General features: G+C 44.8%; 1 protein-coding gene across 3 annotated transcripts; it reads left to right on the forward strand.

Moving 5' to 3' along the window:
* The first annotated feature begins 86,954 nt into the window (after nucleotides 1-86,954).
* Nucleotides 86,955-208,139, forward strand: PSIP1 (PC4 and SRSF1 interacting protein 1). 3 transcript variants are annotated; one of them, XM_073667795.1, is made up of 17 exons: nucleotides 86,955-87,329; nucleotides 111,432-111,582; nucleotides 118,353-118,429; nucleotides 122,610-122,748; nucleotides 123,533-123,649; nucleotides 130,765-130,866; nucleotides 131,904-131,957; nucleotides 138,498-138,591; nucleotides 139,181-139,268; nucleotides 148,175-148,376; nucleotides 155,713-155,831; nucleotides 180,353-180,402; nucleotides 180,492-180,562; nucleotides 182,711-182,812; nucleotides 196,611-196,827; nucleotides 201,579-201,678; nucleotides 206,767-208,139. In XM_073667795.1, exons 2-17 carry the CDS (start codon nucleotides 111,511-111,513, stop codon nucleotides 206,807-206,809), a joined length of 1,647 nt encoding a protein of 548 aa, XP_073523896.1. In that variant the 5' UTR covers nucleotides 86,955-87,329; nucleotides 111,432-111,510; the 3' UTR covers nucleotides 206,810-208,139. The 3 variants fall into 3 exon arrangements, with proteins under 3 accessions (XP_073523896.1, XP_073523905.1, XP_073523915.1); XM_073667804.1 differs by lacking the exon at nucleotides 131,904-131,957; XM_073667814.1 differs by lacking the exons at nucleotides 130,765-130,866; nucleotides 131,904-131,957 and having other exon boundaries at nucleotides 86,956-87,329.
* The last annotated feature ends 30,211 nt before the right edge of the window (nucleotides 208,140-238,350 follow it).

The raw sequence follows: 238,350 nt of genomic DNA on the forward strand, positions 1-238,350 counted from the left end.
GCCATCCATATTCTTTAGCTTGGTGAAAGGACTTGGGAAACTGTAGCTATAGCCTTATGCCAGGGATAGTAGGGCGAGGCACGTGATCGGCGACAGCTGTGGAGGCTGTATAGGGACGTTAGGGGGAGACAGGGTCACGCTAGTCCAGATTAGGTCACCTCTTTCCCTTTTCCCTAGTGTCTGGGCTCCCTTTCCATTTCCCCTCTGTGCTGCACTCACACCTGGTGTGACTCTCTGTGTTGCATTCACACCTGGCGTGACACACGGGTCCCACAAAATTACCCGTGCTCTCCCCAGTGGACTTACTGGGAAGAACCGCCTAACCACAAACACGTGGTCAAGTGAATGTGGCCAGGGACGGTACGGAGCAAGTCCACAGCTTGTCGGTGAGTTGTATTTCATCACAGCCATTTTCTTTAGCTTGGTGAAAGGACTTGGGAAACTGTATCTACTCCAGCTGTCATTTCTCCCAGGAAGTCCTCTAAAGCTGCTTGGACTTGAAATGTGGCCTTTTAGGCTCGTGGAGGTGGAAGCTTTTCATAACCTCATGCCGGTGGCGGCTGGGTGTCCATACTCGGTCCCCAGCCACCACTATTTCTCCTGGTGTCGTCTCCGCCTTCCACAAGCACGGTGTCATGGGTGTGTCAGAGGTTACAGACAGTCGCCCTGCAATGGTTTGCAGGAGATCACCACATTTGGCAATGCAAACAGTTGCCTAGATAGGAGGCTATGTTTAGGACCCAGCGACTACCTTCCTTTAGTCTGGGTGTATATATACACCTGGTGTTTCTAGGTGGGTGTCGCCGGTTATACTCATTTCTACTTGGAACTTGGCTGAAGCAGCATCAAGTCCTCTTTGGAGTCTTGAGGCCGTGTGCCCTGTTGGAGTTTCTTTTAAAGCTAAGTTGTAATTCCCCTATGTTGTCTTCCCCTTTTGTCTTTAGAGTGATAGCGGAGGTTGACTAGTGCTCATCTCCTTCCATCCCTAGCTATAGCCTTATTCCAGGGATAGTAGGGCGAGGCACGTGATCGGCGACAGCTGTGGAGGCTGTATAGGGATGTTAGGGGGAGAGAGGGTCACGATAGTCCAGATTAGGAGGTCACCTCTTCCCCTTTTCCCTAGTGTATGGGCTCCCTTTCCCTTTCCCCTCTGTGTTGCACTCACGCCTGGCGTTACTCTCTGTGTTGCACTCACACCTGGCGTGACATACGGGTCCCACAAAATTACCCATGCTCTCCCCAGTGGACTTACTGGGAAGAACCGCCTAACCACAAACATGTGGTCAAGTGAATGTGGCCAGGGACGGTACGGAGCCAGTCCACAGCTTGTCGGTGAGTTGTATTTAACCACAGCCATTTTCTTTAGCTTGGTGAAAGGACTTGGGAAACCGTATCTATTCCAGCTGTCATTTCTCCCACGAAGTCCTCTAAAGCTGCTTGCACTTAAAATGTGGCCTTTTAGGCTCGTGGAGGCGGAAGCTGTCCACAACCTCATGCCGGCGGCAGCCAAGTGTTCATACTCAGTCCCCAGCCACCACTATTCCTCCTGGTGTCGTCTCTGCCTTCCACAAGCACGGGTCCCACAACATTACCCATGCCCTCCCCAATGGACTTACTGGGAAGGACCGCCTAACCACAAACACGTGGACAAGTGAATGTGGCCAGGGACGGCATGGAGCCAGTCCACAGCTTTTTTTGCTGAGAGTTGTATTTCACCACAGCCATATTCTTTAGCTTGGTGAAAGGACTTGGGAAACCGTATCTACTCCAGCTGTTATTTCTCCCAGGAAGTCCTCTAAAGCTGCTTGCATTTTAAATGTGGCCTTTTAGACTCGTGGAGGCAGAAGCTGTCCACAACCTCATGCCGGCAGCGGCCGGGTGTCCATACTCGGTCCCCAGCCGCCACTATTTCTCCCGGTATCATCTCCGCCTTCCAAAAACAAGGGTCCCTGAACATTACTGCTGGTACTTTTTTGTGGGAATCTGCTTGTCTCCTACCAGCCTGTAATACTTCCAGTGAACTATGGTACGATGCCATAGTATTAGCACTGCCTCCAGTATCAGTAGTGAAGCCATCCCCAATTTCCTTCTCAGGAATTCTACTTGGTAGAGTGAGTTGCTGCCCAAATACATTAGTTTCCCACAAAGGAGCTGAAGAGAGAGTGGCAGTAGGTGCAAGTTTCTCTAGCCTGTTATATATCAGAGGGAGAACGGCAGCACATTGGCTCAGTGGTTAGCACTGAAGCCTTGCAGCGCTGGGATCCTGGGTTCAAATCCCAGCAACGACAACATCTGCAAGGATTTTGTATGTTCTCCCCGTGTTTGCATGGGTTTCCACCTCAGTAAAAAAGGAGCCATAGAGTGTTCGGGAACCTTCCCACACACTTTTCTTAGCCAGGACTGCTTCTCGGCAGGGTTGGGCAGTCCCACCAGAGAATCCTTGGGTGGGCCCTGTCTTCTCCTTCAGGAGAGTTCATGATAGAGAAAACTTTGCAGCAGCTATGGGGCTCTTGAGCGGGGGAGAAAGGTGAACCCTCAGAATCAAATCCTCTGCAGGGCCAAATATTTTTCAGTTTGAAACTGCTTCTCAGTGGGAGTTGTATTTCACCACAGCCATATTCTTTAGCTCAGTGAAAGGACTGGCATAGAGGGAAACCATATCTACTCCGGCTGTCATTTCTCCGTCACCAGGTTCTGCCCATTGTCACACATGACCATGCCTGGCTGTATGTTCAGCGGTGAGAGACAAGATGTGGGTGTTTGTTGTGGCACAATTTCAGCCTGCCCACGGCCTTGTCCTCTGCATGCACCATGACGTCCACTTCCCCGTCCCTTGCCACATGCCTTGCCCATTTTAAATGGAGGACAATATTCCCCACGTACACTACAAATGGCTGGATTTGAACCACAGTGATATGTGATACGTGTGATGGAAAACCACAGTTTTAAATAGCTGGCCTGTAGATTACTATTTTTCACAGCGACCTGGTGTCAATAACTTCACTGACACACTGCAACAAAATTTAAATGGAGGCTAGAAATGGCTGAAATTGGAGCGAACTTGTATGTGATACGTGTGACGGAAAACCACAGTTTTACATAGCTGGCCTGTTGGTTACTATTTTTCACAGCAACTTGGTGTCAATAACTTCACTAACACAACAAATTTAAATGGAGGCCAATATTTTCCACGTTCACTACAAATTTCTGGATTTTTATTGCTGTAATATGGAAAGGATCTGGCTGTATTCCGTAGTAGCAACAAGCAAATGGAGCAGAAAAACGGTGTTCTCTGGATTGTTTTTTAAGCAAATAATCAGGATTAAGATAAAAAAATATATATCCCTGGCCCCTGACACCTGGGGCTTTTTCTAGAAATATCTGTAACAGCAGCAGACAGAACTGGAATGGAGCCTCTTGTGCTGTATGCACTGCAGTCTGCCACATACACTGCCCACCTGCCTAGCTCTGATATATATATGTTGTGGAACACCTAGACTAACAGGACGTTCAATGGACCCTCTTGCTATATGCACTGCAGTCTGCCACATACACTGCCTGCCACCCTGCCTAACTCCTGCTGTCACCACTGAATAGATGCAGCTAGGTTAGTCCTCAGAAGGACTGTTAGTTCAGATGGATATATATAGATGTTGTTGTATACCTACACTAACTAATAAACAAGCAAATCTCTCCCAAGCTCAGCAGCATCTCTCCCTACACTGCCTGTTTCCGGGGTAGACTGTGACGAGCATGGCGGCGCCAGGTCTTTTATAGACCTGATGACGCTGTGCGGCCAGGGAATCACTGTAATGCCACAACCAACATGACTACGGCATTACAGTGTGTGGCAGGCAATCCTTGCATGTTCATTGGCTCTCTAAAGAGCACCAAACATGCAGGGAGGGGACCCGAGCTCCAGCCCGAGCAACCAGGAAATACTCGCAGAGTGCCAAGCATCTCGGGCAGTGATAGGCTCGGGTAAATACTGAGCAGTGGCGGGCACGTTCGCTCATCACTATATGATTCATATGAAACCCCCAAAGGATCCACTCACTTTAATGAGGCAGCAAAGTTACTCTGGACTCCATCTGGCCTCTGTTCAGAGGTGCACCAACGGTGGCTGACCGCACTTTTATGCACCGCCGATTCATAGGTCAGACAACGTCCAAAGAGACTCCAACTGCCTTATTATAGGGAATCTTCAGTTGGGGGTTCCATCTGAATAACGTATTTCAGAGAATTACACGGAAACCTCGGTGTAAGCACTCGGCTTAGAGCGCACGATAAATGTGAGCTGATACTGCAATCTTTGGGAGGCAGAATGAACAAATCAACAGCAGGTCAAAAACTGGTTTTATTTAATTTTTACGCCATTCCTCGTGCGGTATAAGCGATTACACAATTTTATTCTTTTCGTCGGTGCGATTACAGAGATACCAGATTTATACCGTTTTTTTCTGTTTTGCTACTGTCACACACTAAAAGATGCTTTGTTTTGAAAAACTAGTTTTTGCATCATCATATTTTGAGAGCTATAATTTTTCCATATTTCTGCCGACAAAGTCATGTAAGGGCTTATTTTTTGCGGGACAAGTTGACATTTTTATTGGTACCATTTTCGGGCACATGACATTTTTTGATCGCTTTCTATTCTGATTTTTGGGAGGCTAAATGAACAAAAACAGCAATTCAGGAATTGTTTTTTGGGATTTTTTTATGCCGTCCATTGTGTGGTAAAATTGAACTGGCAATTTTATTCTTCGGGTCAGTACGATTATAGCGATACCATATTTATAGAATTTTTTTATGTTTTGATGCTTTTACACAATAAAAACTATTTTATAGAAAAAACAATTATTTTTGCATTGCTTTATTCTGAGAGCTATAACTTTTTTATTTTTCGGCTGATGGAGCTGTATGGTGACATGTTTTTGCAGGACAAGATGATGTTTTCAGTAGTACCATTTTTGTTTACATTTGTCTTTTTGATCACGCTTTAATCCACTTTTTGTTTGGCGGTATGATAAAAAAGCATAGTTTTTTGCCTAGTATTTAATTTGTTCTTTTTGCGGTGTTCATTGAAGGGGTTAACTAGTGGGACAGTTTTATAGGTCGGGTCATTCTAGACGTGTGTACTTTTTTTTTTTTCATAAAAATATTTATTTATGGGTACAATATACAGTACAGACCAAAAGTTTGGACACACCTTCTCATTTAAAGAATTTTCTGTATTTTCATGACTATGAAAATTGCACATTTACACTGAAGGCATCAAAACTATGAATTAACACATGTGGAATTATATACATAACAAAAAAGTGTGAAACAACTGAAAATATGTCTTATATTCTAGGTTCTTCAAAGTAGCCACCTTTTGCTTTGATGACTGCTTTGCACACTCTTGGCATTCTCTTGATGAGCTTCAAGAGGTAGTCACCGGAAATGGTCTTCCAACAATCTTGAAGGAGTTCCCAGAGATGCTTAGCACTTGTTGGCCCTTTTGCCTTCACTCTGTGGTCCAGCTCACCCCAAACCATCTCGATTGGGTTCAGGTCTGGTGACTGTGGAGGCCAGGTCATCTGGCGTAGCACCCCATCACTCTCCGTCTTGGTCAAATAGCCCTTACACAGCTTGGAGCTGTGTTTGAGGTCATTGTCCTGTTGAAAAATAAATGATGGTCCAACTAAACGCAAACCGGATGGAATAGCATGCCGCTGCAAGATGCTGTGGTAGCCATGCTGGTTCAGTATGCCTTCAATTTTGAATAAATCCCCAACAGTGTCACCAGCAAAGCACCCCCACACCATCACACCTCCTCCTCCATGCTTCACGGTGGGAACCAGGTATGTAGAGTCCATCCGTTCACCTTTTCTGCGTCTCACAAAGACACGGTAGTTGGAACCAAAGATCTCAAATTTGGACTCATCAGACCAAAGCATAGATTTCCACTGGTCTAATGTCCATTCGTTGTGTTCTTTAGCCCAAACAAGTCTCTTCTGTTTGTTGCCTGCCCTTAGCAGTGGTTTCCTAGCAGCTATTTTACCATGAAGGCCTGCTGCACAAAGTCTCCTCTTAACAGTTGTTGTAGAGATGTGTCTGCTGCTACAACTCTGTGTGGCATTGACCTGGTCTCTAATCTGAGTGTTACGGATCCGGGAGGTGGAACTTCTGTGCTGCGGTGCAAGGAGGGACCCAGAGGGGCGTAACTAAGTATCAACTCGCACCAACCCAGGTCGTACGGCAGCTAACGAAGACTTTTGGGTGAGCACCACTCCGGCTCCGGAGGAGGAAGCATCAACCTCCAGGTAGAACTGTTTGTTGCAGTCCGGACGGTGCAGCACTGGGGCAGAGGAGAAGGCTTGCTTTAAGGAAAAGAAGGCCTCCTCAGCTTTGGACGCCCATTCCTTTGGATTTGCTCCCTTACGGGTGAGCGCAGATGTGGGAGCAGTCCGGGAAGAGAAGTGAGGGATGAAGAGACGATAGTAGTTGGCGAAGCCCAGGAATCGCTGAATCGCCTTCAACCCCTCCGGACAGGGCCACTTTAGGACAGCAGAGAGCTTCTCGGGATCCATTCGTAGGCCTGTCCGGGAGATAACATAGCCCAGGAATGGAAGAGAGGTCTGCTCGAAGAGGCACTTCTCGAATTTTGCATAGAGGTGATTCTGCCTGAGCCTAAGCAGGACCAGAGAGAAGACCAAGATATCGTCCAGGTACACCACCACGCAAGAGTAAAGAAGATCACGGAAGATGTCGTTGACCAATTCTTGGAAGACGGCGGGAGCATTGCAGAGACCGAAGGGCATCACACGGTATTCATAGTGACCGTCCCGGGTATTGAATTCCGTCTTCCACTCGTCTCCTTGATGGATTCGGACCAGGTTATACGCCCCACGTAGTCCAGCTTGGAAAAGATCCAGGCGCCCTTAAGGCGGTCAAACAACTTGGAGATGAGCGGCAGGGGGGTATTTGTTTTTGACCGTGATTTGATTGAGTCCTCTATAGTCAATACAGGGACGTAGCGAGCCATCCTTCTTCTTGACGAAGAAGAATCCGGCTCCAGCCGGGGAGGTAGATTTCCAGATGAATCCCCTAGCCAGATTCTCCTCAATGTACTCCGACATGGCCCGGGTTTCGGCCGACGACAACGGGTAAATACGCCCACAGGGTGGAGTGGCTCCGGGTACCAGGTCGATCAGGCAATCATATAGCCTATGAGGTGCCAGTGTCTCTGCTTCCTTTTTGTCGAAGACATATGCATAGGACCAGTAAGGTGCCGGTAAACCGGGTAGATTAGCCGGGGTGAGTGGAGGACGAACCGGGCGAACCGGGACCAGGCAGGTCTTATGGCAATCCTGCCCCCAACGGAGAACTTCACCAGATTGCCAATTAAGCACAGGTTCATGTTTCTGAAGCCAGGGTAGACCTAGCAATAGGGAGTGAGAGAGACCGGAAAGCACATGGAAGGAGATCCTCTCAGAGTGCAGCATTCCCACCTGCAGGGTTATAGGTTCAGTGACAAGCAGGATGGTCACCGGAAGAAGTCTTCCATCCACGGAGGCGACTGCCAATGGTTCAGCCAGAGGTTTGGTGGGAATGTGATATTTCTTTACCAGGGACTGGGAAATGAGGTTCCCAGCAGCTCCGGAATCTAGGTGTGCAATTTCAAAGTAGCGGTTCTCTCCCCAGGAGATGGAGACAGACAAAGTCAGGGAAGGAGAGGGTTTACTTTTGCCTAGGATGACCTCTCCGAGTGGTCGTAGACACTGGCGTTTCCCGGCTTCACCAGGCAGGAACGGATCAAGTGCTCCTTACTGCCACAGTAGAAACAGCTCCCCTCGGCTCGGCGTGACTCTTGGCGAGATTCGACCATCTTGGTCTGGTCAACCTGCATGGGTTCGGGCGAGCGTGCCCGGGGAGTTGCTAATTGAGAGGCAGGTTTCTGGAAAGTAGGAGCAAGACGAGGAAATCTTCGCTCCCGGGTATTCTCTTTAGCACGTTCCAAGAAACGGATGTCAATCCGGGTAGCTAGTGACACTAGGTCATCCAGGGTGGTAGGAATGTCCCGACCGGCTATCTTGTCCTTAATCCGACCAGAAAGACCCTCCCAGAAGATGGACACCAGGACCTCGTTGTCCCAGGCAAGCTCAGAAGCGAGGGTACGGAACCGTATGGCATATTGGCCCACGGTGAGACTCTCTTGGCGGATACGAAGCAGGGAGGAGGCAGTAGAGGATTTACGTCCTGGTTCATCGAAGACTTTCCGGAAAGCAACGAGGAAAGACGATAGATCGGACACCAGGGGATCCCCTCTCTCCCACAGGGGATTTAGCCATGCCAGTGCTTCTCCAGTGAGGTGAGACATGATGAACGCCACTTTGGCCCGGTCGGAGGGAAACTGATATGCCAAAAGTTCAAAGTGCAAGGTGCACTGGTTTATGAAACCCTGAGCTAGTGCGGGGTCGCCTCCAAAACGAGGAGGTGCAGAAAGCCGGGGGCCTGGGTTGGATGCCGTGGTATTGGTTGGGAGCGGCGCTGCCGGAGTGGGTGTTACTCGACTTGGGGCGGACACAGGTGGTACAGACAGCGTGTCCAGGCAAGTGTTGACAGACCGCATGTAGGTCAGGATGGTTTCCTGTTGGGATCTCTGACGAGAAACCTCGTGGTACAGGTCAGCAAGCGAAGGGGCCTGGGGGCCAATGGGTTCCATGGCCCGAGCAAACTGTTACGGATCCGGGAGGTGGAACCTCTGTGCTGCGGTGCAAGGAGGGACCCAGAGGGGCGTAACTAAGTATCAACTCGGACCGACCCAGGTCGTACGGCGGCTAACGACTCCATGACCTGGGAGGGACCGAGCCGAGGGACCAGGTGCTACTCTGGGGACGACCTTGTAAGAGAGCAGGTGACTCCCACGGGTCAGATGGCTGGGACTGACCGGTATAGCGGATGGGCACAGCAGGCAGGCTGACGAGTGGTCCTAGTGGATGAACTGGCAGACACGGCAGGCAACAGGCGGGAGCCTCTAGGTAGGCTTTCAGGTGGTCACGGCAGGTGACAGGCAGGAGCCTTTAGGTAGGCCGTTAGGTGGTCACGGCAAGTGACGGGCAGGAGCCTCCGGGTAGGCTGACAGGTGGTCACAGCAAGTGACGGCAGGAGCCTCTAGGTAGGCTGTCAGGTGGTCACGGCAAGTGACGGGCAGGAGCCTCCAGGTAGGCTGACAGGTGGTCACGGCAAGAGACGGCAGGGGCCTCCAGGTAGGCACGGCAGGTAACAGACAGGTAACAGGCAGGTGCTTCCAGGTAAGCGGGCTGGCAGACACGGCAGGAACCGGGCAGGTACCAGGCAGGTAACAAGCAGGTAACAGGCAGGAACAGGCAGGTAACAGGCTGGCAGGACTAGTAGTCAGGCTAGCAGCGGGACCTGAGGTCTGAAGCAGAGGTAAGTAACACTGTGCGACAACTATTGCTCGGGCACCTCCATTTTGGAGGAGGTGCCTTATATATGGGAGGACCCTCAGCTATTGGCCGGGGACTCCTTAGGACAGCGCGCACGAGCCCTTTAAGAGGGAGGGAGCGCGCACACGCCCTAAGCACAGTGCCCGGAGAGCTGCGCGCGCCGGCAGCAGGAAGAGGAGCGCTGGAGAACGCAGAGCGGGGAGCGAGGAGGTGAGTGGGACGGCGTCTCTGCCTGGCAGGGGGCAGAGACGCCGATGCTACACTGAGCTGCTATTAACCTGTGATTTCTGAGGCTGGTGACTCGGATAAACTTATCCTCAGAAGCAGAGGTGACTCTTGGTCTTCCTTTCCTGGGGCGGTCCTCATGTGAGCCAGTTTCTTTGTAGCGCTTGATGGTTTTTGCAACTGCGCTTGGGGACACTTTAAAAGTTTTCACAATTTTTCGGACCGACTGAACTTCATTTCATAAAGTAATGATGGCCACTCGTTTTTCTTTACTTAGCTGCTTTTTTCTTGCAATAATACAAATTCTAACAGTCTATTCAGTAGGACTATCAGCTGTGTATCCACTTGACATCTACACAACACAACTGATGGTCCCAACCCCATTTATAAGGCAAGAATTCACACTAATTAAACCTGACAGGGCACACTTGTGAAGTGAAAACCATTTCTGGTGACTACCTCTTGAAGTTCATCAAGAGAATGCCAAGAGTGTGCAAAGCAGTCATCAAAGCAAAAGGTTGCTACTTTGAAGAACCTAGAATATAAGACATATTTTCAGTTGTTTCACACTTTTTTGTTAAGTATATAATTCCACATGTGTTAATTCATAGTTTTGATGCCTTCAGTGTGAATGTACAATTTTCAAAGTCATGAAAATACAGAAAAATCTTTAAATGAGGTGTGTCCAAACTTTTGGTCTGTACTGTATATATTTTTATTATTACTATTTTGTGATTTTTAAAAAACTATTTTTACCTTTTTATTTAGTCGCTCTATGGGACTTTCACTTTCAGCACTCTGATCGCTTTATAAAGCATTGCAGTGCCCAAGCATTGTAATGCTTTATAAACTGTCAGTGCAGCACTAATACAAGCTTGTTAGACCATGCGCTGCGCATGATCTAGCAAGCTTGCTTGCCCTGGTGATCCGGAGATCTTAATGACGACGTCAGGTCACCATGGCAACGATCGGCCCCTTGCGATGACATCACGGGGGCGCCAATCGAAGAGGAGAGGGAGCCCTGCCTTCTAAATGCTGCAATCGATATCTATCATAGCATTTAAGGGGTTACACTTACGAGAACGGTACGGGCACCGCTCCTGGCAGTGAGAGCTTTGTGTCAGCTGTCAGATTCGCTGAACACCCAGCGGCAGTGTGCGGACAATGGTCAGGACATATCCATACGTCCAAGGTCGGGAAGTCCTTCCCAACCTGAATGTATGGATACATCTAAGGTAAGGAAGGGGTTAATAACCCTTCCAACCTCAGTAACTTTAAACTAGTAAATGCTATCATATGTACAGAAGAGACAATCTGTTCCATAAAGGGTATGTGCACATAAGAAAATAATTTTGTTGAGTCCCAAAAATAATTAAAATCCTCAATTTATTACAAAATAATTTAAAAGATCATATAGGTTGGGAATACATCTCAATGCGTTTCTGGCAAAAAGCTCTGAGATACAGATTCCTTATGATACATGGTATAAAAACAAATGGTAACCAACCGTTGATCAATAAACACATATGCTAACAATCAATCAGATTTGAGAATAATTAGCATAATCACAAGGCTAAATCACAAGGAAAACCAGAAGGAGAGAAAAAAAAAAAAACCTGCACTCAAATCCCTAAGATTTAATATAGGTAAAGAGTATCATTCCTATGGTTCATGCCGTTGATGTATTTTGTATCAAGTTTGATGATCCAAAATAATTCTCTTAGGAGGAGTTTTTTCCTCCAATCCCCTCCTCTGATAGGAATATCCACTTTTTCTAAGCCATATAATGAAAAATTGTTTAATTCCCCTTTATGTCTCTCTACAAAATGCTTGCATGCTCCTGAATAGGATGCGTTTTTATTTTTGATGTTGGTAACATGTTCTGCCATCCTTTTCTTTAATTTACATGTGCACATGTTTAGTATTTGTAGCAGAAATTTCTGCACCAAAAATGCTGCACCAAAACGCTGCAATTTACAGTGCTAGCAAAATTAATGAGATCTCTGAAATCTCATGCACATTTTAATTATTTTTTACTTACAGATTTGAAGAAGCGTCAAATCTGCAGCATTTCAATTCTTTCATAATTTTTGCAGCGTTTTTCCCCCATTCAAATGAATTGAGAAAAATCACATCAATAATGCATGCAAAAACACACATAAAAATGTGTTAAAATGCGCATTTTTCCTGTCGATAAACGTGTTTTTTCATGCAGAAATTTTGATTGCAAATACTTAATATGTGTACATACCTTATGGTAGTAAAAAGACCTCAAATATTTCTACCCATGAATATTTGAATTACAGAAATTTATGGGGCATACTTCTCTTCCCTCTGCGCCTCTCTTCAAGAGACGCATTGCAAACTACTTTCACTGTGACACTTCCTTTTTAAATTTCTGAACCAAACATAGGTATATCATATAGGTCATTTATTACTTACTGCTAAATGCAAGTCGTGTTCTCTCCCACCTATCTTGGAATTGATAAATAACGTTTTCTTCTTTTCTCTTATGAACAGACTTTTGCTCTCAGGAGAAATTTTCTTTCAAGATTTCAAAATAGATGATCTCCCTGGAGTTTTCTATATCCCCAACCTATGACCAGAACTCTTCTTCAGATTCAACACTTGTAGTATCTCTTGACTTGTTGAATCTGTATTTCTCTGTGTATAATCTGAGTTTGTACAAAAGTGTATTTTTCTTTTGTGAAAACAATGCAATGCAACCACTTATACTGTTATGGTTACTTGTTATTTATCCTTGTTTCAACCCCTATTTTCACTTCCGAAACTCTGATTTGTTACTGTAAAACAATAAAAATACATTTGGAACCAAAAGAGAAGTTCTACCTGTGTTTTTTTACACATATTTGGCTGGAATAGATTGTGGATGACGTATTCTTACTTCAGTATCTCTGGAGTGCCAAAACAGTAGAAACCCCCATAAGAGACCCCATTATGGAAACTGTACCCCTCAAAAAATTCATCTAGTGTTGAACCAACAGATGCTTCACAGAATTTTATAATGTTAATAACCACTACAGCCCTATGGTGTACTATGGTGTACTAACACTGAGAACTTGGACCATATTACGCCCCTATATTTCCACTTCAGTACAGCTGTCTGCTCTTTACCCTCATAAGTGTCATACGTTTGGTACAGATTACCTTAGGCTTATTTGATCGCCAAGAAAGATTGGTACTCAACAGCAAGTAGAGGGTTCCATACCTGGTCTTTGGTTGTGCACAAAAAAAAAAGAGAGAGAGCATGGGTAGTAATGTATCAAGGATACTTTGTTGGCAACAGTCCCTGACCAGGTCTGGAGATGCAGCCACAGATGCCAAAAAGAGGGTTTTACACTCAGGATAAGGGAGGTGTCTTTAGACTATTCTGGTACTACAGAAGAAAAAAACAGGCAGAGATACTGAAAATAAAAGGGCTGAGATATATAAAGGTGTATTGCTGTATCAGCTCTAGAGATTCTGCAAATGACGAGTTAAACATGGGGACCCATTCTAGACAGGATCTAGCTCAAGTTTCTTCAATGTCAGTGTAAGAGAAATTATAACATCAGTCAAATTACATCAGTTTAAGTCTGACATTCACATGATTTCCACTGTACACAGAGCATATCCTCTATGTTCTCTTATTAAAGGTACTCAGAACCAGGGGAGGAAGGGATTGCCTTCATCTTGTGTGGCGGGCAGGGAGCGATTCCTGCAGCTCCGCTGCCTAAAGGAAAAGATGGCGGATAATGGTGGAGTGGAGGTGAGGGAGAACAATGATGGGGATGGTGGGGGCGAACAATGATGGAGGTGGGGGATATGACAATGATGGAGGTGGGGAGAATACAATGATGGAGGTGTGGGAGAATACAATGATGGAGGTGGTGGAGAACAAAGATGGGGATGGTGGGGGATATGACAATGATGGATGTGGGAGATAAGACAATGATGGATGTGGGGAAGAACAATGATGGAGGTGGAGGAGAACAATGATGGATGCAGAGAACAATGATGGAGGTGGGGAGAAGAGAATGATGGAGGTGGGGGAGAAGACAATGATGGAGGTGGGGGAGAAGAAAATGATGAAAGTGGGGAGAAGAAAATGATGTAGGTGGGGAAATGACAATGATGGAGGTGGGGGAGAACAATGATGGGGGTGGGGAAGAATAATAATGGAGGTGGGGGAGAACAATGATGGGGATGGTAGGGCGAACAATGATGGAGGTGGTGGATAACAATGATGGATGTGGGGGAGAACAATGATGGAGGTGGGGGAGACGAAAATGATGGAGGTGGGGGAGATGATGTTATGTTCTGCTACCAAAGCTAAGGAAAGAGAGGAGATCTGTCCCTACTATAAGACTCAGCTGAATCCCTACGATGTAACAGGGAACCTGATCCTGCGATCAGACCTGCTAAAGTCCTAATCTAGTCTGTACGAAGACCTATAGATGTGGGGAGGGAATCCCTACAAGTACTAAGGACTGGGAGGAATATGGGACACCTCCTAACAGAAATAGTAGCAGACAGACGAACAAACAAAATAGATAGAACATAGAGGTCCGTAGACCAAGCAAACTAACAGAGTTAGATACAGAGCACAGGCTAGCTAGAAAGTAGATATACAATGAAGTCCAGCAAAGCCAGAAGGGCGGAGCAGGATTAAATAGGCCAACAAAGTCATGTGACCAGCAAAGGAAAAAAAACCTAACAGCAAGGTTCTAACAGTACCCCCCCTTCTAAGAGGATCCTCCGGATCCCCTAGGACCAGGCTTATCAGGAAATCTCCTGTGAAACGCTCTGATAAGTCTGGACGCGGAAACATCATCTGACCTCACCCAAGAGTTATCCTCGGGTCCGAAACCTTTCCAGGCCACAAGATACTGCAAACTACCTCTATACCGTCTAGAGTCAAGGATGCGAGAAATTTCATATTCCCCGTCCTCCACCACCGGAGGAACAGAGGCAGAGGCGTCACCATCCGACACAACAGCTTTTTTTAACAGAGAGACATGAAAGACCGGATTAATTCTCCAGGAGGTAGGAACCTCCAACCTAACAGCAGATTGGTTGACAACCTGAAGCACCTTAAAGGGCCCTACAAACTTGGGACCCAATTTCTTAGAAGGAATCCTCAACCGCAGATTCCTAGAGGACAACCAAACCATGTCACCAACAGCGAACAAAACCTCCTGTCGTTTCCTATCAAAGTAGTCTTTAGATTTTCTGTTGGCCTCCTGAAGATTACCACGCACATCCGTCCAAACTCTTTCCAAATCACCGGAAAAATTCTCCTCCTCAGGCACGGCAGATCCCAACTTGGAGAACGACCCAAACGACGGATGTCTCCCAGAACAACAAAAAAAAGGCGAACAACCAGCAGAAGAAGATGTATGATTGTTCAGAGCAAATTCGGCAAGTGGCAGAAACTCAGACCACCCCTCTTGATTGTCTGCCACAAAACAACGCAAGAACTGCTCAACATCCTGGTTTTTCCTTTCTGTCTGGCCATTAGATTCAGGATGATATCCGGACGAAAACGACAAATGAATTCCCAACCTGTCACAAAAGGCACGCCAAAAACGAGCCACGAACTGAGGACCCCTATCAGAAACAATGTCAGTAGGAACGCCATGAAGTCTGACAATTTCCTTGACAAAGGCCTTAGCGAGAGTTTTAGCGCAGGGCAGTTTGACGAAGGGAACCAAGTGACACATCTTGCTAAAACGGTCCACGACCACCCAGATGACAGTAAAACCCTCAGAGGGGGGAAGGTCAGTTATAAAGTCCATAGCCAAATGTGTCCAAGGAGCACTGGGGACCTCCAAAGGACAAAGCAACCCCGCAGCAGGAGTATGTGAGGACTTAGATCTAGCACATATAGTACATTGGCGCACCCACTTAATGACTTCCTTCTGCCATCCAGGCCACCAAAAACTGCGACCCACCAGTCTCTTGGTCTCAGAGATTCCGGGATGACCTGCCAACCGAGATTCGTGACACTCAACAAACAAATCTCTCCTAAAGGTCCCAGGCACAAACAACCTCCCATGAGGAGTGTTAGATGGGGCATTCTCCTGAGCTTTAAGAATCTCATCTTCCAAAACGGAGTCTAAAGCAGCTATCACAACACCTTCTTGTAAAATGTTTTCCTCTTTCTCAGCACCGACTATGGGAGAAAAACTGCGAGACAAGGCATCCGCCTTAACATTCTTAGTACCAGGGATGTAAGTAACGGAGAAATTAAACCGCGAGAAAAACAGTGCCCACCTAGCCTGACGGGCATTCAGGCGCTTGGCAGCATCAAGATATATCAGATTTTTATGATCCGTAAGAACCTGAACGGGAAATTCCGCACCTTCCAAGAAGTGGCGCCAGTGTTCAAATGCGAGTTTAATAGCCAATAATTCCCGATTACCAATATCGTAATTCAGTTCAGTCTCCGAAAATTTTTTTTGAAAAAAAGGCACAGGGATGTAATCCATCCCCGTTATCCTGAGACAATACTGCGCCAACCCCCACAGAGGAAGCATCATCCTCAACCAAAAACGGCCTAGTAACATCAGGCTGCATAAGGATGGGAGCAGAGGTGAACCTCTCCTTGAGATACACAAAAGCTTCAATGGCCTCAGAAGACCACTGAACCGCATCAGCACCTTTCCTGGTGAGATCAGTCAGAGGTTTGACAATACTAGAAAAATTTTTTATGAACTTTCTGTAGTAATTGGCGAAACCCAAAAACCTCTGTATCGATTTCAAACCAATAGGCCTAGGCCATTCCTGCACAGCCTGAACCTTAACCGGATCCATCTCAAAACCTTTGCTGGAGATAATGTAGCCCAAAAAACTAATTCTCTGTACAGCGAACTCACATTTCTCCAGCTTAGCAAAAAGCGAATTGTCCATTAATAACTGTAATACCTCACGCACGCTCCGCCAATGAGACTCCAGATCTGGCGAATAAATCAAAATGTCATCCAAATACACAACCACATTTTTACCGATCAAAGGTCTAAGGATGTCATTAATCAGATTCTGAAAAAATGCAGGAGCATTAGTAAGACCAAAAGGCATAACCAGATTCTCAAAATGACCCACAGGAGTGTTAAAAGCAGTCTTCCATTCATCACCCTCCTTCATGCGCAACAGATTGTATGCCCCCTTAAGGTCAATTTTAGAGAACCACTTGGCCCCCAATAACTGGTTAAACAGATCAGGAATCAATGGCAGTGGGTAAGGATTGCGTACCGTAATTTTGTTAATCTCACGAAAATCCAGACAAGGACGTAAACCGCCGTCCTTTTTTTTTACAAAAAAAAATCCAACCGCCACAGGAGACTTAGAGGGCCTAATGTGACCGGCGGCCAAACTTGTCTGTATGTATTCCTCCAAAGCCTTCCTCTCAGGAATAGTAAGGTTAAATAAACGACTTTTAGGAAGAGTCGCTCCAGGGACAAATTCAATAGAACAATCATAGTCTCTATGGGGAGGCAAAACCTGCGATTCCTTCTCAGAAAAAACTCTCCAAAAATCCTGAATAGGAACAGGCAATTCTCCCCTATCCAAAGCTGCAATACGCCCATTACAACACTTGTCATAACATTTATGGCTCCAGGATTTAATTTCACTGGTAGACCAATCCAGTACAGGATTGTGAAATTTTAACCAGGGCAAACCCAATATTACTGGAGAAGGCAAGTTATTCAACACTACCAAATCCAATTTCTCATGGTGAACACCATTAATAGTGAGAGGAAATTCGCTGACCTTGAGAGTAATATTCTTCAAAGGGGAGCCATCCACAGAAACCACAGCAATGGGGGATGATAAAGGTTCAGGTTTTAAATTGAGTTTTTCCACGAATCCCCCATCAATTACATTCAGTGTAGACCCGCAATCAACAAACACCCGAAATTCCATTAATTTTTCCTGAGCAATCGTGGAAGCAGCTAAAAATATACCCTTGGAATTTAAACAGGCAATACGGGCGTGACTGACCATTTTTTTTTCTTTCTTCATCCGAAGCTCACAGCCTTTAATCAAATGACCAGATTTTCCGCAATAGAAGCACAAGCCTTCTGAAAAACGACGGTCTTTTTCTTGAGAGCGAGGTGCCACCGATCCAATCTCCATCGGTTCACCACTGTTAGTACACACATTATCATAACCAGAAACTGACATAGCAGAGGATTTGCTCTCATTAACCCTAGCACGCAGTCTTCTATCCACCCGTATAGCTAATTGCATAGCCTGTTGCAAATCCTCAGGTGTAGGATAAGCAATTAGCAGGTCTTTAACCCTTTCACTGAGCCCAGCAAGAAATAGACTTTTCAGAGCAGAATCGTTCCACCCTGTTTGAGTGGACCAACGACGAAAATGTGTACAATATTTTTCCACATTACCCGATCCTTGTTTTAGACGTCTCAACTCAGTCTCAGCTGATGCGACACGGTCAGGATCATCATATAATAGTCCCAAAGCAGAAAAAAAACTATCCACTGATCTGAAGCATGAATCACTAGGTTGCAAAGAAAAGGCCCACTCCTGAGGCTCTTTGCGCAAAAGAGACATTATGAACCCTACGCGCTGGGATTCATCCCCAGAGGACTTAGGTCTCAAACGAAAATACAATAAGCAAGCATTTTTAAATGAAAAAAATTCTCGGTGTTCACCAAAAAATAAATCCGGCAAACATACCTTAGGCTCCAAGAAATGTGCTCCAGGACAGTTACTCACGTGCTGACGGAGCTCGGCCACCTCCAGAGAGAGTCCCTGCAGGCGATGAGCCAAATCCTGAACCGACACCATGATGGAAGAGAAAAATCTTTCCTTAGAGAATTTGCAGGCTGGACTTACTGTTATGTTCTGCTACCAAAGCTAAGGAAAGAGAGGAGATCTGTCCCTACTATAAGACTCAGCTGAATCCCTACGATGTAACAGGGAACCTGATCCTGCGATCAGACCTGCTAAAGTCCTAATCTAGTCTGTACGAAGACCTATAGATGTGGGGAGGGAATCCCTACAAGTACTAAGGACTGGGAGGAATATGGGACACCTCCTAACAGAAATAGTAGCAGACAGACGAACAAACAAAATAGATAGAACATAGAGGTCCGTAGACCAAGCAAACTAACAGAGTTAGATACAGAGCACAGGCTAGCTAGAAAGTAGATATACAATGAAGTCCAGCAAAGCCAGAAGGGCGGAGCAGGATTAAATAGGCCAACAAAGTCATGTGACCAGCAAAGGAAAAAAAACCTAACAGCAAGGTTCTAACAGATGACAATGATGGAGGTGGGGGAGATCACAATGACGGAGGTGGGGGAGATGACAATGACGGAGGTGGGGGCGAACAATGATGGAGGTGGGGGAGATGACAATGATGGAGGTGGGGGAGATGACAATAATGGAGGTGGGAGAAATAACGATGGAGGTGGGGGAGATGACTAAGATGTAGGTGGGGGGAGATGACTAAAATAGAGGTGTGGGAGATGACTAAAATGGAGGTGGGAGAGATGACAATGATGGAGGTGGGGGAGATGACAATGACGGAGGTGGGGGAAATGACAATGATGAAGGTAAGGGAGATGACAATGATGGAGGTGGGGGAGATGACAATGATGGAGATGGGGAAAACAATGATGGGGGTGGGGGAGAACAATGATGGAGGTGGGGGAGATGACTACAAGGGAGGTGGAGGAGATGACAATGATAGGGATGGGAGAGAACAATGATAGGGATGGGGAGAACAATGATGGGGATGGGGAAAACAATGATGGAGGTGGGGAAGATGACTGTTTGAGGTGGGGGAGGAAATGATGGGGATGGGGGAACAATGATGGATGTGGGAGAGAGGACAATGATGGATAGATTTTGATTGGTGCGTGGCTAATAGTTTATTAATAGTGGGGTTCATATTTGTGTTCAGGGGTGCCGTGCGAAGGAGACATTTGTATGTATAAATTATATGTGACCTTGTTACTTTTAGGGCTGCGGTGATCATCATGACCAGGAGAGTTGTGGCTGGGAGATGTCGACATGAAGATCAATGGAGAAAAAACAGCAGAAAATTACTCCAATCAGATGAGATGTCAGCGGTAAGTTCTTGGATGTAACTTTTATTCTGTATCTGCACTATGTGACTTGGAGTGATAATGTTATCTGTAAAATCCCTTAGGCCACATTCTCACATTAGTGTCATATGTCCGTGTGCTGCCAGCCTTTTTTATTGGACAGCACACTGGCTCGTAGAATTTTCAAGGTCCATTCACACATCCGTGAAAATCACGGATCGGAGAATGAAATCCATGGGGGTCAGAGAATGTCCTGTTCTGATGCGATTTTGAGGATCAGAATAGGACATGCTCAATGCATCTGTAAAAGCGAACAGCACACCGACACAGCACACAGATACAGGAATGTAGCCTTATTATGTATAGCACAGTCCCTTAGTACATAGTGTATTCACTTATTATGTATAGCACAGTCCCTTAGTATACAGTGTACTCACTTTATATATACAACCCCTGGCAAAAATTATGGAATCACCGGACTCGGAGGAAGTTCATTCAGTTGTTTAATGTTGTTGAAAAAAAGCAGATCACAGACATGGCACAAAACTAAAGTCATTTCAAATAGTAACTTTAGGGCTTTAAGAAACACTAAAAGAAAATCAAGATAAAAAATGTGGTACTCGGTAAGGGTAATTTTTTTCAGACCAAGCAGAGGGAAAAAAATATGGAATCACTCAATTCTGAGGAAAAAATTATGGAATCATGAAAAACAAGCACACAAAAGAACACTCCAATACATGACTACATTTTGTTGCACCACCTCTGGCTTTAATAACAGCTTCCAGTCTCTGAGGCATGGACTTAATGAGTGACAAACAGTACTCTTCATCAATCTGGCTCCAACATTCTCTGATTGTTGTTGCCAGATCAGCTTTGCAGGTTGGAGCCTTGTCATGGACCATTTCCTTCAACTTCCACCAAAGATTTTCAATTGGATTGAGATCCGGACTATTTGCAGGCCATGACATTGACCTTATGTGTCTTCTTTCAAGGAATGTTTTCACAGTTTTTGCTCTATGGCAGGATGCATTATCATCTTGAAAAATGATGTTATCATCCCCAAACATCATTTCAATTGATGGGATAACAAAACTGTCCAAAATATCAATGTAAACTTGGGCATTTATTGAATATGTAATGACAGCCATCTCCCCAGTGCCTTTACCTGACATGCAGCCCCATATCATCAATGACTGTGGAAATTTGCATGTTCTCTTCATGCAGTCATCTTTATAAATCTCATTGGAACGGCACCAAACAAAAGTTCCAGCATCATCACATTGTCCAATGCAGATTCGCGATTCATCACTGAATATGACTTTCATCCAGTCATCCACAGTCCACGATTGCTTTTCCTTAGCCCATTGTAGCCTTGTTTTTTTCTGTTTAGGTGTGATGGCTTATGTTTAGCTTTTCTGTATGTAAATCCCATTTCCTTTAGGCGGTTTCTTACAGTTCGGACATTGACTCCAGTTTCCTCCCATTCGTTACTCATTTGTTTTGTTGTGCATTTCCTGTTTTGGAGGCATATTGCTTTAAGTTTCCGGTCTTGACGCTTTGATGTCTTCCTTGGTCTACCAGTATGTTTGCCTTTAACAACCTTCCCATGTTGTTTGTATTTGGTCCAGATTTTAGACACAGCTGACTGTGAACAACCAACATCTCTTGCAATATTGCGTGATGATTTACCTTCTTTTAAGAGTTTGATAATCCTCTCCTTTGTTTCAATTGACATCTCTCGTGTTGCAGCCATGATTCATGTCAGTCCAATTGGTGCAACAGCTCTCCAAGGTGTGATCACTCCTTTTTAGCTACAGACTAACGAGCAGATCTAATTTGATGCAGGTGTTAGTTTTGGAAATGAAAATTTACAGGGTGATTCCATAATTTTTTCCTCAGAATTGAGTGATTCCATATTTTTTTCCCTCTGCTTGGTCTGAAAAAAAATTACCCTTACTTAGTACCACATTTTTAATCTTGATTTCTTTTAGTGTTTCTTAAAGCCCTACAGTTGCCATTTGAAATGACTTTAGTTTTGTGCCATGTCTGTGATCTGCTTTTCTCCAACAACATTAAACAACTGAATGAACATCCTCCGAGCCCAGTGATTCCATAATTTTTGCCAGGGGTTGTATATCCATTGAAAAAAAAAATAAAGGGAAAACTTAAACAACAGAATATAACTCCAAGTACATCAAACTTATGTGAAATCAAACTGTCCACTTAGGAAGCAACACTGATTGACAATCAATTTCACATGCTATTGTGCAAATGGAAGAGACAATAGATGGAAATTATCAAGACACACTCAAAGGAGGCGGTTCTGCAGGTGGGGACCACAGATCACATGTCAGTACCAATGCTTTCTGGCTGATGTTTTGGTCACTTTTGAATGTTGGTTGTGCTTTCACACTCGTGGTATCATGGTAGCATGAGACGGACTCTACCCACAGAAGTTGCTCAGGTAGTGCAGGTCATTGAGGATGTCACATCAATGCGAGCTGTGGCAAGAAGGTTTGCTGTGTCTGTCAGCGTAGTGTCCAGAGGCTGGAGGCGGTACCAGGAGACAGGCCAGAACACCAGGAGACGTGGAGGGGGCCATAGGAGGGCAACAAGCCAGCAGCAGGACCGCTACCTCTGCCTTTGTGCAAGGAGGAACAGGAGGAGCACTGCCAGAGCCCTGCAAAATGACCTCCAGCAGGCCACAAATATACATGTGTCTGCACTAACGGTTAGAAACAGACTCCATGACGGTGGTATGAGGGCCTGACGTCCACAGATGGGGGTTGTGCTCACAGCCCAACACCATGCAGGACGCTTGGCATTTGCCACAGAACACCAGAATTGGCAAAGTCGCCACTGGCGCCCTGTGATCTTCACAGATGAAAGCAGGTTCACACTGAGCACATGTGAGAGACGTGACAGAGTCTGGAGACGCCATGGAGAGCGATCTGCTGCCTGCAACATCCGTAAGCATGACCGGTTTCGCAGTGGGTCAGTAATGGTGTGGGGTGGCATTTCTTTGGAGGGCCGCACAGCCCTCCATGTGCTCGCCAAAGGTAGCCTGACTGCCATTAGGTACCGAGATGAGATCCTTAGACCCCTTGTGAGACCATATGCTGGTGCGGTTGGCCCTGGGTTCCTCCTAATGCAGGACAATGCCAGACCTCATGTGGCTGGAGTGAGTCAGCGATTCCTGCAAGATGAAGGCATTGAAGCTATGGACTGGCCCGCCCGTTCCCCAGACCTGAATCTGATTGAGCACATCTGGGACATCATGTCTTGCTCCATCCACCAACGTCACGTTGCACCAAAGACTGTCCAGGAGTTGGCGGATGCTTTAGTCCAGGTCTGGGAGGAGATCCCTCTGGAGACAATCCACAACCTCATCAGGAGCATGCCCAGGCATTGTAGGGAGGTCATACATGCACGTGGAGGCCACACACAATACTGAGCCTCATTTTGACTTGTTTTAAGGACATTACATCAAAGTTGGATCAGCTTGTAGTGTGTTTTTCCACTTTAATTTTGGGGGTGACTCCAAATCCAGGCCTACATTGGATAATAAATTTGATTTTCATTGATGATTTTTGTGTGATTTTGTTGTCACCACATTCAACTTTGAACAGGACAAAGTATTCAATGAGAATATTTCATTCATTCAGATCTAGGATGCTTTATTTGAGTGTTCGCTTTATTTTTTTGAGCAGCGTATACAGTACAGACCAAAAGTTTGGACACACCTTCTCATTTAAAGATTTTTCTGTATTTTCATGACTATGAAAACTGTACATTCACGCTGAAGGCATCAAAACTATGAATTAACACACGTGGAATTATATACTTAACAAAAAAGTGTGAAACAACTGAAAATATGTCTTATATTCTAGGTTCTTCAAAGTAGCCACCTTTTGCTTTGATGACTGCTTTGTACACTCTTGGCATTCTCTTGATGAGCTTCAAGAGGTAGTCACTGGAAATGGTCTTCCAAATATCTTGAAGGAGTTCCCAGAGATGCTTAGCACATGTTGGCCCTTTTGCCTTCACTCAGCGGTCCAGCTCACCCCAAACCATCTTGATTGGGTTCAGGTCTGGTGACTGTGGAGGCCAGGTCATCTGGCGTAGCACCTCATCACTCTCTTTATTGGTCAAATAGCTCTTACACAGCCTGGAGGTGTGTTTTGGGTCATTGTCCTGTTGAAAAATAAATGATGGTCCAACTAAACGGAAACCGGATGGAATAGCGTGCCGCTACAAGATGCTGTGGTAGCCATGCTGGTTCAGTATGCCTTCAATTTTGAATAAATCCCCAACAGTGTCACCAGCAAAGCACCCCCACACCATCACACCTCCTCCTCCATGCTTCACGGTGGGAACCAGGCATGTAGAGTCCATCTGTTCACCCTTTCTGCGTCGCACAAAGACACTGTGGTTGGAACCAAAGATCTTAAATTTGGACTCATCAGACCAAAGCACAGATTTCCACTGGTCTAATGTCCATTCCTTGTGTTCTTTAGCCCAAACAAGTCTCTTCTGCTTGTTGCCTGTCCTTAGCAGTGGTTTCCTAGCAGCTATTTTACCATGAAGGCCTGCTGCACAAAGTCTCCTCTTAACAGTTGTTGAAGAGATGTGTCTGCTGCTAGAACTCTGTGTCAATGTACAAAGTGTTGTGGTCAATTAGGGCGCCGGATACTGAACAGAGCACTTGGGACAGGTGACTTTAATCAGTAAGAAATGCACGTGGAGACTCTCAAGGAATCAATTCTTTGGGCACCTCTCCTCCATGTCTTGCATAGTCCAATAAGGTGTGCAGCTCACTTTGGAGAACTATGTACTGATCCTGATTCGGATCTACATAGTTAGTAAATTCTGAGTGAAAAAGAAGCTCCAAACTAATGTTGCGCTAGTCACCTTAGGATTTCTTAAATACATCCAATTTCAATGAAAAATCTGTTCCAAAAAATAAATTTAATTTCTCAAATAAAAAATGTTAAAATACAGTACACGTTTCGGCTGCTATTTTTACAGTGCAGCCTTCATCACGTAACAAAAAACAAACAACATACAAAATACAAAAAGCACTATAAAGTGTTAGAACTCTGTGTGGCATTGACCTGGTCTCTAATCTGAGCTGCTGTTAACCTGCGATTTCTGAGACTGGTGACTCGGATAAACATCCTCAGAAGCAGAGGTGACTCTTGGTCTTCCTTTCCTGGGGCGGTCCTCATGTGAGCCAGTTTCTTTGTAGCGCTTGATGGTTTTTGCAACTGCACTTGGGCACATTTTCAAAGTTTTCCCAATTTTTCGGACTGACTGACCTTCATTTCTTAAAGTAATGATGGCCACTCGTTTTTCTTTACTTAGCTGCTTTTTTCTTGCCATAATACAAATTCTAACAGTCTATTCAGTAGGACTATCAGCTGTGTATCCACCAGACTTCAGCACAACACGACTGATGGTCCCAACCCCATTTATAAGGCAAGAAATCCCACTTATTAAACCTGACAGGGCACACCTGTGAAGTGAAAACCATTTCCGGTGACTACCTCTTGAAGCTCATCAAGAGAATGCCAAGAGTGTGCAAATCAGTCATCAAAGCAAAATGTGGCTACTTTGAAGAACCAAGAATATAAGACATATTTTCAGTTGTTTCACACTTTTTTGTTAAGTATATAATTCCACATGTGTTAATTCATAGTTTTGATGCCTTCAGTGTGAATGTACAATTTTCATAGTCATGAAAATAGACATTTCTTTAAATGAGAAGGTGTGTCCAAACCTTTGGTCTGTACTGTATATATATACATATATAAAAATATATATACTGTATATATATATATATATATATATATATATATATGTATATAGTGCCATCCTTAATTACAGTTTCCTCTTTTATTATGTATAACAGGGTCGCTTATTGTGTACCATTCTCCTTAATTATGTAGGGGCGGTCCCTCATTATATAGTTTCCTCTGCTGTTATGTACAGTGCTGTCCCTTACATAGTGTATTCTCGTGATTGTTATTCACAGCGCCCTCTCTTATTACATAGTCCTCTCTTGTTAGACATAAAATGACTGCTGATGGAGCAGCTGGTGACCAGAAGACCAGTCTATCAGCCGCCTCCATCAGAAAAGAAGCTTTTCTATGCTCCATCAGACAACATTGCATTATATATCTAGCAAGAGAGGACGCTATGTAATAAAAAACAGGGCGCTATAAAATCTGATATGTAAGGGACGGTGCTGTACATGAGAGGGCACTGAGTCATAAAGGATTGTAATATACATAATAAAGGAGACTATGTAAGATACACATATGTGGGTGGCTATATATATATACAGTACAGACCAAAAGTTTGGAAACACCTTCTCATTTAAAGATTTTTCTGTATTTTTATCACTATGAAAATTGTACATTCACACTGAAGGCATCAAAACTATCAATTAACACATGTGGAATTATATACTTAACAAAAAAGTGTGAAACAACTGAAAATATGTCTTATATTCTAGGTTCTTCAAAGTAGCCACCTTTTGCTTTGATGACTGCTTTGCACACTCTTGGCATTCTCTTGATGATGAGCTTCAAAAGGTAGTCACCGGAAATGGTGTTCCAACAATCTTGAAGGAGTTCCCAGAGATGCTTAGCACTTGTTGGCCCTTTTGCCTTCACTCTGCGGTCCAGCTCACCCCAAACCATCTCAATTGGGTTCAGGTCTGGTGACTGTGGAGGCCAGGTCATCTGGCGTAGCACCCCATCACTCTCCCTCATGGTCAAATAGCCCTTACACAGCCTGGAGGTGTGTTTGGGGTCATTGTCCTGTTGAAAAATAAATGATGGTCCAACTAAACGCAAACAGGATGGAATAGCATGCCGCTGCAGGATGCTGTGGTAGCCATGCTGGTTCAGTATGCCTTCAATTTTGAATAAATCCCCAACAGTGTCACCAGAAAAGCACCCCCACACCATCACACCTCCTCCTCCATGCTTCCAACCCCATTTATAAGGCAAGAAATCCCACTTATTAAACACCTGTGAAGTGAAAACCATTTCCAGTGACTACCTCTTGAAGCTCATCAAGAGAATGCCAAGAGTGTGCAAAGCAGTCATCAAAGCAAAAGGTGGCTACTTTGAAGAACCTAGAATATAAGACATATTTTCAGTTGTTTCACACTTTTTTGTTAAGTATATAATTCCACATGTGTTAATTCATAGTTTTGATGCCTTCAGTGTAAATGTACAATTTTCATAGTCATGAAAATACAGAAAAATCTTTAAATGAGAAGGCGTGTCCAAACTTTTGGTCTGTACTGTATATATATATATATATATATATATATATATATATATATATATATAATCTGTAGCTTTGTCGCCATAAAAGAAGGGGGGCCCAGACACATTCCTTACACAGGGGCCCCAAGCTGTCAGTGTCCGCCCCTGATAAAATATTTTCGTTCAACACACAGGCGAGATCTCCATTGTTCTGTGCTGCAGTAGTACTAGTTTCCCCATTCTGCTTGATGGGCTCTCACTCTGCTTGATGCGCTCTCGCTCTGCTTCCTCTTCAACGCGGCTAGCCACCAAAAGCGCACTTTCTTCTTGATATGGAAGCCCACGAAGACTAAATTTCTCCAAAACTCAAAATCCTGTCGTGCAGGCTGGAATTGAGATTTATGGTACAACGCATGCCAGGTGCAAGTCTATGGAGCAGGATCAGTAGCTGACAGCAGCAGATACACAGCCAGCATCTGCCTGTAACAGCAGAGTTTGAAGTTTAAGTCCAATCGCTATTAACTTCTTCAATGCCACTGTCAATTTGACCCAGGTGTGCGCTATTCTGGATGACCATGCCCCCCTGTGATGCAAATTTCACTTGCTGCGTCCCCAAGGCAGATTCCCGTTGAGCTGCAGTGCTAGAGCTGCCAGCCCCATTTTTACAGCAGCCAGCCCTTTTAGTTTTCTGAGAAGCATGAGCGCAGTTGTTCACTACTAAATGCCGCGGCAGCACACATTACATTGTATTACACCGACGTTGGACAGTGCCAGTGTCAGTAAGTCCCTTGTGGGCAGAATTAGCAAGCTCTGCACTCCTCATTATATTATGTACATACAGGAGTTACAGTGTCTTCAATATTATGTACTGATCAGTCGCGGTGTATGCTATGTGATCTAGACAGCAGAGTCTCAGTGTATTCTGTGTGATGTATATATAAAGAAGAGTCCCTGTGTATACTACATGATATATACAGTCTCAGTGTATCCTAAGTGATGTATACAGCAATCTCTCAGTGTATTCTATGTAATGTATATAGAACAGATGAAGTGTCTCCTAAGTAATGTATACATCAGTCTCAATGTATCCTCCATGATGTATATACCCAGCAGTTTCAGTGTATCCTATGTGATGTATACAGCAGTCTCGGTGTATACTATTTGATCTATATATAACAAATGCAGTTTCTCCAATGTAATGTATACATCAGTCTCAGTGTATCCAATGTGATGTATATACAGCAGTCTCAGTGTATCCTATATGATGTATACAGCGGTCTCAGTGTATCCAATGTGATGTATACACAGAAGTCTCAGTGTATCCTATATGATGTATATAGAGGTCTCAGTGTATACTATGTGACATATATACTGTAAAGCAATCTTACTGTCTCATGTGCATATGCTGTAGTCTCATTGTAAACTTTGCGATGTATACAGCAGTCTGTGTATCCTATGTGATGTATATGCAGCAGTCGCACCATCTCCTATGTGATACCGTCAGGAAGGAGGCGGTTTTCAGGACCACCATCTGGTGGCAACAGATTTCTGACATGACCTATGGACTAGGTACTGCAAATAGATTCACACCAACAAGGGGGGATAACGTTTGAAATTACATTGCAGCTCCATTTTTTTGGTGCTTGCACTGTTATACACACGTGGACAGCATCTACCCTACAACATTGGTGGATAATGCTGCTGATCACCTGAGCTTGACAGTCAGTCAGCACATAGATGCAATACGCGTGAATATATAAAAATAAATGCTTATTCCAAAATTGTTAAAATATGTTCATCAGTGTATATTCCATAAAAAATTAGATGAGAGGTCGAGAAGACATAGGAGTTGTTACAAGTTTCGAACCATTCAACTCCACGGTTCTTATTCATAACTAGTGAAGCTGTGAAGGTAGCGTATGCAGTGCACAGCTGAAATGGACACAGCATAGGAGATGGGGTCGGAGACCGTCCCTACTCTTCCATTCGCTGTGTTTGCTTTGTGGAAGTATTATGGTCTGATATTTATATATACAGTTGAAACTAGAATTTTACATCTATAATATAACGCTGCAAGCGTCCCTTTGTCTGAAGCCTCTATAGACTGCGCAAGCGCGACACGCAGTCTGGCTCCATACAGAAGAACGCATGGAGCCGTTACAGGTAAGAGGAGTGTATGGTGGTGGAGATCGCGGTATGCGTAGACACTGAACGCATACCACGATCTCCGGCGCCATAAGGACATACTTACCTGACCAGGAGGAGTGTTGCCGCGGTAGACCGGGGCAGGAGTGAAGGCGTCGGAGTCCAGTGCCATTTTACTGAAGACACTTTTGCAGTGTGTCTTCAGCAAAATGGCACCAGAAAGCGCGGTATGGACATGCGCGTACTCCGGCGCCACACTCCTCCCCCGGCCTCCGGCAGAACAGGACACCGCAGCGCTGGACCACAGGGAAGAAAGGTGAGTATAAGTGTTTTTTTTGTATGTGTGCAGCGTGAAAGGGATGAGGGGTACCATACATACTAGGATTGGGAGATGAGGGGGCCACACATATCAGGATTGGGGGATGAGGGGGCCACAGATACCAAGATTGGGGGGTGAGGGGGCCACACATACCATGATGGGGGGATGAGGGGGCCAAACATACCAGGATTGGGGGATGAGGGGGCCACATATACCAGGATTGAGAGGTAAGGGGCCACACATACCAGGATTGGGGGATGAGGGGTACCATACATTCTGGGATTGGGGGATGAGGAGGCCATACATTCCAGGATTGGGGGATGAGGGGTACCATACATACCAGTATTGGGGGATGAAGGGTACCATACATACCAGGATTAGGGAATGAGGGGTACCATACATACCAGGATTGGGGGATGAGGGGTACCATACATACCAGGATTGCGGGATGAGGGGTACCATACATACCAGGATTGGGGGATGAGGGGTACCATACATACCAGGATTGAGGGGTGAGGAGACCATGCATACCAGGATTGAGGGGCCCATGCATACCAGGATTGGGGGGGTGAGGGGACTATGCATACCAGGATTGGGGGATGAGGGGTATCATGCATACCAGGATTGGGGGACGAGGGGTACCATGCATACCAGGATTGGGGGGTGAGGGGTGCCATGCATACCAGGATTGGGGGGTGAGGGGACCATGCATACCAGGATAGGGGGGTGAGGGGACCATGAATACAAGGTTTGGGGATGAGGGGTGCCATGCATACCAGGATTGGGGATGAGGCGTACCATGCCTACCAGGATAGGAATGCGGGGTCCTATGCATACCAGGATGATCGATGGGGTGCCATGCATACAAGATGAGGGGGACCATGCATAACAGAATAGGGATGTGGGGTGCCATACATACCAGAATTGGGATGAGGGGTGCCATGTATACCAGGATGAGGGGTACCATACATACCAGAATTGGGATGTGGGGTACCATGCATACCAGGATGAGGGATGGGGTGCCATACATACCAGGATGAGGGGTACCATGCATACCAGAATAAGGATGAGGGGTGCCATACATACCAGGATTGGGGGATGAGGGGTGCCATGCATACCAGGATTAGGGATGAGGGGTGCCATGCATACCAGGATAGGGATGAGGGGTACCATGCATACCAGGATAGGGATCTGGGGGGCCATGCATACCAGGATTCGGATGAGGGAACATGTATACCAGGATAGGGATGAGGGGAACCATGTATAACAGGATGAGGGATGGGGTGTCATACATACCAGGATGAGGGGTACCATGCATACCAGAATAAGGATGAGGGGTGCCATACATACCAGGATTGGGGGATGAGGGGTGCCATGCATACCAGGATTGGGGATGAGGGGTGCCATGCATACCAGGATTTGGGATGAGGGGTGCCATGCATACCAAGATAGGGATGAGGGGTACCATGCATACCAGGATAGGGATCTGGGGGGGCCATGCATACCAGGATTCAGATGAGGGACCATGTATACCAGGATAGGGATGAGGGGTACCATGTATATCAGGATGAGGGATGGGGTGCCATGCATACCAGGATTGGGTATGAAGGATCCATGCATACCAGGATGAGGGGTGCCATGCATGCCAGGATTGGGGATGAGGGGTGCCATGCATACCAGGATTAGGGATGAGGGGTGCCTTGCATACCAGGATTGGGGGATGAGGGGGCAATGCATACAGGATTGGGGGAGAGGGGTGCCATGCATACCAGGATTGGGGTGAGGGGTGCCATGCATACCAGGATTGGGGATGAGGGGGTGCCATGCATACCAGGATTGGGGATGAGGGCTGCCATGCATACCAGGATTGGGGGTGAGGGGTGCCATGCATACCAGGATTGGGGGTGAGGGGTGCCATGCCTACCAGGATAGGGATGAGGGCAGCAGGATGGAGGAACAGGGATTGGGGATCACAAATACCAGGATGGGGGCAGCACATACCAGGATTGGGGGATGAGGGGTACCATACATTCCGGGATTGGGGGATGAGGAGGCCATACATTCCAGGATTGGGGGATAAGGGGTACCATACATACCAGGATTGGGGGATGAAGGGTACCATACATAACAGGATTGGGGGATGAGGGGTACCATACATACCAGGATTGGGGGATGAGGGGTACCATACATACCAGGATTGGGGGATGAGGGGTACCATACATACCAGGATTGAGGGGTGAGGGGCCCATGCTTACCAGGATTAGGGGGTGAGGGGACCATGCATACCAGGATTGGGGGATGAAGGGTACCATGCATACCAGGATTGGGGGAAGAGGGGTACCATGCATACCAGGATAGGGGGGTGAGGGAACCATGCATACCAGTATTGGGGATGAGGGGTGCCATGCATATCAGGATTGGGGGGTGATAGGTGCCATGCATACCAGGATTGGGGATGAGGCGTACCATGCCTACCAGGATAGGAATGAGGGGTCTTATGCATACCAGGATGATGGATGGGGTGCCATGCATACCAATATGAGGGGTATCATGCATACCAGAATAGGGATGAGGGGTACCATGCATACCAGAATAGGAATATGTGGTGCCATGCATACCAGGATTTGGGGATGATGAGTGCCATGCATAACAGGATAGGGATGAGGGGGCCATACATACTAGGATTGAGGATGAGGGAGCCATGCATACCAGGATTGGAGGATGAGGGGTGCCATACATACCAGAATTGGGATGAGGGGTGCCATGTATACCAGGATGAGGGGTACCATACATACCAGAATTGGGATGTGGAGTACCATGCATACCAGGATGAGGGATGGGGTGCCATGCATACCAGGATGAGGGGTACCATGCATACCAGAATAAGGATGAGGGGTGCCATACATACCAGGATTGGGAATGAGGGGTACCTTACATACCAGGATTGGGGGATGAGGGGGCCATGCATACCAGGATGAGAGATGGTGTGCCATGCATACCAGGATTGGGGATGAGGGGCACCATGCAAACCAGGATTGGGGATGAGGAGTGCCATGCATACCAGGATTGGGGATGAGGGGTGCCATGCATACCAGGAATGGGGATGAGGGGTGCCATGCATACAAGGATTGGGGATGAGGGGTGCCATGCATACCAGGATTTGGGATGAGGGGTGCCTTGCATACCAGGATAGGGATGAGGGGTACCATGCATACCAGGATAGGGATCTGGGGGAGGCATGCATACCAGGATTCGGATGAGGGACCATGCATACCAGGATAGGGATGATGAGTGACATGCATAACAGGATAGGGATGAGGGGGCCATACATACTAGGATTGGGGATGAGGGAGCCATGCATACCAGGATTGGAGGATGAGGGGTGCCATACATACCAGAATTGGGATGAGGGGTGCCATGTATACCAGGATGAGGGGTACCATACATACCAGAATTGGGAAGTGGAGTACCATGCATACCAGGATGAGGGATGGGGTGCCATGCATACCAGGATGAGGGGTACCATGTATACCAGAATAAGGATGAGGGGTGCCATACATACTTGGATTGGGAATGAGGGGTACCATACATACCAGGATTGGGGGATGAGGGGGCCATGCATACCAGGATGAGAGATGGTGTGCCATGCATACCAGGATTGGGGATGAGGGGCGCCATGCAAACCAGGATTGGGGATGAGGAGTGCCATGCATACCAGGATTGGGGATGAGGGGTGCCATGCATACCAGGATTGGGGATGAGGGGTGCCATGCATACAAGGATTGGGGATGAGGGGTGCCATGCATACCAGGATTTGGGATGAGGGGTGCCATGCATACCAGGATAGGGATGAGGGGTGCCATGCATACCAGGATAGGGATCTGGGGGGGGGGCATGCATACCAGGATTCAGATGAGGGACCATGCATACCAGGATAGGGATGAGGGGTACCATGTATATCAGGATGAGGGATGGGGTGCCATGCATACCAGGATAGCGATGAGGGATGGGGTACCATGCATGATTGGGTATGAAGGAGCCATGCATACCAGGATGAGGGGTGCCATGCATACCAGGATTGGGGATGAGGGGTGCCTTGCATACCAGGATTGGAGATGAGGGGTGCCATGCATACCAGGATAGGGATGAGGGATGGGGTACCATGCATGATTGGGTATGAAGGAGCCATGCATACCAGGATGAGGGGTGCCATGCATACCAGGATTGGGGATGAGGGGTGCCATGCATACCAGGATTGGGGATGAGGGGTGCCATGCATACCAGGATTGGGGGTGAGGGGTGCCATGCATACAGGATTGGGGGTGAGGGGTGCCATGCATACCAGGATTGGGAGTGAGGGGTGCAATGTATACCAGGATTGGGGGTGAGGGGTGCCATGCATACCAGGATTGGGGGTGAGGGGTGCCATTCATACCTGGATTGGGGGATGAGGGGTACCATGCATACCAGGATGAGGGATGGGGGGCCATGCATACAAGGATGAGAGATGGGGTGCCATGCATACCATGATTGGGAATGAGGGGCGCCATGCAAACCAGGATTGGGGATGAGGGGTGCCATGCATACCAGGATTGGGGATGAGGGGTGCCATACATACCGGGATTGGGGATGAGGGGTGCCATGCATACCAGGATTGGGGATGAGGGGTGCAATGCATACCAGGATTTGGGATGAGGGGTGCCATGCATACCAGGATAGTGATGAGGGGTACAATGCATACCAGGATAGGGATCTGGCGGGGCCTTGCATACCAGGATTCAGATGAGGGACCATGTATACCAGGATAGGGATGAGGGGTACCATGTATATCAGGATGAGGGATGGGGTGCCATGCATACCAGCATTGGGTATGAAGGATAAAAAATAAAAATGCTCGCAACCCGGGCGTAGAACGGGCTCAATGGCTAGTACACTATATAAAAAGACACATATGCATGTTTTTCTCAATATCTGACATGAAATCAGAATAAACCTTTCCCGTTTTAGGTCAATTAGGATTACCATAATTTTTAATATTTGCAAAATGCCACAATAATGAGAGAGAGAGAATGTTTTAAAGCATTTTTATTATTTACTGCAAAGTCAAAAGTTTACATACACTAAGATTACTATGCCTTTAAACAATTCTGGACTGCCCATATGATGATGTCATGTGTTTGGAGGATGTTTTAGCAACAGCTGAGTTAATTAGAGACACACATGTGGATGTATTTTAATGCACATCTGAAACACACTGAAACACAGATATTGAGAAAAACATCCATATGTGTCTTTTTCCATAGTGTATGTAAACTTCTGGTTTCAACTGTATATATACAGTACAGACCAGAAGTTTGGACACACCCTCTCATTTAAAGATTTTTCTGTATTTTCATGACTTTGAAAATTGTACATTCACACTGAAGGCATCAAAACTATGAATTAACACATGTGGAATTATATACTTAACAAAAAAGTGTGAAACAACTGAAAATATGTCTTATATTCTAGGTTCTTCAATGTAGCCACCTTTTGATTTGATGACTGCTTTGCACACTCTTGGCATTCTCTTGATGAGCTTCAAGAGGTAGTCACCGGAAATGGTTTTCACTTCACAGGTGTGTCCTGTCTGGTTTAATAAGTGGGATTTCTTGCCTTATAAATGGGGTTGGGACCATCAGTTGTGTTGTGCAGAAGTCAGGTGGATACACAGCTGATAGTCCTACTGAATAGACTGTTAGAATTTTCATTATGGCAAGAAAAAAGCAGCTAAGTAAAGAAAAACGAGTGGCCATCATTACTTTAAGAAATGAAGGTCAGTCAGTCCGAAAAATTGGGAAAACTTTGAAAGTGTCCCCAAGTGCAGTTGCAAAAACCATCAAGCGCTACAAAGAAACTGGCTCACATGAGGACCGCCCCAGGAAAGGAAGACCAAGAGTCACCTCTGCTTCTAAGGAGAAGTTTATCCGAGTCCCCCGCCTCAGAAATCGCAGGTTAACAGCAGCTCAGATTAGAGACCAGGTCAATGCCACACAGAGTTATAGCAGCAGACATATCTCTACAACAACTGTTAATAGGAGACTCTGTGCAGCAGGCCTTCATGGTAAAATAGCTACTAGGAAACCACTGCTAAGGACAGGCAACAAGCAGAAGAGACTTGTTTGGGCTAAAGAACACAAGGAATGGACATTAGACCAGTGGAAATCTGTGCTTTGGTCTGATGAGTCCAAATTTGAGATCTTTGGTTCCAACCACCGTGTCTTTGTGCGATGCAGAAAAGGTGAACGGATGGACTCTACATGCCTGGTTCCCACCATGAAGCATGGAGGAGGAGGTGTGATGGTGTGGGGGTGCTTTGCTGGTGACACTGTTGGGAATTTATTCAAAATTGAAGGCATACTGAACCAGCATGGCTACCACAGCATCTTGCAGCGCCATGCTATTCCATCCGGTTTGCGTTTAGTTGGACCATCATTTATTTTTCAACAGGACAATGACCCCAAACACACCTCCAGGCTGTGTAAGGGCTATTTGACCAAGAAGGAGAGTGATGGGGTGCTACGCCAGATGACGTGGCCTCCACAGTCACCAGACCTGAACCCAATTGAGATGGTTTGGGGTGAGCTGGACCGCAGAGTGAAGGCAAAAGGGCCAACAAGTGCTAAGCATCTCTGGGAACTCCTTCAAGATTGTTGGAAGACCATTTCCGGTGACTACCTATGAAGCTCATCAAGAGAATGCCAAGAGTGTGCAAAGCAGTCATCAAAGCAAAAGGTGGCTACTTTGAAGAACCTAGAATATAAGACATATTTTCAGTTGTTTCACACTTTTTTGTTAAGTATATAATTCCACATGTGTTAATTCATAGTTTGGATGCCTTCATTGTGAATGTACAATTTTCATAGTCATGAAAATACATAAAAATCTTTAAACGCGAAGGTGTGTCCAGACTTTTGGTCTGTACCGTATATATACATATACACACAGTGGTGTGAAAAAGTGTTTGTCCCCTTCCTGATTTCTTATTCTTTTGCATGTTTGTCACACTTAAATGTTTCAGATCACAAAACAAATTTAAATATTAGACAAAGATAACACAATAACACAAGTAAACTCAAAATGCAGTTTTTAAATTAAGGTCTTTATTAATAATGGAAAAAGAAATCCATACCCACAGGGCCTTGTGTGAAAAAGTGATTGCCTCCTAAACCTAATAACTTGTTGGGCCACCCTTAGCAGTAACAACTGCAATCAAGCGTATGCGATACCGGGCAATGAGTCTTTAACAATGCTCTGGAGGAATTTTGGCCCACTCATCTTTGCAAAATTGTTGTAATTCAGCCATATTGCAGGGTTTCCGTGCATGAACCACCTTTTTAAGGTAATGTCACAGCATCTCAATCGGATTAAAGTCAGGACTTTGACTAGGCCTCTCCAAAGTCTTAATTTTGTTTTTCTCAAACCATTCAGGTGGACTTGTTGGTGTGTTTTGGATCATTGTCCTGCTGCATAACCCAAGTGCGCTTCAGCTTGAGGTCATGAACAGATGGCCGGACATTCTACTTCAGGATTTTTTGGTAGACAGCAGAATTTATGGTTTAATTTAACACAGCAAGTCTTCCAGGTCCTGAAGCAGCAAAATAGCCCCAGACCATCACACTACCACCACATTTTACTGTTGGTAGGATGTTCCTTTTCTGAAATGCTGTGTTATTTCGACGCCAGATGTAATGGGACATACAACTTCCAAACAGTTAAACTTTTGTCTCGTCAGTCCACAAAGTATTCTCCCAAAAGTTTTGGTAATCATCAAGATGTTTTCTGACAAAACTGAGACGACTCTTTATGTTCTTTTTGCTCAGCAGTGGCTTTGATCTTGGAACTCTGCCATGCATGCCATTTTTGCCCAGTTTCTTTCTTAAGGTGGAGTCATGAACACTGACCATAACTGAGGCCTACAGGTCTTTGGATGTTGTTGTGGGGTCTTTTGTGACCTCTTAGATAAGTCGTCGCTGCGCTCCTGGGGTAGTTTTGGTTGGCCGGCCACTCCTGGGAAGGTTCACCACTGTTCCATGTTTTCGCCACTTGTGGATAATAGCTCTCATTGTGGTTCGCTGGAGTCCCAAAGCTTTAGAAATGGCTTTAGAACGTTTTCCAGGCTGAGAGATATCAATTACTTTGTTTCTAATTTGTTCCTGAATTTCTTTGGATTACAGCATGTTGTCTAGCTTTTGAGGATCTTTTGGCCTACTTCACTTTGTCAGGCAGGTCCTATTTAAGAGATTTATTGATTGAGAACAGGTGTGGCAGTAATCAGGGAATCAGGGAAATTTAACTCAGCTTCCCAAAGATGTGATAAACCAGTTAATTTATGTTATAATGGGGGGGGGGGGATAACTTTTTCACACAGGACCCTGTAGGTTTGGATTTCTTTTTCATTTAATAATAACGACCTTCATTTAAAAACTGCATTTGTGTTTACTTGTTTTTTGTCTAATATTTAAATTTGTTTTGTGATCTGAGACATTTAATTGTAACAAACATGCAAAAGAATAAGAAATCAAGAAAGGGGCAACCACTTTTTCACACCACTGAATATACGGTATATAAATGTGACATGTTATTTCTTTGAGGAGTACGTGCCCACGATCCGTAATGGCAGCGGTTTGGATGTAGCTTACCTGTGCTGCGTGCAAACTGCTGCATTGTACAGTACAAGCACAGTGGATGGAATTTATAGAAATCCCATGCCCACTGTGCTTCTATTTGACACCGCGTAAACTCACTGGCGGCGCGGGTTTACGAGCCACAGCATGTCAATTTATGTTTCGGGGACTCTAGTCACAATAAAATGTATTGGGTGCCGTGAATCCGCATGGTTCAATGAACACATGCGGATTTACCTGCGTGATTAGAATGCAGAGCAAATAAGTTGCGCCCAAAGCACTGCTGGTTCCTGATCCGTGGGAAAGTAGCCTTAAAAAAAAAAAAATGCTTCAGGGTATGCGCATGACCTTTTTAGGGGGCTTATGCTCAGAAACCTTGAAAACTCACAAGAGAATGAAAGGCTTGCTGTGCATATGTTCAGGCTTTTGAATGTCTTTTAACCACTCAGGTTTCTGAAAATGTACAGCGATTAAAAGACGTGTCATGCCAATTCATCTGGCGTTTTCCGCTGGGAAGACATTCTCTACTTTACAATAGGAGTCAATGGAGAAGCTCGAAAGATGCCTGGACATCTCTTGGAGTATTTTGCCATAACTTTTGCATAAAAAAAGTTATCGTTTTCTTTATTATCCATAGGAGTGAAAATAACAATCGGAAAACGCTGTCACAAAACCCTTTGGAACAGCATCAGACTGCTGTGCCTTGGGCCCACCAGAGAAAATCTTTCCTGGGGTCCACTATGTAGCCACATAGAAATAATACAAGCCCACCAATTGTGAGGTAAAAGGTGCTAATATTGTGGTGTAACATAAAACACAACGGTTCACATTTATCAAAAATGGCGTAATTTGAGCCAAATCTTGTGTACTCATTTAAACTTCATTATTCCATATTTATCAAATTTCATCCCTAAGGATAAATTTGGTGCAAATTATTTAAGCACAACATTTTAAGCATGGTAGTACACTTCTCGATGTTAAAAAAAAGAGCTGGCGTCCAGTGTGTCAAATGTTGCATACTTATATAATTTTGTACAAATTGCAACTTTTTATACATGTAGAAAAGGTTGTAATATAAATGCATTTGTTCCGTGCCTTTTTAAGACAGCCAGTGCCGATAAGGTCGCTCCTCTCCCCACGCACATACATGAAATCAATGCAAAATATTAATCTCTTGAGACAAATGAACATACAGTACCAGTACGTCCACAGCAGGATCCGCATGTGTGGAGTTGGCTCAGGAGTGGAGCCCACTTCACACGCAACATATGACAACTGTGTTATACAGCGGCCATGTGCCTGTGTGGTTACCATTTAGCTGTGTGTCCCCATCTGATACTCCTGTGAAATCCAGCATTAGGCTGTGTGCCCACGATGCGTTTTTAATGCGTTTCCGCAGCGTTTTTGCAGCTGCGGAAACGCTGCAGAAACACATTAAAAACGCATGGTAGAAGGGCAGCAATGTTCCCCAATGAAAATCCGCATGCGGATTATCATTGCGGAAAAAAACGCAGCACTACCAAATATTTTGCGGAAGCGCTGCGTCTTCGCCGCCATTGACTTGCATTAGAACGCGCCAATCCTGCAAGACTGCATCTGTATTTGCATAATTGGCGCGTTCTAATGTGCGGATGGTACCCGGGTGTAGAGGAGAGGAGAGTCTCCTCCACACCCAGGTACTATAAAAAAAGAATAAAATAAAAAATAAAGATTATATTCACCTTCCGACGGCCCCCGGACTCCTTCTCTTCGCTTGCTGACAGATCGTGCAGGACTGAAGGACCTGCGTTGACGTGACAGTCATGTGACGGCAGGTCTTTTCAGTACCGCGATCTGACGGCAGCCAGCACTGGAGCGCTGCAAGTCTCGGGGGCCATCGGAAGGTAAGTATTAGTTTATTTTTTTATTTTTAACCACTCTCTCGAGTGACACTATATAAATCCATGCCGTTTCCATGCATTTATATAGTGTGACCTAGTTGTCACAAGCACTTTCCAAGTGATGCTAATCGCTTGGAAAGCGCTTGTAAATCTGCATGCGGAAATGTCAGTAAACAACGCTTCATTTCCGCATGTCCCTGGCAGGAAAACGCATGTACAATTCGCATGTACAATCCGCATGTACAATCCGCATGCGTTTTTTTCTGCCAGGGAGATGCAGAAACGCTCAGGAAAAAATCCTGAGCATTTCCGCATCGTGGGCACATAGCCTTAGGCTGGATTCCTATGAGATAATTATTTCCGCTAGATACTGCAATACTGTTACTGTTATATTAACCCCTTTATCCCCGAGGGTGGTTTGCACGTTAATGACCGGGCCAATTTCTGCAAATCTGACCACTGTCACTTTATGAGGTAATACCTCAGGAACGCTTCAACGGATCCCGCTGATTCTGAGACTGATTTTTGTGACAGTGGTAAAATTTCTTCCCTATCACTTGCGTTTATTTGTTAAAAAAACGGAAATTTTGCAAAAATTTAAAAAATATCGCAATTTTCAAAATTAGAATTTTTATGCCCTTAAATCAGAGAGATACAGTACAGACCAAAAGTTTGGACACACCTACTCACTTAAAGATTTTTCTGTATTTTCATGACTTTGAAAATTGTACATTCACACTGAAGGCATCAAAACTATGAATTAACACATGTGGAATTATATACTTAACAAAAAAGTGTGAAACAACTGAAAATATGTCTTATATTTCAGGTTCTTCAAAATAGCCACCTTTTGCTTTGATGACTGCTTTGCACACTCTTGGCATTCTCTTGATGAGCTTCAAGAGATAGTCACCGGAAATGGTCTTCCAACAATCTTGAAGGAGTTCCCAGAGATGCTTAGCACTTGTTGGCCCTTTTGCCTTCACTCTGCGGTCCAGCTCACCCCAAACCATCTCGATTGGGTTCAGGTCTGGTGACTGTGGAGCCCAGGTCATCTCTGGCGTAGCACCCCATCACTTTCCTACTTGGTCAAATAGCCCTTACACAGCCTGGAGGTGTGTTTGGGGTCATTGTCCTGTTGAAAAATAAATGATGGTCCAACTAAACGCAAACCGGATGGAATATCAAGCCGCTGCAAGATGCTGTGTGTAATGCACACGCCCGGACAGACTGGCGTGTGCGTGTATATGTAGTGATTCCACTGGTCCGTAGCGGAGAGTGAATGCCTGGAGGGGCGTAACTAAGTATCCACCCGATCCGACCAAGGTCGCACGACGGCATACGACGCCAGTGCACCAAGGAGGGACCGAGCAGAGGGACCAGGTGCTACTCCAGGTCAGACTCCGGACACGGCTGTTGACCCACACTGGGGAATACAGGAACAGGCAGGTTAGGCTGGCACACAGACTGGTGGGTACAGGCAGACACGGCAGGTATGCAGACGGGTGGATGCTGGCAAGCACGACTGGTATGCAAACAGGGAGGTACTGGCAGGTACGGCCGGTATGCAGGCAGGTGGATGTTGGTAAGCACGACTGGTATGCAGGCAGGGAGGTACTGGCAGGTACGACAGGTTGGAGCACAGAGTGGATAGGACCCAGTACAGACTGGGACTCAGGAACAGAACCGCAGATGCGGAGGACAAACACAGCAGAGTGAGGCCGCCCGGAGCGGCGAGCAAGAGCAGAGCAAGACGAGACCGCCTGGAGCGGTGAGCGAGAGTAGAGCAGGACGAGGCCGCCTGGAGCAGCGAGCAAAGGGTCAGAGCGGAGCGAGACTGCCGGAGCAGCGAGCAAAGGGTCAGAGCAGAGCGAGACTGCCGGAGCAGTGAGCAAAGGGTCAGAGCAGAGCGAGACTGCCGGAGCAGTGAGCAAAGGGTCAGAGCAGAGCGAGACTGCCGGAGCAGTGAGCAAAGGATCAGAGCAGAGCGAGACTGCCAGAGCAGCGAGCAAAGGGTCAGAGCAGAGCGAGACTGCCGGAGCAGTGAGCAAAGGGTCAGAGCAGAGTGAGACTGCCGGAGCAGTGAGCAAAGGGTCAGAGCAGAGCAAGACTGCCAGAGCAGCGAGCAAAGGGTCAGAGCAGAGCGAGACTGCCGGAGCAGCGAGCAAAGGGTCAGAGAGGAGCGGGACTGCCGGAGCAGTGAGCAAAGGGTCAGAGCGGAGAGAGACTGCCGGAGCAATGAGCAAAGGGTCAGAGCAGAGCGAGACTGCCGGAGCAGTGAGCAAAGGGTCAGAGCAGAGCGAGACTGCCGGAGCAGTGAGCAAAGGGTCAGAGCAGAGCGAGACTGCAGGAGCAGTGAGCAAAGGGTCAGAGCAGAGCGAGACTGCTGGAGCAGTGAGCAAAGAGTCAGGGCAGAGCGAGACTGCCGGAGCAGTGAGCAAAGGGACAGAGCAGAGCGAGACTGCCGGAGCAGTGAGCAAAGGGTCAGGACAGAGCGAGACTGCCGGAGCAGTGAGCAAAGGGTCAGAGCAGAGCGAGACTGCCGGAGCAGTGAGCAAAGGGTCAGAGCAGAGCGAGACTGCCGGAGCAGTGAGCAAAGGGTCAGGGCAGAGCGAGACTGCCGGAGCAGTGAGCAAAGGGTAAGAGCAGAGCGATACTGCCAGAGCAGTGAGCAAAGGGTCAGAGCAGAGCGGGACTGCTGGAGCAGTGAGCAAAGGGTCAGAGCAGACAAGAACCGCCGGAGCGGTGAACAAGGCAGAGCAGGCAGAAACCGCCGGAGCGGCGAGCAAGGCAGAGAAGAGGGGACAGGGCTCTGTTCACACGGAACAGACAGGAAGGGAAAGGTGGAACAGGATAACCACAGGGTACTTGCAGTGAAGTAGCGAGTGGACCACAAACTCACAAACGGAAGTACAGTGACAACGAGCAGGAGTTAGGTACGAATTCAGACTCTGCAGAAAAAGGGAAGATATGGGCGTAGAGAAAAACAGGAGACAGGTTAGGAGACAGTTCAGACAGGAACTGTTACTGCAACAAATACAGGAACGAGCCAAGGTAAAGCCAAGTGCTGGTTCAGACAATTCAGGAGAAAGGGAAGGTACGGACATAGAGAAAAACAGGAAGCAGGTTAGGAGACAGTTCAGACAGGAACTGTTACTGAAGCGAGATACAGGAGCGAGTCTGGGTATGCGGCCCCCAGAGGGTGGGACGAACAGGCTAAGAGCGTGTTCACACGGGCCTGGAAATACAGCCTCCAGGAAAGGCAGAAAGACAGCTGGCTAGAGTGCACAGACAGGACACAGTTCAGACACGGGAACTGATACCGCAAGGCAGGAAACATAGACAGGACCTGGCACATCAGTGACTAGAAGCCAACTGACAGAACAAGATGCTCAGGTATGGATTCCAGGGAGGAGCTGGATTAAATACCAGGTGACAGACAGCAATAGGCTGAGGAAGCATCAGGGGTGTGTCTGCAGTAGTATAAGAAACAGGAAGTTCAGCGGGTGTCACCCTAAGCAGACAGAGCAGAGCAAAGCAGACCATATGGAAAGAAGCCAAAGTGATAGTCTGGACTGGAAATCAAGTGCGCGCTCTTGCACAGTGGGAGATGGACCACTATGCAAGGACGCCGCCAGGTATGTTACACTGTGGTAGCCATGCTGGTTCAGTATGCCTTCAATTTTGAATAAATCACCAACAGTGTCACCAGCAAAGCACCCCCACACCATCACACCTCCTCCTCCATGCTTCACGGTGGGAACCAGGCATGTAGAGTCCATCCATTCACCTTTTCTGCGTCGCACAAAGACACGGTGGTTGGAACTAAAATTTGGACTCATCAGACCAAAGCACAGATTTCCATTGGTCTAATTCCATTCCTTGTGTTCTTTAGCCCAAACAAGTTTCTTCTGCTTGTTGCCTGTCCTTAGCATTGGTTTCCTAGCAGCTATTTTACCATGAAGGCCTGCTGCACAAAGTCTCCTCTTAACAGTTGTTGTAGAGATGTGTCTGCTGCTAGAACTCTGTGTGGCATTGACCTGGTCTCTAATCTGAGCTGCTGTTAACCTGCGATTTCTGAGGCTGGTGAATCGGATAAACTTATCCTCAGAAGCAGAGGTGACTCTTGGTCTTCCTTTCCTGGGGCGGTCCTCATGTGAGCCAATTTCTTTGTAGCGATTGATGGTTTTTGCAACTGCACTTGGGGACACTTTCAAAGTTTGCCCAATTTTTTGGACTGACTGACCTTCATTTCTTAAAGTAATGATGGCCACTCGTTTTTCTTTACTTAGCTGCTTTTTTCTTGCAATAATACAAATTCTAACAGTCTATTCAGTAGGACTATCAGCTGTGTATCCACATGACTTCTGCACAACACAACTGATGGTCCCAACCCCATTTATAAGGCAAGAAATCCCACTTATTAAACCAGACAGGACACACCTGTGAAGTGAAAACCATTTCCGGTGACTACCTCTTGAAGCTCATCAAGAGAATGCCAAGAGTGTGCAAAGCAGTCATCAAAGCAAAAGGTAGCTACTTTGAAGAACCTAGAATATAAGACATATTTTCAGTTGTTTCACACTTTTTTGTTAAGTATATAATTCCACATGTGTTAATTCATAGTTTTGATGCCTTCAGTGTGAATGTACAATTTTCAAAGTCATGAAAATACAGAAAAATCTTTAAGTGAGTAGGTGTGTCCAAACTTTTGGTCTGTACTGTATGTCACACAAAATAGTTAATAAATAACATTTCCCACATGTCTACTTTACATCAGCACAATTTTGGAACCAATTTTTTTTTTTCATTAGGGAGCTATAAGGGTTAAAAGTTGACCAGCGATTTCTCATTTTTACAACAAAATTAGCAAAACCATTTTTTTAGGGACCACATCACATTTGAAGTGACTTTGAGGGGCCTTTATGACAGAAAATACCCAAAAGTGACACCATTCAAAAAACTGCAACCCTCAAGGTGCTCAAAACCACATTCAAAAAGTTTATTAACCCTTCAGGTGCTTCAAAGGAATTTTTGGAATGGGGAAGAAAAAAATGAACATTTAACTTTTTTTCCCAAAAATGTTACTTCAGACCCATTTTTTTTTATTTTTGCAGGGGTAACAGGAAAAAATGGACCCCAAAAATGTTTTTGCAATATCCTCTGAGAACGCAGATACGTGGGGAAAAAACACTGTTTGGGCGCAGGGCTCAGAAGGGAAGGAGTGCCACTTGATTTTTTTAATGTAAAATTTGCTTGAATAATTAGCGGACGTCATATTGTGTTTGGAGAGCCCCTGATGTGTGTAAACAGTGGAAACCCCTCACAAGTGACACCATTTTGGAAACTAGACCCATCAGAGAACTTATCTAGATGTGTGGTGAGCACCCTTACCCCCCAGTTGCTTCCCAGAAGTTTATAACATGGAGCCGTGAAAATAAAAAAATCTAACTTTTTCCACAAAAATGATCTTTTAGCCCCAAATTTTTTATTTTCACAAAGGTAAGAGGAGAAAATGGAACCTAAAAACTGTTGTGCAATTTCTCCTGAGTACGCCAATACCCCATATGTGGGGAAAATACACCGTTTGGGCGCACGTCAGGGTTCAGAAGGGAAGGAGCTCTGTGTGACTTTTTGAATGCAAAATTGTCTGGAATCAAGAGCAGATGCCATGTCACATTTCAGGAGCCCCTGATGTGCCTAAATAGTGGAAACCCCCCCCCCCCAAATTGACTCCATTTTGTAAACTAGACCCCTCAATGATTTTATCAAGGGGTATAGTGTACATTTTGAACCCAGAGTTTTGACAGAATTTGATAACATTAGGTCATCATATTGAATAAGTTGTCATTAATTTTGAGCGCAAGTGCTCCCTACTTGAGTTTGCATTGGGTACTCGGGTATGCACCATGTATCACGGGTGCTAGAGTGACATGTTCGAGTCCCCGCCCCGCATGTTTCACGGTTGTTAGACACCCAAAAAAAACATGGGGATCGCTCGTTCATGGCAGGTGTTTCCAGCAACGTTTTTTTGGCCGCGAAGCATATGGGGCAGAGACTCGAGCATGTCACTCGAACACCCACGATACTCAGTGCATACCCGAGTACCAGATGCAAACTCAAGTAGCGAGCACTTGCGCTCAACACTGGTTCGAAATATCATCTTTTTTTTTTACTTTACTTTTGAAAAAATCCCGAGCCTAACCCTAGCCCAACCCTAACCCCAACCCTAACCCTAGCTCAACCCTAACCCCAACCCTAACCCCAACCCTAACCCTAACCCTAGCCCAACCGTAAACCTAGCCCAACCCCAACCCTAGCCCAACCCTAACCCTAGCCCATCCCCAACCCTAGGAGTTTATTTTTTTACGCCGTTCCTCATGTGGTAAAAGTGATTAGACGACTTTCTTCTTCGAGTCAGTGCGATTACGGCGATACCAGATTCATATCGTATTTTTATGATTGCCAGCTGTCACACACTAAAAGACGCTTTTTTGCAAAGACTAGCTTTTGCATCGCCATATTTTGAGAGCTATAATTTTTCCATATTTTGGCCGACAGAGTCATGTGATGGCTCGATTTTTACGGGACAAGTTGACGTTTTTATTGGAGCCATTTTCGGGCATGTGACATTTTTTGATCACTTTCTATTAAGATTTTTGGAAGGCAGAATAAACAAAAACCAGCAATTCCGGAATTGTTTTTTTTAATGCCGCTCCGCGTGTGGTAAAATTGATAAGCAGGTTTATTCTTCGGGTCACTACTAGTGTTGAGCGATACCTTCCGATATCAGGAAATATCGGATCGGATTGGATCGGGCCGATACCCAAAAAGTATCGGATATCGCCGATTCCGATACCGGAAACCAATGCAAGTCAATGGGACACAAATATCGGAATGAAAATAAACCCTTTCTTTTCTTGTAGGTTAATTCTACATGAAGGAAAACAACTAACAATAATGTAGAATGTATTGGGGGAGGTGGTTGCCCAAATCGATGGGAACAGTGCTCACAGTGAAACATGAAAAGCCGGCAATTCATCAGCGGCATATACCGGTACCCGACAATTTAGAACAGAAAGAATAGAGCTTCACACATAGATTAGATAGATAGAAACATGTCAGTCATATATATAATAAGTAGTGTTGAGTCACCCCCGTAGTGTTCAGGTTCGGTTCGGTTCGTCGAACACCGGGATGTTCGAGGAACTGTTCGTCGAACTGTTCGTCGAACACCTTAGAACACCGTCGAACACCGTTAAAACCAATGGCAGGCAAACAAAAACACATAGAAACACATAGAAAACACCTTCAAAGGTGTCCAAAAGCTGACAAACTGCTCAGAAGACGCTCTCTTTAAAAAAGCCGGCCGGCAATTCAGCAGCGGCATACACCGGTACCCGACAATTTAGACAAGAAGGAAGAGAGCATCACACATAGATTAGATAGATAGAAACATGTCAGTCACATATATAAGAAGTACAGTGACAGTGTTGGTTACTGTACTTGTCATTTAGTGTAAAGGATTTATTAAAAAAAATATTAGTGTTTTCATGCACCGTCTCTTTAAAAAAGCTGGCCGGCAATTCAGCAGCGGTACCCGACAATTTATAACAGAAAGAATAGAGCATCACACATAGATTAGATAGATAGAAACATGTCAGTCACATATATAAGAAGTACAGTGACAGTGTTGGTTACTGTACTTGTCATTTAGTGTTAAAATAAAGGATTTATTAAAAAAAAAATTGGCGTCGGGTTCCCCGTAATTTTAGTTTCTAGCGGAGGTTAAGCAGACGGCTTGGGCAGATGTTTGAAGCCTGGGAAGGGGGTAATACCCATGGAGCTTACCAGGCTACTAATATCAGCCCCCAGCTGAATACCTAGCCTTTACTAGCTATTAAAATGGGGGACCCCATAAAAAAAATGACGTGGGGTCCCCCCTATTTTAATACCTAGCAAAGGCTAGGCAGACAGCTGGGGGCTGATATTAATAGCCCAGGAAGGGTGCCATGAATATTGGCCCCCTCCCAGGCTAGAAACACCAGCCGTCAGCCGCCCCAGAAATGGCGCATCCATAGGATGTGCCAATTCTGGCACTTAGCCTCGCTCTTCCCACTGCCCTGTAGCGGTGGCAGTGGGGTAATAGGGCTGGGGTTGATGTCAGCTTATAATGCCAGCTGACATCAAGCCCAGGTTAGTAATGGAGAGGCGTCTATAAGACACCCCCATTACTAACCCCATAGTCAAAGTAAAAAAAAAAACACAAACACCCAGAATAAAGTCCTTTAATTGAAATAAAGACACAATTCTTTATTGTTCTAAATTAAACCATACTTACCATCACGCCCATTCCAGCTGAAGCCAATGTCTTCTGCAATAAAAGAAAAATAATAAAGCAACATCATCCTTACCTTTCGATGGTTCCCAGGACAGCTTCAGCTCTGCTACATCGAGATGACAGGCTGGATCGCAGCAGAACGCTGCCATCCAGCTTGCCATGGCGCAGAGACTGAGAAGCGCAGGCATGCTTGCGCTCCTCAGTGTCTCGCTGTGACGGCATCAAGATGAGCCGAGGTCATGTCCAATGAACTCAGCTCACCTCATGCACGTCACTGACAGCGTGGGAAAATTCTCCTGCACTCAGCGCTTCAGCGTGAGAATTCTCCCACGCTGTCAGTGACGTGCATGAGGTGAGCTCATGTCCAATGAACTCAGCTCACCTCATGTACGTCATTGACAGCGTGGGAGAATTCTCACGCTGAAGCGCTGAGTGCAGGAGAATTTTCCCATGCTGTCAGTGACGTGCATGAGGTGAGCTCATGTCCAATGAACTCAGCTCACCTCATGTACGTCACTGACAGCGTGGGAGAATTCTCACGCTGAAGCGCTGAGTGCAGGAGAATTTTCCCACGCTGTCAGTGACGTGCATGAGGTGAGCCGAGTTCATTGGACATGAACTCGGCTCTTCTGGATGCCGTCACAGCGAGACACTAAGGAGCGCAAGCATGCCTGCGCTTCTCAGTGTCTGCGGGATGACAGGCTGGATGGCAGCTTTCTGCTGCGGTCCAGCCTGTCATCTCGATGTAGCAGAGCTGAAGCTGTCGTGGGAACCATGGAAAGGTAAGGATGATGTTGCTTTATTATTTTTCTTTTATTGCAGGAGATCGTTGGCTTCAGCTGGAATGGGCGTGATGGTAAGTATGGTTTAATTTAGAACAATAAAGAATTGTGTGTTTATTTCAATTAAAGGACTTTATTCTGGGTGTTGTGTTTTTTTTTTAAATACTTTGCTAGAAATTCATGGCGGTCATGTCTAATATTGGCGTGACCCCATGAATTTCGGGCTTAGGGCCAGCTGATAATACCAAACTGCCCCTAACCCCTTTATTACCCAGTGAGCCACCGCACCAGGGCCCTGGATGAGTTGGGTACAGCGCCAGAAGATGGCGCTTCTATGAACGCGCCATTTTCCAGGGTGGCTGCGGACTGCAATTTGCAGCAGGGGGGGCCCAGAAAGCTTGGGCCTCACTGCGCTGCAGATTCCAGCCCCCAGCTGCCTAGTTGTACCTGGGTGTAACATACCTGGCGGCGTCCTTGCATGGTGGTCCATCTCCCACTGTGCAAGAGAGCGCACTTGATCTCCTGTCCAGAATGTCTCTCTGGCTTCCCTCCATGCTGTCTGTTTGTGTCTGTTTCTGCTGCTTAAGGGCGGCGCCCGATCACTTCCTGCTTTTTGTACCTGCTGTGGGTCACGCCCCTTGTGCGTCCTCAGCCTATTGCTGTCTGTCACTTGGTATATAGCTCAGCAGCTCCCTTCTATCCCTGCCTGAGCATAGTGTTTCCTTCAGTGTGTGCTTGCACTCTGAAGGTGCCAGGTCCCGTCTCTTGTCTCCTGCTTTTTGTATCAGTTCCCGTGTCTGAACTGAGTCCTGTATGTCTCCTGCTTTGCGGTATCAGCTCCCGTGTCTGAACTGAGTCCTTTCTGTGTTCTCTTGTCTGTCCTGTCTGAACACGCTCCTAGCCTGTTCCTCCTGCTTTCTAGGGGCCGATTACCTAGACCCGTTCCTGTATCTTGTCTGACCTGTCTGAACTCGCTCCTAGCCTGTTCCTCCTGCCTTCTAGGGGCCGATTACCTAGACCCGTTCCTGTATCTTGTCTGACCTGTCTGAACTCGCTCCTAGCCTGTTCCTCTCGCCTTCTAGTGGCCGATTTCCTAGACCCGCTCCTGTGTCTGGTCTGTCCTGTCTGAACACGCTCCTTGCCTGTTCGTTCCGCCTTCTAGTGGCCGTTTTCCTAGACCCGCTCCTGTGTCTGGTCTGTCCTGTCTGAACACGCTCCTTGCCTGTTCGTTCCGCCTTCTAGTGGCCGATTTCCTAGACCCGCTCCTGTGTCTGGTCTGTCCTGTCTGAACACGCTCCTTGCCTGTTCGTTCCGCCTCTCTGGGGGCCGTATTCCCAGACCCGCTCCTGTATTCCTCTGCAGTGTCGGTCTCCTCCGTACACTCAGTTCCAGTCTGAACTCTCTCCTGTCCTTTACCTGTTTTGCCTCTATGTCCGTTCCCTTCCTTTTTCTGCAGAGTCTGAACTCGTACCTAACTCCTGCTTGTTGTCTCTGCAAGTACTGTATGAGTATCTGGCTCTGTCTTTCCCTTCCTGTCTGTTCCGTGTGAACAGAGCCCTGTCCTCCCTGCTCAGCCTTGTCTGCACTCTAGCTGTGCTTGCCTGTAACCCTCTGCCTGTATTGTTCCTGAGTCCCGGTGTGTACTGGGTCCTATCCCGCCTGTGTTCCTACCTGCTAGTGCCTCCCTGTCTGCACTCTAGCTGTGCTTGTCTTTACCCGCCTGCCTGCATACCCGCCTGCCTGCATACCAGTCGTGCCTGCCTATACCCACCAGTCTGTGTGCCAGCCTACCAGCCTGTTCCTGTATTCCCCTGTGTGGGTCAACAGCCGTGTCCGGGGTCTGTCCTGGAGTAGCACCTGGTCCCTCTGCTCGGTTCCTCCTTGGTGCACTGGCGTCGTATGCCGTCGTGCGACCCTGGTCGGATCGGGTGAATACCTAGTCACGCCCCTCCAGGCATTCACTCTCCGGCACGGTCCAGTGGAATCACTACCAATCACACGCACACGCCGCTTAGCCCGGGCGTGTGCATAACACTGGGTGGACACAAAAATAGGGCGAAGCCCTACGTTTTTTTTTTTTTAATTATTTCATGAAATTCATGAAATAATTAAGAAAAAAAGGGCTTCCCTATATTGTTGTGTGCAACCAGGTACAAATAGGCAGCTGGTGGTTGGGGGTAGCCCGTTCCTGCCTGCTGTACCTGGCTGGACACAAATATAGTGCGAAGCCCCACGTCAATTTTTTTTAAATTATTTCATGAAATTCATGAAAATATTTTAAAAAAAGGGCTTCCCTATGTTGTTGTGTCCGGCCAGGTACAAATAGGCAGCTGGAGGTGGGGGGCACCCCGTTCCTGCCTGCTGTACCTGGCTGGACACAAATATAGTGCGAAGCTCCACGTCAATTTTTTTTAAATTATTTCATGAAATTCATGAAATAATTAAAAAAAAAGGGCTTCCCTATATTGTTGTGTCCGGCCAGGTACAAATAGGCAGCTGGTGGTTGGGGGCAGCCCGTTCCTGCCTGCTGTACCTGGCTGGACACAAATATAGTGCGAAGCCCCACGTCAATTTTTTTTAAATTATTTCATGAAATTCATGAAATAATTTTAAAAAAAGGGCTTCCCTATGTTGTTGTGTCCGGCCAGGTACAAATAGGCAGCTGGTCGTTGGGGGCAGCCCGTTCCTGCCTGCTGTACCTGGCTGGACACAAATATAGTGCGAAGCCCCACGTCAATTTTTTTTAAATTATTTCATTAAATAATTTAAAAAAAAAGGGCTTCCCTATATTGTTGTGTCCGGCCAGGTACAAATAGGCAGCTGGTGGTTGGGAGCAGTCCGTTCCTGCCTGCTGTACCTGGCTGGACACAAATATAGGGCGAAGCCCCACATCAATTTTTTTTTAATTATTTCATGAATTTCCTGAAATAATTTAAAAAAAATTGACGTGGGGCTTCACACTATATTTGTGTCCAGCCAGGTACAGCAGGCAGGAACGGGCTGCCCCCAACCACCAACTGCCTATTTGTACCTGGTTGGACACAACAATATAGGGAAGCCCTTTTTTTCGTAATTATTTCATGAATTTCATGAAATAATTAAAAAAAAAAATACGTGGGGCTTCGCCTTATTTTTGTGTCCAGCCAGGTACAACTAGGCAGCTGGGGGCTGGAATCTGCAGCGCAGGGAGGCCCAAGCTTTCTGGGCCCCCCCCCGCTGCAAATTGCAGTCCGCAGCCACCCCGGAAAATGGCGCGTTCATAGAAGCGCCATCTTCTGGCGCTGTACCCAACTCATCCAGGGTCCTGGTGCGGTGGCTCACTGGGTAATAAAGGGGTTAGGGCCAGTTTGGTATTATCAGCTGGCCCTAAGCCTGAAATTCATGGGGTCACGCCAATATTAGACATGACCGCCATGAATTTTCTAGTAAAGTATTTAAAAAAAACACAACACCCAGAATAAAGTCCTTTAATTGAAATAAACACACAATTCTTTATTGTTCTAAATTAAACCATACCTACCATCACGCCCAATCCAGCTGAAGCCAACGATCTCCTGCAATAAAAGAAAAATAATAAAGCAACATCATCCTTACCTTTCGATGGCTCCCAGGACAGCTCCAGCTCTGCTACATCGAGATGACAGGCTGGATCGCAGCAGAAAGCTGCCATCCAGCCTGTCATCCCGCAGACACTGAGAAGCGCAGGCTTGCTTGCGCTCCTCAGTGTCTGGCTGTGACGGCATCCAGATGAGCCGACAATGAACTCAGCTCACCTCATGCACGTCACTGACAGCGTGGGAGAATTCTCCTGCGCATGCGGTGAGCGTGAGAGACTCGGCTTATCTGGATGCCGTCACAGCCTGACACTGAGGAGCGCAAGCCTGCGGCATGACAGGCTGGATGGCAGCTTTCTGCTGCGATCCAGCCTGTCATGTGAATGTAGCAGAGCTGAAGCCGTCCTGGGAACCACGGAAAGGTAAGGATGATGTTGCTCTATTATTTTACTTTTATTGCAGGAGATCGTTGGCTTCAGCTGGAATGGGCATGACGGTAGGTATGGTTTAATTTAGAACAATAAAGAATTGTGTGTTTATTTCAATTAAAGGACTATATTCTGGGTGTTTGTGTTTTTTTTAACATTGACTATGGGGTTAGTAATGGGGGTGTCTTATAGACGCCTCTCCATTACTAACCTAGGCTTGATGTCAGCTGGCATTATAAGCTGACATCAACCCCAGCCCTATTACCCCACTGCCACTGCTACAGGGCAGTGGGAAGAGCGAGGCTAAGTGCCAGAATTGGCGCATCCTACGGATGCGCCATTTCTGGGTCGGCTGACGGCTGGTGTTTCTAGCCTGGGAGGGGGCCAATATTCATGGCACCCTTCCTGGGCTATTAATATCAGCCCCCAGCTGTCTGCCTAGCCTTTGCTAGCTATTAAAATAGGGGGACCCCACGTCATTTTTTGAGGGTCTCCCATTTTAATAGCTAGTAAAGACTAGGTATTCAGCTGGGGGCTGATATTAGTAGCCTGGGAAGCTCCGTGGGTATTACCCCCTTCCCAGGCTTCAAACATCTGCCCCAGCCGTCTGCTTAACCTCCGCTAGAGACTAAAATTACGGGGAACCCCACGCCAATTTTTTTTAATAAATCCTTTATTTTAACACTAAATGACAAGTACAGTAACCAACACTGTCACTGTACTTATTATATATGTGACTGACATGTTTCTATCTATCTAATCTATGTGTGATGCTCTATCTTTCTGTTCTAAATTGTCGGGTACCGCTGCTGAATTGCCGGCCGGCTTTTTTAAAGAGACGGTGCATGAAAACACTAATATTTTTTTAAATAAATCCTTTAACACTAAATGACAAGTACAGTAACCAACACTGTCACTGTACTTCTTATATATGTGACTGACATGTTTCTATCTATCTAATCTATGTGTGAAGCTCTATCCTTTCTGTTCTAAATTGTCGGGTACCGGTATATGCCGCTGATGAATTGCCGGCTTTTCATGTTTCACTGTGAGCACTGTTCCCATCGATTTGGGCACCCACTGTAATGCCACAACCACCATGGCTGTGGCATTAACGTCTTAAAAAAATATTAATTCCTGCTATTCTATTTAATTTAATGTAAGGGAGATAATGTAATGTCAGCGCTTGAGCAGGAGAATTCTCCCACGCTGGGATGGCATTCTGATGACAGGCTGGATCGCAGCTGAGAACTGCCATCCAGCTTGTCATCCTTCAGAGACACTGCAGAGCGCAGGCACTATGGGAACTTCCGATTCCGGTATTCGATATTGTAAAAGTATCGGAACTCAGTATCGGAACTCCGATACAGCGAATATCGTTCGATACCCGATATTTCAGTATCGGAATGCTCAACACTAGTCACTACGTTTACAGCAGTACTGCATTTATATCTTTTTTTATGTTTTGACACTTTTATACAATAAAAACTATTTTTTAGAAAAAATAATTTTTTGTATCGCTTTATTCTGAGAGCTATAACTTTTTTATTTTTCGGATGATGGAGCTGTATGGCGGCTTGTTTTTTGTGGGACAAGATGACGTTTTCAGTGGTACCATTTTTATCTACATTCGACTTTTTGATCGAGTGTTATTCCATTATTTTGTTTGGCGGTATGATGATAAAGTATTGTTTTTTGCTGGGTTTTTTATTTTTATTTTTTACCGTGTTCACTAAAGGTGTTAACTACAGTAGTGGGACAGTTTTATAGGTCAGGTCGTTCCGGATGCGGCGATACCAAATATGTGCACTTTCACTGTTTTTTTGTTTTTTTTTCATAATAAATAAATATTATGGGTACAATATATTTTTATTTTTTGGGGATTATTTTTTATTTTTTTTTAGATTTTCACAAAATGTTTTTATTTTTTTCACTTTACTACACTTTTTTTTACTTTTACACATTGACTTTCACTTTTTGCAGCCTAATCGGCTGTATAGCATAAAGAGCAGCAGCTCCCTATGCCATGCAGCCTGTCAGCGCTGCACACAGGGGAGACATTACTTTGGTCAGGCACTGCGCATGACCAAAGTAACGTCCTTCCTCCTGGTGACCCGGATGTTGTCATGATGACTTCGGGTCATGACAACATCCGGGAGCCGCCACAGACATCGCTGGAGGCCGGAGAGGAGGTGAGTACCGGCGCTTACCTCCCTCTTGCCTCCGCAATGCTGCGATCGACTTCAATCGCAGTATTGCAGGGGTTAATTTGCAGGGAGCGGTACGGGACAGCTCCCTGCACATAGCACCGGGTGTCAGCTGTGACAATCAGCAGACACCTGGCGGCGATCGCCCCACACCGCTTGTGTGAGGGCTCGATCGCATTATGCGTAATAGTACATAGCTGTTCCATAAGTCCCAGGGCACAGCTACGTACTATTACTGACGTCATTGGAAAGGGGTTAAAACATACAAAACAAGCAGGGGAGTAATGATTGTGGTCATAGAGGGTGCAACCGGGACCAGACCCATGCTGGAGCATCGCATACTGACACCAATTTCACCTGGATGTGCGTCCTCTGATGCACATTCTGCTGAAATGTATTGTGACGCAGAGACTCGCCGGCTCCCTGCACTGCAATACACGCTGCCGGCCAATCAGAGGCTGGCAGCAGATGTTGGCTTGCCAATGATGGGTTGCACATGGCAGTGACATCGTGCACTGCCCATGGTGGCCCGCAGAAGTCAGCTCCCAGCTGGGAGAACATTATACCAGGATGGCGGACATTATACCAGGATGGCAGACATTATACCAGGATGGCAGACATTATTCCAGGATGGCAGACATTATTCCAGGAAAGCGGACATTATACCAGGATGGGGACGATATTAAACCAGGATGGGGAATACATTATACAAGGATGGGGACTACATTATACCAGGATGGGGGACATTATTCCAGGATGGGGGACATTATTCCAGGATGGGGGACATTATTCCAGGATGGGGACGATATTATGCCAGGATGGGGACGATATTATACCAGGATGGGGACTACATTATACCAGAATGGGGACTACATTATACCAGGATGGGGACTACATTATACCAGGATGAGGACGACATTATACCAGGATGAGGACGACATTATACCAGGATGAGGACGACATTATACCAGGATGGGGACAACATTATACCAGGATGGGGATGACATTATCCCAGGATGGAGGACATTATATGAGGATGGGGGATAATATACCAGGCTGGGGACATTATATTAGGATGGGGACAATATACCAGAATTGGGATAATATACTTGCATGGCAGACATTATACCAGGAGGGGGACCTGGTTATAGCATGGGGCTCAGGATGGGGGACATTATACCAAAATAGGGACATTATACTGTATCAGTCAAAGGTGGTACAGGGGAGGCTGTCAGGGGTGATACAAGGGGGGACTCAGTCAGGGGTGATACAGGGGGAGGCTCAGGGGTGATACAGAGGGAGGCTCAATCAGGGGTGATACAGAGGGAGGCCCAGTCAGGGGTGATACATGGTAAGGCTCAGTCAGTGGTGATACAGGGGGAGGCTCAGTCAGGGGTGATACAGGGGGAGGCTCAGTCAGGGGTGATACAGGGGGAGGCTCAGTCATGTGTGATACAGGGGGGCTCAGTCAGGGGTGATACAGGGTGGGCTCAGTCAGGGGTGATACAGGGGGGGGGGCTCAGTCAGGAGTGATACAGGGGGGGCTCAGTCAGGGGTGATACAAAAAATGAGGGAAATCCTCCCTTAGTGACTGAGCCCTCTCCCCCTCTATCACCAATGAGTAAAGCCCCCCTATGACACTCACTGTTGGTGTTGGCTCACTTAGTTATGGGTGATAATCTTGCTCAGCTACATATATCTAACCTTTGGTGAGTGATGTAGCAGGCAGCCATCCATCTCCCTGTGCTTCTTACTGTCAGCCTGTGACACAGTGGGGGAGGAGCACAGTTACTCAGCACAGCATGGCTTATTACCTGAGTTGTGCGGTCAGCGCGGGGGAGAGGCCATGAACAAAATTAACACCGATTGGCTGAGCTGCTGCCAATCACTGTTAGACTTACCAACAGCAGCACCACTCTCCCTGGTTGTTCCAAGTGCGATATTGCAGTGACAAGGATCCAGCATTATTGATCAGCGTTCTGTCAGCACGAGAAGTGAGCTGCTGTCTGCACTGCAGCAGAAGAGATTCAGTGACCCATGCACTCTGCTGGGATGTCTAATGCTGGGAGGAGCGGTGAATAGTAATCAGTAGCACTAACACGTGTGGGCTGCCGTGCTGCAGCATGTCATGTGCCAGTGCCACTGAGTACTGTTGACTGCTCCTCCTAGCATTAGACATCCCGGGAGACCCGAGCACGGATCACTGAATCTCTTCAGCTGCAGACTGCAGCTCATTCTCATACTGACCAGAGCATTGATCAATCCTGCTGGATCCTGAACACTGCGATACCATACCTGGAACTACCAAGGAGAGCGGTGCTGCAATCGGTGAATCTTCTGCAGCTCATGTGTACTGAACGGAACACTGTTCCAATCAGCCGGCATTTTATCACCGCTGTGCCCTGGTGGGCCAGTCTGACCATTATATATACAGCTTTGACAAAAATTAAGAGACCACTGCAAAATCTATATTTTCTCTGATTTTTCTCTTTATAGGTATATTTTTGAGTAAAATGTACATTGTTGTTTTATTCTAGAAATTACTGACAACATGTCTCCAAAATTCAAAGCTAAAAATATTGTACTTATTTGCAGCAAATGAGAAATCGTCAAAATAATAAAAAAAGAAACAGTGCTTTCAGACCTCATATAATGCAAAGAAAACAAGTTCTTATTCATTTAGAAACAACAATACTCATGTTTTAACTCAGGAAGAGTTCAGAAATCAATATGTGGTGGAATGACCATGATTTTTAATCACAGCTTTCATGCGTCTTGGCTGCTTTCCACCAGTCTTTCACACTGCTTTTGGGTGACCTTATGCCACTCCTGCCACAAAAATGTAAGCAGTTCTTTGTTTGATGGCTTGTGACTATTTATTTTCCTCTTGATTACATTCCAGAGGTTTTCAATGGAGTTCAGGTCTGGAGATTGGGCTGGCCATTACAGGGTCTTGATGTGGTGCTCCTTCATCCACACATTGATTGACCTAGCTGTGTGGCATGAGGCATTGTCCTGCTGGAAAAAAACAGTCCTCAGAGTTGGGGAACATTGCCTGAGCAGAAAGACGCAAGTGTTTTTCAAGGATAATCTTGTATGCGGCTTGATTCATATATCCCCAGATCATCACCAATCCTCCATCAAATTTCACAGTGGGTGAAAGACACTGTGGCTAGTATGCCTCTCCAGGTCTCTGTCTAACCATTAGATAACCAGGTGTTGGGCAAAGCTGAAAATTAGACTCATCAGAGAAGATTACCTTACTGCAGTCCTCTATGGTCCAATCCTTATGGTCTTTGGCAAAATTCAGCCTGGCTCTCCTTTGCTTCTCATTGATGAAAGGCTTTTTTCTAGCTTTAGATAACTTGAGGCCTGTCTCTAGGAGCCTGTTACGAACTGTTCTTGCCGTGCAATTCAACACAGCTGCCATTTGCCATTAATTTTGTAGGTCACTTGATGTCATCCTGCGGTTGCTGAGTGACATTCATATAAGATGACGGTCATCCTAGTCAGTGAAGAGTCGCTTTCGACCTATGCCGGTCTGTAGCTTTCTTGCCCCCAATGTCTGCTGATTGACCTTGTTGTAATGGACTGACGTCTTCAAAATTTTAAGGATGGAGGCAACATGACGCTCCCTGTATCCCTCAGCTAGTAAAGCCATAATTGAGCCCTTCTTTTTCTCACTCAAGACTTTTCTTTTCAACTCCTTTGGCATGGTTAAAAGTTATTTTTTCATTCAAATTGCTTTTGGGCTATTCCTAACACTTGTTTTGCCATCCAGCTTGTCCTATTGCAAGAGGATTGTGAAGACCACAGCAGTGTTTTTTATACTTTCCCTCATTACATAAGATTTGGTTAAGGTGATCACCTAATCAGAAGCACATTCAGTAGAATGAGGTGTACTTTGGTTGGAATTCAACTGACACTGGAATGGAATGGCTGTCAGACATGTAGAGATGGTAATTTTTAGAAAACTGTGCAGTGGTCTCTTAATTTTTGCCAGAGCTGTATATACAGGGTGGGCCATTTATGTGGAAACACCTAAATTAAATAGGAAGTTGATATCACCAACCATTCCCGTTTGTGGCACATTAGTATATGGAAGGGGGAAAACTTTTTCAGATGGGTGGTGACCATGGCGGCCATTTTGAAGTGGCCATTTTGGATCCATGTTCATTTTTTTCATTGGGAAGAGGGTCATGTAACATCAAACTTATTGAGAATTTCATAAGAAAAACAATGGTGTGCTTGGTTTTAACGTAATTTTATTCTTTCATGAGTTTTTTACAAGTTTATGACCACTTATAAAATGTGTTCAAAGTGCTGCCCATTGTGTTGGATTGTCAATGCAACCCTCTTCTCCCACTCTTGACACACTGATAGCAACACTGATTCTCAATAAAGATTGTTGGGTCACATGACCCTCTTCCCATTGAAGAAAATAAAGTTGGATCCAAAATGGCCAACTTCAAAATGGCCGCCATGATCACCACCCATCTGGAAAAGTTTTCCCCCTTCCATATACTAATGTGCCACAAACAGGAAGTTGATATTACCAACCATTCCCATTTAATTTAGGAGTATCCCTATAAATAGCCCACCGTGTGTGTGTGTGTGTGTGTGTGTGTGTGTGTGTGTGTATATACACAGTGCATTGTGAAAGTATTTGGCCCCCTTGAACTTTTCTACCTTTTGCCACATTTCTGGCTTCAAACATAAAGATATAAAATTCTAATTTTTTTGTGAAGAATCAACAAGTGGACACAATCGTGAAGTGGAAAGAAATTTATTGGATATTTTAAACTTTTTTAACGAATGAAAAACTGAAAAGTGGGGCGTGCAATATTATTTGGCCCCTTTACTTTCAGTGCAGCAAACTCACTCCAGAAGTTCAGTGAGAATCTCTGAATGATCCAATGTTGTCCTAAATGACTGGTAATGATTAGTGTTGAGCGAACATGCTCGACACTGCTCGGTACTCGCCCGAGCATCACGCTACTCGGGATGTTCGGCGAGCACCGAGCATTTCCGGGTTACTCGGGTGGGAGCTCGGGTCTCCGCCCTGCATGTTTGGCGCTCTTTACAGAGCCAATGAACATGCAGGGATTGCCAGCCAGTCACTGTAATGCTGCAGCCATGTTGGTTGTGGGCATTACAGTGATTGGCTGGCCGCACAGCGTCACCTCGAGTATTTAAAAAGGGGCGCCGCCATCTTGGACACAGTCGCTCCGGATTAGACAGTGTAGGGACAGCGCTGCTGATTTAGGGAGAGATATAAACTGCGAAATAGTTAGTGTAGGGTCTATAAAGGCTGCCAGAACAAACAAACAGTCCTTTTCAGGACTAATATCCATCCCAGATACCAGGCAGGCAGGCTGTATAGGAGACACAGTGGTTATACCAGCAAACGCTGCATTACAGTCCTGTGTGCTCCTGTTGCTGAAATTGCTGGATTTAGCACCAGGTGTCGGGGGCCAGGAAAAATCCTTTTTTTTTCATCTAAATCCTCCTTTTTTTTTCCTCCTTCACACTGTACAAATACCCGTCTTATTAACCTTTTGGTGTGTGTCCCCCCACCCCTCAAAAAAAAAGCGTGTCTCTGATTTTTCAGACACAAATATAACTGTTGAAAATAGTCTGGTGTAGGCTAGAGAAACAGAAGTGTTGTTTTGCACTTCCACGGTTCAAACCTCTGTATTATCCATTTTGGGCCATTTGTATCTAAAAAAAAAAACAGTGTGTGTCACTCACTGTTCAACAGCAAATATCTCTATTTAAAAAAGTGTGGTATACCCCAGTAAACAATAACTGTGGTTTTGCCATCCCACGGTAAAAAATCTCTATTATTCAGCTTTTGGTAGTTTTTTCCGTAAAGAAAAACAGTAGTGTCTCCTGACTGTTGTGACACAAAAATATATCTGGTATGAAAAAAATCGCTGCACTACTGTATATCGGTGCACAAGTAGGGGCCGAACCCACTGATAAATAGAAAAAGCCTCGGCACTCAAATATTCAAAGCGGTGAAATTTTATTTGCAGTCCATAAGCATAGATTATTTGCAGTCCATAAGCATAAAAAACGTTTCGGTCATAGTGACCTTCATCAGTTAACTGCAAAATGTAGAACAATGTAAATACATTGGCATCACAGTTTTATACAATTATCAATATCAGTGTTACATATTATCCCGGTTCAGGGATTACAACGTGGGAGGGAAGATAAAACAAGGATAAAGCAAATGGAATAATAGGATAGGGGAGGGGAAAGGGCCTAAAAGGAAGAGCGGATGGCTATCCATACCAAACTAGAAATACGGCATGGGGACCTACCGTTTGCAGTGTATAGAAGGGTTTGGATAGTTAAATCCTAAGGGATCAATACGATGCGGACCACCTGGGGATAGAGGCTATGGTGAGCATATACTGTGTTATATCCATTGTGGACAGAAAGGAGGGACAACGTGCTCTTGAAATACCTTAAGAGTGAGGGACTTGACAGGCTCCACAACGCGGTGTCCACCGCTTGTTGTTGCGGCCTGTTGTGGGAAGGGGTCCTTTATATAGGGGGCGACTATCACCTGTCTGACCGCTGTAAGCGGAGACAGGAAACGAGGAACCGGAAGAAGGATGACGTCACCGGAAGTGACGTTCATCTCGGACGCTTGCGTTCCAAGGCTGCAGTATCTGCGTTCCAGCGCACAGGAAGGGGTAATCCGCGCTAAGGGGATTCAGTCAGGGCATGAAGAGGAAGGAGAGGAGGCAGAGGAGAGGACCAAGGAGAGGAACATCTGCAAATGCAAAAAATAAGGATCAGCATTGTCATGTTACATACATGAATTACACAATTACATACAAGGCAGTGCAATATCCGGGACCTGGATGGTTCCAGAACATGATAACATTGTGGCATAGATAGGATGGACATAGTATATGGACTACATCTTCTGTATCTTACCACTAAACGTGGTGCAGTAAGCAGTATATATAGTCCATCTCTATCTAAGTGTACATGCATATACCCTTCATGAGTACATTTAAGATCATTAATACAAGGTTCTGGGGATATTGTGGGAGGTACAGGAAGCCCCTGTGCTCTAGATCCCACAATAATGGCTAAGTGAAGGAGAGAAGGTCGTATTCCCTGTTAAGTCCCTTGGGGGAAAGGGACTCCAGTTTGGGGATCCAATGTGCCTCCCTCTGCTTGAGGAGGCGGATACGATCACCTCCACGTCGTGGCTGTTGGACCTGTTCCAGAACCTGAAACCTCAGTTGGGAGATATTATGTCCGATGTTAATAAAGTGGTGGGGAATGGGTAATAGTAGATTTTTGCAGCGTATCGTAGATTTGTGCTTTGAAATTCTGTCCCTTATGGACTGCAAATAAAATTTCACCGCTTTGAATATTTGAGTGCCGAGGCTTTTTCTATTTATACAAAAATATATCTGTTGAAAATAGTCTTGTGTAGGCCCGACATCCCAGTGTGGTTTCACAGTTCCACGGGTCAAATCGCTGAACTATCCAGTTTTGGGCCTTTGGTATCTAAAAAAAAAGCAGTTTGAGTGTGTCGCTCACTGTTCAGCCGCAAATATCTCTATTTAAAAAAGTGTGGTATACCCCAGTAAACAATAACTGTGGTTTTGCCATCCCACGGTAAAAAATCTCTATTATTCAGCTTTTGGTAGTTTTTTCCGTAAAGAAAAACAGTAGTGTCTCCTGACTGTTGTGACACAAAAATATATCTGTTGAAAATAGTCTTGTGTAGGCCCGACATCCCAGTGTGGTTTCGCAGTTCCACGGGTCAAATCGCTGTACTATCCAGTTTTGCGCCTTTGGTATCTAAAAAAAAAAGCAGTTTGAGCGTGTCGCTCACTGTTCAGCCGCAAATATCTCTATTTAAAAAAGTGTGGTATACCCCAGTAAACAATAACTGTGGTTTTGCCAGCCCACGGTAAAAAATCTCTTTTATTCAGCTTTTGGTAGTTTTTTCCGTAAAAAAAAACAGTAGTGTCTCCTGACTGTGGTGACACAAAAATATATCTGTTGAAAATAGTCTTGTGTAGGCCCGACATCCCAGTGTGGTTTCACAGTTCCACGGGTCAAATCGCTGTACTATACAGTTTTGGGCCTTTGGTATCTAAAAAAAAAAAGCAGTTTGAGTGTGTCGCTCACTGTTCAGCCGCAAATATCTCTATTTAAAAAAGTGTGGTATACCCCAGTAAACAATAACTGTGGTTTTGCCATCCCACGGTAAAAAATCTCTATTATTCAGCTTTTGGTAGTTTTTTCCGTAAAGAAAAACAGTAGTGTCTCCTGACAGTTGTGACACAAAAATATATCTGTTGAAAATAGTCTTGTGTAGGCCCGACATCCCAGTGTGGTTTCGCAGTTCCATGGGTCAAATCGCTGTACTATCCAGTTTTGGGCCTTTGGTATCTAAAAAAAAAGCAGCTTGAGTGTGTCGCTCACTGTTCAGCCGCAAATATCTCTATTTAAAAAAGTGTGGTATACCCCAGTAAACAATAACTGTGGTTTTCCTCTTCCACGGTTCTAATCTACTCTTTATTACCCTTTTTCCATTGATAGTGCAAGTGTAAGCTATTTTACTTCATTTACAATGGGCAAGGCGCGTGGCAAGGGACGTGGAAGTGGACGTTCTGGTGATGGTTCGTGCAGAGGACGGGGCCGTGGCCAAGGTGAAAATGTGCCACAACCAACAGCCACATCTTCTCGCTCCCACTTCTTGACCGAATTACTAGGGAAGCACAGAACAACACCAGTATTGAAAACTGATCAGTGTGAACAGGTTATTAATTGGATAGCAGATAATACTTCCAGTTACCTGGGCACCACCACCTCCGGTCTGTCTTCCACACGGTCAACTCTTAGTAGCCGTGAGTCTCGACCGCATACTCCTCCTCACCCTGATGCTCCTTCCTCCCACCATGCCGAGTGTCGTCAGACAGCAAGTGATCCCACACTTGCACACTCTGAAGAGCTGTTCACTTGTCCATTTCCATATTTGGGCCCCTCGCCTGATAAGCTTGAAGTGGTGGAAAAGGAGATCCCATGTTGCGATGCCCAAATATTTGAACAGCCACGGCCACAGGAAGTCGACGTTGGCAATCTGTCACAAGAGGTGGACGATGACGAGACACAATTGCCAGGAAGTGAGGAGGAGGATCGTGGTGCGCAAGTGGAAGAGGAGGAGGTGGTGGATGATCTAGTAACTGACCCAACGTGGAAGGAGGACATGCAGACTGAGGCCAGCAGCACACAGGGGGAGGGAGGCAGAGTACCCCAACAGGCAGGAAGAAGCAGTGTGGTGGCCGCAGACAGAAGGCAGGCAACCGTTCCCCGTAACACCAACACGAGGGACGTTGCCAGTACAAGCGGTAGATCTTCCAGAGTCTGGAATTTTTTTAAAGACTCTGCTGATAACCCCAAAAAGGCCATATGTTCCACCTGCCATGCCAGCATCAGCAGGGGTGACAAAACTACCAGCCTGACCACCACCAGCATGATCAGGCACATGGCATCAAAGCACCCGACTTTGTGGGGCGAAACCCAGGGTCCACGACCAGTGTCAGCGGGTGTCACCACTGCTTCTTCCACTGTTGTGCGTGCAATAGAACCCCCTGTTGTGTGTGCAAGGCAATCCCCTGTCCATACTGCATATAAAGATGCCCCCTCCTCTCAGTCTTCACTTGTTATGGCAGTTTCTCAAGAAACAGCATCAACGTCCACATCCACGTCCCACCGCAGCGTTCAATTGTCCATATCCCAGACCTTTGAACGAAAGCGGAAATTCGCAGCTAACACACCACAGGCCACAGTCCTAAATTCGCACATTTCACGACTGCGTGCATTGGAAATGCTGCCTTTTAGGCTGGTGGAGACGGAATCCTTCCGCAATCTTATGGTGGTGGCCGTCCCTCGGTACTCGGTCCCCAGCCGACACTATTTTGCCCGGTGTGCCATCCCCGCACTACACAAGCACGTGTCCCAAAGCATCTGCCGTGCCCTCAACAACGCAGTTACTGGGAGAGTCCACCTGACAACGGACACGTGGACAAGTGCTTGTGGCCAGGGACGGTACATCTCTCTGACAGCACACTGGGTAAACATAGTGGAAGCCGGGACCCAGTCGGACCTTGGGACGGAACACATCCTCCCCACACCGAGGATTGCGGGCCCTATGTCAGTCAGAGTTGCCCCCACAGTGTACAGCTCCTGCGCATCCTCCTCCTCCTCCTCCTCATGTTCAGTCTCCATCTCAGATATCACCACATCAGTTACAAGCTGGAAGCATTGCAGTACTGCCTCCGCCAAGCGGCAACAGGCTGTGCTGAAACTCATAAGCTTAGGTGATAAACCTCACACTGCCTGTGAGTTGTGGACAGCTGAGAAAGAGCAGGCAGATCTGTGGCTGAGACCGCTGAACCTACATCCCGGCATGGTCGTGTGTGACAATGGCCGTAACCTGGTGGCGGCTCTGAGGCGAGGTGAGATCACACACGTACCATGCCTGGCTCATGTGCTTAACCTCGTGGTTCAGCGGTTTCTTAAATCGTACCCCGAGTTGCCAGATCTGCTCGTGAAAGTACGCCGCCTGTCAGCTCATTTTCGCAAGTCGGCTACAGCTTCCGCCGCCCTTGCTGTGTTGCAGCAGCGTTTGCAGCTTCCGGCACACCGACTGGTGTGTGATGTCCCCACACGTTGGAACTCTACCCTCCACATGTTGCAAAGGATTTGTGAGCAGAAGAGAGCAGTTGTGGAGTACCAGCTGCAACAAGGCCGTCGATATTCAGGTCAGACTCCACACATAAGACCTCAGGAGTGGACCTGGATGTCTGACATATGTACCATCCTGACAAACTTTGAGGAGGCCACCAAGATGGTGAGTGGCGATGACACCATCATTAGTGTCAGCATCCCACTTGTCTGTCTTTTGCAACGCTCTCTGCAGAGAATTAAAGAGGAGGCATTGCAGCCAGAGTATGATGAGATGGATCAAGAAGCCGTAGCGGGCGATTACACACAGCCCAGCCTCATCTCATCCCAACGTGCATTGGGGGACAATGAGGGAGAGGAGGAGGAGGAGGAGGAAGAACAGGAGCTGTTATCATGCGTTGCAGATGGTAGTACCTGTACAAGTGTCATACCGTCGGCTCAGCGTGGGTGGCCTGAGGACAGGGGGGAGGAGGAGGAGGAGGAGAGCATGGGCAGTCGTTATCTTGGTGAGGACATGGAAATCTTGCCCGTTACCAGTCTGGCACGCATGGCTGACTTTATGTTACGCTGCCTTAACCGTGACCCTCGCGTTGTCAAAATGTTGGGTGACAGTCATTACTGGTTGGTGACACTTGTAGACCCCCACTACAAGGAGAACTTTCACTCTCTTATTCCTGAGGTGGAGAGGTCTACAAAAATGGGGCAATACCAGAAGGCCCTTGCTGCAGAACTCTTAAAAAAATTCCCATCTGAACACGCTAGCGGCAGAGGTCACAGTTCGTTGCCCAACCAAGGCGTACAGGCGAGAGAGATGCAACTCCAATCCAGCAGAGGCAGGGTAACACTGTCAACGTTCTGGGACAGTTTTCTGACACCCGCCCAGCTTACAGGCCCTGAGGCGCGGGTACTCTCACAAGGAGTGGAAAGTTTCAAAAGATGGTGAGGGAGTGCCAGCGTCCTCCGTGATTCCTCTGTGCCTTTTAAATATTGGGTATCCAAGCTGGACACTTGGAATGAACTCGCTCTGTACGCCTTGGAGGTCCTGGCCTGCCCTGCCGCTAGCGTGTTATCGGAGCGTGTTTTTAGTGCCGCTGGGGGAATTATAACTGATAAGCGCACTCGCCTGTCAACTGACAATGCTGACAAGCTGACCCTTATCAAAATGAACAAGGGCTGGATTGGGCCAGACTTCTCATCACCACCAAATGACAGCAGAGTAACATAAAGTCAAATCCACTGTGTTATTTCGGGAGGTGTATTCACATGCACCGCTTCACACCCACACATGGGTATACGCTTCCTCGTTTCGGCTGTTTAATCATCTTCTCCTTATCCTCAGCCTCCACCACCACTATACCACCAGGGTGCCAGCACTGCAAGTTCCTCCGTCCTTATTTTTGGCAGCTTTTGCTTGCAAGGCATAAGCAAATACTATGGGACACCCACTCCCCAATAATGGGACTTATGTTTGTAATATGCTGTACTGCATGGCTCTTGTAAGGGGCATTGCAAGTTGCTCCGTCCTAATTTTTGGCAGCTTTTGCTTGGAAAGCATAAGCAAATACTATGGGACACCCACTCCCCAATAATGGGACTTATGTTTGTAATATGCTGTACTGCATGGCTCTTGTAAGGGGCATTGCAAGTTGCTCCGTCCTAATTTTTGGCAGCTTTTGCTGGGAAAGCATAAGCAAATACTATGGGACACCCACTCCCCAATAATGGGACTTATGTTTGTAATATGCTGTACTGCATGGCTCTTGTAAGGGGCATTGCAAGTTGCTCCGTCCTAATTTTTGGCAGCTTTTGCTGGGAAAGCATAAGCAAATACTATGGGACACCCACTCCCCAATAATGGGACTTATGTTTGTAATATGCTGTACTGCATGGCTCTTGTAAGGGGCATTGCAAGTTGCTCCGTCCTAATTTTTGGCAGCTTTTGCTGGGAAAGCATAAGCAAATACTATGGGACACCCACTCCCCAATAATGGGACTTATGTTTGTAATATGCTGTACTGCATGGCTCTTGTAAGGGGCATTGCAAGTTGCTCCGTCCTAATTTTTGGCAGCTTTTGCTGGGAAAGCATAAGCAAATACTATGGGACACCCACTCCCCAATAATGGGACTTATGTTTGTAATATGCTGTACTGCATGGCTCTTGTAAGGGGCATTGCAAGTTGCTCTGTCCTAATTTTTGGCAGCTTTTGCTTGGAAAGCATAAGCAAATACCATGGGACACCCACTCCCCAATAATGGGACTTATGTTTGTAATATGCTGTACTGCATGTGACGCGCCCCCTGGGCTGTGTGTACACGTGTGTGGGATACCCGGTGCCGGGTCTCTGGGGTCTGTAGTCTCCGTGGCGGTGACCCAGTCCCGTGGCTCAGGCTGGTCAAACCAGTGGCAGTCTTTCTTAGGTTTTGAGGTTAATTGTCCGACTGCGCCACCCGTGGATTGCGGTCAGGGAGTACCACCGCTGCGAGGCAGACCGCTGAGGCTGGTGCTGTGTGCGCAGCATAGAATGGGATAACTCCCCTCGGGAGGAGTATAGCCTCAGGGCAGTGAGTGTGGATGATGGGGGTGATGGTGCACGAGCGCAGCAGGAATGACTCAGAGTCTTTGCAGTGCAGTTCAGGGTCTTTACTGATGATTATAAGGTAGACCCTCCCGGGAGTACTGGCTAGCATAAGAGGCCTGGTCAGTCTGTGAACAAGCAGGAGTTCCCCTGGCCAGGTGGAGTTGTAGGCCTCCCCGTCTGTCTGCACTCTTCCTGGCTACCTTGCTGTAAGCGGGTAGAAGTAGCCCACGTCCCTGAGTGTACCGTGTAGTGCTCACCCGTATGGCTGGTGACTTGGGGCATTCTGTTAGCCTCCGCTCCACGACGGCGGTGCTGGTCCCTTGCTTGTGACTGAGCCTTCGGGCTTCTATGGCCAGAGGACCTGAAATCCCCTGCCGGCTGGTTTCTGCTGCTGGATATATAAGTCCTCACAGCTTCGGACTCCTGTGTCTGGTTCCTATTGTCTTCTGCCAGGGCGAGCTCTGCTCAGCTTCCAGCCCCTGGTCTTTAGCTCCTAGCTCCTACAGAGCTCCTTGCTGTTACTTTCCCTTGCTCTCACTCTGACTCTGACTGTTCTCTGACTCACTCAACCCCGCCCCAGATCCAGTTAATAAGGGCAGAATTCTCCCCTCCCAGGATTGGGGCAGGAGGATGTTGCATGTTTAAGGGATCCTGACCAGGAAACCTCCCACTTGCTCTCCGACGTAATATCTCTATTACTGTGGTGACCAGACCCCTGGGGTGCCACACATGGCTCTTGTAAGGGGTATTGCAGTTCCTCATAATTTTTGGAAAGCCTTCCATTCACTGCTTAGGCCAACAGTGCACGGGAGACCCAGTTGCTATAAATGGAAAAAAAGGTTTAGTTAACGCCCTCTGACCTCCATGTCATTTCCAAGGGGCATTGGAGTGGCTCGAAATTTTTGGTAGGCATTGCACTCACTGTATGCCCTATAACTGTGTAGCCGAACCGCTCCTTTTGTTACAGAAACATATCCTACAAGACATATCTGGTTGACTGGCCTGATATTGATGTGAATGGTCCCTGTTCCTCCTGCTCTTTCTCCTTTGCCACTACCTCATCCATCATTTATCACCTGAAGCTTTGTTTTAACGGGAGTCATAGAACTTGGATAGTAGCAGGAAAACATCCAGCAATCCTCGGAGGAGGTAGGATATGCGCCAAAACGCTGACCACCTCAGGCCTAGCCGCTACTACATACATGCGCTTGTGACGCGCCCCTGGGCCTGTGTCGCGCTGCGTTGCGCATGCGGGAGCTTACCCGGAGCCGGATCTCTTGAGGGTTGTAGTCTCGTGGCGGTGACCCGGTCCGTGCCCAGGGAGTCAGACTAAGTGGCGCTGTATCAGCGGTAGATGATGGACGACTACGCCACCCGTTGAATGCAGCTATGGAGCTGCCGCTGCAGGGCAGACCGCTGAGGCCGGTGGAAGGATGGTGCAGCGTGGATGGTATAACCCCCAACGGGAGGGGTATGGCCTCAGGGCAGCCGACGTGGATGATGGGGGTAGCAGGAACCACTCAGAGACGATGCGGTGTAGTTCAGGGTCTTTACTGGTGACAAAGATAGACCCTCCCAGAGTACTGGCTAGCGGTTGGGGCCTGGTCAGTCCTTGAGCAGATGGGATCTCCCCTAGCCAGGCGGAGTTGTAGGCCTCCCAAACTGACTGTACTCTTCTGGCTACCTTGCTAGAAGCGAGTATAAGTAGCCCACGTCCCTGAGTGTACCGTGTGGTGCTCACCCGTATGGCCGGTGACTCGGGGCCTTCTAGTAGCTTCCGCTCCACGACGGCGGTGCTGGTCCCATGCGTGTGACCGTGCCTTTGGGTTTCTTGGCCAGAGGACCTGAAATCCCCTGCCTGACGGATTCTGCTGCTGGGTAGGAGTTAGTCCCCACAGCCTCGGACTCCGGGTCCGGTAAGAAATCTTCTCAGTCAGGGCGAGCTCTGCAGCTCCCAGCCCCTGACTCTTTGTAACACTGCTCCCACAGAGCTCCTGTTGTTTCTTCCTATGCTGCTTCTCTTCTCTACTTCTGGCATGGCCCAGGAGCTGGGCCCAGCCGGGGCCACAGCTCCCTGTCAGCCCTCCTGGCTGAACTCTCTAACCCTGCCTCAGCCCCAGGTTTATATAGGGGAAGTCCTTCCCCTCCCAGGACTGGGCAGGAGGTGTGGCATGCATAGGATTCCTGACCAAGAGACCTCCCACCTGCTCTCAGACATAACATTGCATTACTGTGGAAACCAGACCCCTGGGGTGCCACATTCCCCCCTAGTGAAATTTAGTACTCCGGGACTAAACATATTTTTAGAAAAACATAACAAGGTATAAACAATAATAATACAATAAGAAAAACACATAAAGATGGTTACGGCGTGTCCGCAACCGGGTGCAGTCTTTGAAGAAAAGTAAGGTGTCCATTTCACCAAAACAGGGAGACGTAACCAGGTAGGGGTCTGTCCTGCCCCGAGTCCTTAACAGTCTTTAGTCCATTCCTGGGTTACGCTCCAACCATGTACAAAGGATTCCCGGTAAATCCACCAAAGACTCCCATAAATTACTAGAAACACATAATTATTTACAGGATATGGCCGCTCTCAGTCCTCGGCCAGTGGGGATAAGGAATGGCTGCTCACAGTCCTCAGCCTGGTTTAAGATAGGGGCACATGGGGAACAATTCACTAATCCCAACGGGGACCATATTTTAATTAGCAGCAGTCCTTGTACCCTTACGGGTAACTATTTACAGCTCTTTATTCACGCTACTTCCCTTCAGTAGCTATGTTCTCTTTGTGCTCCCTCCTAAGGGTAGTCCTCAGACCCGTCCGGGTCCTCTTGGCTTTCCTCGTATTGGTAGTACTGCAGCTCCTCCTCGGTTAGCTGGGTTAGTATCTCCGCGACAGTCCTCCTCCCAGGTGGCCAGGACTTTACCCCCCTTTGGGCTGCCCCGGTTAATTGGGCCACCAGGATGCTCACTTTTTGCTCCTCTGTGAGGGGGTACACCTGGAAGAGGCTATCCAGCTTTTCTCTAAAGTCATGCAGGGTATGTAACTCCCCTGAGTACTGGGGTAGCCAGGCTGCCCCCGGGATATAGGGCATGGTGAAAGGCATGACCGCAACAGCGGTGGCGCTGGCGGGGGTTGAAGCGGTGAAGCTCTCCTCCGTATCCGACATCCTTCTCCCCCCTAGTGGACCGTGGCCTACCTTGCGATGATCCTCTTCCGTAGGCCGCGGCTCCGCAGTGGATCGTCAGGGTTGAGGACCTTCCGTCGCGCTCCTGTGACGTCGGCGTCTGCTGGGCTCCTTCCAGGACCTTACGCAACGTCCGGACGTGAGGCGGGGCTTCAGTTCTCGCGCGCTTTCGGAGTCCACGCCCCTCTTCTTCCCACGCGGCGTCTTCAAGATGGCGTCCAACGGCGGGAAAACTCCACGGACGGCGGGAAGAAGGTAGAAGATGGCGCCGGATGGCGGGAAACCTCCACGGATGGCGGGAATCTTCACCACTGGTAAGTTGGAACAGTCTTTTTCAGGCACGCAGTACCCGGTGGCTGCGGGCACGAAATCCTGCCGACTACGCCAAAAGTTGACGCGCCCCTGGGCCTGTGTCGCGCTGCGTTGCGCATGCGGGAGCTTACCCGGAGCCGGATCTCTTGAGGGTTGTAGTCTCGTGGCGGTGACCCGGTCCGTGCCCAGGGAGTCAGACTAAGTGGCGCTGTATCAGCGGTAGATGATGGACGACTACGCGACCCGTTGAATGCAGCTATGGAGCTGCCGCTGCAGGGCAGACCGCTGAGGCTAAAAGGTGGAAGGATGGTGCAGCGTGGATGGTATAACCCCCAACGGGAGGGGTATGGCCTCAGGGCAGCCGACGTGGATGATGGGGGTAGCAGGAACCACTCAGAGACGATGCGGTGTAGTTCAGGGTCTTTACTGGTGACAAAGATAGACCCTCCCGGAGTACTGGCTAGTGGTTGGGGCCTGGTCAGTCCTTGAGCAGATGGGATCTCCCCTGGCCAGGCGGAGTTGTAGGCCTCCCAAACTGACTGTACTCTTCTGGCTACCTTGCTAGAAGCGAGTATAAGTAGCCCACGTCCCTGAGTGTACCGTGTGGTGCTCACCCGTATGGCCGGTGACTCGGGGCCTTCTAGTAGCTTCCGCTCCACGACGGCGGTGCTGGTCCCATGCGTGTGACCGTGCCTTCGGGTTTCTCGGCCAGAGGACCTGAAATCCCCTGCCTGACGGATTCTGCTGCTGGGTAGGAGTTAGTCCCCACAGCCTCGGACTCCGGGTCCGGTAAGAAATCTTCTCAGTCAGGGCGAGCTCTGCAGCTGCCAGCCCCTGACTCTTTGTAACACTGCTCCCACAGAGCTCCTGTTGTTTCTTCCTATGCTGCTTCTCTTCTCTACTTCTGGCATGGCCCAGGAGCTGGGCCCAGCCGGGGCCACAGCTCCCTGTCAGCCCTCCTGGCTGAACTCTCCCTCTGAACTCTCTAACCCTGCCTCAGCCCCAGGTTTATATAGGGGAAGTCCTTCCCCTCCCAGGACTGGGCAGGAGGTGTGGCATGCATAGGATTCCTGACCAAGAGACCTCCCACCTGCTCTCAGACATAACATTGCATTACTGTGGAAACCAGACCCCTGGGGTGCCACACTTGCATTACAACAAAACAAAGCAGATGCTAACTTCTATCATCCTCATCATGCTCCTCACCTTGGCACTCTCAACTCCCCTGATGGAGAAGCCAGGGCCCACCGGAGGAGTCTGATAGTCCGGTGGGCTCGGCCAATGCTGCCCTAAAGCAGGCCAGGCTAAGAAAAGTGTGGGAAAGGTTACCAGGACAAATAGGGGTGGCTGGGGACCGAGTATGGACACCCGGCCACCCCCTGGAGGCTGGGGAGCAAGCGGGGACACCCGGCCACCAGGCGGCTGGGGACTGAGTATGGATACCAGGCCGCCGACACAGCCATGGCGTGGTGGCCAGATTCAACCTCCACATGCCTAAAAGGCCCAATTTAAAGTACAAGCAAGCAAGCAGTATGGTATTGCAGCCTGGGGGTGGGTGGGTGGCAGGCTGCATACTTGCGCTTGCATTGCAAGGAATGGGAGAGGTACAATTGAACACTGCCCTGGGACAAGGACTTGAATGGGGATAGTCGCAAGTCTGCAACGACAGGTGCAAGGTGGGAGGCATCTTCGCATGTACCATGAACAGGGGTTTGGCATGCACACACTACAGCGGAATAGGCTCTACTTCCCACTAAATGCACTGGGGAGGGCACAGGTAATGTTTTGGTATACGCGCTTAATCTTATGTATAAGGCACACCAGGACAAATATGGGCGCCTGGGGACTGAGTATGGATACCTCGCTGCCGAAGCAGCCATGAGGTAGTGGCCAGCTTCAGCCTCCTCCAAACTAAAAGGCCCCATTGCAAGTGCAAGCTAGCAGTATGGAATTGCAGTCTGGGGGTGGGTGGGTGGCAGGCTGCACACTTACACTTGCATTAAAAGAAAACATAGCAGATGCTAACTTCTGTCATCATCATCATGCTCCTCACCTTGGCACTCTCAACTCCACCGATGGAGAAGTCAGGGCCCACCGGAGGAGTCTGGTTCTCTGGTGGGCTCGTCCAATGCTGCCTAAAGCAGGCCGGGCTAAGAAAAGTGTGTGGGGGGATGTTCCAAGGAGAAATAGGGGCGGCTGGGGACCGTTTATGGACACCCGGCTGCCCCCAGGCGGCTGGGGACCGTGTGTGGACACCCGGCCGCGGGGCGGCTGGGGACCGAGTATGGACACCCGGCCGCCGGGCGGCTGGGGACTGAGTATGGATTCCAGGCCGCCAACACAGCCATGACGTGGTGGCCAGATTCCGCCTCCACATGCCTAAAAGGCCCAATTTCAAGTTCAAGCAAGCAAGCAGTATGGTATTGCTGCCTGGGGGTGGGTGGGTGGCAGGCTGCATACTTGAGCTTGTATTGCAAGGAATGGGGGAGGTACAATTGAACACTGCCCTGGGACTAGAACTTGCATGGGGATAGTTGCAAGTCTGCATCTTCTGATGCGGTAAGGATCACTTATGATGGGCACACTTTTAGACAGTGACCTGGGAGTCAGAGATGCTTCCAGGGGTCCTCCCCATGCTGTTCCCTTGTCTTTTCAGCACTTTATGCATGTGTCACACAGCACATGGCCAGATAAGGTTGTAAAATGTTAAAATGACATTTCACGGTGAATGCATTTGTCATAGTTGAAAGCAATACAAAAGTGCAAAAACGCATAAAAAATGCTACTTGTGAACATAGCCGAAGGTGTGGAGGAGTATTTTTGTTTTTGGTCATTTATTTTAACTTATACACAAGTCTTTACCCTGGAAAGGATGTTCCTTAACATATTTCACAGGAAAAAAGTTTCACTTTTGTTTTTGAACGTTTTATTGTGAGCCTGTAAAAGTGGCTTAATACCTCTGACCACGTTGTTGACAGCAGTGACCTGGGGGTCAGAAATGCTTCCTGGGGCGATCCCCATGCTGTCCCCATGTCATTTGAGCACTGTCACTATCGTTTTGGGCACTTGTTAGGCTTTTAAAAGACTGCCGGGGGTGCCACCGCAAAAATGCTTGAGTCTCCCATAGACTAACATTGGGCTCGTGGCTCGGGTCGAGCACCCGAGTATCACGGCGAGCTCGGCCCGAGCTTCGAGCACCCGAGCATTTTAGTGCTCGCTCAACACTAGTAATGATAAATAGAATCCACCTGTGTGTAATCATGTCTCCGTATAAATGCACCTGCTCTGTGATAGCCTCAGGGTTCTGTTTCAAGTGCAGAGAGCATCATGAAGACCAAGGAACACACAAGGCAGGTCCAAGATACTGTTGTGGAGAAGTTTAAAGCCGGATTTGGATACAAAAAGATTTCCCAAGTTTTCAACATCTCAAAAAGCACAGCCCTCCATGTGCTCGCCAGAGGTAGCCTGACTGCCATTAGGTACCGAGATGAGATCCTCAGACCCCTTGTGAGACCATATGCTGGTGTGGTTTGCCCTGGGTTCCTCCTAGTGCAGGACAATGCGAGACCTCATGTGGCTAGAGTGTGTCAGCAGTTCCTACAAGATGAAGGCATTGAAGCTATGGACTGGCCCGCCCGTTCCCCAGACCTGAATCCGACTGAGCACATCTGGGACATCATGTCTCGCTCCATCCACCAACGTCACTTTGCACCACAGACTGTCCAGGAGTTGGCGGATGCTTTAGTCCGGGTCCCACAGGAGACCATCCACAACCTCATCAGGAGCATGCCCAGGCGTTGTAGGGAGATCATACAGGCACATGGAGGCCACACACAATACTGAGCCTCATTTTGACTTGTTTTAAGGACATTACATCAAAGTTGGATCAGCCTGTAGTGTGTTTTTCCACTTTAATTTTGGGGGTGACTCCAAATCCAGGCCTCCATTGGTTAATAAATTTGATTTCCATTGATGATTTTTGTGTGATTTTGTTGTCAGCACATTCAAGTTTGTACAGAACAAAGTATTCAATGAGAATATTTCATTCATTCAGATCTAGGATGTGTTTGAGTGTTCCCTTTATTTTTTTGAGCAGTGTATATATACACACACAGTGAAGGAAAGAATTATTTGATCCCTTGCCGTTTTTGTAAGTTTGCCCACTGACAAAGATATGAACAGTCTATAATTTTAAGGATAGGTTAATCACATTGTATAAATTAGATAAATGTATTTGCAATTTGCAGTGAGAAACAAGTATTTAATCCCTCTGTCAAACAACACTTAATACTTGGTGGCAAAACCCTTGTTGGCAAGCACAGCAGTCAGACGTTTTTTGTAGTTGATGATGAAGTTTGCACACATGTCAGGAGGAATTTTGGTCCATTCCTCTTTGCAGATCATCTCTAAATCATTCAGATTTTGAGGCTGTCGCTTGGCAACTCGGAGCTTCAACTCCCTCCATAAGTTTTCTATGGGATTAAGGTCTGGAAACTGGCTAGGCCACTCCATGACTTTAATGTGCTTCTTTTTGAGTCACTCCTTTGTTCCCTTGGCTGTATGTTTTGGGTCATTGTCTTGCTGGAAGACCCAGCCACAACCCATTTTTAATGTCCTGGCGGAGGGAAGGAGGTTGTCACTCAGGATTTTATGGTACATGGCTCCATCCATTCTCCCATTGATGCAGTGAAGTAGTCCTGTGCCCTTAGCAGAGAAACACCTCCAAAACACAATGTTTCCGCCACCATGCTTGACAGTGTTCTTTGAGTAATAGGCACCATTTCTCTTCCTCCAAACACGGCGAGTTGCGTTAATGCCAAAGAGCTCAATTTTTGTCTCATCTGACCACAGCACCTTCTCAGAATAACTCACTGAATCATCCATGTTTTCATTGGCAAACTTCAGAAGGGCCTGCACATGTGCCTTCGTGAGCAGAGGGAACCTTGCAGGCACTGCAGGATTTTAAACCTTTCAGACATAATGTGTTACCAATGGTTTTCTTGGTGATTGTGGTCCCAGCTGCCTTGAGATCATTAACAAGTTCCCCCCGTGTAGTTTTAGGCTGATCTCTCACCTTCCTCATGATCAGGGAAACCCCACGAGGTGAGATTTTGCATGGTGTCCCAGATCGATGTCGATTGACAGTCATTTTGTATTTCTTCTATTTTCTTACTATTGCACCAACAGTTGTCTCCTTCTCACCCAGAGTCTTACTTATGGTGTTGTAGCCCATTCCAGCTTCGTGCAGGTCTATGATCTTGTCCCTGACATCCTTAGAAAGCTCTTTGGTCTTGTTGTAGAGGTTAGAGTCTGACTGATTATTTGAGCCTGTGGACAGGAGTGTTTCATACAGGTGACTATGTAAGACAGTTGTCTTTAATGCAGATAACGAGTTGATTAGGAGCGTCTAACTGGTCTGTAGGAGCCGGAACTCATAATGGTTTGTAGGGGGTCAAATATCAAATACTTATTTCTCCCTGCAAATAAATTTATTTAATTTATACAATGTGATTTTCTTGATTTTTTTTTTATTTTTTATCTCTCAATGTTAAAATTACAGACTGTTCATGTCTTTGTCAGTGGGCAAACTTACAAAAACAGCAAGGGATCAAATAATTACTTCCTTCACTGATATACAGTGTATATATATATATATATATATATATATATATATATATATATATATATATATATATATATATATATATATATATACACACAGTACAGAAAAAAAGTTTGGACACACCTTCTCATTTAAATATTTTTCTGTATTTTCATGACTATGAAAATTGTACATTCACACTGAAGGCATCAAAGCTATGATTTAACACATGTGGAATTATATACTTAACAAAAAAGTGTGAAACAACTGAAAATATGTCTTATATTCTAGGTTCTTCAAAGTAGCCACCTTTTGCTTTGATGACTGCTTTGAACACTCTTGGCATTCTCTTGATGAGCTTCAAGAGGTAGTCACCGGAAATGGTCTTCCAACAATCTTGAAGGAGTTCCCAGAGATGCTTAGCACTTGTTGGCCCTTTTGCCTTCACTCTGCGGTCCAGCTCACCCCAAACATCACAAAGCACATAGACATCATATGACTTCACAATTGGTATAGAATGTACAAAGTGTAACACCTGAGCCATCTTGTTTCATTAGAGCCTGACAGCTTGAAGGAAACAAGTCCAGGTAGGGAACTCTTCACTTACGACCTCACTCATACAATGTATAGATGGGGGGTTAGTAGAGGGATTCAGAACTGCATCATTAACCTGAAAATCTCAGCAAAAAGCGCTGGATCATTAGTCCCTTGCTGTGATTGTTACAGTGGTGGCCAAAAGTATTGGCACCCCTGCAATTCTGTCAGATAATACTCAGTTTCTTCTTGAAAATGATTGCAATCACAAATTCTTTGGTATTATTATCTTCATTTAATTTGCTTGCAAGGAAAAAACACAAAAGAGAATGAAGCAAAAATCAAATCATTGATCATTTCACACAAAACTCCAAAAATGGGCCAGACAAAAGTATTGGCACCCTCAGCCTAATACTTGGTTGCACAACCTTTAGCCAAAATAACTGTGAACAACCGCTTCCGGTAACCATCAATGAGTTTCTTACAATGCTCTGCTGGAATTGTAGACCATTTTTCTTTGGCAAACTGCTCCAGGTCCCTGATATTTGAAGGGTGCCTTCTCCAAACTGCCATTTTGAGATCTCTCCACAGGTGTTCTATGGGATTCAGGTCTGGACTCATTGCTGGCCACCTTAGAATCTCCAGTGCTTTCTCTCTAAACATTTTATAGTGCTTTTGGAAGTGTGTTTTGGGTCATTGTCCTGCTGGAAGACCCATGACCTCTGAGGGAGACCCAGCTTTCTCACACTGGGCCCTACATTATGCTGCAAAATTTGTTGGTAGTCTTCAGACTTCATAATGCCATGCACACGGTCAAGCAGTCCAGTGCCAGAGGCAGCAAAGCAACCCCAAAACATCAGGGAACCTCCGCCATTTTTGACTGTAGTGACCGTGTTCTTTTCTTTGAATGCCTCTTTTTTTTCCTGTACACTCTATGTTGATGCTTTTTCCCAAAAAGCTCTACTTTTGTCTCATCTGACCAGAGAACATTCTTCCAAAACGTTTTAGGCTTTCTCAGGTAAGTTTTGGCAAACTCCAGCCAGGCTTTTTTATGTCTCGGGGTAAGAAGTGGGGTCTTCCTGGGTATCCTACCATACAGTCCCTTTTCATTCAGACGCCGACGGATAGTACGGGTTGACACTGTTGTACCCTCGGACTGCAGGGCAGCTTGAACTTGTTTGGATGTTACTCGAGGTTCTTTATCCACCATCCGCACAATCTTGCATTGAAATCTCTCGTCAATTTTTCTTTTCCGTCCACATCTAGGGAGGTTAGCCACAGTGCCATGGGCTTTAAACTTCTTGATGACACTGCGCATGGAAGACACAGGAACATTCAGGTCTTTGGAGATGGACTTGTAGCCTTGAGATTGCTCATGCTTCCACACAATTTGGTTTCTCAAGTCCTCAGACAGTTCTTTGGTCTTCTTTCTTTTCTCCATGCTCAATGTGGTATACACAAGGACACAGGACAGAGGTTGAGTCAATTTTAATCCATGTTAACTGGCTGCAAGTGTGATTTAGTTATTGCCAACACCTGTTAGGTGCCACAGGTAAGTTACAGGTGCTGTTAATTACACGAATTAGAGAAGTATCACATGATTTTTCAAACAGTGCCAATACTTTTGTCCACCCCCTTTTTTAGGTTTGGTGTGGAATTATATCCAATTTGGCTTTAGGACAATTCTTTTTGTGTTTTTTCATTGAAGACAAATTAAATGAAGATAATAATACCAAAGAATTTGTGATTGCAATCATTTTCAGGAAGAAACTGAGTATTATGTGACAGAACTGCAGGGGTGCCAATAGTTTTGGCCACCACTGTATAATGATTCTATGATTAAAAAAAATATTATTGACCAGATTCAAAGGAAAATCTGCACATTTGGGTGCTTTAGTAAGGCAGTGTGAGCCCGGCCTAACAGGTTACCAATCTGGACAACCCCTTCACTAAATGAGGACTTGCAGGTCGATCAACTGATCATCTGTCAGAGGTCTTGAAGACCCTCAGCAATCGGCTGGTTTTGCCCTCTATGACACCCGTGTGCTCTTAAGCATGTAGAAAGGAATGGGCCAGTTGAGACAACTCTATTTGGCTCCATGTTTGGGTAGCTTTGCCATTAATGTTGTCATAACACAACGTTTTCACAACATAAATGTAATTGCAGACTGCTCCAGTTCTCCATTGTCAGCTCTCTTGGTCCTGTTGGATCAGGGGTGACCTGGAACTGGCGGTTTATCATGATCAGGAATTGCAGTATGACATCCTATGATTTCCTTTAGCTCATCGAGCAGTAGGTGATACGGATTAGAATAAAAGGGTGGAAATGTTTAGGTTATAACGTGCGTCATAACTCAATTAAAAATGAGGCTGGTGGTTATTTGCAGCCTGTGATTTTGTTTTATTAATTCAACTTTTCCTTGATGTTGGAAACTTGATACATAACACAGCAGTGGCAGTTATTATGACATCACAGGGGACATGACATCATAGATATCACATGACATCACAATTGGTACAGAATGTGTAAAGTTCTAACCCTGAACCATCTTGTGTCTCAGCAGCTTGAGGAAGACAAGTCCAGGTAGGTAGCTGTTCACTGAACACTAAGGCCCCATTCACACATTGTGTAGCTGTGGGGTTTTTGTGGTGAAGTATAGAACTGCACAATTTACCCCTAAAAAATCTCAGCAAACATCTCGAGTGACGTGTTCTCTATTATGTATCAGGATGATTTCTTATATGGGACCTATCATTTAATCCTCTTTTTTTGTAATGATAGGTGTTATGTTTCATCTAGTTCTGATGAGCAGCTGTAATGAAGCACGGACAGATGACGGTGGTGCAGCAGGATGGCTGAGCAGGAACAATGGATAACGGAGTAGCTTGACCAGAGGACCAGAACTGGAACCACGGGATATCATGAGCAGAATTGAGGCACCGCCAACTGGTGTAATAGAGTTACAGACTCTGATCAGACTTTGATCAGAGAGGCATCAGTTTTTCTCGGACGTGGAGAGGAGAAAAAAGAGGTTTCTCACCTTCTTCCCTTCTGTCAGTTGGTGAAAATCGGACCACACTCCGAAGTCATCCAAGTGCGGTCCAATTTTTTCACGGACCCATAAACAAGCATTTCCATTACCATATTTTGCGGACTACACTGTGTTCCAAATTATTATGCAAATAATATTTTCTCAGATTTTTCCATATTACCTATATGAATTGCAGTCATTGTAATTTTCCAGTCAAATAACTATTAGAGTACAATTGAAAGGTTTTTGTACAAACTGCCTATGATAACAGTATATTTTTAAAAAAATAAAAAACTCAAACTGCACTCAAAATGCATGTTCCAAATTATTATGCACAGCAGAGTTTTCAACCTTTTCATTTTAATGAAGAACAAAAAAATGGTCATTTTTAAAATTATAAGCATTAGCAGGTTATTATTACAAACTGAAATCAAACAGTTTTCAACTCAAAACTTTATTTTAGGTGATGTTACATTTGCACATAGGACCCCTTGTTCGAAAGGAGCTCCTGAACTCTCTCGTCCATTGAATTTGTCAGGTTTTGGATGGTTTCTGCTTTAATTGTTTTGCATGAGGACAGAATACCCTCCCAGAGCTGTTGCTTAGATGTGAACTGCCTCCCGCCATCATAGACACTCCTTTTGATGATGCTCCAGAGGTTCTCAATGGGGTTGAGGTCAGGGGAGCATGGGTGCCACACCATAAGTTTGTCCCCTTTTATGCCCATAGCAGCCAGAGATACAGATGTGTTATGTGCAGCATGAGACGGGGCATTATCATGCATGAAAATGATCTTGCTGCGGAATGCACGGTTCTTCTTCTTGAACCATGGAAGGAAGTGCTGTTTGAGAAACTCAACATACATTATGGAGTTCATCTTTACCCCTTCAGGGATCCTAAAAGGGCCGACAACCTCTCTCCCCATGATTCCAGCCCAAAACATTACTCCACCTCCTCCTTGTTAGCGCCGTAGCCGTGTTTGCATGGGGTGTCCATCAACCAGCCATCCTCCACTCCATCCATCTGGACCATCGAGATCATTTCATGCATGATAATGCCCCGTCTCATGCTGCACATAACACATCTGCATCTCTGGCTGCTATGGGCATAAAAGGGGACAAACTTATGGTGTGGCACCCATGCTCCCCTGACCTCAACCCCATTCAGAACCTCTGGAGCATCATCAAAAGGAGTGTCTATGATGGCGGGAGGCAGTTCACATCTAAGCAACAGCTCTGGGAGGGTATTCTGTCCTCATGCAAAACAATTAAGGCAGAAACCATCCAAAACCTGACAAATTCAATGGACGAGAGTTCAGAAGCTCCTTTCGAACAAGGGGTCCTATGTGCAAATGTAACATCACCTAGAATAAAGTTTTGAGTTGAAAACTGTTTGATTTCAGTTTGTAATAACCTGCTAATGCTTATAATTTCAAAAATGACCATTTTTTTGTTCTTTATTAAAATGAAAAGGTTGAAAACTCTGCTGTCCATAATAATTTGGAACATGCATTTTGAGTGCAGTTTGAGTTTTTTATTTTTTTAAAAATATACTGTTATCAAAGGCAGTTTGTACAACAACCTTTCAGTTGTACTCTAATAGTTATTTGACTGGAAAATTACAATGACTGCAATTCATATAAGTAATTTGGGAAAATCTGAGAAAATATTATTTGCATAATAATTTGGAACACAGTGTATAAGACACATCCCAAATTTTGGGGTGGAAAATATTTTTTTTCAAGAAAATGGTGGTGCCTCTTATAGGCCGTTTAACGACAGAATACCGGGGGCGGCGGCGGTGGAGCGGGGTCACAGGAGAAGGGCAGCTGCTTCAGAGGCCCGGAGGCGGCAGGAGTGGGGCAATGCTGCTCGGTCCTGGGCTCTCACAAGATGTCGGCGCAGGTGAGCACAGTCCTTTTTCCTATTGATTGCCCTGCAGTGGGCTCTGGGAAAATGGCTACTGGAGGCGGCGCATGCGCAGATTGAGATCTCGGGAGACACATGCGCCACCTCCAGAGTCCATTTTCCCGAAGGCCACCGCAGGGCAATCAATAGGAAAGGGGATTCTACTCACCAGTGTCAACATTTTATGAGAGCCCAGGGCCCGCCAACACCAGCCTCCTGAAGCAGCGACACTGCCCTCTGTGATCCCGCTCCACCGCAGCCACCCCCCGATAAGCTATATTCGGATATTGTATATTAGATTGTAAGCTCCTAGGACAAGGTGTACAATATTCTGCATTCCCTCAGGAGCAGCCTGTATATTGTATATTAGATTGTAAGCTTCTAGGACAGGGTGTAGATTATTCTTATGCTCTCAGGAGCAGCCTGTATATTAGATTGTAAGGTCCTAGGACAGGGTGTACATTATTCTGCATGCTCTCTGGAGCAGCCTGTATATTGTATATTAGATTGTAAGATCCTAGGGCAGGGTGTACATTATTCTGCATGCCCTCAGGAGCAGTCTGTATATTGTATATTAGATTGTAAGATCCTAGGGCAGGGTGTACATTATTCTGCATGCCCTCAGGAGCAGTCTGTATATTGTATATTAGATTGTAAACTCCTAGGAGCAGGGTGTAGATTATTCTGCATACCCTCAGGAGCAGCCTGTATATTGTATATTAGTTTGTAAGCTCCTAGGACAGGGTGTAGATTATTCTGCATGCCCTCAGGAACAGTCTGTATATTATATATTAGATTGTAAGCTCCTAGGACAGGGTGTAGATTATTCTGCATACCCTCAGGAGCAGCCTGTATATTGTATATTAGTTTGTAAGCTCCTAGGACAGGGTGTACATTATTCTGCATGCTCTCAGGAGCAGCCTGTATATTGTATATTAGATTGTAAGCTCCTAGGACAGGGTGTACATTATTCTGTATGCCCTCAGGATCAGCCTGTATATTGTATATTCGATTGTAAGCTCCTAGGACAGGGTGTACATTATTCTGCATGCCCTCAGGAGCAGCCTGTATATTAGGTTGTAAGCTCCTAGGACAGGGTGTACATTATTCTGTATGCCCTCAGGAGCAGCATGTATATTGTATATTAGATTGTAAGCTCCTAGGACAGGATGTACATTATTCTGCATGCCCTCAGGAGAAGTCTATATATTAGATTGTAAGCTCCTAGGACAGGGTGTACATTATTCTGCATGCCCTCAGGAGCAGCCTGTATATTAGGTTGTAAGCTCCTAGGACAGGGTGTACATTATTCTGTATGCCCTCAGGAGCAGCATGTATATTGTATATTAGATTGTAAGCTCCTAGGACAGGATGTACATTATTCTGCATGCCCTCAGGAGCAGTCTATATATTAGATTGTAAGCTCCTAGGACAGGGTGTACATTATTCTGCATGCCCTCAGGAGCAGCCTGTATATTAGGTTGTAAGCTCCTAGGACAGGGTGTACATTATTCTGTATGCCCTCAGGAGCAGCATGTATATTGTATATTAGATTGTAAGCTCCTAGGACAGGATGTACATTATTCTGCATGCCCTCAGGAGCAGTCTATATATTAGATTGTAAGCTCCTAGGACAGGGTGTACATTATTCTGCATGCCCTCAGGAGCAGCCTGTATATTAGGTTGTAAGCTCCTAGGACAGGGTGTACATTATTCTGTATGCCCTCAGGAGCAGCATGTATATTGTATATTAGATTGTAAGCTCCTAGGACAGGATGTACATTATTCTGCATGCCCTCAGGAGCAGTCTATATATTAGATTGTAAGCTCCTAGGACAGGGTGTACATTATTCTGCATGCCCTCAGGAGCAGTCTGTATATTGTATATTAGATTGTAAGCTCCTAGGACAGGGTGTGCATTATTCTGCATGCCCTCAGGAGCAGCTTGTATATTATATATTAGATTGTAAGCTCCTAGGACAGAATGTACATTATTCTGCATGCCCTGAGGAGCAGTCTGTATATTGTATATTAGATTGTAAGCTCCTAGGACAGGGTGTACATTATTCTGCATACCCTCAGGAGCAGCCTGTATATTAGATTGTAAGCTCCTCTTGAGCAGGGTGTTTATGTCTTTTCCTTCCCAGGGTCGGCTCTCCTGAGCTTATAATACATATAGATATACAGCAATATGCAGCTGGACAGACGTGATCCAGGGAAATATCCGATCGCCACAATTGGGGTCAGGAAGGAATTTTTTCCCCTCCTGAGGCAGAACATTCTGGGGGGTTTCTTTGCCTTCCTCTGGATCTTTCGGTCCAGTGGCTCTCAGCCGGTCCGCAATGACCACAGCTCGTTCTGTGGTCTCCATGGGGCCTAACCTGAGAGTCATTGTGATCATGGTTTCATTTCTTAAAGGGCCAGTAATATTTTTATTACAATGTTGCTTATTGCTCTTCCAATAAAAATGTAAAAAGAAAGAAAATAAAAGAGTTGAGTTTTTTTTTTCCACATTTACAATGATTGGAGTGATTATTACTAGCTTTAATATTTCTCAAGTAGAGGTAGGAATTATGGGGGTGCCATTTACAGATGGCAGATCACATATATCTCCACCCATTGTGGTATCATAATGTCAGCTCCTGTCCCACGTTACATTATAAGTGTTATGGGGGCCGATCTCTGTGATGGGGGAAGGGCACTAAAATAGTATATGTCTTACACAACAATCTACCTGATAGAAGACTGAAGACCGGGACACATAGCCGCCGAATACAAGAGACACAAGCAGTGTCGGATTGGGATGCCAAGGGCCCATCAGTACCCAACTCCAGGGCCACACTTTTCAGCTATATACAAATGTGACATTATTCTCAATCCCATTTATATAACAATGATCTGGGTAGATTGTTACATGAATAAGATGCTGCCTCTGTCTGTACATAGTGATTCACGTATATAGTGCCAAGTATTGCTCATATGGTGGCCGCTCCTGCACAGGGCCCACCGGAGGATTCTCCTGGAGGCCAGTCCAAGCCTGCTTTGGAAACCCTCCAAAAAATAAAAAACACATAAAAGACTCTTCAGGGAAACAAAAACACCAGAGTTTCTCAAAGCATCTTCTGCTTGAAATCTGGCTAGTCTGACTGGGCATAAAATACGTCACATGCAACTAAGTGCAGGAAAAAAGCTTCCGGCAGACTCTTCAGAAGCCTCTCCCTAAGGCCATGTCCCCACTATCAGTATTCGGTCAGTATTCCGTCAGTATTTTTTCTCAGGAGTGGGAGCCAAAACCAGGTGAGGAACAATCAGAGAAAAGGTATAATAGAGACAAGTCACCAATTCTGCATTTATCACCCATTCCTGGTTTTGCCTCCCACTCCTGATCGAATACTGACCTAATACTGATAGTGGGGCTGTGGCCTTACAGTGAGTGTTGCCTGGAGCAGTTTCTGCTAGAAAAAGTATCAATTTTGTCCTCCTCAAATAATTCTACCTGAGAATTCCCAGAGACAGTAGACCTCCTGTTCTTGTTGCCCATAGCAACCAAAGCCCATGTATTCCACCATGAAGCCACCTAATAGCAGCTGGTAACTGAGGTCACGTGCTTCAGTGGCTATACATACGGGCACAGTAATGCCAGAGGCGGCTGATAACAAAGCTGCTGTTCACATGTAGTAGCTAGCAGTGGGCTGCGCAGGAGCCCCCTATTCCACACACAGCAGTGAGACTGCCTACCAGCCTACTCTTTATTCAGAGAGAGGGAGGGGAGAGCCGGGCCGCACCACTCTGTCACAATAGGGGCTCACCAAGTCTCCAGTCGGGGTGTCCGCTCACAGACTGGCTGACAGTACGCGGTGTCAGGGCCGCGCCGCTCAGTGAGGGAGCCCGCACTCAGCCTCTGCCTGCACACTGCGGCCTGTGCGGGAGCTGCGCCGCCGCTGCCAGTTTTGGCGGGAGCTGAGTGCGTGTGTTCCTCCCCTGTGTAGCTGCTGAGGAGACTGGAGGAGGGGACACTAGCTGGCTGCAGGCGGGAGAGGGAGCAGCAGGCTGAGGTGGTGGCGAACAGAACAACACCAGAGGTAAGATTCCTCTGCCGTGACACCGAGCAGCACGGCGCCGTCTAGCCGTGTGGTGGAAGCCATGATGTCCCCATTACCTCATGCTCGCCTCGGTATTAATAGCTGCTGTGTGGAGCTGAGGGAGGACCGTGCTGGGGGTCGGCTGAGCGCACCGCCTCTCTGCAGCCTCCGCTCCATGTTGTGTGAGCGCAGGGCACAATGCTGGCACCTCGTGCCGGAGTGTGGTGTGTTAGTGTGGCTGCCTGCACATTTGTGCCACTGGGCCCATGCCAGCTTTGTCTTATCGGGGCTGTATCATCTGATTTTACCACCATTCCATGATTCTGGGCACACATGAGAAGGGGGTGTGTCTGCTTTGTGTGTGGGGGGCTCACTGGCATGTGTGGGGCATTGAAGCTGCAGCTGTGAATGGTCGCTGTGGGGCACAAGGCTGTTCAAGACAGGTTAGGTCTATTGAGAAAGTGTTAGTTGCCCCTAGCAGCCAGTTACAGCCCGTCTTTCATTTGTAAACTGCATTTCTACAATGAAAGCTGAGCTGTGACTGGTTGCTATGGGCAACAGACACTTTTGATAAATGTGCCCCAATGTTTCATAACTGCCCTCTGCTACCAGTATCACCCCCTAACTGTTTTCTTACCAACCCCATGTGATGTCATGGTTTTCAGCGTTTTTCACTCCTTGTTCGATCCAGCAAAACATCTGATTCTCGCTCAGACCAATGTTATTCTGTGGGGCCGTGCACAGGTCTGATGTTTTTTCTTTCTTCAGACAGTCTGTCCTAGTAGAAAAAAAAAATGGCTGCATGACCATACTTTGTATCATTTCAGATAATCTATACAGGGATTCTTTACCAGATAAAGCAAAGCAAGGAATCCAGCCATATGGAAATAAAACTTCACCTATTTATTAGTACAGCTTAAAAGTTTCCAGGTACATTCAAAATATTGCAAAAACTGGTGCATTGTGGATGCCGTCCTTAAAGGGAATCTGTCACCCCCCTGGGCGATATCAGACCTGTACTATGGCCATACAGGGTATAGAAGTGTAAATCTATACATACCTGTATGGCCCATAGTAGAGGTTTGATTGCAGAGAAAAGCGCTTTATAATCAATTCTATTTTGTACAGGCTTGGCGTCCGGGGGACGCCAAACAATCCCCGCCTATGTGCTTATTATTCCCCCAAATCTCTGCCTATATGCTTAATTATCATATCCCCCCTGCACATCACAGGGCCCTGTGATGTTCACTGTGCTCCCTGACTTCCTGGGCATGCACAAAGCGCCGGTCATATAGAGCACGCCTTGCTTTATCCCGGCCCGTTGCACTGCGCTGCAGGGTTCTATTGTGCAGGCGTCGGGAAGTGACAGTGACTCCCCAGCGCCTGCGCAATAGAACCCTGCAGAGCAGTGCACGAAGAGACGGACCGGGATGAAGCAAAGCACGCTCTATGTAAGCGGTGCTTTGCGCATGCCTGGGAAGTCAGGACGTGCAGGGGAGGGGGGGGGGGGGTATATGATAACTAAGCATATATGCAGCGATTTGGGGGAATAATAAGCACATAGGCGGGGATTCCTTGGTGTCCCCCGGACGCCAAGCCTGTACAAAATAGTTTATTAAAGCTTTTTTCTCTGCAATCACACCTACTATGGGTCATACAGGTATGTATAGATTCACTTTTCTATACCCTGTATGCCCATAGTAGAGGTCTGATAACTCCAAAGGGGTGACAGATTCCCTTTAATCATAGTATTAGCTCTATATCCGAAATGCATCAGTTTTTGCCTCAATGCAATATTTTTCATGTACCTGGAACCGTTTAAGCTGTACTAATAAATTGGTGAAGTTTTTATATCTTAATGGCTGGATACCTTCATTTGCTTTGTCTGCATCCCAAACCAAGTAGGGGCTATCAGTTTCCATGAAGAGGATCTTCATGGCCAATCTATGGGAGCTAGTGAACTTTGTGCTGGTATTGACCTGATCATTTTTGGACCACTTCATAATAAAGGGCTGTTCACACTTAAGTCTTGCAGTGAGGTCCTCCCTCACCAGGGGTTTCTCTAAATCCCTATAAAACAGGATTCAGATGTAACCCTGACTGAGCCATTGAGCTGTAGAAGACAAAGAGATTGAGTCCATAATCTAAAAATTTTAGGCTTCATTTGTGCATTTTACGGATAGGCACAATAAACGTGGATATTAAAGCACAACTTCAGCATTTTGTTTTTTATTATTACAGTGCTGCAGTGGTGCTAATAATGTAAGTTTCCTGACCCTAGTATTATACTCACCAGACTCCATCTTCAGCTCGTGGTGCCTCTCCGGACCCGATCCGCCATCTTGTGACTGCAACTTCTGACTGACTGGAAGTCAGAGGTAACTGTCACAACTCAATGTAAGTCTGAGAGCCTTGTTCGGTCCTTGACTTATATTAAGTAGTAATTTCCCGCTCGCCTAGCAAACATCGGAGGGATCCATCAGCTCACTACTAGCAGCAGACAACCGGAGTGGCACTAATAACATATGATGACAGTGGCCTGTAAGTATATTACTAGGGGCGGGGAACTTACATTAGTGACACCACTTCAGCACTGAAATGTAAAAAAAGAAATGCTGACGTGGTGCTTTAACCCCTTTCTGGCCCAGGGCGTACTAATACGTATCTGGGCCTTATGGGCCTGATACGTATTAGTACGCCCTGGCGATTTTGCCCACACAAGCGGTGCGGGTGAGATCACCACCGGGTGTCAGCTGATTATTACAGCTGACACCCAGTGCTATGTGCCAGGAGTGGTCCTGCACCGCTCCCGGCACATTAACCCCTGAAATGCTGCAATCGATCGCAGCATTCCGGTGGCAAGAGGAGGTAAGCGCTATACTTACCTTCTCTGCCGGCGTCTTGAGTCGGGTCCTGGATGTTGCCGTGGTGACCCGATGTCATCATGACAACATCCGGGTCACCAGGAGGCAGGAAGTTACTTTGGTCATGCACTGGGCATAACCAAAGCAACTTCTCCCTGTGCCGCTAGTTAAACCCTTTAGTGAACACGGTAAAAAAAATAAAATAAACGAAACATAAAACGATGTTTTATCATCATACCGCCAAACAAAAAATGGTATAAAACGCGATCAAAAAGATGAATGTAAATAAAAATGGTACCGCTGAAAACGTCATCTTGTCCCACAACAAACAAGCCGCCATACAGCTCCAACAACCGAAAAATAAAAAAAGTTATAGCTCTCAGAATAAAGCGATGCAAAAACAATTTTTTTTATCTATAAAATAGTTTTTATTGTGTAAAAGCGCCAAAACATAAAAAAATATATAAATGTGGTACCACTGCAAACGTTCTGACCCGAAGAATAAGGCTATGTGCTCACGATGCAGAAATGAAGCAGAAAATTTCTGCAGCATTTCTGCATCTCCCTGTCAGAAAAAACGCATGCAGATTGTGCATGCGTTTTTCCTGCGGAATACATGCGGATTCACATGCGTTTCCGCATGCAGATTGACAAGCGCTTTCCAGGCGATTAGCATCACTTGGAAAGTGCTTGACAATTAGGTCACACTATATAAATCCATGCAAACAGCATGGATTTATATAGTGTGACCGTAAAACAATGTTTAAAATAAAGCTATACTCACCCCCGATGCAGCGCTCGTTCCTGTCTGGTTCCTGGCTGCCGGCATATCGCGAGACACAGCGGTGAAGGGCCTGCGGTCACATGACTGTGACGTCACCGAAGGTCCTTCAGCGCTGCCGGCATGCAGAGAGAAGCCGCCGGACAGCTGAATATAACTTTATTTATTATTTTATTCTTTTTTTACAGGTACAATGGTACCCAGGTCTGTTTGAGAGTCTTCTCTCCTCCAGAACTGGGTACCATTCGCACATTGAATTGCATATTATCCGCGTGTACAGACACGGATTCTATGCGTCTCAATGCAAGTCAATGGCAGCGCTTCCGCAAAATTAATGAACATGCTGCGGATTTATGAGCGCTGCGGAAAAATCCGCAGCATGTGCATTGACATTGCGGAATGCCATTGGGGACCATGGGGTGCGGATTACCAAGCGTTTTTGATGCTTTTCCGCTGCGGAAATTCCGCAGCGGAAACGCATGAAAAACGCATCGTGGGCACGCAGCCTAAAGCTGCCTTATCAATTTTACCACACGCAGAACGGCATTAAAAAAAAAAAATTCCTGAATTGTTGGTTTTTGGAATAGAAAGCGATCAAAAAATGTCACATGCCCGAAAATGGTACCAATAAAAACGTCAACTTGTCCCGCAAAAAACAAGCCGTGACATGACTGTCAGCCGAAATATGGAAAAATTATAACTCTCAAAATATGGCGATGCAAAAAAAAAAAAAAAAAAAAGAATCTTTTAGTGTGTGACAGCTGTCAATCATAAAAACCTGATATGAATCTGGCATCGCTGGAATTGCACCGACCCGAAGAATAAAGACGTCTAATCACTTATACTGCACGAGGAACGGCGTATAAAAATAAACTTTAGGGTTGGGGTTGGGATTTCTTCAGAAGTAAAGAAAAAAAAAAAATGGCGACTAATGTTGAGCACAAGTGCTCGCTACTTGAGTTTGCATCAGGTGCTCGGGTATGCACTGAGTATCGCGGGTGCTCGAGTGACATGCTCGAGTCTCTGCCCCAAATGTTTTGCAGCTGTTATACAGCCAAAAAAAACCTTGCGGGGATTGCCTGCCATGCACGAGCGATCCCCGCATGTTTTTTTTTGGGTGTCTAATAACCATGAAACGTGCGGGGACTCGAGCATGTCACTCAAGCACCCGCGATTCTTGATGTATTCCCGAGCACCTGATGCAAACTCAAGTAGCGAGCACTTGCACTCAAGACTAATGACAACTTATTCAATATGATGACCTAATGTTATCAAATTCTGTGTCGTACCTCTGGGTTCAAAATGTTTACTATACCCCTTGATAAAATCCTGGAGGGGTCTAGTTTCCAAAATGATGTCACTTGTGAGGGGTTTCCACTGTTTAGGCACATCAGGGGCTCTCCAAACGCAACATGGCGTCCGCTAATTATTCAAACAAATTTTACATTCAAAAAATCAAATGGCGCTCCTTCCCTTCCGAGCCCTGCAGTGGTTTTTCCTCACATATGGGTTACCTGCGTGCTCAGGGAAAATTGCACAACAAATTTTGGGGTCCATTTTTTTTCTTGTTACCCCTGTGAAAATAAAAAAAAAATTGGGTCTAAAGTAACATTTTTGTGAAAAAAGTTAAATGTTCATTTTATTCTTCACGTTCCAAAAATTCCTGTGCTTACCTGAAGGGTTAATAAAGTTCTTGAATGTGGTTTTGAGCACCTTGAGGGGTGCAGTTTTTAGAATGGTGTCACTTTTGGGTATTTTCTGTCATAAAGACCCCTCAAAGTGACTTCAAATGTGATGTGGTCCCTAAAAAAGTGGTTTTGTAAATTTTGTTGGAAAAATGAGAAATCGCTGGTCAACTTTTAACCCTTATAGCTCCCTAACAAAAAAAATTTTGGTTCCAAAATTGTGCTGATGTAACGTAGACATGTGGGAAATGTTATTTATTAAGTATTTTGTGTGACATATCTCTCTGATTTAAGGGCTTGAAAATTGCAAGATTTTCGCCAAATTTCCGTTTTTTTCACAAATAAACGCAAGTGATATCGAAGAAATTTTACCAAAATCATGAAGTACAATATGTCACGAAAAAACAGTCTCAGAATCAGGGGATCCGTTGAAGCGTTCCAGAGTAATTACCTCATAAAGTGACAGTGGTCAGAATTGTAAAAATTGGCCTGGTCATTAACGTGCAAACCACCCTCGGGGGTAAAGGGGTTAATTAAAATATTTCTCCCCTCCCCTGCACATCACAGTGCCCTGTGTAGTTTCCATGGCCGGATCCCGCACCTGCGCATTTCCCTGCCCATCTGTGCACAAGTGTAGAGCAGGGATCTAGTGCGCAGGCGCCAGGAAGTCAGAGTGACTCGCCTGCGCACAAGTTCCCTGCTCAACAAGATAAACAGATGGCAGGGAAATGAAGAAGGTGAAGTGCACAGGCACGGGATCCGGCCACGGGAACTGCACTTCACAGGACACTGTGAAGGGGAGGGGAGAAATATTTTAATTAAACAAGTAGGATGGGAACACATCGCAAGCCACAAGAAATAAAAAGCAATTTCACAGCCACAAGACCTCTAATATGGACATACAGGTAAGTATAGATTCACATTTCTATCACCTGTATGCCCATATTAAAGGTCTGAAAAGTCCCAGGGGGTGACAGATTCCCTTTAAATAGAATCACAGTGGGCATGGGATTTCTATAAATCCCATTCACTGTGCTTCTAATGTAGAATGCAGCGTTTTGGTCACAGCGTAGGTGAGCTGCGTTCAAAACACTGCTCTTTCTTGATCGTGGGCACATACCCTTAAACGGTCCATTTTACTCAGGTGTTAAAACGGAACCTGATGTGTGAATGTAGCATTAGGGCTCCCTCACATGCGTGTATAACACAACGTAGTGCTATCTGATTGGTCCGAGTGCAATGTTATTCTATGGGGCATGAGAAAAACATTCGCAGCCTGCCGAGTGCAGTCAGGCATCTGCGGACTCAGACAATGGAGAAGATAAAGAACTTAAAGGGGTATTCCCATCTCCAAGATCCTATCCCAATATGTAGTAGGTGTAATAATAATAATATTAGCAAATACCTCCAATTAGAAATGTAGTATATTTTTTTTCTGATTCACTATCTCTCTTTCTTCATGTGCAGGCATCGCAGGACCTTAGGTATCCATGGTTACGTCCACTGATAAAGTCACAGTTAGCTAGTTGCTAGTGGTCGCAACTATGGATACCTAAGGCCCTGCGATGCCTGCATATGAGGAAAGAGAGATAGTGAATCAGAAAAAAAATACACTACATTTCTAATTGGAGATATTTGCTATTATTATTATTACACCTACTACATATTGGGATACAATCTTGGAGATCGGAATACCCCTTTAAGTTCTCTTGTGCTCCGATTGTCATCTTAGTGTGATCTGATTCTCTTGCATGAGAGATTCGAAGCACAAGAGAACTTAAAGGGGTATTCCCATCTCCCAAGATTGTATCCCAATATGTAGTAGGTGTAATAATAATAATAGCAAATATCTCCAATTAGAAATGTAGTGTATTTTTTTACATTTCTAATTGGTGGTATTTGCTAATATTATTATTATTACACCTCCTACATATTGGGATACAATCTTGGAGATGGGAATACCCGTTTAAGTTCTCTTGTGCTCCGATTCTCTCATGCAAGAGAATCAGATCACACTAAGATGACAATCTGTTCAAGCCTGACAACTTTTGAGCTGAGTGTCATTAGCATTAGCATATTTTCTCGCATGAGAGAATCTACGGCCGTCTGACCGCAGCCTTAGGGTGTTTTCACATTGTGTTCTGTGTCCCCGTCGGGGCATACGTCTGAAATCCCCCGCAAAACGGGGTCCGGACGCATGTACCGACGGGGCCAATAAACTGTAATGGTGACGGCAGAGCGAGCAATCTTCCAAAATGGGTCCCCTGGCGTTATTCCATCTGCCAGCTTTATCCATCCCAGTGGCCTATCAGCTGGCCGCACATGTGCAGTTCCTGTCATCATAAAATAAAGAGTGCGCATGCTGGAGGTGGAGGAAATGTATGTGAGAAGCTCCCTGTGCTGGGAAGAGTGTGCAGTGATAGCTGACACACTTCCTGCACACACACACAGGTCTGACAGCTGGGTGAGGTCTGTCAGAGTTGTGTGAGCACTATTGCTGACAGATGCTCCCGCTCTCTCCCAGGTCTGACAGTGCTGGCAGGTGGAGCACATTGATCTCACCTAGCTGACAGAGCTGTGTGAGTATAAGGAGCGTCTGTCTGCAATCATTGCCCACTTTTCCCAGCATTCTGCATGCGCTGTCAGACCTGGGTGAGCGCGGGGAGCATCTGTCTGCAATTGCGGTCTGTCCAGCATTCTGTGAGCACAGGGAGCTTTTCACATACATTGCGCATGCTGGAAGTGGAGGAACTCTTTATTTTATGATGACAGGAACTGCGCATGCGCGGCCAGCTAATCAGCTACTGGGATGGACGGATAAAGCACGAAGACAGAATAACGCCAGGGGGCCTATTTCAGAAGATAAAAGGTTGTTTTTTGAATGGAGCATAATTTTTAATAACTGTAAATTTCAAAAACATTTATTCACACATTTTCTACTTAATTAAATGTATCCTTTATGGTGGCACAACCCCTTTTAAGCAGTGAAGTTTCCAATTTAGGGTCACTTGTGGGGGTTTCTGCTTTTATGACACCTTAGGGGCTCAGCTAATGGCACTCAAGATATATTAAAATCGAATCTTGTGTTCTAAAAGCCAAGTAGCGCTGCTTCCCATCCGATCCCTGCCGTGTGCTCAAACAGTAGTGTACAACTACATATGGAGTACTGCCACGTTCAGGAAAAATTGCATATCAGATTATGGGTTCCATTTTGTAAAATATAAATGTAGTGCTAAAACAATATTTTAGTGGAAAAAAATCACCTGTAGGTTAAAAATGCTCAGTACACCACTAGATGAATTTTATTGAGGGGTCTCTTTTCCAAAATGGGGTCACTTATGGGTCGTTCCTGCTGTTATGGCATGTCAGGGGCTTTGCAAATGCAACATGACATTCACAATGTATTCCAGACAAATTTACTTTCCGAAAATCAAATCGCGCTCATTCCTTTCTGAGCCCTGCTATGTGCCCAAATAGCAGATGTTGAGTATATTGTGAGGTTTTTTTACCTCAGTTTCAAGATCTTGCAGCCCGGAAAGGTCACGCAGAACCACCTGCTGTGATCTTTGTGTTGAACAGCTCTCTGTTGCCCCCCCATTGTCCGTACAATTACACGATTGGCCGACGATTAACATAAGAGGTCGCAGGCTGTTTGCATTAATAGGCCAGTTTTTGGAAAACTAACCGTGAGCGTATGGTATATAAACCTCCGGATTCCAACACATGGAATATACAGTTGAAACCAGAAGTTTACGTTCACTATATAAAAAGACACATGCATGTTTTTCTCAATATCTGACATGAAATCAGAATAAACCTTTCCTGTTTTAAGTCAAATAGGATTACCGTAATTTTTAAAATTTGCCAAATGCCAGAATAATGAGAGAGAGAGAATGTTTTAAGGCATTTTTATTACTTACTGCAAAGTCAAAAGTTTACATACACTAATATTAATATATCATGTAAACAAATAACAAAAATCCAGGAATAGTTTACCACTGTCTAGCCCGCATGTTGCTTTTAAAGTGATACAATAAAGGAGTACGTTTTACGGGTGGGTCAGTGCTATCCCCTTTTTTCTTATTTGTTTTTACATGATGTCATTGACTGCTTTTTTCTGGATAAGCACCCGGTACCGAAGGGTGAGGTGTCACACGTCTCTTTGCAATTTTCTGCCCCATACAAAGGTGCCGGTTCTTCTTTTCTCTTTGTGTTTGGACTAAGATTACTATGCCTTTAAACAATTCTGGACTGCCCATATGATGATATCATGTGTTTGGAAGCTTCTGATAGTTGTTTTTTTTTTTTGCAACATCAGAGTTAGAGACTCACCTGTGGATGTATTTTAATGCACACCTGGACAGCCGTCAGCACTGGAAAAAAGTAGAATAAAACACGATTAAAAAGATGAATGTACAGTTGTGCTCAAAAGTTTACATACCCCGGCAGAATTTTTCCTTTCTTGGCCTTGTTTCAGAGAATATGTATAATAACAAAAAACTTTTTCTACAGTCATGGTTACTGGTTGGGTGAAGCCATTTATTGTCAAACTACTGTGTTTTCTCTTTTTAAATCTTAATGACAACCAAAAACATCCAAATGACCCTGATCAAAAGCTCACATACCCTGGCGATTTTGGCCTGATATCATGCACAGAATTTGACACAAATGGGTTTGAATGGCTACTAAAGGTAACATCCTCACCTATGACCTGTTTGCTTGTAATCAGTGTGTGTGCATAAAAGCTGAATGAGTTTCTGGGATCCAGACAGACGTTTGCATCTTTCATCCAGCCATTGACGTTTCTGGATTGTGAGTCATGGGGAAAGCAAAAGAATTGTCAACGGATCTACAGGAAAAGGTAGTTGAACTGTAAAACAGAGGAAAGGGATACAAAAAAATATCCAAGGAATTGAAAATGCCAGTCAGCAGCGTTCAAAATGTGATTAACAAATGGACAATCAGGCGCTCTGTAAAAACCAAACCACGATCAGGTAGACCAACAAAAACTTCGGCCACAACTGCCAGGAAAATTGTTCGGGATGCACAGAAAAACCCACAAATAACATCAGCTGAAATTCAGGACTCTCTGAAAACTAGAGGTGTGGCTGTTTCAAGATGCACAATAAGGTGGCACATGAAGAAAAATGGGCTACATGGTCGAGTCGCCAGAAGAAAGCCATTACTGCGTAAATGCCACAAAGTATCTCGCCTACAATACGCCAAACAGCACAGAGACAAGCCTCAAAACTTATGGAACAAGGTAATTTGGAGTGATGAGACAAAAATTGAACTTTTTGGCCACAACCATAAACGTTATATTTGGAGAGAGGTCAACAAGGCCTATGATGAAAGGAACACCATTCCTACAGTAAAGCACGGAGGTGGATCGCTGATGTTTTGGGGATGTGTGAGCTACAAAGGCACAGGAAACTTGGTAAAAGTTGAAGGAAAGATGAATGCAGCACGTTACCAGCAAATACTAGAGGCAAATTTGCACTTATCAGCCCGGAAGCTGGACACGGGACGTACTTGGACGTTCCAACATGACAACGATCCGAAACACAAGGCCAAGTTGACCTGTCATTGGCTACAGCAGAACAAAGTGAAGGTTCTGGAGTGGCCACCTCAGTCTCCTGACCTCAATATCATTGAACCACTCTGGGTAGATCTCAAGCGCGCAGTTCATTCTAGACAGCCTAGGAATTTACAGGAACTGAAGGCTTTTTGCCAAGAAGAATGGGCAGCTTTTCCATCTGAGAAAATAAAGAACCTCATCCACAACTGCCACAAAAGACTTAAAGCTGTCATTGATGTTAGAGGGGGCAAAACACGGTATTAAGAACTGGGGTATGTGAACTTTTGATCAAGGTCATTTGGATGTTTTTGGTTGTCATTAACATTTAAAAAGAGAAAACACAGTAGTTTGGCAATGAATGGCTTCACCCAGTGTTAGTCATAATTAGAAGTTTAAAGAAGTTGTCCACTACTTTTACATTGATGCCCTATCCGTAGGATGGGGCATCAATGTATGATCGGCCGGGGTCCTTCACGTGTCACCCCCGCCGATCGGCTGTTATCGGTGACGCCGGAAGTCCTTTACTGCGGTGCCTGGCCGTCAAGTTGCAGTGGGTGGCGCTTGTTACTGCACATCCGCCTCCTATTCAATTGAATGGGAGGCAGATGTGCAGTTGCAAGCTTCGGCCACTACAACTTGATGGCCAGGCACTGCCGGTAAGCACTTAATGTAGGCGGCCGCTTCAATGTCAAAGTGGACAACCCCTTTAAGAAATACCATAACTCAGGAATACCTCTTTTAAGAGGGGCTTTACACACTTTAATTTAACATAATCACATCCTCGCCTACTGATTCCCACCCCGCGACGCTCCTTCTTACTGCTGAGTAGATTTCCCATCTTTTATATCGATAACCTATCCCATGGTTAACTCCTCAAGTTCAGCTGCCAAATAAATAGGAGTGGATCTGTAGTAGTGCCCAGAAGTTGACAAGGCTGTTCTGTTTAGATCCGCCATTGCGAACATCCGGCTGCTGTCTGAACCCCCTATGAATCTGGTATTGATGACCTATCCTTGGGATATAAATAAAAAAAAACTAATGGAGAAAACCTATAAGTTGTCCACTGATTGACTGCAATGATCATACACTTACAATGCCTTACAACAGTAAGAAGGGGTTGCTGAAGAACTTTAAATGACCATGCGCTGCTTATTATTTGGCACACCCGAGCCATATATGTTAAGAGTTAAAAGCAGCAGGGTTGCTACAGCAGGAAGCTGGCGGCAGTAGGAGCGTGGCGATGCTGCGGTCCCTGGGCTTCAAGAAAATGGCGGCGGTGAGGCAGGTGTGGATTCCCTGCTCTGTACATTGATTTTCTGGCAGTGGGCTTCAGGAAAATTGCCTCTGGAGGCGGCGCATGCGCAGATTTAGATCTCGGCTCAATGTCTCCTGCTGCCGCCGGCTTCCTGTATCAGCGACCCTGCCTCCTGTGCTCCCGCTCCACTGATCGCAAATTTGGTGCATGATTGTTCGTTTAGAGCCAAAAAACAAGGCGAATCATGTGTTTACAAAGTTGTCCCGGGGACTCGCCACACCCAACGTGCGTTTCACATTGAAATTCTTCGTCCAGGGATCTTTCATTAATACCTGTGGTTGATACATGATTCGCCTTCTTTTTTGGCTGTAATGAACAATCATTCACTATTGGGGAATGGAGCCAGGCCACTTCCATAACATTGGGTGTTACATTGTAGTTTTGTAATTATGGCAATGTTGCCTCACTATATCTTTGAATACTTTGTCTATGAAAAGTGGCTTTGCCTGATATCCCCAAATGTCTTTGATATTTAACAGGACCTCTTTTTTTCATGATTTTATTTTCTATCTTCCAACTTGAACTCATTTAAGAATTATTGTATTTTGCCATATTTGAATTGATTATGTAATATCTAATATTTATAACTGAATTAATTAGGTCTATTTTGCTTATTGGCGTAGTGTATACAGTGGGTACGGAAAGTATTCAGACCCCTTTAAATTTTTCACTTTGTTTCATTGCAGCCATTTGGTAAATTCTAAAAAGTTCATTTTTTTTTCTCATTAAAGTAGACTCTGCACCCCATCTTGACTGAAAAAAAAAAACAAATGTAGAAATTTTGCAAATTTTATTAAAAAAGAAAAACTGAAATATCACATGGTCATAAGTATTCAGACCCTTTGCTCAGACACTCATATTTAAGTCACATGCTGTCCATTTCCTTGTGATCCTCCTTGAGATAGTTCTACTCTTTCATTGGCGTGTTTAATTAAACTGATAGGACTTGATTTGGAAAGGCACACACCTGTCTATATAAGACCTCACAGTGCATGTCAGACCAAATGAGAATCATGAGCTCAAAGGAACTGCCCAAGGAGCTCAGAGACAGGATTGTGGCAAGGCATAGATCTGGCCAAGGTTCTAAAAGAATTTCTTCATTACTCAAGGTTCCTAAGAGCACAGTGGCCTCCATAATCCTTAAATGGAAGAAGTTTGTGACCACCAGAAGTCCTAGACCTGGCTGTCCAGCCAAACTGAGCAATCATGGGAGAAGAGGCTTTGTGAGACAGGTAAAGAAGAACCCCAGATCACTGTGGCTGACCTCCAGAGATGCAGTAGGGAGATGGGGGAAAGTTCCACAAAGTCAACTATCACTGCAGCCCTCCACCAGTCGGGCCTTTATGGCAGAGTGGCCCGAGGGAAGCTTCTCCTCAGTACAAGACACATGAAAGCCCGCAAAAACACATGAAGGACTCCCAGACTATGAGAAATAAGATTCTCTGGTCTGATGAGACAAAGATAGAACTTTTTGGTGATAATTCTAAGTGGTATGTGTGGAGAAATCCAGGCACTGCTCATCACCTGCCAATACAATCCCAACAGTGAAACATGGTGGTGGCAGCATCAGCTGCAGGGACAGGACGACTGGTTGCAATTGAAGGAAACATGAATGCGGCCAAGTACAGAGATATCCTGGATGAAAACCTCTTCCAGAGTGCTCTGGACCTCAGACTTGGCCGAAGGTTCACCTTCCAACAAGACAATGACACTAAGCACACAGCTAAAATAGCAAAGGAGTGGCTTCCGAACAACGCTGTGACCATTCTTGACTGACCCAGCCAGAGCCCTGACCTAAACTCAATTGAGCATCTCTGGAGAGATCTGAGCATGGCTGTCCACCAACGTTCACCATCCAACCTGACGGAACTGGAGAGGATTTGCAAGGAAGAATGGCAGAGGAATCCAGGCGTGAAAAACTTGTTGCATCATTCCCAAGAAGACTCATGGCTGTACTAGCTCAAAAGGGTGCTTCTACTCAATACTGAGCAAAGGGTCTGAATACTTATGACCATGTGATATTTCAGTTTTTCTTTTTAATAAATTTGCAAACATTTCTACATTTGTTTTTTTCAGTCAAGATGGGGTGCAGAGTGTACTTTAACCCCTTTACCCCCGATGGTTGTTTGCACGTTAATGACCGGGCCAATTTTTACAAATCTGTCCACTATCTCTTTATGAGGTAATTACTCTGGAATGCTTCAATGGATCCCGCTGATTCTGAGATTGTTTTTTCGTGACATATTGTACTTCATGATAGTGGTAAAATGTCTTCTATATCACTTGCGTTTATTTGTGAAAAAATCGGAAATTTGGCAAAAAAGTTTTTACAATTTTGCAATTTTCAAAACTTGAATTTTTATGCCCTTAAATCAGACAGATATATCACACAAAATAGTTAATAAATAACATTTCCCACATGTCTACTTTACATCAGCACAATTTTGGAACCAACATTTTTATTTTTTTATTTTATTAAGGAGCTATAAGGGTTAAAAGTTGACCAGCGATTTCTCATTTTTCCAACAAAATTTGCAAAACCATTTTTAGGGACCACATCACATTTGAAGTGACTTTGAGGGGCCTTTATGACAGAAAATACCCAAAAGTGACACACACCATTCTAAAAACTGCACCCCTCAAGGTGCTCAAAACCACATTCAAGAAGTTTATTAACCCTTCAGGTGCTTCACAGGAATTTTTTGAATGGGGAAGAAAACAATGAACATTTAAGTTTTTTCACAACAGTGTTACTTCAGACCCAAATTGTTTTATTTTTGCAGTGGTAACAGGAAAAAATGGACCCCTATATTTGTTGTGCAATTTCCCCTGAACATGCAGATACCCCATACGTGGGGAAAAAACACTGTTTGTGCGCACGGCAGGGCTCAGAAGGGAAGGAGCGCCATTTGACTTTTTGAATGTAAAATTTGCTTGAATAATTAGCGGACGCCATGTTGCGTTTGCAGAGCCCCTGATGTGCCTAAACAGTGGAAACCCCCCATAAGTGATACCATTATGGAAACTAGACCCCTCAGGGAAATGTGTGGTGAGCACCATGACCTCCCAGGTGCTTCACAGAAGTTTATAACATGGAGCTTCACATTTTTCCCACAGAAATGTTTTTCAGCCCCCAGTTTTCCATTTTCATAATGGTAACAGGAGAAATTGCACCATGCAACTTGTGCAATTTCTCCTGAGTAACCTGATACCCCATACGTGGGGGAAAACCACTGCTTGGGAGCACGGCAGGGTTCTGAAGGAAAGGAGTGCCATTTGACTTTTTGAATGTAAAATTTGCGTGAATAATTAGCGGACGCCATGTTGCGTTTGCAGCAGGGCTGTGGAGTCGGTAAGCCAAACCTGCGACTCCGACTCCTCAATTTCCCTTACACCGACTCCACGAATCTGACTCCCACATATATTGCTTATATTTAAGTGAAAAATTTATTGTAGTACATTGTGAACATCAGACATTTAATCATTTTTATGATACAATAATCATGATATTTAGATAGAACATAAATATATTTATTGGAATACAACTTTAGAACACAAACTAATAAATTGTAAATATGTAATACACTATGTAATAAACTATGTAAGTGGCAAAAAACAGTTTTCAACAAAAACATACTAAATAACATTTGTGCAGTCTATGAATTTCTAAGAAATAGAATTGCCTCCATCAGATCTTCCTTCATAGATGACCTCAAATCTGACCTAATAATTTTAAGGCGGTTGGAGGCAAAGTCGTAACCACATAGGCAACATCTCTAACAATTTCTGGGTATAAAGGAATGCCCTCATGCACTGTCAGTTTTGATGAACGGTTGAATTTTTCTATTTCTTTGAGAGCAAGTGAAACATTTTGCTGAAATATGGTCAATCTGCTTGCTATAGGAGACGGAGTGAAATCTTTTTCCTTGCGGCAACGCTTTGCCTGCTCCATGTCATCCAAATACTTGTCAAAGTCAAACTCCTCATCTGATGAGGATGAAGATATGGCAGCAGTAGCACTGTCAGGACCCAAGTCCTCTTGCGCCTGGCTGTCCTCCTGTAGGCCACTCATTCTAACTGCTACCTCAGTCAAAGCTTCATTCTTTTTGGTACAGATAAGATATGGATAAATGGATATGGATAAATGGATGGATAGATAGATAAAGTCATAGAGGGATAGATAGATGCAGGGATGGATAGATAGATGGTGGGATAGTTGGAGGAATAGATTAATAGAGGGATGGATAGGTAAATAGAGGGATGGAGAGATAGATAGATACAGGGATGGATGGATAAATAAATATATGGATAGATAGATGATGGGTAGCCATATGGATGGATAGATAGATAAGATAGATGGATGGAGGGACAGATAGATAGACGGAGGGACGGATGGAGGAATAGATATATTAATAGAAGGATGGATAGATAGATAGATACAGGGATGGATGGATAAATATATGGATAGATAGATGATAGCCATATGGAGGGAGGGATAGAGGGATGGATGGATAGAGGGATGGATGGATAGAGGGATGGATGGATAGAGGGATGGATAGAGGGAGGGATGGATGGATGGATGGATGGATAGAGGGAGGGATGGATGGATAGAGGGAGGGATGGATGGATAAATATATGGATAGATAGATGATAGCCATATGGAGGGAGGGATGGAGGGATGGATAGAGGGATGGATGGATAGAGGGATGGATGGATAGAGGGAGGGATGGATAGAGGGAGGGATGGATAGAGGGAGGGATAGAGTGTGATAGACAGATGACAGCTACAGACAGCAAATAGTACATTGCACATATCGCGCATATAGTTCACACATTGTACAGAAAGCACATAATAATCACCTACAATATTAGCATTCGTTACCTTCGTGTGACAGAGATGAGCAGTAGTACTTTCACTTTCTCACTTTCTCCAGCTCGGGGCCCAGGAATCGGATCCTGTGCAGGGCAGGCACCCCTCCCCCTCCTCTCTCTGGTGAAGACGGAAGAAGACTGGACAGAGGAGGGGAGATTGCCCCCTGCAGTCTGGAGCCGATGCAGGACGGGAGCACTGTAGCATACAAGTGAGTTCTGATATGTGCGTACCCCTGCTTCTGGGGGGGGGCAGCTGCCCCTCGCTGGCTAAGGCCATGATTCACACACAGCGTTTTTGCGGATCCGGTTTTTGCAGCAAAATGCAGTGACTCTGGGCATCCCAGCAAAGTCAATGGGTTTCAAGATATGACATTCAGACACATCGTTTTGTGAGGATCCGTTTTTGGGCTCAAAAACGGATCCTCACAAAGAATGAGCATGTCAGTTTGTTCGGCGTTTTTCTAATCTGCTTTTGCTATTGAAAACATTATCTATGAGCTCAAAAACCTTTCAGGTGATGCGGTTTTTTAACCCCTTTGCAACCCATGCCGTATTAGTACGCACATTTGGCATCCCCCCGTTCAGTGAGGGCTGCTGCACTGAGCCCGCACTGAACCGAGCACATGTCGGCTGATTCTTACAGCTGACATGTGCCCGCAACAGCCCCGGGTGGAATCGCGATCCACCCGCGGCTGTTAACATGTTAAATGCCGCTGTCAGTCTCCGACAGCGGCATTTAACGCGCTCTTCCGGGTAGCGCATCATAAGCCCCGCCCATCGGCGATCCCGTCACGTGATCGCGGGTCACCGATGGGTGGGCATGACAACCCAGGGTCTGCAGCAGACGCCTGTGGTTGCCATGATCTGGTCGCTATGAGTGCCACCTAGTGGTCGGCGCTCATAGCACAGGACCATTTCTGCTGCACGCAGGGGATCTGCTCGTCCCCTGTATGTAGCAGAGCCGATCAAACAAGTGCTGCTTCTAGTCTCCTATGGAGACTATTGAAGCAAGCAAAAAGTGAAAAAAAAAAGTTTTTAAAATTATTAAAAAAATATAAACGTTTAAATCACCCCTCTTTCGCCCCATTCAAAATAAAATATATATATAAAAAAAAAACCTACATAGACATATTTGGTATCGCCGCGTTCAGAATCGCCCGATCTATCAATCTAAAAAAAGAATTAATCCGATCGGTAAACGGCGTAACGAGAAAAAAATTCTAAACGCCAGAATTACGTTTTTTGGTCGCTGCAAAATTGCAATAAAATGCAATAACGGGCGATCAAAACATCGGATCTACCCCAAAATGTTATTAATAAAAACGTCAGCCTGGCTCGCAAAAAATAAGCCCTCACCCAGCCCCAGATCTCGAAAAATGGAGACGCTACGGGTCTCGGAAAATGGCGCTATATTTTTTTTTTTTACCAAATTTTGGAATTTTTTTTCACCACTTAAATATAAAAGAACCTATACATGTTTGGTGTCTATGAACTCGTAATGACCTGTAGAATAAGAAGGGCAGGTCAGTTTTAGCATTCAGTGAACGTGGTAAAAAAATAAATAAAAAACAACTGTGGTATTGCACTTTTTTTGCAATTTCACCGCACTTGGAATTTTTTTCCCGTACACGATATGGTAAAACTAGTAATGGCGTTGAAAAGTACAACTCGTCCCGCAAAAAATAAGCCCTCACATGGCCATATTGACCAAAAAATAAAAACGCTATGGCTCTGGGAACAAGGGGAGCAAAAAACGAAAAAGCAAAAACAGAAAAAGCTCTGGTCCTTAACCACTTCGCGCCAGAGCCTGTTTTTGCCTTCGTGACCGGGCCAATTTTTTCAATTCTGACCACTGTCACTTTATGAGGTAATTACTCTGGAACGCTTCAACGGATCCCCCTGATTCTGAGATTGTTTTTTTGTGACATATTGTACTTCATGATAGTGGTAAAATTTCTTCGATATCACTTGCGTTTATTTGTGAAAAAATCGGAAATTTGGCGAAAATTTTTAAAATTTTGCAATTTTCAAACTTTGAATTTTCATGCCCTTTAATCAGAGAGATATATCACAAAATAGTTAATGAATAACATTTCCCACATGTCTACTTCACATCAGCACAATTTTGGAACCAAAATTTTTTTCTGTTAGGAAGCTATAAGGGTTAAAAGTTGACCAGCGATTTCTCATTTTTACAACAAAATTTACAAAAACATTTTTTTAGGGACCACATCTTATTTGAAGTGACTTTGAGGAGCCTTTATGACAGAAAATAAAAGTGATACCATTCTAAAAACTGCACCCCTCAAGGTGCTCAAAACCACATTCAAGAAGTTTATTAACCCTTCAGGTGCTTCACAGGAATTTTTGGAATGTGGAAGAAAACAATGAACATTTAACTTTTTTTCACAAAACTGCTACTTTAGCCTCAAATTTTTAATTTTCACAAGGGCAGCCAGAAAATTGGACCCCAAAATGTGTTGTGCAATTTCTCCTGAGCACGCTGATACCCCATATGTGGTGCAAAGCCACTGTTTGGGCGCACGGCATGGCTCGGAAGGTAAGGAGCGCCATTTGACTTTTGGAATGGAAATTTGACTGGAATGGATAGCGGACGCCATGTTGCATTTGGAGAGCCCCTGAGGTGCCTAAACAGAGGAAACCCACAACAAGTGACCGAATTTTACAATCTACTCCTCTGTATAAATTAATCTAGTGGTGGGAAAATAAGTAGGTAAATGGTCACTAAACCCATAGATGAATTCCCACAGAGGTGTCATTTCCATAATGGGGTCACTTAGGGGGGATTATGCTGTTCTGGCACTTTTCAGAGTACCAGAGCTAAAGAATCCCCCCTGAAGTGACACCCCTCTGGGAATTCATCTATGGGTTTAGTGACCATTTTAACTCGATGGATGATTTCCAGAAACAAGCACGCAATGGAAGGTTTAGATTCTGGAGAACCCCCCCCTGGAAATTAAGTGAGCTCTACTCGAATATGTCATTCACTAAATGAACCAAATGTTTGAATGACAAATTGGGATACATTTTTACAGTTTAAAAACGTGGTTCTGTGTGGTAGATTTTAAAGCAGTCAGTGACGCATAAGGCTGGCAATGATGGGCATTGTGGGCAATAGTAGCGGGTATCACGCCTCATTCCTCTCTTAGTACATACACGACATCTTTTCTGGGGGTTCCTTCTTGTTTCCGTTGCTGGAATAAGTGCAATAAAATGTCGCTCAGTGAGTCTTTTCACATCCTCAGATTCTAATGGATGAGCGGGGCTAACACTTTGAAAGACAAGATTTTCAATTACCTTTTCTTGATAATCAAGAAAAGGATCTGAATTTCCTGCTTTTTTGTACAACACAAAAGAATTGTATGTGGCCACCTGAAACAAATAGATAACCAACTTTTTATACCAGGTATAGGACTTTCTTGATACCTGGTATGGCTGTAGAACCTGGTCTGCAAGGTCCACACCCCCCATGTGTTTGTTGTAGTCAATGACTGACACAGGTTTTTGCTTCGGAGTGGTGGATCCTAGTTCTACAGTGGCCCTTGTGGCATCTGTGTGGATCGAGCTGAGGACAAAAATATCCCTCTTATCCCTATATTTCAGGGCAAGCAGCTCTCCATTGCGTACAGCCCCTGACTGCCCCTTTTGGAACTTTTGGTTGACCAATGGTTGTGGAAACCCCTGACGGTTTTTACGGATGGTCCCACAAGCCCCAATGTTGTGTTCAACCAGACTTTTAAATAGGGGTATGCTGGTTAATAATTGTCCACATATAGATTGTAGCCTTTTTGAAAAAATGGACTTATCAGCTCCCAAACAATTTTTGCAGATGTCCCCAGATAAGTAGGGCATCCTGGTGGGTTTAGTTGGCTATCTTTCCCCTCATATATGCGGAAAGCGGATGTGTATCCGGTTGAACTTTCGCACATTTTATAGATCTTTATTCCAAACCTTGCCCTTGTAGATGGGATAAATTGCTTGAGGTGCAGTCTTCCTTTTGAAGTTTACAAGGGACTCATCTATAGAAATATTTTGTGTTGGGGTGTAGAGGCTTAAGAATTATTCTGACAAATTTTCAATGATGGGTCTAATTTTATATAACCTGTTATGTTCTGGGGCATTTCTGGGCAGGCATTGACTATTGTCGTTAAAATGCCAAAACCGCATGAGCATTTCATAACGGGTCCTAGGCAGAATGACTGAAAACATAGGGGTGGCTTGAACAGGGTGGTTGGACCAGTAGGATCGAATGCTCGGTTTTTTAACAAGCCCCATGGCAAATGTAAGTCCTAAAAAAATTTTTATTTCCGGGACATTAGTTGGTGTCCATAAATTTGGCCTAGCATAGTAAGATCGGGGATTCTGGCTTATGAATTGGGATGCATATAAATTTGTTTGCACGACAATATGCTCTAGCAAGCTGTCTGTAAAAAACAAATTAAAAAAATGAATTGGTCCAAAATCTTCCACCTCCACATTTATACCAGGAGTGGCGTTGAAATCAGGGCTGAATGGAGCAGCCGAATCCGAAGCCTCCCATCTGGGAAATGCTAGATCATGTGGCAAAGCCCCTTGTACACTGGCGTGCGCCAATTCACTAGTAGCAGGGACAGCGCTTGTATTGGGCAGTGTTCCCTGATTTGGAGACGTTTCTCCAGTAGCGCTATTTGCCCCTATTGCTGTACTGGTCCTTGGGCTTGAGGATGGACCAGAATCAATGCTCATTTCTGAGCTCTCAGTGTCGCCGCTACTAAAGCCCTCAAAATCCACATCTCCATCTGAGATTGCGCTGTCATCAGTGTCAGAACACAGCAGGGCATACACCTCCTCTGCGGTATAAGTCTGACGGGCCATTTTATTTTTAGATTTTTTGACTGGACTGAACGGACCGGACTGAACGGACGGGACTGATCTGACAGGACTGACTGATCTGACAGGACTGACTGATCTGACAGGACTGACTGATCTGACAGGACTGACTGATCTGACAGGACTGACTGATCTGACAGGACTGACTGATCTGACAGGACTGACTGATCTGACAGGACTGACTGATCTGACAGGACTGACTGATCTGACAGGACTGACTGATCTGACAGGACTGACTGATCTGACAGGACTGACTGATCTGACAGGACTGACTGATCTGACAGACTCACTAACCCTAACTCTTACTTTCTTTTTTATTTTATTTTTTTTACTTTCACAGTGGCAAGGCTGACACAGCTCTTGTCACACTTTCTCCTCTGCTCTCTCACTGAGATCGGAGGAGAAACAGTGTATTTATCAGGCAGATCGCCCGGGAAAGTTTGTTGCTAAAACAAACTTCCCTGGTGATCTCTCTGATTGGCTGGTGTGACGCTGACATCATCGAGACCTGAGCCAATCAGGTCTCAATGATGTCAGAGGTCACAGCACCGGGATCCCCGCCGCTCCTGAGGTATGTGGGGGGTCCCGATCGCCGACCACCAGCTGTTACTATCTTTTAAATGCCGCGATCGCTATTGATCGTGGCATCTAGAAGATAGGAACAGGTTAACATCATGGGGACCTGATCCATTCAGGTCCCTATGATGCCACATGTCAGAGCTATCGCTCTGAACCGGTACCGCAGCGCTAGCAGGACCCTGGGGGTCCTGAGCGCTGCGGGACCACCCACCGTTTCTAAACGTCGGCGCTGCACAGAGCCCGGGCAGCGCCGACGTTTATGTACAGTGGGCGGTCCTGAACCGGTTAAGGGGTTAAAAAGCTGATCTGCTTTTACAGCTGAAAAACGTATCCTCAAAAAACGCAGCTAAAACGCTGTGTGTGAATGTAGCCTTAGATCAGGAATAGAACAGCCATTTATAGGACATTTCATAACTTTCCCAAATTCCTATGAAAAAATATTCAGCACATTCTGCATTGAACTACTGTACTGAATTTATTATATATTTTAGGAGTCTGAGTCGGTCCATTTTATACCGACTCCGACTTCACAGCCCTGGTTTGCAGAGCCCCTGATGTGCCTAAACAGTAGAAATCCCCCACAAGTGACACCATTTTGGAAACTAGACCCCTCAGGGAACTTATCTAGATGTGTGGTGAGCACCCTTAACCCCTAGGTGCTTCACAGAAGTTTATAACATGGAGCCGTGAAAATAAAAAAAATCTAACTTTTTCCACAAAAATGATCTTTTAGCCCCAAATTTTTTATTTTCACAGGGTTAAGAGGAGAAAATGGAAGGTGCACAGTGTGACTTTTTGAACGCAAAATTGGCTGGAATCAGTACAAGAGAAAAATTCCTCATTAATATTTAGAACAAGATCCAGATATAGGCTCACAATCAGTGCAGTGCAAATGCAATTTGCACTGCACTAATTGTGAGCCTATATCTGGATCTTGTTCTAAATATTTGAGGAATTTTTCTCTTGTACTGTTGCTAAAATGAGCACAGTTCTTTTATTATCATGTTTGTATGACTAGTGTTTAATAAAATCATGATTATTCCTAAAAACGGTAAATGTTTGGATCTTTTAATGACTCCACATGTGTGCTTTGTAGGTATTAAAGAGTGAAAAATGTAAACTTGTCTGAATACTTTCCGTACCCAATGTATATACCCACTCTAAACTATCCCTAGGTCTACCCACCTTCTGTCTTGTACCATTGTTTTTTTTCTCACTTTTTATTACATATATGTTTGTATTGTTTTTAAATAATTGTTTAATAAAATTTATATTTTTTATTTTACTTTTTGCCTTATGTAAAGCTTTGTTTTTGGAGTTTATTTCTATATCACAAAAATGTGGATTTCTCTGGAATAAGACAAAAGATTGCAGATATCAAGTTATCATTTTATTCAGCTTCCTATGACCTACACACCCATTTAGACGGCTAAGGAGGGTTGAGCCTACTGACAGATTCCCCTTAACCTAACTATTCTTTAATTGACAGGTAGACTATGAGAAAACAGGTTCTTATATATATTTTTTGTCACCTTGTAGGTACATTTTGAACTTAAACGGTTTCATTGTACGTAGACCGTTTCATTTTCTGCTGCTGTCTCTGATTTATCGAAAGACAATGACTCGTGACTTCAAACCTGGAGATTTAATTTTTGCCAAGATGAAGGGGTATCCTCATTGGCCTGCCAGGGTGAGTTAAGTACTTAATTTCAAATCTGAATTTCTGCATTGCTATGAATAATTTGTGCGTTTTTTTTTTTGTAAAAAATTGTTCACTTACATTATTTAATGTCTTTAATTTTAATCCCTATGTGATCACAGGAACTTGCTCCTATCATTGCCATTTACCGTATTTTTCGTACTATAAGATGCACTTTTTTCCTCCCAAATTTTGGTAGAAAGTGGGGGTGCGTCTTATAGTCCGAACTGTGCCCCGTTCTATATACCTATGGCTGTGGGTGGCGGCAGCGCCATGGGCGTGGAGAGCAATGAATATTCATTTTCCTTAATACACCGCGTGCAGAATTATTAGGCAAATGCGTATTTTGATCACTTTGATACTTTTTATACATGTTGTCCTACTCCAAGCTGCATAGGCTTGAGAGCCAACTACCAATTAAGTAAATCTGGTGATGTGCATCTCTGTAATGAGGAGGGGTGTTAACTAATGACATCAACACCCTATATAAGGTGTGCTTAATTATTAGGCAACTTCCTTTCCTTTGGCAAAATGGGTCAGAAGAGAGATTTGACGGGCTCTGAAAAGTCCAAAATTGTGAGATGTCTTGCAGAGGGATGCAGCAGTCTTGAAATTTCCAAACTTTTGAAGCGTGATCACCGAACAATCAAGCGTTTCATGGCAAATAGCCCACAGGGTCGCAAGAAGCGTGTTGGTCAAAAACGGCGCAAAATAACTGTCCATGAAATGAGGAAAATCAAGCGTGAAGCTACCAAGATGCCATTCGCCACCAGTTTTGCCAGATTTCAGAGCTGCAACGTTACTGGAGTATCAAAAAGCACAAGGTGTGTGATACTCAGGGACATGGCCAAGGTAGGGAAGGCTGAAAAATGACCACCTTTGAACAAGAAACATAAGATAAAACGTCAAGAATGGGTCAAGAAATATCTTAAGACTGATTTTTCAAAGGTTTTATGGACTGAAGAAATGAGCGTGACTCTTGATGGGCCAGATGGATGGGCCAGAGGCTGGATCAATAAAGGGCAGAGAGCTCCACTCCGACTCACACGCCAGCAAGGTGGAGGTGGGGTACTGGTATGGGCTGGTATCATCAAAGATGAACTTGTGGAACCTTTTTGGGTTGAGGATGGAGTGAAGCTCAACTCCCAAACCTACTGCCAGTTTCTGGAAGACAACTTCTTCAAGCAGTCGTACAGGAAGAAGTCGGTATCGTTCAAGAAAAACATGATTTTCATGCAGGACAATGCTCCATCACATGAATCCAACTACTCCACAGCGTGGCTGGCCAGTAAAGGTCTAAAAGAAGAAAAAATAATGACATGGCCCCCTTGTTCACCTGATCTGAACCCCATAGAGCAGGGTTCCCCAACTCCAGTCCTCAAGGCCCACCAACAGGTCATGTTTTCAGGATTTCCTTAGTATTGCACAGGTGATGTAACTATTGCCTGTGCTGATGATGGAATTATCACCTGTGCAATACTAAGGAAATCCTGAAAACATGACCTGTTGGTGGGCCTTGAGGACTGGAGTTGGGGAACCCTGCCATAGAGAACCTGTGGTCTATCATAAAATGTGAGATCTACAGGGAGGGAAAACAGTACACCTCTCGGAACAGTGTCTGGGAGGCTGTGTTGACTGCTGCACGCAATGTTGATCGAAAACAGATCAAGCAACTGACAGAATCTATGGATGGAAGGCTGTTGAGTGTCATCATAAAGAAAGGTGGCTATATTGATCACTAATTTTTTTGGTATTTGTTTTTGCATGTCAGAAATGTTTATTTTTAAATTTTGTTCACTGATATTGGTTTACCTGGTGAAAATAAACAAGTGAGATGGGATTATATTTGGTTTTTATTAAGTTGCCTAATAATTCTGCACAGTAATAGTTACCTGCATAAACAGATATCCTCCTAAGATAGCCAAATCTAAAAAAAAAACACTCCAACTTCCAAAAATATTAAGCTTGGATATTTATGAGTCTTTTCGGTTGATTGAGAACATAGTTGTTGATCAATAATAAAAATAATCCTCTAAAATACAACTTGCCTAATAATTCTGCACATAGTGTAGTACAAACACTGTAGCCGCAGCGCGGCTCCTGCTGCCGCTCTGCAGTATGTGTGCCCGCTATTAAAGACCATGACTATTCACTACAATCCACTTCCATGCGTTGTAGTGAATATTCATGGTCTTTAATAGCTGGCACACAGAGCGGCAGCATGAGCTGCGCTGCAGTTACAGTGTGTGCGCTATTAAGGTGAGTGAATGGTTACTGCTCCCCACACACAGTTCTGGTCCGGGAAGCAGTGACTATTCCAGCACAGCATCTCACACTGTGTGAGGGCGCATAGCAGGGACGCCATGCGCAGCTCACACAGTGAGAGTGTCTGCAGCAGAGCAGGATGCAGCGCTGGAGGAGAGAGGAGGTGAGTATAATTGTTTATTTTTGTGTGTGCAGCGTGATGGGGATCAGGGGGTGCCATGCCTACCTAGATGGGGATCAGGGGGTGCCATGCATACCAGGATGGGGATCAGGGGGTGCCATGCATACCAGGAAGAGGTATCAGTTGGTGCCATGCATACCAGGAAGAGGAATGACGGGTGCTATGCATGCCTGGATGGGGGATTGGGGTGCCATGCATATCAGGATGTGGATTGGGGCCACGTATAACAGGAAGGAGGGGGCCATATATACCAGGATGGGGGATATTAACAGAATTGGGGTACATTACCCTTATAACAGTGTCAGCGGCAGACCCCCTTCCCCTTAACAGTGCATCATGACCACATTTTTTGCTTAATTTTTTTTCCTATTTTCCTCCTCTAAAACCTAGGTGCGTCTTATAGTCCGAAAAGTACGGTAACTCCTTAGATGCTGCAGTCAATAGTAACTACGGCCTCTGAGCTATGGCGCTAACTATAGTCCTGGTTAACACCTTAGGGCATTTGGACTTATAAGTACATCCATGTTGGAATTTGCAAGTGTGGCGAGTTTCAGGTGCTGAGTAGTGATGAGCGAGCATGCTCTTTTAACCCTTTAACCAAACATGCTCAGGTGCTTACCGATTATCTTTGGCATGCTCGTATATTATGTTTGAGTCCCCACGTCTGCATGATTTATGGCTGTTAGACAGCCTCAATACATGCAGGGATTGCTTCTTTGATAATAAATACTCACATTTGTTGAGGCTGTCTTACAGCCGTAAATCACGCAGACGCAGGGACTCGAAAATAATATACGAGCGTGCCTAAGATACTCGGTAAGCACTCGAATATGCTCGGTTAACCTAGCATGCTCGCTCATCACTAGTGCTGAGCTTTCTTGATATGCTGTAGATGCCGCATGTGTTACATAGCCGACGTCTCTCTTTAACAGAAGTAGCCAGAGTGAAGCTCTGATCTCTGCTGTTCACCATTTATGTGCTGCTGTCAGTCTCTGACCAGTTCATGTGCACCAGCTCTCCCATAAGCACTTGTGGGAGTTTCTGCTGTGATGGCAATTCAGGGGCTCTTCAAATCTAACATGGCATCCACAATCTATTCCAGCCAGAATTGTGCTCCAGAATTTAATTGGCGCTGCTTCTGAGCCCTGCCATGTGCCCACATAGTATTCCACCACATATGGGGTATCGGCGTACTGAGGAAAAAACAGACAACAGTTTTTTTGTGGGAAAAATTTTTTTTTTTCATTTTCACAGCTCAACATTATAAAATTCTGTGAAGCTCCTGTGTGTTCAAGGTGCTCACCACACCTCTCGATAAGTTCCTTGAGGGGGTGTAGTCTCCAAAATGGGGTCACTTGTGGGTGTTTTCCACTGCTTAGGGACATCAGGGGCTCTGCAAATGTGACCTGGCGTCCGCTATCTGTTCAAGCCATTTTTGCTCCTTCCCTATCGAGCCTTGCTGTGCGCCAAAACAGTAGTTTTCCACCACATATGGGGTATCCGTGTACTCAGGAGGAATTGCACAACAAATTTTGGGGTCCATTTTCTCCTGTTACCCTTGTGAAAATGAAAAATTTGTGGCTAAAGCAACATTTTTGTGGGAAAACGTTAAAATGTTTTTTTCCTTCCACATTGCTTTAATTCCTGAAGGGTTAATAAACTTCTTGAATGTGGTTTTGATGGGTGCAGTTTTCAAAATTGTCACTTTTGGGTATTTTCTGTCACATAGTCCCCTCAAAGTTACTTCAAATGGAATGTTGACCCTAAATTTTTTTTTTTTTTTTTTTTATAAATCTTGTTGGAAAAAGGAAAAATTGCTGATTTAATTTATAATACTTCTAACTTCCTAACCCCCCCCCCCCCAAAAAAAAATGTTTAAAAAATGATGCTGATGTGAAGTAGACATGTGGTAAATGTTTGTTTGTTTATTTTGTATGATTTTATCCCCTTCACGACCTTGGGATTTTCTTTTTTCTTTTTTTTTTTTTAAATTTATGCTCCCCTTCTTCTCAGCCATAATTTTTTATTTTTCTGTCAATATAGCCGTGTGAGAGCTTGTTTTTTGCGGGACGAGTTGTACTTTTAAATGGCACCATTGATTTTACCATATAGTGTACTGGAAAACGGGAAAAAAAAATCCAAGTGCAGTGCAAAAAAAAGAATGCAATTCAACAATTTTTATTTATTTTTTTTACCATGCTCACTAAGGCTATGTGCCCACGATGCAGAAATGAAGCAGAAAATTTCTGCATCTCCCTGGCAGAAAAAAACGCATGCAGATTGTGCATGCGTTTTTCCTGCAGAATACATGCGGATCCACATGCGGGTTCACATGCGTTTCCGCATGCAGATTGACAAGCACTTTCCAGGCGATAGCATCACTTGGAAAGTGCTTGACAACTAGGTCACACTGTATAAATCCATGCAAACAGCATGGATTTATACAGTGTGAAAAGCTATACTCACCCCCGAGGCCCCGGCGTGGCTGCAGCGCTGCTTCCTGGCTGGTTCCCGGCTGCCGGCATATCGCGAGACAGAGCGGTGAAGGGCCTGCGGTCACATGACTGTGACGTCACCGAAGGTCCTTCAGCGCTGCTGGCATTCAGAGAGAAGACGCCGGACAGGTGAGTATAAACTTTATTTGTTATTTTATTCTTTTTTTACAGGTACAATGGTACCCAGGTCTGGATGAGAGTCTTCTCTCCTCCAGAACTGGGTACCATCCGCACATAGAGATGCATAGAAGCCGCTTGTAAAAATGTACAGTCGCGGTTTCTGTGCGTCTCAATGCAAGTCAATGGCGGGAGTTCCGCTGCACTTCCGCAAAATTAAATGACATGCTGCGGATTTTTGTACGCAGCATAAACACTGCGGAAAAATCCGCAGCATGTGCATAGAACATGCGGAATCCCCTTGGGGACCATGGGGTGCGGATTACCTAGCGTTTTACAAGCGTTTCCACTGCGGAAATTACGCAGCATAAACGCTTGAAAAACGCTACGTGGGCACACAGCCAAAATGCTAAAACTGACTTGCAATTATAGTTCTCCAGGTTATTACAAGTTTGCAAATTACAAACATGTAAAGGTTATTTTTTAAGTGGTGGAAAAAAAAATCTAAAATTTGTAAAAAATAAATAAATAAAAATTAAAAAATGCCATTTTCCAAGACCCATTGCGTCTCCATTTTTCAGGATCTTGGGCTAAGTGAGGGATTATTTTTTGCCGCCGAGCTGATGTTTTTATTGATACCGTTTTGGGGCACATACAATGTTTTGATCGCCTGTTATTGCAATGTTGCGGTAACCAAAAAAATATAATTCTGGAATTTCAATATATTTTTTTTTTTCTCGTTACGCTGTTTACCGATCGGATTAATTTAGTTTATATTTTGATAGATCGGTCGTTTCTGAACGATATCAAATGTGTTTTGGATTTTCATTTAATGGGGGAAAAAGGGGGGTGATTTGAACTTTATGTATTTTTTTATTTTCTTAATATTTTTAAAAACACTTTTTTTTTTTTCTACTTTTTACTTGCTTCAGTAGTCCCCTTAGGAGACCTGAAGCTGCGATCGTCTGATCAGCTGTGTTAGACATAGCAGGGCTTTAGCCCTCATCATCTTCTATGAACGCAGCCACGGGTCGACTTTTCTTGCCAATCAGCAATGACAAGCACGGGGGTCTTCTGCAGACCCCTGCTTGTCATGCCAACCGATCGGCGTCCCACAATCATGTGGCAGGGGTTTTTGACTCGTTTTCGGCGCGATCGTGTTAAATGCCACTGTCAGAGATTGATGATCCATCCGTGGCTGTTAGGGGCACATCACAGCTGATCAAATCAGCTGTCATGTGCCGGAAAAGATACGTGCTCAGCGCCGGAGACCGCATCAAATGACGGGACACGACTTATGACATATTTGTACTTCATAAGTTGTGAAGGGGTTAAGGACATAAATATTAAAAGATGGAAAACTGCGAAATTTTTTCTTTTTTTTTTTTTTGTCAAATTTTTGATATTTTCATAAATAAATGCAAATTGTATCGACCAAAATTTACAACTAACATGAACAACATGTCACGAAAAAACATTCTCTGAGTCCGTGGAATATGTTGAAGTGTTCCAGAGCTATTACCTCATAAAGTGATACTGGTTAGAATTGTAAAATTTGGCCTGATCAGGAAGGTGAAAAGAGGCTTGGAGTTGAATGAGTTAAGGGGTTATAATTTCTTCAGTATTGTGTAAAGATTTCCTGATTAATCCAGAAAGAAATAGTAATTTTTCTTTCCTTTTTCATTTGTTAACTGTATCTACAGGTGGATGAACTTCCTGATGGTGCTGTAAAACCTTCCACAAATAAAATGCCCATTTTCTTTTTTGGCACCCATGAAACGTGAGTTCCTAGTTGTTTATTTTTTTGTAAATTACTTTGTATAACCTTTCTAAATTAAATACTCCTGTATTTTTTTTTTTAATCCTAACAAATCCCAGTTGCCGGTATTCTCCCGCAGGCCTCTTTGCTTTCTGTTACAGTGGGGATGGCCATTGACTGCTTGAGCCAATCTGCTTTGGTAGTAACAACCAGATATCCATTTTTGAGATGTGCTGAAGCAATAAGTCACATCTTTGGAGGCTCCAATTCACAAATTACAGGATACAGTTGTTAAGGTTGAAAAAAATATACAGGTCTTTTTGAGTTTTACCTATAATCCTAAAGTGTTGTTCTAGAAATGGGCAAAAAAAACCACCTGAAGTAGATGTCCCATATTCGGGAATAATTACTTTCCCTTCACCCATGACAGCACACCTGAGAGAGGATCCGCCCTTCGAGGACAGGAAACAATCCGAAATAAAAGGGCGGCACCTCTTCACCCGCTTCAGTTGGTTTTCTGTCACTTCATGAGGATTCCCATCAAGATCAGGCGGCTGTCATGCTGAAGATTCTTACCCAGGCCTGTCCCGGCACTGGAAAAATTGTCCTAGTTATAAGAAAAAATATAGTGAATCAACCATTACAATGGGGCAAAAGGGTTCCACAGTCTAATTGCTCTTGCAGTAAATAATTGCTATCTGTGATGATTAAACTTTCTTTCCTCTTGATCAGGGGTGCACAACATTTTTCGGTCCAAGGGCCACAATGCCATACTGAAGCAATTCGAAGGGCAGCAATTTTTGTTTTTAAACAGACAGTTACATGAATACATCACCAAAACAACAATCCGTGCATTAATACATCACCGGAACCAAATTTTGAGTATTTGAGAAGGATTTGGAGACTTTCTGCTCCAAAAATAATAATGCTCTTACTATCCTCCTCATAATCTCATAAACTTTCAGTTTTAATATAGCCTTGAAACACATTATGGATTGCTACATGTGTACAAGATCAGAACCACTGTCCGCCCATGAGTGCAGCTCCAGAACCACCGTTAGTACATGCTCCCCCACACTGCCCCTGTATAAAATGTTGTCCACCCCCCACTACCTCTCTATATGATATCTCCCACACCAAGGAAGTGCACACCATTTAGTTTTGCCAAATTCATTCAGTTGTGTGTGCCTCTAATGAATTAGGCACATCCTACTTCAAAATGCCTCTTAATAAACATTGGTGGGTACAACGCCAGTCTTAATGAATAAGGCCTTATGTTTTTGCCATTAGCATCTTTCCACTAAAAAATTTTTTGTCCTAGGCAGCAGCTGCCTGGTACTGAACCCTAAAGTTCAATTTGCTACAACCAATCCAACAGAGTTTTTTTCAGTGACCATTTTACCCAGGAGTTTACCATCTAGTACATAATTGTATAAGGTTTCTCCGGTGCAAGTGCATGGCTTCAATTACCATTTTGTAGCCCATGTCTCCAGCTTACCTAAAGGTAAGCGTACACTGTGTCTTTTAGGCACTGGAGCAACTACCGTGTTTTCCCTTGTCAAAGTCACTTCAGGAGAATCCTTACAGCCGTTTACCTGAAGCAGCTTCACCAACGGGCTTTGCTGTCATTCTCACGGCTTTGCCAGTTTTTACTCTATACTTTTAGGTATAGAGCGCAGACAGATTCCTAGCGGAAGTCGCCCGAAGACTCTGCATATCACTGCTTTTATGAACCTATAGCGGTTAAGAGACGTGCCATAAACGGAACATGTGCACAGCAATATTGTTTTGACATTCTGTCCTAGCCTCTTATGTGGCACCTTATAGAAATTCTTTGAAAAGCCTAGATAAGCAACATCCACGGCCTAACCTTAGTCCAGATCTGCTGATAAATTTCTTAGAGCCATATACTTCAGGACACCTTTAGAGGTCTTCTGAAAGGTGTGCCTAGCACTAAAGGGAAATATACAGTAGGTGGCTTTAATGTTATGGCTTATTTTTGTGTGTCTACCATATTTTTGGACTATTAAGGTATATGCACATGTTCAGTATTTGGTTCACAAATTTCTACATCTCTTGGCAGGAAAAACACAGCAAAAAATAAATGCTTTTTTTACATGCCTTTTTGTTGCAGATTTTTCCCCACCCATTAGTATGGATGAAATCTGCATCAAAAATTCTGAAAGAATTGACATGCTGCAGATTTAACCCCTTTCCGACGAGGTCAGTAATAGTACGCACTACGTCGGAAAGGCCGGTTCAGCGGGGGCTCCGGCGCTGAGCCTGCACTGAACCATACAGCTGACATGTGCCCGTAACAGCCGCGGGTGGAATCACAATCCACCCGCAACTGTTAACTAGTTAAATGCCGCTGTCAAGCGCTTCACTTACCCCGCCCATCGGTGACCCTGTCACGTGGTCGCGGGTCACTGATGGGTGGGCATGACAACCCTGGGTCTGCAGCAGACCCCAGTGGTTGTCATGTAAAGATTGCTGTGAGCGGCACCTAGTGGTCAGCGCTCATAGCACAGGACCATTTCTGCTACATAGAGGTGATCTGCTCATCGCCTCTATGTAGCAGAGGCAATCGGACAGTTGCTGCTTCTAGTCTCCTAAGGGGACTATTGAAGCAAGAAAAAAGTGTAAAAAAAAAAAAAAAAAAAAAGTTTTAAAAAATATAACAAAAATTAAAAAATATAAAAGTTTAAATCACCCCCCTTTTGCCCCATTCAAGATAAAATACTAAAAAATAAACCCCACATACACATATTTGGTATCGCCGCGTTCAGAATCGTCCGATCTATTTAATATTAAAAAAGAATTAATCCGATCGGTAAACGGCGTGATGAGAAAAAAATTCCAAACGCCAGAATTACATTTTTTTTTGTCGATGCAACATTGCAATAAAATGCAATAACGGGCTATCAAAACATCGGATCTACACCAAAATGGTATCAATAAAAACGTCAGCCGGGCGCGCAAAAAATAACTCCTCACCCGGCCCCAGATCCCGAAAAATGGAGACACTACGGGTCTCGGAAAATGGCTTCATTTTTTTATTTTTTTTTCTTCAGCAAACTTTGGAGATTTTTTTTCACCACTTAAATAAAAAAAGATCCCATACATGTTTGGTATCTGCAAACTCGTAATGACCTGGAGAATAATAATGGCAGGTCAGTTTTAGCATTCAGTAAACGTGGAAAGATAAAAAAAAACAACTGTAGAATTGCATTTTTTGCAATTTCACCGCACTTGGATTTTTTTTCCCGTTTTTCAGTACACGATATGGTAAAACTAGTGATGGCGTTTTAAAGTACAACTCATCCCGCAAAAAATAAGCCACCACATGGCCATATTGACCAAAAAATAAAAAGGCTATGGCTCTGGGAAGAAGGGGAGCAAAAAACGAAAACTCAAAAACGGAAAATGCTCAGGTCATGAAGGGGTTAAAGCTGCATCAAATCTGCAAGTCACAAATAAGCAACATGTGCATGAAACTTCAGTATTCTCATTCACTTTGCTGACATCAGGAAACCCTTCAGGTTTTGTTACAAATCTGCGCAGAAAAAAAACCACAAATCTGCAATATGTGCACAGGCCCCAAGATGTTTTTTTTTTTTTTGAGTGGGGGGGGGGGGGAGCTTCATCTGATCAATGAATACACGGACAGTCCTTCCAGATCGCAGAGAGAACTGCTCTTATTATCCTGCCCCACACAGATCTATCTGATCCGTGCAGGGCAGGAGACTGAGCAGCTAGGACCTGCACAGAATGCTCCACTTTCTGAATAGCTGAAGGACCTTTCAAGTTATATGATCAGTCACATGCTTGCAAGGAACGTCAAATTGTGGTAATGTATAGTGTGTGTTTTGATGTAGCTAAACTGTATTGTGGTTGGAGCGGAGTGTGCTTGTACTGTACATGCAGAGGTGTTATGTATATGTGTGCACTGCAGAGCTTATTTACACCACCAGGGAAGTTTTAATTATTAGAAAATGATTTTCCCATTTTTCACATCCTTTAGTCAAAAAAATAGTTTTTGTTTTTTTTAAAGATTTCAAGTAGTGCGTGCTAAATCCTGCAAAAAACATGAACATAGCTTAAAATTACATAAGATGTTTGTGAAGAATTTGTTTCTACTTATTCATTTCATGATCTAACAATGTGTTGTTGTTGTTTTTTTTTTTTTTTTACATTTAAGAGCTTTTTTGGGACCAAAAGACATATTCCCATATGAAGAAAATAAGGAGAAGTATGCTAAACCAAATAAACGAAAGGGATTCAATGAAGGGTTATGGGAAATTGATAATAATCCCAAAGTCAAGTTCTCAAATCCACAGGTAAACCAAGTGAGAATGAAGAGTCAAAATCTAAATTGGTGATTATTTGGAGAAAAGCCTCAAATTATATGTGAGAAATTTGACCAGTGAGTTCATAGCCCCATGTTACATATTTCTGTAAGAATAACAAATGGCTATTGCCAGACATTTAAGGGAACCTGGCAGCAGGATTTATCCCTAGAAAGTATTAGCAGCACTTTATCAATGTCCTAATGATCCCTGTATTATTCCTGAGCTCGACTGTGGTGTTTTGTATTTTTAAAAAAAGTTTAATCCTTTGAGGGTGTATTGTACTAGTTCTGGCTACTGTCATCCTCTGCAATAGTGCATTATATCATGCTTACAGCTGGTGCAGGGAGAAGAGAAGACCACCTTCTCCCTGCACTCACTGGAATATCAGTCACTGGGTGAAATACCGGCGTACTGTTGCAATGATTGACAGCAGTCTCGAACTATTCCGATGTACATGCAGAAAGAGCAAGAAGAATTAAACATCATTTTTATACACCATGAAGAAACGATTCGGATTAATACAGAGGTCATTTAAAACATTATTAAAAGACCAATAAATCGCTCCAAATACCTTGGCAGGGTTAGTCCTGCGGTCACGCTAAAATTAACTTACAACCTTGTTTTACAGCAGTTTGTAATCCTCTAAACAAATGCCAATGAATGGAAAGTGTATATGTTCAAAAGCTTGAACTTTCAAGATGACTAGAGATCTTGGATGGGGGTACATATATTTCTGGGAATTATTTTAACTTTTTATTTTTTGCTGGCTTAGAACTACTTGCCATTAATCAGTACTGTTGAGGAAAATGCAGAAGAACAAATGCAGGAGGGCCTTGAGGAGATTGAGGATAAAGTGCAACAGAAAAAGAGGAAGATTTCTGCACCAAAGGTATGTAACAAGAGCCAACTGAAGATTAGATTCTAAACTGGACAAGAAGTTGTAATATTGTTTGTACATTTGCATCAATGAGCATATTTGATCAAATCATCAGCCCAACTCCTCTCTCTGCTCGTAACACCACAGAATCTGCACATGTAAAAGGGATTGATTGAACAAAGTGTGTGAACAGAAAGTCAGTCATTCACATCTGATTGGATAAAAACGCAGTGTTTCTCTTGTATGAATTTAATCTTAAAAGGACCGAGTTCTGTAAATTTACGTCGCTAGGTCTTGGGCTTATCCCCTTTAAACACTGGTCAATTATTAAATTTTGTACTTATGACATGATTTGTCAGGTCAGTATGATTACGGTAATTCCCAACTTATGATTTATTTTTTTTTAGTGAAAAAAAATAGGCACTATTTTCTGAGACCTGTAACTTTTTATTTTTCCCTACATGGAGCTGTGTGAGGGCTTGTATTTGCCTGCTCTACTGCAGTTTTCAAACTATTCTGGGGTACATATCATATTTATCACTTTTTATTGCATTTTTTGGATAACTGCAGTGTCACACATCTGGAGTGGGTGTTTTTTTCGGTGGTCCTATTATATTTTTTAAAAAAAAATTTATTCCGCCATTGTGTTTGGGATTTTCTGCAATAAAAAATGATTTTTCAGGTGAGTGTGATTACAACTTATCATGTTTTATTATTTGTTAAAAAAAAAGCAAAAACACACATGTTGGGTATTTAATTACCTGTAAACCTGGAGAATTAATTTAATAGGTTATATACATGAACAGTAAAAAATAGAAACAAAGAAACTGGCCCAAAAATCGCCTTAGTCATTTTTTGCGTCACAAAAGAACAATTATATAATTTATACTTTATATGTACCCCCAGAGCAGTGTTATCAAATACTATTTGTCAGACTTAAAATAAAATCTCATACAGCCACATCACTTAAAAAATAAAAGTTATGGCTTCTGAAAAGTGGAGAGGTAAAAACGAAAAGAAAATAAATTGTCCTGTTTAAAGGGAACCTGTCACGTCCTAGCTACTATCTGCACTGCCCCCATAGCGTTGTTAGTGATGTACATCACTAACAAGCTTTTTTCATTAAAATTGTTGGCATTATAATGATTTTATAACCTTTGATATACTTTATCATACCTGCTCGTTTTCAGTCATAGGGGTGTGATTCTCACATTCAGTCATGGGCAGGCGCAGCATTCAGTCACTGCTGGCGCTGCCCATGTATTTGAATATTGCGCCCGGCAAGCGCTGATATTATTGTGGGGCGTATGCGCATTTGTACATGTCCGGCCGCTGGCCCCGCGTCTGTGCAGTGAGGCTGTGTGATTACCAGCTTCACTGCGCACGTGCGGGGAACATAGTGCGTGCGCAGTGAAGCTGGGAATCACACAGCCTCACTGCACAGACGCGGGGCCAGCGGCCGGACATGTACAAATGCGCATATGCCCCACAATAATATCAGCGCTTGCCGGGCGCAATATTCAAATACATGGGCAGCGCCAGCAGTGACTGAATGCTGCGCCTGCCCATGACTGAATGTGAGAATCACACCCCTATGACTGAAAACGAGCAGGTATGATAAAGTATATCAAAGGTTATAAAATCATTATAATGCCAACAATTTTAATGAAAAAAGCTTGTTAGTGATGTACATCACTAACAACGCTATGGGGGCAGTGTAGATAGTAGCTAGGACGTGGCAGGTTCCCTTTAAAGCACCACTCCAGTGTTTTTTGTTTTTATTTAAAATCCAGGTCCCCTGCTACATTTTCATCTGTTTTCACCGCCACTCGGGTCCGTCTCCTGCAGTTTGTGACTTGCCGGCTGCTCCAGTGTCTCATGGAGCACTAATGAATGTAAGTCTATAAGAGCCTCTTTCTGGCTTATAGACTTGCATTGAGACCTTGTGATGTAGCTTTTGAGTTCCAGCCGCTCAGAAGCTGCACTCACAAGATGGTGCCGCGGGGGCAGAGCGGCGCCGAAAAACGGTGAAGACGCCTGAGGGTGTGTATATGACCGGGGGCAGGGGACTTAAAGCACCACCCCAGCGGTGAAAAAAACCTGCTGGTGTGATGGTTAAAGTCCCTTTCAAGCCTGGTCATTAAGAGGGTTAAGCTTGTTTGACTTCTCAAACCGAACCACAGGCTTTTAGTAGCCTTGGACAGGTTTAAGATATGAGTAGTTCACTTCTAATGCTTTTTATTTAGAATTGGGTTACTAGTGATCACTTTACTTTGGTTTAATGTGTCTGATATTCAGATCTAATCCTACACCTATACTCAGCTATTTTTGTTTATGTAAAAGCTTTGAAGTTATTATCAAGGCCATAGATTCTCTCATATGAGATAATCGGGCCGATTACCGTATTTTTCGGACTATAAGGCTATGTGCCCACGATGCAGAAATGCTCAGGATTTTTTCCTGAGCGTTTCTGCATCTCCCTGGCAGAAAAAAACGCATGCGGATTGTACATGCTTTTTCCTGCCAGGGACATGTGGAAGTGAAGCGTTCCTCACATGCATTTCCGCATGCGGGTTGACAAGCGCTTTCCAAGCGATTTTAGCATCACTTGGAAAGTACTTGACAACTTGATCACACTATATAAATCCATGCAAACAGCATTGATTTATATAGTGTGACCCGAGAGAATGTCAAAAAATAAATATATACTTACCCTCCGATGGCCCGCGCTGTCTTGCTTCGCTCGGTCCCGGCTGCCGGCAGCGGTACACTGAAGGACCTGCCGATGTCAGCGTCGCGTGACCCGTCACATGACTCTGACGTCAGCGCAGGTTCTTCATTCCATCGCGAAGTGCCGGGAATCTAGGAGGAGCGCAACGCGGGCCGCCAGAAGGTAAGTATACATTTATTTTATTCTTTTTTTTACAGCTTTTTTAATGGTACCTGGGTGTGGATGAGACTCTCCTCTCCTCTACACCCAGGTACCATCCGCACATTAGAACGCGCCAATTACGCAAGTGCAGATGCAGTCTTGCGGAATTGGCGGGTTCTAATGCAAGTCAATGGCGGCAAAAACGCAGCACTTCCGCAAAATAATTGGTAGTGCTGCGTTTTTTTCCGCAATGATAATCCGCAGCGGAAATTTCCGCAGCATGTGCACAGCACATGCGGATTATCATTGGGGGACATGGCAATCCTTCTACCATGCGTTTTTTAAGCGTTTTTGCCACTGCGGAAACGCTTAAAAAACGCATCGTGGGCACACAGCCTTAGACGCACAGGACCATAAGACGCACCTAGGTTTTAGAGGAGGAAAATAAAAAAAATAAAAATGTAAGCAAAAATTGTGGTTATGATGCACTTTTAAGAGGTAGGGGGTCTTCTGCTGACACTGGTATAGGGGTAATGTCCCCCAGTTCTGACAATATCCCCCATCCTGATATATATGCCGCCCCCCTTCCTTTTATATGTGGTCCCCATCCCCATCCTGGTATGCCTGGCATCCCTCCATCCTGTTATACATGGCACCCCTCATCCTTATCCTGGTATGCATGGCACCCCTCATACCTATCCTGATATGCATGGCACCCCTCATCCCTGTCCTGGTATGCATGGCACCCCTCATCCCTGTCCTGGTATGCATGGCACCCCTCATCCCTGTCCTGGTATGCATGGCACCCCTAATCCCTGTCCTGGTATGCATGGCACCCCTAATCCCTGTCCTGGTATGCATGGCACCCCTCATCCCTGTCCTGGTATGAATGGCACCCATAATCCCTATCCTGGTATGAATGGCACCCATAATCCCTGTCCTGGTATGCATGGCACCCCTAATCCCTGTCCTGGTATGCATGGCACCCCTCACCCCTATCCTGGTATGCATGGCACCCCTCACCCCTATCCTGGTATGCATGGCACCCCTCATCCCTATCCTGGTATGCATGGCACCCCTCATCCCTATCCTGGTATGCATGGCACCCCTCATCCCTATCCTGGTATGCATGGCACCCCTCATCCCTATCCTGGTATGCATGGCACCCCTCATCCCTGTCCTGGTATGCTTGACACCCCTAATCCCTGTCCTGGTATGCATGGCACCCCTAATCCCTGTCCTGGTATGCATGGCACCCCTAGTCCCTGTCCTGGTATGCATGGTCCCCCTAATCCCCATCAGGCTGCACATTAAAAAAAAATAAACACTCCTACTCACCTTTCTTCTCTCCTCCAGCACTGCGTCCGGTCTGCCTGCACTGATCTCTCCATGTGAGCCGCGCATGACGTCACTGCCATGCGTGGCTCACAAGGAGAGATCAGCTGCCGGAATTCACTGCTCCCCACGTCGGGTCTGTGTGCGGGGGGAGCAGTGACTTCACTCTCCTTCATAGCCGACACACAGCGGAGCCGCGCTGCGGCTGCTGTTGCTGCCGGCTATCTCCTGTGCCCGCTTATTAAAGGGCATGAATATTCACCCCACGCCCATGGGCATGGAGAGAGGTTGAATATTCATGCTCTTTAACAGCGGGCACAGGAGATAGCCGGCAGCAGCCGCAGCGCAGCTACACTGTATACCGCTATTAAGGAGCATGAATATTCAGTGCTCCCCATGCCCCATGGGCGTGGGGAGCAGTGAATATTCATTTTCTTTAGCAGCGAAGACAGTGTAGGCTGCAGTAGGTGGCTGCTGCCTCTAGGGTTGAGCGAGTATGTTCTGTCCGAGTATGCTCGGGCCGAGCTCCGAGTATTTACAGCTGCTCGGTGAAAGGTTAAATCACTCCCGTGTACATGATTTGCAACTGTTTGACTGCTTTATTACATGGGAGGAATGTGTAAGAAATAGACATTCCTCCCATGTAATAAAGCTGTCAAACAGTTGCAAATCATGCACATGGGAGTGATTCAACCTTATCACCGAGCAGCTGTAAATACTCGGAGCTCGCCCGAGCATACTCAGCGAAAGGGTTAATAGAACATACTCGCTCAACACTAGCTGCCTCCTGTCCCGCGCTCCTCCACCGATACCGCTCCCCCCACACCACACATAAATATACACCCCCCCCAACATTCGGACTATAAGATGCACCCCCCATTTTCCTCCAAAATTTTGGAGGAAAAAAGTGCTTCTTATGGTCCGAAAAATACGGTATACTAATGTCGCTCGGATCAAACTCTGTCAGAGTTTGAACCGAGTGTCATGTCAGTGTGATCTGATTATCTTGCATGAGAATCACAGCACCACCGCAGAGAAGACAGAGAAACTAATTTCTCCATCTTCTCCATTGTCTTTGCGCGTATGTCGGACTTCACTTAGATGATCATCCAAGTGCAGTCCGATGTTTCACTCGCACCCATAGACGTGAATGCGATCTGATCATCGAATTCACTCACAGCATGTTGTGATTGTTTTCTCATGCCTTTTCGGCATCTGCACTGCCCCATAGAATAACATTGAGCCAAGTTCTATCCAATAAAACACCGGATAGCACTCTGCCGTGTTATAAGCCGTGTGAGCGAGCCACTAAACAAAAAGGGTCAGCAATCCTTTTTGCGACCCACACCCTCTACCACCCAGAAATAAATGTGCACTGTTGGCCAATCCGACCATGTGTGTTTAAAGGAGAATTGGTGGAAGTAACTTTTTGCGTAACAGTTTGCTTATGTAGATCAGGATCTTGAAACTGTAGTAAAGGAATGGCCTAAAAAAAGTGTTGCATTGTATTTTCTAAGTCCCTGTTAGATCTTGGATATTACACCTCTTTTCTTCATGATACATTACTTAAAGGGGTTATCTCATCTTGTTAAAGGCGTACAATAGCAAAGTAGGAGTACTGTGCCCCTGAAAAAGATGGGGAAACCCCCTTTAAAACATGTAATATCCACTTATACCACTTTTTCTGTCACTCTGTGATTGAAGAGATCATTACTGAATGCCAAAAGGCATGATACACTTTTTATTTATATCTGCTCCCCCCACCCCACCCCATTAATGAAAGAAAAATAAAAGTTAACAGGTCCTATAGTACTCACCAAAAAAAACTTCAGAAATAGCAAATTTATCTCTAAACGTAAATATACATAATATAAAATATATATAAATAACATAAAGGGGAAGCTCTGGTGAGATGGAAAAGTATTCACATGGAATTATCTTCATAAACCATAAAGCTGACATCCATTGTGCTGTTTCCAATCATGATAGGATCTGCTAATTAGTGTGAGGCTTATTTTACTTCTTAGTCCTCCCTCTTCCCTTTTTGAGGACGTTCCATCACAGATCAGGGAGCGTGGCCTGATCCTGGCTTCTAGTAACCGCCGGCCCCGATAACTTCCATGTAGTCTAAGATCAGGGGGCATGGCAAGATCTTGCCGAGCTACAGGTCCTATATATTCTGGCTTTTGCTTTGTGTGCCCGAACCCCCATCCCTTCCGCTAGGCATCTGTGCTAATTCACACCTTCAGGTTCACACGTGTCTCGCCACCCTTAGGAAAACCTCCTAATCTATGATATAGCAGATTCTGTCCCCCTATTGCAGCAGGCGGAATGACACAGGACCTTTAGCTTTGCAGGGGCTGCTTCTGCCCCCTGATCTCTGACTGAATGGCAGGAGATGTTATCAAGGGGCTGGCTGTTACTAGAATCCAGTAGCTGGCCACACTCCCTGATCTCTGCCGTAATGTCCCCTAAAAGAGAGGGGTGCACTAAGGGAGCAAAACCTGCATCGCACTGATTAGCTGATTCTATGATGATTAAAAATTGCGCAATGAATGTCAGCTTTATAGTTTTATGAAGTTATTTCCGTGTGAATATGTTTTAATTTCCCTGAAGTTCCTTTGACCTGCAGCATATAAAGTTAGCATGTCATTTATGCTGCATGGAGTACCCCCTGAAAACAGTATCAGAATTGCTACTTTTTCCACCCACTTGCAAGATTTGCATATTTTGAAAATGGTTGATCCGCCACATAGGTACGTTTGTTCACGTTTCTAAAGTCCCATGTGTAGAGCAGTAGATAATAGACGTAAACCATCTTACAGACTCTTTTGATTGTAATTTTTATTTTTCTAGTGAACAGTTTTCAGTTATAAGAACTTTGTTTGAATTGTTTTCAATTTGTATTTTATAATAACAGATTTCAAGCAAACTTTCTGATACATCTTCTAGTGGACTTGGGTCTCCAGAAAAAGATTTAAATACTTCAAAGGATGATAGTGGTCCCCTTGATGGCAATGATGTAAGTTAGAATGTAACTAATGTAACCTGTTTTTGTGTTACTGCAAAAAAAAAAAATGCTTAAGACCTGTAGTGCGGTATAATAAAAAAAGAACCACCATATACAGGGATTATCCACTTTTTAAAATCGATACCCTATTTCTCAGGCAGGACCGCAATATTAAATCTTTCAAGGTCTGACTTTCTACACTTCCATGGCAGTAGGTGCAGCCAGCCATGTTTACACTGCTCCTGACTTCATAATGCTGTACATTGAGAAGCAGCTGTGCTTAGTATTGCGCATTATTTATTAAGACCCTCTGAGACCCCAATGATCACTTCATATCCAGGACAGGAAAGTGGGCCCCAAACTTTGTAAAACAACAAACTGAGCAGGTACTCTCACTCCCTGGGTTCAGTGTAGGTTCACTGCTGCAGCTCCGGTCTTGGCTGTAGTTTCATGTCAAAAGCGTGCATCACCACTCTAGTCAATCACTGAACTCAGTGGTTCATGCAGCTCAGTGATTGAATAAGCCGGTGACTTGTGTTATTGACGTTGTGTCACAGTTCTAGCCAAAATATGGACACCAAAGCTGTGGTGTGGAGCCTGTGATGGACCCACGGAGGGCAAGTACCTGCTAAGTTTTTATTATATTACAAGGTTTGGGGCCATTTTCCTGAAAGTGGACTACACCTTTAAACTATGTGCCCCGCCAACAGACACTTAAAGACAAATTTTCTCATTCCCATTGGTGGAGGAGGGGGGTTAGAACAAGATGCAGGTAATACTGCCTGCCACTAGGAGGCTCGACACTAGGTGCATAAAAAAGTATGGTTTCCGCATGGATTATATTTGAAGGGGCTATTTTTATTCCTCTTTTTATTCCTCTGAGACTCCCTATTTCCTTTGGGGTCATCATAGACTTACATGAAATTGAAAGTATATAGCGTGCATCTTTATGAAGATCTGCTATCATGGAATAGGGAATAAAAGCACTCTCGTTTAAATTTTCTCCTGCGAGTACGTACTTTGTGCTAAATATTGGTTTTTACTCTCAGGATATTCCTGCTCCACCTGCTGTAGTTAAAAGCAAAAGAGGCAGAAAGAAAAAGGTAAGCAAAAATATAGACCCTAATTCTAGTGAACTTTGGAGGTCTCAGCAGAGGGACTTATTCTGTGGCTGGCTTCCATGATGCCAAAGTCGCATGCAACTGACATAACAGCCACCTGTAGTGGCTTACAACCATGTCATTTCTCCTTCCCCCATGACGGCACCACGGAGAGAGGGGATCCGCCCTTCAAGGACAGGAAACCTACAGATAAAAAGGGCGGTACCTCTCTCCCGCATCAGTTGGTTTCCTGTCCTTGACGGGACCCTACAGTCCAGAGGAGGCATACCTGCGGGGTGCCAGAAGATGGACGTCGTGGGATGCCAGGCCCGGCCAGTCCGATTCAGGCAGCGGTGGTCCCGCCGGCCTCGGCTGGTGCGGTGTCCTGAAGCGCCACCGCTGAGGTCAGTGGGCCTTTAGGGTGTGCGGAGGGGGGTCTAGACGAAGAGGAGCGCAGGAGTGTGCTAGACCCCCCCTGGTTGCGGAGGTGTGAACGCGCGCGGCCCGACGGCATGTATTTAAGCTTCTGGGTTCACCGCGCATGCGCGGGCGCCCCCGGATGACGCGGCGCCGAAAAGCATGACTGGGTAAACCAGTCTGCGCAGGCGCGGGCGTCCTCCCCCCGCACGCAAGTGCAGGGGCGGCCCCGGATGACGCGGCGCCGCAATGCATGACTGGATAACCAGTCTGTGCAGGCGCGGGGGAGGGTCCAGGTCACTACAGGCACTATGGGAGGGACTCCCAGTGCCTTAAAACACAGCTGAGAACGCCAGTATTTGCTCTTCTGGGCTCTGGCATGCTGTGAAGTTTAAAAAAAAAAAAAAAGAATTTTTTTTTTACTGTAACAATGAGTGACCAGGACCTACCTGAGGAGCAGCAGCTACATCCTCAGTCGCCACCGCCAACCCAACGGAAAAAGGGACCGGAGGGCCAGGACCGGAGTGGAAGCGGGCTCTCTGGCAGATCGTCGCAGCGCAGCAAGAACTCCACTTCGGCATCTTCCAGGAGGACTCCGGCTACAAAGATGGCTCCACCTCCTGAACCGGTACCTGCTCTTCCGTCTGGTTGGTAAGTGAACTTCGTGAAAGTCCACTTTGTAACTAGGGGCCCTTGCTCTCTCTCTTTTGTCTCCCGTAGGGAAAAAAGAGTAAAGGGAAAACAAAAAATAGGACTTGTGCATTATGCACTGAGGACTTGCCCACTACTTGGGAAAAGAGACTCTGCAGCTCCTGCATTGAGCAGACCATATGCGAGGGAACCCCGAGATTTGCCTCTGATCTTAGAGACCTAATTAAGTCACAAGTGGAAAACACTATTAAATCTTTTCAGGGCAAAAGAGTAAAGAAAACTAAAAACATATCCCCCGAGTCCACGTCTAGTAGTTCTGAGGATGACGGGGATTCGAACACTTCCACCTCTTCCTCGTCTACAGTTAGAGGAGGTCGGAGCTGTTTCCCCGTTGAGGAAACAGATAGCCTCATCAAGGCAGTCGGGTCTAACAGATCCCCGGCCCAAAAAATCCATACAAGACTTGATGTTTAGCGGCCTAGAACAGAAAAAGAGATCTTTTCCACTCAATGAACATGTTCATTCGCTGATTATGAAAGAGTGGAAAAGACCGGAGAGGAAGGGCTTCCTTTCCCCTAAACGAAAGTACCCATTTGAGGACCCCGTATGCTCCTTTTGGGAGAAAGCACCAAAACTGGATGTCGCTATAGCTAAAGCGTGTACTGCCAGATCTCTAATGGTCTGGTTGGACCAGCTAGAATCACAACTGAGGCAGAAGACATCCAGAGACTCAATCCTTGAAGCCATCCCGATAATGAAAGGGGCAGCAGCCTTCCTGGCAGACGCCTCAGCGGACTCCGTCAGGTTAAGTGCTAGAGCGGCGGGGCTTGCCAACGCGGCTAGACGAGCCCTCTGGCTCAAATGTTGGCCCGGGGACCTACAAACTAAATCCAGATTGTGCTCCATCCCCTGCGAGGGCGAGTTTCTATTTGGGCCTGCCCTTGATGACATCCTGGATAAAGCAGGAGATAATAAGAAACTGTTTCCTGTCCCGTCTAATACTGCTTACAAGAAACCTTTTCGGAGTAGACGATTTATGCGTAGGAAACCCCCTAAAGAGCAGGATAGGTGGGAAGACAGGAGAAGGAAGACCAAGGGATTCCTATTTAACAAGCCCTCCAGTGATAACAGAAAGGCCCCCAATGAAGATTTGCCCCGGGTGGGGGGAAGGCTATCAAGTTTTCTCCCGGCCTGGGAGCTAATATCCAACAGCTCATGGATTCTGACCCTAATTCAATCGGGCCTGAAACTTCAGTTCTACAAAGTCCCTCAGAGAAACTTCATTATAACCCCCGAAAGATCCTCAAACGAGGAGCAACTAGCCTTGGAGCAGGAAATCCGGGGACTAGTAGGGAAAGCAGTCCTCCAGGAGGGGGGAGGAAGGCATGGGCTTCTATTCTCCACTATTCCTGAGAAAAAAAACTGATGGGACATACAGGACGATTGTGAATCTGAAAAAGCTGAACAAACTGTTGAAGGTGGAACCCTTCAAAATGGAAACAATAAAATCTTCAATAAAAATGCTGTTTCCTGGTTTCCTGGCTGTTTCATGGCCGTCCTGGACTTAAAAGACGCTTATTATCATGTCCCGATACACAAGGACTACCAGAAGTTCCTCAGGGTAGCTGTTCCTATGGGTGGAGTGGTCAAGCACTACCAATATACAGCCCTCCCATTCGGCATCGCCATAGCCCCAAGGGTTTTCACCAAAGTGGTTGCAGAGGTGATGGCTCATCTAAGGGAGCAGAATACCCTGGTCGTCCCATACCTAGACGACTTCCTGATAATAGGCAGCTCCTTCCTGGACTGCAAATCCCATCTGGGAAAGGTCATGGATTCCTCGACTCGCTTAGGGTGGCTTTTGAATCTGGAAAAGTCCAAGACAGAACCATGCCAGATACAGGAGTACCTAGGCGTCATACTGGATTCAAAAATTCAGGAGTGTCGTCTCCCCTCAGGGAAAATTCAAAAAATCTTAAACCTGATATCACGGGCAAAATCCCACCCGTCTATGTCCCTGCTAGGTTCCCTGACAGCGTGCTTTCCGGCCGTTCAATGGGCTCAAATACATGCCAGAACCCTTCAGTGGGAAATCCTAGAGGCAGAAAAAGCACTAAAAGGGCGTTTAGAAGGGCGGTTAACGCTATCTGTAAAAACAACACTTTCCTTAGAGTGGTGGGGGAACATACACAATCTGGGCCGGGGGATTCCTTGGACAATCCCGACACCGCAAGTCCTGGCTACAGATGCAAGCCCCGGGGGCTGGGGGGCCCACCTCAACAACCTGGTAGCTCAGGGGGTCTGGACAGAATGTGTGAAACTAATGTCCTCAAACATGAAGGAGCTCCTAGCAGTAGAGCAGGCACTTCGGGAGTTCATGCACACACTACAAGGACATCACATGAGGGTCTTCTCAGACAACCGAGTAGTGGCATACCTGAACCACCAGGGGGGTACACGGTCCCATTCCCTAATGCAGACGACAGAGGTCATCTTTCACCTAGCCGAGGAGAACTTGCAATCTCTATCCGCTCTACACATAAAAGGGGTAGAAAACCGCACCGCAGACTTTCTGAGTCGGACTCAATTGAAGCAGGGCGAGTGGGAATTAAGTCAGGCGGTTTTTCGGCAGATTGTACAAAGGTGGGGCCGTCCCTCCATAGATCTGTTTGCCAGCAATCAGAACAAAAAAACACGCTCTTTTTGCTCCCTAGATCCCAAAGGGAATCCGGTAGCGGTGGATGCCTTTATGATCCCTTGGAATTACCCTCTAGCTTACGCTTTTCCTCCGACCGCTCTGATTCCAGCTGTTCTGAGGAAAATCAGAGAAGAGGAAGCGAGGGTAATCCTAATAGCTCCCTTTTGGCCAAAGAGAGCATGGTTTTCATGGCTGAGGAGGTTGTCAATCTCCGATCCATGGGTTCTCCCGGACCTTCTTTCTCAGGGTCCGGTCCTCCATCCTCAGGTGTCAAGCTCACACTTGACAGCCTGGAATTTGAGAGGGCTCTTCTGAAGGACAAAGGTTTCTCCCCAAATTTGATCACCACACTACTTCAAAATAGAAAACCAGTCACCACCAAACTATACGGGAAAACCTGGAAGAAATTCCTGTCAGTCTCCGGTTCCAGGTTGGGTGGGGAGGTTCCGTTGACAGCTATCCTGGAATTTTTACAGAGGGGTTTGGAGCAGGGCCTGGCCACAAGTACCTTAAAAGTTCAAGTTGCGGCCCTGGGAGCACTCTATAATTTCGACCTAGCCAGGGATAGATGGGTATCTAGATTTATTAAGGCATCCGCTAGATCCCGCCCTATCCCATCCCGAAATACTACACCCTGGGATTTGAACTTGGTCCTTTCAGCCCTAACTGAGGCACCTTTTGAACCCCTGTCAGAAGCATCCCTAAAATCTCTGTCTCTAAAAACAGCACTCTTGGTAGCTCTCACATCCGCACGTAGGGTTAGTGATATTCAGGCCCTATCGGCAGGCCCCCCCTTCACACAAATCTTGGAGGATAGGGTTACTCTGAGAACTGACCCTGCCTATCTACCAAAAGTGGTGTCAAGATTTCACAGGTCCCAGGAAATCACCCTCCCTTCTTTCTGCCCTAACCCTAGGAACATGAAAGAGAGGGTCCTGCATACACTAGACGTCAGAAGGTGCCTAATCCAGTATCTAGAGGCAACACAAGAGTGTAGGCAGGATAGTTCTCTCTTTGTCTGCTTTCAGGGTCCTCGTAAGGGGAAGAAAGCTTCTAAGGGCACGCTGGCCAGATGGATAAGGGAGGCCATCACATTATCTTAATCCTCACGTGGAGAAGCTGCCCCGGAGAAACTGAAGGCCCACTCAACAAGAGCGGTGGCAGCCTCCTGGGCGGAGAAGGCCGGTGCTACAATAGAGCAGATATGTAGAGCGGCAACCTGGTCTTCCCCCTCTACCTTCTTTAATCACTACCGGCTAGACTTAACCTCTTCTTCAGACCTTACTTTCGGGAGAAGGGTTCTGGAAGCTGTGGTCCCCCCCTAATGAGTCACTTCTCTGCAATTCTCTCCATGGTGCCGTCATGGGGGAAGGAGAAAGACGTAGTTACTTACCGGTAACGGGATTTCTCAGAGCCCATGACGGCACCCGTATATTCCCTCCCTTCACGTGTGGGTGTGCACGCTTATTAGTTAATTATTGTAGCCACGTGGTGTGTCTAGCGAGGTCTTAAATTGTAAAATTTTGTGTTACTAACCTGGTGGTCCTCTCATGCTCTGTAAACAACTGATGCGGGAGAGAGGTACCACCCTTTTTATCTGTAGGTTTCCTGTCCTTGAAGGGCGGATCCCCTCACTCCGTGGTGCCGTCATGGGCTCTGAGAAATCCCGTTACCGGTAAGTAACTACGTCTTTTACTGGTAAAAATTTGGTGTTGTCTTAAAGATAGTACTGCTATTAGCCAACACTTTTGGGTGTCGTTTTTGCTGTACTATGGTTGTCGTAGAAGTCCAGCCTACAGGAAGTGCCTAAAAGAATGGATATCGGTTATGGCAGAAAAGTGCATGAAATTGTTTTTTGTATTATATACTGTATCTGACCCCCTAATGACCACAGATAGTGTATTTAAACTAGCTGCTATTTCTGATGCCCCTCTCTTTTTACAATGGTACTATAGAGGACTGAACTATGCTATTGCAGTCCTAGGCATCAGGTACTGATCAAAAATTAGGCCCCACCAGTGTAAACAGATTTAATATGTTCAGAATATTTTTTTTAGTTTTTTTTTACATTCATTTGGTTGGAATAAGTGGGATTTCAAAATATAGCTTTTTTACAAAAAAAACAAAAAAAAAAACAAGCCCTCCATGGAGGTACCTACAGAAATTAACAATTTATCTATTTAAAAACTTCTTACTGTTCAAAATACATGTGGTATTAAAGGGAATATGTCTGCAGATTTTTGCCACCCAATCTGAGAAAAGCACAATGTAGGGGTATAGTCCCTGATTCCAGAGATGTATCACCTACTGTGCCACTTGCTGCAGTTTTGCTAAAAATGTTTTCATTTCCAGCTGATTTAGCAGTTCTCTGAATGCTGAACACTGTATAAACCCCGTCCACAGCTCTGAATGGCAGCTTTGTATACACTGTGCATAGGCAGAAAGCTGGCAATCTGTGGTGTGGACGTGGTTGTACTAGCGGGCAGTAGGAAAACACAAAGCCCAGCAACTGACTCATCAATGGAATCTTGGTTCCTGTCTCTACATTATGCTGGTCTCATATTACATAGTAAAAATCCTGTGATAGATTCCCTTGGTGGCTGAGCACTAACTCAGAATGTCCAACATCTGTATTATATCTAATAAAAAATTGTTCTAAAACATACAGAATGCATTAGTTGAATGAACGGAATACTGTTTAACATTTCACTATGATTATAATGTAATATTTAATGTCTTACATTTATTTAACTGCGAAACTAACTATTCTGTTTCAGGTGGATATTATGGCGGAGGCAGAACAAAATGCACCTACAACTCCACCGACACCACCCAAGCCTGGCCAAAAGCGTGGTAGACCACCTAAGTTTGGTATGGCCTTTTCTGTAGTTGGCTTTTTGGTACTGGGAAAAGAATATCTGTTCTTTGTTGTTTTGTGCATTAATATATTGCAAAAAATACATTTACAAAATTAATTTTAGTCATCAACGTGGATAAAAGAGTATGGGCCAAGATTTTCTTTTAAACTGTATATTTTAAAATTAATGCTAAGTTGCTATGGTAACTATAGATAATTAGACCACATTTTCTGTAAAACCATTCTGAAACACAAGGACTGAATAACACCCATGTAAATGCCACCTGTTAAATAGAATGTATATTGCTATTCGCATCCCTTACAAATCACAGCCAAATAAATGGGAGCATATGCAAGACAACATTCAGTACTGTGCTTCTGCTCCTTGCTTAGCAGTTGGCCAAAAGCTGATAAATACTGTGAAAATACCACAGTGTAAATTAGGGCTGGGGCTCCCTCATTCTGCGTATAACATGCATCTCAGCAGTCACTTGTATTAGTTGGAAAATTCCTTTTAAAGTGTCCCAGTTGAAAGAAATGTGTATGTGGTGTGTTCAGTGGATAATGATTTTTTTGCTCTTGATTTTTTTTTTTATATTTTAGTACCTATAGAAATTCCTCAGAAGAAACCTAGGGGGAGACCTAAGATGATAAGATCACCACCACTCTCTCCTGCATCGGAGCCTGAAGTGTAAGAATTTTCTTGTAGTAATTTTACTAGCTTGGATTGGTATGCTTGGTTCTACCCTCTTATCTTTTCTGAAATGACGCCTGTAGCACTGTACATTCGGGATGCTTTGATGCAATTTTGCATTAAAGCACAATAATTTGGAAAAAAAATACAGAAGCCTTGCTATTTGTGACTAAAAGTTTGAACCTCGCAAATCCCTTAAGCTTTAATATTTTAGACTTCATTTATCTTTGTGGCTACATACATGCTTAACCCCTTCATCCCCAGCCTGTTTGCACCTTCCTGACCAGGTTAATTTTTTTCCATTTTGGCTAGTGCCACTTTATGTAGTAACAACTCTTCAACGGATCCCTTTGATTCTGAGATTGTTTTTTCGTGACATATTGTACTTCATGATAGTGGTAAAATTTGTTCGATATCACTTGCGTTTCTTTGTGCAAAATATCGGAAACTTGGCAATTTTTAAACTTTTTAATTTTTATGCCCTTAAACCAGAGAGCTATGTCACACAAAATAGTTTATACATAGCATTTCCCATATGTCTACGTTACATCTGCATAATTCTTGAAACATAATTTTTTTTTGTTAGGAAGTTGGAAGGGTTAAAATTGATCAGCAATTTCTCATTTTTCCAACAAATTTTTTTAAAAAAAGTGACACCATTCTAAAAACTGCACCCCTCAAAACCACATTCAAGAAGTTTATTAACCCTTCAGGTGATTCACAGGAATTAACCCCTTTCCGACATGGCACATAATAGTGCGCACCACGTCGGAACCCCCGGTTCAGCGCAGGCTCCGGCGCTGAGCCCGCACTGAACCGGGCACTTGTCAGCTGATTTATACAGCTGACATGCCAGCAACAGCCGCAGATGGAATCGCGATCCACCCGCAGTTGTTAACTAGTTAAATGCCGCTGTCAATCTCTTGACAGCGGCATTTAACTCGCGCAAACTGGAAGCATGACAGTTACCCCGCCCATCGGTGACCCCGTCACATGATCGCGGGTCATCAGTGGGTTGGCATGACAATCCGGGGTCTGCAGCAGACCCCTGTGGTTGTCATGTCTAGATTACTATGAGCACCGCCCAGTGGTCGGCGCTCATAGCAAGTGAGTACATCTGCTATATACAGGCGATCTGATCATCGTCTGTATGCACCAGAGCTGATCAGGCAAGTGCTGTTTATAGTCTCCAATGGAGACTTCACCTGGGAAATGTTGCCCTGGTACCATACGGGCACCTTCAGTTCCAGAAGTAGTGGGGCCCACTCCTTCCTGACTTCCAAATATTAGGGCCTTACTCACTACCTCCTGGAACTGAAGAAATGTGTTGGTCGATGTGCAAGGCCTGCTGTTTGTACCACAACTTAGCTTTCTGCATGGCATTTTAGGGCTACAGGACTTGATCAGAGAGATCATCTGCCCCCGTCCCCCAACCACCCCCCCCCCCGGATGTTCTTATTGTACCCCAGTACACAGTGAGGTTTGTGAATCTGCGTTAGATGTACCTTGTACAGCGGTGGGGGTGCTGCCATTACCATGTATGGTGGTCAAGAAAAGTACATCCCTCATGTCATTCTGCTTGACTACCACCATGATGATGTTACATTGGGCTCTGCTCTCACCCTTTCTGAGCAGCTGCCTAATTAGTGACCTAGGGAGTCCTCTCTGGTTTCTGCGCACAGTACCGCATGCTTCAGTGGCTCTAGCAGAGAGGGACTTGAAGAGTGGGATGCTAGTATAAAAGTTATCTACATAGAGGTGCTAACCTTGATCCAGCAGTGGGTGTACCAAATCCCACAAATTTTCCCATTCACTGCCAGGACAGGGGGGCATTCAGGGTGTTCAATCCAGGTAGCCTTCCCTTTATAAACTCTACAAGCTGTGCAAGAGTACAGTGCTGGTGACACTGTCATAGCCTAGCTCCAGTCTGTGATCGGTGCTGTGATCTGCTGATCCCCAGTATGTAGCAGAGGCGATCGGACAGTTGCTGCTTCTAGTCTCCTATGGAGACTATAGAAGCATGCAAAAAGTGAAAAAAAAAAGTTTTTAAAAATATAAAAGTTTAAATCACCCCCCTTTCGCCCCATTGAAAATAAAATAAAAAGAAAACCCTAAATAGACCTATTTTCCGCATTCATAATCGCCCGATGTATCAATATAAAAAAAGAATTAATCCGATCGGTAAACGGCGTAATGAGGAAAAAATTCTAAACGCCAGAATTATGTTTTTTGGTCGCCACAAAATTGCAATAAAATGCAATAACGGGCGATCAAAACATCGGATCAATAAAAACATCAGCCCGGCGCGCAAATAATAAGCCCTCACCCAGCCCCAGATCACGAAAAATGGAGACGCTATGGGTCTTAGAAAATGCCGCTATTTTTTTATTTATTTTTTTTTAACCAAATTTTTGAAAATGCAAAAACGAAAAATCCCAAGGTTGTGAAAGGGTTAATGTGATCACTGTGCCTTTAGTCACAGTCCTGCATGATCGCCAGGACGTTTCCATACGTTCTAGGGCGGGAACCCCTTCCCAACCAGGACTTATAAATGCGTCCAAGTGAAGGGGTTAAATTAATAACTAGAACTGAAAAGAACAAAAATGTCTTTGTGCCTCATCAGGACATAAACAAAAAAGGTTGGTTAGATATGCAACTTTTCCTCTTCAGATTAGAGAACATATTTACCATCTGATTTGTGAAGGAGTCAATGACTTGTACAGAAGTTCCTGTATGATCCCCCCCCCCCCTTATTGTCATTGGAGGCTATATAGGCAAAGACATGACAATTAGTGTTGAGCGAGTATGTTCTGTTAACCCTTTCGACGAGCATGCTCGGGCCGAGCTCCGAGTATTTACAGCTGCTCGGTGATATGGTTGAATCGCTCCCATGTGCATGATTTGCGACTGTTTGACAGCTTTATTACATGTGAGGAATGTCTATTTCTTACACATTCCTCCCATGTAATAAAGCTGTCAAACAGTTGCAAATCATGCACACGGGAGCGATTCAACCATATCATCGAGCAGCTGTAACTACTCGGAGCTCGGCCGGAGCATACTCGCCGAAAGGGTTAATGGAATATACTCGCTCAACACTAATGACAATGTGAAGCTATGACTGTTCTTCCTTCCCTCCTGACACAAAATTGGGAAGTAAACCTTTTCATGATACTCAAAAATGTCAAACTACAGGAGGAATCGATTTTACCATACCAGAGCCTAATCTCTAGGCTTTTTACTCTAGCTGCAGCCCAAGGTATGTCAATATATATTGCACTTGTTCTTGGCTGTGAAATATGTGATATTGTATCCAGAATACTGTTATCCGATCTCTCACCCCCAAGGGACTTGAATTTTAATTTTCGTCTACCCCTTTATTTTATTCCTAAATCTCGATCTATTTGGTGTCCTAATCTAATCTTGTTATGAGGAAATAAAACTTTGTAATAAATGCAGTGATAAGTTATCAAAATGTCATATCTTTCCCTAAATAGTAATAATAAAAACATTATTTTGCACCGGAAAAAGTAAGCCCTCACACAGCTTCATTTACTGACATATGAAAATCTTATAGGTCCAAAAAAATTTTTTTATAGTGTTGCCATTGATCACGAATTTAAAGAGGTGTTTTTCTTAGTTTTTTTTTTTTGTTTTTTTTTTAAATGCAAGTTTGGTATAGCTGTAATCATAGTGACCTGGAATATTGTGTTGCAAGACGGTTTATTTATTTATTTTTTTACAATTTCACTGCACTCTGAATCTTTTTTTTTTTTCCCCTGTTTTCCAGTACAGCACGTTAAACTGGATGTAGTCATTCAAAAGTACAACTAGTCCTACAAAAGAGTAAGCCCTCATATTGCTATAATGGCAGAAAAGAAGGGGAGGAAAAAATGAAAGCAGAAATACTGCCGCTTGGGAAGGGGTTAAACAATAGATCTTTTTCATTTTGTTTGAAATTGCTCAATATTAGTGCAATAAATCCTTCCATATTTGATGAGACTGGGCAGTTCTAATAATTCACAGGAAGAATAAAATAGATGCAAATGTGAACGCTAGCCATAAGAAGGCTTTACTCTGTAAACATTGCCCCTTATAGTGACACAATTGTTGGGATTATTACTGTATGCTAAGAAGTCCAGGGTTCATGGATATTTTCATTATTGAAACGTCTCTACTGTTTGACCATACAGAAAATGAAATCTCATTTCTGAAGATACCAAGACCATAGGAGACACAGATGCAATTTCCATGGCTGGTATTGCATTGAGCGTGTGACTCAACCAGTCGTCACATAAAAGCGCCTTTTTGAGACAATAATGGCATGTACCACATTCCTGAATGTAAAGCACCTTCATACCTAGAGTCAACCATACAACACAATTGGACCCCATTTATAAACTTAAACAGAATCTGTCAGTAAGATCAACCCTCCTAAGCCGTCGATATGCATGTACAGTTAGGTCCAGAAATATTTGAACCAAGACTAAATCTTTGTGATTTGGGCTCTGCATGCCACTATTTTTTATTTAAAATGAAACAACTGAGATGCAAATGAAGTGTAGACTTGCAGGTTTAATTAAAAAAAATTCAACAAAAATATCCTGTGAAATGTTTAGGTATTGCAACTATTTTTCTACAAAGCCTCATCATTTCAGGGGCTCAAAAGTAATTGGGCAAATTAGCTTTACCATAAATAAAATATTCCTTTTTAATACTTTGTGGAGAATCCTTTGCAGGCAATGACTGCCTGGAGTCTGGAAGCCATGGACATCACCAAACACTGGGTTTTCTACCTTGTGATGCTCTACCAGACATTTACTGCAGCAAGCTTCAGATGCTTGTTTGTGTTACTTTTTGCAAAAAGTTTTGTCTTAAGCATGTGAAATGCATGCTCTATGGGGGTAAGATCTGGTGATTGACTTGGCCATTTCAGAATAGTCAACTTCTTTGCCTTAAAAACCTTTTGGTTTGCTTTTGCAGTATCTTTTGGTTCATTGTCCATCTCTGGACAGCGTTTCACAGTTATCAACCTTGCTGCATTTGGTTGAAGTATAGCCCTGTACACTTCAGAATGCATCCAGCTGCTTCGATCTTCAGTCACATCATCAATAAACACCAGTGACTTACAGCCATTGGAAGCCATGCATGCCCATGCCATCACACTGCCTGCTCCATATTTTACAGAGGATGTGGTGTGCTCTGGAATGGATCATGAGCTGCTCCAAGATTTCTCAGTACTTTCGTGTTCCCATAATTCTGGTACAGGTTGATCTTAGTTTCATCTGTCCAAATGATGCTTTTCTAGAACTGGGCTGGCTTTTTTAGATATTTTTTGGCAAAGTCTAATTTGGCCTTTACTACTTTTAAGGCTGGTTTGCTTTCATGACATCTTCTCTTTATGGTAGAGCTGGATAATGAAATGCGTATTTCCTGGAGAGTGTTCTTCACTTGGGTACATGTTGTGAAGGGGTGATCATTCACAATGGAATGGATTCTGTGACGTTCCACCATTGTAGTCTTCTGTGTACGTCTAGGCCTTTTTGAAAGCCCAAGCTCACCAGTGCGCTCTTTTTTTGCAGAATGTACCAAACTGTTGATTTGGCCACTCCTAACATTTCTGCTATCTCTCAGATGTATTTATTATTTTTCTTCAGGCTATATTTATTATTTTTCTTTAGCCTAATGATGGTCTGTTTCTCTTACACTGAGAGCTCCTCTAACCACATGTTGTGGGTTCACAGCAACCGCTTCCAAATGCAAATGCCACACCTGGAATCATCTTCAAGACCTTTTACCTGCTTAATTGATGATGGATTGACACGGGGATAGCCCAATGCCTTTGAGATATTGTTTGATTACCTTTGGTCCCTTTTAAAAAGAGGCAGCTTTATATTTAAGGGTTGTAATTTCTAAACCCTTACTCCAATTAGTATATGATTACCCTCAAAGCTGAGAGACTGCACTTTAAGCCCATATTGATTTTAACTGTTTCTTGAGTATGGTTTGATAAATAATTAAAATACGTCATTGGAAGCTGAATCGAAGGCATCAAGGTATCATTTTATTAAGTGTCTTATCCCAGAGAAATCAGTGTTTTTCCTATATGTAAATGAGCTGTTAAGATCTATGGGCCGGACACTGATCTGCATCCAGAGATTATTTTAAATAGAATGAAGAGATACCAGTGTGAGACATGTAATTAACACAGAGCAGTAGAACTGAACTTTGTCATCTCACACACATATTTACTTCAGCTCTGCTGTATTGCAACAATATTATAACCCTGTCTGCCTGTGAGATGGAAGCTGAGAGGAGCCTGCAGATGTGTCAGGTATAATCACACACAGCTCTGCAGTGAGATCAGGAGAGCAGAGAGCAGCCATCACACTGGTAATGGCTCCTTTTATTTAAAATAAGCTGGTGGAGGCAGATTCTCATGCAGATCTGTGTTTGGCCCATAGCCCTGAACAGTTTATTTACGTATCCATATTTTTCTTATAAGACATTGGATTGCAGACATCAAGGTATCACTTTATTCAGCTTCACATGACCATATAGACACTTTGGATGGTTGATCCTACTGACAAATTCCCTTTAAAGAGAAACTCTCACTTCATTTTTATTTCATGAATCAACAGTACACATAAAAATAAGAAACTGTGAAACCTTCTTTCTCCTGGACTGATCTTTCTCTCCACCTAGAGGCAAACCCAGACAATCTGCTGTAAGTCTCCTGAAACGAGTTACAATTCTCTATAGAGCTTTATGTGCACAAACGGTGATCTCCTATTTCAGTAATGGGAAAGTCTCTATTTGCTGAAGACAGATTTTCCCTGTGGATGGAGGTCTAAGGGTTAACGTTTCTCCTTGTGCGGAGTGACATACCGGCTCTTACATGCAATGCTCCTCTTGGAAATGTAATATGCAAATTGCCTGTTTAGAGAAAAAGAGGACTTGAACTCTATAGCGCCACCTATTGGAAGCTGTGTCTGCAAATTGAGATTCTGATTTGGCTTTTATCCTAAGTCATATCGCACGACTCGTTAAAGGGTTGATTGTGACTTGTAGGATTGCTGCTTCCAATAGGTGGCGCTATAGAGTTCAAGTCCTCTTTTTCTCTAAAGAGGCAATTTGCCTGTGGATGGAAACATTTGAGAAAGAGAGGATTTATCTGATGAGTTATATTACAAAGTTTCTTTCTTTCATGTGTACTATTGATTTGTGAAAAAAATGTTAAAATGACGGTTACTCATTAAAGTTCCATCCTGGTAAATATGTATACACAATTGAGCATCCTATATGGAAGGCACCTTCCTGTAGAAAACCTTCTGCTCATTTTTGTGAAGAAAATATTCTAAATGTATTCACATTTACTTACACAAATACAATTAGATTTTTCACCCTGCAACAAGAGATGAGCTTGTTTTTTTGTGCATCTATTAGAAACATACTGACTCCAGCTTAAAGAAATACTATTAACCAGGGTGTATTAGTGGTGATTGAAAATCAGTTCTCACTTCTGTCTCCTATACAAGGTGTCTTCATGCTGCTTAAAGGCCCCTAGTTAAAAATGTCCAAATCTGTGCGGCAGATGCTCAGAAGAGAAGTTCCTTGAAAGACCAGACAAGGAAGGTCAATACTGGGCATACCTGCCGTCATCTCTGCCTGAAAAAGCCTCATTATACTACAGTAAATTTGTGTTTATGCTTATTGGCTGTTTATGAAGAAGTCTGGGAAATTAAAGAAGTGGGAACTTTGGCATGCCTACTTCACAGCTCTGGCTCTCTATTAAGGAGCTGTAGCCCCACTGGCCATTCTTGGATGCCATGTTCCCAGGCTGCAGGATGCTTGTCTCCTCTCATGTTCTCATATAATCTGACAAGCAGATTTAACAACCAGCAAGGGCAATCAGCAGGATCTGCTACTAGTGGGCATACTGCTTCTTGTACATCTGTTAGAGTATGTATGCAGATAATTATTTTTTCCCCTGCACTGTAAGGGAACAGTGGGTTGTGTCATTAATGGTGAAAAAACTGAAAAGTCTCCTCATCATGTGCAAATTCTTGGTCATATTGACAATGACCTGGAGCGCTGTCACATCATTAGTGATGGATTCCTCTCCAGCTTTAGTAAACCTGCTCATTTTAGCAGGGTTATCGAGGGATTTTGTATTCCCCATAGTTGACTTGGTGGCACCTCTTGGAGTTCTTTTACACACACAGTTAGGATTTCTTGAAAAAAATATATTTATATCCTAGCATTTTTGTTCACCAAAACACAGTGGCCAGGTGATGCATGAAAGTCTGTAAGAAAACACACTAATGCTATGTTCACATACGTTGTGTTTAATGCGTATTTTGCAGCAGATTTTTATGCAAATTTTCAGCTGGGTCTAGCAGTACCAGCAAAGTCTATGAGAAACCAGAATTCTCTGTTCACACATGTTGCTTTTTGTTTGCTGCTTATTTTCTGCCTTGCTTGCATTTTTGGAAAATAGAGCAGGTCACCTCTTTCAGCATTTTTGCAGTGGTTTTTCACCCATAGGAAGTAATGGGTGGTGAAAAAAATGCTGGGTTTTTGATGGCAAAGTAGAATAGGATTCCTTTTTTTCACAGAACTTTATGTACATGCCTCAATAGAGACAGAAGGACACTGAAAAAAGCGCTGCAACAACGCAGGGAAACCTGCATTTTTGATGCAGCTGTTTTCCTGCCAGGGAAAAGTCAGCAGATTTAGCTGCAGAAAAAACACAACGTGTGTGAACATAGCGTAAAAGCAACTTTATTTTTTGTAGCTTTCTCATTTTTGTTTTTCATTTTTTTTGTTCATATCCCATGTATTTTTCCTCCTACTCTGTATCTGGCATAAGAGCATCTCGTTCTATGTATCTTTATGAATAGTCCAAGCGAAGAAGATCAGCATAAAAAGAAGGTCTTGGATAATAAACTTCAGAAGCAGCAGCTTGTACGAAAAGATGAGGAAAGTGCTGGAGAGGAAGACGAAAAACCAAAAGAGGCCAGCAAAAGGGAAACTGAAACCAAGAAGAAAGTCGCAAGCAAAGTTGATTCAGATGCTGAAGATAGCAGCCAGGAAGAAGAAAAGGTGTGTTTGTGTCCCTTCTGTTGATTTGTGTCCCTTCCCCCTCCTCAGGCATAGTGCAGACAGACAGGACACAGGCACCTCTGTTGTGATTGAATTTTCATCATATTAACATATAAAAACTTGACGTTTCAGAGTTTTATCCAGGGTCAAAACATAGTTTAACATCATTCAGACGCTTGCATATAATATAAGGATCTATCCATGCAGTCTGTAACTTGTTCTGCACCATAGGCACCAACACCGAAACCTTCTGCCCTGCTTCATAGACCCTCAGTCTGGCATTATGGTCATACCAGAACTTCTCATTGGCTTGAGTCACATTCTCATGATCCAGGTTGCTCAGTTTCTGCATTTTATTCCTGAGCCTCATTAAATATAACACCATAGACTCCTGAAGTTTTGGGGTTACTCTTTGAACAGTGCTTTAAAGCGCACCTGTCAGCAGGATTGTGCTCAGAAGACTACACACAGATGGGCGCAGTTACACTGATTAAAATGATACCTTGGTTGATGAAATCCGTCCTGTGGATCTTGTGTAATCTTTACTTTCAGTTTGGAGATAATGATATGCCTGTGCTACGGGGCGGCCTGTGGGGTGAGCTTTATCTGGTGCTCTGCTTATTCAGTTATATGCTCTTATGACAGGTCACTGATCGTTCAGTGACCTTCATCCTATTTTACCTAACCCCACCTTACTAGATGAATTATGTAAAATTGGAGACAGGTCACTGAACGATCAGTGACCTGTGCTAAGAGCTTGTTGCTGAATAAGTAGGCAGAGCACCAGATAGAGCCCACCTCAAGGGCCCGCCCCGGAGCACAGGCATATCATTATCTCCAAATTGAAAGTAAAGATTACACAAGAACCTCAGGATGGATTTCATCAACCAAGGTATCATTTTAATCAGTGTAACGGCGTACATCTGACAGTGTATGTGGTTTGCTTACACAATCCTGCTGACTGATCATAAAAACCCAGATATAAATCTGGTATCGCTGTAATTGCACTGACCCGAAGAATAAAGTCGTCTAATCACTTATACCACATGAGAAACATTGTACAAAATAAACTCTAGGATTAGAGTTACGGGTTGGGTTAATGTTAGGGTTGTGTTATGGTTGGGATTTTTTCAAAAGTAAGGAAAAAAAACGACGATATGGCTACTAGTGTTGAGCGCAAATGCTCGCTACTTGAGTTTGCATCGGGTGCTTGGGTATGCACCGAGTATCACGGGTGCTCGAGTGACATGCTCGAGTCTCCGCCCCATGTATTTCACGGCTGTTATACAGCCAAAAAAAAAAAACATGCGGGGATTCCCTGCCATGCACTGGCAATCCCCGCATGTGTTTTTTTTGTTTTGTTTTTTTTTGGTGGCGGGGAGTCTAGCATGTCACTCGAGCACCCGCGATACTTGGTGCATACTTGAGTACCCGTTGCAAACTCAAGTAGCGAGCACTTGCGCTCAAGACTAATGACAACTTACTCAGTATGATGACCTAATGTTATCAAATTCTGTGTCGTACCTCTGGGTTCAAAATGTTCACTATACCCCTTGATAAAATCCTTGAAGGGTCTAGTTTCCAAAATGGGGTCACTTGTGGGGGGTTTCCACTGTTTAGGTGCATCAGGGGCTCTCCAAACGCGACATGGTGTCCGATAATTATTCAAGCAAATTTTACATTCAAAAAGTCAAATGGCGCTCCTTTCCTTCCGAACCCTGCCGTGCGCCCAAACAGTGGTTTTCCCCCAAATATGGGGTATCTGCGTACTCAGGAGGAATTGCTCAACAAATATTACAGTGCAATTTCTCCTGTTACCCTTATGAAAATGCAAAATTGGAGGCTGGAAAAACATTTTTGTGGGAAAAATGTGAACATTTTATTTTTACGGTTCAATATTATAAACTTCTGTGAAGCACCTGGGAGTTCAAGGTGCTCACCACACATCTAGATAAATTCCCTGAGGGGTCTAGTTTCCAAAATGGTGCACTTGGTGGGGGGTTTCCACTGTTTAGGCGCATCAGGGACTCTCCAAACACGACATGGCGTCTGCTAATTATTCAAGCAAATTTTACATTCAAAAAGTCAAATGGCACTCTTTACCTACCGAGCCCTGCCGTGCGCCCAAATAGTGGTTTCCCCCACATATGGGGTATCAGCGTGCTCAGAAATTGCACAACAAATTTTGGGGTCCGGTTTTTTCCTATTACCCTTGCAAAAATAAAAAAAAATTTGGATCTAAAGTAAAGTTTTTGTGAAAAAAGTTAAATGTTCATTGTTTCCTTCCACATTCCAAAAATTCTTGAGAAGCACCTGAAGGGTTAATAAACTTCTTGAATGTGGTTTTGAGCATTTTGAGGGGTGCAGTTTTAGAATGTTGTCACTTTTGGGTATTTTCTGTCATAAAGACCCCTCAAAGTCACTTCAAATGTGTTGTGGTCCCTAAAAAAAAAAAAAATGGTTTTGTAAATTTTGTTGGAAAAATGAGAAATCACTGGTCAAGCTTTAACCCTTACAACAAAAAATTTTGGTTCCAAAATTGTGTTGATGTAAAGTAGACATGTGGGATATGTTATTTATTAACTATTTTGTGTGACATATCTCTCTGATTTAAGGGCATGAAAATTCAAAGTTTGAAAATTGCAAAATTTTCAACATTTTCGCCAAATCTCAGATTTTTTCACAAATAAACACAAGTCATAGCGAAGAAATTTTACCACAATCATGAAGTACAATATGTCCAGAAAAAACAGTCTCAGAATCAGGGGGATCTGTTGAAGCGTTCCAGAGTTATTACCTCATAAAGTGACAGTGGTCAGAATTGAAAAGATTGGCCCGGTCATTAACGTGCAAACCACCTCCGGGGGTAAAGGAGTTAATAACTTTTTAGTTACTATTTTTTTTCCTGTATTTTGGCCTAAAAATCACTTCCAATTGGGTCTCGTTACAAATTTGGCACTCTTGGCCTTTGCAGGCTTTGTGTTATTGTGGTCTGTGATGATAAATTAACCGAGGAAACGCTAAAAATACAATTAAATAAGATTTACAAACTTTCCTATGAGGCTGTCAGAATGAGCTCACTGGCGGATTCTCAAGTAGAGGTCGGCCACTTTCTCTTGTTAGTGCAGCTTTCCTCACAGACTGACCAGCACTTCTAATAATTCATAAACTAAAAATACTTTAATCATGATTAGCAAAATGTATTTGTGGACGTTCATTGCATAATTAGCACAACAGCATACGGAAAAAAATCCTCTATAAAACCCAATTCAAACAACAAAAACTGTAGCAGATCGATAAGTGAGGTGATATACACATATTATATAGAGTACATACCAATAGTAAATAAATATCACTTTGGCAGTATGTAATGGTATATCTGGTCTTTATACCAGTATTAAAGGGCAGCAAAAATATACACAATGCCTCTAGAACACACATATACAACCTCATACAATAGCAATTACTGTTTGAATTAGTGACTTAACATATATATTTAACAGAATTTAAATATATGTTATAGTGTTTTTTAGGGGATTTTTTTCTGTATATTGTTGTGCTAATTATGTAATGAATTTCCACCAATAAATTTTGCTTATCATGTTTAAAGTATATTGAGTTTATAAATTATTGTTTGCTTGATGGTAATTGTATAGAAATGTTCTTTGTGACGTAAGGTAAGATTTAAATTAAATACTTATTAAAAATGGGTCAAAGTGTCCTTTTCCTGTTACTGACCAGAACTTCTACCTATACAATTACTGCTGGTGGAGGAGTATATCACCAGAACAGTCTGTCAGCCTCCTACAATTGTAAAGGAAAATGTCCTTATTCACTCAGGGAAAAGTCAGCAACACTGAAATGTCCTTGTGGTTTATGTTTAAGTGGAGAGAAAACAAACAATTGCAGCAACGAAAATCCCACAATTAATGTATATTGTTATATATAACCCTGTAAAAGGATCCTAAGCTGCTATTCTACATTTTGAAGCTAGGCTGCATTCAAGTACCGGTTGTCCAAACGTATGTGAATGGAGAAATTACTTTAACAATTAATTCACTGAGTAAATAACAAAATATATGCAAGGTATATGTTACTTATACTGAAATTCTTTAACGGAGTTGCCAGGCATAGGTATTTGATTTATCTACAGGACACATCATCAGTGGCAGATCGGTGGGATTCCGACACCTAGCATCACCAGCTGGACTGTAGAACCAGGCAGCATCTTGGAATGGAGCTGTGCTTGGCGTCCAGCCGTATCAAAAAAAAAAAAAAAGTGACGATCGGTGAGGGCGTTTTGTGTCGAACCCCTGCGATTTTATATTGATGACCTATCCCCTTATACAGTGGGTACGGAAAGTATTCAGACCCCTTTAAATTTTTCACTCTTTGTTTCATTGTAGCCATTTGGTAAATTCTAGAAAGTTCATTTTTTTTCTCATTAAAGTACACTCTGCACCCCATCTTGACTGAAAAAAACAGAAATGTAGAAATTTTTGCAATTTTATTAAAAAGAAAAACTGAAATATCACACACATTGTCATAAGTATTCAGACCCTTTGCTCAGTATTGAGTAGAAGCACCCTTTTTAGCTAGTACAGCCATGAGTCTTCTTGGGAATGATGCAACAAGTTTTTCACACCTGGATTTGGGGATCCTCTGCCATTCTTCCTTGCAGATCCTCTCCAGTTCCGTCAGGTTGGATGGTGAATGTTGGTGGACAGCCATTTTCAGGTCTCTCCAGCGATGCGCAATTGGGTTTAGGTCAGGACTCTGGCTGGGCCAGTCAAGAATGGTCACAGAGTTGTTCTGACGCCACTCCTTTGTTATTTTAGCTGTGTGCTTAGAGTCATAGTCTTGTTGGACGGTGAACCTTCGGCCAAGTGTGAGGTCCAGATCACTTTGGAAGAGGTTTTCATCCAGGATATCTCTGTACTTGGCCACATTCATGTTTCCTTCAATTGCAACCAGTCGTCCTGTCCCGGCAGCTGAACAACACCCCAATAGCATGATGCTGCCACCACCATGTTTCACTGTTGGGATTGTATTGGCAGGTGATGAGCAGTGCCTGGTTTTCTCCACACATACCGCTTAGAATTATCACCAAAAAGTTCTATCTTTGTCTCATCAGACCAGAGAATCTTATTTCTCATAGTCTGGGAGTCCTTCATGTGTTTTTGAGCAAACTCTATGCGGGCTTTCATATGTCTTGCACTGAGGAGAGGCTTCCGTTGGGCGACTCTGCCATAAAGGCCCGACTGGTGGAGGGCTGCAGTGATAGTTGACTTTGTGGAACTTTCTCCCATCTCCCTACTTCATCTATGGAGCTCAGCCACAGTGATCTTGGGGTTCTTTTTTTACCTCTCACCAAGGCTCTTCTCCCATGATTGCTCAGTTTGGCTGGATGGCCAGGTGTAGGAAGACTTCTGGTGGTCCCAAACTTCTTCCATTTAATGATTATGGAGGCCACTGTGCTCTTAGGAACCTTGAGTAATGAAGAAATTCTTTTGTAACCTTGGCCAGATCGATGTCTTGCCACAATTCTGTCTCTGGGCTCCTTGGGCAGTTCCTTTGAGCTCATGATTCTCATTTGGTCTGACATGCACTGTGAGCTGTGAGGTCTTATATAGACAGGTGTGTGCCTTTCCAAATCAAGTCCTATCAGTTTAATTAAACACAGCTGGACTCCAATGTAGGAGTAGAACCATCTCGAGGAGGATCACAAGGAAATGGACAGCATGTGACTTAAATGAGTGTCTGAGCAAAGGGTCTGAATACTTATGACCATGTGATATTTCAGTTTTTCTTTTTTAATTTACAAAAATTTCTGCATTTCTGTTTTTTTTTCAGTCATGTTGTTGCAGAATGTACTTTAAAACCCTTTCGCAAGCTTGGGTTTTGTCGTTTTTGCGTTTTCTTTTTTTGCTCCCCTTGTTCCCAGAGCCATAGCGTTTTTATTTTTTGGTCAATATGGCCATGTGAGGGCTTATTTTTTGCGGGACGAGTTGTACTTTTCAACGCCATTACTAGTTTTACCATACCGTGTACGGGAAAACAGGAAAAAAATTCCAAGTGCAGTAAAATTGCAAAAAAAAGTGCAATACCACAGTTTTTTATTTATTTTTTTTACCACATTCACTGAATGCCCTTCTTATTCTCCAGGTCATTCCGAGTTCGTAGACACCAAACATGTATAGGTTATTTTATATTAAAGTGGTGAAAAAAAATTCCAAAATTTGGTTAAAAAAAAATAGCGCCATTTTCCGAGACCTGTAGCTTCTCCATTTTTCGTGATCTGGGGCTGGATGAGGGCTTATTTTTTGCGCGCTGGGCTGACGTTTTTATTGATAACATTTTGGGGTAGATCCGATGTTTTAATCGCCCGTTATTGCATTTTATTGCAATTTTGCGGCGACCAAAAAACGTAATTTTGGCGTTTAGAATTTTTTTTCTCCTTACGCCGTTTACCGATCGGATTAATTCTTTTTTTTATATTGATAGATCGGGCGATTCTGAACGCGGCAATACCAAATATGTCTATGTAGGGTTTTTTTTATATATATATATTTTATTTTGAATGGGGCGAAAGGGGGGTGATTTAAACTTTTATATTTTTTTAATTTTTTTTATATTTTTAAAAAAATTTTTTTTTTCACTTGTTGCATGCTTCTATAGTCTCCATAGGAGACTAGAAGCAGCAACTGTCCAATCGGCTCTGCTACATACAGGGGATCAGCAGATCCCCTGCATGCAGCTGAAATGGTCCTGTGCTATGAGTGCCGACCACTAGGTGGCGCTCATAGCGACCAGATCATGACAACCACAGGCGTCTGCTGCACCCATCGGTGACCCGCGATCACGTGACGGGGTGGGCGGGGCTTAGGACGCGCTTCCAGGAAGCGTGCGTTAAATGCCGCTGTCGGAGATTGACAGCGGCATTTAACATGTTAACAGCCGCGGGTGGATCGCGATTCCACCCGCGGCTGTTGCGGGCACATGTCAGCTGTAAGAATCAGCTGACATGTGCTCGGTTCAGTGCGGGCTCAGTGCAGCAGCCCTCACTGAATGGGGGGAGGAGACCTATGATGTACTAAGACGTCATGGGTTGCAAAGGGGTTAATGAGAAAAAAATGAACTTTTTAGAATTTACCAAATGGCTGCAATGAAACAGAGTGAAACATTTAAAGGGGTCTGAATACTTTCCATACCCACTGTTTAATCAAATTCTTATGTCTGGACAACCCCTTTGTTTTTAATTCTAAATTTGGTGAGCTTTGTAATTGACCTATTAGTTGCACAATTTAATGGGTAATGTGTAATTGTTTTCTAATAGAAGGGAAAAGCTGGAAAATCTTACCAACCTGCCCAAAAGAGAGGCTTGAAGCCAGTTCATGAAAAAGAAGTAGTTGTTGAGAAGAAAAGGAAACAAGAAGATACAGCGGAGCTAGAGAGGTAAACAACTCCGCAAAATGTACATTATCTGTTATATAGGAATAATATATCTTTGTGCCATGTTAGCCAGTAGATAGGAAAATATGACAATTTTAGAGTCTTCAGTGGCTGACACCTTTTAATAACTGAGAGGATAGTAACAATTAGAAAGCTTTCAAGACTACTCAGGTCTTAGTATAACACAAAATCTTGAGTCACATTTATATGCAACAGGACACAGGAATAATGCAGTAAATAAGACAAGTGACGTGAAACAGAACTATTAGGATGTGTGCACACGTTGCAGATTTAATGTGTTTTTGCCATGCAGATTTGCTAGCAAAACCTGATGCCAGCAAAGTGAATGAGAAACCTGAAGTGTCATGCACATGTTGAGTATTTTTGACTTGCACATTTGGTGCAGAAAATAATCTGCAGAATGTCAATTCTCTGTGCTTTTTTGCCTGCGTTTTTCCCCCATTGAATGCACTGAAAAAACAAGGCAAAAACCCATCGTTTTTGAGGCAGTGTTTTCCTGCCAAGAGATGCAGAAATTTCTGCACACAAAATACTTAACGTGCGCACATACCCTTACTGTGGGACAAAGAGAAACAGTTGTGGCAGTAAATATTGAAATAGTGGAGAAAACCAGCTCGCCCCTGCTAAAAACATTGTGATCATTGGCACGAATGGAAGCCACTCCTGCAGCCTTGTTACTGTGTGAAACCAATAGGGAAATCCTCCAGCCATATGTCCAGGTAAAATACTTTATTCCTTGACTAAGGCTATGTGCCCACGATGCAGAAATACTCCGGATTTTTCCTGAGCTTTTCTGCATCTCCCTGGCAGAAAAAACGCATGCGGATTGTACATGCGTTTTCCTGCCAGGGACATGCGGATGTCAAGCGTTCTTCACATGCATTTCCGCATGCGGGTTGACAAGCGCTTTCCAAGCGATTTTAGCATCACTTGGAAAGTGCTTGACAACTTGTTCACACTATATAAATCCATGCAAACGGCATGGATTTATATAGTGTGACCGTAAAAGAATGGTAAAAAATAAACCTTATACTCACCTTCCGATTGTCCCCGGTCTCGTCCGGTGTATTGGGCGGCTCGCAGTGGTCTAAAAGGACCTTCCATGACGTCATGTAGTCATGTGACAGGTCACGCGACCGCCGACATGACCAAATTGCGTCATGGAAGGTCCTTTTAGACCATCGCGAGCAGCCAGGACGCATCGCTGTGGAGACTGGTGGCCATCAGAAGGTGAGTATAATGTATTTTTTTTATTTTAAATTCTTTTTTTTTTTTTTTTTTTATTATACAGGTGCTATGGTACCCGGGTTTGGATGAGAGTCTCCTCTTCTCCAGACCCGGGTACCATCCGCACATTGAATCGCTTAATATCCGCATGTGCACATGTAGTCATGCGGATATTAAGCGATTCAATGCAAGTCAATGGCGGCGAAAACGCCGCGATTACGCAAAATAATTGGTAGTGCTGCGGATTTTTCCGCAATGATAATCCGCAGCGGAAATTTCGGCAGCATGTGCACAGCACATGCGGATTATCATTGGGGAACATGGCAGGCCTTCTACCAAGCATTTTTTAAGTGTTTATGCGGCGGAATTGCCGCTGCGGAAACGCTTAAAAAATGCATAATGGGCACACAGCCTAAGAACTGGTTTACAGTTTGAAACAAGTAGGATCGCATTATACTGCTGGATGTACTTGGAGATGTCAATTTCCCTTTTAACCCCTTCACGACATCCGCTGTACATGTACTGTGCAAGTCTGGAGCAGGCACACGCAGCGAGCCTACCCCATACCCAGCACATCATGACTGTGTATTACACCCAGGACATGACGCTGTCAATCTCTGACAGCGACATTTAACACGTGCTGGTGTGCAAGCCCGTGTCGTGAGTCGCCGATGGGTTGTCATGACAACCGGGGGTCAGCTGATGACCCAAGTGCCTGTCATTACAGAGCTCCCCCCCCCCCCCACCTACCAAGGCAGTTACTGCTTGGGCGAAACCTTTACGGTGCAGTATTCTGGCTGGTTCCCAGGAGGCGGAGCTAGTGGATATTGCAGATCAGATCGCGCATTCAGATATTTATGTTCAGCATAATTAGATGTGGCTGAATGCTCAGGCTGCAAGAAATTGTGTGGCCATTTGTCGTATATTATGGTTCAAAGAATGGAGAGCAGATTTGGCTTCGAAGAAGTCTCTTACAGGTTTACCATTCCAGGGGTTGGGCCTCTTCAGTACTAAATTGGACAAGATCATTGCTGATGCCACAGGCGGCAGAAGCACCCTGCTTCCCAAGGCCAGGCCTGATCCAACTGTCCATTTCGAAGACAGGGGGCTTTGCACTTCTGCCCCTTTCATCAATTTCCAGCACCAGAGGATTTCACCCAGAGGTCAGTGAGATCATCCTTTTAAATCGCCGGACAATCCCTCTGGTTCCAGAAGCTGTAGAGGAGTCAACGTCTGACAGTGGCTCACACTCGGGGATTCCTCCCGGGTGGGTGGCCACCACCTCCTCTTCAAGGAGGCATGGCTGGGGACAGTCATCTCTTCTGGCTACAGGATAGAGTTTGTCGCTCTTCCGCAAGATCGTTTTTTTGTTTTTTTTTCAGATCTCGTTCCCCAGTATAAGTGCCAGTTTTGATCAAGTCACAGCATCCCTGCTTCAAGCAGGAGTAATCATGAGGGGTCCTTCTTCAGAGGGTTCTGCTCAAACCTATTCGTCATCCCCAAAAAGGATGGTTCGGTAAGACCCAGTCTGCATCTAAGGTGGCTGAACAAAATTGTGCTGCTGCATCACTTCAGGATGGAGGTGCTCCGGTCATTCGCGGCATCCATGGAGGTCGGGGAGTTTGTCCTTGATAGACATTCAGTATGCTCTCTTTCCGGCTCATCAGTGATTTGTTTGCTTTGCAGCCAACCAGGATCACTTTCAGTTCAGGGCCCTTCCCTTTGTGCTGGTCACCTCGCCCTGGGTGTTTACAAAGGTTCTGGCCCCAGTTTTGGCTTTACTTCAGACCTGAGGGGTGGTGGTAATCCCCTACCTGGACGATATTCTGTTCAAGGCACCTTACTTTTCCCAGAATCTGGAGAGTTTGCATGGGCGATTGCTCTAGATTCCCTAAAACAATTCGGTTGGTTTGTCAATAGGGCAAAGTCCGCGTTAATTCCACCACAGTGGCTTGGATTCCTAGGAATGATATTCAACACAGTTCAAGCATCAGTCGTCCTTCCAGAGAAGAGGCTAGCGCTGCAATACTCTGTCCAAATTCTGAAATTACCAGAGAGACCTTCTCTTCGATTTTGCATGAGAGTCTTTGGGAAGATCGTGGCAACGAGAGCAGTCCCGTTTGCACAATTTCATTCAAGGCCCCTACAGTACACACTGTTGGCCTGTTGGGACAGGTTGATACAATCTCCAGACCGTCCAGTCCTCCTCTTCCACTTCGCAGTCACCAGTCTCTCATGTGGTGGTTGATGTCACTCCTTCTGCCCCACCAGTAACAGGTTCTGACCACGGATACCAGCCTTATCAGATGGTGGATCATCTTGCACCACTTGTCTGTTTAGGGATCCTGAAACAGTCAGGAGAGACTCCTTCAATCAATGTATTGGAGCTCAGAGCCGTCCGACTGGCTCTTCTGCATTGGCAAAACCTGGTTCTAGGATTGCCCATCAGGATCTAGTCAGACAGTCCCACAGCAGTGGCCTATATTACCTGTCAAGGAGGGACGCAGAGTCTGTCCGCCATGTCAGAGGTGGCGGAGATACTGAAATGGGCAGAGGACAAGGTTCCTCTAATCTCTGCGTTTTATATACCCTGAGTGGACAACTGGGCGGTAGATATCTTGAGCCACCAGCAGGATGAGGCATAGGAATGGGCTCTTCACTCAGAGGTGTTCGAGCAGATTTGTAGTCGGTGGGGCACACCAGATGTATATCTGTTGGCATCCAGATTAAACCACAAGGTACGAGATTCATAATAAGATCTCGGAATCCTCAGGCAATCGCAACCGACGCATTAGCAATTCCCTGGTCTCAGTTTTACCTTCCTTACCTATTTCCTCTTTTACCTCTTCTGCCCAGACTTCTCAAGAAAGTCAAGGCAGAGAGGATTCCCGTTATCCTCTTTGAACCAGACTTCCTCAGAGGGCCTGGTGGACGTGATCAACCTTTTCGCCGATTTCCCTTGGACTCTGTTCAGATCTTCTGTCTCAGGGTCCGTTCTTCCACCATAATTTACAGTTGCTCAATTTAACGGCATGGCTGTTTTAAGCCGCGATTCTGAGGGCTGCGGGTTTGTCGGAATGAGTCATCCAAACTATGAACGGGTCACGGAAGCCGTTCTTGCTGCGCATCCATCACCACACTTGGAAGACCTTCTTTCGCTTGGGAAGGGGGGGGGGTCTTCTGGAATTTCTCCTTTTTTTTTTTTTGCCTGTACTGCTGTCCTATTTGCAGTCGGGGTTGGAGTCAGGATTGGTGGTTAGTTCTCTCAAAGGTTAGGTGTCCGCTTTTGCTAATTTATTTCAGAGAGATTTCGCCTCTAGACCTCAGGTCAGGACCTTTTTGTAGGGCTAGACCTACCTATCTGCCCCCCTTGATCCATGGGACCTTTTAATGTAGTTTTGTAGGCACTTCATTCTCCACCTTTTGAGCCCCTCAGACATTTCTGCACTTCATCTTCCTTATAAGGTATCTTTCATTATAGCCATCACCTCTATTGGGAGAGTATTGGCGCTCGCAGCTCTTTCTTGTCAAGCTCTGTAACTTATCCTGCCCCAGGTTAAGATAGTGTTGAGACCTGTTCTGTCCTTCCTCCCTAAGGTGGATTCAGCTTTTCACCTTAAGGCTATGTGCACACAATGCAGTTTTTATGCGTTTCTGTGGCGGTTTTTCCGCTGCGGAAACGCATTAAAACCTCATGTTAATAGGTCTGCCATGTATAGCAATGGTAATCCGCATGTGCTGTGAAAATGATGCGGAAATTTGGAATGAGGAATATGGTTGGTTGCTTTTTTTTTTACTTTTTTCAGGAGATCGAGGGCTTCGCAGAGGCGTGTAACAAAAAAAAATGTAGAACCGTGTGTGTTTTATTTAAAGTACTTTATTCTGGCCGTGTCTTTTATTGAAAAAGCGGCTATTTTACTACGCGGTTGGTAATGGGGGTATCTTATAGACGCCCTCCATTACTAACCTGGGCTTCACGTCAGCCTCCAATACAAGGCTGACGTGAACCCCAACCCCATTACCCCACTCGCCACCGCTACAGGACAATGGGAAGAGCGGAGGCTAAGCCCCAGATTTGGCGCATCTTATGGATGCTCCATTTCTGGCATTGCTGAGGGTTCATATTAATAGCCGCAGAGGGGGCTAGTATCCATGGCCCCTTCCCTGGCTACTAATATCAGCCCGCAGCTGTCTAGTGTAGCCTTTGCTGGTTAGATTTTATAGGGGGATCCCACATCAATTTTTTTTCTGGGGTCCCCCTGTAATCTAGCCAGTAAAGGCTAAACAAACAGCTGTGGGCTGATATTAATAGCCAGGGAACATTTTTGTCTAATGGCCCCTTCTGCGGCTACTAATATCAGCCCTCAGCTCATGACCAAACTTAATTAAAGTAAAGTAAATAGTTAAATAAACACACAGACACCGTTACACACTTTATTTGAATTACAACAGACACATTCTTTAATCATTTAAATGAAATATACTCACCCCAGTTCTATGGTAATCCAAGGGTTTAACCTTTCTGACGTGTGACCTAATAGTATGTCTTGGTGACCTGGGCTGATTGGACTAATGACGTACTATTAGGTCATATGGCGATCGCGCTCACACACAAGCGGTGCGGGGCGATCGCCGCCAGGTGTCAGCTGATTGTCACAGCTGACACCCTGTGCTATGTATAGGGAGTGGTCCTGCACCTGCTCCCTGCACATTAACCCCCTCAATGCTGCGATCACAGCATTGCGGGGGCAAGGAGAGGTGATGACCGATACTCACCTCTCCTGCCGGCGTCCAACACTGTCTGCCGCGGCTCCCAGATGTTGCCATGACGACCCAATGTCGGCATGACAACCTGATGTCTTCATTACAACATCCGGGTCACCAGTCAGCAGGAAGATACTTTGGTCATGCGCAGTGCATGACCAAAGAACCTTCTCCCTCTGCAGCAGTGACAGCCTGAATATCACAGGGAGCTGCTGCTGCTCTCTATGCTATACAGGCGATCTGAAAACAAAATGTCAAAGTCCCATAGTGGGACAAGGTGTAAAAGTAAAAAAAAAAGAATCAGAATGTGGGGAAAAAAAAATTGTAAAAATATTTTTTTAAAAAATGAAAAAAAAAAAAAAAAAAAATATATATATATATATATATATATTGTACCCATAAATAAATATTATTGTGGGGAAAAAAAAAACAATAAAAGTACCCATATATGATATCGCCGCGTCCGGAACGACTTGTCCTATAAAACTGTCCTGCTAGTTAACCCCTTTTGTGAACACAGTAAAAAAAAAAAAAAAAACACAGCAAAAATGCAATAAAACGCGATCAAAAAGACGAATGCACAGAAAAATGGTACCGCTGAAGACATCATCTTGTCCCGCAAGAAACAAGCTGCCATACAGCTCCATCGGCCGAAAAATAAAAAAGTTATAGCTCTCAGAAAAATATTTTTTTTGTATCGCTTTATTCTATTAAATAGTTTTTATTGTGTAAAAGCGCCAAAGCATAAAAAAAACAATATAAATGTAGTACCGCTGTAATCATACTGACCCGAAGAATAACGCTGCCTTATCAATTTTATCACATGCGGAACGGTATAAAAAAAATTCCGGAATTGTTAGTTTTTGTTTATTCTCCCTCCCAAAAATCAGAATAGAAAGCGTCACGTGCCCAAAAATTGTACCAATGAAAATGTCAACTTGTCCCGCAAAAAACAAGCCATCACATGACTCTGTTGGCCAAAATATGGAAAAATTATAGCTCTCAAAATATGGCGATGCAAAAACTAGTCTTTGCAACAAAAAAAAGCGTCTTTTAGTGTATGACAGCTGTCAATCATAAAAACCCGATATGAATCTGGTATCGCTGTAATTGCACCGACCCGAAGAATAAAGTCGTCTAATCACTTATACCGCATGAGGAACGGCGTAAAAAATAAACTCTAGGGTTAGGGTGGTGCTAGGGTTAGGATTGGGATTTTTTTCAAAAGTAAAAAAAGAAAAAAATGACGACGATATGGTGACTAATGTTGAGCGCAAGTGCTCGCTACTTGAGTTTGCATCGGGTGCTCGGGTATGCACGGAGTATCGCAGGTGCTCAAGTGACATGCTAGAGTCTCCTCCACATATGTTTTGCAGCTGTTATACAGCCAAAAAAAACTTGCAGGGATTGCCTGCCATGCACGAGTTATCCCTGCTATTGGGTTTTTTTTGGCTGTCTAATAACTATGAAACATGTGGGCGGGGACTCGAGTATGTCACTTGAGCACCCGCGATACATGGTGCATACATGAGTACCTGATACAAACTCAAATAGCGAGTACTTGTGCTCAAGACTAATGACAGCTTATTCAATATGATGACCTAATGTTATCAAATTCTGTCATACCTCTGGGTTCAAAATGTTCACTATACCCCTTGATAAAATCCTTGAGGGGGCTAGTTTCCAAAATGGGGTCACTCGTGGGGGGTTTCCACTGTTTAGGCACATCAGGGGCTCTCCAAAAGCAACATGGCGTCCGCTAATTAGTCAAGCAAATTTTACATTCAAAAAGTCAAATGCTCTCCTTCCCTTCCAGGCCCTCCCGTGCGCCCAAACAGTGGTTTTTCCCCACATATGGGGTATCGGCGTGCTTAAGAGGAATTGCACAACAAGTTGAATGGTGCAATTTCTCCTGTTACCCTTATGAAAATGCAAAATTGGAGGCTGAAAAACATTTTTGTTGCAAAAATGTGAAAATGTAATTTTTATGGCTCAATGTTCTAAACTTCTGTGAAGCACCTGGGGGTTTAAGGTGCTCACCACACATCTCGATAAGTTCCCTGAGGGGTCTAGTTTCCAAAATGGTGTCACCTGTGGGGGGTTTCTACTGTTTAGGCTCATCAGTGGCTCCCCAAACGCAACATGACGTCCGCTAAGTATTCAGGCAAATTTTACATTCAAAAAGTCAAATGGCGCTCCTTCCCTTCCGAGCCCTGTCATGCGCCCAAACAATGGTTTGCCAAAACGAGAAAAAAAAGTGGGCACTGCTACAAATAAACATGGCAGGGTGCTACAGTAACCTGGTATAACTAAGGCACAGTGGTAGGTAGAAGAACAAAACTCAGGATATAAAAGCTGTGCACACCCACAAAAATATATAAAGAAAATATAACAAAATCTTTATTGCAATTTTACAAATGACCATTGACAACAGTAAATAGAATAAAAAACATTTTAAAGTAGGCAAAACATTTCACTACACATTTCAGAAGGGGGGTATCAATATGGTAACCCAAAGCAACAAATCCCCTTCAAGCCGCAGGTATACTAGCCATCATTTTTGTGAAAAAAGTTAAATTTTCCTTTTTTTTTTTTTCCTTCCACATTCCAAAAATTCCTGTGAAGCACCTGAAGGGTTAACAAACTTCTTGAATGTGGTTTTGAGCACCTTGAGGGGTGCAGTTCTTAGAATGGTGTCATTTTTTGGGTATTTTCTGTCATAAAGGCCCCTCAAAGTCACGTGATGTGGTCCCTGAAAAAATGGTTTTGTAAATTTTGATGGAAAATTTTAGAAATCGCTGGTCAACTTTTAACCCTTATAGCTCCCGATCAAAAAAAAAATTTTGGTTCCACAATTGTGCTGATGTAAAGTAGACATGTGGGAAATGTTATTTATTAACTATTTTGTGTGACTTATCGCTCTGCTTTAAGGGCATAAAAATTCAAATTTTGAAAATTGCAAAATGTTTGCCAAATTTCAGTTTTTTTCACAAATAAACGCAAGAGTTATCGAAGAAATGTTACCACTATCATGAAGTACAATATGTGATGAAAAAAAAATTCTCAGAATCGGGGATCAATTGAAGCGTTCCAGAGTAATTACCTCATAAAGTGAAGGTGGTCAGAATTATAAAAATTGGCCCTGTCATTAACGTGCAAACCACCCTCGGGGGTAAAGGGGTTAAAGAAGTTGTCCGGTACTTTTTTTAAATTGCCCAATGTATTCAGCATGTGGACATAAGTATATTTGTAAATACCTTGTGTTGCTGATAATGCCTGTGAGCGGCGCTATCGGTGGCCGCTCACAGGCATCACGTGACCCCGCGCTGACGTCACGACAAGTGAGGCGTGACTCAGCGCTGGGGTATCCGCAGTGGCTGCTGGGGTATCCACAGTGGCTGCTGATTTGTTGGCGGGGTTATTCCCCGCGTCACACCCAGCATCCACCGCGCGCTTTCCCAATGAATGAGGAGAGGGAGAGCGTGCAGTGGATGCCGGGTGTGACGCAGGGGAATAACCCCACCCACAACCCAGCAGCCACCAGTGGAACGCGGAAGAGGAACCCTTGGCTGCAGCCTGGACTTGTTGTGACATCAGCGCCGGCTGCAGCCGGGGGTCACTTGATGCCTGTGAGCGCCCAGTGATAGCGCCGCTCACAGACATTATCTGCAACACAAGGTATTTACAAAGATACTTATCTCTGCTGACACATGCTGAATACATTGGGCAACTTAAAAAAAAAAAAGTACCGGACAACCCCTTTAACCCCTTTAAAGCCCATGACTTACTAATACGCGTCTGTGCCCTGGGCTTTAAGAGCCTGACCCGTATTAGTACGTCATGGCGATCGCGCACGCACACAGGCTGTGCGGGCACGATCGCCGCCGGGTGTCAGCTGATTGTCACAGCTGACACCCGATACTATGTGCAGGGAGCGGTCCTGCACCACTCCCAGCACATTAACCCCCGCAATGCTGCGATCGAAGTCGATCGCAGCATTGCGGAGGCAAGGGGAGGTGATCGCCGATACTCACCTCCTCTTCCGGCGTCCAGCGCTGTCTGCTGCGGCTTCCCGGGTGTTGCCATGACGACCCGTTGTCGTCATGACAACATCCGGGTCACCAGACAGCAGGAAGATTGTTTGGACATGCGCAGTGCATCTCCAAACTATCTTCTCCCTGTCCAGCGCTGACAGCCTGCATGGCACAGGGATGGTGCTGCAGAATAAAAAAAGTGAAAGTCCCATAGTGGGACAAAGTAAAAAAGTGTAAAAACTGTCTGAAAGTGAAAAAAAAAATAAAAAAAAATTGTAAAAATATTAAATAAAAAATAATCCACTAAAAATAAAAATATAATGTACCCATCAATAAATATTATTATGGAAAAAAAAAAACAATAAAAGTACACATATTTGGTATCGCCGCGTCCGTAACGACCCGACCTAGAAAACTGTTCCACTAGTTAACCCCTTCAGTGAACACGGTAAAAAAAAAACAGAGCAAAAAACAATGCTTTATCATCATACCGCCAAACAAAAAATGGAATAACACGCAATCAAAAAGACGAATATAAATAAAAATGGTACCGCTGAAAACATGATCTCATCCCGCAAAAAACAGCCGAAAAAAAAAAAAGTTAGAGCTCTCAGAATAAAGCGATGGAAAAAAATAATTTTTTCTATAAAATAGCTTTTACTGTGTAAAAGCGCCAAAACATAGAAAAACTATATAAATGTGGTACCGCTGTAAACGTACAGACCCGAAGAATAAAGCTACCTTATCAATTTTACTACACGTGGAACAGAATAAAAAAATGTAAAAAAACACAATTCCTGAATTGTTGGTTTTTGTTTATTCTGCCTCCCAAAAATAGGAATAGAAAGCGATCAAAAAATGTCACGTGCCTGAAAATGGCACCAATAAAAACGTCAACTCATCCCGCAAAAAACAAGCCGTCACATGACTCTGTCTGCCAAAATATGGCGATGCAAAAACTAGATTTTACAAAATATGTGTCTTTTAGTGTGTGACTGCTGTCAATCATAAAAACCCAATATGATTCTGGTATCGCTGTAATCGCACCGACCCGAAGAATAAAGTAATCTCATCACTTATACCGCATGAGGAACGGCGTAAAAAATAAACGCTAGGGCTGGGGTTGGGGTTGTGCTAATGTTAGGGTTGGGGTTGTTTTTTTTTTCCAATGTAAAAAATAAAAATGACGATATGGCGACTAGTATTGAGCGCAAGTGCTCACTGCTTGAGTTTGCATCGGGTGCTCGGGTATGCATTGAGTATCGTGGGTATTTGAGTGACATGCTCGAGTCTCCGCCCCATATGGTTCGCGGCCAACAAAAAACTCTCGGGGATTGCCTGCCATGCACGAGCGATCCCCGCATGTTTTTTTGGGGGTGTCTAATAACCGTGAAACATGCGGGCGGGGACTCGAGCATTTCACTTGAGCACCCGTGATACATGGAGCATACCTGAGTACCCGATGCAAACTCAAGTAGCGAGCACTTGCGCTCAAGAGTAATGACAACTTATTCAATATGATGACCTAATGTTATCAAATTCTGTGTCGTACCTCTGGGTTCAAAATGTTCGCTATACCCCTTAATAAAACCCTTGAGGGGTATAGTTTCGAAAATGGGGTCACTTGTGGGGGAGCTCCACTGTTTAGGCACATCAGGGGCTCTCCAAACGCGACATGGTGTCCGCTAACAAATTGAATGGAAAATCGGCTCAAATTGTTAGCGGACACCATGTTGCGTTTGGAGAGCCCCTGATGTGCCTAAACAGTGGAGCTCCCCCACAAGTGACCACATTTTGGAAACTAGACCCCCCAAGGCACCTATCTAGATGCATAGTGAGAACTTGGAACCCCTAGGTGCTTCACAAATTGATTTGTAAAAATGAAAAAGTATTTTTTTTTCCACTTTTTCATTTTTACGAATCAATTTGTGAAGCACCTGAGGGTTCCAAGTGCTCACTATGCATCTAGATAGGTGCCTTGGGGGGTCTAGTTTCCAAAATGTGGTCACTTGTGGGGGAGCTCCACTGTTTAGGCACATCAGTGGCTCTCCAAACGCAACATGGCGTCCGCTAATTATTCAAGCAAATTTTACAATCAAAAAGTCAAATGGTGCTCCTTCCCTTCCGAGCCCTGCCGTGCGCCCAAACAGTGGTTTTTCCCCACATATGGGGTATCTGCGTGCCCAGGGGAAATTTTTTCCTGTTACCCCTGCGAAAATAAAAAAAATTGGGTCTAAAGTAACATTTTTGTGAAAAAAGTTAAATGTTCATTTTTTTCTTCCACATTCCAAAAATTCATGTGAAGCACCTGAAGGGTTAATAAAGTTCTTGAATGTGGTTTTGAGCACCTTGAGGGGTGCAGTTTTTAGAATGGTGTCACTTTTGGGTATTTTCTGTCATAAAGACCTCTCAAAGTGACTTCAAATGTGATGTGGTCCCTAAAAAAATGGTTTTGTAAATTTTGTTGGAAAAATGAGAAATCTCTGGTCAACTTTTAACCCTTATAGCTCCCTAACAAACAAAAAATTTTGGTTCCAAAATTGTGCTGATGTAAAGTAGACATGTGGGAAATGTTATTTATTAACTCTTTTGTGTGACCTATCTCTATGATTTAAGGGCATAAAAATTCAAATTTTGAAAATTGCAAAATTTTCAAAATTTTCGCCAAATTTCCGTTTTTTTCACAAACGCAAGTGATATCGAAGAAATTTTACCACAATCATGAAGTACAATATGTCACAAAATAACAATCTCAGAATCAGGGGGATCCGTTGAAGCGTTCCAGAGTAATTACTTCATAAAGTGACAGTGGTCAGAATTGTAAAAATTGGCCTGGTCATTAACGTGCAAACCACCTTGGGTTGTAAAGGGGTTAAGCAATGTCCCACCATATAACTTTATTTAGCTTCAAAAAGCATTCATTGATGTACAAAAAAACGCTTAAAAAAACGCATGTAAAATGCGTCAAAAAATGCATGTAAATACCGCATGCGTTTTTTCTGTCAGGGAGAAGCAAAAACGCTCGGGAAATTTCTGCTTCAAATCCTGAACGTGTGCACATACCCTAAGGAGGACATTGTCTTGTCTTCCTTTTGCCCTGTACAGTCTCATTTGACCGAGAAGGTTCTGTATAAATTAGATGTCAGGGCTGTACGGTGTTATTCATCAACCACTGCCCCATTTAGAAGGTCTGATTCCTTATTTGTTATACCAGATGGCACTCGCATGGCCACCTCTAAGGCAACTATTGCTTGTTGGATTAGAATGGCCATCATTCGGGCCTATAAGGTGAAGGCCAGGGCATCTCCTTTTAGGGTTAAGGCGCATTCTACGCTTGGGGGCTTCCTGGGTGGTTTGCTGCCAAGCATCGGTCCTGCTACTCTGTAAAGCAGCTACTTGGTCATCGGTAGATACATTCTCAAATTTTACAGGGTCCATCCACACCTTTGCTTCTTAGGATGCAAGTCTTTGCAGGAAGATTTTGCAGCCAGCAGTTTCTTTGGCTTTGGCCTGAGCAAGAGAACAAAATTTGGTAGTAACAGTATATTATTTATTTTCCCACCCCAGGGACAACTTTAGGACATCCCATGGTTCTCTGTGTTCCCCAATGAAGCAGCCAGGAAATTAAGATTTTTGGTACTCAACGTAAAATCTTTTTCTCTGTAGTCTTCATTGGGGAACACAGCACCCACTCTTAGTTGCCCGGTTGGGCGTGCATTTATGTTGTTTTCCTCTATCGGGGTATAATTTCATTATTTCTCCAAATGCTTTAATGTTTATTTGCTTCTCCTACTGCTTTCTCACGAACCTGAGGGAGCCTGAGGCTAGCAGGCCAGGTATAGTCTGCTGGGGAGGAGACCATTTTCATTTAAAATGTAATAATAATGTCAGCCTCCAGGTGGCAGCAGACTATCCCATGGTTCTGTGTCCCCCAATAAAGACTACAGAGAAAGAGATTTTGCGGTGAGTACCAAAAATGTTAATTTCTCCAATAACCCCCCACGACAGCACCAAGGAGGATGTCACCCCACCCCAATAGGGACTGGAAACACAAAGAGGTCAAATAGCCCCTACCTCATCCTCCCTCCAGTGTTTTTCCTGTTCCTATTGGGATGAAGAGGTCATCCAGGGTGCTCTGTGCCAGCGGCAGACGCCCAGCATACCTTTTAGCCGGGCAGCTGGGACCGAGCGGTTTTCTCCTCCTCCTGTTAGGCTGCTCCCGTCTCCTCCGGGACTCGGGACCCCCATCCCCACAGAGTCCGTGCCAGCGGGTAAGGTCTGGTGGGTGTCGGGCTGGAGGCCTCCTTGAGCTCTCCAGCCCAGCTCCTCCCCCCTCTTCGGTGGCCTCCGGCGATCTCCATAGCAGGAGAGACGCGCACCGGATCCCGGAAGTGACGCAGACCGCTGGATGACGTCACTTCCGGTCTGCGTTCCACCCTGGAACGCAGGAACCTAAAAAACGGCCGGAAAGTGACGTGGGAAGCCGAAACAGGGTCCCTTAGGTTGCTTCCGGTCTGTTAAGGCACACACAAATGGAAAATAAAAAAACAAATGCAGGTGATTGCAGGTGTTCCTGCTTCACAAATTGGACCAAGGGGGAGGAGCCTTCCCACCCCCCTCCCCAGGGAAAGAGGGAGAGCGCTGAGTCTAGTCGCCTATATAAGAGCCCTGGACAGAAGACATCTTAAGGTAGGACCTAATCCATTTTGTATTTTATACACTGGATGGTCAAGAATCTATCTTCTCCATGTCTGCGGAGCCCAGCGCGATTCCAGTCCCAGTAAGTGTGGCACTGGGGGTCCTTTCCTAGGTGCAGGTTAGAATTGATACATTAATTACCCTTCTCCCTCTTTTTTTAGGGGGTCAAGGATCCTGCACCAGGAAATAAGTCTAGCCAAAAGTGTGCTATATGTGCAAAAAAGCTATCTTCTACAAACAAAAAATATTTATGCCAAAAATGTACGACGAAAATTATTAGGGAAGAACAGCCGTCCCTCATAGACAAGATCAAGGGGATAGTCCGTCAAGAGGTTCAATCTTCATTGGCCTCCTTTTCCCGATCCACTTCTGATTCGCCTCCAAAGGCTAAGAGGAAGATTTCCCTGGAAGAAAAAAGGGACTCTGACTCCCAGGATGAAATATCCCTTCCAGAAGATCTCATAGAGGAAGATGAACGTAGCCCAGCAGAGGAAGGTCTGGAAAATAAGAAATATTATTTTTCAACGGAATTTATGGAAGACCTCCTCACAGCAGTAAGAAGAACAATGGAGGTGGAAGAAGAGAAGCCACCTAGATCAGTCCAGGAAGAGATGTTCGGTGGTCTCCGTGCAAAGAAAAAGATGGTGTTTCCAATACATAGAAACATTCAGGACTTAATCCTGGATGAATGGAAAATCCTGAAAGACGACTACACTGTGTTCCAAATTATTATGTAAATAATATTTTCTCAGATTTTCCCAAATTACCTATATGAATTGCAGTCGTTGTAATTTTCCAGTCAAATAACTATTAGAGTACAATTGAAAGGTTTTTGTACAAACTGCCTATGATAACAGTATATTTTTAAAAAAATAAAAAACTCAAAATGCATGTTCCAAATTATTATGCACAGCAGAGTTTTCAACCTTTTCATTTTAATAAAGAACAAAAAAATGGTCATGTTTGAAATTATAAGCATTAGCAGGTTATTACAAACTGAAATCGAACAGTTTTCAACTCAAAACTTTATTCTAGGTGATGTTACATTTGCACATAAGACCCCTTGTTCGAAAGGAGCTTCTGAACTCTCTCGTCCATTGAATTTGTCAGGTTTTGGATGGTTTCTGCTTCAATTGTTTTGCATGAGGACAGAATACCCTCCCAGAGCTGTTGCTTAGATGTGAACTGCCTCCCGCCATCATAGACACTCCTTTTGATGATGCTCCAGAGGTTCTGAATGGGGTTGAGGTCAGGGGAGCATGGGTGCCACACCATAAGTTTGTCCCCTTTTATGCCCATAGCAGCCAGAGATGCAGATGTGTTATGTGCAGCATGAGACTGGGCATTATCATGCATGAAAATGATCTTGCTGTGGAATGCACGGTTCTTCTTCTTGAACCATGGAAGGAAGTGCTGTTTGAGAAACTCATCATACATTATGGAGTTCATCTTTACCCCTTCAGGGATCCTAAAAGGGCCGACAATCTCTCTCCCCATGATTCCAGCCCAAAACATTACTCCACCTCCTCCTTGTTAGCGCCGTAGCCGTGTTTGCATGGGGTGTCCATCAACCAGCCATCCTCCACTCCATCCATCTGGACCATCGAGATCATTTCATGCATGATAATGCCCCGTCTCATGCTGCACATAACACATCTGCATCTCTGGCTGCTATGGGCATAAAAGGGGACAAACTTATGGTGTGGCACCCATGCTCCCCTGACCTCAACCCCATTCAGAACCTATGGAGCATCATCAAAAGGAGTGTCTATGATGGCGGGAGGCAGTTCACATCTAAGCAACAGCTCTGGGAGGGTATTCTGTCCTCATGCAAAACAATTGAAGCAGAAACCATCCAAAACCTGACAAATTCAATGGACGAGTTCAGAAGCTCCTTTCGAACAAGCGGTCCTATGTGCAAATGTAACATCACCTAGAATAAAGTTTTGAGTTGAAAACTGTTTGATTTCAGTTTGTAATAACCTGCTAATGCTTATAATTTCAAAAATGACCATCTTTTTTTGTTCTTGATTAAAATGAAAAGGTTGAAAACTCTGCTGTGCATAATAATTTGGAACATGCATTTTGAATTTTTTATTTTTTTAAAAATATACTGTTATCATAGGTAGTTTGTACAAAAACCTTTCAATTGTACTCTAATAGTTATTTGACTGGAAAATTACAATGACTGCAATTCATATAGGTAATTTGGGAAAATCTGAGAAAATATTATCTGCATAATAATTTGGAAGACAGTGTAAATACACCAACAGAATTGAAAGACAGATTTCTGATAGATGAAGAAACCTCAAAATGTTGGACCGAGATACCTAAGGTCGATATTCAGGTGGCAAGAGTCGCTAAAAAGACAATATTGCCATTTTAGGATTTTTCGCAACTGAAGAATCTTCTGGACTGCAAGATGGACAGCCTTCTCAGGAAATACTGGGAAACATCAGCAGCCCTTCTGAATATTAACGTAGTCTCCACGTGTGTTGCACGATCCATGTCGAGATGGCTCAACCAACTTGAAGAGCATCTGGCTATGGGCATATCCAGAGAAGAGATACAAGCTTCCATACCTTTACTGCAGAAGGCCACTGACTTTCTGGTAGATTCTTCAGCGGAATCTGTAAGAGTAACCGCCAGGGCAGCAGTCCTATCAAACTCCACAAGGCGAGCACTATGGCTGAAATCGTGGAACGGTGATGTGGCCTCCAAAATAAAACTGTTCCATTCCCTTCAGGGGAGAATATATGTTTGGCCAGGCCCTTGACGACCTCCTGGAGTAGGCGGCTGATAAAAAGAAATCCTTGCCAGAACCCAGACACTACAAGAAGACCCCCTTTCGCCCCCCTCGGGAGCAGAAACCCCAGTACAAGGGGAAAGGGAAGTCTAACCTCCCCGAGATTGAAAACCGCCCTGATGTCCGGCCTAAGAAACCTGCTATCCTTGGGGGCTATTTCACCGGTCCCAAAAACAGAAAGACACACAGGCACTGCCTGTTTATGATAAGGAAACCAAACGGCACTTACAGAATAATAATAATAATAATAATCTTTGTTTTTATATAGCGCTAACATATTCCGCAGTGCTTTACATACATTATCGTCGATGTCCCCATCGAGGCTCACAATCTAGATTCCCTATCAGTATGTCTTTGGAGTGTGGGAGGAAACCGGAGAACCCAGAGGAAACCCACCCAAACACGGGGAGAACATACAAACTCCTTGCAGATGTTGTCCTTGGTGGGATTTGAACCCAGGATCCCAGCGCTGCAAGGCTGCAGTGCTAACCACTGCGCCACCGTGCCACCCTGAAACCCTTAAATCAATACATCATCTATCAAAGATTCAAAATGGAGTCTATCAAATCAGCAGTTCTCTTGACAGGACAAGAATATGTGATGGCAACCATCGACTTACAGGACGCATATTACCACGTTCCTATACATCCAACATACCGAAAATTTATAATATTTGCGGTGGTTCAAGAGGATCAGACTTTACATTTCCAATTCAACCTATTGCTGTTCGGAATATCCTCAGCACCAAGAATTTGTACCAAAATTATGTCAGAGGTAGTGGCTTCTGTCAGAAAGGAGAAAATCTGCATCATTCACTACCTCGACGACTTCTTACTAGTAGGTCCCTCGGTGGCGTCACTCCAGGAAGATCTGCAAAGGACAATCCAGATCCTGACCACCCTAGGGTGGTTGATAAATCATCAAAAATCAAACCTGGTCCCTGCTACAGAAAAAACGTTCCTGGGTTTTCTATTAGACTCCACCAGACAAACCTCCTTCCTTCCAAGGGACAAGCAGATACTTTTGAAATCCATGATAACGAATCTGAAGACCCGGACAAGGTGTCCCTAAGATTTGCCATGTCAGCCCTCTGCTCCGTGACAGCCTGTATCCAATCCGTAGCCTGGGCTCAAGCTCACACCAGGGTATTGCAGACCTATAGTCTCGCACAGTGGGACGGATCCCCAGACTCCCTAAACAGGAAGATCATGATCCCTCATGTGAAGACATCCCTGTCATGGTGGCTCAGCTCAAGAAACCTAAAAGCAGGGGTTCCATGGTCTCAGTTCTCTCTGATAACAGTCACGGTAGACTCCAGCAAGACACGATGTGGAGCCATTGTCGCCCAAACCCCCTTCCAAGGGGTCTGGACAGAAGAGACCTGCAGACAATCCTCCAACTTCCGCGAATTAAAGGCAGTGGAGGAGGCACTCAAAATATCGGCTCCAATCATTGCGGGCAAACACGTAAAAGTCTATTCAGACAACATGACTACCGTAGCTCACCTGTCCCATCAAGGGAGTACAAGGTACGAGAATCTAAAAAGTATCTCAGCAAGAATATTCTTCTGGGCAGAAAAACATCTTTGTTCCTTATCAGGTCTGCACATAAAAGGCTCAGAACATCCAGGCCGATTTTCTGAGCAGAAGGAATATCCATCCCGGGAAATGGGAACTGAACGCAGACATTTTCCACATGCTGACCAGACGATGGAGTCATCCGGAGGTGGACCTCTTTGGAAGACACCAAAACACCAAGGCAGAATAATACTTCTCCCTAGATCCAGATGATGTATGCCTGGGGATCTATGCATTCGCTCACCCGTCTAGCTTACGCCTTTCCCCCAATTCCATTTATACCCAAGACCTTACAGAAAGTAAGGACCGATGAGGTCCAGATAATCTTGATAGCCCCACTTAAGCCCAAAAGGTGCTGGTTCTGTGCACTAAGCATAGAAGGACCCCTCATTCTGCCAGCAATCAAGAACCTTCTCCATCAGGGTCCAATACTCCATCCAGATCCAGGGAACCTCCATCTAGCGGCCTGGCTTCTGAGTTCACAATCCTGAAAGTTAAAGGACTCTCAGACCGAGTAATTCATACCCTACAAAGAAGTAGGAAACAAATTACAAACTCCATATACAGCAAGATATGGAAGACCTTCCTAACATGGGATGAACCAAATATGCCAGATCTTCGGCATCCTGACATGACCCAAATCTTGGATTTCCTACAAGAGGGGCTGGAAAAAGGCCTTAGACCCAGCACCCTCAAGGTACAGATCGCAGCCTAAGTGCCTATTTCGACCAAAGCCTAGCCGAACATCGATGGGTGAAAAGGTTCATGACAGCAGCTACTCGTCTGTGTCCCAGAATAATCAACCACGTTCCCTCCTGGGATCTTAATATCGTCCTTAAAGGTCTGACACTACCACCATTTGAACCTTTGGCCTCAATAGAGCTGGATAAATTAGCCTGGAAAACAACTTTTCTAGTAGTAATTACCATGGCCAGGAGAGTGGGAGAAATCCAGGCCTTCTCCGTGAATGACCCGTATTTGAGAATTCTGGATGATAGGATTATTCTACAACTGGACCCATCTTTCTTACCAAAGGTGGTCTCAGACTTTTATAGACCACAGGAGATAATCCTGCCCTCCTTCTGTCAGAACCCAAAAAATAAAAGAGAAGAAGAATTCCATTCTTTGGATTTAAGACGGGTCGTTCTTCACTACCTCCAAACAGAGGTCTGGAGGAAGGATCAGAACCTTTTTATTCAGCCATCTGGTCAGAACAGAGGAAAGAAAGTCTCAAAAGGTACCATCACTACTTGGATCAAAAAAAGCAATTGTAGAATCATATCAGATCCAAGATCTCTCACCGCCAGAAAAGCTGAAAGCATACTCTACTAGATCCATGTCCGTCTCCTGGGCAGAGAAGGCTAACGCTTCCCTCGAGCAGATATGTAGAGCAGCTACATGGTCCTCCGTCCATACCTTCACCAAGCATTACAAACTTAATTTAATGTCCATTAAAGACTTGGTCTTTGGGCGGAAAGTGCTTCAGGCCATTGTCCCTCACTAAACATGAGTCTTTGGTACTCCTCCTTGGTGCTGTCGTGGGGGGTTATTGGAGAAAATAGAATTAGACTTACCGGTAATTCGATTTCTAATAACCCTCCACGACAGAACTGGTAATTCCCTCCCAGGCTTGGTTAGCCAAAAAATCATTTAATTTGAATAAGAATAAATATAATTTGAAGCATCCATACTTGTGTGGTCCTTTATAAAAACACTGGAGGGAGGATGGGCTAGGGGCTATTTGACCTCTTTGTGTTTCCTGTCCCTATTAGGATGGGGTGACATCCTCCTTGGTGATGTCGTGGAGGGTTATTAGAAACCGAATTACCAGTAAGTCTAATTATTTTTTTTAGCTGGACATATGGCTGGAGGGTTTTCCTAAGAAATATTGAAGCAGTTCATAGATGAGTAGTTCTGTGTCTGAGGTTTGAAGTTACCTTTCCATGGTAGCAATTTCATGTCCAGGGTTACAAAATTGTTTGGCCACAGGAAATTTTTTCTTTAATTGTGTGGCGATGAGAATTCATCCTTGTTCTAAGCTTTTGTCCTGTCTCCCCAACATACAGACTGTCCCCAGTTGGACATTTGGTACATATAATTAAGTACACTACATTTGTAACCACTGAGGACTCTCAACTGTTATGTTAAATACATTTTTTTTAATTTGTGAATTATCCATAAATAATAATAAATGGCATAAAAAACCTTAAGAAACCCCATAATTTGATAGAATTTGAGGCTTTGGTAAAATTTTGTGACTTTTGGTTTTCTCCAATAAGAAAGAACAGCAGCACACTGTAAGGGCCAATACATACAGTACAGACCAAAAGTTTGGACATGCCTTCTCATTTAAAGATTTTTCTGTATTTTCATGACTATGAAAATTGTACATTCACACTGAAGGCATCAAAACTATGAATTAACACGTGGAATTATATACTTAACAAAAAAAGTGTGAAACAACTGAAAATATGTCTTATATTCTAGGTTCTTCAAAGTAGCCACCTTTTGCTTTGATGACTGCTTTGCACACTCTTGGCATTCTCTTGATGAGCTTCAAGAGGTAGTCACCGGAAATGGTCTTCCAACAATCTTGAAGGCGTTCCCAGAGATGCTTAGCACTTGTTGGCCCTTTGGCCTTCACTCTGCGGTCCAGCTCACCCCAAACCATCTCGATTGGGTTCAGGTCTGGTGACTGTGGAGGCCAGGTCATCTGGCGTAGCACCCCATCACTCTACTTCTTGGTCAAATAGCCCTTACACAGCCTGGAGGTGTGTTTGGGGTCATTGTCCTGTTGAAAAATAAATGATGGTCCAACTAAACGCAAACCGGATGGAATAGCATGCCGCTGCAAGATGCTGTGGTAGCCATGCTGGTTCAGTATGCCTTCAATTTTGAATAAATCCCCAACAGTGTCACCAGCAAAGCACCATCACACCTCCTCCTCCATGCTTCATGGTGGGAACCAGGCATGTAGAGTCCATCCGTTCACCTTTTCTGCGTCGCACAAAGACACGGTGGTTGGAACCAAAGATCTCAAATTTGGACTCATCAGACCAAAGCACAGATTTCCACTGGTCTAATGTCCATTCCTTGTGTTCTTTAGCCCAAACAAGTCTCTTCTGCTTGTTGCCTGTCCTTAGCAGTGGTTTCCTAGCAGCTATTTTACTATGAAGGCCTGCTGCACAAAGTCTCCTCTTAACAGTTGTTGAAGAGATGTGTCTGCAGCTAGAACTCTGTGTGGCATTGACCTGGTCTCTAATCTGAGCTGCTGTTAACCTGCGATTTCTGAGGCTGGTGACTCGGATAAACTTATCCTCAGAAGCAGAGGTGACTCTTGGTCTTCCTTTCCTGGGGCGGTCCTCATGTGAGCCAGTTTCTTTGTAGCGCTTGATGGTTTTTGCAACTGCACTTGGGGACACTTTCAAAGTTTTCCCAATTTTTCGCACTGACTGACCTTCATTTCTTAAAGTAATGATGGCCACTCGTTTTTCTTTACTTAGCTGCTTTTTTCTTGCCATAATACAAATTCTAACAGTCTATTCAGTAGGACTATCAGCTGTGTATCCACCAGACTTCTGCACAACACAACTGATGGTCCCAACCCCATTTATAAGGCAAGAAATCCCACTTATTAAACCTGACAGGGCACACCTGTGAAGTGAAAACCATTTCCGGTGACTACCTCTTGAAGCTCATCAAGAGAATGCCAAGAGTGTGCAAAGCAGTCATCAAAGCAAAAGGTGGCTACTTTGAAGAACCTAGAATATAAGACATATTTTCAGTTGTTTCACACTTTTTTGTTAAGTATATAATTCCACATGTGTTAATTCATAGTTTTGATGCCTTCAGTGTGAATGTACAATTTTCATAGTCATGAAAATACAGAAAAATCTTTAAATAAGGTGTGTCCAAACTTTTGGTCTGTACTGTATGCAGACACTGAAAACATAAGAGCTAAACTGCATTATTGCAAAATAAAATGTACTTACAAAAAATTGGCCAATTATGTATGCCCATCATCCACAAAAAGGTAGCCTCCGCATGATGGGTAACTAACCTCCTAAATATGCCTCTCTTGGGCCATAAGCTTACAGTATAAAAGGACAAACATGCCTCTCTTGGGCTAGAAGCCTACAAATTTAAGTGGGCAGGTAGAAACCAACACATTAAAAGCACCCTTGGGCTGATGGGTGGAGTGCAGAGTCAAAAAAGGAGGCAGTCAAAACCTCCATAGTGTTTTTGGTGTGCTCCGCCATTTTCGCCTAGCTCCGACAAAGTGTGACGTGGCGACCACCACTCATCAAATTCGTGACGAGCTGTTGTGTTTTCTATACCACAGATTTTACTCCAGCAACAACTGGAGTTGGATTTGTGGCGATGTGCACACAAAGGGGTTTGCTTTTTCATGAATCTGGAGCCCCCGATTCAAGCACATCTCCTCATCAAGACCAGCATGGACAACGCTAGTCTTGATGAAATGAACCCTTTGTCACCATATCAACGGTGTATAATGGATCTCTCGGACGTGCATTTCTTAACTGTTGTAAAAAATAAAAAGCCTTCCTATAATCAAATAAAGATCAGTTTCTAATAGCTGGGTTTGCCAAGTTCACCTTTGAAGTTGTTAGGCCACAGCCCCACTATCAGTATTTGGTCAGTATTCGGTCAGTATTCAGTCAGTATTTTTTCTCAGGAGTGGGAGACAAAACCAGGTGAGGAACAATCAGAGAAAGGGTATAAAATAGAGACAAGTCCCCAATTCTGCATTTATCACCCACTCCTGGTTTTGGCTCCTACTCCTGAGAAAAAATACTGACCTAATACTGATAGTGGGGCTGTGGCCTTATTTTAGAGCTTTTTTCCACGGTTTCTTTCTGCTTTAACTGGCTGCTTTACATATCTGTTTTCCCACCTATTCCACATAATACCACTGTATTGTCTAGGGCATTTGGTAGTGTGTTGTATTGGCTATGTTTTATGTCACCATATTTTACTATACACAATAGCCCTGATTCATTAAGACTGCCATTTCATACTCTAGTCTTAATGGGGGGTGTGCTTGAATAAGAGGCTCACGACACTTAATAAATCCAGACATCATGCTCTAGTCAGGGAATAAAGTAACAATTCCAGTGTAAGAAACGCTGTCACTTTTGCTGAATTTGACTTGTGGGTCATAGCCATGCCCTGTCCTACACTGGCTCCTTCCCAGCTCTGCCCATTTTGGCAGAGCTGCTTCAATCTGCCTGCCATGAAAACGCCAAAAATATCTGCATTTTTGTTCAACTCCAAGCTGCGACTATTCAAATAGTTTGCCAGGTTTCTGGCTTAAACACTTTGATGTATCTGACTCAGCCAATATTTAATGTTTGTCACTGGTTTTTGTCTTGACAGCAAAGAAGAAGCAAAAAAACCTGAAGTGAAGAAGTTTGACAAGAAAAAAGGTTTCCCTTTTATTTAGTTTGTTTTTAGCTTTCTCCTTACAACAGTATAATATAGTGATTGTTTTATTAATGTTTTGAACACATTTCAGAAGTCTCCATAGATTCCAGACTTCAAAGGATACATGCTGAAATTAAGACCGCTTTAAAAATTGACCACCAGGTATGTTGTGCTTTTAGGATTGTGAGAACAGCTATTATATTTATGTAACAGAAACCTCGCCTTGTTTTGCTATACAACAATATAATGCTGTCTTTGGAATTAAAATCTCTAATATAGAAGGCAAAAAATGGGGAAAAAAATATCCTGAAAGTTTCTGATACCATTAATATTTTTTTTTTCTGCGCTCTACATCGTGGTTTTGATTCAAGAAGTTTGAAAGCGTTAAACTCTGTCCATATAACTTTCTTTATATAGCTTTTTCCCCTCTCTTTAACTCTTCTTACCCTGCATTGTGTACAATATGTATGGCATATGACAAATGGATTGAAATAAAAACATACATCTATAAAATTTGCCATAGCTGTTCTTTACAATTTCAATGATCAACTTTAGCTCGTTCCCAAGCAACACAGAAAATGAACACTGTTGTAGGTTGCCAATTCCAGCTTTGCTATGTACATTGTCGTCGAGCTTATTTTGTGGGTGTTGTCAGTGCAAGATCCGCAGGGCAGTATTACTTGGCCCTCAACTGCCAGGATTGATACTAGAGCTGATCCTGATAGTTTAACCCTCTAAAATGCAGCATTCCGTAGCGCCCGTCACTTCTAGATGAATAGAAGTCACCAATCAGCAGAGGAATTGCAGTGTATTTATTATTTGCGCGACTGACCTCATTGAAGACCAAGCCCCCTAAAATAAAAAGTGAAAATTTAAAATATTACAATGTTTACACTCCTCAACATTGAGATTGCAGCACTTAGAAGAAAATATTGTGTAATTATGGAAATCACAATATCGATAGACATGTTAATGATATGCAAATTATGAAAAAATGGAAACCTTATAAAGGGAAGCGGTATCAAGTATGAGCATCTCTACGTGATGCTCATGCTTGATACTGAATAAATCAAGATGTTCAAAACATCTTGATTTATTCAGTATCAAGCATGAGCATCACGTACAGAAATTCAAACTTAATCTAATTGATAACGTTCCAAGGAGTGTATTAACGTTAGCCTGAGGAATGTTCTGTGACGCTGAATGCACTTGGGCACGCAAATCATCAAGATCCGCTGCTGGCAGCTCTTTGCATTTGTTAATCAATGATTTTACAAGATATGCTTGTTGTGAGACATGTCTGGAGATACTGCAGGCCATGGCAGTATGGTTAGGCCATGCAAGCTGCTCACAGAAGAGTAACTCACAGCCTGATGTTGTCATGTAAAAAAACGGCTGCTCGGATGCCTTAGAGCAGGAATGTCAAACTCAAACACACAGAGGACCAAAATTAAAAACTTGGGCAAAGTCATGGGCCAACCATTATACAGTATAATGGACCCCACAAAGTCCTCCATATAGAATAATGGGCCGCACATAGTCCGCTATGCAGAATAATGGGCCCCATATAGTTCTCCATACAGTATTATGGGTACCACATAGTCCTCCATACAGAACAATGGCCCCACATAGGGGTGGTGGTTCTGGTGTCGCAGGCCAGATTTGGCTCACGTGCCAGAGTTTGACATGTATGCCTTAGAGAAATGGTGTACTACTGGTTCTACGACCAAACCAAGCTGTTAGAATACATTCAAGACTATTGGGGTCTTGCTACTTTACATTATGCCACCTGACATCATAATCCTGGGAGTACAACTGGTGTGACATTTCCTCATAAAGGCATCTTCATGGCGTTGCCTCTAGACCTTTGATTTCAAGAGTAATCTCTGTCTATCATTGCATCCAAGAAAAAGCAGGATTCATTGCTGACGAGGGTAGACCTCAATTGCCGTCTTATTTTGCACCATAATAACCTTTGAGAGCAGTGTTGTGAGGACAGCGAAGAGGCCCTTACTACAGAGATTAACATCTGTCCTTCACTAGAGATTGTGGTGTGAAGTCGCAATAATGTATGGTAGCTGGATCCCGCTAGTCTTACAAATTCTTTATAATATAAACATAAAATATATGTACATCATTGGTATTGCTGTAAACAAAACTACTCAACATATAAAATTTCCATACAGTTTAGCCCAGTGAATGCCGGGTAAAAAATGTATGGTATATGTTTTCTATGATGAACTGTTTCCTTGTGTCTCCAGATTTTGCTATTTACTCAGTGTTTACTTCATTTTTTACGTCTTTAATTAGGATGTATACAGATGTATTAATGCCTTGGATGAGTTGACCTCTCTCCAGGTCACCATGCAGCATGCTCAGAAGCATACAGGTCTGATCACTACTTTGAAAAAAGTAAGGGTTCTCTTGTATTTTCTTTTTCTTTCTTTTCTGTGTTTGAAAGAAAGCATGTGTAACAAGCATGTGCAACAAGCATGTGCACCGCTTTTCCACTGTTAGGTTTCATAGACCCTAATGTAATCTGTTTTTATTGGCTTTGTTCCTGGGTACAGTTTTTAGATTAGTCGCTGTGCACAGCAAACTAGTAGCAGAACTGATTTTGGCCTTCGTGAACGAGCCCCATTTTTCAAATTGACTTTATTTGACAATAACTGGAATTTTTTTATATATCCCAATGACTGAGATTTTTCTTCATGACACAACTAACAAACAACAAATAGTACAAGATAGCTGAAAACGTATGTGTGCATAACTATTCACCCCCCCTAAATTCAGTACTTTATAGAGTCTCCATGTGTAGCAATTACAGATGCGAGTCGCTTTAGCGAAATCTATGAGCTTTCCACATCTTGCTACTGAGATATTTGCCCATTCCTCAAGGCAAAATTGTTCCAACTCCTTCAAGTTAGATGGTTTCCTAGGGTGAACAGCAATCTTCAAGTCTGACCACAGATTCTCAATTAAATTAAAATCTGGGCTTTGACTAGGCCACGCCAAAACATTTACACGTTTCTTCTTAAACCACTCAATTGTTGCTTTAGCAGGATGCTTTGGGTCATTGTCTTGTTGGAAGATAAAGCTCTATCCCAGTCTCAAATCACTGACAGACCGAAGCAGGTTTTGTTCAAGAATATCCCTGTATTTCTCTAATAACCCCCCACAACAGCACACAGGAGGATGTAACCCCACCCTAATAGGGATATGAAATACGAAGAGGTTTAAATAGCCCCTCCCACATCCTCCCTCCAGTGTTATTTCCTATCCCTATCAGGGATGAAGAGGTCATCCCCGGTGTGCTGGGCCGGCGACAGGCACTGGGGGAAAGCTACTAGCCGGCCTCGGAGGATCGAGCGGTCTTTACCTCTCCTCCTCAAGGTGCTGCTCCCGTCTCCTCTGGATTCGGGACCCCCTCCTGCAGTCCGCGCTCTCGGGCAAAATCTGCAGGATTTTCTGACCGGAGGCCTCTCTGAGCTCTCCGGTCCATCTACTCCTCCTCTCCCCCCTGGATGCGTGGGCGATGCCGGCTCCAGGATGTGGAGCGCCGGAAGTGACGCCAGGCGGTGGATGATGTCACTTCCGGCAGTTTGCGTTCCACTGTGTAACGGGTCTGGGAGGCGGAACCTCTGGGCTACTATACAAGGGAGCGGTCCTTGTAAGGGAGCGGGTGGCGACCAGGCAGGCAGTCACAGCAGGTGACCGGGACAGTCTCTGGGTGTACGGGCAGGAGGTCACGGCAAGTGATCAGGGCAGTCTCTAGAAGAACGGGCTGGAGGTCACGGCAAGTGACCGGGGCAGTCTCTGGAAGAACGGGCTGGAGGTCACGGCAAGTGATCAGGGCAGTCTCAGGGTAAAGGGTAGGTACGACCTGTGATGGCTGAACCTCCAGGTAGGCTAGCAAGGCAGATGGAGGATGTGTGCTCCCAGGTGAGCAAGCGAGAGTCTCTGGAATAGCAGGTGGTCACAGCACGTGACGGCGGAGCCTCCAGGTAGGCAAGCAGGCAGGTAGCGGAGAAGCGCTCCCAGGTGAGCGGGCAAGAGTCTGGAATAGCTGGTGGTCACAGCACGTGACAGCGGAGCCTCCGGGCTGGCAAGCAGGCAGGTAGCGGAGAAGCGCTCCCAGGTGAGCGGGCAAGAGTCTGGAATAGCTGGTGGTCACAGCACGTGACAGCGGAGCCTCCGGGCAGGCAAGCAGGCAGGTAGCGGAGAAGCGCTCCCAGGTGAGTGGGCAAGCTGGTCCATAGACAGACTGACCGGAGTTGTAAGGCAGACCGTCGGACCTCAGGCAAGCAGGCAGGTAGCTGATGTGCGCTCCCAGGTGAGCGGGCAAGTTGGTCCTTAGACAGACTGACCGGAGTTGTAAGGCAGACCGTCGGACCTCAGGCAGGCAGGCAGGTAACAGGAAATCAGGCAGGATTAGGACAGCAAGCTGGCAGGAATCTGGCAGGTAACTGGCAAGGGACCTGAGGGCTGAAGCAGAGTAGAACGGTGCAACAACATTGCTCGGGCACCTCCATTTTGGAGGAGGTGCCTTATATATGGTAAAGTCCTCCGGCCATTGGCCGGGGACTCCTTAGGACGGCGCACGCGGCCCCTTTAAGAGGGAGGGAGGGCGCGCGTGCGCGCCCTAAGCACAGTGGCCGGGAAGGAGCGCGCGCTGCCAGCAGAGCGGGAGAGGGACGCCGGGCACGGAGCAGAGCGGTGAGGGGAACAGCGTCCCTGCCTAGCAGAGGGCAGGGACGCCGGCACTACAGTACCCCCCCCTTTAGGCCCCCCCTTTTTTAGGCCAGATAGAAATTTAGCTAGGATGAGAGGGGCATGGATGTTCTCCCGGGGCTCCCACGTTCTCTCCTCAGGACCAAACCCCTTCCAATCTACCAGAAAAAAGGTCTTTCCTCTTACCCTTTTGGTGGCAAGAATGTTCTCTACCTCAAACTCGTCCTCAGCAGAAACCGGAGCAGGAGGCGTACCTGTAGACTTGGAAAAAGAGTTAAGCACCACGGGTTTGAGGAGAGATACATGGAAGGAGTTAGGGATCCGTAAGTTGGCCGGGAGTTTCAATTTATAGGCCACCGGGTTGATCTGACTGATGACCTCCAGAGGGCCGATGAACCGAGGTCCTAACTTGTAAGAAGGTATCTTGAGTCGAACATATTTAGATGAGAGCCAGACTTTATCTCCTGGACGAAATTGTGGAGGATCCAGGCGTTTTTTGTCAGCGTGTCTTTTCATACGCTCGGATGACAGAAGGAGTGCGGACCGGGTACTCTCCCATATGGAGGAAAATTTGCTAACGAGAGACTCCGCAGCCGGGTTGTCCACAGAGGTGGAGACAGGAAAAGGAATCCGAGGATGCTGACCAAAGACTACAAAAAACGGGGATTTGGAGGAGGATTCGCTCTCGTGATTATTATAAGAGAACTCGGCCCATGGTAGGAGATCCACCCAGTCAGAATGGTGGGCATTAACGAAGTGCCGGAGGTAACTGGTCAGGTTCTGATTGATCCGCTCCACTTGACCATTGGACTGTGGGTGGTAAGCGGAAGAGAAGTCCAGGGTGAAGTCTAGTAGTTTACAAGTGGCTCTCCAGAAACGTGAGGTGAACTGTACCCCACGATCCGACACGATGTGGAGGGGCAGGCCATGAAGACGGAAGATGTGGCGGATAAAGTCTTTAGCCAGCTCGGGTGCAGACGGAAGGCCTGGCAGGGGAATAAAGTGAGCCATCTTGGAAAAGCGGTCAGCGACCACCCAAATGACCGTACAACCGGCAGAGACGGGGAGATCAGTTATAAAGTCCATTGCTATATGCTGCCAGGGGGCAGCAGGTACAGGAAGCGGAAGGAGGCGTCCGGCTGGCAGATGTCTCGGGACTTTGTTGCGGGCGCAGGACACACAGGCAGAAACAAAATCTATTATGTCCTTGTGCAGGGTAGGCCACCAATAGTGCCGGGCAATAAGCTGGAGGGTCTTTTTCTGACCGGCGTGGCCAGCTAGTTTAGACGAATGGCCCCAGTGTAGGATCTTCTCCCGATCAGGTACTGAAACAAACGTCTTACCGGGAGGGAGACGATTTAGACTCACGGGAGCCACCTGCATTACTCTGGCGGGATCGATGATATGTTTAGGTTCTTCCTCGAGATCGGACACCAGAAAGGATCGGGACAAGGCGTCTGCTTTGACGTTTTTGTCAGCCGGGCGAAAATGAAGAACAAAATCAAAGCGAGCAAAAAACAAGGACCACCGGGCTTGGCGCGGGTTAAGTCTCTGGGCATGCTGGAGGTAAGCCAAGTTCTTGTGGTCAGTGTAAATTATTACCGGATGAAGAGCCCCCTCGAGTAGGTAACGCCACTCCTCCAACGCCAGCTTGATGGCCAATAACTCTCGGTCTCCTATGGAATAGTTGCGCTCAGAAGAGGAGAAGAGTTTGGAGAAGAAGCCACAAGTTACCATTCTCCCGGAAGATGATTTTTGAGTAAGTACCGCTCCGGCTCCAGAGGAGGAGGCGTCAACTTCCAGGAAGAACTGCTTGTTGCCGTCCGGGCGATGCAGCACCGGGGCGGAAGAGAAGGCCTGTTTTAGGGAAAGAAAGGCCTCCTCTGCTTCGGGCGGCCACTCTTTGGGATTAGTACCCTTACGGGTGAGCGCGGAAATTGGGGCAGTCCGGGAAGAGAAGTGCGGGATGAAGAGGCGGTAATAGTTGGCGAAGCCCAGGAACCGTTGAATAGCCTTCAACCCCTCTGGTCGGGGCCATTTCTCGATGGCAGACAGTTTCTCAGGATCCATTTGTAGGCCGGTCTGAGAGATAATGTAGCCCAGAAACGGAAGCGAGGTCTGCTCAAAGAGGCACTTCTCATATTTAGCGTAGAGATGGTTCTGCCTGAGCCTGAGCAGGACCTGACGAACATCCCTCCGGTGAGTCTGGAGATCCGGAGAGAAGACCAAGATGTCGTCCAGGTACACCACTACGCAGGAGTAGAGAAGTCCCGGAAGATGTCATTGACCAACTCTTGAAAGACGGCAGGAGCGTTACAGAGGCCAAAGGGCATTACCAGATATTCATAGTGGCCGTCCCGGGTGTTGAATGCCGTCTTCCATTCATCCCCCTGACGGATACGAACCAGGTTGTACGCCCCACGGAGGTCCAGTTTGGTGAAGATTCTAGCCCCCCTCAGACGATCAAATAACTCCGGAATGAGCGGAAGGGGGTACTTATTCTTCACCGTGATCTGGTTAAGGCCTCTATAGTCTATACAGGGACGGAGAGAGCCGTCCTTCTTTTTGACGAAAAAGAAGCCTGCTCCCGCCGGGGAGGTAGATTTCCGGATGAATCCCCTGGCCAGATTCTCCTCAATATATTCGGACATCGACCGGGTCTCAGCAGCGGATAATGGATAAATACGCCCACGGGGAGGAGAAGTACCAGGTAACAGGTCGATAGGGCAGTCGTATGGTCTATGAGGGGGTAGTGTCTCTGCCTCCTTTTTATTAAAGACATCAGCATAAGACCAATAAGGAATCGGAAGTCCAGGTAGATTAGCTGGGGTAGGAGAAGGACGGACGGGATGAACGGGAACCAGACAGGTCTTATGGCAGCCCTGTCCCCAGCGAAGGACTTCTCCGGTCTGCCAGTCAAGAATGGGTGCATGTTTCTGGAGCCAAGGTAGGCCTAGCAAGAGGGCGTGAGAGAGTCCAGGCAGAACATGGAAGGAGATACTTTCAGAATGCAGCATTCCCACCTGCAGAGTAATGGATTCGGTGATGAGTTGGATGGGGCGTGGTAAGAGCCCCCCATCCACGGCAGCAACAGACAAGGGTACAGCCAGAGGTTTGGTGGGGATGCGGTATTTCTCTACCAGGGACTGTGAAATAAGATTCCCGGCTGCTCCAGAGTCCAGTTGGGCTAGTTCGAAATAACGGTTCTCCCCGTAGACGATTGAAACTGACAACAGCAGGGATGGAGAGGATTTATTCTTGTCTAGGTGGACCTCTCTGAGCGAACCTAGACACAGGCGTTTCCCGACCTCTCCGGGCAGGCACGGATCCGGTGCTCCTTACTGCCACAGTAGAAGCAGGTCCCCTCGGCACGGCGTAAGTCCTGACGGGTCTTGACCATCTTGGTCTGGTCGACCTGCATAGGCTCAGGAGGGTGTACCTGGTTAGAGACAGAAGGAGTGACGGGTTTCTGAAAAGTAGGAGCTAGACGTGGTAACCTCCTCTCACGGGTGACCTCTCTGGCACGCTCCTGGAACCGTAGGTCAATCCGGGTGGCAAGAGTTATTAAGTCATCGAGAGTGGTAGGAATGTCCCGACCGGCAAGTTCATCTTTAATACGGCCGGACAGACCCTCCCAGAAGACGGAAACCAGAGCGTCGTTATCCCAGGCCAGCTCCGAGGCAAGGGTACGGAACCGTATGGCATATTGGCCCACGGTGAGATTTTCCTGACAGAGGCGTAGCAACGATGATGCGGATGAGGTCTTCCGTCCGGGTTCGTCGAAGACTTTCCGGAAAGCCGTGAGAAAAGCAGGCAAGTTGGACACCAGGGGGTCTCCTCTCTCCCATAGAGGATTTAGCCAGGCCAGGGCCTCCCCGGTGAGATGGGACATGATGAATGCAATTTTGGCTCGGTCGGAGATAAACTGGTGGGACAATAGTTCAAAGTGCAGGGTGCACTGATTTATGAAGCCCCGAGCCTGGGCTGAGTCGCCTCCGAAGCGAGGAGGTGCAGAAAGCCGAGGTCCGGGGTAGGATATCATGGTGTTAGTGGACAGCGGAGCTGCCGGATTGCGAGACATGGCACTGGCGGAGGTTGTTGGTGGAGCAGTCAGAGTGTCCAGGCGAGTATTGACATTCCGCAGGTGACCCAGGATGGACTCCTGTTGGGACCTCTGACGGGACAGTTCATGACACAGGTCCGAGAGCGAGGGAGCTTGGGTGCCACCGGGTTCCATGGCCCGAGCAAACTGTAACGGGTCTGGGAGGCGGAACCTCTGGGCTACTATACAAGGGAGCGGTCCTTGTAAGGGAGCGGGTGGCGACCAGGCAGGCAGTCACAGCAGGTGACCGGGACAGTCTCTGGGTGTACGGGCAGGAGGTCACGGCAAGTGATCAGGGCAGTCTCTGGAAGAACGGGCTGGAGGTCACGGCAAGTGACCGGGGCAGTCTCTGGAAGAACGGGCTGGAGGTCACGGCAAGTGATCAGGGCAGTCTCAGGGTAAAGGGTATGTACGACCTGTGATGGCTGAACCTCCAGGTAGGCTAGCAAGGCAGATGGAGGATGTGTGCTCCCAGGTGAGCAAGCGAGAGTCTCTGGAATAGCAGGTGGTCACAGCACGTGACGGCGGAGCCTCCAGGTAGGCAAGCAGGCAGGTAGCGGAGAAGCGCTCCCAGGTGAGCGGGCAAGAGTCTGGAATAGCTGGTGGTCACAGCACGTGACAGCGGAGCCTCCGGGCTGGCAAGCAGGCAGGTAGCGGAGAAGCGCTCCCAGGTGAGCGGGCAAGAGTCTGGAATAGCTGGTGGTCACAGCACGTGACAGCGGAGTCTCCGGGCAGGCAAGCAGGCAGGTAGCGGAGAAGCTTTCCCAGGTGAGCGGGCAAGCTGGTCCATAGACAGACTGACCGGAGTTGTAAGGCAGACCGTCGGACCTCATGCAAGCAGGCAGGTAGCTGATGTGCGCTCCCAGGTGAGCGGGCAAGTTGGTCCTTAGACAGACTGACCGGAGTTGTAAGGCAGACCGTCGGACTTCAGGCAGGCAGGCAGGTAACAGGAAATCAGGCAGGATTAGGACAGCAAGCTGGCAGGAATCTGGCAGGTAACTGGCAAGGGACCTGAGGGCTGAAGCAGAGTAGAACGGTGCAACAACATTGCTCGGGCACCTCCATTTTGGAGGAGGTGCCTTATATATGGTAAAGTCCTCCGGCCATTGGCCGGGGACTCCTTAGGACGGCGCGCGCGGCCCCTTTAAGAGGGAGGGAGGGCGCACGCGCGTGCCCTAAGCACAGTGGCCGGGAAGGAGCGCGCGCTGCCAGCAGAGCGGGAGAGGGACGCCGGGCACGGAGCAGAGCGGTGAGGGGAACAGCGTCCCTGCCTAGCAGAGGGCAGGGACGCCGGCACTACACACTGTGGACCGCATCAAAAAGCTATGGGGGAAAAAGAGCGGAATGCCGCCGGTGATCAGAAATCTTCACCTGGACACCGGGGGAGGAGCCCTCTAAAGAGAGGCTGGTTCTGGTCCGGTCGCCCATAAAAGGAGCCCTGGACAGGAAGACATCTACAGGTAGGACAAAACCATGTCTGTTGAAGCTTCTCGCTCTGCATCTGTAGAGCCCAACGCTGGTCTGGTCCCAGTAAGTATGGCACTGGTAGTCCATCTCCCAGATGCAGGAAATAGTGATTATAGCTCCCCTCCCCTTCTCCCCTCTCTTGTAGGGGGACAAGGAACCTGCATCTGGAGAAAAAGTTAAACCGTCACGCAGATGTCCCATCTGTACAAAAAAACTATCGTCCTCCCATAGAAAGCCCCTATGCAAGGACTGTACGGAGAAGATTATCAGGCAGGAATAACCTTCCTTAATGGAGGAGATAAAGGGGATTGTACGTCAGGAGATCAAATCCTCCTTAGCCTCGGTCACTCTCCCTACGCCCTCACCTAGTCAGGGTTCTACATCTACTCCCTTAGCAGCCAAAAAGAGGAAAATTGGCCCACCAGAGGGAGGGGAGGAAGACTCTCAAGAGGAGATATATATCTCGGAAGATCTTCCAGAGGAAGGTGAACTAAGTCCAACCCCTGATAACTCCCAACAAGAGAGATATTACTTTCCATCAGATAACTTGGAGGAACTCCCCATGGCAGTAAGGAGAACTATGGAGGTAGAGGAAGAAAAAGTGCCCCAAACAGTACAAGATCAGATGTTTGGGGGGCTACGTCCCAGGAAAAAATTATTGTTCCCTATACACCAGAGTATTAGGGACTTAGTCTGAGTAGTGGGAATCTCCAGAAAAGAGATTAAATACAGAGTTAAGGGATAGATTTCCTGTAGACAATGAGACGCCAGAATGCTGGTCTGAAGTCCCAAGAGTGGATATCCAAATTGCACGAGTAGCACAGAAAACCACACTGCCCTTTGAAGATTCCTCTCAATTAAAAGACCCCTTGAAACGCAAAATGGAGGGACTACTCAGAAAATCCTGGGAGACCTCGGCAACACTATTAATGCAGTATCTACGAGCATAGATCGATCAATGGCTCGTTGGCTAGATCAACTGGAGGAACACCTAGTTTCAGGCACCCCCAGAGAAGACCTCTTGGCATCCCTACCGCTTCTACAGAAAGCTACGGTGTTTTTAGCAGATGCTTCTGCAGAATCCGTGAGAGTGGCGGCAAGAGCATCTGGGCTATCAAACTCTGTAAGAAGAACCCTATGGTTGAAATCCTGGAACGGCGACGTGGCATCAAAAATGAAGTTGTGTTCCATTCCCTTGTAGGGGAAATACATGTTTGGGCCAGCCCTAGATGATCTTCTAGAGAAGGCCTCAGACAAGAAGAAGGCCCTCCCAGAACTTAGGAATCCGAGGAAGAGGCCTTTTCGTCCCTCCCAAGAGCAGACCCCTCAATATAGGGGTAAAGGCAAAACGGGATGATGGAGCTACCCAAAAGGTAGAGGAGGCAAAAATCTTTTTCTCTCCCAAAACCAACGTCGGAACAGACCATGACGTCAGGACAATCGGGGGGCCGCATCTCGAGTTTTCTCACTCAGTGGAAAGAAATGTGCTCAGACCCATGGGTCCTGAGGGTTGTCGAGTTCAGAGTAAAAATAACTTAACCTTATCCTCTCTGTAGGATAGGAGGATAAACACCGCTCTCCTCTGAGTCGTCAGGCCACCCTGATATCCGGTCTTACAGAACTATTGTCCTCAGGGGTGATATCCCTGGTTCCTACAAGAGAGATAGGCACAGGACATTATTCCAGACTTTTCCTAATAAAAAAACTAATGTCTCACACCGAGTTATAATCAATCTAAGGCCACTGAATCAGTATATCCACTACCAACGATTCAAGATGGAATCCATCAGGTCGACGGTCCCCCTGATAGGACAGGACCATGTCATGGCCACAATCGACTTCCAGGATGCATATTACCACATCCCCATACATCCACTTCACAGGAGGTTCCTAAGATTCACAGTGGCTCAGGGGGATCAAATAGTCCACTATCAATTCAATATTCTCCCATTTGGATTTTCATCAGCCCTGCGAATATTTACAAAACTCATGGCTTATATCAGGGGTCAGAACATTTCAATAGTATCATACCTCGACGACCTGTTATTAATCGGGCCCTAAGTACCAGTACTCCGAGAACATCTATAGTTGACCACTCAGATCCTATCGTCTCTGGGCTGGTTAGTGAACCAGAAAAAATCAGATATGGTTCCCTCCATGACAAAAACATTTCTAGGAGTACTATTGGATTCCCACAACCAGATGTCATTCCTGCCCAAACAAAAACAGATCATGATAAAAGCAAAAATCAATGTCCTAAGGAGCAGAAGATTAGTATCATTAAGAGACGCCATGTCGGTCCTCGGGTCTATGACATCCTGTATTGAGATGGTGGCCTGGGCTCAGGCACATACCCGAATATTACAGACCCACATCCTTACGAATTGGGACGGATCCCCACGGTCTCTGAACAAGAGAATCCCTATACCACCACGAGTAAGGACCTCTCTATTCTGGTGGCTGAACGGAAAAAATCTGAACAGAGGAGTACCATGGATCCAGAATCCGCTGGTAACCATAAAGGTGGATGCCAGCGAAAAGGGATGGGGAGCCATGGTCTCCCAAGAGCTATTCCAGGGTATATGGACCAAAGAGGTGAGCCAACACTCATCAAATTTCAGAGAACTAAAAGCCATAGAGGAAGTCCTCAGAGCAACAGAGCCTCTGGTCCAGAAATCTCACATTCAGATATTTTCAGACAATATCACCACGGTAGCCCACCTTCGTCATCAAGGGGGCACAAGATACGAAAGCTTAAAAGCCATCTCCGCAAGAATATTCTCCTGGGCCGAAGAACATCTTCTATCCTTGTCGGCTCTTCATATCAAAGGTTCAGTCAATATCCAGGCCGACTTCTTAAGCAGAACAAAGATTCATCCAGGAGAGTGGAGCCTAAACCCAGACATCTTCCAGATGTTAGTCGAGAGATGGGGCTGTCCAGAGGTAGATCTCTTTGCCGGACACCAGAATGCGAAAGTACCTCAATATTTCTCCCTGAATCCAAACGGCCCTTGCCTGGGCGTGGACGCATTCGCTTACAAATGGGAATTCAAACTAGCGTATGCCTTTCCCCCACTACCTATCCTTTCAAAAACCTTACAGAAGATAAGGACCGAAGGGACAAGAGTAATCCTAGTGGCTCCTCGCTGGCCAAAAAGAAGTTGGTTCGGAAAGTTAACCAGTCTGAGTGTGGAGAGCCCTCTAATCCTTCCTCCCATCAAGGATCTCCTTCTCCAGGGACCTATTCACCATCCGGATCCCGAGAGACTACACCTAACTGCCTGGCTTCTGAATTCCTGTTATTAAAAACAAGAGGCCTCTCAGAGAAAGTCATCAAAACTCTCCAGAAGAGCTGGAAACCTGTAACACCATTTACCATAAGATCTGGAAAACCTTCTTAAGGTGGTGTACACCCACTCGCCCAGACCATCATAGGGCTCATGTGGCTCAGATTCTAGACTTTTTACAAGAAGGTCTGGACAAAGGTCTCAGACCTAGTACTCTTAAGGTGCAGGTAGCGGCGTTAAGTTCATACTTCGATCAAAGACTAGCGGAACATCAGTGGGTGAGAAGATTTATGACAGCAGCCACCCGCATCCACCCTAGAGTAACAGACCTGGTTCCCCCCCTGGGACCTTAACATTGTTCTGAAAGGGTTAACCCTTCCACCCTTTGAGCCCTTATCAACCATAAGACTGTACAGGCTAACCTGGAAAACAGCTTTTCTGGTGGCAATAACTACAGCCAGAAGAGTGTCTGAACTACAGGCCCTTTCGGTCAACGAACCCTACCTGAGAATCCTGGAAGATCGTCTAATTTTCCAACTTGACCCTTCATTTCTACCTAAGGTGGTCTCAAATTTCCACAGATCTCAGGAGATAATCCTTCTATCTTTTTGTGACAACCCAAAACACAAAAAAGAGATGGAATTCCACACTCTGGACGTTCGGAGAATAGTACTGCACTATCTTCAGGAAACAGAAGAAGGAAGGAAAGACAAGAACCTATTTGTCCATACACAAGGTCCAAGGAAAGAAAGCCGCAAAATCCACAATAGCCAACTGGATTAAGAGGGCGATTACGGATCCAGGATCTACCTCATGCAAATCAAAGCTCAAGGCCCATTTGACAAGGGCGATATCTGCCTCCTGTGCTGAAAAAGCCAGCGCATCCATCGAGCAGATTTGCAGAGCTGCCACATGGTCCTCAATTCATACTTTCTCCAAACACTACAGACTAGACCTAATGTCTGTTGGAGATTGAGCCTTCGGAAGGAAGGTCCTGCAGGCTATTGTCCCTCCCTAGTATATCTTTGGTATACCTCCTGTGTGCTGTCATGGGGGTTATTAGAGAAAATAGAATTAGACTTACCGGTAATTTGGTTTCTAATAACCCACCACGACAGCACGGGTAATTCCCTCCCCCTCGCTTTCTGTTTCTACGACAGCTTGATCAGTAGAAATAAAAATTAATTTGAAGCATCTATACTCTTGTGGTCCTTTGTAATAACACTGGAGGGACGATGTGGGAGGGGCTATTTAAACCTCTTCGTATTTCTTGTCCCTATTAGGGTGGGGTTACATCCTCCTGTGTGCTGTCGTGGTGGGTTATTAGAATTTTTATTATTTTTGCACCATCCATCTCGACTTGGACCATTTTTCCTATCCCTGCTGTCGAAAAACATCCCCACAGCATGATGCTGCCACTACGTTTCACTGTGGGGATGGTGTTCTTGGGTCTTGGGGTGATGAGCTGTTGGTTTGGCTCTAGACATAGCGTTTACTTTGGTTGCCAAAAAGTTCAATTTCCGTCTCATCTGACTACAGCACCTTCTTCCATACATTTGGGAATTCTCCCACATGTCTTTTGGCAAATTGAAAACAAGCCTTACAATTTTGAGATTTTTTTTTCTGCCCACTCTTCCATAAAAGCCACCTCTGTGGAGTGTGCGCCTTATTGTGGTCATATGGATAGATACTTCAGTCTCTGCTTGGGAATTCTGCAGCTCCTTCTGGAGTTACCTGTGGTGGTACCATGTTCTTTCCATTTGATGATGATGGATGTGATGGTGCTCTGGGGAATCATCCGAGATTGGGATATTTTTCTCTATAACCCAAAACTGACTTGTACTTTTCCACAACTTTGCCCCTGACTTGTTTAGAGATCTCCTTGGTCTTCATGGTGTTTGTCTTCATGTAACAAAATAGGTAAAAAGTCAAGGGGAGTGAATACTTTAGTAAGCCTTCCAGTGAATGTTTTCCACTATAATGTTGCTCATCTCCACACTATACATTTTTATAAGGGGTAGTTGGAAAAAGAAATCTCTCAATTTGTTGCTTAATCTCTCCCAAACGTGGCAGTACCCCATATGTGATTGAGAACTGCTGTTTGGCTTACTGCAGGACTTGGAAACGAAGGAGCGCAATTTGTTTTTTGGAGTACAATTTTGGTTGGAATTGATTGCCGATACCATGTGAATTCACATCCCAATACAGACCATTGAAAATACTGCATAAATGTCATTTTTTGTGTCCAGATTGTAAAAACACCCTTTAGCAGAAGACAGCTGATATATGAACATAGCCATACAAGTTTTTATGCCGTTCACATTGTTAAAGGGCTATCATTTGTAGACCAAGGGTTTTATCCATCTTTTTAGATAAGACAAAAAGTTCAAAGGAACACTAGCTGAAAATTTAGTGTATTGTGATTGGTAGAAAAATGATTATAGTGCAGGATTCTGATTGTCCATTCTGCTATTTACAATGTGAGTGATTTGAAAAGGAATTATATACACAAACGTGCACTGTACTCGCTTTTGTGTATCAATGGAGGTACTCTTTAATAGACAAAAGATTAAATGATTGCTCATACGGAGAATGTAATGTTATATTTTTGTGTAATACACAGATTCGGCGATTTAAAGCTAGCCAGGTCGTAATGGAAAAAGCCACTATGCTTTACAGCAAGTTCAAAAACATGTTCCTTGTTGGTGAAGGGGAATCTGTAATAACCCAGGTTCTTAATAAGTCTCTAGCAGAACAACGTCAACAGGAGGAAGCTAACAAAGGCAAGGAGGCTGGAAAGAGAGGACCTCATAAGAAAGTGGAAAAAGAGCAGACCTCTGGTAATTTCTGCAGTAGTTTATATTTTGATGTTCTCTCTGAATTATAATTGTTACATCATGTCTTGTAAGTAGTTTGACATGGAACCATCGCTGATGAATTCATTAAAATAAAAAAGCATCTTGTGCAAGATTGTCACGCAAAGTTGCAACTCTCATCTCCTATCTCCATAATGAGGAAAGTCTGTATTTGCTGATTTCAGATTTTACCCATGAATGGAGAATGAAAGATCAGTCAGAAGGGGAAAGAAGCAGATTCCTCTTATAAGATATATTACAAAGATGCTTATTTTCATATGTAGTATTGATATATGGAATAAAAATTTCAACAGGTAATCCCTTTTTAACCCCTTAAGCCCCGAGGGTGGTTTGCACGTTAATGACGAGGCCAATTTTTACAATTCTGACCACTGTCACTTTATGAGGTAAACACTCTGGAACGCTTCAACGGATCCCCCTGATTCTGAGATTGTTTTTTCGTGACATATTGTACTTCATGATTGTGGAAAAATTTCTTCGATATCACTTGCGTTTATTTGTGGGAAAAAAACGGAAATTTGGCGAAAATTTAGAAAATTTTGCAATTTTCAAAATTTGAATTTTTAAGCCCTGAAATCAGAGAGATATGTCACACAAAAGAGTTAATAAATAACATTTCCCACATGTCTACTTTACATCAGCACAATTTTGGAGCCAAAATTTTTTTTTGTTAGGGAGCTATAAGGGTTAAAAGTTGACCAGCGATTTCTCATTTTTCCAACAAAATTTACAAAACCATTTTTTTAGGGACCACATCACATTTGAAGTCACTTTGAGAGGTCTTTATGACAGAAAATACCCAAAAGTGACACCATTCTAAAAACTGCACCCCTCAAGGTGCTCAAAACCACATTCAGGAACTTTATTAACCCTTCAGGTGCTTCACAGGAATTTTTTGAATGTGGAAGAAAAAAATGAACATTTAACTTTTTTCACAAAAATGTTACTTTAGACCCAATTTTTTTTATTTTCACAGGGGTAACAAGAAAAAATGGACCCCAAAATTTGTTGTGCAATTTCCCCTGGGCACGCAGATACCCAATATTTGGGGAAAAAACACTGTTTGGGCGCACGGAAGGGAAGGAGCGCCATTTGACTTTTTGATTGTAAAATTTGCTTGAATAATTAGCGGACGCCATGTTGTGTTTGAAGAGCCCCTGTGTGCCCAAACTTTGGAGCTCCCCCACAAGTGACCCCATTTTAGAAACTAGACCCCCCAAGGCACCTTTCTAGATGCATAGTGAGCACTTGGAACCCCCAGGTGATTCACAAATTTGATTCGTAAAAATGAAAAAGTGAAAAAAAAAACACTTTTTCATTTTTACGAATCAATTTGTGAAGCACCTGGGGGTTCCAAGTTCTCACTATGCATCTAGATAGGTGCCTTGGGGGGTCTAGTTTCCAAAATGGCGTCACTTGTGGGGGAGCTCCAATGTTTGGGCACACAGGGACTCTCCAAATGCAACATGGTATCCGCTAACAAATTGAATGGAAAATCGGCTCAAATTGTTAGCGGACACCACGTTGCGTTTGGAGAGCCCCTCTGTGCCCAAACTTTTTAGCTCCCCCACAAGTGACCCCATTTTGGAAACTAGACCCCCCAAGGCACCTTTCTAGATGCATAGTGAGCACTTGGAACCCCCAGGTGCTTCACAAATTGATTCGTAAAAACGAAAAAGTGAAAAAAAAAACACTTTTTCATTTTTATGAATCAATTTGTGAAGCACCTGGGGTTCCAAGTGCTCACTATGCATCTAGATAGGTGCATGTGGTAAAATTGATGAGGTAGCCTTATTCTTTGGGTCAGTACGTTTACAGCGGTACCACATTTGTATCATTTTTCTATGTTTTGGCGCTTATACACAATAAAAGCTATTTTATAGAAAAAAATATTTTTTAGCATCGCTTTATTCTGAGAGCTATAACTTTTTTATTTTTCGGCTGATGGAGCTGTATGGCGGCTTGTTTTTTGCGGGACGAGATGACGTTTTCAGCGGTACCATTTTTATTTATATGCGTCTTTTTGATCGCGTGTTATTCCACTTTTTGTTTGGCGGTATGGTGATAAAGCATTGTTTTTTGCTTCGTTTTTTTTTTTTTATAATAATATTTATTGATGGGTACATTTATATTTTTATTTTTGGTGGCTTATTATTTTTTTTTTTTTGCAATTTTTTTTTTCCACTTTCAGACAGTTTATACACTTTATTACTTTGTCCCACTCTGGGACTTTCACTTTTTTTTCTCTGCTCGCCTGCATAGCATAGGAATGGAGCACCATCCCTATGCCATGCAGGCTGTCAGCGGTGCACAGTGTGAAGATTGTTTGGAGATGCACTGCGCATGTCCAAACAATCTTCCTGCTGTCTGGTGACCCGGATGTCGTCATGGCGACATCGGGTCGTCATGACGACATCGGGTCGTCATGGCAACACCCGGGAAGCCTTTGCAGACTGCGCTGGAAGCCGGAAGAGGAGGTGAGTATCGGCGATCACCTCCCCTTGCCCCCGCAATGCCGCGATCGACTTCGATCGCAGCATCGCAGGGGTTAATGTGCTGGGAGCGGTGCAGGACCGCTCCCTGCACATAGTACCGGGTGTCAGCTGTGACAATCAGCTGACACCCGGCGGCGATCGCGCCCGCACAGCCTGTGTGCGCGTGCGATCGCGATGACGTACTAATACGGGTCTGGCTCTTAAGTCCCAGGGCACAGACGCGTATTAGTATGTCAGATGTTGTTAAGGGGTTAACCCCTTTACTCCCAAGGTGGTTTGCATGTTAATGACCAGGCCAATCTTTATAATTCTGATCACTGTCACATTATGAGGTAATAACTCCGAAACTCTTCAGCGGATCCCACTGATTCTGAGACTGTTTTTTCGTGACATATTGTACTTCATGATGGTGGTAAAATTTCTTCGATATCACTTGCGTTTATTTGTGAAAAAAACTGAAATTTGGTGAAAATTTCACAATTTTCAAACTTTTAATTTTCATGCCCTTAAATAGTTTAATAAATAACATTTCTCACATGTCTACTTTACATCAGTACAATTTTGGAACCAAAATTTTTTTTGTTGTTGACCAGCGATTTCTCATTTTTACAACAAAATTTACAAAACCATTTTTTTTAGTGACCACATCACATTTGAATTCACTTTGAGGGGCCTTTATGGCAGAAAATACCCAAAAGTGACACCATTCTAAAAACTGCACCCCTCAAGGTGCTCAAAACCACCTTCAAGAAGTTTATTAACCCTTCAGGTTCTTCACAGGAATTTTTGGAATATGGAAGAAAAAAGTGAACATTTAACTCTTTTCACAAAAATGTTACTTTAGACCCATATAATTTTTCCATATTTCGGTCGACAGAGTTATGGAACAGCTTGTTTTTTGCGGGACAAGTTGACGTTTTTCTTGGTACCATTTTCGGGCATGTGACATATTTTGATCGCTTTCTATTCCGATTTTTGAGAGGCAGAATAAACAAAAACCAACAATTCCAAAACAATTTTACCACACGTTCCGCGTGTGGTAAAATTGATAAGACAGCTTTATTTTTCGGGTCAGTACGTTTACAGCGGTACCACATTTATATAGTTTTTTTTATGTTTTTGGCGCTTTTACACAATAAAAATTATTTTAAAGAAAAACTATGGTTTATCATCATACCGATTAAACAAAAAAAAATGGAATAAAACGCAATCAAAAAGACAAATGTAAATAAAAATGGTACCGCTGAAAATATCATCTTGTCCTGAAAAAAATAAGCCACCATACAGCTCCATCAGACGAAAAATAAAAAAGTTATAGCTCTCAGAATAAAGCGACCTAAAAAAAATTTTTTTTTGCTTTGTTTATTTTTTTTTTTTTACAGTGTTCACTAAAGGGGTTAGCTAGTGGGACATATTTATAAGTCAGGTCGTTACGGACACGGCCATATCAAATATGTGTACTTTTATTTTTTGTTTTTTTTTTCATTATAATATTTATTTATAGGTACAGTATATTTTCATTTTTTGGATTATTTTTTCTTTTTTTTAAAAAATTATTTTTACAATTTTTTTTACTTTCTGAGACTTTTTTTGAACTTTTACACTTTGTCCCACTATGGGACTTTCATTATTGGAAGGCTGATCACTTGCACACCATAAGGATGAAGCATCATCTCCTATGCTGTTCACGCTGTCAGCCCTGCACACACAAGTTGGGTAGATTGTGCACTGAGCACAATCTAGCTAACATGTTGATGCCTGGTGACCCGGGATGTCGTCATGACGACATCAGGTTACCATGGCAACTATCCAGACCTGGATACACAGCGCAGGACTCCGGATAGAAGGTAAGAGGGAGCGCTCTTACCGATGCTTGCCCTGGAAATGCTGCTATCGACTTCGATCGCATCATTTCGGGGGTTAATATGCCGGGAGCTGTGCGGCACCGCTCCCAGCACATCGTCACAGCTGACACCCGGCGGCGATCGCGCCAGCACAGCCTCTGCGGGCCCGATCGCCACGGCGTAATAATACTTATCAGGTCCAATAGGCCCAGGACGCAGGTACGAATTATTACACCCAACGTCAGAAAGGGGTTAAGCCCCATGTCTGTGGGAAAACCGTACATTTTTAGCCAGACATCTAAGGAATGGTTAGTGCTTTGTTTGGTGTGTTGCAATGAACAATTCCTGGCAAAACTCCAAAATGTTTATCTTCTAGATACAAAAGCTGTAAATGGTGGTCGGGAAACAAAGGAACAAGTACAACAGAATGGAGACAGTAGTGAGGAAAATGATAAGGAGGACAAAAGTACTAAACGGTAAGAAGCTGTTTCCAGATTGTTTGCTGCAAAATGTTTATGAATGATGGAGATTCTTACACTGGCATGGTGCCTACATGCCAAGTACTGCAAGTGATGAACCGCTGTACCTGTTCAAACAATGAAATAGAGATGGCGCTAACAGGTTGTCCTTAATCTAATTATTTATGGCCTATCCTACGTATAAGGTATCAAAATGTACTTTCAGAAGTTACATGTCATGCTAAGGTTTTGTCTCTTTGAAGCCTGCGTATTAACCCCTTCCCACCATCCAATATACATGTATTGCACAAGTTAGCATTCGGTGTATGGAGTGGGCTCACAAGATGAGCCCGCCCAATACTTGGCATATAATGGCTGTGTCAATCTCCGACAGCAGCAATAACCGCACGCCAGCATGAGAGTGCATCATTTTATGTACCCATCGGCTGCCCCATGACATGATTTTGAGGTGTTAATGGGTTGCTATGACAGCCGTGCATCTGTTAATGACCTCTGTACCGGTCATCACGAAGCTCCATTGAAACCCAGTCTGTGGCTGAGCTTCAAAAGGAGGCCATAAGTTTTGCTAAACACAGCAATACTGTGGTATTGCTATATAAAGTACAAGCGATCAGACGATCGCAGGTTCTAGTCCCATATTGGGACTAACAATTACAGTTTTTAACAAAAGAAAAAAGTATTTAAATAAAAAAAATAGTACTACTCACCCCCTTTCTCCCCTATTAAAAATACACATATGTGGTATCGCCACATCCATGAAAGTCTGATCTATCAAAAATATAAAATTAACCCTTTCGGTAAACGCAATGAAGAGAAATTAAAAACCCCAAAATTGCGGGTAGGAGGGGGAGATTTGTTCTCCTTAACACCCTAAAAAAAAAAATCTAGAAGGAGAGATCAAATTGTCATCATGTATCTCAAAGTTTTGTATAAATAAATTGTCTCTCCCAGCAAAAAAGTAAGCCCTCATGTGGACAGAAAAATAAAGTTATGGTTTTTGAAAGAAGGGGAGGAAAAAACTGAATAAGCTGTGTAGGGAAGGTGTTAATTACTATAAATTAGGCCTCTGTATGTATAAAATTTAGATGTGATGTCAGACCGGCTACTTCCACCCCCACATAACCCCACATCTTGAATGCAGGCTAAAATGTAAAACAACTCAAATGCTATTTGCTTGAAACCACTTGCTTTACAATGAATAGTTTTCACTCATTGATCCAACAATTGCTTGAGTTCTGAGACTTAAATAATAATTACAACTAATCCACACCCTGCAGGACCTATACACACCTTAATGTATGGACATGCATCTCTTCACTCAGGCTTTCATAGTGATGTATGCATCTCTTCACTACTGTGAACAGTTACTGGATGGGTTGCAGTGTGCTTCTATACTATTCAGTTCAGATTCGACTTTCTTCTTCCTCCAAATGTTTGGAAGGAAGAGTCATGGCCGTGGATCTGTCCATATCATAATATAAGCTTGCACTCAGCTTGCCAGTTTGGTGCTGGGATGGCTATGATCCCATGCACTTAGTCAATACAAGGGTTGTAACGCTTCAGTGTGTTTAGTCCGGTGAATTAACAGATAGATAGTATTACAAAGCTTCCACTTTGCCAGTTTTTGTCAAGAGTAATCTGTATCAAATGCCGCCTCATGTGTATAATAGAATGGCGGGTCTACTCTATACAGAATGCTGGGTCTATAACACTGTCTCTTTTACAAAAATTAGCTATGTAGAAATGTTTGAATATAATGTTAATTCATTGCCAGAACGAACACACCGAAACCGGGCTCTGTCCAAACTGGGAATAGTTTAAAGCGACTAGGTAGCATCATTTTGCCCACCCCTACACAGCCTCCAATCCTACCAACATGGTACTTTAATGCCCAATCGACTCTGCATATTTCTAAAAATACTACTTTGAGTGTGGTCGCGTGCCTTAGGTTATAATGGTTGTCTAGCAAAAACAATATCATCAATTCTCACGGTTTAGTGATAACTTGTAGAATTGAGGAGGTCCTACTCCTGAGACCCTTATAGGCAAACAGAACGTGGAATTTTATCCCTGAGAGGACATTTTAACCCCTTCAGGACCCAGCCTATTTTGACCCTAAAGACCTTGGCATTTTTGTCAATTCTGACCAGTGTCCCTTTACGAAGTAAAAACTCTGGAACACTTCAACGGATCCTAGCGATTCTGAGATAGTTTTTTCGTGACATATTGGGCATCATGTTAGTGTTAAATTTAAGTTGATAATATTTGCGTTTATTTGTGATAAAATCAAAAATATGGGAAAATTTTTGAAAATTTTGCAATTTTCAAATTTTTAATTTTTATTCTACTAAACCAGAGAGTGATGTGACACAAAATAGTTAATAAATAACATTTCCCACATGTCTACTTTACATCAGCACAATTTTGGAAAAAAAAAAATTTTGGTAGGAAGTTTGAAGGGTTCAAAGTTCATCAGCAATTTATCTTTTTTCCAGCAAAATTTACAAAACCATTTTTTTAGTGACCACATCACATTTGAAGTCCTTTTGAGGGGTGTACATGACAGAAAACACCCAAAAGTGACACCATTCCAAAAACTGCACCCCTCAAGCTACTCAAAACTACATTCAAGAAGATTATTAACCCTTCAGGTGCATCACAGGAACTAAAGCCACATGGAAGAAAAAAATGAACATTTTAATTTTTCTAACAAAAATTTTTTTTTAGCCTAAATTTTTTAATTTTCACATGGGTAACAGGATAAAATGCATCCTAAAATGTGTTGGTCAATTTCTCCTGAGTACACTGATACCTCATATGTGGTCATAAACCACTGTTTGGGCACACGGCAGGGCTCAGAAGGGAAGGAGTGTATGTAGTGTATGTCAGGTTGGTGTGCGGTGTGGTATATTGTAGTGTATACACCACACACACACACAACCTCACATACACTACAACACACACACCAACCTGACATAGCCTCCTCAGCTGAGTACGCCCTAGACTGGGATGAGCGGGATGGGTGGGACATTTTGTGTGCTGTGTGCGTGTGTAAAAAAAAATAAAAATCGGAACTTTATTATAGTGTGAGTGTACGTGTGTGTGTGTGTGTGTGCTTGGTGTAACCTTAGGCGGTCAGGCGTAGGGGGCGGTCAGGCGTAGGAGGGGGCTAAGGAGATGGAGGAGCCAGCAGCAGCAGCAAGGGAGGTAGGAGGCCGGCAGCATCAGGGGGGTGATTACTGGGGCAGAAAGGGGAGCAGGAGCCGGCAGGAGCAGGGGGGTGATCACTGGGTTTGCGGGGGGGGGGGTGGTGATCACTTGGATGGGGTGGGTGAACACTGGGGACAGGGGGGGGTGAACACTGGGGGAGGGGGTGATTATTGGGAGGTGGGGGGTGATATCACTGGGACTGGGGGATGGTGGGTTTGATCACAGGAGCAGGGCATTTACACTGAGCCTGCTGCTGCCTGTGATCACAGTCCACCGGCTGTCAGAAGGAGAGCAGCAGCCGATGGATGAAGACGTGGGAGAGGGAGCGGAGGTCGGGGTGCAGGTATGAAAGTGGAGGGGGGGTGAAGGGGGGGGGGGTGGAGGGGGGGAGTGGGGGCAATACTACCTGCTGCGGATCAGCGGCGGCGGCAAACGCGATCCACGGGGTCCGCAGCAGAGGGTCCACGGGGTCCGCAGCAGACGATCCAGGGATGGGAAGGAGCTGGGGAGTTTCAGACAACCCTCCATATCTGATTGGGGCTAATCCATGTGACGCTAGCCCCCCAATCAGATCTGGGGGGAGGAGGGGGACAGATGACACTCCCCCCAGCCAATGGCTGATGCTATAAGCATCAGGCCATGCCCATATTTAAATATTTCACCAATTTTCATTGGTGAAATATTTAATTCATTCCGATTGGCAGTTTCACTAAAAGAGAAAATGAAACTGCCAATCGGAGGGGTCCCAGGCACGGGGGGGTTAATCCACCCCCCGTGGGGTCAACTTCAGGATGTCCAGTTGCAGTAGCAACTGTGACACCTGAGCGACCCCTCTCGCAGGCGCTGCAGGGGCGCGATCCCTCCATGTCACACACGCTGTGACACGGGTCGGGAACGAACTGATTTCCATGTCACAAACGGTGTGACACGGGTCGGGAAGGGGTTAATCCCTGTTACACTGGCTCTCCATTCTAACAGGGACAAAGGTGCCCCAAATCTGCTGATTGATGTCGGTCTCCGTTTTCGGACCCCCACCGTTCAATAAGTTATCGCCTGTCCAGTGGCTAGTTGATAACATGTATTCACCAGACAAACCCTTTACTTACCTTCTTTCAGTCAGATGGATGCTGCTGGATCCTGAAGCAGTCTCACTTCTGAGCCTTTAATCACACCCTCCAGGGTTTGATTGATAGACTGAACACTATCCTTTTCTAATCGTCGTCTCCCTAAGCATGCGCAGTAAAGGTATTTACATTTCCAGCTTCATCAGCGCACTGTGCATGCTCAGAAAGTGGTGGTGACTAACAGGCTTTACCTCTTCTTACAACTCAAGAGAGGTAGCAGAGTAAGCAAGGCTGGTCACCTCTGTACCCTGAGTATGTGCAATGCATTGATGAACCTGAAGTACATGCAGCTGCCCTGCACAGGCCTGGAAAGCTGGCAGCACTGTAAAGATATGCACAGGGAGCCGTACAACCTCAGGCAGTGTTCAGCCCGTCGATCCAACTTTACATTTAATGTGGTTGGCATCCAAAATTGCTTTTTTGCAGATATGCAGGGTTGGTCTAGCATTAATCGTGCATGTAGGATATACTGAGAAACCGGCTATTTCTGAACTTGAGGCGATCTTAGGGGCTCAAAACGACATGGCAGGTTTCCTCTAAGTTTGGTTTCATGATGATTTCTTTTAGGGTATCTGTAAGTGTGTGATGGGTGGTGATATTCCACTGTGTTGTGGTTATGTGGGGTACTCTTCACTTCTTTCATTAGATAGATATATTTTTATTGCTGATTTTTAGCAGGAATATTAGTGATAGTTCACAATATTAACCCTATGTTGAATTTATTTTTATGTTCCTTCTCATCTGTTCCCAGAACTGAAGTCAGCAAGCACACCAGCGATGACTCGGACAACTAGGTGAAGATGATTATCCACCCTTTTGGGAGAACTTTTGTGACAGTTTGACAAATATTTTAGACTGCTCAGTGTTTTAAATCCTTTTGTATCTGCAGTATTTGTTGTTCGGATTGAAAGACATTATTCAGTGGAGGCAAAACACTATTTTATTTGAGAATATTTTTTCTTTCAGTTTTGACCATAAATGTGCTTCAGATATTCTAATGGTTTCTCCTGTTGAGCTGCCTTCCTGGAACTTTTTTTTTGCTCTTTATACAGTATTTAGGTTCTTTACACAGTTATTTCATTCCTTAACATTACTTGCTACAGGCTAGATGATTTTGCTGTTGTGAATCATGGACTATACATTAAACTATATTTTAATTTCTACATGTTTGAGAACATCTGAAAAGACCTGTGGCCTTTCATGTGTTAAAAGTAAATTCATCTTTTACATTTTAATGTCTCTACAAAGTCCAAACATAATCAAGAGAATCAGGAAGCAGTTAACCAGTGTTCTGAATGATATGTGAAATAATCTAGGTAACTTTGTGGCCGTTTCATATAGTGAACTATAAGAAGTCACCTGATAGCACCATAAAAATAAGGGAGACCTAATTAAAATAATAAAATTGCTAGTAACGTTTATTGTAATCTGCACATTTTGCTATATACATTCCGTTTTATGGGTAGTTCCAGTTTTGCTTCCAAAGACACTTATCGGATAATGAATACTTTATTTGCTTAGAGGATTTCCAGATATAAATGTAGGGGGGTAGATGCTATGCGAACTATCCCAAAATGCAGACATATACATCATATAAGTAAAATCGTTATTTAGTAAAATGCCATACATTAAGGAATTTATCAAGTGAAGTGTTGAAGGAATGTTAGTGCACCTTCAAAAAAATGTGTTGTGGAAGCTTGTTAATCAGTCTTTATTAATACAGCAAGTAATTACCGTCATAACCTTACAACCCGAGAAGAATAAACCTGCATATTGAGAAGTTCTCATCTCTTTAAACCTTCTTTCATAAAAGAATCCATTAGTTTTAGTCTATGTTTTTTAATAGACTGTATGCTGTAGAACTCCTAATACCTGTTCTCTGTATGATTCCATGTTGTATTTGTGCAGACAACTAAGAAATGTTATATTTTTTATATAGCAGTGAAAATTGTTAGGAAAGTGGACTTGAAATTCATAACTTTTGTTTTTTTTAGTACAAACTTTGGTTCATTTTTTTAAATGGTTGTTTACTGTGCACATTAAGCCTGCTATGTAAATATAATGCTGTGTCTGACAATTGGTTGTGCTTTTGTATTGAAGGCTTAAATAAATCTTGGAAAGAGACGGTCATCATTCAGTGTATTATTTTTTTACTTTTATAGTAGTAGTGATGTGTGACTGAAAAGAAATCATGTCGGGTGGAAAGCAGTCAATTGTTCTTCAAAGGATTATTTCTGTGTTACACTCTTCTGCATTCAGAGGCGAATGGGGCTAGTGGTGTTGAATCTGCAGATACTTGCATGGGCGCGTGCGTGATCAGCAAATACGGTCTACCTGTCCTATTCATTAAAATGTTGTGTTCCGGTTAAATTAATAAAAATAAGTCTAGTACACAGGCTTGGACTGGCCCACAGGAGAATTCTCCAGTGGGCCCCTGTGCAGGAGTGGCCACCACCCTCTTATATGAGCAGCACTTGGCACTATATACGTGAATCACTATGTACAAACAGAGGCAGCATCTTACTCATGTAACAATCTACCCAGATCATTGTTATATAAATGTGATTGAGGATAATGTCACATTTGTATGTAGCTGAATAGTGGGAACCTGGAGATGGTTATTGGTGGGCCCTTGGCACCCCAATCCGACACTGCTTGTGTCTCTTGTATTCGGCGGCTCTGTGTCCCGGTCTTCAGTCTTCTATCAGGTAGATTGTTGTGTAAGACATATACTATTTTAGTGCCCTTCCCCCATCACAGAGATCGGCCCCCATAACACTTATAATGTAACGTGGGACAGGAGCTGACATTATGATACCACAATGGGTGGAGATATGTGGTCTGCCATCTGTAAATGGCACCCCCATAATTCCTACCTCTACTTGAGAAATATTAAAGCTAGTAATAATCACTCCAATCATTGTAAATGTGGAAAAAAAAAACTCGACTCTTTTATTTTCTTTCTTTTTACATTTTTATTGGAATAGCAATAAGCAACATTGTAATAAAAATATTACTGGCCCTTTAAGAAATAAACCATGATCACAATGACTCTCAGGTTAGGCCCCATGGAGACCTCAGAACTAGCTGTGGTCATTGCGGACCGGCTGAGAGCCACTGGACCGAAAGATCCAGAGGAAGGCAAAGAAACCCCCCAGAATGTTCTGCCTCAGGAGGGGAAAAAATTCCTTCCTGACCCCGATTGTGGCGATCGGATATTTCCCTGGATCACATCTGTCCAGCTGCATATTGCTGCCTATCTATATGTATTATAAGCTCAGGAGAGCCGACCCTGGGAAGGAAAAGACATAAACACCCTGCTCAAGAGGAGCTTACAATCTAATATACAATATACAGGCTGCTCCTGAGGGCATGCAGAATAATGTACACCCTGTCCTAGGAGCTTACAATCTTATATACAGACTATTCTGCATACCCTCAGGAGCAGCATGTATATTGTATATTAGATTGTAAGCTCCTAGGACAGGATGTACATTATTCTGCATGCCCTGAGGAGCAATGTACATCCTGTCCTAGGAGCTTACAATCTAATATACAATATACAGGCTGCTCCTGAGGGTATGCAGAATAATGTACACCCTGTCCTAGGAGCTTACAACCTAATATACAGGCTGCTCCTGAGGGCATGCAGAATAATGTACACCCTGTCCTAGGAGCTTACAATCTAATATACAATACCCCAATGTAGCTTACCAGGTGGTGGCTGCGGTGGAGCATGGGTCACAGGAGGCTGGTGTCGGTGGGCCCTGGGATCTCATAAGATGTCGGTGCCGGTGAGCAGAGTCCCCTTTCCTATTGATTGCCCTGCTGTGGGCTTTGGGAAAATGGCCGCTGGAGGCGGCGCATGCGTCTCCTGAGATCTCAATCTGCACATGCACCTCCTCCAGTAGTCATTTTCCCAGAGCCCACTGCAGGGCAATCAATAGGAAAGAGGACTCTGCTCACTGGCGCCAACATCTTATGAGAGCCCAGGGCCTGCAACATTGCCCCACCCCTGCCGCCGCCCCCCTGAAGCAGCGGCCCTGCCTCCTGTGACCCGGCTCCAAAACCGCCACCCCCCGGTAACCTGTGGTTAAAAGGACTATAAGAGGCACCACCATTTTATTTAAAAAAAATATATATATATTATTTTCCACCCCAAAATTTGGGGTGCGTCTTATAGTCCTCAAAATATGGTAATGGCAATGCAAGTCTCTGGGTCCGTGAAAAAATTCGACCGCACTTGATTGACATCTGAATATGGTCGATTTTCACCGACTGACAGTAGGGAGAAAGTGAGAAACCTCTTTTTTTCTCCTCTCCACGTCCGAGAAAAACTGATGCCACTCTGATCAAAGTCTGATCAGAGTCTGTAACTCTATTACACCAGTTGCCGGTGCCTCAATTCTGATCATGATTTCCTGTGGTTCCAGTTTTGGACCTCCTGCTGCCATCAAGCTACTCCGTTATCCGTTGTTCCTGCTGCACCACCATCATTTGTCCGTGCTTCATTACAGCTGCTCATCAGAACTAGATGAGACATAACACCTATCATTACAAAAAAAGAGGATTAAATGATAGGTCCTATATAAGGAATCATCCTGATACACAAGAGAGAACACGTCACTCAGATGTTTGCTGAGATTTTTTAGGGGTAAATTGTGCAGTTCTAAACTTCACCACAAACACCCCACAGCTACACAATGTGTGAATGGAGCCTTAGTGTTCAGTGAACAGTTACCTACCTAGACTTGTCTTCCTCAAGCTGCTGAGACACCAGATGGTTCAGGTTTGAACTTTACACATTCTGTACCAATTGTCATGTCATGTCATGTGATATCTATGATGTCATGTCCCCTGTGATGTCATAATAACTACCACTGCTGTGTTATGTATCAAGTTTCCAACATAAAGGAAGAGTTGAATTAATAAAACAAAATCACAGGCTGCAAATAACCACCAGCCTCATTTTTAATTGAAAAATGAAGAAATCCCGGCACTCACGTGTATTCGATCAGTTCATTTATTCCACATGTAGGAAAACTACAACAAGACGTTTCAGCCCCTTACAGGCTTTTTTCAATTGCTTGTAATCTCTCCACGTGCACCACTATTACTAACGAGGACTACGGAGTGCCGACTATTTCTCTATTCATTTTTAATTGAGTCATGACGCGCGTTATAACCTAAGCATTTCCACCCTTTTATTCTAATCCGTATCACCTACTGCTCTATGAACTAAAGGAAAGCCGGATTTTGGTAAGAACTTACCTGTAAAATCCTTTTCAGCGAAGGAAGGAAGGGAGACACAGATTCTCTACTTCGTGGGTAGGCGGAGCCCCATAGGATAGTCACCTCAGATTGGAAAAAGACGACCGGCCATTCCAGTATATAGGCTCCTCCTACTCCCATGTTCATCAGTCCGTACACAAGCTAAGGAAGAGCAGACCAACCAGCAGAACAACATATCCCCTTCTGAAATTTCAGAAATGAGAGAAAACAGGTTATGTAATAGAAACACAGTCTTAGGCATACCCCATTGGACCTGACAACTGTGTAGAGCTGGCGAAACTGGAAGGAGAGCCGTAGAGCGCTAAACCCAGTCCAGAAGATCGACATCAGGAAAGAGACGTGCTGCATCTAGAAACACAAAAAAACACTTCTGCCCTGGGAGGGTGCTGTGTCTCCCTTCCTTCCTTCGCTGAAAAGGATTTTACAGGTAAGTTCTTACCAAAATCCGGCTTTCAGCAGCAGAAGGGAAGGAAGGGAGACACAGATTCTCTACTTCGTGGGACGTCCTAAAGCAGTACCTACTTAAGGGTGGGAAATAGAGGCAGAAGCTTCCATACCCCAAAACTTAGGCAAGAGCGCAAACCGCGCTAAAATAACAGAAAACTAACTAAAGGGATAACTTAAATTACCGCCGCCTGCAGGACCCTGCGTCCCAGGGCCGCATCGGCTGAAGCACTTACGTCCACCTTATAAAACTTAGTAAAGGTGTGAATGGAGCGCCAGGTGGCCGCCCGGCAGAGCTGCGCTGCCGAGGCCCCCTGACGAAAAGCCCACGATGAGCCAATGGCTCTCGTGGAATGAGCTTTAATTTTAACCGGACAAGGCTCGCCCTTGAGCCAGTACGCTTCCAGGATAGCTGAACGGATCCACCGAGCTATCGTGTCTTTGGAAGCACGTTGACCACGCCGACGACCTGCCGGAATTATAAAAAGAGAGTCCGACTTCTGAAAACCTTGGGTGATCGTAAGATAGAACTTCAATGCCCGCACTAAGTCCAACGAGTGCAAGGCCCACTCCCTTGGATTCTTAGGTCCTGGACAAAGAGAAGGCAACACAATGTCCTGATTAATGTGGAATTGTGACACTACCTTAGGCAAAAAATCTTCACGAGTACGAAGCACCACGCGATCCGGAAAAAATTCCTGAAAAGGAGGTGAGCAAGAAAGTGCTGCCAATTCCGATACCCTTCTCAAAGAGGTGACTGCCACCAAGAAGGCCACCTTCCAAGAAAGTAGTGAAAGTTTAGCAGAATCCATAGGCTCAAAAGGCCTATGCTGAAGGGCTTCCAGGACTAGATTAAGCCGCCATGGAGCCACAACTGCCCTCCGTGGCGGAAACTGACGTGCGACTCCGCGAAAAAAAGAGCGCACATCCCTACGAGAGGCAATAGCCTTCCTAAAAAGTGCGGAAAGAGCAGATACCTGTCCCCGCACCGTACTAACTGCCAAACCCCTGGCCAGACTAGATTGCAGAAAGGCCAAGAAGTTGGGGATGGAAAAAACCCTTGGGTTTCTTGAGGATCCAGAACACCATGAATAGAAAGACTCCCAAGTTCTGTGATAAATCCTGGACGTAGCTGGACTCCGGGCCGCCCGCAAGGTAGCAATGACCTTGGGCGAAAAACCGCGACGGGTCAAGATCTCTGTCTCAAGAGCCACGCCGTCAAACGAAGTGACCTCAGGTCTGGATGACGAATGGGCCCCTGAGTGAGCAAGTCCGGGCGAAGGGGCAGCGGAAACGGAGGTGCCGCCTGAAGAGACACCCGCGTCGAATACCATGTCCTCCGCGGCCAGTCTGGTGCTATCAGAATTATTGATACCCTTTCGAGTTTGATCCGTCGGATCACCAGAGGTAGTAAGGATATCGGCGGAAACGCATAGATCAGCTTGAACTGACCCCACGGGGCCACTAGAGCATCCACCGCCACCGCCTCCGGGTCCCTGTACCTGGACATGAACATCGGAACCCTGGTGTTCAGCCTGGATGCCATCAAGTCCACCTGAGGAGTCCCCCAACGGGAACACAGCAGAGAAAACACTTCTGGATGGAGACTCCATTCCCCAGGGTCCACTTGCTCGCGACTGAGGAAGTCCGCCGAGATATGCAACACCCCTGGAATGTGAATTGCAGAGATTGCTGGAACTTTGGACTTGGCCCAGACCAGGATCCGAGAGACCTCCGACATGAGACTGGAACTCCTTGTCCCGCCTTGGTGGTTGATGTACGCGACAGCTGTAGCGTTGTCCGACTGGATCCGGACCGGTAGACCGCTCAATAAGACCGCCCAATGTTGGAGGCAGAGAAATATTGCTCTCAACTCCAAAATGTTGATCGGGAGAGACGACTCCTTTGGCGACCAGACTCCCTGAATCCAGAGGTTGTTCCAAACTCCCCCCCAGCCTGTCCGGTGGCATCGGTTATCACCACCGACCATCTCGGAGGAAGGAAGGATTTCCCCACGGATAGAGTCTCCGGACGTAACCACCATCCAAGAGATTCTCGCACCCTGCGGGAGATAATGACCGAGCGATCCAGAGAAGTTAGCGATCGATCCCAATGGGTCAGAATAAGGCTCTGGAGATCCCAGGAATGAAATTGTGCAAATGGTACTGCTTCCATAGTTGCCACCATTTGACCCAGAAGGCGCATGCATTCCCGAAGGGACATTGACAGCGCCGACCTCAAAGCCTGGACCAGAAGACGAAGGTTCGTCTGTTTGACAGGAGGCAGGGACACAACTGCCCGAACAGTATCGAACTGCATCCCCAGGAAAAGAATGGACTGTGCTGGCTCCAATGACGATTTCTTCCAATTGATCAGCCACCCGAAGTCCATCAGGTACTGAAGGGAGAGATCACGAGCCGCTATTGCCTCCTCCGCTGTGGGTGACACTATGAACAGGTCGTCCAGGTAGGGGAGGATCGTAACCCCCTGTCTTCGAAGAAGCGCCATGAGAGGAGCCAGAATTTTTGTAAAAACCCTGGGAGCTGAGGCCAACCCGAAAGGCAGGGCCACAAACTGGTAATGGGTTTGACCTATAGCGAAACGCAAGAAACGCTGGTGAGCCCTGCCGATAGGGATATGCAAATAGGCGTCGCGGATGTCTATGGACACCAAGAAATCGTACTGCGACAGGGTCGCTATCACCGATCGGAGAGACTCCATGCGGAATTTCCGTGTCCGGACGTAAATATTCAAATCCCTGAGATCCAGCACCGGACGAAACTTGTCCTCCTTTTTGGGGACCACAAAAAGGTTGGAATAAAAACCCTTTCCCTGGTCTTCCAGAGGAACCTGAACCACCACACCCTGCTGTAGGAGAGAGTCGACCTCCTGAAACAGTGCGGCAGCCAGTCTTGGCACGGACGGAATGCCCGTCAGACGAAACCTGTCTGGAGGCAGCGAATGAAACTCTATGAAATAGCCTGCCGACATAACCCCTGTCACCCAGGCGTCTGCTATGTGGGATGCCCAGATCGACCCGAATTGTAGCAGACGACCTCCCACCCGAGAGCCCTCGGGGGGGATCCCTGGCGTCAGTCAGCCTTAGCGGACTTTTTATCAACCTCCCGTCTGTCCTGACGGGACCGTTGCTTCCAAGGAGTACAAGATTTCTGGGCGGATCTGCCGGAGGATGAGGGACGACCCAATCTCCAAGAAGGCTGACTGAATCGTCCCCTGGCCCGAAAGGACCGAAGACCTCTGCCGGGCCCTGTCCTGCTGGCTGTGGATGCCACTGCCTTTTTCCCAGGCAGAGTAACATCCTTAGCTTTAGCTTTGGCAATTAGTTCCGAAAGATCTGAACCAAAGAGCTGACCGCCCTTATATGCCAGACTAAGCAATCCCTGTTTGGATACTGCATCCCCGGTCCACTGTTTAAGCCACAGAGCTCTTCTAATCGTGACTGCAGAAGCCTGAGCCCTGGACAGAATTGAAGCAGTGTCCAGTACTGCATCTCTGCCATAACACATAGCTTCTTCCATTCGCTGAAAAAGCTTTTCCACTTCTGAACGCAAAGTCCCATCCTGCCACGCCGCACGCAGCTGATCCAACCACCACAGAGAAGCCTCACCGGCCCACATGGCCCCCAAGGCCGCTCGGAAACCATGACCCGCGGCTTCATAGATGGATTTCGCCGCTGACTCCAATCTTCTGTCCAAAGGATCCTGAAGATTGGCTCTCCCTTTAACAGGAAGCAGGGAAGACTTGGTCAGCTGAGACAGAGATATATCCACCTCAGGAGAGGGAACCCAATTAGTAACCATCTTCTTGGCACAGGGATATAGGGCATCAAAAAAAAAAACACGTTCCTCGGAAGCGTTTATCCGGACACTGACGCTCCTTCTCCACCACTTCGTTAAGTTCCTCATGCGCAGGTAATGTAGAATGAACACGGCGCGTCTTCTGATACAGACAGCCCAACCTAGACGGTTTTGTCGGCTCTTCAGACAGCTCTAATACTTCCCGCATGTCCTTAATAAGCCCATCTACGCGACCAGAAAGAGAAACAGAGCGATCCTGTTGATCCTCCTCTTCGGACTCAGAAATTTCATCAACCGAATCTGTTGGTGAATCCGCAGCCTCTGATGCGCTCTGCGAGGGAGACAACGCCACCATAGTCTTGCGGCGCTTTTTACCTCGTGGCATTGGGTGTGATCTAGCTGGCACCCACTGTCCCAGGAGACTAGAGAGACTATCAATGGAGCGAGTGAGCGCCTCCACCTTAACATGACTGAGCGTTGAACTTGATGTAGTAGAAGGCCTGAGTGTATCAGAGGCGTGCGACTGAACCTGAAACGGATCAGGAGACCGATCCGCACTCCCAGGCCCCTGATCCGACATGCCACCCACACCAGATGCCAGGATGTACAACAAGGATGGCAAAAAAGTGTGAAAGCTGCACAGCCTGTTTTCAAAACTCACTTTTTTTTTTTTTTTTTTTTTTTTTATATGCGACAGGCTCTGAAGGGTTAAAGCTTACCCTTAGAAAATAGCTACCCCAGAAATGCCGAGCAAAAAATCAATTGGGGGAAACTCCCTTAAACACCATGTGTTTCCCCTAAAGTTCCACTTTTTCAGAAGGGGTTAACATCACAGCAACTATAATACTACGCAGCCTAAAAGGTCAGTGAAGTAAATAGCTTTAGGAGAGAAAGCGGCAGTGCTCACGAGGACTCCTAATAGGTAGCCTGGAGAGACAGCACTGACAAAGAACCCCTGCCAGAGGCAGAGGGGACTCACCGGTACTGCGGCGACCGCTCCTCCTAAGTGTGTGGACGGACGGGGAGCAGAGAGCAGGAGGCGCCGCTGGACGCCGGAGGGAGAAGCAGGGACCGCCAGCGCACGCTCAACCAAGCGCTTCCTGCCTAAGTAATGACGGCAGGAAGCCAGGAGACGCTAAGCCATGCCCCGCTAGGCCACACCCCCGCTAGGCCACGCCCCCACCTTATTCAAACAACAAAAATGAGGGCAGAAAACTTCCTACCTCTAGGCAGGAAGTAAGTCAATAAAAGCAAGAAAACGCGCGCCAATACAGGGAGCTTCCTGCAATGAAGGCAGGAAGCAAAAAACGAAAAAGCATGCGCAAATAAAAATAAAAATTACTGGCCTCCGTCTCTGCTCCCCAGTCAAGGCAGCGTCTGAAATAGACAAGAAACACACAGGCAGTACACTTGCCGTAGCCGTCAAAGATACTCTTTAGACCAAAGAGCACTTACCCGGCTGAACGCCACAGGGATCCTCAGGGATGTGTGGCGCCATGGCCCTTTGCTCCCCCCTATGGCGGAGCACGCAGGGACCCTCTCAGATGTGTGGTGTGCGCCTCCGCCAGGGAGCGCCCTGTATCCCCCGGGGCCGGCAGGCATAAGTGGGAACCTCCTCAAGGGGTACACAGAGCTGCCAGGGGAGGGTCAGGGGTCTCAGCAGCGCCGAGACCCCCAGAGACCTCTAGACCACGGGGGGTCCAGAACTCGCTGGATATAAAATAACAACTCTTCTGAGGAGCTGCCGAAGCAGCGACTATCCTCTGAGACCTCAGATAAAAAGACCGATGAACATGGGAGTAGGAGGAGCCTATATACTGGAGGGGCCGGTCGTCTTTTTCCAATCTGAGGTGACTATCCTATGGGGCTCCGCCTACCCACGAAGTAGAGAATCTGTGTCTCCCTTCCTTCCCTTCTGCTGCTGAAATAACAGGATGTCATACTGCAATTCCTGATCATGATAAACCGCCGGTTCCAGGTCACCCCTGATCCAACAGGACCAAGAGAGCTGACCATGGAGAACAGTCTGCAATAGAGCAGTCAGCAATTACATTTATGTTGTGAAAACGCTGTGTTATGACAACATTAATGGCAAAGCTACCCAAAAATGGAGCCAAATGGAGTTGTCTCAACTGGCCCACCCCTTTCTACATGCTTTTATTAGAGTACACAGGTGTCATAGAGGGCAAAACCAGCCGATTGCTGAGGGTCTTCAAGACCTCTGACAGATGATCAGTTGATCGACCAGCAAGTCCTCATTTAGGGAAGGGGTTGTCCAGATTGGTAACCCGTTAGGCCGGGCTCACACTGGCTTACTAAAGCACCCAAATGTGCAGATTTTCCTTTGAATCTGGTCAATAACATTTTTTTTAAAATCATAGAATCATTATAACAATCACAGCAAGGGCCTAATGATCCAGCGCTTTTTGCTGAGATTTTCAGGTTAATGATGCAGCTCTGAATCCCTCTACTTACCCCCCATCTATACATTGTATGAGTTAGGTGGTAAGTGAAGAGTTCCCTACCTGGACTTGTTTCCTTCAAGCTGTCAGGCTCTAATGAAACAAGATGGCTCAGGTGTTACACCTTGTACATTCTATACCAATTATGATGTCTATGTGCTTTGTGATGTCATCAAAACTGCCTGTTTAACCCCTTCCAACCCACTTACATACTTTGATTTTGTGAACAGGTTATTTGGATGCAATGGCGCAGACAATGAAGGGATAATAGATATCATCCAAAACAATTTTTCTACCACCAAAAGGAAATCTAGCTAGACACGCACACAAACACGTATGTATCTGTGTGTATATATAAACTTTTGTATTTTCATTGGCTGTAAGCCCTAATCATCAACATTAACAGATCTAAACACTTGAATTAGATCACTCTATTTGTAATGACTCTATATAATATAGGAGTTTCACCTTTTGTATTGAAGAACTGAAATAAATTAACTTTTTGATGGTATTCTAATTTAGTGAGAGGCACCTGTATTAGTCAGACTGGCCCACCAAGGGACCGGAGGATCCACTGGTGCGCCCACGTGCTGGCACTGTCAGCTTTCTACAGACTACAGCTACAGGCACAGCGGTGATAAAATGCCGGCTGATCGGAACAGTGTTCCGTTCCATACACGAGCTGAAGAAGAGAGAGATTCACCGATGGCAGCACCGCTCTCCCTGGTTGTTCCAGGTGCGGTATCGCAGTGTTCAGGATCCAGCAGGATTGATCAGTGTTCTGGTCAGTATGAGAAGTGGTCTGCAGCTGAAGAGATTCAGTGACCCATGCTCTGGTCTCCCAGGATGTCTTCTAATGCTTGGAGGAGCAGTCAGCAGTACTCAGTGGCGCTGGCACATGACATGCTGCAAGCACAGCAACTCACACGTGTTATTGCTACTGATTAATGATCACCGCTCCTCCCAGCATTCGACATCCCAGCAGAGTGCATGGGTCACTGAATCTCTTCAGCTGCAGTGCAGACAGCAGCTCACTTCTCGTACTGACAGAACGCTGATCAATAATGCTGGATCCTTATCACTGCAATACTGCACCTGGAACAACCAGGGAGAGTGGTGCTGCTGTTGGTAAGTCTAACAGTGATTGGCAACATCGCAGCCAATCGGTGTTAATTTTGTTTGTGGCCACTTCCCCACGCTAACCGCACAGCTCAGGTAATAAGCTATGCTGTGCTGAGTAACTGCTCCTCCTCCACAGTGTCACAGGCTGACAGTAAGAAGCACAGGGAGATGGATGGCTGCCTGCTACATCACTCACCAAAGGTTCATCACCCATAACTAAGTGATCCCCCGCCAACACCAACAGTGAGTGTCATAGGAAGGCTTTATTCATTAGTGATAGAGGGGAAGAGGGCTCAGTCACTAAGGGAGGATTTCCCTCATTTTTTTGTTTCACCCCTGACTGACTGAGCCTTTCGTGTATCACCCCTGACTGACATAATGTCCCCCTTCTGGTATAATGTCCGCCATCCTAGTATATTATCCCAGTTCTGGTATATTGTCCCCATCCTAATATAATGACCCCAGCCTGGTATATTATCCGAAATCCTGGTATAATGTCCCCATCCTGGTATAATGTCCGCCATCCTGGTATAATGTTCTCCCAGCCGGGAGCTGACTTCTGTGGGCCGCCAAGGGCAGTGCACGTCGTCACTGCCATCTGCAACCAATCATTGGCAAGCTGACATATGCTGCCAGCCTCTGATTGGCCGGCAGCGTGTATTGCCGTGCAGGGAGCCGGGGGGTATCTGCGTCACAATACATTGCAGCAGAATGTGCGTCAGAGGACGCACATCCAGGTGAAATTGATGTCAGTTGGCCATGCTCCAGCATGGGTCTGGTCCCGGTTGGACCCTCTATTACCGCGATCATTACGCCCCTGCTTGTTTTGCATGTTTTAATATAACAGTAACAGTATTGCAGTATCTAGTGGAAATAATGATCTCATAGGAATCCAGCCTAATGCTGGATTTCACAGGAGTATCAGATGGGGGCACACAGCTGAATGGTAACCACACAGGCACATGGCCGCTGTATAACACAGTTGTCATATGTTGCGTGTGAAGTGGGCTCCACTCCTGAGCCAACTCCACACATGCGGATCCTGCTGTGGACGTACTGGTACTGTATGTTCATTTGTGTCAAGAGATTAATATTTTGAATTGATTTTATGTATGTGCGTGGGGAGAGGAGCGACCTTATCGGCACTGGCTGTCTTAAAAAAGGCACGGAACAAATGCATTTATAGTACAACCTTTTTTACATGTATAAAAAGTTGCAATTTGTACAAAATTATATAAGTACGCAACATTTGACACACTGGACGCCAGCTCTTTTTTTTTTTAACATCGAGAAGTTTGCTACCATGTTTAAAATGTTGTGCTTAAATAATTTGCACCAAATTTATCCTTAGGGATGAAATTTGATAAATATGGAATAACGGAGTTGAAGTTACTACACAAGATTTGGCTCAAATTAGGCCATTTTTGATAAATGTGAACCGTTGTGTTTTATGTTACACAACAATATTAGCACGTTTTACCTCACAATTGGTGGGCTTGCATTATTTCTATGCAGCTACATAGTGGGCCCCAGGAATGAGTGGGCACACCAGTCCGATGCTGCTAGTACATGTTGCCTGGCTATCATGCAGGTGTCCCGACAGGTATCTGTAGACATGACATCACCAGCGCGCTTATGCAGAAGTGAGCTGTTTCCAGGAATATCCCTTTAAGTATATTGGAATGCTTTAAAATAGTTGGACAAAATCTAGGACAAGCAAACTGGCCCTGGTGAACAGGTTTCTTAAAGATGCCAAATACAAGCAGCTGCGTGCAAACAGACAACTTCCAACAAGGTGGCAATAAATTGGATGCTAAACACCGGGCAAAGAGGATTTTATGTAATGGCAGCACCCTCCTAATAGTGATCAATGATATTGAAGGCTACATATAGCAACTAGAAATTCACGGCTGAATAAAGGTTTTGCCAGCAGAAGGTGTTTTGTAAGTACACGTACTATGACTGCTATGACTACTGGGTGAAACAGGAAGGAATACAGGCTGAAACAGGCCTTTGTGAAGACTTGGAAAATTATGTGTGGGGCTAATGAGAAAGTGGTGGTCTGCCTATAACGGAAATGATTCAGCTGCTCTGAAGCACGGGGTTGGAGGATAATAGAGAGCATGAAAAAAAAATTAAGAGAAGGATGTACGGCTATGCGTACTAATTGGAGATGCTCTAAAAGGGGAGCCTTAACCATCTTCCCGACATCTGGCGAATATGTACGTACGTCGAAAGGAGTTGTATGAGGTGGATTCTCTGGAGCTGAGCTCATTGCACACTTAGCGGGTTGCCATCTGTGTTCTACAGTTGACAACTGACTGCAAGACTTCAGCTTCGAATGGGGTTGAGTGACTTCCCCAGGACATAATCTTCACAGGACTTCAATAGTAGACTGGTATGTTATTTATCTTGCCTGCAAGATTTCCAGAATGGCTATTTTTCGGTAATCTTTTCCAGAAAAAAAGAAAATCCGTATGGCATGCACGTTAAAGAAGTAGTACAAATAAAAGCTACAGCTGGTCACGCAAAAGCAAGCCCTCCAAACCCAGCATATCACTGACAGCCTAAAAGGATTACACACATGGCAGACCTGGAATGCAATGTTGGGCCCCAGCAGCCATTGCAACCTAAAGGCACCCTGCATTGTCCTCGCTCTCAAAAACTTCTTGGTTGTTGCATCGCTATTGCCTGTGGCATCTAAGGGTATGCACATACACTGTCTTTTTCAAGTGGGCGAACCTGGAGAGTTTTTCAAGAGGAAGACTCTTCAGGAAACGCCAGCATTATTTATCCAGAAGCATGTTTTTTTTAGCATATTTTAGTCACTTTCTGAGCACTTTCTCCAAAGACCTTTTTTTTTTTTTTTGGGGAGTTTTTAAAGCATGTGTGAGGCATTATTTTTTTACTCTATTTAAAAGTTGAGAGTGGTTGTGCTGGGAAAATGCTCAAGAAGATGCCTGGGCATCTTTTGATCCTTCCCACTGACTTGTATTAAATATAAAACAACTTCAGAGCAGAAAACACCTGAAGAATGGTCAGGTCACTTCTTTTAAAGGGGTTGTGCCACTGTAACGGATACATTTAGCAGAAAATGTGTAAATAAATGTTTTTGCAATTTACAGTTATTGAAAATTATACTCTGTTTAAAAAATAACATTTCATTTTCTGAAATAGGCCCCCTGGCGTTATTCTGTCTTCATGCTTTATCCATCCATCCCAGTGGCTGATCAGGTGTCCGCGTATGCGCAGTTCCTGTCAATGGCGTGGCTGTCAATGTACTCACTCTTTAAGAAATGGATCTATCACTCTGTTTTTTTCATGAGTGATTTTTCTGGTTAACCATTGACATGTCCATCACCCATCTATGCAATATATCACTTTAGCAACTTTGCACATGCACTTTATTTTTGGTTACTACCTGTATTCTTACTTTATTATATTGAGTTCTCATTTAGTTATTTATATATGCTATTAGTTATTATATAAGTATTTAAATTTAATTACCGTGTGTGTATATACACTACCGTTGAAAAGTTTGGGGTCATTTAGAAATTTCATTATTTTTGAAAGAAAAGCAAATTTTTTTTCAATGAAGCTAACATTAAATGAATCAGAAATACACTCTGTACCTTGTTAATGTGGTAAATGACTATTCTAGCTGCAAACGTCTTGTTTTTATTGCAATATCTACATAGGTGTATAGAGGCCCATTTCCAACAACCACCACTCCAGTGTTTCAATGGTACATTGTGTTTGCTAACTTTGTAAGAAGGCTAATGGATGATTAGAAAACCCTTGCACAAGTATGTTAGCCCAGCTGAAAATGGTTTGGCTGATTTGAGAAGCTATAAAATTGACCTTCCTTTGAGCTAGTTGAGAATCTGGAGCATTACATTTGTTTGTTCTATAAAAACTCTCAAAATGGCCAGAAAAAGAGAACTTTCATGTGAAACTCGACAGTCTATTATTGTCCTTAGAAATGAAGGCTATTCCATGCAAGCAGTTGCCAATAAACTGAAGATTTCCTACAACAGTGTGTACTACTCCCTTCAGAGGAGAGCACAAACAGGCTCTAACCAGAGTAGAAAGAGAAGTGGGAGGCCCCGCTGCACAACTGAGCAACAAGACAAGTACATTAGAGTCTCTAGTTTGAGAAATTGACGCCTCACAGCTCAACTGGCAGCTTCATTAAATAGTACACGCAAAACGCCAGTGTCAAGCATGGTGGAGGTCATGTGATGGTCTGGGGTTGCTTTGGTGCTTGTAAAGTGGGAGATTTGTACCAGGTAAATGGGATTTTGAATAAGTAATGCTATCACTCTATTTTGCAATGTCATGCCATACCCTGTGGACAGCGCTTTATTGGAGCCAATTTTATCCTACAACATGACAACGACTCAAAGCACACCTCCAAATTATGCATGAACTATTTAGGGAAGAAGCAGGCAGCTGGTATTCTATCTGTAATGGAGTGGCCAGCGCAGTCACCAGATCTCAACCCCATTGAGCTGTTGTGGGAGCAGCTTGACCGCATGGTAAGCAAAAAGTGCCCATCAAGCCAATCCAACTTGTGGGAGGGGCATTATCATGCATGAAAATGATCTTGCTGCGGAATGCATGGTTCTTCTTCTTGAACCATGGAAGGAAGTGCTGTTTGAGAAACTCAACATACATTATGGAGTTCATCTTTACCCCTTCAGGGATCCTAAAAGGGCCGACAACCTCTCTCCCCATGATTCCAGCCCAAAACATTACTCCACCACCTCCTTGTTAATGCCGTAGCCGTGTTTGCATGGGGTGTCCATCAACCAGCCATCCTCCACTCAATCCATCTGGACCATCGAGATCATTTCATGCATGATAATGCCCCGTCTCATGCTGCACATAACACATCTGCATCTCTGGCTGCTATGGGCATAAAAGGGGACAAACTTATGGTGTGGCACCCATGCTCCCCTGACCTCACCCCATTGAGAACCTCTGGAGCATCATCAAAAGGAGTGTCTATGATGGCGGGAGGCAGTTCACATCTAAGCAACAGCTCTGGGAGGGTATTCTGTCCTCATGCAAAACAATTGAAGCAGAAACCATCCAAAACCTGACAAATTCAATGGACGAGAGAGTTCAGAAGCTCCTTTCGAACAAGGGGTCCTATGTGAAAATGTAACATCACCTAGAATAAAGTTTTGAGTTGAAAACTGTTTGATTTCAGTTTGTAATAACCTGCTAATGCTTATAATTTCAAAAATGACCATTTTTTTTTGTTCTTTATTAAAATGAAAAGGTTGAAAACTCTGCTGTGCATAATAATTTGGAACATGCATTTTGAGTGCAGTTTGAGTTTTTTATTTTTTAAAAAATATACTGTTATCAAAGGCAGTTTGTACAAAAACCTTTCAATTGTACTCTAATAGTTATTTGACTGGAAAATTACAATGACTGCAATTCATATAGGTAATTTGGGAAAATCTGAGAAAATATTATTTGCATAATAATTTGGAACACAGTGTAGATGTAACGTACTGAGAATACAAGGGGGGGTACTCACACTGAGTGCTGTATGTATAACGTACTGAGAATACAGGGGGTGTACTCACGCTGAGCGCTGTATGTATAACGTACCGAGAATACAGGGGTGTGCACTCATGCTGAGCGCTGTATGTATAATGTACTGAGAATACAGGGGGGCGTACTCACGCTGAGCGCTGTGTGTATAACATACTGAAAATACAGGGGTGTGTACTCACGCTGAGCGCTGTATGTATAACGTACCGAGAATACAGGGGTGTGCACTCATGCTGAGCGCTGTATGTATAATGTACTGAGAATACAAGGGGGTGTACTCACGCTGAGCGCTGTGTGTATAACATACTGAAAATACAGGGGTGTGTACTCACGCTGAGCGCTGTATATATAATATACTGAGAATACAGGGGGTGTACTCACTTATGCTGAGCGCTGTATGTATAATGTACTGAGAATACAAGGGGGTGTACTCACGCTGAGTGCTGTATATATAACACTGAAAAACACAGGGGGGTGTACTCACGCTGAGCGCTGTATGTATAACGTACTGAGAATACAGGGGGTGTACTCACTTATGCTGAGCACTATGTATAACTTACTGAGAATACAGGGGGTGTACTCACTTATGCTGAGCGCTGTATGTATAACGTACTGAGAATACAGGGGGGTGTACTCACTTATGCTGAGCGCTGTGTGTATAACGTACTGAGAATACAGGGGGTGTACTCACTTACGCTGAGCACTGTATGTCTAACATAATGAGAATACAGGGTGTGTACTCAATTACGCTGAGTGCTGTATATATAACATACTGAAAATACAGGGGTGTACTCACGCTGAGCACTGTATAACGTACTGAGAATACAGGAGGTGTACTCACTTACGCTGAGCGCTGTGTGTATAACATACTGAAAATACAGGGGTGTGTACTCACGCTGAGCGCTGTATATATAATATACTGAGAATACAGGGGGTGTACTCACTTATGCTGAGCGCTGTATGTATACTGTACTGAGAATACAGGGGGGGTGTACTCACGCTGAGTGCTGTATATATAACACTGAAAACACAGGGGGGTTTACTCACGCTGAGCGCTGTATGTATAACGTACTGAGAATACAGGGGGTGTACTCACTTATGCTGAGCGCTATGTATAACTTACTGAGAATACAGGGGGTGTACTCACTTATGCTGAGCGCTGTATGTATAACGCACTGAGAATACAGGGGAGTGCACTCACTTATGCTGAGCGCTGTATGTATAAAGTACTGAGAATACAGGGGGGTGTACTCACTTATGCTGAGCGCTGTGTGTATAACGTACTGAGAATACAGGGGGTGTACTCACTTACGCTGAGCACTGTATGTCTAACATAATGAGAATACAGGAGGTGTACTCAATTACGCTGAGCGCTGTATATATAACATACTGAAAATACAGGGGTGTACTCACGCTGAGCACTGTATAACGTACTGAGAATACAGGAGGTGTACTCACTTACGCTGAGCGCTGTGTGTATAACATACTGAAAATACAGGGGAGTGCACTCACTTATGCTGAGCGCTATATGTATAAAGTACTGAGAATACAGGGGATGTACTCACTTATGCTGAGCCCTGTATGTATAATGTACTGAGAGTACAGGGGGGTGTACTCACTTATGCTGAGCCCTGTATGTATAAAGTACTGAGAATACAGGGGGGTGTACTCACTTATGCTGAGCGCTGTGTGTATAACGTACTGAGAATACAGGGGGTGTACTCACTTACGCTGAGCACTGTATGTCTAACATAATGAGAATACAGGAGGTGTACTCAATTACGCTGAGCGCTGTATATATAACATACTGAAAATACAGGGGTGTACTCACGCTGAGCACTGTATAACGTACTGAGAATACAGGAGGTGTACTCACTTACGCTGAGCGCTGTGTGTATAACATACTGAAAATACAGGGGAGTGCACTCACTTATGCTGAGCGCTATATGTATAAAGTACTGAGAATACAGGGGATGTACTCACTTATGCTGAGCCCTGTATGTATAATGTACTGAGAGTACAGGGGGGTGTACTCACTTATGCTGAGCCCTGTATGTATAATGTACTGAGAATACAGGGGAGTGTACTCACTTATGCTGAGCCCTGTATGTATAACGTACTGAGAATACAGGGGGGTGTACTCACTTATGCTGAGCGCTGTATGTATAACGAACTGAGAATACAGGGGTGTACTCACTTATGCTGAGCGCTGTATGTATATCGTACTGAGAATACAGGGGAGTGTACTCACGCTGAGTGCTGTATGTATAACGTACTGAGAATACAGGGGGTGTACTCACGCTGAGTGCTGTATGTATAACGTACTGAGAATACAGGGGGTGTACTCACTTATGCTGAGCACTGTATGTATAACGTACTGAGAATACAGGGGGTGTACTCACACTGAGTGCTGTATGTATAATGTACTGAGAATACAGGGGGTGTACTCACGCTGAGTGCTGTATGTATAACGTACTGAGAATACAGGGGGTGTACTCACGCTGAGTGCTGTATGTATAATGTACTGAGAATACAGGGGATGACGCTGAGTGCTGTATGTATAACGTACTGAGAATACAGGGGGGTGTACTCACGCTGAGCGCTGTATATATAACATACTGAAAACACAAGGGCGTGTATTCATTTATGCTGAGCTCTGTATGTTTAACGTATTGAGAATACAGGGGGTGTACTCACTTATGCTGAGCGCTGTGTGTATAACATACTGAGAATACAGGGGGGTGTACTCACGCTGAACGCTGTAGATGCAACATACTGAGAATACAGGGGGTGTACTCACGCTGAGTGCTGTATATATAACATACTGAGAATACAGGGGGGTGTACTCACTTGCGCTGAGTGCTGTGTGTATAACGTACTGAAAACACAGGGGGGTGTACTCACTTACGATGAGCTCTGTATGTATAATGTACTGAATACAGAGGGGTGTACTCACTTGCGCTGAGAGCTGTATATATAACGTACTGAGAATACAGGGGTGTACTCACTTGCGCTGAGTGCAGTGTGTATAACGTACTGAGAATACAGGGGGGTGTACTCACTTGCGCTGAGTGTTGTGTGTATAACGTACTGAGAATACAGAGGGGTGTACTCACTTGCGCTGAGTGCTGTGTGTATAACGTACTGAGAATACAGGGGGGTGTACTCACTTACGCTGAGCTCTGTATGTACAACATACTGAGAATACAGGGGGGTGTACTCACTTACGCTGAGCACTGTATGTATAATGTACTGAGAATACAGGGGGGTGTACTCACGCTGAACGCTGTATATATAGCATACTGAAAACACAAGGGGGTGTATTCACTTACGCTGAGCTCTGTATGTATAACATATTGAGAATACAGGGGGTGTACTCACTTATGCTGAGCGCTGTATGTATAATGTACTGATAATACAGGGGGGTGTACTCACGCTGAGCGCTGTATATATAACGTACTGAGAATACAGGGGGGCGTACTCACTTATGCTGACTGCTGTATATATAATGTTCTGATAATATGGGGGGGGTACTCACAAATTTGTCTCTTTCTTTCTCTCTCTTGTCGTCATGGCACCACACTGAGCATGCTCAGTCTATAGAGGCTTCGGACAGAAGGAGACATCCCTGGTTATAGTATAGATGACATATTCTAACCTTACGCGTGAGGAAAATGCAGCATTGTGTGAATTGGTCCATGACAACATCACCATCAAGCCTGCGGACAAGAGTGGTGCTGTCGTCGTCATTGATACTCATGAATATATTGGCGAAATTAAACGTCAATTGTCTGACACCAATGTATATGTTAAACTGAAGGGGGACCCAAAATTTAACATCATGGGAAAAATATAACACATATTGGATGAAGCCAAATTCTTTGATGTAAAATCCAGTTACTCCGTCATATATGTGTTGCCTAAGATACATAAGTATTTAAGTAACCTAACATTTAGTTGTATACCCACAGATTTTTAGAACTACTTCACATCTATGTTGCATAGAGTCGACCAACTTCTGGCACCTGTCAACTGTTATTCCAGCCCAGGATGCTTTAACTACATCCCACAATTTTTTGGCATTTGTTGGCTTTGCCTCAGAAATGGCATTTTTGATGTCGCTCCACAAGTGTTTTATCGTATTAAGGTCCGGGGATTGGGCTGGCCACTCCATAATCTAAATTTTGTTGGACTGGAACCAAGATTTTGCTTGTTTACTGGTGTGTTTAGGGTCGTTGTCTTGTTGAAACACGTACAGTGCCTACAAGTAGTATTCAACCTCCTGCAGATTTAGCTGGTTGACACATGCGGAATTAACTTGGCATTGTGACATTTGTACTGTAGATCAGCCTGGAAGTGGGAAATGCACTGCAGCAAATTTTTTTTTTTTTTTTTTTTTTTTTTTTTTAAAAACGTAAAAAGTTAATTCAGAGTGTCATTTATTATTCAACCCCTCAAACCACAAGAATTCTGTTTGGTCCCCCTAAAGTATTAAGAAGTAGTTCAGGCACCAAGAATAATGAGCTTCACATGTGTGGATTAAAGATCTCTTTTGCCAGCCTTTTCTGACTATTTAAGACCCTCCCCAAACTTGTGAACAGCACTCAGACATGGTCAACATGGGAAAGACAAAGGAGCATTCCAAGGCCATCATCAGAGACAAGATCGTGGAGGGTCACAAGGCTGGCAAGGGGTACAAAACCCTTTCCAAGGAGTTGGGCCTACCTGTCTCCACTGTTGGGAGCATCATTCGTAAGTGGAAGGCTTATGGAACTACTGTTAGCCTTCCACGGCCAGGACAGCCTTTGAAAGTGTCCTCCCGTGCCGAGGCCAGGCTTGTCCGAAGAGTCAAGGCTAACCCAAGGACAACAAGGAAGGAGCTCTGGGAAGATCTCATGGCAGTTGGGACATTGGTTTCAGTCAATACCATAAGTAACGTACTCCACCGCAATGGTCTCCGTTCTAGACGAGCCCGTAAGGTACCTTTACTTTCAAAGCGTCATGTCAAGGCTCGTCTACAGTTTGCTCATGATCACTTGGAGGACTCTGAGACAGACTGGTTCAAGGTTCTATGGTCTGATGAGACCAAGATCGAGATCTTTGGTGCCAACCACACACGTGACGTTTGGAGACTGGATGGCACTGCATATGAACCCAAGAATACCATCCCTACAGTCAAGCATGGTGGTGGCAGCATCATGCTGTGGGGCCTCTTCTCTGCCAAGGGGCCTGGCCATCTGGTCCGCATCCATGGGAAGATGGATAGCACGGCCTACCTGGAGATTTTGGCCAAGAACTTCCGCTCCTCCATCAAGGATCTTAAGATGGGTCGTAATTTCATCTTCCAACAAGACAACGACCCAAAGCACACAGCCAAGAAAACCAAGGCCTGGTTCAATAGGGAAAAAGTCAAGGTGTTGGAGTGGCCTAGTCAGTCTCCTGACCTTAACCCAATTGAAAACTTGTGGAAGGAGCTCAAGAATAAAGTCCACATGAGACACCCAAAGAACCTAGATAACTTGGAGAAGATCTGCATGGAGGAGTGGGCCAAGATAACTCCACAGACCTGTGCCGGCCTGATCAGGTCTTATAAAAGACGATTATTAGCTGTAATTGCAAACAAGGGTTATTCCACAAAATATTAAACATAGGGTTTTACAATAATTGACCCACACTTTTATGTTTAAAATTTAATAAAATTCAACTGAGCAACATAACTTTTTGGTTTGTAAGATTTATGCTTCTGTTCATAAAACCTACTCTCGTTTGCAGTTTGAAGGCTCTAACTTATTTGCATCTTATCAAACCAGCTAAATCTGCAGGGGGTTGAATACTACTTGTAGGCACTGTATATTACTTACTGGTAATGTGTTTTTTTCGGAACCCATGACGGCACAACGAGAGAGGGGATCCGCCCTTCAAGGACAGGAAACCTTCAAGATAAAAAGGGCGGCGCCTCTCTCCGCATCAGTGGATTACCGAGCATGAGAGGACTCTCCGGTTAGAGCACATAATTTTATTAACCATAAACGATCTTCACCCATGTGAATACTAAACACCCACCAACCGGAAAGTGAACACCATAGTGATAGGGAGGGAATGTAAAGGTGCCGTCATGGGTTCCGAAAAAACACATTACCAGTAAGTACAGTCATGGCCAAAAGTTTTGAGAATGACACCAAAATTATATTTTCACGTGATCTGCTGGTCTCTGGTTTTTATTAGTGTTTGTCTGATGTTTATATCACATACAGAAATATAATTGCAATCATATTATGAGTACCAATAGGTTATATTGACAGTTAGAATGAGTTAATGCAGCAAGTCAATATTTGCAGTGTTGCCCCTTCTTCTTCAAGACCTCTGTAATTCTCCCTGGCATGCTCTCAATCAACTTTTGGACCAAATCCTGACTGATAGCAGTCCATTCTTGCATAATCAATGCTTGCATTTTGCCAGAATTTGTTGGTTTTTGTTTGTCCACCCGTCTCTTGATGATTGACCACAAGTTCTCAATGGGATTAAGATCTGGGGAGTTTCCAGGCGATGGACCCAAAATCTCTATGTTTTGTTCCATGAGCCATTTAGTTATCACCTTTGCTTTATGGCAAGGTGCTCCATCATGCTGGAAAAGGCATTGTTGGGCGCCAAACTGCTCTTGGACGGTTGGAAGAAGTTGCTCTTGGAGGACATTCTATTACCATTCTTTATTCATGGCTGTGTTTTTAGGCAAGACTGTGAGTGAGCCGATTCCCTTGGCTGAGAAGCAACCCCACACATGAATGGTTTCAGGATGCTTTACAGTTGGCATGAGACAAGACTGGTGGTAGCGCTCACCTCTTCTTCTCCGAATAAGCTGTTTTCCAGATGTCCCAAACAATCGAAAAGGGGATTCATCAGAGAAAATGACTTTGCCCCAGTCCTCAGCAGTCCACTCCCTGTACCTTTTGCAGAATATCAGTCGGTCCCTGATCTTTTTTCTGGAGAGAAGTGGCTTCTTTGCTGCCCTCCTTGAAACCAGCCCTTGCTCAAAGAGTCTCCGCCTCACAGTGCGTGCAGAAGCACTCACACCAGCCTGCTGCCATTCCTGAGCAAGCTCGGAACTGCTGGTAGTCCGATCCCGCAGCTGAAACAGTTTTAAGATACGGTCCTGGCGCTTGCTGGTCTTTCTTGGGCGCCCTGGAGCCTTTTTGACAACAATGGAAGCTCTCTCCTTGAAGTTCTTGATGATGCAATAGATTGTTGACTGAGGTGCAATCTTTGTAGCTGCGATACTCTTCCCTGTTAGGCCATTTTTGTGCAGTGCAATGATGGCTGCACGTGTTTCTTTAGAGATAACCATGGTTAACTGAAGAGAAACAATGATACCAAGAACCAGACTCCTTTTAAAGTGTCCAGTGATGTCATTCTTACTTAATCATGACTGATTGATCGCTAGCCCTGTCCTCATCAACACCCACACCTGTGTTAATGGATCAATCACTAAAACGATGTTAGCTGCTCCTTTTAAGGCAAGACTGCAATGATGTTGAAAAGTGTTTTGGGGGTTAAAGTTCATTTTCTGGGCAAATATTGACTTTGCAAGTACAGTAATTGCTGTTAAGCTGATCACTCTTTGACATTCAGGAGTATATGCAAATTGCCATTACAAAAAATGAAGCAGTAAACTTTGGAAAAATTACTATTTGTCTCATTCTCAATACTTTTGGCCATGACTGTAATATACGTGTTTTTCTGTCACCCATGACGGCACAACGAGAGAATTGCAGAGAACGAAGTATGTAAGGGAGGGACCACGGCCTGCTGAACCCTTCTCCCAAATGTGAGATCAGAGGAGGCAGAAAGGTCAAGTCTATAGTGATTATAGAAAGTGGACGGAGATGACCAAGTGGCCGCCTTACATATTTGCTCAATGGGCACATCCGCTCTTTCTGCCCAGGAAGCAGCCATGCCCCGTGTAGAGTGGGCCTTCAGATTGTTAGGAGGATCTCTGCCTGATCCCGTATAGGCCATCGTGATGGCTTCCCGGATCCACTTTGATAGAGTGCCTTTTGAGACCTTTGATCCCTTTCGGGAGCCCTGAAAGGAGACAAAGAGCCCTATCCTTCCTCCATGCGCCGATGAGAAGGAAGGTCCCCCATCAAGGACAGGAAACCACTGATGCGGAGAGAGACGCCGCCATTTTTATCATGAAGGTTTCCTGTTCTTGAAGGGCGGATCCCCTCTCTCGTTGTGTCGTCATGGGTGACAGAAAAACATTCATTTCAAAGGCATATCCTCTTCAGCGTAAGGCAACATGACCTCTTCATGTATTTTAATATATGCAAACTGGTCCATGATCCCTGGTATGCGGTAAATAGGTCTGGCACCATAGTAATAGAAACATACCCATATCATGATGCTTGCACCACCATGCTTCACTGCCTTCAGAGTATACTGTGGCTTGAATGCAGAGTTTGGGGGTCGTCTGACGAACTGTCTGCGGCCCTTGGACCCAAAAAGAACAATTTTAATTTAATCAGTTTCTCCATTTCCCTTTAGGCCAGTTGATGTTTTCTTTGGCAAACTGTATCTGCGTCAGTACGTCTTTTTTTTTTTTTTTTTAAACAGTGGGACTTCACGGGGACTTCTTGCTTAGAGATTAGCTTCACACAGGCGTCTTCTGTCACAGTACTTACAGGTAACTTGAGAGTGTCTTCGATCATCCTGGAGCTGATCATTGGCTGAGCCTTTGCCTTTCTGGCTATTCTTCGATCCATCCGAATGGTAGTCTTCCGTTTTCTTCCACGTCTCTGGTTTGGCTTTTCATTTTAAAAGCATTGGAGATCATTTTAGCTGAACAGCCTATCATTGTCTGCACTTCTTTATAAGTTTTACCCTCTCCAATCAACTTTTTAAACAAAGTACTCTGTTCTTCTGAACAATGTCTTGAAAGACCCATATTTTTCAGGCTTTCAAGGCGAAATGCATGTACAACATGTGCTTGCTTCACTCTTAAATAAGGGTCACCTGATTCACACCTGTTTCTTGACAGAATGATTGCCCTCACTAATTGAATGCCACACTGCTATTATTTTGAACACACCCCTGTCAGGAAAATATTAATGGCAGGGACAAACTAACTGAATATTAGCCCTTCTCCCAAGCCCTGTCCTGTAGTGTTTGTCCAGAGATGACAATTATACTGTGTCTTCCTGCAAATTATCCCCCACAGCCAAAAGGCTTTACACACGAAGTGTCACAAGCTAAAATGCAAATGTATTTCCTCTTAACACAGACCAGAGATAGATTGACACCTTCTCCCAAGCAATGAGTTTGGGGGAAAGAGGAAATGGTTCGTTAAGTTCAAAGAGACCCACAGACAATTCCTGGCCACCAGCCATAGCCAGATCGGCTCCGATATTAGATACGAAATAGTATGAGTTCCATACGACCGGCAATAACGAGACCCAAATGGGTAGTGACCAAATCAGCCCAGGAATGCGTAGGTAGTTTTCCAGGGCTGTAACCAAAATCAGGGAGCTGTAGCGCAAAAAACACCAGAATAGCAAACTGCAGCTATGTGAAGTGTGATATCAAAATAAAGGTAAAATCATAAGGGGAAAAATGGCGCAGTTTGCAAGCTTCTGCGATCAACGAGCAATGAGTTATCGCAGAAGTTAGCGTTTCTAATAAAAATGTACAGGCTGGAGACCGGCCCACATGATGTCACCACAAGAGGCGTGTGGGCAGATCTCCCCTTAGGTATAAAAGAATCTATGGAGAAGACAGGAGCACTCATTGCCAGGGGGGAATAAGAATTATAAGCAACGGGTCCTGTTCAATAACAGCATAATCTGGAGAGCCCCTCCTCCACCTATATTGAATCGTCTCCACGATCGTGTAGTGTAAGGTGTCTTCTTTTTACCCTGTTTATTTTATGTAACTGCCTATGTATTTTAATGTCTCCCTTGTAACATCCTTGTATATATTTTTCCTAAACACTGCCTCCCTTTTGGATTAAATATAAAATTTAATAGTTCTGTTTCTTTTGTTCTGTAATAGTTCCCTTCCCCGAAGCCATATACGCTACCAGAGCGCAGGCGTCTGGCCAGGCCTGTATTATATTTCAAACTCGGCTGGTGGTGGCAGAGAGTATTAATAATTGGGCTATCGTGAAGTGGACAGTGACCGCACAGAGGGTGATAAACACGGATTCCAGGCTGTGGACCCCAGGGTGTTGCGCCATACGCTCACTGGTCGCTTACCGATACCTACGTAGAGAGTAGTCTGGATCGCGTGCTCGCGACTCCGGACGAAATACGGACAGCGTGACGGCACGGTGAGATATTGTGTGATCTCCGCGGTGTCGTTCCCGACTGTGTGCGGGTGGAATTCCTGACAACCCCCTTTCAATTAATTATTCAAATATACAGACTAAAAAAACGCTGAGTCTGTTGGTTTTCTTAGAATCTACTGCACCAACTGGTAAATTGTTTGACATGTGGTAATATAATTTATACCAAAAACAGGAATTACCGTATTTTTCAAACTAGAAATTTTGGGAGGAAAGTGGAGGGTTTGTTTTATAGTCTGAATCTACTAGTGTACTATAGTGTACTGTTGCTGTGGGTGGTGGGTGTGTGGGGGGAGCAGCAGCGGCGGAGGAGCGGGGCAGAGGAGGCAGCAGCCGCCTGCTCAAGCCTACACTGTCCCTGCGGCTAAAGAAAATTAATATTCACTGTTCCCCACACTGATGGGCATGTGGAACACTGAATATTCACTCTCCTTAATAGCAGGTGCACAGTGTCAGCAGCGGCCGCGGCTCCTACAACTGCTCGGCGGCCACGTGTGCCCGCAAAAAAAAAGCATGGATAGTCACCCCACCACACCCAGAAGGGTGAATATTATTGCTCTTTAATAGTGGGCACACGCGATCGCCCAGCAGCAGCAGGAGCCGCGGCTGGGCTGACACTGCGTGCGCTATTAGGGTGAGTAAATTAGTCACTACTCCCCACGTCCATAGTCCCGGAATGGGGAGCAGCGACTATTCCGGCAGCTCATCTCACAGTGTGAGGGCGCATGGCAGTGATGTCATGCGTGGCTTACACTGTCAGATGAGTGCTGGCAGAAGACCGGAAGCAGCGCTGGAGCAGAGGTAAGGAAGGTGAGTAGTATAGTTTATTTTTTTGTTTGTAGTGTAATGGGCATGAGTGGTGCTAAGAATACCAGGATGAGGGGGACATGCATACCAGGAAGAGGGATGAGGGGGGCCATGCATACCAGGACGGGGGCCACATATAACAGGAAGGGGTACCATATATACCAGGATGGGGGATATTAGTACAGGATTGGGGGACATTACTTCTATAAAACAGTGTTAGCGGCAGACCCCCTCCCCCATAACAGTGCATTATGACCACATTTTTTCGCCTAATTTTTTTAAATTTTCCTCCTCTAAAACCTAGATGCGTCTTCTGGTTAGGTGTGTGTCTTATAGTCCGAAAAATATGGTAATCAGGAATATTGGACTGCTATTATTTTGAACACTACTGTATCTCTGGAACGCTTCAACGTATCCCATTGATTCGAAGATTGTTTTTTTTGTGACATTGTACTTCATGACAGTGGTAAAATTTGTTCAATATGACTTGCATTTATTTCTGAAAATATTGGAAATTTGACGAAAATGTCGCAGTTTTCACACTTTTAATTTTTATGCCCTTAAACCAGAAAGTTATGTCACATAAAATAGTTAATAAATAACATTTCCCACATGTCTACTTTAGATCAGCACAATTTTTGAAACTATTTTTTTTTGTTAGGAAGTTAGAAGAGTTAAAAGTTGATGAGCAATTTTTCATTTTTCCATCATTTACAAAACCAAATTTTTTAGGGACTTCATTTGAAGTGACTGAGAGATGCAGTTTTTAGAATGGTGTCACTTTTGAGTATTTTCTGTCATATAGGCCCCTCTCAAACTGCTAAAAACCACATCCAAGAAGTTTATTAACCTTTCAGGTGCTTCACAGGAACTAAAGCATTGTGGAAGGAAAAAATGAAAGTTTTCCCACAAAAATTTTGCACTCGCACAAGGTTAACAGGAGAAAATGCATCACAAAATTTGCTGCGCAATTTCTCCTGAGTACGCAGATACCCCATATGTGGTGGAAAACTACTGTTTGTTTGGGCGCACGGCGTGGCTCTGAAGGGAAGGAACACCATTTCACTTTCAGAATGCAAACTTGGCTGGAATCGAGGGCGGACACCATGACGCATTTGGAGAGTTCCTGATGTGCCTAAACAGTGGAAACTCCCCACAAGTTACCCCATTTTGGAAACTAGACCCTCAAGAAATTAATCTAAATGTTTGGTGAGCACCTTAAACCCCCAGAGGCATCACAGAATTTCATGATGTTGAGCCGTGAAAATTAAAAAACACATTTTTCCCACAAAAAAGTTATTTTAGCCCCAATTTTTTTATTTTCACAAGGGTAGCAAGAAAAAATGGAGCATATAATTAGTTGTGTGATTTATTCTGAGTAAGTTGATACCCCCCCATATGTGGTGGAAAACTACTGTTTGGGCGCACAGCCGGGTTCGGAAGGGAAGAAGCGCTATTTTGGCTGGAATAGGTTGCGGACACCATGTCACATTTGAAAAGCTCCTAACATGCCAAAACAGCAGAAACCCCCACAAGTGACCCCATTTTGGAAACTACACCTCTCAAGGAATTTCTCTAGGGAAGTAGTATCTTTAACCCTCAGGTGATTCACAGACTTGTATAAAATTGGGCTGAGTAAATGAAATATTACCATTTTTTCCACTAAAATGTTGCTTTGACCTCAAGTTTGTAGTTTTCAAAAGGGGCAATAGGAGAAAACGAACAGTAAAATTTATTACGCAATTTCTCTTGAGTGCGCCAATACCCCAAAAGTGGTCAAAAACTACCTTTGAGGCCCAGTGCAAAGCTCAGAAGGGGAGAAGCAACATATTGGAGTTCAGATTTTACCGTTATGGTTTGCTGGTGCCATGTCCCACTGGGAGAGCCCCCGAGGTGCCAGAACAGTAGAATCCCCTACAAGTGACCCCATTTTACAAGTTACACCTCTCAATGGGTTCAGTGATCATATTGACACCACGGGTGTGTCACAATTTTATACGATTGGCTGGTGAAGAAAAAAAGTAAAATTTTTACCACAATAAAAAAAAATTTAGCCCTAGATTTTACATTTTTACAAGGGGAAATGGGTAAAAATGTCACCAAAATGCGTCATACAATTTCTGCTGAACGTGGCAATACCCCATATGTGTATAGCCACACGACGAAGCTCAGGAGGGATAGAGCGCTATTTGATTCAACTATTTGAGAACAAATTATTGTAAAATAGTTTGCGGACTCCATATGCAGTGCCCCTAAGTACCAGAAGAGCAGAATCTTCCCTCAAGTGACCCGATTTTGGAAATTACCCCCCTCTGGGAATTTATCTACAGGTGTAGTGACAATTTTAAATCCATGGGTGTTTTCCAGAAAAAAAGCAGCAGTGGATGTTTCTAAATGAAAATTGCAAATCTTCCATTGTAGTGTCAAGTACATTGTAGGGCCCAGTACATTGTGCGCAGCTCGTGTTTCTGGAAACACGCACCCGT

The sequence above is a fragment of the Phyllobates terribilis genome, unplaced genomic scaffold (genome assembly GCF_046119375.1).
Source record: "Phyllobates terribilis strain yellow unplaced genomic scaffold, ASM4611937v1 Scaffold_1__5_contigs__length_1240528914, whole genome shotgun sequence".
Lineage (NCBI taxonomy): Eukaryota > Metazoa > Chordata > Amphibia > Anura > Dendrobatidae > Phyllobates > Phyllobates terribilis.

What these genes read in the sequence shown, in the direction of transcription:
- PSIP1 (XM_073667795.1), top strand. Translation starts at nt 111,511, where the DNA reads ATGACTCGTGACTTCAAACCTGGAGATTTAATTTTTGCCAAGATGAAG. An exon ending in AAAGAGGCAGAAAGAAAAAG is followed by an intron (nt 131,958 to 138,497) that starts GTAAGCAAAAAT and finishes ATTCTGTTTCAG; the next exon opens with GTGGATATTATGGCGGAGGC. An exon ending in CCTGCATCGGAGCCTGAAGT is followed by an intron (nt 139,269 to 148,174) that starts GTAAGAATTTTC and finishes CTTTATGAATAG; the next exon opens with TCCAAGCGAAGAAGATCAGC.